This window comes from Trachinotus anak, unplaced genomic scaffold, assembly GCF_046630095.1.
Source record: "Trachinotus anak isolate AG129_WGS33_773 ecotype Australia unplaced genomic scaffold, CSIRO_AGI_Tana_v1 ptg000011l, whole genome shotgun sequence".
NCBI classification, from domain to species: domain Eukaryota; kingdom Metazoa; phylum Chordata; class Actinopteri; order Carangiformes; family Carangidae; genus Trachinotus; species Trachinotus anak.
This window is the reverse complement of record NW_027273862.1, coordinates 5,227,809-5,514,153: the sequence shown is the minus strand read 5'-3', so window position 1 is coordinate 5,514,153 and position 286,345 is coordinate 5,227,809. Positions and strand designations below refer to the sequence as shown.

The following is a 286,345-nucleotide window of genomic DNA, read 5'->3' as shown; positions in this document are numbered from 1 at the left end:
TCTTTCACCTTTAACCACACCCATCAGTGATGTCACTGCAGACTGACACACCCATGAGTACACGTCTGCATCACTCCAGCAACAGGAGATGTTAGATCACCAAAGGTAAAGAAAAATAAGCTATTAAGAGGTTGTGAAGTTACTCTTTAAAAGAAAAAAACAATACATGAGACAATAATATTACATGCAGTTATATCATTATTTGGTATAAATTAATGATGCTTATGTATTTACCGTAACACCAGATAAAAGAAATGTGCTTGTCAGTATTCTTACAAAGCTTACCAGGAAATGGGCATTCAAAAACAGCTTGGCCTTATACATGGAGCAGACTTCAGACATGACATTTGAGGATGTAATGTTGGACAAATATTTTACTGACAATGAAAATTTGTAATGACAGTAAACCATTTGTTAGACCAATCATACATCCTATATAAGACAACTACAATAAACAGGAGACAAATGAAATGTTCCTGTCACTATTTATCAAACCATTTGTCAGTTTCACTTACTGAATATGTCATCAGTGAACATTAATTACTCATTATTTTGTAACAGAGAAGAAAGCTAAATCTAAAATGCATCGAGCGGAGATAAATAGCACTCTGAGATGGGTAAAACAAGGAATGTGGTGAGAGGAGGTGCGGTGGTCGGGTGGGTGGAAATTGAGGAGATGTAGTGAATCAATGTGCTTGTCACATCTCCATCCCTTGGGATCCATGTTTTTTAATCCAATTAGCCAGCCGGGTCTTTGTGTTGCCTGTCTATCAGCAGCAGCGTCTCAAGGTCAGATCCTCCTTCAGAGGTCTGAGTGGAAACACCACTCCTGTTGGTATTCAATTACAGCTTAGCCTCAGACTCTCACCCTCCACATCAGATCTCTCTGTTCAGCAAAGCATCCAGTGGAAGCTCTCAATGTGTGTTCCATGCATTTCAACTCCAAACATACACACACACACACACTGCTGACAGTCTGATTACACTAATGAACACTCGTTACAGTTTAGAGGATTATTTCACTGCTGCACAGAGTTCTTGATGTAAATCTCAATCAGTCTGTCAGAGAGTCAGTCAATTAGTTGAGGCATCATGAGTAAACATCCGCAGTATATATATTTTCTGGCTGTATGCCTGTCTGTCATTGAACATGGATGAAAAAATCATCAATCGATCCACTTCAAAATACAATAATTAATCACTGAGCTGATCGCTGAGGACATAAAGGCACTGCTTGTTGTTGTTCTTCTTGTACAGGAATACTGAATGAACTGGTTCCTGTGTGGCCTGTTTTCCCTGGTCTTTCTATGTAAATACACCTCTTCAGTGACATCGGGGTTTGATTCCCTTTGTGTCACACATGTATCGAATGTGTGAGTCCTTATTGTACTTTAAAGGCACATTAGATGAACCAAAGTATTGTTAAATGAAAGATCTCCTATTGTATTGATCTCACAGGGTCGAGGAGAGCAGCCAAACATCAGCTCCGGCTCCAGTCTGGCCTGGCACATCGATTTTACAAGTAGCTAATACAATGCCCCCCCCACCCCCACCCCCCAACTCTGCCAAGCTTGAATTGCATCATAAAGCAGTTGCATTGTGGAGGCATTTTTTGCCTCATAAAACAGCCAAACAGAGAGAAGCCCTGCTAAGCCAGACAGCTGGTACTGCTGGAGATGTCAGGTCTGTTGCTGAAAAAGCTGGTGCCCTCATTGCTGCCCAGGTCAATATACAGCTGCCAAATACCTGTAGACTAATGGATCAAACACCTACTAAAATACTTACAATACAATGGAAAATAAAGCTTAGCTGATCAGCTTGCTCATAAGATTAGATGAAACATAATTCCCTGCGGGGAAATTGGGTTGTAACAACATCAGAAACAAACGGCACATATCAGTGGTTTCAAACATAGTTAATTAAAGCATGATAATACAATATAAGCAAATAATACAATAGTATTTACAAAAATACAAAAAATGCACATAATTCAATGTAAAAAACTGCTATCAAGAGGTGTTTTGACGTTGACAAAACAACCTGCATCAAAATGGCAATGAGAGGATGTTTGTGACAGAACATCTCTTGAAGCTGTCTTTTATAAAGTTACATCAGTGAACAAGGAGACGCGTCACTGTCTGTCAGTTGTGTACTGAACGTTGCTATAGAAAGTGGTTGTGTGTACGGCTGTCTTGCTAATGGTGTGATCCCTGCAGTGGCCTCTCAACAGCAGTGTTACCAATTGTCCTTCAGCAAAACACTGGACCTGCTCACTGAAATGAAGTGTATACATTAGAATTTACTAAATACATGATGTCCTTTTCTCCTCTAAATAACATTTTCTTTCCTCTCATCTTCTTCCATCTAATCCTGTTGTGTTCATTAAACATGCGTTCCTTTTCCTATAACAGTTATATGTTTGAGCCGTGCGATGTCTGACCTTTGATATTTTCACTATTTGTTGCTGAAAATGTTGTTGATTTAGAAACTGAGGACAACTAAGTCATGTAAGCATGATTGATTTTGAATACCATGCTGTAGTGCAATTTTGTGTTCCTGCTGTGATACCAAATGTGAGTTGGGGTTTTTAGACATGCTAGCAGCCCAGCTTGGTACGACAACATCAGTAGGTCAGCCATTAGGTCAGCTGGTCTATCATTTCAGTCCAAAAAGAAATGTCTCAGCAACTATTTGATAGATTTGAGACTGCCCTCCTGTAAATTAAGACCACAGAGGTCATCTGTGTTTGCAGCAGATCCATAATTACATTTCATTGCTGGGCAACCTGTCAAAAGTATGATGGGAGCTAAGGAGACATAGTACAGCACAGAGAAACAAAGAGTGTGTCAGGAGGGGGTTGGGGTGGACGGTTGGGTTGACAAAACGCAGCACTTTCACTTGGAGGACACGTTTGTGTACCATGCGAAACCAAACATCAGCATTGTGTCTGTTAACCATGATGGTTCCACAACCACAATTTTTATGCCTCTGCACCAGCGACAGCCATGTTTTTGGGTTGTCTGTTCATACATACATGGTTCCATTCTTGTGAATGCAATATTTCAGTTACGCCCGGGGGGAACTTCTTCAAATTTGGCACAACCATTCATTGGGACTCAAAGATGAACTGATAAGAATTTGGTGGTCAGAGGTCAAAGATCAAAGTCCCTGTGACCTCAAAAAATGCCATAAATCACAAATTCATACAATAATTATGACACAATTATACATGTCTATAAGGATAAAATTAAGTGATAACATTTTATATCCAAATGGTCAAAGGTCAACTTCACTGGGACATTATAATGTTCTGCAAAAACACCTCTGGCCATTATTCAGTGCTGTAACTCAGGAAGGGGAGGTTGTGACCATATTTTCTGCAACTTGGCTGGCTGGTGGAGGCATACAACTGCAAGGTTGTAATTCTAGTTATTATTACAACAGTGATGGCAAAGGTCTTCTAACCTTGATGACCAATATTTTTTCCAAAACTTAAAGGAGGAGTCAGCGATTCTGGAGAAAGATTGTTGATATCTGAACTCAACAGCTGTTTGGCTCCATTCAGTGCTCCTTCAGAAGCTCTGTCCCCCACATTCATGGACGCTAGTTCCCCAGAAGAGAAATATAGCAGAGTATCTGCTGCCTGATGGTAAGTTAGCATTAATAAGGGGAAGCAATTACTTATACAAATGAAAATACAGGTGGCATTCCTTCACACACTAAGAATTCTCTCCAAACTTGCAAATTGCCCCTTCAAAGTTAGAGTAAGTTTCCAGGAAATGTGTGTGTGTGTGTGTGTGTGTGTGTGTGTGAGCAACGTGCACACTACAGGAGAGCCAGGGGGAGCTTGGCTCCTCTTATTAAGGCACAAGCTCCTTTGAAAATATGATTTATGAAATTTTGGGGCGTCTCTAAAATATTGACAATATGCTGTTTTTGCCAAGCATGTCTATTTTTCAGTGTCTTCATCATCATGGATCATGCAGAAAAATGCAAAAAGGGTATTACTGATGTCTGATTAATGCACAAGGGTGATTCTTCACTAATTCATTTTAATAAAGATACAAGCATGCCATCACCTGGTAGTGCAACTTCATTCACTTTAAATATCAGGAAAAAAATTACTTTCTTGATGCCAACCACTGTAAAACAGAACAATGGAAGAAAAAAAATCAACATTTTTCAAAGTCCATCCTTTAAAAGCTCAATAGAGCATGGCATGAATATTGGCCTGTGGCTGTAAGTGCCCTTTAGATATTTAAATACAGACTTACTGTTACCCCTATGCTATTGCAAGTGGAAAACTGAGAGCATCATGACATGACAGCAAAAAAGTTAGAAAGTAAGTATTGTGTAGAGCAAGTACAGTTCTGACTTTGTTGAGAGACTTATGGGAAGCCTACTCACCTCCTCTGCTGTCCTCTGTCCTTAAAAGCTCTTCAGAGGATGATGCAGGGACATCAGAAAGAGGTCCAAGTAATCTTTGGTCATCAGACATCCTCCCCTACAGACTATACTCTTGGAGTTCACGGAAATAGATATATTCCTTCTTTCTAGTCTACAAGCAGACAATCAAGTATTGCTAACAGCATTTATTCACTATATTTGTAACAAATAGTACATTTTGTACTCATATATAAATTATTTAAGCACCTCAAAGACAGGCATCTGGACCTGTACACAGAAGAGTTTAATTTGTTAAACGCAAAGTATGTAACGTCTGCTCCTAGAGATCTCTCTCTATCAAAACAAAAACAAAAAACAGCATTGAGAAATAGGAGTTGGAGCTGGAGTTGCTGTCTTCACCACCATTGCTGTTAAGTTTCTCCCAGTCTGGATTCCCTCAATGTAGTTGTTCAGGAGGTTTTTACCTGGAGCTGAATTATCCACAGAGGTCTCCTCCTCTCCAAAACATACAGGCCTGATGATTATAACCATAAAAAGCACTGAATAAAGCAGATGTGAGATTGTTTCTATTGCTTCTTTGATAATTTAGAAAAACAGACGTTCTGGAGGTTTATACCAGCAGCCAAATTATCTGCAGAGGTCTCCTCCTTTCCATAACAATGGACCAGGGGATGGTAGAAACAACAGATAAAGCAGTTTCACTTTAGAAATCAATGATTAATCAACGCTCATATTAATGATAGCAATAATAATAATAGTAGTTGTACCAGAGATTGATGTCTCCCAGGTCCTAGTCAATCTTGTTTTGGTTCAACTTTTAACAGTTACACATGCTCTACCAGACTCTGACTCTCTGATATATCTAACAATTCAATAATTCCTGTTGTCACCTGTCATCACCTCCAGATATAACACTAAAGAATATAACATAAATAAACTTGTAGCATCAATTGTAATAGTTTCAGATCCATATGCACACAAAACCACCATTTGCCAATCCACCCCTTAAGAATATGTAACATTAAATGTGACATGTCTTCTAAAAAAGATATGTCTTGTTAATGACTTGATTTTAGATAATATTGACTGCATATTTTTAACTGAGACATGGCCAAACACAGTTGGACCAGCTACTCTCACTGAAACCCCACCATCAATTTTTTCATACTCCTTGTTAAAAAAAAGAAATGGTGACAGCACAGCAATCAACCACTCAGCATCACTTGCTTTTAAGGACAATACATTTGATGATTACTTGTCTTCTGAACATCACTACTTTATTTTTAGCAGCCCTCCTATACTGTGCATGTCAGTTTACAGACCACCCAAGCGACGTTTTGTTCTTTATCCACACCAACTACAACAGAAGAATTATTTCTGATTATGTTAACTTGCATGTGGACAACCAATTAGACCATTTTGCTTTTTAAACTTGCTTAATTGCATGAATTTTATTCAACATGTTACTTAGCCTACTAATAACAAAGGTCATGCTTCAGACCTTGTAAGTGGCTGCAAATTTTATTGATCTTTTATGTGACACTGCTGCAGACACTTACCTTCCTCGTGATTTTATTATAGATAGTTTTGGCAGCAAACTAAGGTTAACCCTTGACACAGAGGCCCCACTAAACCCGGAAAGGATTACTTCTAATCCAACACCTCCCTGGAGAAACAATTAAGAAGAATTTGGTGAATAGCAGGAAGGACATGGAGAAAGAATAAATTAACATCCAATTATCAAATCTGCCATGACCAGCTGACTATTTACAATGAGGCAATTTAAAAATGCTAGACTCACTCCTCAAAACTGACAACTCGAACAGAATCCTGTTCTCAATCTAGCAGCAGGTCTATGAACTTTACTAAATATGAAGATTTTGTAGTCTACTTCAGATAGATACTATTGGATCAAATGTATTTCAATATCAGAATATGAATTTCACCACCCCAAAACCTTTGTTTTTTATATGAGGAAACACTGGAGAATTTTGTTGTGGTCGATGCTGAGATGCTTGGAAAAGTTCTTTCCCTACTGCAACTGGCAACCTGGTTTTTAGATCCCATTCACACATCCTTTTTTAAAACAGTTAAGATCTTGATGACTTACTTAAGATTGTGAAGTGTTGTCTTCCCTGCTGTGCTTACAGCCAACATAGTTAAACCTCTTGTGAAAAGAAACAATTGAGGTACCTCCATACCTGATGAGTAATCACTCTACCATCTTTAAGCAAAATTTGTTTTTTTGTTAAATGATTTTCTGGATGGTAACAGTATTTTTATAAAAATATCAGTCTGGTTTTTGGACCAATCATAATACAGAGAAAACACATTGATTGAATTGATTGATGAAGATTGTAAATGACCTCAGGTCCATGATTGATATGAAAAAACCCTCTGTGTGAGTATTTCATATGGCTTTTATTACAGTAAACCACTCCATTCTTGTCTCTCTGGTACTGTTTTTAACTGATTCAAGTCTTATCTAATAGAGAAGTTTTTGTAAGAATTAATGAACTTTCATCTAAAAACCTATAAAATGAATTGTAGTATTCCTTAGTTATGGATGGCAGAAAATTTTCTACAGCTCAATCAAGACAAAACTGAGGTTTTGGTCATTGGTCCTGAAGCTGGAACAGGGGAACTCAATGTGTGAGTCCAGTAAACAAGTGAAACACCTGGGAGTCATCTTTGACTCAGAGCTCAGCTTTGAGCATCACATCAGTGCCATAACTAATGTCATCTGAGGAACATTGCCAGAGTGCGACGGTTTCTCTCTCAAGCAAATACAGAGACACTACTGCAGGCTTTTATTACCTGCAGGGTTGCCAATTGTAATGCCCTGCTTTCTGGTCTCCCTAAGAGGAATATATCTCAACTAAAACTACTTCAAAACTGAGCTGCACGTGTGTTGACTAACACCAGACAGAGAGCACAAATTAGACCAATCTTAAAGTCTCTGCAGTGGCTGGCCTGTCTGCTTCAGAATTGATTTTTAGATCCTTTTATTGGCTTAGAAAGCTTGTTATAGTCTTAGTCCTACCTATTTATCAGATTTGTTTTTATCCCATGAACTCTCTAGAACCCTCAGGTCTTCTGGTAGTGGCCTTTTGATTAAACTCAAAGTCAGAACAAAAACCCACAATGAAGCATCCTTTTATTACTATGGTCCACGACTCTGGAACAGCCTCGATCAAGACCTGGGGAAAACTCAAGACCTACTTTTTTAGTTTGGCATTTCATTTAATTATTTATTTATATTAATTTATTTGTTCATCAATTTATACATTTCAGACTGTTTTACTGGGTTATTCCATTTTTATTTTTCAGATTTTCCATACCCTTGTTGTTTTGGTTTTACTCACTTCAATGCATGTCCTTGTCACAACCGGGCAAGGACTCTGGACGCAGGTGCAGGATGGTTTCAAAAAAAGTCTTTATTTTTAAATCAGGCTCAAGGAAACAAAAAACTCTCCTGAAAACTGGAGGGACAAAAATCAAGGAACTAGAAATAAAACCAAAAGGAACAAGATACCGATTGGACTCGGTGCTGTGGAAGGCTAGATAGGTCGTAAATGAATGTCGACATAAACGACACACTGGCACCAGACAAGGGGAGACGCAGACTCTTAAACACATGGTAATAGGGGACAGGTGGAAACAATCAAACAATCAAACCAAGACACACAAGGGAGGGCAAGTGACCTGAAACGAGAGGAGAATTACTCTTTCAAAATAAAACAGGAAATGACAAGACAAGACATGGAGACAGGACAAAAAAACCAACATGACCTCACTGCGGTGTGACAGTCCTCTCTTTTATTTATTTTTTTATCTTTATCATTCTATCTTTATCTTTATTTTCTGCATTGTTCCTTCATTGCAAATTTATGAGAGTCACGATAGCATTTCAGTTCCTGTTATTATTATTTTCTTTTTTTTTCTTTTTTTATTTATAAAATATTCACTTATTGCTCTGCGTGTGGATGGGGTGGGTTAGGGGTGGTTATTGTTTTTATTGCTTTTATTCTGTAAAGCACTTTGTCACTTTGTTCGTATGAAAAGTGTTATACAAATAATTCTGATTGATTTATTGACTGATATTTGCAGATGTTGAGCAGGATCATGGAGGCAGTAGGTAGCTTGCAATTAGAGATCCAGACTCTACAGGTCCAGAGGCAGAAATACCTGCAGAAAGCAACAGGAAGAGAGAGGAGAAAACACAAAACCACAGGGCAGAGAAGATGCCGAGTTAGCAACATGCAATAATGGGGTATGAATCCATACAGATGGAGAGGGAGAGGAGGAGAGAGGAGCTGGGTGCATTATGGGAAGTCCCCTTTAGCAGCATAACTAGGGGATGGTAGGTCAGACAGGCCTGAGACAGCCCTAACTATAAGCTTTATCAAAAAGTTTTAAAGCCACTCTAAATCGTGGAGAGGGTGTCTGCCTCCCAGACCCAACCTGGAGGAAAGAGCCTGTTACCTCCATTCTCCTTGGTGACAGACTCTCTCTCAGTCATCCCTGTTGGTGATGCGGATGATCAGCTCTGTGCCTCCATGGCAAAATACATGCAATACTGGGCACAAAATCATCAATTAAAAGGCATGTGAAAAACTGTCACTGCACTTGTCTGTACTCAAGAACAAAATGTTACACAGTTGACAATCAGAGCTCACTGCATGTGGGCACATCAAATTCATCTTTACCAAAATAAGAAATGGTAAGACATTTTTTTAAACACAAACATACCCGGGGCCACTACACCGTGTTTGGACTGAAGCTGGGTAATAATTCACTTTCGCTTCATTTCTCACAATTTTATTAATTGCTTCCACACAGTAGTGGTCCTGGATCCTGTACAGCACAGGCTTGTTCACCACTCGCATGCTCATCAATTTGACCAGCAGTGCTATTTTGGCATAGCTGTTGCCTGACAAAAAGATAATAATGGACAAAAGGGAGTCTCCAATATGTGTCCCAAACTTCAGAGTGGGTGGGACGTCTATCTCCATATAATGTGACATCTACATCTACATTTATGTAAAAACGTACTTTTCAAAAAATTGTGTCGGTTCTATACTGAGACAGTAAAGTTACCCATTCACTTGTTGCAACAGTGCCCCTTCACTGTATTACAACTTCAGATGGTTCTGATGCTGTCTTGTGGTCCAGTGTCTTACATGTGTTGACAATAGGTGGAGGCACTCTAGCATCTGTATCAGGTTGCTGTGACACAAGATCGATGAGGACAGCCAACTATATCATCTTCACAGATAACTTTTACGGTGGTACGTCTGTTGCTGCGCCTCAAAATCGTCATTATCATGCACTGTATCTTTAATGCTGATTTAAGGAAGAGCATTGAGAGAGGTCTTTGTTCTCAGAGCCCCATCAGCCATTTTCACATAAACATGGCGATGAAGAGAACCACAAGTAACACACCATCGATGGACTGAATGCTGAGCAAACTCTAGAAACCCACCAAACACAAATGTTTGGCAGTCTGGATCACTGGCCCTCACTGATGACATACTGAAAAGATAGTAGTAGAGAGAATAATAGGTTGTCATTTTATGTTGCTAATACGACAGAAAAAAATTAATTGAACAAGCAAAGTCATGTCTATGCTTGAGCACCCGCTGAGAAATTGACAGAAATATCGTTCTTTGTGTTGAAGAATTTCTCTGATTCCTGTCTAAGTGGCAATAAATTTAACTAAACCAACTAGTTCCCAATGAGGTAAAAATCTGATGGAAGTCAAGTTGATGGGGTGAGGAATAGTAACCCGTGGCATCACAGTGCACTTTTCGGACGGCTCTATTCAGCGTCTCAGCAAGGTAAAACTTTACAGTTGAGCGTCGGGGGGAAATGGTTAAAATACTTGTTTTCTGCAACCAATACTTCATATGAAGAGGGTGTGAGGGGTCCTGTCTGTAGCCCTCAGTGTGTGAATTCAACCTCTGTATACAAAAGATCTTTAGTCCATGGGACACCAGACGACCATCAAAATGCAAATAAGGTTGATTCAGGAAAAACAATGGGCTGAGAGAACAAGGGGTTTCAATCTACTACCTCACAGAGGTGGACCTTATAATGACAGTGAATAAACTCAGCAACGTTGGAGTGGGTATATCCGGTAGATGAAGGGTACTGTTTAATAGCAGATAAGGTGTCCAATTCCATGTTCTGCTCTCTAACACTATAGACCATGTATGAAATCTGCTGCTTTGAAGAGACTGTGTTAAGTCGCCAAAAAGAGGAATCAAAAGCCAAGCATCGTGTCACTACACAGCATCCAAAACAGAACATAGTAAAAACTAGTTAGTTAGTTGTTTAGATTGTTTTTATAAAACAGATTTGTAGCCAAGCTAACAAGGAAGGTTACCTAATAACCCCACTGTGCTAGCAGACTTGTTTTTTAGGTCTTTGTTGCTATAAAATTCTTTGCAAAGGTACAAACAAAAGTGTGAAAACATTTTAAAGATGATCAAGAGAAATGTGAGGCACCTGAGCTAAATTTCAAGTGTCACAGAAAGGAGTCTGAATACTTATCTCTATGTAATATTTCAGTTTTCCCTTTTAAGAAATTTGCGAAAGTTCTGTTTCAATTATGTCATTATGGAAACTTGAGTGTAGATGGATGAGGGGAAAAGCTGATTTTTTTTTTTTTAGCTTAAAGCTGCAACTTAAGAAAATGTGAAAGAATTGAATGCACTGTGTATCAGACAACAACATGTCTGGCTATTAGACAAGTGTCCCTGGCTGTCAAACAACTACCTTAGACATTATATCTATTGAAAATCAGGAACACCTGGTATTGTCAGGTGCATTAATAGTACTCATGTTTGTCTCCAAGCAAAGTGAATGGTCTTCTCCTTGACCATAGTGGATACCAACTGAAGCTGTGACTAATGGCACTTGTCATGACATTGAGAACTGCACAAGAGTGCAACAAAAAGCACGGAACAACGAGGAAGACCGTTGAACACTGCATTCGGGTGCTCAAACAAAAGTTAAAAAAGACTAGTATAGCATATTCAATGTGTATAGTCTATATAGTGATGAAGTACATTATTTTTTTTGCCCTGATGATAATGTTCTTTGAGACAAGCTTGTGACAAGAGGCAATATAAATAAACCTGACTAATAACTGAATGAAAATGAGGCCTATATTGTAAAATGGTGTTGAGTTGCCTATTTTTGGTGCTTGTGTCTTTATTTTTCACTGCCTCCACAGTGAAATGAGGATGCATCCTGAACGTGTCTGTGTCAGCATTGTTGCTGCTGCTGCAGGGCTGCACAACATTTGTGTTCAAAGGAGTATCTGCCTTCCCAGGCAAGGAGAAGTGCTGCTGGAGGCGGATGAGAACCCAGTGGCTCCTGTCATCCCTGAAGATATCTGTGGACAACTTGTCTGCAATCATATCATATCATAAACAATGTACAGGCCTTGGGACATGTTGTAAAAGAATAACTGACCACTATCCATAAGACATTTGTAAAATAAAGTTTTTTGTGATCACATAATTTGATTAGACCTTTTTATTGCTTATTTTATGCAACAACAAATATGGAAATATAAGCAAGAAAACAAAGCAATTTTATACATCAATAACCTACAGTTCATAACATCAGTTCATTACATTATCTGGCTCTGAATTATATAAATCTAAATTATATTTACACTAATATTATTATTATTATTATTATTATTATTATTATACTATTAAATGGCCTAGGTCAATGGATTTGACATAGAACTGTTACGTATATCTCATGACATCATGGACAAGCATTAGGAAAATTATTAACATGAAATTAAGAAAAAGGACAAAGCAAATAGAAAACTAAAAAAAGTATTGTTTTGTTTAAAGAATGATGAATGACACATTATCTTGTTCTGATTCAATGTATATGTGCTGCTGTCCCTCAAAAAGTTTAATTTCCAGTTTTGGTTTTTCCTTTTCGAGCCCCACCTTCTCACATTCTGCTCTGAGTTTGGCAGTCTCGATCTCCACAACAAGGCTTTCTTTCTGCAGCTCTGCAAAATCCCTCTTTCTTTTTGGCGGTGTAGGTGTACACCTATTTTGGGGTTCTTCCTGCATCATTGATTGGAGTATGGGGCATGCCGTCTTTAAATCGCAACATTCGTTGTGATTAAAACATTTGTCACTAGGTTATTTGTCTAACTAGCACTTCATTCCAACAATGAATACAGTCATTTCTTAAGATAACACTACTCTATTAATGATTGTCCGAATCCTCCACTTCAGCTGCTGGGCTGACAGCTCTGAATCATCAATGTTCAGTCCTTAACAGTGGTGGAATCTTCTCCAAAAATGTCAATGATGAACCTGCTTTAAAGAGATGTTTTTGGTGAAGGACCTGCCCTGCTCAGCAGCTTATTAGGAGCAAATTAAGCCTTCTGGCTTTTGTCGACGGATCTTTCCATTTCTCCCTGACCTCTTCAACTGTCTGCAGTCTGCCACTGAATTTGTTATTGATTGCGCTGATGGTCAATTGCCATGCTGATTGTTTTGTTTGTTTGTGTTGGTGCTGTTATTTCTCTATCAGTAAAATTAATTTTTCCTCTCCCTGTTTGAAGGGAGAAATTAAAGAGTGCTTTGGACAGAAGTGTGTTGCTTGGCAATCATAAAACCAGGCGCAGCTCGGCTCCACACTTCATGCAACTCCCTCCAGGGGCAAAAGGCCTCGTAGAGAGGTGAAGTCATGATGTCACGTCTGGGTTAGCTTCTGTTTCACTAGCTTCTGTTACTCAGGGCAATCTACCATTAAGCACTTCTTTCATCAGTCTTTCTGAAAAAATGAGGCATATTCCTGGGTTTACTTTGTAAGTCCTAAGACAAATCACCATCCACTACAGCAGTTGTTATTATAAATTCAAAACTATCTCATCTGCACTGGTTACCTGTCAAGTCCTGGATTGATTAGATCTTCAGGGTACCCACATATTTGTCAGAGCTCCTCAGTTCCTCGTCCTTTCCCAGGCCCCACTCTATTCTGGAATCCAAAGGTGATCAAAGTTTTTCCACTATTGCTCCTGAGCTCTGGAATAATTTATTACTTACAATCAGGTCTTCTTCCTCTCTCCATGTTTTTAAATCGTTAAAGTCTTTTTTTCTGGTGCTTTATTTGAATTGAATTGTTTGTTTTTATCTCGTCTGTCCTCTTCATTTCATGTTGTTATTTTGTGCCTTTGTTATTATTATTTAGTTTTCTTGGTTCTTGTTTGGTATTAGCATTTATTCTTCTTCTAATTGAATGGTTGTGTTGTGTTTGAATGTTTGAATGAGCTCTATGAATAAATTGACTTGCTCGAATGGCCCATTGTGTCCTGTTCCGGTGTAGTCTCACACAGTTCGTGGCCAGCGAACGAATTAAGTGCTACATGCATTAACAGCTGTGGATTCGATTGTGGGATAATAGATGATGGATTGCAGGTGTACAAAGAATACAACCTTCACGCCAGAGAGCTGGGTTCACACCAGAGTTCAGTCTGTGGTTAGATTTAGGCAACAAATCCATTTTGGTTAAGACTGGGGAAAGATTGTAGTTTTGAAGTCACTGTCAACTTTTTCTGTCTTAAAGCAGACCACCATTAAATTTCTTTACTATTTCACAAATAGAAAGTTCTGCTGACCTTGTCCCGGGTTGCCTCAAATGTCTCAGCTGTATTATTTGTCAGTGGGTTTTGGTTTCCGTTTTATAATTCAAGTCGTGCTTTTGAAATCTCTTCCCTTATTTTCATTCTCATTCATAGCTTGTCCTGACAATGTTATATATTGTACTGAAAGGGATTAGTGTAGACCATTTACATTGGTATTATCTAAATAATAATTCCTCTTTGCCTCTTTCTTGTTCTCAGTAGCTGTAGTATTAGTCAGTGGCACAGCATCCCTCTTCACTGTGAATATCCTATCCCCTCAGATGTAAAGCTTTATCTGCCTGATGTGGGGCGGCCAGGTAACAGTGATAGCAGTGACTTCATCTGAATGCTACAAGCATGGCCACGTTCACACATGACTGAACTTCTTAATTAGTGTCTCATTCAGATGCTTGTGCCTCTTCTCTCCACAGGATCAAATCTGTGTTATTACGAGCCAAACTGTGGGGAGTGAGCAGGGCTGGGATGAGCGTCTGGTCTCTGAGCTCTCCAAAAGTTAACAGCACATGATTGTTTGTGGAAGTTTCTAAACTAATTGATGTTAGTCTACAAAAATCTGCACACATAATCTGTGAATAATTATGGGTGCATTCTTTCCTGCAGCCTTTTGTCTATACACTGATGGTATGAATGAATGGAAGAGAGTCATGTAATTACTGTTTTGAAATAGAGAGGTAAAGTGATGAGTGCTACTGTGTTTTGGGGGGAAGATCATGTCTCTGCAGGGCTTTAAAATCGGCCTCCTTCTCTTGGCTGACAGGTGTGACAGTGTGAGCCTAAACTGGTATACACATTCATTTTCTCAGCATCTGTGCCATATGGCTGAGTTTATTTTAAAAAACATTTTTCTTGTGTCCTCATTAATTTCTCATGGTTACTGAATATACCGAGAGCATGTATCTGTTCCTATTTGAAGAGAGCATTCTGTCTCCTGCCATTTCACAGATGACAACTTCCACTTTAAAACCATACTTGCTTAAAATGGGCATGTAAAATAAATATGATGAGTCCACAGGTAGTGTGTGCATTGCCAGCAGTGAAATATTAAAAACCTTTTTAGGTATGAAGTTGGCTGCTTCACCTGTGGGCTTTTATGGCCACAGTGATCCTGGTTGGCTGTCGGAGCAGAGCAGTTAATGGAAATCACACACGCTACACTCTCTCTCTCTCTCTCTCTCTCTCTCTCTCTTTCTCTCTCTGTCTGTCCCTCTTCCTCTTTACACACTTTCTCTCTTTCCATTATGTTGTAGTTTCGTTTCCTGCAATATTGTTTTTCAAAGGTTCTGTAAATGATCATCACTGCCACTAGAAGTTGCATTCACCAACCAGCATCTCACACCAAAAAAAAATTCTTCATGGGCACACCTAGGCCCAGTGAAAGCAGCCACTAAACACAACAAGAAGCACTGAATGAACTGAATAAAGTTACCCTGTGTACACAAGGGCCATCATAAAACAATCCAGCCACAACAATTAGCCCACACTAGCATTGCTGTGATATGCTGAACAGGCAGTAAGCCACTTAGCGACAGCAACATTTCTCGAACACATTTATAATATGAGTAACAGCAAGTTAGCTTGCGTTATCATGTCTTCTGCAGCTGACCACAAATGATAACAGACAATGAGCATGTAGTCAACAAGTTTCTTACACACCGAGGAGAAGAAAACCAGTTCTGAGTCAAGTTGGGGTCCTTTAGCAGCTCATAGGGCTCTCCATCTTGGGAAAGCCAGACCCGTACTGGCTCCATGGTCAAACTGGGAAAGATATTCAGCCTTGGACATATCCACTGGGACTGGTCGCATGAATGACACAAAGAGATCCAGTAAAGAACCTGATGACACTGGTAAAATAAAATAAAAAAAGATCTTTATGATGATTTGATGGTCCACTGGCCAACCAGGATTTGAGCCAGTGCTCCCCATGGCGAGTCTGCCTTTGCTCTGTTTTACCTTTGTCTTTGCCTTTATAGCTAACAAATGTGGTTTCTTCAGTAGAAGAAATTCTGGAAGGTCACTTTCATCTGAACGGTAGGTACTGCACTGTGCCATCTTGCATGTGGGCAGTGACTGTGTGTTAACAAAAATAACTACTACAATTAGCACATGTACATGCACACAACGCCACCCTGAAAACCAAAACAACGAACAGAGAAGCTCGGATTACAACGCGTACAGAAGGTGTAAAAAAAAAGTATGTTGGCAAGGTTTTTAAAATAAAAACTTTTCAAATGTAATCAGTTACAGATTATTACTTATTCTGTTAAAACTGTAATATGTAACTGTTTTAATTACTTAATCAAAATAATATAACTTATTACAATTGATTACTTTTTTTTATTTTACTTGCTTTACTACTTTACTTACTTTACTTCTTACCATTAAATTCCATTCATTTACTCTGTTAGAGCCCTGTAATCAGCCCCTAATGACCCATCCAAGTCACTATTTAATGAGAACACAATGCTGAGGTAAGTTAGTGTGTGTTGTATCATCTATCTGAATGTGTATACTAAAGATGTATTCAGATGTAACCCCTTTGTAATCTGTCAGATTCCCAACTGTAAATTAATTAAAAAAATTTTCTTAGTAACTGTAACAGATTACAATTACATTCATTTTTTACTTTAATTACATAACACCATAAGCACTATAAATGTAACTAGTTAGTCTGCACTAGTGGTAGACTACTGGTAAAATGTTTTATTACTCCTCTGTTTTTCCAGCTATTTAAATTCACATGATATCACAATATCTTCATATGTCTGAAATTAAATCATTGAACGAGTGAACAGTTTGACAGTAAACAAAGCAAAGATTTAATGTTTTTGTTGAACTAAATTTCATTTAAATTTTAAACTCCAGCAGCTGAACACACCTGTGCAGTGGAAATCAAATATTGATCAGAGGATTTGTCCCACACGGTGTTGCAGAAGTTCCCACATTTGTGTTACAAGTGTAACACATTTAGATTTACTTTCACCTTCTGTCCAGTTCATCCCAAACTATCTCCATGAGGTTGAGGTCTAGAGACTGTGCTCTGCGCTGGTTCTTTTCTTCTATTGTTTTAGGTCATCACCTTTGTGTAGGATGAACCCCTGACCAACCAGTCTGTCTTCCTTTATCTCTCCTTTTCTTTTTCGCACCATTCTGATTGAAATATACAGTTGCACTTCCTGCAGTACAGTACAGTCCTAATAATGCATCAGAGGTTGCAGTAACACAGTTTGTTCCAGCACTGCCTTTATACAGACAGAGAACAACAAAGCAAAACAAAAGTTGGTGCCCTTGTAGGAACTGTTTGCATCACTTTTCAAAGCTTAATTCATTTCCATTGCTGTAGGAAAGCTGGATGTTAACCATTTTTTAAATCCCTGAAAAAGGCCCGTTTTCTGCTAAGTTTTTTTTCAGTTTTTTTTTTCTAATTGCCTTGGATAGTTTACTGCTTACCATTGTAGCATCTAACATTATTCAGTGGAGTTGAACCACTGAAATTTTCAATAAAAACTGGAAAAACGGGGGTATTCTAAACCTTTTGTATATTAGTGTATTAGTCTCTCGAGCGTGAGTCTCTACTCTTCTATCTGACATTATTTAAAAACTCAAAGTAATCAGAAAAATAGCTGTCTCCCAGTTCAGCGGCTGAATCTTTTGAAGGACATGTTCTGCAACAGTGAGTTTTGAGAAACTGAAGGCCAGACTGAACCATGACCATGTCCCAGAATGCAACAGTTCAGCGACATACAAAACAAAACTAATGGTGAGCAGTAGTTTGAACAGCTCATCCATTTTAGAGGTCCAGAGATCTCTAAAATAGTCTTCATCAACTTGTAAATGCAGACTTTTAAATGAATGTGTGTACAAAATTGAGCTAACCAAAAAATCTGTCCATCATCCAAGATATTTAAATAAAAATAAAAAATGTTTGGCAGCTGGTAGAATGCATACCATTCAGACTCCTTGCCTCCTTGTTCAAACCTGACCCAGGCCAGGCTGCATGTCATCCCCTCTCTCTCATCCCTAACTTTCCTCTCTCTCTCTCTCTCTCTCTCTCTCTCTCTCTCTCTCACTCATGTCCCTATCCTAGTAAAGGCAAAAATAAAAATTTATAATCTAAAAAGTCAACTGGCTGGTAGAACTAGAGGAAGTGACCTAAAAGGTACCTGAACAAGCATGAGTTCAGTGGTGATGCTGAAGAGAAATTTCTCTGGACCTCTAAGATGGGTGAGCTGTTGTTGCTGCACAGCAGTACACGAGATCCACACTGGAGACCACAATCTAATAACAGATATGATGTCATCTACAAACAAACAAAAAAAAACTGTAAGTATCACAACAGGAGAAGTACATCCTTGTCAAAGACTTATACCCACCTTGAATATGCAGGAGTGCAGAACGTAGAGCTGTTGCTCTAACTGTGCAGGGACCAAATGGATTCCAGCAGCCCACACACCCACAACACCTCCTACAGGAGCCCCGCAGGAACAGTTTCAAACCCACAGAACACATGTAGACAGGAATGGCAATGTCCTGTGACCTTGATTATGTAAGAACAGGTAATAAGCTAGTTCACTGTATGGGAATCAAGCCCCTCAGCACCTACACATACTGAGAATATGAGGAAGACTGAGCTGTGTGTTTCCCCCACAGTTAAAGTGATGAGCACAAGTCACTGTACAAAATCATTGTATCAAGGCTGTGTCAAAAAAGGAAGTTCACCACAGACAGTCTTTATCCTAAACTTGTTCAGATTCAGACGATTTAAGATAAGTATTTATCGGGAGGAAATTAGATAAATTCGTCTAAACAGCAGAAAAAAATGATATGATTCAGTAGGAAAAAGAATATATAACAAACTATATGCAAGTACACAATATATGCACAAAACTAGAAACAAAGTAAGAAAGTAAGTGAAATATAATTCACTATATTAATTGTTTAATTATGATTACAGATGGATTACTAACTCCATAACCTAAGATACTTGGGACTGTATTCCATTAAGAGTGGGCATGAACATTCTGTTCATGCAATATTGTGTCATTTCTCTCAGGCTGAAAATATTTTCTGTTCAAAATGTCAGCTTAACAGACTGCATAGACTCGAAGGAGCAGAATCAGTCACAATGAGGAATACAAATATTTGCACTGTTAGTAATGTAAAAATAATCCTAAACTGATAAAATGGTTGATCCCTCCTGAACATGTGAAAGGCATTTCACAAAAATGGCCTTAAAAGCATATCTCAGATTCTGTTTGATACTGTTTGTCTGACACTGCTGCGCTCTCTATGTGCTCTGTATACCCCTCAGTGTAATGGCGATTCAGTCATTTTTGAACTGAAAGTGGCATTTTTTTCAGGATCTTCATTGAACCTAAACTTTGAGAACCAGTTAGACCTGCTGCCATTTCACACTGGAAACTATGGTCCATCCTTCAGAGTTCAGTATTTTGTCTCTTGTTCTCAAACTGTAAGATTAGCGGTTGTGCTGACTGTACCACATATGTTGTTTGAAACAAACAGGCTTTGTTTCTGCAGCTATTTCTGGGGACCTATTATCAAACCAGAGATGACTAATGCAGCTGTTTAGACAACCTGGTGTTTCTAGTGACAAAACCAAGCCTGTTTGTTTATTTGTTGTTTTGGGATTTATTCAGTGTAATAACTAAAAAGTCTAATATCTCATATCCTAAATAGTGACATTTATGTGAATGCAAACAGAAGTGCTGTTCAAAATGTGTAGTTTATTCTCATAGTGATTACTGCATTAATGAAATTAAATGTTCTGTTTACACAGGCTCTGTCCTATTTACATTATTGTCTCAGCTGCATGACAATAAAATATTTTAAATGGATGTAAACTTGTCTACTGACTCTTTAACAGCAACATTTTTATTATAGCCTTTATCAAAGGTGCTCACTGTAGGAACCTGTGGGAAGCTCCAACAATTCTTAGGGTTAATATTTTTCTTGTCTTCAGTCATTGAAGAAAATTAATTTTAATGTATTGGAGGTAATAACGGAATCCTTTCACATTTTATTTTACATTACATTTTACCTACTTTAGATTCAAAATGTTGGATTCATATATTCACAGCTTGTAGGTGCACCAAACCACAAACATGGGACCATTTCAGCTTTGTCAAAGTGATGCTAGCTGATTTGAAAGCTGGAATAAAAGAAGTTACTGTTATGTAAAAATTGCACACTGTTAATTCAAGACATTTACTGGACAATTGAATAACAGAAAATCAACTACTGAAACCGCATTTAACAAATAATTTATTTAAAAGCCTATATTTAGAGGAGGATCATACCAATTTTTATGTGAACGCATCATTTGTATGTTTTCAGAGTTCAATATTTTAGTGTACGTGTGTGGCCCTTTCTTTAAGCCAGGCCCTTCTCAGACCATATGAACATACAATGTCAGCTGTGTATGAATAAACGGGTACTGCAAACTATGGGATGCAAACGCCCATGTCATCATGAATACTATGCTGAACCTGCTGCATGAAGAAGCAGTCAGTGGTGAGGTAGACAGGGTGAGGATTTTGTGGCTGGAATAGGAGCCTCCTTGCCTCTGGGGTAAGACCGTGTCTCTGACCTCTGACTTCCCCAGTGAGAAAGTGCAAAGTGGGTTCACAAGGAGTGCAGATCACTCTTGTTGTTTGACGCCCAGGGTGTGATGCTGCACTGTGCTGCTTTTGTGAGGAAGATTTGACATTCGCTAAAAGATAAAAGAGAAGACGAGATTTTAACAATGTATGCTGTACATTTCTGTAATTTACTGTGGTCATGTTGCTATGTTGTGTGTCTACCATGCAGACCTCCCTATTAGGGGCAATAACATCTTGAGCTTGACAGCCTTCAGAGTTAGTCAGCTGCTCCAGTTCACCTGGGACGGGAGGAATGATGAGGTCGTCTGTGGTCAACAAGGGCCACAGCAGCAGAGGAGCATGCTGATGTGGAGTGCGTACTGTAGGGTGCAGCGGGAGGACAGGAAGGGACACTAACAGAGGAGTCCCATACACTGATAATCTGGATACATTTATCTTACACTGATAAAGATAGGGTGAATCTTTAAAGTGAAAATGTAATTAGCTTTGTGGTTGGAAAGGGAAGAATCCACAACAATCAGGTATACAAATATTGGTACTGTTACTAACTTAAAAATAAATGACCTAAACTGAAATAATGGTTGACCAGCTCCCTTTTCCTTGTTTGAATTTAAAACAGCTGCAAACATTACAGCTGCATGTAAAATATGCCAAGTAACCATAGTAGCAAATGATTACTAGGACAAAATTATCCGTAAATGCTGCGTACTGTATGCATACATAACACAGTATATGTATATGATTTTAAATACAAACAATATTGTGACATACCTATGTATGTGATACATCAAAATAAATGAATCTATTGTACATGTATGGTATAATGTAGCTGAAGTAGCAAATATGCCAAGAAATGAGAGAGAAATGGATTTAAATAAAATATAATTACATTTATGAATGTGATGCTTCTGTAACTTTTAATGTTGTTTTAATGTGTTTTGTTGCAAATCATTGACTTCATTAAAACAGTTCAGGTTTGATGAAGGCAGAACAACACATGCAGCGTAGATCTGAGGTCTGGCCAGTCTTTATCATTTTTTTTATGCATGATTGGAGACTCATCACACACTAATGTCAGTTAGCACACCTGCTGCTCACCGGCTCATATTGTATCTCTTGCATGGACATTTATTCAAATTCAGCAGCTGCTATAATATATATTGTTAACATTAAAAATGGATGAAATGGCCATGTGTAATAAGCAGAAGTTTACCTGTAGTGACACAACCCGCAACTTTAATTTTTTGGGTTCTGCTTAGGGTCGCAGCAGGCAGCAAAAAAAAAGAGAAAAGAATTATATACAAAACAAAAAACATACATACGCATATCCATACACATGCTCTGATAAACCCACTTTGCACTACCTTCCCAGCAACAAACAGACAAACAAAGTTAGCAAGTAGCTGGTGAACATAGTGGAGCATTTAGCAGCTAAACAGCCAGATATTTCCCTCAGGAGTTGATGGATATTGGACTTAAATTTGTGAGGCAGCCACAAACAAAACTCCAAATGAATGCTAACATTGCTCAGTCTCTGCTGAATGGGTAAAAAGTTGCCTTTTGTTTAGAAGTTTGCTATATAGCAACTTTATAAGGTGATAATATGTCAGTGTTGTGTTTACAGCTTGTTTCATCTTCTCCCTTGTGGCCAAACAAATCAGTTAATACAGATTTAAGTCTGGCCCGTGTATAGAGTGGACTGTTAGTTTGGTTTACATGTCAACAGCAAATATTCACACCAGTGCAAATAGTGAATGATGAAGACAGCATGTGGTAAACTGTAGATATGGTGTATTTATCAAAAAAGTCTTTTAAAAACCAAGTTGAAAGTTACAAACAAAAATATCAATTCCACTCTTACTTTTATCATTGACCATACATGTTAACAATATATTTGTAATTTATGTATGTTTATGTACGTTTATTAAGACAGCACACATATAAAAATTATAATTATGCTTATATGTGTTTTTTTTAATTCTTATTAACTTTAAATATGTCTATCTTCCCATTCTGGGAAAGTGATCTTAGACTTTTGGAACCTGCTGTATATAATATCAACATGTACTGACAGGCTTTGTGATGGATATATACTTACATAACATACTGTATGTCAACAATATAAGGCCACCCACATAAACATACATATTTATATGGGCAAACATGTATATCAAATTTTTTCTGATTTTTAATAAATGAATGACCACATAAATGAATGTGTTTTTATACTATGTGTACATATATGACATATATAAAAAATAAATGTGTTTCTAGAAGTTTAGAATTAAGTAATAATTTGTGGGTCTGTGTTAAATAATGTTGTACAATAAAAATGTCAGTAGAGGACAAGGTGATTAATACTAAATTTGAATCATAGAATTATTAAAGCTTATCATTTGCTATGTTTACACAATGTTGATGTATTCCTGTGTGTAAAATCCTTTAAACTTTATTTAAATTTATATCAAAATAGGTGACTGATGTAAAAATGTGTCTGTTCCAGTGACTCACCTGACACTCTTTATGAATGAGTGCCTTTCAATTTCAAGATCACCAACATTGCAAGCATCCAATAGTAAGTGGAGTTAAAACATCCTCTTCAAACTGAATTCTGTGACTCGAAGCTATTCTCAATGTTGATTGTTGTGTGTTTTGTTTCTTTCATTCATTGATATAATTGTACAGCAGAGCGAAGGAACAAGTCAGACAATATTTTCCTAATAAGGCTCTCTATCAGCCAGAGGGAGCTGGATCTGCAGCGGAAGAAAGTTTACGTTTTTATCTAAGAAGCACATCTAATGATTCTTGGTATTTGCCCCACGGCATCAAAGCAAACGTACGCCTCCCAATTCAATTTCAAGCACACTAAGCACATTTCATTCAATGATAATACGTATCAATAATCATTAAGGCGTAGTATAGAGCTAAATTATCATAGGGAAATTGGTGGAAGCTTTTTGGTATGCAGGGATACTGTGTCAGAGGAAGAATACGGCTACTTTGTTTGGAGTAGTTTTTTTCATTTATTTAAAAAAAAGAATATTTACACTTTGAACATTTCATATACCTGTAACACCCATCAGGTTCAGCTTTGACTTGGCAGGCTCAGGATAATGATTCCTTGCTCATGGAAACTTTATAAAGCAGGTAAGAAAAGAGAGACATTGAATCTGCTTATTTTGTGCCCAATTTTAATTAAATTTAACTCATTAGGGTCCTCATTAGCTTCAACGAAACCAATGCAATTCTCCCTGAGATCTAATCACACACCTCATTTAATGACAAATAAAATCATGTTCCAATACACTATACTGCACAACAGACTGGAAAATAATATTAACTAAACAACACAACAAATAGCTCCTTCACAAATAGGTAATATAATATTGCTAACTCCCTTGCATGTCTGTACGACATCTATAAATGGACTGAATTTATGTCCACCAGCTGATCTGATGGTGATGCCATAGGAAAAGTCATTGCAATTCATGTAGAGGGGAACATGGGTATTTGTACCAAATTTCATGTCAATTTATCCTATAGTTGTTGAGACATTTCACAAAAAAAAATAAATCTCACTGTGCCACTGGAGCAAAGATCAGGGGATTACCAAATCATTGGGATATATGATGTGCAGACAAGGACTGTTTGACTGTTTGTTGTTGGCAGAAGATGAAAGGTCAGGGGGTCACCAAAGTCATTATAGGATTCAGCCTCTGGGCACCATGGGTTTTCTGTGCCAGATTTCATGGCAATCCACCCAATAGTTGGTGAGTGAACTGATTGACAGACACACATTGCCATCCTTCAGTCATGGTACTAGCGTGGCTACACATTTGTTTGGGCTGCTACTCATGTTAAAAGTTAAAGGTCAGTCTATCCAAAGATATAAGTACTGTGCTCTTCTGTTGTCCAGGGGTAAGACAGGATATGCATCATTTCCTCTGAGACAGAATAAGCTTCAGTTCCTACATAGCTTGCCAATATTACAAGCAACCAATTGTAAGGAGGTCATAGATCAGAGGTCAGGGCACACAATATAGGAGGACATTTTCTTGGTTAACAAGACAGGATTATGATGATGTTCAAGAGAATTTAAGGAAGGCAAGAGGAAAAGAAGCGTAATTTAGTGCAGAGTGGGACAATTTCCAGGTCTCCACAATTACAGTGGAACATCCTAATGCATGAGCTTACAATAGCAGGCAGACAGGGGTTCAGTGTGCTTTGCTGGAGTACACTCCACCAGAGCACATGGCTGTTGATGTACACGGTAACTGCCATGGGGAAAAGACATAAAAGGCAGCGAGAAGAGAGGAAAACGTTACTGCACTAAGCCGGGCATTATCTTAGACAATTAACTAGTTTCATAATTTGTCAGTTATTTCTCTTTGAATTCATTTCACTACAAATGACATCCTAATTAATTGCAGGCGAGCTGATAATCATAATTTGTCTCTTTCAAGATTGCCATTGTTTGAAATGTCTCTGGACAAACGTTTGATGCTTTATCAAGATCAAGCTTTAAGGGCTGAAAATAATCCATTGTGCGGTGATGAAAGAGCGGCTAAATCTGAGGACTAAATAAATGGTGAGAAAGTGGCATTAAAAGGAACCGGGTCTTTAAATGAGGGATTTTATACTAAAATCATTGTAATGGTGTTGGAGGAAAATAATCATTACTTTAAGATGAACTTGGTACTTCTAAAATGTAATAATCATATTTTATTTCTTTTGCCGACCTTCAAGGGCCTGATTATGAACTCTTTTTTGCAGACATTAAGTCGTCTCTTGGCTTTATAAAACCACATAAACCTTGTCCTCCTCTCCACACTGAATCACATCCCCTCATCTTCTTCCTGTTCTCACTCTAATATACCCTGATATGGGTTGGATAACTTCTTTACCTTTCTCAGTTTTTCACTTTTCCTTTTTTCACTCGTTTTTTTCATGGACCTTCCCCCTCACATGAAGATTCATTGGCCCAATGCCTTACACTAATGGAATATATTATAACGTTACATGCCCCTGACTATTACAGTAATGTTCTTGATAGACAATTGAAGCGCGTCCTGCTCTCTTACTTAACCACTTGAGATAAGAGTCAAATATATGTTGACCAAAGATGAGCACTTGAGTCGTGCACAGATTGGTGTGGCACAGGAAGGCACTCTGACTTTCACCAACCTTCCTTGCCTACACTTTCTGTCTTTCTGTCAGCCACAGACGGGTGTGTGACCCTGAATCAACAAACACAACAAGATGAGCTGGTCTCAGAAGAGCTTCTGCAGGATCTGTACCACACAGTGACTTTAAAAGCCTTGAGCTCAGGTAAACAGAAGAAGTGAATTGTTGCCTACTGAAGGGCTCAGAGTAAGAGTTACAGTAGAGCAGCGTCAGGAAGGTTACTTTTGAATAGTAACCTTAGTAACAGTGTAACAGGTTACAGATTAAAACTTACCTTGTTGAAAATGTAGGTACTCTAATATTTTTAATGACCTCATTAAAGTAATAAACCATAACACCATTACATGTGATTACTTTGGTTTTAATCTGGGCAATAAAGCTGAAAAGTGCTAAAAACATCAATTTACAGCAGGTAGTGTAAACCTCACACCAGTGCTCAACACTGATTAGTAACTGGGTTTCCACTGCAGTTTTATGAAAAATAGAAGCAATTTTTTTGTTTTGTTGTGGGTTTTTTCTTTTTAGAAAAGTCGACAAACCACAATTGCAAATGGTCTGTGTTTCAAACATGATGACAGTTTTCCAGCAGTCTGCCTCTCAGCTCCGTTGAAAAAAGTTTTTCCATTTCAAATTTACAAAACAGTGCTTTGTTGACTAGTCTGAAAAACCAACTCATGTGAGCTTAAACATTTTTTTGCGAAATTTGCGAGTTTATTTAGAATGTGTGTCCATTACTTCTTTTCAATTTCATAATTTCAAATTGCACACTAAGCAGGTTAATGGAAACAGACCTGCTGTCAGTATAACTTGAATTAAGAGCAGAATGTTTGGATTTTAAAGCGCAACCACAAAACAAATCACAGGACAAGCGTGTGGATCACAAACAACAAACTCTGACTGCTAAAGGAAAATGTGACCATAACCTCAAACCAGGTCTACATTCAGTCAACTGTATGCTGAGTGACGACAGAACTATCAATATACAGGGCTGGGTAGTGTTCACAATTTTTTTACCGTTGGTTCCTGAATGTCTCTTTTTCAATACCTATTTTTTGCCTACAGAAAATTTGGAGGTCACATACAGATTTTCATGGATTTTCAAATACTGATTTGAACAAATAGAAGCTACATGAAACATTTACTCCTTTAATTTTTCAGCATTCAATACTGTTGAAAAACCATTTGATACAAAATAGAGAACTGATACCCAGCCCTAACTATCAAATAAAACAATTACTGAAGAGGTGAGGAGCAGGGAGTGTGTGGTTCACTGCCTATGTCCCTATAAGAGTCCATATTTGCAAATAATTTGAAAAGCAATTTAAAGTCATCGCCTACTTGACACATAATCAATATAGCCTAAATCATCATCATCTTTACCTCTAAGCCATTTTGAAGACAGATTAGACCTGATGTTAACTCTTAACTCAAAGACTTAACGTTTGACTGCATTTTGTGACTCAAAAACAAAGTAAATGAAATTGATCTCACAGTGGTGTTTCTCTAGCAATATCCTGTAGAGAAAACACTAAAATTTGGATGATTATTAAGATGAAATCATAACATTTTGCTTCCAAGCTGAAAGATGAGTGACGTGCTGGATTGGAAAAATGAAACTAATTATTCCACTAACATCTTTATTGCTTGTGTCTAAAAACAAGCAATGGTTTTAGAAACTGTCCGGCTAAACACTGGCTTCATCAGTGGTCACAGCAGTAGATTTATGAATTAAGCATGGCAGGGTTAGCGACCCTCATTTCCATGACTACTGTTCCTACTGGCAGCAGTTTGCCCTCGCTGGGTGGTGGGGTTGGAAGTGTGTGTGTGAGTGTGTTTGTGACAGAGTCATTCATCTCACTGGCGCCCGTCAGAACCCAGCTGACCTACACCCATACAAAGGTTTTAATGAGCGAATCCATAATGTGGCCAACCTCTGCCAAGGGCTTCTGAATACCTGTCACCAGTCGGATGACCTCTCAGATCTCTTGTCATGTGACCTGTGGATCACGGCTATAATCAGGTTGTAGCTGTGGTCAAGGAAGCCTGTGCCATTTAAACTAAAATAAAGATAATATCAAGACAACTATTTGTTTTAATTTTCAAAATGACATTTTACAGCATAATCCAGATACTCTGTCTTTATCGCACACTAAACACAGTATACAGGAATGTGACGCTTGTGTTCAGCCAGCCTTCAATAAAAAAGGCTCTATGTGTGTGTTACAGAACCAATGGTGAGTCACATTTCTACCCTATTATGTGTTTTGTCACAAACATTCCCACTTGTGCTACTCTCTCTCTCTCTTTCGCTTTTTTTTTCTCCTATCATGATGAAATCTTTGAGGTGAGGAAATTCAGTCATCTATTTCAGCCCAGCCAAAAAGGTTCTGGGGACTGAGAGACATGCTGCCGCTTTGAGCTTTGGGTTGAAGTCATTTCAGAACGGTAATTTCCACCCTTTCTCTGTGAGCAGGTTACCTATAACCACTCTTTCAGCTTTCTGAAAAATCCTCAGTAGGGGTTTGCCAGCTATAAAGTGTGCATTAAACAGATCTATCACAGAACCAGATCATTGGCTGGGACTGGCACTGGTGTCCAATAATACAGTCTGCTCTCTCCAATTTCAAATGACAGACAGGGAGATGGGGACAATAAACACATTTTACCTCCTCACACACACACACACACACACACACACACACACACACACAAACACTCTCCCTCTGTCTCTGTGTCTCTCTCAGACCAAGGCTTTCTCTTGTTACAGTTTGATCATCAGATCCATCTTTTTCACACTGAACACTGAAGGTTTTCAATTTAGCCAAGCTATGATTATGTTTCCTATTTCTATTGTCATGTGAAGAAAAAAAAATCACAAGTGCTGATGGCCTGTTTTGTTCTTTCATTGTATCGCTGCACTCTCTCTAACCTCACCACTGGGACTGATTTGCGTATGAATGTGCTTCTCTGTTTCACCATTTTAATTTTGCAGCAGGACAACCTTGGACTCTCTGAAATGGGTCCGCAGAACACTCATATGTGTGCTTCTTCAACAAAATAATGGATTTGCACAGGGGGGAAAATAAAGGCCTCTTCGTTTCAGGTGAAAGGAGGTGGGCTGTTAGAAACAGGCTGCTTGGAGAGCTGTGGGATTATTCCACTGTTTCATGTTGAACGTTATCATGGGCAGGCAGACTGATGTGGGCTAAAACCAGCAATGCATCACAACACCTAGCCAAGGTCAAGCACTTTCCCTCCGTCTCTCTGCCATTCTCTCTGCCTGTCTCCTCCAGTCGTAGGGAGATTTGTCCAGGAAAAAGTGAGATGAAATGTCAAGAGCAGAGTGATTGCCTGGGAAAAGGAGATCCTAATTAACTCTCTCTGGTGGAGATCTCCCTCTACCTCTCTCACACTGTGTGCGCCTGTATGAATCTTTCATCTTGCCTTGCCTCCGAGGACATGGCTCTGCTCTCAAAGCCAACCAAAGGACAGATGGATACAATGAATGCAAAGGTCAAAAAATAAACAGTTCAGCTATGAATGACAGACTCTCTCTTGGGGACACAGACAAACAGCAAACCAATCCCTGCAGGACTAAATCCATGACACAAGTGAGAAGCACAGAAGAAGTGGCATCAACTAGTGGCCTGTCAACAGTGGCTCAGGCCAGGACTTTGACCCCATCTCAGGCCACCGTCACATTAACCATCAGACTGCTAATTTTGTAGGGTTTGTTGATATAACAGGTACCGGGCTAGTTGCAAATTTGGCCGCTATGTTCATGTGGGTGGAAGGTTATCCCAATGACAAAGTACAAACATTTATGAGTGAGCAACAAATTTAGAAAAAAAAATATGTTCCCTGCTTGCTAAAACAACCCTCAGGCAAACAGGAAATGCCCTGGTGCTCCCAGCAGGCTGTCATTGGGAAAAAAATTATATCAACCACTTGGTGGGTTCTGTGGTCAGTATCAGAGATTAGTTTCTTTGGAATAAACAAAAAAAAAGTTACTTTGGAAAATGAGCACAGCTGATGTTGATTTATGCTCTAGAAGTTTTGATTGTTTAAGCGACAGCTCGGTAATTGACCTAGGGTTGTGTGAGGTGCTTATAGTCAGTGTATTACCTGCAGTAGATATGGATCGGCATGCTCCCAGTTTAGAGAGGCAGCCAGGAGTAACAGTAACAGTAACAAAAACCCTTTCCTCTGCACTACACTTTGTGAACCATTGAACTACTCCATTCCTTTGCATGAGCGCACCTGTGCACTGTATTACACTGCAGCTCAGCTGTTTGAGTCATCAAGAGCTAAACTTGCAAAAGTGGCTTGACGGCAAGATAAAATGGTCAAAATATTCAAAATATAGCATATCCTTCAACTGATATTGTCTTTCTTCTTTCTACAAAGTGGCTAAAATGTGTAAAATAACCCAAACTATCACTTTAAAACTTTAAATATATCTTTCTCACTAATCACCCAAGAATTACTGACATTAAACAAGCAAGTTTAAGACATTAGTGTCACTGGCTTCATATAATATTTTGGAAATTTTGATTGCTCAAATGCTAAAATTTGAGAGTTATTTCTCTTAACATTACTCATAGGTCACATTCACATTATGAAAAAGTTGGTGAAACAATATTAAAAACTTTATATCTAAATCTCTATTTAAAGGGGGCAAATTTTCAAATTGCAAGAGGTGTGAGTTTATTACATACATATTTAATAGTGTGTCAAGCTGTTGGAGGTGAAAGCCAGAGAGTTAATTTGCAGCTAATCAACACAAATTGTGTTGTGACTTGGCCAAATTACAAAACAGAAATTCTCAGCAGTGTCTCAGTTCCTGTTAGTTTTGTTTTTTTAATTTGTTTTCTTTTCTATTTCTATTTTTATTTCATTTATTTATAACATAATTATTTATTGCTCATGCACGGATGGGTGTGTGTATGAAAAGTGCTATAGTACAAAAAAAGTCATTGACTGATCAATTTAGCAGTTGTCTGGTTAGTATTGCAGGCTGATGTCCGTAGCTACTTTGCAATTATTTTCTTAAAAACAGACAAAACAGCTATAGTTAGCTTAAGAAAGCTAGCTAGCACGTATTTTAGTTGTTGCGTGTAAAGTCCCTGATGGTGGAAGTCATCAGAACTTCTTGTGAAATTTTAAAGAACATTATATTACTGTTTGAAGCTCATCACCATAAAACGTTGACTCAAGACTTCCAGGATTTAGAGCTGTAGCTGTCTGTGTTGCTAATATTAATATTAATTTATGCAGTTAAGTGCAAAGCTGTGAAGTGTCAATTAGTCAGATATTAAAAAGTGTCAGATGTGACTGGCTTTAATTTTATTTCTTTCATAACACAACATAGCACATAACTTGCCAAGAATTTAGTTTGTCTTTGTTACCATAACGGTCTACTATGTATCTCTTTCAATAATTATATCAGGGAATTTACCAAGTTTTCTTAGAAGTAAACTTTTCTCTGGTTTGAAAAAAAAAGAAAAAAACTCTTGGAGAAGATCAAAAAAGCAACTGCAGTGCAGATATTATCTGCTTCTTTTCATTTAGAAACATGATACATTTTTACTTATGGTACAAATGTAGCTCTGTAAAAAGATGCAGAGAAACTCACTGGATGCAAGATTGAGTTTAAAAAGGCAAAGTCTTTACTGATGGTCCAAAAGGTCATACACATGAAGGTAGTCCAAAAACAGCAAACAAAGCAGGCAGAGAGTTGGCAAAAATCCATGAACTGTGGAAACTATAGCAAAGTCAAACAAGACTAGATCAAAAATATATGGCTGGACAGTGAGTCGTAATTAGCAGTCTACCAAGTGTTCATCAGTTTGCTTCTCTGCTACACTCTGTGCTCATATATTCACCACTGGATATACCTTTAGATTAGAGTACATATATTTTAATACAGACAAATTCCCAATAAAGCTGTGCCATTAAATTATTTTCCTGTTTCTGTTTTCTGCCAAAAACCACAGAAGCAGGAAAGGAAAAAAGAAAGCAGTGAACGCACAAGGGAACAAAGACAATCTGGAGAGGAGTCATGGGGATAGGGAGATAGGGAAGTATAGGTATGATTACAGGATAACCAGTGGCAGGAGGGTAATTGGCAACAGGTGTGACTGATGAAGGGTGGGAAGCACACAAGGACATGAAACTGTCCTTTGACAAAACAGGTGAGTACTACAAAATTAAACTGGAAATGAATAACACAAGGCCCAATGTTACAGTCTCATATAACACTACATAGACCCCAAGCACTAATGCTCTGGAGGTAATTTTATAGAAAATAATTCCAATGTGAATTAGAGAAGTAGTCAGAACATGTATAAACAGATATTCCTCTAAATCTTCAATCTCTGTAGACAGAAAGAAATTCTAATGAAAACATTATTAGGGGAAAAAAATGGGTGAGACTTTCTAGTCCTAGCATGGAGATCCCACCTTAGATAACCAGGAGAGAAATTAAATTCCGGTGAACAACATCAGCTACTGGAAGCTTCAGGCTGAAAAGACAGTTATTGACCTTCAAATATCAGTGAAATCCCTACATCAGAATAAGGTACTGGGTGTGTTGTCTTCAACTCTGGAAAACGATGAGAACCAGGAGGTTTCAGATCTATAGGAGGCCCACAGAGGGGGTTTCTCTGGGGACAGATCATAAGCAGCCTCCTGCAGAGTGCAGAGATCAAAGCCAACCAATTATAACAGAACTTACACCTCTCTGACTGCAACTCCAGCGAAGCTACTGGCACACCTCTCACAACGTACGTACAAATTCTATATGTGTACATTTACTTGGCAAATAGAGGGATCTGGGTCCCATTAAATGTACCAGCTAGATTGCCTGATAGTGGGAACAAGCATTTGTCTAAATAATTGCATGGGTTAAAATCATTGACCTGCATTTATTGTAGGCGTACCACACTAATCTTTTATTCATCTTCTGCTGTTTAACATTCCATTCATCTTAAGAGTTCCTTTAAATTCATTCATTTAGCAACACGGTAGCCAGATAAATCTAAACAGATCCTCACTCACGCCCAGCGCAGGCTTTTGACGAAGCCAATCATGTATTAAATTGAAGGAGCCCCTCATTGCTCAGTATATTGAAGTGGGCCGTATCAATAAAGGTCAAGTGCCTCACCGATATGTACTGAGGTGCCAAGAAGTTATCCATCAAACAAGACATGGATGTGACACGCATGGTTAATGAAGGCAGGGCAGCCATCACATGTATCATCTGGGCTTTGTGTGTTGATGGATGAGAGCTGCACAGATTCCCGTAAAAAGCATCTCTATTATTATTATCGTTAATTTAAGTGCAGTGCAGATTAGTACACAGTAGACAGTGGATTAGAATAAAAGAGTCGTATTTATAAAAAGGATTAAATTCAGTTTCTTTATCTTCATATCATTTGGGTGGTTTATTATCCTGACTTTGCCTGTGTGGATTGACAGAGTCATTTTTCTAAAAACATGCAGAGATGAGTCATGGTGAGTGAGTGAGTTTTTACTTGTGCATATTGCTCAATGCACATTAGGAAAAAACAAACAGTAAAAACCCAGTAAATTACTGCCCAGTCTCTGGTCTGAGGTAGCACTTGATTGAATGAGATGCTGTCTGGAAAGCAAAGAGTCTTCCACTGATGTTTATCGAGGATATTGAAATGGGAATGGGCTCTGTATTATTTGATTTTCTGACTGAGCCACATTTTCCCCCTCACAGTGAAATTGTATTTCCTGCAACTGCGTATACTTTCTCGAAATCTTGGCCTTCAAATTGTGTCAATGTCCATTGTAGGCAAAGTCTGTACATTTACAATAACTGAAATGAAATGTTACATTTACATTTTCCTTGACTTTATTGTCTGTAAAGTGGAATTGGGTTATGGATGCCTCATAAAATCATACAAAAAAGCAGCAGACCAAATGTACAGACAAGTTGATATGCAGTGTGTTATATAACAATATATTTCAATAACTGTTTTTGTTGCTGAAAGCATACTAATACATTTCACTGTTTGCTTATATTGTTTTTCTGCACTTGCCTAGAGCTATCTGTAATTTCAACCTGCAATATACAAGCACCTTTTACTCTGTTGTCCCCATGCAAACATACTGGTTACTAGCATAAACCCTGTATTTTGACACTAGTGGTGAGTGGTGCTGTGTGTGAGTGGCACACTCTTGTATGGATGTTAAAGTGACTCTGACTTTTGTGTCCTGTAATTTGTGCAGAACGGTTCCTACACATCTGCAGGACTTCAGGAGCTGCCACAGTCTGCATCTGCCTTCCAGGGGAACTGCTTTTGCTTCTGTATTTTCCAGAATTCACCATATTACAAACAAACAACTTGCAAAAAGAAAAGGAGAATAAAATATTGCCTGGCCTAGTCTTGTAGGCTTTGCTCACCACTGGATATGCCTTTAGATTACAGGCTGAATATACTAAAAAGAATAAAAGAAATGCAAGCATATCTTCTAACACAGTGCACGGTGCTTTATCTCTGAGAAAACACATACTGCTTTTATTCTTTAGGAAAAAAAGGATCAATCTGGGCCAATCCTTACTGTGTGGTTAGCCTTTAATTTGGGGGTACCCAATTCTCTGGGTGTCTGTATTCATTTATCTTAGTGAAATACCATCTTCAGTTGGGACTAACTGCAGATGTAGTCGTTTTGGCACGGTGCCTCACACTTCATCATGTTGGTAGAGCCCAGTTTAATTTAACGCAACTGCGGTATGTTGGTGGTTTTTTTAGATTAGAGAGCTGGGCTGGTGTGAATGTTGCCAATTAGAGTCCACAGACCAGCTGGATAAATGCAGGTAGAAAAAGAAAATTTCCCCCCTTTTTTTCCCTCACATACTGTCAGAGTTCTTTAATATTAGAGTCCAACAGCAGGAGAAGATGTGCAGTGTTAAATAAATATGCATCTGACACGTTGAAATAGGAACTGTAGAATGCTAAATTTGGCACAAGCTTCTTCGTTGAAATGCTGAAGGTCCTAGTTTAAAATTATAATGTTTATAAGCTTAAATTATTGATATTACAGCTACAGCATTCAATCCACTTGCAATTGCACAGTATTTAGTGCCACATAAGAAAATCTCAACATATAGAGACTTAACCATAGCAAATTTACATCAATAGCCTACTGATGTCCTTTTTTAAAAAGCTGAATATGAAAATAAACAAGTTCTGTCTGATGAGCTGTTTAAAGGGGCAGTTTTGTATTTTATTCGTTTTAATTGTTAGGGAATAAGGTTGCATTAAGGAGGCTACAAACATCAAGTTCATACCTTTTTGCTGGTCCATTTTATGAAATGTAGAAGATGCCAAGTGAAGCAGAAGCAGAGGAAAAGTTGCTGCACAAAAAGTCATACAACACTAAGAATGCACTCAAATGTGACTGAAGCTGGGACGGTATTTAAAGGTCTCATACTCTCTAAAGTGAGATTTCCATGTCTTTTTTGATTATAAAGCAGTTATAGTTTCTATATTATTACTGTGAATGCATCAGAGCACTAAGTCCACAGAGAAACTCACCATCCAACCTTGCAGGATTTGGTTTCTCTGAGTGGGTACCTGAAAATCCAATTTTTATTTGATCATTTAGAAAACAGCTCACTGACCTGTTGTTACTAGAGCTCCAGAGAGAAGAGATGTAAAACTACACTGATATGCTTTTAACCACCAATATATCTACTGATGGGTATCAAAACTTCAACTAAAACACAGGAAAAGTGTAGAATATGGGACCTTATCTGTCTGCTGCAGTCAACGTTTACAGAGGTATGAGACTAACATTGAAGAAAATGTTACAACAAAAGGGAAAATTGTGTTTCAGTTGTGCTAAGTGAGACTGAAATGCAGACAGGGAGTGAGACCAGAGTTAACCCCCTCTATAGTTTCTGCCCTCACCAGGGAGTACTGTTAAGAATCTGCAACTGTGTTTCTTCTCATCTCCTTCCCCTTCTTTAATCTCTACCTGAGTGTTTGGTTTTCCAGTGAGGGAATTGTGTCTCCTAAGGCTTGGTGAAGGAGAGACAAGGTTCTTAGAGTCCCAGCAGATCTGAAATCTTTGTGATGGGACCCCTAAACAAATACAGCCTTACTTTAAGCTCCACAAGGAGTGAAATACTGATGTCTGCAGGAAACAAACACAGTGCTCTTCTCCATAAACTGTGAAAGTTTTCCATTATGATTATTTATCATCCACATTCAAGACAAAGGCTATCTAAAATGGGCCAAGAGTAAACTGAGCATGATTGCATAAAAATATCTTTAAACACGTTTCGATGTCATCACATATGCTTTGTTTAACTTCTTTGGAATTAAATTTCTAACACCTATTATAAGCATTTCAATCACAAATATTAAGTACAGAGACAGAGTGGAGCATCTCCCTGTTGGATTTCTGTCCTGCCCAGTGTCTTATTGCTTTCCTTTACAAGAGAGGAAGTCTTACATTAATGAGGCCTGTGCACCCAGGATGCTTCAGGCCAGCTTTGACTTTTAGTTGTTTACTTGATCGTTTTCCATGGATAGCTGTTGGGCCAGACAAGACTTTATCATGTCATTAAACACTAGCATCAGACCGCTGAAGGACCTCGTCACTATAACTGAAGGCAAATTAGCAGTGAAGCAGACAATGAAAATGCTGCAGGGCTTCCCGCAGTGACAAACGCCGAGGGATTGGACCTTGCTCATTTGGCTTTGTGGTCTTACTTTGATATAAAAAAGAATGCAAAGAAGACTCAGGTACTTGACTGAGGTCGTTCAAGTGACTTACATACGGACATGGTGAAAGTTAATGCTCTTGGGAATAGTGGTATCAATACAAAAAGGTTCACTTAATGTTGTTTAGACCAGGAGCTGGCATCTGCAAAAATAACAGGATTCAACGGAGCAAGAAGATTAAATTAGACAAAGTGATTTTGGAAGGAATACGGTCAGTGATGTTAAAGCTATTGCTCCTGGTACTCGCACAGTGATGCACTTCTGAAGAGAAAGTTATCTCAGTGAGTTTCAAGCCTGCCGCTGTTCATAAATCCAGTTGTGTCAAAAAGTAGGACACATTAATAAACAAATACAGAGAATATTGTCCATACTCATTGAGATGTGTGAAATCATTAAGGACAAGAGCTCACACTTGTCCTCTTTTGGTTGTCCTTTCCCTTCCTCTTTCTCATGCTGTATTACAGTCCTGCATCTTTCATAGGTACCAGAAAACTGAGGCATGAAAAAAAAGGCCCGGTATGCCTTGGAATTACATCCATATTAAGAGATTTTGCACCTCCTGATTTTCATCCAGCGCCAGCGTTCAGTGCTTAGGCAGAACACAATACTCTGTATGTAAGTAAGTAATGTCTGGAGGTCAGGATGGTGGAAGGGCTTGTAGCACATCTAACTTTTGTGGAGGAGACTGGTGTTTGTGTATTTTTAATTAACCATAAACATAATCTTTTCCTAACCTTAACCAAGTGTTTTAATTATGTAACCCTAACCCTTAAAGAGTGTAACGAGATTAAATATTTAAGACATTACATAAGCAATGATCTATCAGATGACAAGGACATCTACAGACAGTGTCAAAAGCTGTATGCATGAGCAAATATGTTGGCTTAGTATGTGTTCAGAGACTGTTAAGATCTCTCTTTTTAAAGCTTTTATCCCACTGTACACTGCCCACCTGTGGCGTTGCTACAGAAACGACAGTATACAGAGACTCACAGCGGTTTATAATGCCAGTTTGAGACAGCTGCTTAAAATCCCAAAAAGATGCTGTGCTAGCCAGTTGCTTTTCTGTAATATGAAATCTGATATATAGATGTATGTGTAGGTTATTAGATTATGCCAAGGTTATTATCTCTGCCTTAACCAACCTCGTCCAGAATGTGGAACCACTGGTGTTGCAGCCTATATATAAATTATTAGATTATTGTGGTATTTCTTTTGTTTGTTTTTAAGCGGATTTCTTTTTGTTGTTGTTGTTGTTGTTGTTGTTGTTTTCCTGCTATGGACACCCCCCATGAGCTGCATCCTTAATAATGATTGCATGAATGAATGAATGAATATGAATATTTTATTTACCATTACCACAATCTTTCCCAAACCTTAACTATACTGTTGTTGCCAGGTGAAGTTGATGTAGAGAGCGAGAACCTAAAAAAATGCAGGATCATCCAGTATCATTGTTTTCTTTTCCTTTTTTAAGTCAGTGTCTGGCATTTGGAAAGAAAACACAAGATCGTCTCACTGTTTGTGTTTATACAGCCATAACACCATATTCACCAGAACTGATTTCAAAATGGTATATTGAAGGCAAATGCAGTGGCTAAGTGACCTCGCAGCAAGACCCAAACCCAGCCAGGCCCTGCTGTGGCCTTCCTCTGCTTTTTCTTGCCATCTGTGTGTGCGTGTTTGTGTGTGTGTGTTTGTGTGTGTTTGTGTGTGTGTGTGTGTGTGTGTGTGTGTGTGTGTGTGTATGTGTGCGTGTGTGTGTGTATGTGTGCGTGTGTGTGTGTGTGTGTGTGTGTTTTCATCAGGCATTTTAATTCTTCTCACAGACTAAGAGTTAATGAATACCATATGTTAAACACTTAACTGTACTTTTAAAAAACAATATGCGTTTGTCTGTGATAGCCTTCTGACCTATCTGGCATGCTTTCTTGCCCCTGTTCCTGTCACCCAGTGCATGCTGGGATACATTCCTGACCACTGCCATCCCACACAAAGAGCTTAAAGGTACACAGAACTTCGAGTTCAGTACCCAGAAAGAAAGTGAGGCAGTGCCTTTGAAGTGTTCACATATCCCCCCCACATTAACCAACCCAACCAGCAGGTGATGTTTTATACAAAAAAAAAGAAGAAAGAAAGAAAGAAAAGGAACAGCGCCTCTGTTACATTGGTAAGAAGAGCTTTCTGTGAGCAGGTAACTCACTCATAGCTGATTCAAATACTGTTTGCATTTCGCTCTTAATTACTGAATGTCACTTCCTGTGGGGAATAGATTTGCTGCTGTATCAGTGTCCAAACCTGACTTTAATTTAGGCAAACTGGGTAAATCAATAGCATCTAGTCAGAGGTATTGGAATGCTTTTCTCTGTTACAGGCCAAACTTTTGATTTAACAAGACAGGTGCTTCTACACATACAAATTTGCCTTGGTGCAGCTTTAAATGCTTCAGATGAAAACAGTCAGTATTCGACCATGGTCAGACAGCATGTCATTGAGAACGTGTTTTCCTGGTTGATTTGTTAGAGGACAATCCCTCGGGCCTCTTCTGATGTCCCTCTGACACTATCTGCTATACTGCAGTCAGACAAGCAGACTACATGACTAGGAAATCAACCAGGAGAGACTATTTTTTTTCACCGAAGATAACATCTCCCTTTTGCTTTGCTAGCTGCCATACCATTCAGCAGCTGCCATTCAACACTCCGTCCTATTCATTCACAACCCACAGAGGATAAGAGACAGACAGAGTGTGTGCCACATGCATGTGAAAGCAGCTGAGTGTGAGACTCATCTGATATTCTGCTCCAAATGGTGAGGGGCAGGCCGTGTTTGGTAATAGGAGACTATAGCAGCTAATACTACTGTGCATAGGCACAAGTGAATAAAGACAGACAACCAAGATGACACAAAGCAGCGATAAAATGAATAGTGATAATATAGAATTAGCCATCTGCAGATTAACCACTTAAAATTCTTTGTGATTTTTGAAACAAAGATTCTATTATTTAAAACAGAGGTCAACAAAAACTGTTTTCTCATTTCTAACCAGAGACTATTGATTTTGCCATCTGTAATAACAGTAGATTATTGCTGGCAGATTTTATTAACATTAGGCAGTGAGCTACTTCGGCTAACATGAGCGTCATGATTTGTCCCAGGCAAAAAGTAATTATCATTACCGTTATCTACCATTTTCCCTGGTCAAAAAACCTGCTAAGAGCCTAATTGTGCTTTTGTTGGCAATTGACCCATGTCAAATGACTCTCCAGTAGTCCTGGGTATTTATTGGCTCTGCCTCCAATTGGCATTGATGTAAATACAACACCTGGGTGAACATGCTAATTTTGGCCCGTCTTTTGTGCTGTGGTGTCTTTCAGAGTTCGAACAATTTAAACAGATCTGTCACCTGCCCAGCACGGTGCTGTTAAACCAGAGACGAAAGAGTGATGAAAGATGGGGATGAAAGAGTGAGCTGCAGCCCTAAAATAAGTTTTGAAAATACACAATCTCCCCTGCGTTTGCATCCGTTTACATGTGTGTGTGCTCTGTGACTGCATGTGGTGACATTGTGTGTGTCTTCTCCAGCAAACTCAACTGACAGTGTAGAAGGAGTCAATCTTTTTTTTTTTTTTTAAAACCCTCCTACACCTGCTAATTTTGGTGTTAAAAGGGTAAAAGGTAACATCACCCAGGGTTAATTGCTGAAACAAACTTCCCCAAAGAGGAAGCAATAAGAAACACATGTGCTGTTAGTACCAGGGCTTTTTAAAATAACCCACAAAAAAAGTAAAAAAAATAAAATAAAGTTAACTAATGAAATGCTTCTCTGCTTTCTAAGTTATGCTGGCTTCTGTGGGTATTTCCATCTTATGTTTAGTGATTACATTTTTCGTCTTGTGTTTTTGGATTTTGAAAATCTAAAAAAAATACAGGACACCATCCTCCAAACTCACAACACTTTTGCATGTGAAGAGATCCAAAGCTTAGCAGAGTGCATAACAAAGCCTGCTGTGAATAGCATTGTTGTTATATGACTTGGGGAGACAGAACAAAAAACACAGAGAAAGAAGATTTGGGATAATATTTGAGGATTATCAACTGGGTTTGTTGTTGTAGGTCTGTGGTGGTTTGTTACATCAACACACCAACACTTGGCTCAAGTCTAAGACTTAACTTTGTCTGTTATCCAAGTGACCCTTGTCCTGAAGTCTTCAGGCACAGATGAGACAGCACATGTCTTTGGCCTTGCAGTCTGATACTGGATGAGTTTTATTTTTGACAAGCAGCATGAGCCTTCCAGGAGCCTCTCCAATCATTTCCAAACTTGAGAAGGTTTTGTTGCAGCATGTCTCTATCACTCACTCATATTTTATAAGTTAAAATATTTTACTACAAACAGGACTTCAGTAATCGCTGAAGCAAACAGCAGGAGCCACAACCAGTTTTCCACAAGCATGTCTCAACCTTTGCTAGACATTCAAATAAAAACAGGTCTTGGTAAATGCATCACGGTTTTTTATTTGGTCTCCATGACTCTGTCACTTCCCTTTGCAGACCCTCCCTTTCAAACACATGTAAACTGTCTATCTCATCTCTAACCAACACTCGTCCCTTTGTACATCAGCATGTTTATTCATGGCATGACTCTCACTGTGGCACATCAAGAGGTTGCTGGAGGAAGAGTGGCAGGTTGCTGTGAATTTCCACACTGACAACATGTCAGAGGACGACAGACACAAAGGAATAAAAAATACCCAAATTCAATTGCTGTACAACGCTTGGGATTGTGATATGAAATGAACACTCCAGGCATTATACTTGATATGTGCAACGGCAGTATATACCAATCACCTTATCCAGGTGACGGCTGGTGAACTACGCTTTTCAGAGAAATAAACACACTCTGTTCTCCATCGCTGATTCACAGAGACAAGCCAACATAAAAAGACAAGGCAGATAAAAACATGCAGAGCAACAGTGTCACATCCTGTAGACAAATATGGCGAACCTTGGGACTCTACTGCCTGTGGCAGTGCATGCTATCTGTAGCTCACAGCTATGAAATTGCGCCTTAATTTGCCAAAAGAGGGCCAAGCAGAACACGGAATACAGAGAGGGGGAGGCCATGTGACTCATAGTGGGTTTCCACCTTCTATGTTGCTTCTGTGTTTGAACATGAAGAGCTGAGGAAATAGCTCGACTTCTCCAAAGCTAATGGGGCCTAAGGTTAGATATACTGAATAAGTAATATGAGGAAAGAAACACCACCACGGCCAGGGAGTGTTTTCTAAGCCGTTATACATAATTCAATCCAAAATGGGGAAGAGAGGCTCTTTTCTACAGCAGAAGGTGCTGTCAGGTTGTTGTTATTCAGCTAACTTTGGCACTGGCAGAAAGCAGCATTCTCTTTCCTAACAAAGGAAAAGTTGGATTGTAAATTTCAATCTCTGAAAGAAGAGGGCAGTTGAGGATAAAAGATAAGGAATCTGTCTGAGTATGTGTGTGTGTGTGTGTGTGTGTGTGCGTGTGTGTGTGAGAGAGAGAGTAGCGGGGGTGTTTTGGCTCTGAGGAGGACAGTACTGTATAGCTACTGAAGGATTTACAATAATGTCACAGCCAAGTCTGAGAGTCACAGGAGAAAGGGAAATTTATAGTTAATGCAAAATCTTATTATTACACTGACATAAACATACATGCACTTGCACAGCCACACAGGCACACGCATGTACACACGCGCGCACACACACAAGCATACACTCACACATGAATGTGGGTAAGATGCTGGAATTACTGAGCTGTGAGGCTATTTGAATTTAGAGCATGTCTAATCTGTATATCACCCAAAATATGAACCAGCGCCTTCACATCCATACAGAGTGGGCAGTTTGCAGTGCACAAATATGCACATACACACACTTATGCACACTTTTGTTCACAAACACACACACACGGCAGGCATGGCAGAATGTCTAACAAATGTCTGTGGGCTGTCTGAGAAATGATTTGTTGAAAATCCTACTGTTAATGGACTATAGATCTTCAAAATATTTGCACCAAGGCACTATCGTTGCTTCACTCCAAAGAGGCTGAAGAAAGAGAAGAAAAGTCTTCAAACATCATCATCATTCACAGCCCTCAAGTTAATTGGGTCTTAATCCTGCCATCACACATCCATAATCCCAGATCAAAATGCCTTTATAGGTTGAAGGCCTGAACTTCTGCACAGCAATAAATTTGCGTGGACATTTAAGACCAGTGTGGTTAGACTCCAGGCTTTAAGGTCTGGTACAGGTAAATATATTAGAAGGTCAAAATAAAGAGAACAGTCTCTTGACATAAATCTACAGGTTAAGACTGTACAGTCTTCAAGAGTGACATTCAATCTACTGAAAGGCTTGAAGTGAAGTCTGATATTCTCAGTGAACCCTCTTCTCTAGTCACCACTAGACAATATACTCAGCACTGTTTGATCCTCAGTTCCCCATTGATCCAACAGAGAAGGAGTATGTATACTACATCAAACTCTGAGTATCTTTACCATAAAGTGGGTTCACTGCCTCTAGGGGCATTTAGTATCTAATTTCCACTTCATGTTATTCACAGCGTGAGCGTCAGTCAGCAGGTCTGCAGTTGAGTCAGTTTAACACCTTGTTGCAAGATAACAAATTTGAATTTGAAAGCGCTGATAGAGAGAGAGAGTCCACAGGTCATCTGTGCAACAGGTTATTATAACCCATGGTTACATTTTATTGTTAGGTGAAATCTAGTGGTCATGATAATTGTGAAAGAAGCAAAAAAGGCCAGAGACGACAACAACAACTAGGCCTATGTCCTAATTCAGGGGCCACCACCATCAGAGGCTGCATTTAAAGACCAATTCTTTCCCAGCAGCCCGACCAAGCTATTCCATTTCGAAGGCTCCTTCAAATGCAGTTGGGAAATGTGGCCTTCTTTTCCTGGGCTACGATCGCTCCAACAGGTGGATCCTTTGTGGCCCAACCTGTCCCAAGATTCATTGTGCACCGTATGAAAACAAAGCAGCAGCAAACACAGACAGAGAGCCCGTCCCTGAGGATTACGCTTTCAAATATTAGGTAAGGTATTAGGTTTCTGCTCAGTTTAACAGCTAACGGTACAACTGGTACAACCACAGGTCTTAAAACCTCAAGTTTTAGTGAAAAAAGTTACATGCTGTCAAGGTTGCTGGGCGACACAATGGTAAGGATGGGCACAGCTGGTGACCCAAAGCCATACTCCCTAGGCCAGACCGTCTAATTTCAGTTGAGCCATTGTGGTCTACGACAGCTATGAAGGGCCACATCTTCATAGACAGTGTCCTCTGAAGGATGCTGCCCCTGAACTGGAACACAGCTAAAGTCCACATGAGGAGGAGGATGGGCCAACAAAACCGGAATATCACACAGGAGAGCGGTTTTCAATCCCCATGTGAAAATTGTAGTTTATCTTGTTTTTTTTTATCCATGACCGTTCAACAAAGTTAACCATGTTGTTATTATTATAACCAGGACAACAAATATGTTGTTAGATTAGCTAATGCAGATGAAGTACTTATCTTAACCCAAAACAATCTTTTCCTAAACCGCCATGACCATTTATTATCATAACCACGGGGATGAAGGTGCAGAACAGCTCTGTCAGTACAGTCTCTATGTTTATTATTGTAACCATGACAAGCAGTACGCATGCTGCCGTATGGGCACTCAGGAGACACCTCTGTGGGTCATATCAGAGGTCTGAAGAAATCGACCTGTGATTGTTCAGGTTGGAAGAGTTGTTGGACAGTGCTGTTAAGAACAATAGGAATATAGAGTGGGACGCAAACAGCTTTGAGACAATTTTTTTATCTATGTTGGAAAATTGATTTGTTGAATTGAAAAATGACATATTTCAATTCAACAAATCATGATCCCTGCAAATCATCAGCCCATGGCTGTGCTGTAACTGTACATGCCATTTTCAGCACCTCTCTCAGGGCAAGCTGTGTAGCCAGTCACGGTGCCTGTGGTATTTTGGCACTATATAATTTACATTCAGCTGATTAATCAGGGTGCAGTCAGCATAGCTGCAGAGCGCTCGCCGCTCACACATGCCTCAGTGAGTGCACCAGTAAGAAAATGAGCAGTGTGAGAATAGTTTAATTTTATCATTTACTAATATTGGTTGGCCTAACAGTGTCGCTGCCACAAAGGATATAATATAATGTCCAGTGATAGTGACAAATGTGCCTTCAGTAAGTATATAAGTGTATGGCAAGTTTTTCTAAAAGAAGCTCTGTAGTTGTTTACCCCAGATATTCAAAACCTTTCCTTTCAGTCAGAACACCACCAAACACCTCAACCTGTCACAGCTGGCTGTTTCAACGTTTGCTTGAAAGGGTTTATTGAATTATCAGAAGTAGAAAGTTTTGTTGTTGATTGTTGTTCTACAGATATTATTAGATGTTTTTTTTCAAAAAAGAAGAATCACATGCTTGATCTTGACTGCATATAATCAGTATAAAAGAAATATGACAGATACAAGGTCTTTTTTGAAAGACTCCTGCCAGCGTCCATCGGGGTCATTTTCAAAATCTGGACAGTAACCTTAGTGCTCCCTGAGCAACCGACCATAATAAATGAGAGAGACAAATCAGCATAGGAGATAATAGGTTAACAAGGAGACATTTTGAGTCCTTGATTTGAAGTAAGTCTTAAAGTCAAATGTTTTGTGCCATGTTGGCTTCCTAGCAGTCCTCCTCTTCTCTGCCTTTGTTGGTACATTGCTGTGTTTGTTGGTGCATTACCACATCAAACTGTTGATTAATGGAACAGCATGAAACCAAAGGCAGAATGTCTCATTTCACACCTATGTGCTTGCATGTGTCTGGAGACACACCTATAAAAGCATGTTCTATAGCACTACCATTGGTCAGAAGCTTTAATAACTTTAAAGACCATGGGAGGGAATTGGGACTTTTTTAAATCCAAAGCAGTGCTTACTGGCTACTCTGCTGATTCATCATTGGACAATTAAATCTGGAGACTCACAAGGTAAAAAAAAGAATGGTCAGTGTCCTGCCTTTTAGTCCGCACTATGGGTCAAGGTCCAAAAACAGTGGCTCATTTATTCCCCGTATTATTGCAACCAGTAACATAATTTTGTCAGACCCTCCAATAGACTGTACATAAAAATGGACGTAGACTCTGGGTCTGAAAAGTGAAGCTAAAGCATTAAGTGCCTTAAACCCGCATCTATCTAATGACCATCAGGGGGTGACTCCACTGGTTGCACAAAGAAGTCAGATTGTCTTGAAGTCTATGGGAAACTGTCTCTACTTCTCACTTGATTTATTACCTCAGTAAACATTTTCCGAATGAGATTGTGGTCTCAATCACTAGCTTCAATTCTTCCTCAATACAACATGATGTTCATTTTTTAAATGATGATATTTAGAGGAAAATAAATGATAAAGCAGGGTATCGATTAGTGTGTGGCTATTGTATGATATTGTATGACAGACTTTACCAGACACGACGACCTGTCTGACAATCAGGACAGAGTACAGAGCAGGTCAGATCCACCCCTCAGTCCTCCTCAGCTCCACCTTCTCCTCCAAATATGTTTTCTTCTGGTTTAAAATAAACAAGATGACGACGGCCAAATTGCAAACTCAAGGCTTCAAAACGGCAGTTTACAAATCAATGGGTGACATCATGGTGGGTTGTTATTTGGACCCTTCCTGCCTTGTAAATGACTGTGGCTTTTAAATTTAATGCCCTCAGTTTGTAACACAGGAAAGGAGAGGACTTTCAGATGGTGCACAAAGAGTTGGTGTATTCTACAGCTTTGATGGACAGCTTAGATTGTAAAAGATGGTTGTGCAACTTGTTAAGGTATATGGTAATCATGTGGTCAGTGTGTTAGGATTTTAAACGCCAGTAATCTGAGCTTGGATTTGACCCTGGAAATCATTTGCTTTTATTGACTCTCAGCTATAGTATCTCTAGTCTTTTACCAGTTTAAGCTGACAGAGCTTTTATAAGCTAAAACAAACAAAAATATGGTTATCATTCTCTCACAAGAAGCATTTGCTTCAAACTCGGATTCATCCTCATGTAGAAGGACAGAACGTACAATGTTTTCCATGCTTATCAGGAACAATCAACATCCCTATCCCAAATGCCATTTTCTGAGTTGCTATGGCAACAGGTTGTGCAACTTCCACCGTGGAACTTATGAGTATCAGAGAATATGAATTTGGTTTTGCAAGTTAATATGTGTCAGCATCTATAGGAAGGTGGTATTTGGCTTCAGGTGTATGGAATAATGAACAGACATATGGTTGTACTATGGGCGAAAAACAAACAGAGCTGATCGTCTCTATGGAAATGTCAGACATGTTACTCAACAAGCTCATCACAGCTGTGGGTGAGAGCTGCAGAGGGGGCTCCATGTGTGCCTGCAGTGTGCCGCAGTTTTCAGTCAAGAAATGCGATGAAATGATGGAAGGAAGCATTTTCACTTTTTTAATTTTTTTCGTCTTTTTCCTCCTCCATGTTTTTTTGCTTATTTGATGTTGTATGTTTTTAATGACTGGTTGAGTTGAAGGCGAGGACTTTGAATAAGCCCTTTGGGCTTCCTTCCTCTCCTGTACATTTATTTATGTAAATATGTTTTTGTTTTTTTTACTGTTTAATGTCTATAACTGTCTTTACTGTCTTTATTGTCTTAATGACTATAACTTCTGTGCAAATAAACTAAGTCAATTACTACTGTCAATTATTATTATTACTATTATTATTATCAGAGCCTACACTTTACACTATTGTAATATCAATATTATTGCCCATACCTGTGCATCACCTCTTGTGCCGCATTGTCAGTAGGCTACATTAAAGGTGTCTAAGTGCTCCTACTGCAATAACAAGTCTTTAAGTAGTTTAGTAGTTTAGTACATGCATATCTTTTTTCTGCATATCTGCATCTGTCTTCATAGACCTGGGATTTTTATTACATTAACCTGGTTCCAGACCTCTAAATCACTGCCCACACTGCATCCCCAATTTTTCATTGTTTGAAACAGAATGAATAAAGAGACGAGTAAAATGGAAATTCAGTCGGATTATCAGGCTTACATTCCATCCCTTCTCATTCATTCATATTATTCATTAGTCTTGGGCTCCATGTTATTCCTCCAATATTATTTTTTTGCTACGCAAGTAGTGTGGCTTTAGGGAAGACAGTTTCCATCTGGTTGTCAGTCACTTGGTCCACCGCTCTGGTCCAGAGTGAAATATCTCAACAATCACTGGATGCATTGCCATGAAATGTGGAACAGACATATTTGTTCCTTACAAGATGAGTTGTGATAACTTTTTTGGTTTGAGACCAAATACTTTGAAAACTAATGACTCTCCCATCAGCCTGAGCTGTGCTGCTGTTTTTGGTGCTAATATGTTTGCATGCAAATGCACTAAACTAAGTTGGTGAACATGCTTAACATCAATATGTTAGCATTGTCAGTGTTTGCATGTTAGCATGCTGATGTTAGCTTTTAACTCAAAGGACCACAGTGCCTAAATACAACATCAAAGAGCCATCAGTTGACAGAAGATTCTTTTCAACAGTTTTCAGGTGTGAAAACTTGTTTTTACAGGAGGCAGGTAACAAGGGAAAGAAGGTAATATCATGCTTATTTGTTTGGGGACACGGTTTTGTTATTTATACGAGGTACAAGGTAGCTTTGTCAGAGTAACATGATGGCACAGTGCCAGTGTGTCATGTTCTCTGCACAGCAGCACCTTTGAAATTGGAAATTTGATGACAGTAACTTTGAAGATGAAAACATGTCTGAAGCAACTACGGATGAGGATTATATGGTAGGTGCCAGTCACTAAGGTGTTAAAGGAGCCTGTATAACACAAGCCAGTATGTGCTGTATGTAAACTTGAAATACAATTGGCTACATTGAAAAAGAAAGGGGCATATATGGCATACAATAATAGCTGTAAAAGATTTTTGTTTGTTTTTTGTTGTTTTTATTTTCCATGTTCTCTATACAGGCAATATTTGAATTGGCAGTTGAATCTGGGTTATATAAGTGACGGGGTCAGAACCTGAGGTAAAGTGTAGGGAATGTTTTTAAAATGGTCATAAGTGCTTCATACTGAGTTAACCTTGTGGCGCTGCTCTCTGGAGAATGAACTGGATAAGCTCCTGTAGGAGCAGTCAGGGTAATATGAATTAGGAGGGACTCAGTGATTGTTAGGTTAAAAGTCCCAGCCAGCTTGCAAGCTTCCCACGTCCCTGCAGCAATGCTCTGATGACCCTTTGATTGACAGGCCAGCAGATGAGGGGCAGTACCTGGGAGCTTTAGAAGCCAGGGATTGGATATGAGCTCTCCATGTGCATTCTAATAAGACACTGCCTTCCAGAGGAATTGGACTCACAGCAGTCCAAGGTTAATCTAGATGTCAACACCTGCTGAGTGTGCAGCAGATTGCTGTGGGGTGACATCCCCCATCTTCACATCCACTGTGGAAACTTAATGCGGCAGCTGATTCCTCGCTTCCTCCAGGAGGATGTGTATAGGTCGGTATTTCTGTGCTGCTCTGCATGACTGTTCCTCCTGGCACTTTGGCTGCTGACCTGCTTACTTGCTTGCTTGATTGCTTCATATCCACTATGGCCACACTGCCAACCTCTTCTATGACTTTCCCAAAAGCAACTTGTATATGTTGATGTTTTAGGATGGTGTAAATCCAGGGTTTGCAATTGATTGATGGCCAGGGACCACCATTCTGACTAGAAGGCAACCTGAGGGCCACTGCTGTGGAATGTGAGGGTAGGGGGTGAGATTAATTTCACCTGTTTACCTGTTAATTGTTACTTCACCAAACTCCAGAAAAGGCTTTTCACCACCAGCCAAATTACAGGAAATATGGTCACAATCTCAAGTTACAGCAGTGAATAATGACCAGAGCTGTTTTGTGCAAAATATTATGTCACAGGTGTCATTTGGATATAAAATGTCATCGGAAATGTTTGTCCTTACAAAGGAAGTTAAAGTTAAATTGTGTCATAATTGTCATAATTACCGGTGCCTTTTTATATGTCTGTCAGAGCACTCTGTGAGCCCTGTTTTTGAGTTATGGGCAAAAACGTGTTTTGTGAAGTCACAGTGACCTTTGACTTATGACCATCAACATTTAATCAGTTCAGATGGACATTTGTGCCAAATTTGAAGAAGTAGGCATTACTGAGATATCGCACTCATGAGAATTGGATGGATGGACGGACAACTTTAAAACATAATGCCTCCGGCTTTGGCTGTTATCAGCGTTGAGGCATAATACATTTTTTAACTAATATCTAACATTATATTACCTACCTTCTGTCAGCTACAGCACTTTCACAGTGAAAAACAAACTGGAACAAAATTCTTTCTTGAGCCAGGGTCCATGAAATTACATGAAAATTACAGCTTGATTTTCAGTAAATTGTTTCTTAATTGCTGTCCTCTTCCTTACACGGACTGACTTTTAAAGAGCTTTGAAATACTCTGAATTGGTTCTGAAAAACAACTAAATGTAGCAAATTATCAATTAGCATCCCTCTCTGCTCAGTGGCTGCGTCTTGCTGCTTTTTAAAGCTAGTCTGGTATTCTGATCAGCATTGGTACTTGCCCTCCAGACTGCGACCAGCCTTTGGTTTCCAGTCATAATGAGGGAATTCCTTTGTATAACACACCAGCACCTAATGTGCAGCCTGAAAAAAATTAGCAGGTACACCTTTAAAACTGTGCACAGGATAGTTTGTTTCAAGTGCAGGGGCTCATCAAGAGATGCAAAACTATCCAAAGCATCATCAATGAGTATCACCCACTTGACCGTGAACAATTACCTCGACCTAACGCCATATTTAGAAGGCACCTGAAGTCACAAAATCTCATTTCAGTGGTAATTGTCACCCATTCCCCAACAGTGGAGTCACTTAACCCCCAGAAACCTCCTGAATCTCACCCCTCTCCTCCTCTCACACTCCCTTGCCTAATCCTCCCCGAACACCGCCTCTTTTGCATTTTGTCAAAATTCATTTATTTTCCCCGCAGATCAACCTAATTAGAAGGAAGGCTTGTGGTGAAAATACGTCTTTATTGCTGTCATCATCAATATCACACTCCTTATCTGGGTCACTGCGCACTGATTGGCTGCATGGCAAATGGAGTGGAAATTTTCCATTTTGTTCGGAGCCTTTCATGTTTCAAACACACGCCCACCGGGGAAACGATGTGCATAGTGGAGGGGGTAAACAGTTAACAGGTCTCCTCTCCCCACAAACACCTTGTGGTGGAGAGAAAAAGAAAGAGATGCAGAAATAGAAAATAGGCAAGATAAAGGTTAGCCTGTCTTCTGGGGACTGGAGGCTCTATTCAATCACACTTGATAAGAAAGCCGTAGGGATTAGTCAAAGGCGTTCTCCCTGGGTGGTGGGAAAACAGCTCTGGGTTCAGGTACTCAACAAAAACACTGTTTACAGTGCGATAGCTCCACAGAGTGCTTTGAGGCAGAACAGAGGATTCTGATTTCTCTACTTATCGTATGGAAAGAACCATTTTTGATCAAATAGTGGCAGGAAATTTTGTATTCAAGGTCAGCTCATTTGCCTGCATGTCTTCGGGTATTGAAACAGCAAGGTATTGGATGATATAATGAGCTTCAGTGTAGCTTCTCTTCTTGTTTGTACAGCCTCTTCCTCACAAATGAGTTAACCTCCTCATCTTTGCACTGAAGAGCAGATGCAGACAATCTTCAGCCCGCAGTTATCGATGACGTTCAATACCTACTTATCCAAGGTGAGCTGACACAACTGAATATAGTTCAAAATCACTTTGACAAAAGGAGATAGACCATCTCCAGCGAGGAGAGTGAATCATTTCCTTGTGTTCATGTTTTTTTGAAAGACACAGGAGATTGAGTCAGATATTGTGAATCAAATACTTGAAGGTAAATGCACTTTTAAAAGCAATTTATAATTGATGTCTTTTCTATATGTTTGCATTGTCGCACAAATGGCTTGGTTATGGTACAGCACTTGACACTGGCGAGCCATACCGGAATACCAAGATGCAATTTGCCTGAAACAACACAATATCCATTATTCTCTTTAAATACATTCTCAACAGGGGCTTTCACGTCACCAGCATGAGAGAGGCTGTTCACTGCCGCAGCCAGCTGGTATGTTTGAGGAGGAAATACTAATCGCCACAAAGTTCAGCACATAAATACTGTTTGACAACTGAGGAACCAGCAGTGGCTGAAGAGTTTCATCTGCCAAACGTCACAGTAGGATACATGGAACTGGAGTTTGTGTTTGTGGTCTATACATCAACAACTAACACCCTCTGTTGAATTAGCAATTATTCCTTATTGCAGCAGATGTACAGACAGCTAGATCGCTTGGATATTGAAAAAAATGTAAAGGAGTCTTTTTTCTACAATTTCTCAACAGATATTTCTACGTATATTCATGATGGACATTAGAGATTATGGTGTCTTAAGTGCAAGTTAAATATACATCTGAATATTTGTATCGTGTCTGTGTGTTCAGATTTGCCTCAGAGAAGGAGTATGATTTTTGCTGCAACCTTTGCCTCCGTGAGCTATGTTGCAAAACTGCAATAACCAACTTCCCCCAGCATGCAACTGTCCTTTTCACCTCGTACAAGACCCTCCAGGAAAAATGAAGAACAACTGTATCTGCCATACATTATTATTGTAAATGAGCATAGGTATTGTGACTGACTAATTTTCATACAGCTGGAACCACCCACTGCTCTGTAACTCCCACTTACAATAATTATCCTATCTGTACATTGGCAAGAAAACACACAAACATCTAATCCGTGGACTACACCACCATCACTGGGTCTTTTAGAGTCATTTTGCTCTCCTTATCCAGTGTGCGAGCAGAGGATTGGATAGTCTCCAGTAGGATGCTGCTCTCCACTTGAAAACAGCATTAAACTTCCGCTCACACAGGAAAAAGTAAACAGTCACTGTGATGAATCATCTATTGCCGTACTGAAATAAGTGGAAGCCAGTGGCTACAGTCCTGCAATGTGCTGTGGAGAATTATCAGCAAGATGAAGTATATGAAGTATGATTTTTATTCTGTGGTTTAAACCTGTCATTTAAGCGCCACCCCATTTCCTGAAAACTACAGTGCACCTGACACACCAGACATATGTATAAACCAGTTATAACAAAATATCCCAAAACAGGCAAAACGCTAGACCAGGAAAGCACTTGGGATCTGCTTTCAGTGTCATAAAACCTTTGCCTCTTAGACTTTGAAGTTAGGGTTAGATAGATTGAAAGATTTTGTAATTAATGATATGACCATGCCAGAAAACTGATTTTATTATGTCATTAATCTATGAGGCATAAAATAAAACCAAAAATCAACTAAAAGTTTAATAGTCAAGACTAATAATATGTAGTAATATACTAATCTAATGTATGATGACTACAATACTGTAACATACAAGCTTTGAATACAAACTGTATGCATTGTATGTCCCTGCTGTTTATTGGCATTTGATGCTATTAGTTGTCGGTTGTGTGGTATTGAATATTTGAAAATAACATTTAAAAATATCATTAAAAATAATATTTGCAATTGCCAGAGCTCTTCGGTAGCTTGCAGACACAGCTACAGTGATTATTTTCATTTCAGTATTTCAGTGTGTGCAACTGACTTGTAGTTAAACTGTTTCACCTTGTACATCTGTGCAGCTGATACTACAGGCTACAGTCCGAGCACACCGAAGCTGAAACTGAACACTTGAGACATTCAAGACTCAACCACAAATATGAGCGAACACACACACACACACACACAGAGAGAGAGAGAAACCTAAACACACAAAACACTGTGTAATTGTAAATCAATAAACAATTACAGTACCATCATAACGTACTGCTTACTGACCTCAGATCCCTTGGTGCTGACTGCGTCTCCATTTTCCCACTGTTTGTAAGATGGCAACTAAAACAATAACGGGATGGTTGTTGTCTAATATTTGGATGCACGCCAGTGAAGCCCCACAGAAAGAAGCCATTAAAAAGCGAAATAGTTTCTTTTTCTGAACTGACTGAGGCTGTGAAGTTGCACAACATCAGGACGTTCATACCGAAGACCACGAATTACAAAAAGTTCTCCAATGAAGGTTCTCACCTGATTTCATGTGTTTCACATCTTTTCCCTCAAGAAGGGCCTGAGCAAGGCCGCTCATCTGCAGTTGCTCCATCCTAGGTAGTTCCTTAAGTTACTTAATAATTCAATTAATGTCACCCGCACCAACATGCACATTCCAGGTATCTTGTAACAAGCACAAAGTCATATTTTCTTAAGGTTGTTGGTTTGGTTTTCAGAAATTGGAGAATAAAATAAAAATAAAGAAAAAAGAGCTAATAACATATTAGGATCATTGGTTATTGTACTTTTCATAATAATGGTTGTATAAGAGATAATGCAGTGTGTAATCCTCTGTGTTGTAACCCTACAATCACAAATAAAAATTTAGGTTGATTGATTAAAAAAAGTTTTTCAGCCAAGGATTTTGGTAAGTGTGGTGGACATGTCCCCCTTCATCCCCAGCAGAAATTACGCTCTTACTAATTCTCCTGTTTGTGTTGAGACAGAGGGTGAAATTATTGCTGGTGTGAGTGATACAATTAAAGTGTATAATGCTGTGCCTGAATCATTTGGATCACAGGCTTTTTTTTCTCCTTTCTTTGCTTGCCGCCACTACATGGCTGAAGTATTTTTAGTATTGTGTTATTTTAGTGTTTGGCTGCAGGTTTACGATTACACCACCAATATCTGTACATGAACAGATAAAAGAGAGTGTGTTCCAGGGAAATACATGACAGAGGTTAATGGGACATTCTGAGTCTGACACACAGAGAAATATGTTATACTGCTCTTACTTTGTGACTTTTTCTTATTTCTGTTTGGGAAAAAAACATGTTCTGAGTTTTGGGATGATAGCTGAGTGATGTAAACCGGAGGTATCACGTTGCCATGGAGTCAGTGAGTCAAAGTAATTGTGGGCTGTGCCTTAAGCCCACTTGTTTTTATCCTATATTTGCTCCTATTTGCACTGTATCCATGGATGCACTGACATAAATAAACTAGATCTTAAAGCTATGAAGATTTTTTTTTTTTTTTTTTATCATGTCAAAGCTGATTTATGGATGTTTATCTGTAATAGACAGAAGCGAATCCATCATCAAAGAGGTGTGCTGATTTTGTTGGTATGTGTGTGACTTCTGTGTTCAGAATTGGCCGACGACAGTTATTAAAAGACACACACTGACTGGGCCACAGAAACAAACAAAAGATGGTCTTTCAAGCTGTGGTGTTATATTAAGAAAGCTTGTCCTGCTGAAGGAGAAAAACACTAAATTCTGATCTGCAGCCTGTCCTGACCTCTGCCACAGAAGAAAAGACACGTCTCTACCACTTGAGGAGTGGATAGATGAAAAGCCGATAACACAGGTGCACACTGAGCACGTGCTGTTCAGCCTTCTGAGAGATTTAGATGAACACAAGATTTAGTCAAATTCACACATCTTTATAAGACAGGACAAAATGGAAAAGGAGATCGTCTGATTGTTTGAAGACATTTTCTTAAGAGAGTCACATTAATACAAAGATCTATCATGGAATACCAGTATTTTATATACTGCAGTTGTTATACCACATTTTTATATTCTGTAACATGTGTACATGGTAATACTTTGCTTCAATACTTTGCAACTTTGCTTCAAAAAGTGATCAGTTAGTTCATCCAAGAAAAGAAAAAAAAATGAAAACTTTTTAAACAATATTCAACTCACCATGAAAGGATTACAATACCCTGCAAATGCTCACAGTCTGTGTCATAATGTCTTTAAGCGTTTATCTTTACCACAAGAGAATACACAAAAACTGAATGCTTTGGGTAACTCATTGGATTTGATCCTGCCTTTCATATAAAACACTTGAAATAACCGAATACTCATTAATGATTTACACAGTCCCAAGGGAAACAGAGACAACACTGTGATACTGTGAGAATTCATGTCAAGATAATAAGGAAAAGATGTGAAGAGTTCCACTCCAAAACGGTACAGCTCCAGATACAACATAAAATAAAATCGTTGCCTGAGGTTTTTCACTCACGTCGCAGAAACCTACAGGACCCCCTCTGTAAAATCAAACTTATTCTGTCAACTGAGGACTTCATTATGAATGATTCTTGTCATATCATTTGGTTTTAGTTTTGCTGTTAAGTTTTTTTTTTTTTTGGGTGGGGCAGTGGGGGTGCGGTGGGGTGGTGGGGTCGTGCTTTTTGGTCACATTTTGGAACAAAACTCTTCATGTTTTTCCGCACAGTAAATACTGTAATTATCAAAACTATGGAACGCATACCACACAATTAACTGATCCACTTCAGTGATTTTTACTTTTGATGTACCATCGTTAAATGAACACAAGTTTTCTACCTGCTTCAGTGGCTTCTCTCTGGTTGTAATAGGCAACAGGCCAGTGTTGAACCTCAGCATCGCTAAACATGCAAAGGCCATGAGTGCGAGGAAGAAAAGTGTGACTGTGAGTCAAGTACAGTTGATGAAAAAGATCAGAATAATAAAGAGGAAATGTTTTCACTTTGTTTTTGTGAGGGAAACGTGAGGGAGGAAGCCATCGTGCTTCTTTTCATGGCTTGTGAAGTGGCAGGATGCTGATGGTGTCCTCCTAGAATACTTTAAAGCAATCATTCGACATCATGGAAAATACAATTATTTGCTTTCTTGTCAAGAGTTAGATGAGAGGAATGACACCACTCTCATGCCTACAGGGTAAATATGAAGCTCCAGCAGCTGCTTGGCTGAGCTGGGGGAACAGACTGGAAACAATGGGAAACTAAAGCCACTTTCATGCAGAGATCCTGCGATATTGCCATCATGGAAAAACCCGTCATTGTCCTGCCATCACTTGTTTACACTTAATCAAACAAAGCTGATATAATGCTGCCGTGTGTGTGATTTTAGATGTCACGGCTCTGATTTTGGAACAATAGCATGTTCTTTTTCATGACAGTGTCGGCGTCTGTCCCACCAGGCCGGCTCTCCCTTTTACACAGACGTTGATCGAATCAAGTTGCAACATCACCACCGTTAACAAACTGCATACAAGTGGCTTAAGCTAACCCGGCTCTGTCCCAAGATAACACGATATCAGCCTGCCAACACCTCGAACACTCACTAATGACGATTTTATCTGCTAAGAAATTAGATGGCATAGTTACTTTTCACACTTTGGTTTTTGTAGATTAAACAAACAGAATCTAGAGCTGAGGCCATCGAACCTGTCTCACCTCTGCTCCATTAACTTCTGTAACTCAATCCAGTTGCTCACTGATCATTTATTTCATCAGTCTTTCATGATGGGAATGGTATGTGTTAATGGTAGATTTAAAAAAATATTGAATAAACAATGAAATTATTATTATTCTTTATCTAGAAATGTAATTAAGGCTCTATTCAAAGACTTTTTTGTTTTTTGCCTCATCATAAAGGTCAATGGGAATTTGAAAGTTGTTTTTCAGCCCAGATGCCTTGATTCCATCTCAATATCTGTATTACTACACACATACTAAACACATATATTCAAAACACATGAAAAACAGGGTAGCTGTTTTTCCTGTTCCCAAACTTATGCTAAGCTACGGTAAGTTAAGCTCAGCTAACTGTCTCCTGGCTGTACCTTCATACTGAGCTGACAGGTTGTCAGAGTGGTATCTATCTCTCTGCAAGAAAGTAAATGAGTGCATTTTACCAAGTTGTCAAACCATTTCCTTATGTTAAAGATTTTCCCAGCCTGTATAGCCTAACAAATGATTTATACTCTCAGTTACAAAAATGTTTTCTTTAGAGTGGAAAAGCAGTTTTACACCAAAAAGCCTGAAAATGAAAGAACAGTTTCTCAAAGTGTGGGTATGTGTCTGAGGGGTGTGGGGTAAGATATTACTCATCAACACACATTGTTCTCACCATAAAAAGCAAATGAACTGGAAAGTGAATATGAGGCTTCATCACCTCTTTGGAAATGTGTTGAACCATGGCTCCAAGTCCCCCATTCTCCAAAGTCTGTGATTCAGTGTCAGTGGGATTTTCAAACTGTATCCACTGCCACTCACCTTCAACACATAAGACAACTTACCAGCACTGACACAGGTAATTTCGAAGAGAAATCTCCTCTAGATTAGGATGAAAACAAATACCATAGCTTTAAACTTTAGCCACCCAGATCACAGTCAGAAAAGGAACCAAAATAACATCCAAAAAAATAAGTTAACATAATCTTGACACATAGAATTTTACAATATGTACATTAGTTTTAAATTAAAATAGATTTGTCAGCTGTCTGATTGGGTAGGTTCTCTCCGGAGGGCTCCTTTTTTTCCTTTTTTTTTTTTTTTCCAACTATCCAGTGTTATTCCACAGAAGCAGAATTCCCATTAAAAGCTGAGTGCCTGCCAATCAGTGTGCAAGTAAGGCTTCCTTCGTCAAGTCCCTGCCAATAGTTTGTCAGTGATGTCTTCAGACAGGGCCGAGCCCTTAGCAACACACATGGCAGACCCCCCAACACCTTGACAAAAAGAAATAAATATAAAATATATGTAATATTTCTATATATATTCATAAAACCAAACCCAGGATAGATTTTAATTCTGACGTGTTCTCTCTATAATATAATCAAACTATGGCCATTTTCCAATTGCCAGTCCACATTACTTCCATTTTTGTCTCCGTTTTTGTGTATTTTTGCAGTTTTTTCGAGGGAAAAAAAGTCTTCAAACCTGTACATCTTATACGCAAGTAAACAAAATGTAAAAGTGCGTGTTTTTTGAATACGTTTTATCCACTATATCCAAAAGTGTTGCAGGCACTTAAGTCCTTCCCAAACATTGTAGATGTTTCTCGACAGTGGAGCAGGTTGGTTTGGTTATTCCTGGATTCATGTGGGTCGGTCTGTCTGTTTGTCTCTGTCGATCTGTCTGTCTTGCGAGGAATGGGCCATCCAGGGCTGCTGCTAGCCCAGGATGTCCAGGTAGACCGGCGTGGCTTTTCCCATGGCAAACAGCACCTTCTGAATGTCCTTAATGTTCAGCCGCTGCTGCGGTTCCCTCTGCCAGCAGCCCAGCATGATGTCATACACCTCCTTGGGACAAATCCGTGGCCTCTCCAGAACCCGACCCTGGGTTATGCACTCAATAACCTGCAGAGGAGAGAGGGCAGTGGAGTGAGACAGACGATTTTCATTGACTGATTGCTTTGGTTTGCTCATAATGAGAAACCAGTGACACCGAGCAGACTGTCCTTTGAGCTTTGAACTAATGAATCTGAGATGAGAGAAATAGACCGAATGCAGTCAGTCTTAAATTTGTGCCATATTAACAGGGAAACAAGATTACTTTTTTTCTGTCTATATATAATAACAACACTGAATATCTGTCAGGGTGGAGGTTTGTGACATTGCTAATAGGGTGATTGATCATTTCTTTATTGGACTTGCACACTAATTAACCAGATGACTCACTGTTGTTGTGACAGTTTGACTTTATTATCTGTGTCAATTCCAAACCACTTTAACTTAAGAGAATTGATATGGGTTTATTTGTGTAATCACTAAGATAATGCATTGTCAAAGTGTTGTTTTGAGTGTTTTGTTTGCTTTTAGCATTGTCACCACAGAACGTTTCTTTATACTTCACACTTAGATACTGATGCCAGTTCAAATATGTTGTTCTTTTTTAAGGTTTTATTTTTTAAAGGAGTAGAGTAATTACCGGCACAGCTGAAAAGGAAAAGCAGCAACATATTATGGTGTCATGCAATTTCATGCTTTTACAAGCAGGCAGCACAACACCATGGTGCCAGAACAAGGCATGTCATATTCAGCTGCTATCTGGAAGTCTAATTTTCTTGAAAGAGTGTATGACAAACCTAATCTGTGTTTAAATAAATATGATATCACTGTGGTTCACATGCAAGAGTGTCAACAAAACTGAAACAACACAAAATATAAAAGCAAACCTGTGGGAAAAGTCTGTTCTGTATTTCCACCTGTTACATCTGTTTACTGAGGTAAAGTCTACTCTTTTTGTTCTGTTGTTATTTTCAGTTTGTCATATCCCCTCAACAAAGGATAGCAGACCTGGCAGACTGGCTGCCTTGAGACTGAGATGATGGAGCATCAACTTCTGCAAAGACATATGGAGGCTCTTTGCATAAATTCCCAAATTACAAACTTCACAATGAACCAATAGTAAAGGCCCCAGTGGTCATGGCAACAGCAGCAGATCAAACACACGTGAGAAATGACCACTGTGAATCCAGCTCTTTTAATGCAGTGCTGGTTTTGTAACCTGTAGAAACTTTTCTGATAATTTCACAACCTACCAAATGACAAGGTTGTGGTTATAGATTATGGTGGCAATTTATTTTCCTGCACTTCCTATTACAGATTTACCCAACCACAGTATTATAATTAGTCAGTCAATTAGTCAGTCATCAAATTAAAACATAGTGACAGGTTTAGGGTTGAGAATAACACAAATAATTTTCACGTTTCCAATGATTACATTAGCAACTCATTCAGTGTTTAATGTTGTAATGTTCAATTTTCTCTTAAGCTTTGTCTTTTGTTGACATTTGTTTTACTTCCCCCATTTTGTGGCCCCCACAGATGTATTTTTAAAAAGGATACTACTGCTACTACTACTACTACTACTACTAATAATAATAATAATAACTGTAAAAATCAACAATTTTTTCCCTTAAATTGTTGTTTATTTTCTTTTAAATCTATTACACCCTAATAATTAGAGAGAGATGGAAGTGGTCGTCCTTCCCTTTAATTGGAACTGAGCTTCCACATTTATTGATGGTGACAAAATCCAGACAATAGGTTTTACCAAAAAGGGAAATATATCTTGTTTTTTATATTATGTATATACTTATATATACAGAAGGAACTCGTATTTACAGATGGGGTCTGTGAGACTCTAAACATTATTTTCTGTTGCAGACTTCTGAAACGTGTCATCAGCTCTGCTTTTTGAGCTGTTAAAGAGGGCCTGGGGTCTCCAGGACCCCAAACAGAACATTAGGTCTTCATTTGAAGTCAGTATGGCCTTACTTCTCACTTACTTCTGGTTTGATTTTGTCCCCAGCTGTGTGACCTCTGCTGACTGTGATCATGGAAACACTACAAGCTGGCAGTTCACAAACTAATATGACTGCTGGATAAACTTTGTGGCTTTTAAGGCGCAAATGAAAATCTATGGTACTCACTGGGCCCTATCTTACACCTGGTGCAAAGTGGAACGAAGTGCAATGCAAGTGTCTTTGTTAGTTTCAGACTGACACAGTTGTCATTTTCATGTTGAGCAACCACGTTCCTTAAAGGGCAATACACTTGGTCTTAAAATGAGGTGTGGTCAGGCGCATTGTTTCACAGTGTTTCACTGTAGTTTTAAGAACGCATTATCAGTCGAGTAATACACACCTACATAGCACAATGTGCCTGTTATGCACAAGCAGAGTGAACTGAAAATGTGCTTCAGATGGTGCTCTGACTGGTTCATTGCCTGTTACGCCCAAATCACTCCCATGATTAATTAAAAGATTGAAAAATACAACCCTTCTTAACTACGCATGTGGACACGCCTTACATGCACTGGCTCCATGTGCTTCAGACCTTTGCACCTTTAAAACAGAGCTAAACTGTGTTAACGTTTAACTGTTCAGCACGGTGTTTTTGGCTTCGGCCATCAAGGATGATTCTAAAACCAGAAGTGCTGGTGCTTGAGGATACATAACAAAGAGCTCCAGTATGTCATGTGTATCCTTTGTAGAAACAACATATAACTGCAAATATCATTATTTTTGCTAATAGCCAAGGGAAAGTGAAAACAAGGTTGTGATTTGTCACCCCAGCTCTATGATCACAGCTGGAGCCTATGATCATAGCACAAAGCTTGACTGCAGTCCCCTTAAATTAACAAGCCCCTCGGATGGACAGATAAGCAGCGGGATGCTCAGCTGCAGGCTTCACGCTGGACTGGGAGCTGCTGCGACGCAGAAGCCAGGAGGCAGAAGGAGCAGTGTTAAACAGAAGAGGTGGAGATGCAACATCCTTGAAGTGCAGTATAATATCAAGATGTGAACATACAATATAGTTTCCACACCTTGCTTCATCTGAATAGCTTTAAGGTTGTTTAATATTATCTTATTCCACCTTTCTTACAGTGTCTTTCATATATTCTGTATCATATTTCTGTTTGAAATACACACACCTTGACTCCACCTTTTTATGGCTACACTGTTACGTTCTCCATGTCTAGCACATCACTTTATACACGTTTCCCCATAATTCACACATATTTTATATCTTTGGAACCTCTGCTAAAATTTAATAAAGCTTTGTTGGTTTGAACCCTTATAAACGTCTGTCATGCAGCTTCATGTAGGAGGAGCCTGTATCGGCTGGTGGAGAACATGGCCTGTTTCAGACAGGTTCCTCCAACAGCCAAGTAATAATTTATCATTGTCACCGATGCCCAATTATAATTGTTGGAGTAATGTATCACTGTGTAATGTGTTAGACGAATATGAATAATAAGTACAATATTCCAATCTAACACCACCTGAAGACTTTTAGCTGTGACAAAATACTGTACTCATCTCATTACATTGTGATAAGGTTTTGGCAATATGGTTTAATCAGCTGAGTGTTTCATTTAGAGTGTCTCAAAACTCCTTATGCTCAAGATACATAGAAAAGTGTCAAGCCCAAGAACATATTGATGTTTCAATTCAAATACTTATAAGTGCTGCGCACGCAACATGCCAGGTTATTCTTTTAGGTCAATTTAATTTTCTCAATATGCTCGCTTTACAAGAGTAATCCTAATTGAATTTTATTGATTCAAAGCAGAGCCTCCAATGAAAAAACAAACCAATCATGGGTGTTATGTAATGCACCATCTTGTCTGGTGGCAAAGCGGCATCAATTTATCACCTCGTTGGGCCAGCGTGAGTCTCAGAGAGAGAAAAGAAACAGCACGAGGCAGTAGATTAAGATCCAAAATGGCAATGTTCATTTAAATCTACTATTGGAAAGCTCATGCTTTCACTTTAACTAAAGCAAAGTGGAGTATTTTCTCACCCTAGGTGCTCAGTGAAAGAAGAGCCAGTCTATACAATACCAGCCTAATTCTTCCCTCTTCAATAGAACAAGATCATTTAAGTACACTGTTGTGTGTTTGTGTTTGCAATAAACACCTTTGTCTGAGGTCTCGAAATGGATGAATAGATTTCAACATTTACCACTGGATAACTTACAGTTTTCATTGTGTGCACAAGAGACTGCAGCACCGTCTCTGTCAATATATATGTGCTGTATCTTGTGAAGGTTTATCTACAAGCCTCAGGCTCTTTGTACCTCATTGTTACCCAGCTGAAACCAAGGCTGCTTCCCATAGGTAAAGATCTCCCACAGGATGACTCCAAAGCTCCAGACGTCGCTTTCTGTGGAGAATTTCCTGTACATGATGCTCTCAGGGGGCATCCAGCGAATAGGTAGCATGGTATGTCCTCCAACCTGAGAAGAGGAGAAGCGACGTTTAATGCAAATGCAAATGGAAATGTTGCAGCTAAAACACAGATAAAAAATTCAGTCATCAACACAAGTCCCAGGCGTCTGGGGATTAACTGTCCTTGTATGTAACCAATACGGCGGGCTTAACATCTCATGAATGTGTGCTGTGCTGCTGGATGTTGACAGTGATGCGATACAGGAAAATGCTGACTTATCTGCCACCTGCTCTGTATGCATTGAATCATTGGATGTGAAATTCTTGAGGTTTAAGCTGCCCCTTTGTTCTTCATGAAAAATAGCAATCTGTAGTCCCTTCTCTGCAGAAGTAGCGGCATTAAGTAGGGAATGAAAAGCTCTCAGAGCAGGAAACTAAATGTATTATAATCATTGTCAATACAAGACGGTCTCAATCAAGGGGTTAAGAAAACTGCAGAATGTCTGCTCATATGGACTCTCCTAGTAAAGAAGTTCATATGGCTGCAAATATGAATGTTTGAATGTTTGATCTGCTATCAGTAGATGCTGAATATTAAAATACAAACCCTCTGCATTCATGAGGTTTGCATGAGGCAAGGTAACAGCTGAGGCACAGGGAATATCAGCTGTAAGCGTGTTAATGTCTGCAAACCAGCAGAACGTGAAATGAAGTCTCCCTTACTGTAAACCCTCCGAGGCTGGATATTAATCAATTAAACAATCGTCCATTAATCATTCTTGCTCTCAGCTTCCATTAGCAGGCACTGTTTTAAAATCTATTTCCCATTCATGTCAGTGGCTGTGCTTTAATCATGGCGGTGATGAGCTGGACAAGACTGATGTGTGAATGGGTGTGTGTGCACGAGACTGTGTGTGGAAGGAGTATTGCAAGTTTCAACTCAGAATCTTCGGACATTGTTAATTACAGTGATTACTGTGGAGCTCAGGAGTCCAAGTACACTTTTCGACAGATGATGTTATTAACATGCTGCTGTGATTTGATGTGAAGGCTGCTGCTGCTGGAGCCATAGGAGGCTTCCCCTTGTTACTGTGCTGAGCTGTTGCTGTGCTTCGTTTCTCTTCCCGAGAGAATCACACAAAAAAATCTTTATTTACAGGCCACTTGCTAACGTTTTCCAGAAACTTTCAACTGTCTAACTGTATGACTGTCATAACCATGTACAACCACCTGTTACCATGAGAGCAAAGTTTTCATGGCCCACAAGCAGCCGCCTCTCATTTGCAATACAGTACAATTTTGGTGAAACAATGCAATAATAAAAAATGTCAATAGAAATGTTTTTAAATATTTAAAAACAAAGTGATCTTCAAAAACATTAAAAATGTAAAATATATATATATATATATACACACACACACACACACACACACACACACACACACACACACACACAGGACACACACACACCTTACCTACTGTTTTGTTTAAGCACACTCTCACTGTTAAGATGTAAAGGATGTAGAGAGAGTGAGAGAGAGAGAGAGTGAGAGAGAGAGAGAGAGAGGGAGAGGGAGAGAGAAAGAAAGAGAGCGACAGCTAAAAGTTGGTAAGATTATCAAGATTGTCAAGGTTAGGTCTGGGTCATTTTTTGACACATATTTTTATGGGTGGTGTGGATTGGCTCTCATAATGGATCAGGTTGGTGCAGGTATTAAAAAACCCTGACCCACACATCAGTACTTGCCAGTATTTACCACTAGTATTGAGCACACTAATATTGTTCTAGTGCAGGTACTAGTCCTACCTGATCATGAAAACAAATCAAGAAATTATACATTTTTAATTCCAAATGTGATTTTATAACACTGGAGACTTATAGTACGGAATTTGTTGTCCTTTCACTTCCTGCTGTCTTTTAGTTTTTATCTAGTTCAGCTTTTGGTCTCTGCTGTTGTTATCTTGACATTTTTGTCGAGATAACAACAATCTTTGCTGTCAAGATAACAACAAGGTGGATTTTTATGCCCCTTTGAGGTTTTTTGTCCTTAAGTCAGAGAAAGTATTGCAGCAAATCAGACACACCTCTGCCATCCACCCATCCACCCATCCACCCATCCACCCACCCATCCACCCATCCACCCATCCACCCATCCACCTATCCATCCATCCATCCATCCACCCATCCACCCATCCATCCATCCACCCATCCATCCATCCATCCATCCATCCATCCATCCATCCATCCCTTGTTGCTGTGTTCACCCTCACATGGTCTGTCTGTTCCATACTTCCAGGTTACAAAACAATCATATTCATTTTATTCATTCAGTCATAATAAGCTCTATTAGCAACTCAATTTACCAGCTTCAACATCTGTGTGCCTTCAGCTTTGAGCACTACGTGGCATTTCAAATGTCAAAAAAACAAAACAAAACAAAACAAAAAAATAATTAAAAAAACTCAAGTCCTACTAATTACCTCCTGGTGTTGTAGTGTCGTGAAGCATGTTTCCTTTGAAAGTCAAACACAATCTCCTTGTGTCAGCTCGATGTAGCAGATGAATCTTATACATGTTATAAAGATTCCGTAAACAAGATTTTAACCAATAATGTAGCAGCGGCAAACAACTATTTTCTATTTAAGGAAGTCACAGACCCTTTGTAGGTGTTGTAGTCTGAGCTTCTCTGTTCATTGTTTTGGTAACTGGTCTGGCCATGTGTGCATGACAGTGCGTGTTACTGTAAAACCGTTGGTCCTCCTATGTTTATAAAGACATAGGGACCTCCCACATGTGAGAATGCACAGTGCAGTACGCAGAGTTCAGACAAAAGCAACCTTCCAGAATTTCAATTTGTCGACTAAAAAAGCCTCAGACAGAAGAAAAATAAAAACCAGAGCACAGGCGGTCCTGGTCAGACAGCGGAGTGTTAAAATATCCATAAAGTTTTTAAAGTTTTTACCAGCTCTGTCAGTGTCGCTCATGCAGCCAGTCCAAGGCTGAATTTCTTTCCTAGTCTGACTGTGGAGCCAATGCTGATCTGGCTTTACTGAGATGGAGAACCCTACCTGCTGCTAAAGAGCTCCAGCTTGATGCGGAAGTAGCTGACTTAATGGCATCATTGCTGAGAAGAATATCACAGCATGAAGCATTTGTTTTGGTCTGAGATGCTGGTAGTGTAGTGCCACATCTGGTGGCAGTGAAAATCATTTACAGAACCTTAAAAGAAACATGACATTTGTTAATCTGCTCCTTCCTATGCATTTATTTACAAAGTCCACAAGTTTGTGCGCTGAGAATGAGAATTGTTTGACTCTACCTGTCCTTCATCTGTAACCTTCTCTGAAGCTCTGGACCAGGTTGCACCAGCTATTTGGAAATCTGTTACCAGATTGATGTGTTAATCCTTCCTAAGTTCTTAGTAACTATTAGCTAGTTACAAATTTGTAACTTATGAAATCAGGTTGCACCAATAAAACTTTGCGATTTGATTAAATTTGAAACTGTAGATTTGATTTCTTTCAAGATTTAGACAAGTAAACTGATATGACTTTCATCTCTGTAGGGAAATATAAATCTAGTGCTTAGCACAAAGACTGCAAATGAGGAAAAAGGTGGCTCTGTCCAAATATACATTCTACCTATCAGCAGCTCTAAAGATCTCCAGTTTACTCTATATTTTGTTTGACGGACAGAGCCAGGTTAGTTGTTTCCCCCTGTTTCCAGTCTGTACTAATTATGGTGCAACCTGTAATAGGTCAATCTCCAGTTAAAAAGACAAACTGTTTGTTACACTGGGCTACTGGAACTTCAAGTGAGACTATGTAACATTTAAAAGAAGAAAAAATCATCCTTATAAAAATGAAACACCTAAATTACTAAAAGGCACACTTACACAATTTAATACACTCAGGTTTTTACGACAGCTTTGATCTGGTCAAGTATAAACAATAACTTATGGTGGCTAATGTTAGCTAATGTAAGCAAACTTAAGATAAATATGGCTGTGTAACTGACATTTCTGCATCAGTTTGCTGACTTTGTGGCTGTTCACTATTTGAGCTAACATTTTAGGTCACATTGCTTAGTGATGATCTCTTTGAAGTGATAACCTTCACAAAGTTGGGAAATGAAAGGAAAAGCTGCTCTGTAATCACCACTTGTGGACACAATAGCCTGCAGGAGTCAGCCAATGGCCACCTGAAATGTATTGGCCCACTTGAAAAAGAAAGAGCTTTAAATAATTATTAGGTGCTTGTGTTACTATAAGACTCAGAGGACCAAGGATGTTTCCTTGAAGAATTAAATAGTTCATAAGCCTTGGTAATTCCACAAGGCAAATGTTGTTCATGAAACTCTGTCTTCTGACAAAGGAAAACCTCAAGATATTTAACATCCTCTTTACTGTGTTGCTGGGTAATTTGTGCCATTTTGGACCTTGGAGCTCCTCATGTACAACCTTGATTGTCTTGAATAAGTTGATAACTGGGGTGTAGTGTAGAGTGTTTATGGCACAGTGATATCATGTTGCTGTATGCCTCCCATACATTAAACACAAATCGATATTTGTACAAATGGCCTGGAGGTGAGTATAAGACTGTTAGAAATAGTTTTCTACTACAACACCTAAATGCTGACTGTGAATCAAAATCACACACCATTAACCTCCTGAATACCCAGCTTTTGGTTGTTTTAGTGTTTCAGCAAAAACAAATGGAGGGCATCCTTTCACTTCCAGTCTCCCCCTGCTGAAAAAATGTCATTTCATACTGTAGTCAGTCTTTAACTCTTTCGTCTCTTGACCTCAAAAATTGTCTTTTAAACCTATATCAAAATAAGTTTACTTCACAGATTGATTCCCTTTCTGTTATGACAGACTTGCAAAATATTGTTATGTTAAATCCTTTTACCCCTCACCACACTGTGTTTTAAAAACTTTTATTTTTTTCCATTCATCTAAAAGTCCAGAGAGGGGTTGCTGAGCCCACACTTATTTTTCAGCCCTGTCCTGCTTCACATTAATACATTTACACACATTTACACCTCAGAGCTGTCCGGTACAACCACAATCTAGTGCTAATTCCATGAAGGGTTAAGTGCTCTTCTCAACTGCATCTCAGTGTAGAGTTGTAAAGTGAGGAGAGAACACTTTTATGTCATTTTACCCAGATCCTCCAGTTATAGTTCTGCCTCTCTATAACTTGCCCAAGGGCATCTCAGGTATTAGCAGAATCTTGAAGACAGAAACATCCTTTAGCTCCTACTTTTTCTGAACTCATCCCTTCTAGATCAGTCCCAGCCTAAACAAGTATTATCCACCACCACAGCCCTGGAAGGCAATCGAAGACATTGGTGTTTTTCCTCAGTGATGGGACAGATAAAACAGTAATTAAGGTAAACATAAATTTGAGAGGGGTTTAAAGTAAGGTGCCCTTTCTCTACAACTCGAACACACAGTATTTATTGACCGTCTCAGAGTGAATTCTGTGGCATCAAGTAGGGTTGACAGTACATTTCTCTTTTGTATTCACCCCCAACCTCATTTGCCATGGTTACGCTGCAAGCTAATGGCCAAATGAATACTGACTTATGCACCACCTGGTCTCATTAGACATGACACGTTTTAGTACAGTACACAACATTAAGCCAATATTGATGCCGAGACCAGTCGCCCCTGTTGTGTAAAACCTTTGGGCCGAGCCAAGCTAGGTGGGCTGAAAGTGAGGTGAAGGAGTTGGCGAGGGGCTGTATACCAATCTGTCCCCCTGTGGAGCTTTATAAAGATTAAAGAGAATTAATTAAGTTCCTGTTAGCCTAAATGACTTATCTGAGGTCCACCCTGCCCATTGCACGCTAGGCTAAACCTCATCAGATGCATACTAATGATTTAACCGCCGCTGCAGTGGTGAGGGGCATTACAACTGGCTGACTCTCTACTTCCCAAATGACTGCATGCTATCACCTTGGGTTTTTGTGACAAGGCCATGGCAATTAGCTTGGAACACGGGAGAAAAAAGGAGAAAAAAAGGCTGAACACATAATAAAAATAAAATAATTGCCCCTGTAATTATCCTCATCTTTCTCATTCAATGTCATATCGAGAAGCTGGCAATGCTCTGCGGGGAGTGAGGAATGAGTCTGGGGCTTTTTTTTTTGTTGCTGTGTAAACTGGATTAGTGCTCTGCCTGTCCCACCGTGGCAGGGGAGTGATTGGATTAACGGCGTGGAGAGCACAGCAGCATGGCAGGGGGATAGATTACTGGCCCAGTTGGGCCCTTCGATGGGCGCTCTGTGGCCTGCAGGGAGCCTTGGGAGGCCCCAGACATCTTAAAGGGTCCCGATAACCATCTAGACACACTTTCTCTCACTGCTCTAACCACGCTGATATCTCTGCTCCCCTAGCTCAAACAGCAGCGAACACAAGTTCACTTTTAGAGGCTCTGATGTCCATTAGGTTTCTACCTGCTGCGCTGCTGCCAAGTGGAGATAAAGTGGTATCTTCTCTGGCCGCTGCATGCCGGTGGGTGGTGAAAGTTTCTGAGGGTTTGCAAAACACACATATACACACACACACACACACACGCACACACACACACACACACACACACACTGCGTGGTACTATCATGCAATTTTACATTTGCATTTTCAGTGTTTAGCTCCCAATACTGACTTGTACAACAAAACCATGTGTAGAGAGGTAGCTTTTTAGTGTTGCTGCTGCTTTGTAATTGCAGTCTGAATATGAAATTATTAGCAGTAGAGCTCTGTGTCATGCTTTTAAATTCTATGTCTCCTGGTGCAGTATGCAGTGGAGAGCTTTCTACATGTCATTACAGACCCAAAATTAGTAATAGCTGACATTTTGGAAAATACACTTATTTACTTTCTTGCCAAAAGTTAGATGAGAAGACTGATACTCTCATATCTGTTAATTAAATATAGGGCTAAAACCGGCAGCCCATTAGCTAACCTTAGCATAAAGCTAGGCTCTGTCCAAAGGTAATAAAATCTGCCTAACACCAACTAGTTAACATGTTATATGTAATTTTCCAGTATAATATTGTTAACCTTTGTTGGATAAATGAGAGCCACAGCAATCACAATCTTATTACCCTAATATAATAATGTATTTTTGAATTACTGACTAATGGCTGTTTCTCTGCTGGTTGCCTGGTAACTACACAGTGACAACAAGACCATAAGAAGTTGCTGCTCTGGGCCAAGAAGCAGTCCAACACATAACCACCAGTAAAACTGCAACCTGTTGATTTTATGCTTTGTTTTTGTTTTTACAGATTAAACTGTAGATTGGTGAGCATTGGTGAGCTTTAGAGATGCTGATAAACAGGTTTGTGACCCCCCCCCCCCCCCCCCCCCCCCCCCCCCCCCCACACACACACACACACATCTAGTCTTTATGCTAAGCTAGGCTAATTCATTGCAGGTTGTAACTTCATATTTAATGGACAGTCATGAAAGGGGTATCAATCTTCTCATCTAACTCTCATAAGGAAAACTATGAAACATATTTCTGGCTCTCTACAGCCACCGACATCCTCTGAGGTCAACAGCAGAATCATTTCTTAGATTTATTATTCCATAAGAGTGATCATGGAAGACAGCAGTGCTCGGCTAAGTGAGAAAAAAACAAGACCAAAGGGGAGGGGCAAAACAGACTTTTTTTCCTGCAGCAGTAATAAATATGGCCTGTGTACTCATTAGCACCGAGCTGCTTACAGTTTTGAGGAGCTTGTGCTTGATAAATAATGCAGCAGAGGAGCGTCTGTTTGATCCTTGAAACAGTACAAACCTGGGGACCATTTTCCTTCAAAGCAAAGCAATGTAGGTAAACCCAGGCTTCCTGGCAGAGTCACAAAGAACACCAAGTCCTTGAATCTGACTCTTTAGATTATAACATTATTACAGTGCTTGATCGTCATTAGTCTGAGATTCAAAAATGGCGAATCTGCCTTCAAAATTATTTGTATTTTATATTCAAATGTTGAGGATAAGATTGCAATTGTTGTACCTTTACCTAAGGTTATCTGGCCAATTTTTTTCTCAACACAATCCTGCTTTACATTCAGAGAGTGCTGCACTCATTCATATGAAAAACAGAACAATCCCATTGCTAAATGAAAACACTCAGGCTGTAAGCAAACCTCAAGTGAAAAGTCTGAGGATCGTTTAATATTCTCTAGCAAAAAACTAAAAAAAAACTTCTAGATCTTATCCTCTGACAACAGCCTATATATGTCACTATTCATAATTTGGCTTTAATGAGCTGCTTTGAAGCCATTTCTTTCCTTGTTTTGAAATACTGCACAGTACCTGCAGCTTTCAGAAAGCTGAACTCAAAATGTTTCTACACTGTTTTCATGACACCACAAATTGAATTTAACCAATAACCAATGGATATTGTTCAAATGTAATTGGTTATTATGAGAAAAATGACAGAGGGAAATTAGCTGTCAAGGGCCATCAACTTTACTGCAATGCATATTGTACTGATACTACTCTCATTTCTGTATTAAAGAGGACATGCAATACAAAGAAACCTGTTATTACACTGTGAGAAAATAATACATCTAATACTTATATTTGAGACTGGTCGGTTGACAGAGCCCCTGCATGAGCTCCTCCCTCTTTGCTGTTCTTGAAACATTCCTGGTAAAAACAGATCTTCGTTCCATCTACCTTATTGCACCTTTAATGCACAGGCACCTCCAGAGTATTCACTGTCATTTATACCTACCCAAACATGCATAATTCAATACTTCACTCTCTGAACTCAGAAAAATATTGCTTGATATTCTGTGAGGCAGAGGTAGAAGACACCTGCATAACAGGCACTGATGCTACTGACGGCCTGGGCAGGTTCTCCAGTTGTCTCTTTTGAAACAACACAAAAGCGTATTCATTGCAGGCGGAGCAGGAGGATATGACAGACAGAAGCGATTTAGGGCAATATTCATCTCTTTCCCGAAGTTGTTCCCTTCTGCTGCAAAGTGTCTTGGGAGTCTCAGAGGTCAACAAGCGTCAATACAAGTAGTCAGCGATGGGAGGATTGTGTTCTTGGCAGGGTGCTGCTATTTATAATCACTCAACACAGGGAAAGTGTCCAATACTGTTAGGAGCTCCTCATCTCCAGGCTCTGTCAATATTCCTCTGTGTAGACGGGCGGTGATGCTATCACAATGCACCAAACAGCAGCTTCACACTGGACACGCCACACACATACACATAAACACAACATCCCCAAATTCAAACTGACACTTTCTCTATTTACAAACCATTTCTCTTGTTATGCTTAATCCAACATACTGATTTGCAAGAACTATTCTCCCTTTCTCATTGCAGTATGTTAGTGTGTGCGTACAGCTCAGCTGAGCTCAATCAGTAAATTATTCAATAAATTATTCAACCGTCCAAAATTTCCTCAATAAATTCAACAGCGAGTTTGATAGAGGGAACCAGCATTTGACTGAAAATGTTCCCTCAGACTGCTCCCTAATACACACTTCACATGTTTAGCTAGTCACAAAATCATAGAACTTGTATAGGTTTTTGGACACATAGACAAACACAGGCTCCTGTTCTGTTGGGTAAATAAAGCAATTTTAAGTGACTTTTTACAACACATTTTACGATGAATGCTTAAATATTTTTCTCTTTCCTTCCAGTTTTGACTGGCTACTTCCTTGTTCACTGATTCTTTTCACTGCTAACTCCATTATTAGCCAGGGCAGTGTCTTACTACACATGTAGTCACCCTCTGTTTCTTTTCTGTCAGTGAGGAGCATATACAGAGGGACATTGCCTCTGTGACATCACCCATGGGTTTCTGAAGAGTGCTTTTGAAGCTCAGAGTGAGCTGCTCCTTTGTCGCCATCTTGGCTGTGCTCTGCCTAAATCCCCGCTAATCCAAAAAAGGGCAATGATGTGGGGCACGTGGCGAACTGAGACTTTGGTGCACGCAGGTTTAATAACTGTGGCAAGCATATGCTCCCTTTAGCACTGTTAGCACAGCTGGGCCTCTTGCTCAAAGGCTAACCTAAGGCTAATTCATTTGCTTGCTAATTAGTTAGTTAATGAGCTAAACTAACAAGCTAGGCATTATAAGTGCAGAGATTACTTACATGCTATCATGTAATTAAAATAATACCAGTACTAATACTCAAAAAACAGGAGCTCAGCTTTCCTCACATTCTGTTAGTCAATTAACCACAAAGCAGACCATTTCATTTGTGCGCTATGTCCGTGGAAAATCCTCCAAAAGACAAATGTTCAATGACTAAAACTGAACGTCAAAAGTTTTTAGCACTTCTGTGGCTTCATTTTTCAGCATTGGAGGTTGATGCTTGGGTTTAGATTAGCAACCCCAGGCCCACCCCTCTCTGCACAGATAGATTGACCAACCGGCAGGAGTCTCTAGCATAGTGTCAAGGACATGATCCTTCACTGGCTTCCCACTCATGAATACTGCTTGTGTGGGGCACTGCAGTGGTAGGTAAGTAGTTTTACCCCACAGCACCCTGTCACTCCCTCAATGATACACTATCTTTTGTTCACACTCACTTACAATAACCCCAGAGTGTAGACACATGTTACTACAGTACAATACCCAGTACTGCTCACACCGCTCCTAGGCACCCTGTTAGGTCTTGAACTCAGGCAACTCTCTCTGTCTGTCCTTTGACTGAAGAGTTAAGCCACATAACTTATATATTAGGCTTATAACTATGCAGAGAACAACAATCAACTGAACCATTTCATCTTCCAGCTGAGCCATATCTGCCTGCTAAATCAGCTGTGACTAGGTCATAGGAGTCAATTAGAAAAAGCATTCTTTGGGCCAAAACAAGGAAGCGCACTCATTTTTATTTGTCCAGAGGGGCCCATGTGAAACTGTCCAGTACACCCACGGTCATACTGGTTGTCATACTGGCCAAGTTGGAGCAGGAGGACAACTGTCAGCTGCCCTTACCTCATCATCACTCTGAGGCACCACCTCTTCACTACGATCCAATGATTCCAGTGGCTGTCCTATCATCCAGTGATCCCATTAGCTGGAGAGTGTTTAAACCACCTTACTTATGTTGGTTCTCTGCTGTTATTGCAGTCTATGCTGCTCAAAGCTTCATCCTTCTGACACCCCATCATCACCAGTGTCAAGGCCCCATCTAATGCTCCCTCAGGCGATCTCAGATTGGTTGATACTTATAGGGCTCTCTCCCTACACTTAGGAATCCCTAGCACCCATATCAACATTGTCAACACCAAAGTTCTATAAATAAAGTTTCTGCATTCACGTTAATTTGTTTCTTTCCTTATTGGATTAAACAAGCAACCACTTGTATACCTGATGAGAAGAGGGAGGGCAATGCCAATATACGTGTAATTGGTATTACAGAAGCTGCTACTAGACTAACTTTCTCTAATCAGAGGTAAAACTTTTTACGTGTTACATTTTTGGGTTCGTCCCAAAAATTCTCATTAACATGATATCTCAGTATCACCATCAGGGAATTTCTTCAAATTTGGCACAAACATTCACTTGGACTCAAGGATGCACTGATTAGGTTTTGGTGGTCAAAGGTTAAACTTCAAGGTCACAGTGACCTCATGTTCTTGTGAATGCAATATTACAGGAATGCCCAGAGATAATTTTATTACATCTGACACAAACATTCACTTGTATTCAAGGATGAACTTATTAGAATTTGGTGGTCAAAGGCAAAAGGTCACTGTGACCTCACAAAACGTTTTTTTGGCCATAACTTACAAATCCATTTTTATATTGAAATGGTCAAAGGTCAAATTCACTGTGACATCATAATATTCTGCAAAAAACCATTACCATTATTGCCATTATTCAATGCTCTAACTTAGAAAGGGGAGATCATGATCTCCTGCAACTTGGCTGGTTGGTTGAGGCAACTCAAGTTTGTTAATAGTTCCACATAATTTTTCACAGAATTTGAAAAGAATATCACAACTTTGTTGTAAACTGCTGTCTTCGGAGAAAGTAGAAGGACTTTAGAACAAATCATTAGCAAATACATGACATTTCACCTCTGCAAATATCAAGATGTCTTGATAAGCAGGGACTACTCCACTTCAGCACTGTAGCTATTATATTTACTTCAACATAAGCACTTATCGTCACTTGATAAAAGTCAATTTAAAAAGTAAAGACCAGAATCAAATCACTCAAAAGTCACATTCAGGCTACAGTAAGCACAAACCTGAATCCAGACGCAGGCATGGGATGATAACTATGACAAACTCGAAAATAGAAATCTCGCACACATAATCCAATGTGCATACTCACATTACAGAAACAGGGAGATTGATGTTGCAATATTTGCACAACCTACACGGAAGATTTGTACTATAAGATCTGACATGGTTACCAAGAACTGGCCTGCTTGAAGCTGCCAGTGTCTAACCGTCCAATTATTCTCCACCACAAAGCGCCTTAAATGAGGATTCCAGACTGTAAGTAGAGTATTTATATATCCTTTATGCTAATCCCACAATAAGCTTTAAATGTTATATTTCAGGAGTGTCATGTCATTAAGCTATGTCACAGAGCATGAGGAAGGTCTTTGATATTCTGTCATTAAAATTTTTTCACATGCCCAACACAAAATCTAAATCAGTGTGAAACTGACTTAAGACAATGTTGGAATTGATGTAAAAAATGTACAAATGTTTGTACAAAGATTTATGTTGGTCTTAATAACCTCCAACCACAGATTCTCTACTGTGATCATATATCTTTAAAAAGAATTATGCATGACTATTTTTAATAAAGTCGGAGTAATGATCTTCTGTTCCCACTGAAACATCCTCACCTCATTACCAACCTGACACTTCTATATCCACTCAGGGCCAAAACAGTTAGTAAGCTTGATTATACTCACTCAACCACATCCCCACCCTGCGCTGAACAATACATATTCAGATTGAAATGATATTTGCACCGCACATATGGTGTGCATAGAGGAGCCATGTACCAAACACTTAGGAGATCTTGCTCGAATGTCCTAACTAATTATTTTATGTGTACAGAGATGTTCACCCAGCAGGCAAGTACTTCATAACTGCCGGCGCTGCCCCCAGCAAAGTCTGAACTTGCCCGGCTGTCACGTTGGGAAAACAAAATCAGGCGCACCTAAAGTCATTTCACAAGAACACCCAGCTTAAAGGAGCCAGGTCTATAGCAGCCATCACTCCATAATATCTACTTATTTATTCAGCAAAAGGCTAAATTCTTCAGCCCAGCTGTTGCAGCCTGGTTTGCAGCACTCAGAGTTGCTAATCGTATTAAACAGTAGAGAGGACATGAATCGAAAGCTATATAAACAAGCCTCTAAGCATCAAGCTGGAGGCTCAGCAGGCTCATCTCCTACCACACCGCTAAACCTCTCCATCCTCGCCTCAGTGTATGAGGTCTGGTGTGAGGACTTGGGGGTGCACTGGGGAGGGAGAGCTACTGAGTCTCCTTAGGAAAGAAAAGAGAGAAGCAGTAGATGTCCCCTTATAAATATCTTTTTAGTTAGCAGCATCAGAGGATTTATTTAGGATTACTTTGGACCCAGTTGCAAGCCGAGACAAAAGTACTGTGAACATCAATTTACTTTTAGTGATGAGTGATCTGTTCAACAGGATAGTCTCAAGTCTGATATACAGGAGGCAGCATGGTGATGGCAATCAGCTCAGGTGCCAAACGTGGATTTATTGTTGAGGGTTTTTATTTTTAAACATATTATTTGAGGTATGGCAGAAGCTGAAATCCTTCCAACATCTGTCACTGTGGCACTTGTTTAGCTCTCAGCACTGAGAAACACCAAAAGCAGATAATTCTGGTTGCATTTGACAAGCAAAATAAGGAACCTGAAGTCTTACCCTGTAGTAGTCGCTGCTGTATATGTCCCTGGACATGCCGAAGTCTCCAATCTTGACCAGCAGGCCATTGCCCACCAGGCAATTGCGGGTTGCCAGATCTCTGTGGACGAAGTGCTGGGAGGCCAGGTAGACCATGCCTGAGGCAATCTGGGTGGCGATGTGCAGCATCTGGGAAAGGCCGAGCTCTCCGTTGGACTGCAGTGGTTGGCCGTCTACCAGGATCATGGCGTCTGGGCCGTGGGCTCTGGATTACAAAGAATAATGTTGATTGGTTCTATGAACTGATACTGAAGACAGAGTTCTCTAGTGTCTTGTTTTTTTTTTTTTTTTTGGTTTTGGGTGTGGGGGAATGCCTTTATTTGATAGGGAAAGTGGAAGGGAGACAGGAATTAAAGGAGAGACAGGGAGGGAGCTGCAGTAAAGGGTCTGTCCAGCCGAGAGTCGAACCAGAGACCTGCTGCTCATGGCTCATTATGCCCATACGTAAACGACTCAGCCGTTTGGAGACCCCACTCTAGTCTCTGTTTTAAGGTGTGACTGCGAAACTTTTTGCCAGCGGCAGAAGTGGTAGCGGCCACTGTGACCTAAAGTGGTAATTACGGGATAATGAAATGTTTATTTGTAAAATCATTAAAGATATGATCAATTAACCAGAACACAAGTAAAGAAGAGTCAAAACGACCATGAACTAAACTAGGAATCATAAGCTAGTGGTCATACCAGACTAAGTAAGGCTGTAGTGGTAAACCATGAGAGTGGACTGAATTAAGCAAGAATGTGTTTTATGGCTCATGAATTCAACTTTTCATTTGTAGGAAGAAGATTGTGTTATTTCCTCTTTTAAAAGTTTTATAGTCTTGCTTCAAGAACTGGATGTAGGAACCTTTATGCTTTTTCAGCATGGCAGACTATAACCTGACCTTCCCTTTAATAAATAACCCAAAGCTCTTTACAGTACTAATAAACCCTTGCTCTACCTATTGAGGATAATTAGCATAATAAAAAAAGACTCTTAGAAAAATTAACAAATTAACTATAAGCAAGTGCTCAGGCAACTTTAATTGCAGAGATAAAGACTTAAGTGTCTGGACTGCTTTTTTATTAATTCTGTGACTGTTACACGACTCTTTGGTGGTTACAAAGCAGCCTTTTGCAGCATATTTATGTATTTGAGCCTGTCAGGAGTTTGAAATGAGGCTCAAGGTCATCATCAAGGTACTGTTAGTCCTATATTTACCAGAATAAGTTGACAATGGGTTGAGAGCTCTTTCCCTGCTTAGCATTTCTGGGTGATGCTGAAGAACTCATTTCCTGTAGGACATTCCTGTTGTTCTCATCACCCTCTCGTCACAGTGATTATGGGCACAATGCAGGGATGACTACAGCTATCTCTCTCTCTCTCTCTTTGGCTGCCTTTCTTTTTCCACCTGTCAATTTTAGTGCAATTCAATGTTCTTTGCTTTATGCGTGTATGTAATAATTCAGCCCCACTGTAGGGAAATTAGTACTACTTTTCTTGGAGTTTATTTTTTTGTCTCTCTATCACTGTTTGACTTCACACGCATCTAGTGGTGGTCGACTGAGTGCAGGTCATGCACTCTGTTTATCTTAAGGTTGAGATGGACCTGCACATCAAATCCTCTATTCACTCCTGTTGATTCCCTGCACATCTCATCTGTTAAATGTGACCAACAGGACCAATAGACCAAAAATCAGCCACATCTTGCACCTTGCATGAAAGAATTTCATCATTCACGACATTGCCTTTCATTTCAGGAGTGATTTCCCAACAGAAAGTCTTCACGCACTTTTGAATCCACACATGCACACACACACACACACACACACACACACCGCAACTTGTCATCTTTTCAACTATTGCTCAAGCTTCAAAAACAAAGTAGACCACACACACAGTCGGCTGCTTTCAATGCGTTTGAAATAGCACACTTCTATCCATGACTCCTCCTTTGCACACTGACATCAACTCCAGGGAAGCTTCCCATTACCAAAGTGCTCGCTGTACCAGCATCGTGTCGCTTTTGTTGAGGCTTATCAGAGGTCACTTCCCTCGGTACAGTCTGACATTACAGCACAAAAGCACTAAAGCGCTCATGTTTGCTAAACCAGAAAGCTGTGAAGTTTTCTGGATATTGTATCAGCAGCAGGAATTTGACAAAAGAAATTTACTTTTCTCTCACTCTCACTGGAGTTTTACATTTAAATTCTGGTTGCTGGTCACTTCCATCTAAAGCTCAGACCTTTACCTTGAGTGAAAATGCTCCTAGGTAGCACACACACATATTCTCACTGTAATAGGCTTTAATCCACTGTAGTTTGCTTCTGTCTGTTCATATGATGACTGTCCAATTCAGCCAGCACTATCCTGGTGCATTAAGATTAACCTGACTGAACCTTCAGTGAAAAACGGACCTGAGGAATTTGTTGAGGTCTCCATGCTTCATGTATTCGAACACCATGATGAGAGGGTCTCCGTCCACACACACTCCGTAGAATTTAACAATGTGGTCGTGCTGCAGGTTGGTCAGCAGCTCTGCCTCCCTCTGGAAGTCCTTCCTTGCTGACAGGTTGGGATCTTTCAGCGTCTGAAATGGGAGACAATGAGTCAGATTTACACATTGCTCGGTGTTCATTCATTGATGCAACAGGTTTGCTTGGTGACCATATGAGGGCAATATATTTGACACACTGACAAGATGGCCTTGAACACAACATTACTCTTGGTCTCTGCAAGCCAACAGTCTAAAACTCTGTCTCCCTCTAACAGTATGCTAAGTTAGTTACTCATAGTTCTTCCTTCTCCTGCTTTCCTTGATAATCCAATTAGTAAACTCCCTTTTGGTTTGAGACATCCACTCAGTGCCCATTTGTCCTTCAGTTTTTATGGCTCTAGGAATGGCAGTGCTGTTTAGCCGCTCGGTCAGTCCACCACTTTGGTCCAGAGTGAAAGATCTTAATTAATATTGGATGGATTGCCATGAAGTTTTGTTAAGACACCCATGGTCCCCCAGAGGATGGCTACTGACTTGCTGATCATCTAACTCTTCTTCTGTATCCACCTCCACTATGACCGTTTGGGTTTTGAGTGACATAACTCGACAGCTGTCAATTGTGTCAATGCTCTGTGTAATTTTTCAGTAAATAAACAACTTGTATATACAATATGTTGTATCAGGAGCAGAAATGAAAGTTAAAAAAAACAAACAAAAAAACAACGAGACAATAAAAGTATTTAAAACAAAATGCAAAACAGTTATTAATTCTAACTCAAACATTTGAGCGACTTCACCAAACTGCAGCAGGCAGTCTCTTCTAAGTGCATGGCTAATATCCACAAGCTAACAGGCTAAAAGGCTGTAACTACTGTCTGACTTTGGCACATTAACAAATCCGCAAAGCCCCAAAAACTCCTTAGCAGTCTCTTCAGCTTTCTTCAGCGCACAGGCTGCTGCATGTACAGGAAAGACAGAGGGCAGAGAGTGAGAACATGTGTGAGAGTTGGTATCGGCAGCAGGTTTGTACAGGGCCACAGTGCTGAACGGTCTCAGCAACAAGCACATTCAGCTATGGTGAGCCCTGAGGGGAAAATGTGTCTGTCAGTCACCACCTGTCCTGCTTAAAGCGAAACTTCATCACACAGTACTCAGGTGAGTTTGTGACACTCTCCAAGGTTGTGATGCTTCCATTTATATGTCTGGCCACTGGCTTGATAACATATAAGGAAAGTAATGGTGGTGGTGTTGGACTTGCAGTGCAGGCATACGGCTATTTCCTGAAGCCAGACTGTACCAGTGTAAACTCGCTTCATACGTAATGATTAATACACCAAGTTTTCAACCAGAGCCAATTTTATTTTGTCAAATTGTCAACACTTCCAGTTATCTTTCACTGAGGTGAAACTTAAAAACAGGTGGATGGAAACACACTCTTAGTCTTGTTGTGTGTGGAGGATCCAAACACTGTCTTATAACCCCTTTTACACCCAGTGTTTATTTGTCACTGCCTCCAGCTGGCCCCTACCTGCACCAGGACTCCATAGGATAAAATAGAGGAAATAACAAGGGAAATTAGTTCTTGCTCAATGAGTGGGTCATGATGGTCGATGGAAAACACAACACAGCGTCTACACCACATGTTCTTATATTTCCTTCATCAATAAAGCTTTAGTAATCTAATAATCCTGTGCATTGCTTTTAGGGCAGTGATAACTACAGCTGTAATGCTCAGGGGGAACAGGAGCAGTTGGCTGGAACAACACTGTGCACACAACAAATTGATCTGATTGGTAATAGCATCAAGCAGTGAGTCCCTCGAACTCTTTTGAAGTGGAGGACACATGAAATATTAAATCTTGATGTGATGTCAGTTGAAGCCACCGGAGAAAAAGAGGTGGGAGAAAAAAATCAAATAACAGCAATAGCGCACATTATTGCAGCCTCGACTGAAGGAAAAAATACTCTTGACACTTCATCAGCAACAGGAAAATACAGCAACTTGCTTCTCTTGCTCCTCTTGGCCTTGAGTCCTGCTTTCCCAGCCTGCTGCTGACATACAGATGGAAAGACCTTGGGACAGAAATACATTCGCTCATATGTGCTCTTCCTGCAGTGAAGTGCTGGAGGTGGTTGAGATGTACGGCAGAGTAGGTAAAATGGCCATAAAATTCTATTACCAAATCAAACTGCACTCTTAAGGAAATGTTTCTTGTCTGGGCATCCCTCCAAAACAATACCTTCAAGTGCTCGACTACAATAAATTGAGGGAAAGCGCCGCAGTGAATTTTCCTTTTGTTGACCTTTAAGAGCCTTCAGAGAGCCTCTTCCTGTTTTATCACAGACAGAAACATGTCAAATGAAAATGCACATTGCATTGTGTTTTAAAATAAAAAGACCACTGTGGAGGAGGATTATTATGAAACAGCATTTTGTTAATCCTGTACTACTAAGAAGAGAAAGTGACAGCCAGACACTCATCATCATTATCTCACCTCTTCTACCACTTTCTCCTGTTGACAAGGCCACAGTGTTTTTTTTTTTTATTTGAACTGTTTCTGACTATTTTTGGAGAGTTTTGCTGACTCGGCAGCCTCTTATTCAGCATCACCCTGCTTCACATTCATGCACTTTCTCATTTTCACACTGGGAGTTGCCAAGCACAACTTAATGGTGAGTGCTGTAAAGGCATTGAGAGCTGCCACACAAGGACAATTGCTTTAGTGCTTTAGGCTCTTTAAAAGGAAAGCAGCAAGTTCACTTGTATTAACTCTGCTTGCCAATAAATTCTGGTTCCTTGGCTGATACTTAAACAGATTTCAGATGGGTACAAAGACAGGTACAGCACTCAGTGGCTATTCATAAGTCTGGTGGAACCAGGTGTACAGTGATGGTGGTTGGGTACCTCAGTGGGGCCATGGCATTCAAACGAAGTTGCTTATTGACCCATTTGGACCAGCCTGTCCCGGATCTAGATGAGTATCTGATCTTTGCTCTTTGTGAGGATATGATTCAAGGATTCTTTAAAGATGCATCACGTCAGTGGTGGAGTGGAGATTTCTGATATACACTAATTAGTAACTATTTGTAAGACTAGCGGAGCCAGATAAGCAGGGATGATGGCTATACCACTGAGTAGGCCATGGCATTCAGATGAAACTGCCTATCAAGCCAGTGGAGCCAGACGAGGCAGTTCAGCCATAGCAAACACAATGTAGATACACTCACCAAGCATTTATTAGGTCCACTGATCAGCCAATCACAATGCAGCAGTGCAATTCAAAAAATCATGCAGATACAGGTCAGAAGCTTCAGTATAGTTCACATTAACTACTGCAGTGCCCTCCTGTCCGGCGCCCCTTCATGCACAGTGAAACCCTTACAGATGGTCCAGAATGCAGCAGCATGTCTGGTCTTCCCTGCACTGACCTCCACTCACTATCCATGGCCACCCAAATCAAATTGAAGTCACTAATGCTTTCCTTCACAGTGACTTCTGGGTCTGCACCCATCTACTTGATCTCAGTTACACACTGTGTTCCTGTTCTCATCTGTGGTTCTTCAATGGTGGACGAGCTACCAAATGCTGTCAGAGCAGGGGAGTCACTCTCTATCTTCAAGAGTCTTGTGATGATCGCAGGGGTAGCACTATGTTGTCCTTCTTTCTTGGCTGGCTGTGTGTCTTAGTTTCAGGAAATTGACGGGTGGAGCTGAGACCTTGTCAGAGATGAAACACCCCTGAACAAGCTGCATTCATGAGGCTTTAAACAGACCAAACCTCTCCCCCTCTCCCCCTGGCTTCTCACCACTCACTCACACGGATACTGTACAGATACTGACCTGCTGACAGACACACCCTGTTCCATTTTTGTCATTTACTTAATTAAAACATTTATCATTTTTACAGAGCATGTGTGGTCTCTCTCTTTGTCACACACCGTTGAGCTTGGTTTTGACATTCTCTTGAAGACTCATCTCTCCTGAGAGCACCTAACACCTCTAACACCCTGAGATGTCTAACAACCACTTAGTACGCACTATGCGCTTTCAGTGCACCTCTTTGCCTCATCTCCATGCACTTTACCTGACTGAATAGATTTAGTATTTACACCAAGGTCTCCAACTGCACTGAAGCTTTACTGTTGTCCCTCAACTATAAGTCACATTGGATAAAAATGTCTAAATGTAATCATAAGAATCTCAGTGACTTTGACCGTAGCATGATTATTGGTGTCAGATGAGCTGGTTTGAGTTTTTCTGAAACTGCTGCTCTCCTGGGATTTTCGCACACAACAGTCTCTAGGGTTTACTCAGAAAACAAACATCCAGTGTGAAGCAGCTCTGCAGACGGAAACAGCTTGTTGATGAGAGAGGTCAGAGGATAACGGCCTGACTGGTTGGAGCTGACAGAAAGGCTACGGTCACTCAGATAATCACTTTTTGCGACTGTGGTGAGCAGAAAAACATCTCAGAACTCGAAACACGTCCAACCTGGGAGTGGATGGACTACAACAGCACCACTGTGGGGCCTTGTGATAGTCTTTATGCTAAGCTAAGCTAACTGTCTGCTGGCTGCAGTTTCATACTTCATATGCATGAGTATGAGAGTGTTATTCGTCAACTCTCAGTGAGAAAGCAAATAAGCTTTATTGCTTTATTCCCAAAAATTCTGACGTATTCCTTTAATGCTTTTTTTAACACACTCACACAGACTCACACACTCACACAGTGCAGATGTACCTTGACAGCCACCAGCATCTTGTCCTTGGTGGGGCTCAGGTTGTAACACTCTGCCAGGAAGACTTTCCCGAACGCTCCCTCACCCAACTCCCTCTTCAGGATGATGTCTCTGCGCTTTATATGCTGGACAACTAAAACACAGAGAGACAGGAAGAGACAGGGAGAGACACGGAGAGAAAGAGAAATACAAAGTCATTTTGTAAAACCCTTTCTCAGATATTAAACTCTGTGTTATATTTGCAGACAATCCCCCCAAACAACTGCTTTGTCATTATCTCTAAAATATGGAAAATACAGAAAATGGAGACAGAGAGAGAGGGAGAATATGAAGCAGGGACAGAATACAGAGTACATGCATGTGCTGCACTGAGGCTGCAGCTACTTGGTAGTATTTTAAATTCTAGTCAAGATCTCAAGGTTTCCAAAGACACAGCAACAAACATGTGATGGTAAAATACAAGTAAATGTGTACAAAATGATGCATAAAAACATCCAAACTCCTCTGTTTGATGTAATCAGGAATCCATGAAAAAAACTCTGAAAATTTCTCTCAATATCAATGTGATTCAGCTGCAGTGAAGTGCTGAAAAACTGTTACAGTACATGGGATGTCAAACTGTAAAAAAAAAAAAAAAAAAAAAAAAAAAAAAATGTTTTATCTAACTTCAAAGCTACTTAAGAGAGAATGCTGGGAACATTCGGGTTCAAGTGGTTTTAAATCTGTGAAGCTCAAGCGGCGACATGACACTGGACCTGCAGAGCTTCAAATCTCTTATCTGGATTCCTTGGTTTTACTGTCGGAATTGAGACAACACCAGGGGACATTTTCTAATGAGAACAGAATTGTAAAATGTCTACTTCTGAAAAGTCTCTGCAAGTAAAATAAAGCAACAGTCCTGCTGTCTCTCCCTATGTTTCTTATTCTATTCTTTCCTAATAACTCACTCTACCAGGATCATTTACAGTGCTGGAAAGTCCGACCATTGTTCCCTCCTCTTGTGATTGCTTGTGATGTTTGTGATGACAGAGCTGAAGCTTTCTCTTGTTTTGATGAGCCTTAAAAAAATTGAAATAGTGAGACAAAATAGTATGGAGTGTGGTGGGTGGTAACATTATACCCCCCGATTCCTGCCAGGTTCAGTATGAAAGAGCTGGGGAGGTGTAGGAGTTGTTGGCTTCTGAGCAGAACTGCTCTTCACGCCTCTCTCTGAGTCAAACAAGACATGTTGTAGGTTTACCATGAAAACTGCACGGCTTCTATAAACGTGCACTCACACACACGTATATAGCAACGATGCACTTAGATGAGGATGAGAGGCATTATGTGAATGTACAAGATGGGGTGTCAACTAGCTTTTTTATATACTAGCTAGCTTTAAAATATGAATGAAGTGAAGTGAAGTTTATTGCTTAGCAACAGAAAACAGGAATGAAATTAAATATTAACCTTTAGAAATGAATTAAATTTAATGGTAGCAATCACTGTCCAATATTTATCTAACAACAACCACAGTACACATTAAAGGCTAATGAAACCAACTGAAAGTAGTCATGTTATTTTTGTTCATCTGTTCATCTGTTCAAAACCTTTATGAACTCAGTAAACAGGCAATAAATAAATGGGGCACAATGAGATAATAAAATGGCTTATTAAAAGAAGGAACCAGAATTTAAATCAAGTTGAACTGATCAATGTCCAATTTGCATCTTTTCTCTTTAGGAAAGAGTCGTGTACCGGCAGGTATTCACTTAACAATGTACAAAAGTTTATCTTTACAGTTTTTTCTGCTGGCTCTTCACTGTGATGCTGCTAAGACATCACGCTTTATCCTCACAATACATTGTATAATCAGGCTTCCTATACATTCTTGTTCGCCAAATCACCAAGACAATGCATTCGTCTTGGTAGACATGTAAACATGTTGCTGGGGATGGAATATTTCTATTATCCTCCATCTGTGCATTCTTTGTGTTTTTGAAATCCCATTTGTGTTGTATGCATATCATAGAAAATATGTTATTGAGGGCTAAAGAACACACAAGTCTGTGTACACTGAGAAAACACTGATGTGTCTCGAGTGAGAACTCTTCAATCCAAGGTCATCAGCAACTACAACAGAGACAGGTCAGTGTCGCTTCAGCTTCTCCCACAACCTGATGCTATTTGATGTCTTTCTGTGGATGTGTTAAACCATGTGCCACTTTCAGTTCTCACATGTATGCAGTTATGTGATGTATAATAAGGGTCTCAGATCAACCACCACTCAAAATGAGGCATCCCGCATTTCTTGCAGGAGACCGACGATTCTTTTGACTGAAATGTTGACTGTCACCAGCAGATTTTATCAGCTGTAGATTTTATCCAGCTAACTGGGCTAATGCTAGCTTGAGGAGGTGCTGTCTCTGGCCATCTTTTTAAGCTTTTCACCTGATTTGTTTGAAAAACAGGAACCCCATGAAAGGCATCTTAAAGGTCCCATATTATATAAAGTGAGATTTCCATGTATTTTTGATTATAAATCAGGTCTAGGTTCTATATTAATACTGTGAAAGTATCAAAGCCTCAGTCCACAGAGAAATGCACACAGCCTGTATTCAGAAACTGAGCCTTAAAATGAGCTGTCAGGACTTCTGTAACTTTGTGATGTCACAGCAAAGCAGTCACCATCCTCAGTGATGCCCCAGCTCAATCAGACCCAATGTCCAACCTTGCAGGATTTGGTTTCTCTGACTGTTTGCCTTAAATCTGCAATATTTTCAATTAATCACTCACAAAATGGCCAGCCAATCAGAAGAGAGCCTCAGAGCCTCTCTCCTGATTGGCTCATCAAACTATTGTCACTAGAGCTCCAGAGAGAGGCCTGAGAGAGGAGATGTAAAACTACATTGAGAGGGTTGTTCGCTCTTAAACCAACCAATATATCTTCTTGTGGATACCAACATTTCAAATAAAACACAGAAAAAGTGTAACATTTTAATATGCACATGCAAGATACTGTGCTCAACGACTGAGAATAAAGCTGCATGTTCCAGTCAAAACCTCAGCATTCTCACCAATAACTAATCAATGTGAAAGGCACACAGACAAAGAAAAAAACAATGTTCTTCTATTGCAGGGAAGAGAGTTAATATTGTAATTATTTTATTTCATTTTAACTTCACTGTTATTGGCTGCTCAGCTTACACATCTGGACAACCAAGGCCAAGGTTAGATATATACTTTATAATTATTGTTTGTATTTTATGTTTTCACTTTAACATTGCAAAAGGAAAGACTCTAAAATTGAGCCAGTAAATGATCTGCTGCTTCTCAGTGTTTTTTGTGGCTTTACCCAAAAGGAGTTCGTCAAATGGTTCAATCTCTTAAATGTTTCCTGATTCACCGACACAGATTACTTGTGCAGTCTGACTATTCCTCTGGGTTTTTGGCATTTCTTCAGAATTACCAGACCACCAGTGTCACCTGCTCCTCTGATGTTTCTGCCAGACAGTATCTTAACCAGTATTTCTGAAATCAGTGTTAAATATGAAGAAATGTCCCAGTTTTAAAGTAGATCAGAACAGAGGTGTTTGCAGAAACTGGCAGCCAGTTTGCCGGGTGAGAGCCCCACAAGGGACACTAACGCATCACTGCTGTCAAATCTTCATCCTCTAAAAATCTGCTTTCCAAGACTTGAGAAAAAACATCCTTAAGTTGATACACATACATTTTAATTCAAAATGTGTTATGACTGGATTTTGTAGGCCAAATGTCTCTGAGACTTTCTCAGGTGACAAAGAAGCAGCAAGTTTCCAGACTTACCTAACATCTATTCCCAGCTGAATTCTGCTCTTCTACTCTTCGACTGTCTTTAAGAAATATGAATAATACTTATCTTTATCCGTCTCTTTAATTCTTTTCCCTGCACCCCTCCATCATTCATGATCATTCGAGGATCAGCGTTGGCCTTACTAGCGGTTTGCCTGTCACGCTGATGATCCAGCCACTGACGCTTATTCATTGGCTGCACCCGTCATTAAGCTTCTCTGGGTGAGATAGTTGGTGAAATGCCAAAAATATTTAAAAAAAATAAATAAATGTGAAGGTTGTCATCCATCAGCACATGGAGGCCTGGAAAAAGTTTCAACCACATAAAGCTGGAGCTCAACAGATTTATTTCTCTAACTTTTCCTCAGAAGTCAGCGTTTGATTGTTATCTTGACTTTTACTTTATTATTTATTATTTTCTCTTTTGCAGTGATGTGAGGTGAGGTCTCTTAGGATATGGATTTCTTATCTCACATGTGCAAATTGGAAATTAGCATCAGTTTTATTCATATTTAATCACTTTATCAGAATATCTTCACTTCTATCTTTGTCATTATGTAAATGAACTAAACTCAAGAACACTAATTGTTAAATTAACTTCACTATTTTCAAAATTCCCTCCCGTGTCTGTCATGTTACATGAACTCTTCCTGCACTTTCATACCAGGAAATGTTTTGTAAAAATCCATTTTAGTCCTCTTTAAGGAATCAGAAGTTACAAGCCTTTGTATATCACAGGTTACATTTCAGTCACATCTGCCTTTAGCTGTCAAAATGTGTCAAGAAAAAGAGTAATTAAATGCCACTGAGTAGAATAACTGATGAGCCAGTCTGAACTCCCTCATGTTGACTCTACATCAGGTAGCAGAACAGACGTGACACTGTTCTTCCTGCAAGACGAACGTCACTGTCAACTTCACAGCTTTGTCACCAGATTTGGCAAATTTTCAAACCCATTTAGAGACTTGTTTCCAAAAAGACACTGTAGCATAAACAGGCTGATGCAGTGAACCACACTGACACACAGTGTATTACCTACATCAGGGATGTATTGTTGTATTGCCAGAGTAAGATGGATGTTGATATAAAACTGACCACATCCATCATCACATTGTGACTGCACCTACAGAGGTTTACATATACACAACTCTTGATCGATAGCGGACGTTAACAATTGTTACTGCGCTGGGATTTCATTTTTACACCTGCTGCACTGTTAGTTATGGAAGAATATGACTTTTTGACTATTTTTTTCCAAGAAATACGACTTGAGTTCCTGTAGAGCCTGTTACACAATAAAAATATAGTCACTGAAATGCTATTGAAATAAAGGTTATAATTAAACAAACTCCTATGACCTACTAACTGGGCTCTGTTGTTATCAGCTGGAAAAAAAATCCACAGGCATCAAATAGATGAAATTACTTCATCTCCTTTTCCCCCTCTTTGTCTTTTGGCCAAAATTTCACCTTTACAATTTCATGTGTTTCAGACTTAATAAATGGTGTATGTCATTGTTCATCATAGTTTTAATGAGACTGAAAAACCTGCACATCAATCTGTGAAAGGGTGCGCTCGACCACTATAATCAACGGAACACCTCTGCTTTCAATTCAAATTGACACCTCAGTAATGGTGGAGGGCACGATACATGAATCAGCCGCTACAGTCTGTTGATGCAGATCTGACATATTTATCTCACTGTTTAGATTGTACTTTACACACAGAAGAAACAGGCATTTTATTTTCATTTTGATTAAACTGCAATGTTGACAGTAGCCATTCATTCCCACGGATTTAGCTTTGCGCTCCTGTAACATCACAACTGATGCAACAGTACCTGAAACCTTTTTCTCCACATACTCATCAACCTTTGTCATAACCAGGCACCTGCATTAACCATAATGCTATGCTAATGGCTAATGTAGCTACAAAGGTCTGGTAAGATTCTTTCTAACTCAACACCCTGAGATCTTTTTCACACTTTTAATGTTTTAGCCCCAACTAATGCTGACTCAAGTGACAAGTGACATGAGTTGAGGACTTGATGCAGCCACAAAGGGCTTTATACATAACTATTTAAATGTATGCAGTGTGTTGTCTTTACAGCTAAGTGGTTGGGTGGGTGATGAGGTTCCAGACTTGTATTATAACTAACAGGTAACTAACAGTAGAGCAGTCAAATGATGTCTGCACAACTACAGCAAATTAATGAAAGAAAGTGGGGAGCTCCTCAGAGAATATCACCGTGTCCACTGTTTAAGCCACAAAATCGAACACCTGTTTAACTTTCTGTTTGTGCCAGATGCCCCTCTTCCTTATTTCCCAGATGTAAATATTTCATCAGAGTTAGTTTCATTCAGTTGCTAAATAACCACTGTCCACCCCCCCCCCCCCCCCCCCCCCCCCCCCTCCCCTCCCCTTATGGGAGCGAAGCAGCTGTTATGTAGCACGCCTGACGATGATGGCGAGGACATGTTCCTTTAACCTTCTGTTTCCTCTGCAGGCGGACTCCAACAGCGTCCTGCAGCCCATTTACCCAGATTGGCACTCTGAAAAGCCCTGAGATTAAATCTCTATCCTGCAGCTCAGCATCATTCATTTGTCCTGGCTCACCTGAGGCCTCCACGCCAGCAAACATTCTCCCTGGAGGCTGAGAGACAACGCGGCACCAAGATTTACTCAGCTAGTCAGGTCAGGCTTCTGGGGGAGCACAGATGTTTGGAGGGCTTTGTTCTGTACCTGTGTGTGTCTGTGTGTGTCTATTTCACCACAGCTACCTGCCAAGTTTCTCCAGTGTGAGTATGTGTGTGTGTTTATGTGTATGTTTGAGGCTGTGTTTTTCTCGGTTCTACCTGCCAACTTTGAGCTTCCATGTGTGTGTGTCTGCCTCACAGGTGTGACTGTGTGTGTTTCTGTGTGTTTGTGTATGTGTGTGTGTGTGTGTGAGTACTCTTCTGCCTGACAGCTTCCCTGAGTGTGCGTGGTGGGTCAATCGATGTGTGTCTCCTGGTCATTGACAACATGTCTTTTGCAGGGCAGGTGCTTTAACATTGAGGTGCAGCGGCTCAGTCGAAAATGCTGACGGCATCCTCTCTAATTCTTATTTCCTGCATCAGCTCAACATTTAGTTACTTTGCACATCAAGTTATTATATTTCAGACATATATTCTTTAATTAGGTCCGATCATTAGTTCAGCGCTCATAAAATATTTCTTCTATAACTTTAAATTAAAACTCAAGCATCTCATGAATCTTTACAACTTGGTTACTAATCACACATTTTCTAATTAATGGCGCAAATATGAGACAAATGTTTTAATACTAAAAACAATGAACAATTATAATCATGCTCATGCAAAAATGTTATGAGATGTTATGAGAAAGTCATATTTTGTGACAGAGAAATCCAAAGGAAAATAGAAAGTATACTCATGATTTAGCCTGTTGACACAAAGAGCCCCACAGGGTGTTAATAGTTAGGTGAGAGGTACTCATCCAGCAGCTAATGGCATACAAAATGCTCTCCACCATTAAATTCACTGCAGCACGGGGGCTCTGTGTCGGTTGGCATCGTTGGGCAATTGTGACATGAACACCAGCATTAACTGTTGACTCTCAGTGGGAATCTCCTCCTAACCTGCGGCGGCTGGCTGGCTGCCGGCCTGCGTCTGTGCTGCTGCTGCCTGGCCTCAGTAAACACTGCGTTCTGTGTGACTTGCCCCCTACGCCTGGCTAAGATGTAAAATGCTGCCCTGAAATCATCCTGATGACATTTCATGGTCAGAAATGAAGACAAGGAATAAACTGTCCGCTAGGATCAAGATGAAAAACTAAGTAAGACAGAAGACTCAGTCCCATAATCTTCAATAAGTAAGACATTATGAAATAAGTAATCATACAACTACCTTATGTAAAATAAATGAGCCGATAATTTGTGAACTAATTTCATAAATAAAAGCCAGCTCTTTATGATGAAATGTTATTGCATCATTCTTGTTTTCATTCAGTTCATTTTTTTCCAGCTGTCCTTAATAATGGTTTCTTTCTTAAAGACATTGGTTTCATAATGACAGACTTTGATAACTTTGATTAAGTTACTTTTATGACGGTTGAGTTGTCACTGTCACCAAACATGTACCGTCAGCAGCCCACTTTCAGGAGGGCGGGGTTTTGCTCAAAAAGAACTTGAAATAGTTGTGTCAAAAATGAAAAAAGAAGCGTTAAGTTTAAACTCCTGCAATTGCCACCTCCACACACCTGGAACAATCACAATGTGAAATGGGTGTGAATGTTGGATGGTTGGCTTTGGAAAGTTACAGAAATTAGTTTTTGACCATCTATTTCTGTTGGAGGCCCTTTACTGCTGTTTACTGCCAGCAAGCTAGATCACGTTAGTTACCTCAGTCACAAGGCAGAGTGTCTGTCTTTTTGCTCCTGACACAGTTGTCTTTAGAATGAAAACGCTGCAGAGGTAACTGTGAATCAACCAGTTAATTGTTGCTGCTTGTATAAATGACTCTTCACAATCTCATAAACCAGTCTAGGCCATCGAGTAAGATGACCAGCAGCCTGTGCAAAATAAGAGGAATGTTAGTTTCTGTCCCTGAACACTGTGTTTGTTTAAAGCAGAAACTATTCATTTATTTGAATATTTACACAATTTAATCAAGTTGTTATTTATCTCATGGTGTCTTATATATTTAATATTAAACACCTAGTGGCTCCGTACCACATATACTGTAGAAACACATAAAATTGTGATTGATTTCCTTTCAACAATAGCTTCTCCCTGGGCACAACCTCAGTGTTATTGCTGGATTAAAGTTTAAGCATTAAGTACACTTAAGCACTAAGTACTTTACACTTGCTGCTCAGGGGAAGTTCTTTAAATGTCATGACTGCCTGCACAGAATAGTTGTATTTGACGTGTGAGAGGAGAGGCGTGATATCCACCCTGAGCTGTTAGTCCCCACAGATACAGTATGAACTGTATAGGCTGGTTTTATTCAGCTGCTGAAAAACTGTGGGCTGCGTCCTCACTGACGGGAATGAACTGTTCATTATGGTGCTGACCTGTCGACACTCACGAGAAATTGTTATTTTAACATCCAACTTTAATGTGTAAATCTTTGCTCCCGTGTTAATGCTGAACCCAAATTGGTCATGTGTTGTTGTAACCCACATGCTGCAATTATAAAGATCCATATATGAAATAAAGTAACAAGCGACATTGTTATAGGAACTTTAATTTCTTATTTTACAGTGTTAGGAGCCATAGATGTGGAGAGATTGTTTAGTATTTTCATTGACTCAATGGGCTGCTTGCGACCTCTCTGGTTTACTTAAGTTTGTGAACCAATTAACTGTGTTTTGCAGAAGCGAGCATTTTCAATTTACTCTTTAATTCATTACATTTTTATTGCAAACTGCTTAGTCTGTGCAGCTGTACTGTATGCAGACTGAAAAAGGGGAGTCTGTCTGGTGGGACTTTGTGTGAATTTCAATGTGACTTGAGTGTAAATACAGTTTTCATAGGATTCCAATTGGCATCATCATGCATCTTTTAAGAGCACAAGTTTCTGTTTTGCTCCTTTTTGGGCTGAGCTGAGGGAAAAGACATCTTGGACTTGCACAAATTAAAGTAGGTTGTTTGAATTCACAACTGGCCGGCCTGTGGGGCTGTTCTGTTTCAAACTATAATTCATGGAATAATAGCCTTGGAACATAACTGCCTTTCAATCAATCTGCTCTGCATTTTCATTCATTTGCTGAGCTTTCAAGCTACCAAATTATTCACTCCTTGTCTCCGCTGGAAACATTTAATTTTCAAAAACATCACCTTGAGCATAATTATGTCTCTGTTACTCAAAAAGCAGAGGGGACAGAGCAAGGGTTTGTCCGAGCTGTGCCCACATGTGATATCCCTAATAACATGGATATAATGAAAGGCTACGCGCTATACTCCAACATTAAAAGCCATTGTCTAATTTTGGCCAGCGGGATGTGACAAATCCGTAATTAAAATAGCAAGTTGAGTGATAAAACAAAGCCACTTGCTGGGAGACAGCGGATCCCGCTAGATATGGATCTGTCATTAGACTAAAGAATTGTCCTCTGCCTTTATCTCCCTAATGCGGCTACGTTTCCCCAGGATTGGTCTTTTTCAGCTGGAAAAAAAAACGGCTGATCTCAACCAACGTCCTAATCAGTCACGGTTCGCCTGTTTACCGCATCGAAAATTCGAGGCCACTGGTTCATGCAGAAGATGAACCAATTGCATGACGGTGCTTCATGTTTTTAAATTGCCATCAGAATGACAACACATTTGCAGACGCTTTTTTTCGTAATGCCCTCAATCTCTCAAGCTTCTTTACAACGGCATGTGTACAGGTCGCTGGTTCAACCAGAGGACAACTACAACTCGATGATTTTTTTCATGTTTTTTTTTCCAGCAGTGAGTAACTGACAGCAGCACTTCTACTGTTTTCAGGTGCCACAGCCTGACAGCCAAAGATACTGTGAGCTCAGTTTTTTGTCACTAGAACTATTTAATGTGTGTGTGTGTGTCTGTGTATGTTTTTTTTATTGACTTGAAGATCAAATGCTAATGAATAACACATCTGGTAAGGCCCACTGGAATCACTGGTGTGACTTGTGCAGCAGGCGATTTCTCATCACATGAAGCTATTTTAACAGAAGCCAGACAGCAGCAACAGACTGGTCCCCCTCCTCACTGTTATTGTTGGAGATGATTTCCAAATGCACACAGCCATAAGTGAGGAACACTATAAATTACCCAGAGGACTGGTGGAGGAAGCAGGCTGGGACTGACCTGAACTCTTGATTGACATAGGTAAGAGGAGGTGTGGGTGTGTTGAAATTCATGTGTGTGTGCTGGTGTGACTATTGCTGGACTGAACTAGGGAGAGGTCTGTGTGTGTGTGTGTGTGTGTGTGTGTGTGAGAGAGAGAGAGAGAGAGAAAGAGACACCCAGGAAGCAAGCTATTCTCCTGGATAAGAAGCTTTCAAGTAAATGAATGAATACATTATGGATTGGTGGCTGACCATCAATAAAGCAGCCATACTCTGTGTGAGCTGAGTGAAGCTCTTTGGTTGACATGTAAAGCTGCAAAACAATCAGACTGAGCAGGGCTAGCAGGACAAAGGGGACTCAAGGGTGGACCCGGCCAAAGACACTCATCAAACCACAGAGGAGTGACACATCGGCAAATCCATTCTCTCTACAAGCCACGCTAACAAAACGCCTACTTCCACATACATGCACAGATTCATTTCCACAGTTGTACACCTACACACATACAGATGTACACATGGATACACAGACTCTTCCTTTCCCTGTGTGTATCCTGAGGGTAAAGAATACATTCATATTCAGGGAATGAGCTGCAGAGGCACAAGCCATTCAGAGCCATTTTGTTTTTCCAGCCGATGGCAGAAAGCAGTGGCCATTATGACCTTGTGATGAATTCAGGGTTCATTTCCTGCAGTTTCCTTTTTCATGCATGTTCAAAGTTTTACATAAAATAAAAAAAAAGACAAGGGATGCTGTATTGTGATTGTGATGTCATTCGGGTTAGGCCTACGTCAAAGCTGCCATCATGCACATGCATAGGCTGACTTTCAATTCCAGGTGCACAGTAATCGGGAGAAAGTTTCATTTGTGCGCACCGTCATTTATTCATTAGCTCGCAATCAGATCTCCTGTGCAAGGCTTGAGATGTTATAAATCAGTCACCGGCTGGCCATTAACAATTCATGCAATTCATAATACATAAGATTCGTCATTTATTTATCACCTCTAAATGGGATTTCCTTCCTTCCTTCTCATTGGCTCCGACTCAGAAGTTAACTTATCCCAGCCTGACCACTGGTCTTTTTGAGAGTGAGCCAAGATGTAAACAATGCAATTTGAAGTTGAACAGGACCAGGGTAGCCTGAGTCGGTGTCCTGCCATTCAGAAAGGAGGAGGAGTCTTTTTCCTTACTAAATCCAGTTGGTTTGAAGAGTAGAATCTGGAAGGGAAGCAGCAGGCGCCAGGCTGCGGCTGGCTGCTGGCACAGTTGTTTTCTGCTGATTCTCTTGAGCAGTTGATGTAATTGTGAGTAATTAGGCCTTAAAGTGGTCTTGTCTTTCCCCAACCTGGAACATGAGTCCCGAGGGAGAGTGAGAGGGGGAGGTGGTGTTCTATCTGAACACCAGTAGCTAGTATAGAGAAGGCTGCTTTTTGTCAAAACGGATCCTATACGTAGAGCCTGGAACTCTGCCACTATAATGCTAACACCATACAATCACAATGACTCTGCAGATGACACTGTATTATGCTATTGCCCCAAGGGCCCCAGTGCTTCTAATTGTAAAGATAAACAGCAAATTACACTGGAGATGCAATGGTTGTAGTGAGTCTCATAAAAATGTTGTGTTTGGTATCTGGCTCTGTGACCAGATGTTGCACTTTTCTTTGTTTTTTCTGGAGGTTTGTGTTTGTGAAAAGCCTTACAAGTTCAGTACAATGAGCCTCATATGAGGAACACACTACTGTGATAAAGGACAGAGAGAAACTTTATGGGGACTTACGGGTGGTTGGCTTGTTGCAGTTGTGTCCATGTCTGAAGTACTGCGGATTCTCCACCACAGGAATACGAGTCATCCCTATGACAACTGCATCAGGACCCGCATCTAGAGTACAGGGGGTAATAATCCCATGGTTGACATGATGAAGAGGGCTGGCAGAGTCTTCCTCACCACTGATCACAGCCACTGGACCTGGAAGAAGAGCAGAAGAGTGATGTCTTACTTGATGTTTTGCTTATTTTATCCTCACTTGGATGTTTGAGCTTCACTGTGCAGAAGGATGTACAGTGTGTACAGAGTTTGACACTAGAGGGCTGAGAAAAGTCTCAGTTTGAGACGTGTATGTATAAGTGTCATCATAAATTTAATGAATAAAGAAATGACAAAAAAATTTGTTCACTGGTTAACATGCACAGTATTACAACAACCTTTCTTCAAACTGACCAGCATATGTTGGACAACATATCCAACAGACAACATATCCAATAGACTTTCACACATTTTTCCATTTTTTACATAGAAAAAAGAAGAAAAAGACAAAAAAAAGAAACACATTGAAATTAATTTTGAAAATACCTTCATGTATCAAACAAACCACAGGGAACAGGAAACTGTACCTGTTGTACATCTGGTTCAGACAAATGTTCATAATCATTCAACATATCTGCATATAAATGATGGTGCTGCTCATATACACACTGCCTTTTTACAGGTGAACTAAGAGCAGCACATGAAGTTAGCTAGACTGACGGGAAGTAATTGACTGAACGGTTTTGGCGGCTGTCATCCTGCATCTCATGCAGTGATATTACAGGAGGACACTGTGGTTGCTACCTTTCTGCTACGTTTTGATGAGGACCCGACAAAATTAATGAAGTGGGACATAAGCACAAAACACTTGACCAAGGGAAAATCCCTGCACCCCCATGGTGACACAAAAATGTGTTACCAAGGTTACCAAATGATTTGCATAAATACATACAGTATGTTGATTATATGAATTTTGCTTTCTTGAGAGTTCACACTCAACAGATGTTTTTAATAGTAATTTATGCTAAAATAATACATCTGCGACTATAAGATATATTTTGCTTTCACACCACAAACAAACTGCACTTTTCAATTGTTGTGTGATTGTCTGGTCTGGAGTCCTGAGTCTGACTGATCGCTCTCACACCAGCCCAAACCAACCAGACCAACACACCCGAGTTTATCTGAACCAAATACAAAAGGTGTGAAAGCCCTCATAGTTTTAATTTCTCAAGTGAAAAAAAACAGTTTGTCAAACGTGCATTATCACACATCCATCATTTAAATACATTATTCTACAGATACACCTATTCACCTATTCTATAATAACATACCTGAAAAATCAGTCATCACAAAAAGTTCAAATCATTATCAGTCCAGGGCAGCCAGACTGGTTGAATTTGTGGCAGCATACGACATATACGTCTCAATATCAAGCATAATTTCCTGCCTTTAATCAAAATTCAAAAAGTCAAGATGTGTCGTCAGCCAGTGTGAGCCAGTTCTATCATTGCTGTGTCAAAAGCAACACAAAGCTGTGACAACTGTAATCTTCAGGGTGGAGCGAGGAAGGAAAGAAGGAGGAGGAGATGGGACACAGCGAGTCAATGTAGTCGACACAAACTGATTCAGTGGAGCGGTGACAGTGAACCTGTTTACCCACAAAGTTGAGTCTCTCCTTCACCTTGACAACACAGTAAATAGCAATCAAGACTCAGTCATGTCAAATTACAGACCCTCAGCTGCCAGGGGGTGGGGCAGAGCTGCGCTGTGATGAAGTGACACATATAAGCAGTGATTTATTTACAATATTCTCCCTTATGCATGGTTTTCATACCTGAGCACCTGCTTTATTGGAGAGATGTGCACAGCAGGGCACAGGTCTTCATCAGCTGTCTACCCACCCAACCACTGGGGCGAGTGGCATGCTACAGCTGTAAATCTCTGCTGATGCCTCTGACCCTCCACTACAGGGCACAGGCAGAAAGATATACACTATTTCAAACATCACTATACTGCACTTGAAATAAAATCACTATATAGAAAGCTATGATGAGTCATGGGGAAAAGTCTTTAAAATATGTGGAAAGATACCTCAAAAGGATCCCAGTACTATGTTCTACTTTTTAATACAATATGAAATGGAATGAAAACCAATCTGATCAGACTGCAGTGGCAGATGGATGAGGCCTTGGGGAACGCCTGGACTCACTCCAAACCGCAGCACTCGAAACTACACAAAAACCTCTCACTTGATTCCTTTCGGAGATGAAGGTTTTCTGAGGACTGAAGGGGAAACGATACTTCTTGACTTGAGAACATCCTAAAAATTGCATTCATGTTACCTCAGTGATGAAAAGGCCCAATGGTCTCTGAGAGGGTTTTTATCGTCTGAGATGTTGCCTGTGCACAGAGAAGAATTCAGCACTGGACATTTCCCCTCCAAACATATATCTGAGAGTAAAGTTCCTCTCTATTAAACCCACGTTGATTTATTCAGGAGAAATGGAAAAATGAAATGAGCCAACTTTTGACTGTTTTCAATTCTTTTCATGTCTCCTTCCTTTCATAACTTTTATTAGTGGTTTTATGGTTCATACAGAGGGCAAATTTAGTCAGATTTTGACTAAGGACTTTTTCAGTCCTATTTTTACTTAAGTTACTGCAGTATTATGATATGAGAGGTGTAATGATAAAGACATAGGCACTTTAAATCAATTTATACATGAATTCTGACTCCAGCTTAAGTCCATTGATCTCTAGGCATCTGCACCCTATAATTCACCTGGCACCTTCATTTACAGGGTGGATTTACAGGATTTAAGGAATCGTTTCAACATTTTGGGAATTATAGGAAGATGTGGAGATTGATACCACTCATAAAGGGACATCTGCTTTTGGTTCTAAAGCATAGTAAAAGTACTCCACACCATGATTGCCTTCGATTTTATTAAACCTAACAAACTGTGTAGTATACATCAGAGGTTTGTTGGCTATTTAACCAAAACTATCATTTTTAATGAAACATATTCCCTGTGTCCCTCAGTCTATGCCCCTGTTCATGTGTTTTCATACGTGTTCTGATATCTCTTGGGTGTCAACAATTGTCCTTAGACATTTATCTAGGGACATAAGCTCAACCCACCTGCTCACCTGCTGCATCTTAAAATCACCTTTTAAAAGCAGAATGTTTGTGGAAGTGCACAGACCATAACAGTGACTGACCACAGCTCTTATTAGCTACAACCACTGCCTTCACCTAAAATACAGAGTTAAAGCTGACCTGTGAGGGAGAATGTAATGATGCAGCAAGTTTCCTTTTTGTCAGTCAAATAAAGAGTCTGCTCCCTGTCTCACTGAATGTTACAACTCAGCACCCATAAACTAGCTGTGCTTCAGTAGGTCGACTAGCAAATATAGATTAGTAGTAGTGGCAGATAGTTAGCAGTGGGGAACCGTCGGGGGCCTCTGGGCCTTCAGAGAGGGCCAAACATCTCAGAATTTTAAATGTTATATTTAATGTCTTTGACTTAATGATTTTTCTCTTCTTATTCTAATTTGAGTCTCACTTTCATCAGGCTTCATAATGACACAGAAGGCCTGAAGCTCCCATAGCTACATGTGTTTGTTTAGAAAGTGGCAGGTGAATTAACCAATAACATTTTGATTAATCGTGGGTGGGATCAAAAATACCAGAGCTATACTATCTCATGTGGTTTACCTTTTTCTGTCCAGGGGCTCCTAGCAAGCCTGGCTCTAATACCCATAGTCCACCACTGGTAATTAGTCCAGCGAGTCCTGGCTAGAGTAACAAAAGCTTTGAAAGACCAGGATCCTGGTTTTCTGGTGCTGCTGTGGTTGTTCTGGGACTGTCTGACAGGAATATATGCGGCTAATCAAAATAAAACTGCTAATAAAGACAGGAGCTGTACTGTGTTCATGACGCCCTCTGAAAGCAATGCTAATCCCTGTATTGACAGTAACGGACATAGGTTTAAGTCTTGTTATGATCAGAATGTTTTATCGAGCTATGTAGCAGTGACGGTACACAGACACATTTCTACTGGTGGTATTGATCTTCTAATCTAACTCTCAGTAAGAAAGCAACTAAGAGCGTTAACCAAAATGTCAAACCTTGAGAATTCATACAATGCAAACTGTTAATTTGTCTAAATAACTCAATGAATTAATTAAAATAAATCATTTTGATCATGACAATTATCAAATCATGACCTTCAAGAACTACCCTGATATCAGCACATGAATTCCTCTGTCAGATGCTTGAAATGTGTCTTTCTGCACAGACTGGTTCCCCTCCCACCTCATAACCTCATACACAACTGCTTCTCATACACAAGTTGGCGAGAATTGATCATCAAAGGACACGACAATACAAGCAAAAAAACAAAATCATTCTTTTAACATCTTTTGACTAACGGGAATTTTTTGTCCAGGGATTCCTTCTAGAAAAGTCTTTTGTCACTGTGACATTCAGTTATTTGATCATTAGTTAAATTGCTCACATCCTTCAGTGGTTTGCCTGCAAATCTGTCTCTCCAGCCGACATCCTTCAATTCCTTCTGAAATATGTCACTATCGCTAAGATTTCTTCATGATTCTTCAGGAGAAATGTCACTCCAGTCGACATTACTCACTGTTCCTTCACCGTAACCTTCGGCAATCTGAGCTCGTGGCAGTGCGGGAAATGTTTTATGTTTATGTAAGGTGTAGTTCACAGGTGCATTAGCTAATTCAGCCAAATCAATTGATCAAGTGTGACATTTGCATCATCTGTTTCCCAGAGTTTAGAAGTCAATCTAATTTACTCTACAGGAGCAGAGACAGCATGGCCTTCCCCTCCTGGGTTTTAAAATGGACCCGTTCATTAAGGTATTGTTGAAGTGCTGGGCCAGCCGGTCCATTTGTGGACCAGGCCTCAATGATCAATTACAACAAAACTCCAACCTTTGAACCAACACTAGCTAACTTTTAGCTCCAGGCTTTTTCATCTTGTGAATATAATCACACTAAACTAAAACCAGAACAGTTTTATTAAGATGAAACCTAATCTTAATTAGTTACTATATATTTATTTTGCAGTTTCACACTGACACATTTACATTGACTTCAGATTAAACACAAGCAGGAGATGTTTTGCCATTGTGGACATGCTGACCTGCACCACCTACAGGAAAGGAAAATAGTAACAGCTGCAATTTATCTAGACATTCAACTTTAAACACTTTGTCTTTGCCACCTAAAGGCAAAGAAAGCTGCTGCAAACTGAAGGGAAATAAATTCTGCTACTGCAGTGTTTTAATTTTGAGTATGTGTGTATATATGTATGTCCTGAGTCATTTGTAGGGCCTCTGTACAGTCAAGCCTAACTTCCAGAAGTAATTAGTAAAATAAGACTTTCTAAAGATTTTATAAAACTGGATAAATCATTCTTTTTCTCCCTCTCCTTTATATTACACTGTAACAAATTGCTGTAATATCTACAGTAAAATTTTACAGTATCTTCTTGTTTTGTCATTTTACAATTTTTAACTGTATACCGCAATGCATCATGGGTCAAAACTAATTACAGTAACCTGCTGCATAACTCCGTGGTTACATATTGTAGAAATTACAGCAAGTTGATATTCTGATTTTGGCGGTTAACTCCGAGAGGAGAGGAGCAATGGCGGAGCAAGGCTAAGAAGTCAGCAGATTGGTGAGTAATATTTGTTTCAGTGACGGTAATTTCCCATAACTTTAGCTAAGACAGATTTAGCATTTAGCACGAGGACAGTCGCATCGTCTTCACATCGCATTTTTTTCTCTGATAAACAGACTAACACAAGCCAGTGAAGGTAACATTACAGCTAACATTGATGTTGGCAGCGAAAGTTGTATTGTATTGTAAATAAAATAGCCGACATTAAGATCATTTCTGTTGAATTCTGATTAAACATTAAAAGTAATTTACCTTGCTATTGTTGCTTGTCCAGTTTTTTTAAGCACAGGGTTTCAATTTTACATGTGATCTCAACCTGTATTTATAGGAATTATTGGTTGATTTACATTGCAGAAAAAGGCCCACACTTGGTCTATATGGAATGACAGGGGTCCACTGTTGGCTGGTACATAATGATACAAGTTCCCACTAAGTTAGCATGGAGTGACATACACGCAGCATGTATGAATAAGAAAAAAAAAAAGAAAAATTGATAGTTCTTATGAGAAAACTTTCATCAAAACTTAATACAAACATTTCTAATAAAGTAGCAGCAGTAATGTTGTGTGTTTTTTTATGCGGGGTGTACTGTGTAAACTCAATGGCAACAATGATATATTATGTACAAGTAAACCATCAAAGAGGTACTGATATTAAAGTATTGGCATGACAATTTCATATCTGTGGGAAAATACAGAGGGAATGGAAGATCATCAGTTGGTCAGAGATACAAGGGATAATTCATTGAGGGGATTAATCTCACAAAGTCCCTATGTTAAACTACTGCCACACACATTTTTATAGTCCATACATTTTTCACTGTACTGGTGTTTCACACTACTTAACTGCATTGTTTGTCAATTGTCAATTTTGCATGAATTTACCTTGAAAACAACTCTGGTAACGTTCTGTTATTATCTCATAACGTGGGGAATGTGCAGGTCACAACTTGTCCACCAGAGCGTTGTGGAGTTGTTGGATTGTGTATTTGATGAGTTTGATGAGAGAAACCAAGAAATTCCATTACTCCATAAGGGTAGATGAGCAGCTCACGTCTCTGCTCCACTGATCTAAAAACAGCTTGTACTGACGAATAAAGGCAATTAACCTATACTAATGGCAATGGGCCAATTTGACAAAATGTTGAATTATCCCTTTCATTGTTCTTCAAATGCAAGTTTTAATAAAAGTATTTTGTAACAGCTATGACACTGTGTTATTCTTTTTTTCATTCACAATCTGCATAATTTGCAAAGCAGCTAATGTAAAAACCAATATTAACTGTAAAAACATTTTACAACAACATATTGTATTATATTTTACAGCAACATATTGTATTAATTATTTACAGTTATTTACTGGCAACTTTAGTTGCCAGGTAATTACTGTAATTTACTAGAATACAAGAAAAAGCTGTAAACTACATTACATTTAATTGCTGTTTTCTAAAAAAGAAAAACAGTAAGTTACTGTAATTTATATACAGCAAAAACATGTAAAAGATTTACAGTAATATGTTGTAATATAATTTTACAGTAATAAACTGCAATTTTACAATAATTAGCTGGCAACTTTTTTGCCAGGTATTTACTGTAAATTCTACAGTCAATTCTTTACAGTGTAGCATTCCTCTTTTTTTCAGACACTTCACCTTGACCTGTGTATTTTTTGTCTGTCATTCCATCTATAATGTAATTAGGAGGACCTTGAGTACAAACAATGACACAAAAGTATAATTTCCACTTGGGATGGGAGAGACATGTCTGCCTCATTTTATTGTTTCCTGTTCATTTTCCTTCCCAAGTCTCTCTGAGACTAGTTCTCAAAAAAATGTTGGTATGCTTATTTGAGTTGTCTTTAGGTATTACTCTGCTCTCAGCAATGAGTGGACTGGAGTTATTTGTGTACTTTTGTTGCCCTGGGTTTGGCCTCTCTTGGTGAAGGGTGTTGAGCTGGTACCATATGTAGCCTGAAGGGAAAACCTGCAGACACCACTCTGGGCTGGAGAAAGCTCTGGTAGTGGCGCAGCAGTGTGAACTCTGTGCACTTCAGCTTACTCAGCAGAAAATATGCTTCAGTTAACAAAACCTCTACATCTAAAATGTATAATACTGTGTAAAACATTAAACAGACCCACACAACACAAACAGCAGCTACATAAAGAACAAAATACTCAGTGTCAGCAAGCACTTTAAAGAAAAATTAAAGAAGCCTTTACTTTCCTTGCCTATAGATGGCGCACATCACCATGTCCACATCCAGTCGTTCAAAGGATAAGTTTGGTGATTTTCTTATTATCAACAAATCCCAAGAAATAAATTTATTCCAGTAACAAGTATTAACTGTGCAGCCATAACCTGATATAATTCATTTTTGTGTGTTGCAGACCTCTGTTGTTGTATAAAACTACTAAAAACACACAAAACATTGCACGTTGACTTGTTCTTTCGTTATCATGAACACACACACACTGAAGACTGTTTTGAGTCAATCCCACACACACTGACCTGTGCCCAGAAATACTCATCACAGCATCAAATATGTATTAATCCTTGACTGAAATTAGTCCCCAACAAATAGTTTAATTAAAGCTACAGTGTCCAGCTGTTTTATGAAATTACTTGGTGCTTTTTGTTTTTTAAAATTAAATTGTATTAGTGACCTGTATTTAAAGGCTGGCAAAGGTCAGACTAGAGCTGTAGATCTGAAACTGCTGGTGTCTCTGGAACTGGATCATACTGGCCAGGGTCTAATTTTGGTGACGTGTCCTTATTCACGTCACATAAGTTATCAATAGTATGTCAGCTCCTCATTTTTCCTATGGTTCTCTGCCGCAGCAGCTTCACTTGCAGAGTTTATTCATTTCTCTTTTCGCAGTGTTTTTGTTATTATAATCATTTATGGAAATATACCAGACCAGAATAAAAAGCAGCAGGGGTGTTTGTCTGTGGGGCCACCTGATTGTCTGTGTCTCTGTTTCTCTACCAACTAAAGTAAGTGCTGAAGGTGAGTTTTCGGACAAAAAAAAAAAAAAAGAGAGAAGACAGCGGGTGACTCTGTAGGGTTTTCCCTGTGGTGGGGAATAAATTGTGCAAAGTGTGATTGCTTCGGTTCCACCTCCTTGTGGTAATTATCACACAGATTTCTTTCAAAGGTAGTTAATTAGAACTGGAATTAACTTGAGGACATGTAAAATGAACAAGAGAACACAGGAAGGACAACTTACTGAGGCAAGGCCCCTCTTCTAGTTAACAGTGCATTTGAAAGGAATTAAATCCAGTGGTGGGAAGAGTCGAAAACAGAGAAATCAAGGCAAATATTGTGACTGTGGTGGAGAAAAGACAACAGGTCGACAGGACTCAAATATAAACCAGCTTAAAGCATTTTTCCTAAATCTATCAAAGGTAGTCACTTGCTATTCAGTAGTGACTACAGCAGGTTCATTTACTGATACATTGCTGCCATTGTCACCGACAAATGTCTTTTAGCCTCTAAATTTCTCTAAATCACTAAGCCAACATTTCCAAACAGTAACCTGAAGCTGACGTCCCCGGCATTCTGACACCAATTGAACCAGTTAGTCACCCCAAATAACAATGGAAAATCACTGAGACTGAGGCTGCTAGTTTAGTGTCAGCCACTGTGTAAATGTGCACAGTCAGTGCAGCATTAGTGCTATAAAAAGGCCAGTTAATTGCCAAATGCCACTATCGTGTGAAGAAGCCTTAGGGTTATGTGCAAAGCTCCGATGACAACTCCCCTCTCTGCACTGACGAAGACATGTAAATAGCTCTTCTGACAAATGGCCTCAACCTGCTCACTCAACCTCCCACTCACGGACGAGCATGGTGAGCAAGTAACAGCCACGCAGGCCGGCAGCAAACCCACACTCACCCCATTTCTCACCATATGCAAACAGCAGCCTCTGTACAGTCAAACAGCTCTGGACTGCATGTTGTTTCCTGTCCACTTGATGGTGACCAACTGTGGCAAACACTGAGCACCAGGACAGCTGATATTTATGGTCCCATGCAACGGAGGCTACTGACAATTTACAGTTGCCATGCACGGCTCAATATGCTCTCTCCTTATTGTGGTGTAAACAACGGTGAACACTGAGGGAACAGCACGCAGAGTCGAGACAGACATAAACATGCATTTGAAATGTGCTGCAAATCTATCAGTCATTGCATCTGAAGCCACTTGTGTGTCCTCTAAAATCAAGTGTCTACATCCCGCTGAACATTATCTGCAATGACACAGCACTCAACCAATTACAGTTTATGTTGCTGTATATCAGTGGCATTGATGCTCAAAACGATAATAAAACAAAACACCGAGATTGTTATTCTGACTCTGTTCCCACAGTGCCCTATCAGCTTTTATATCTTTGACAACACATTACCCTTTAAGCTCCCTGAAGACAGACAAAGCAATTTTACAGAAGTCTGAAAAGTGATAGAAAATGACATCATCCAACAGCTGAGCTTTCCTGGGGCTGTTCCTTGATTTATGACAATGACAGAGGAAGGATCTTTACCAAAACCAGCACCTACATTTTATTACCTGTTATGTGCACAAACAGAAGCAGAAAATAAAACATGCAACAATCTGAGGAGATGTTCAGAGCCATACAAGTCTCCACTCTGTTGGGGGTTTCATTCACCTCTCAAGGCAATATAATCAGAAAGAGCCAAATGAAAAGCTTGCGGTGGCATTGTTACAGAAGCTAGTTTGCATCATAAACACAGCAGTAAAGGCAACAGCACACGCAGCACAAACATATGCACGGTAGCAACTGCACACTCAACAGCTATATTTCTTGTCAGGGCATTAGAATATGAAACGATTCTCCAATGTCGAGCATCTGGCAGAGTTTGCATGTAAATCAAAAAGGAGACCGAGAGCCACATTCAGCCTACAAAAGCATCCGCACACACTCCAGCACCACCGACACTGTGGTGTGTGTGTGTGTGTGTGTGTGCGTGTGTGAGTGGGTAGGCGGGTGGGGAACTGGCTGAAGCCTGGAACAAAGAAATTGGATTGTTAATAATCACACTGGTCAGACTGTTCAGCTTCCCCTCTTGTGTTTGCCTACAGTCCTAGGTACTAGGGATTTGGTAATACCTCTGGTCCAGACTGTCACTGTGCCTCCTCAGGATGAGCCCTTTAGAGTCTGAAAAATATTTTTTGATATTCATGTGGATTGAGGGGTGCACAAGAATCAAAGAATTAACGTTAGTTATCCACTTGCACAAGCAGTGGATATGGACTAGCAGGTGTACACAGCCTTCAGTTCTCTGAGGGGAAAATACAACAACAATCCTTCCTCCCTCTCATGATTGTGTTTTGATTCAGAGTGTGCACAGAGAGGAGGGGACTTGACAGGCAAGTCTGTTGTCAACGTGTTTGTGAGAGAGAGAGAGAGAGAGAGAGTGCAAGAGAGCAACATATGACTGACCAAGTGTTTCAACTGCACCATTTTCACAATACCAGCGGGGGGTGGGATGCTGATGCTGATTGTGATAAATTCAGGCAAATGTGGACAGAGGTTCACTCAAGAAACATATTTTAGCAAAACAAATCAGCTCAATGGCAGCACTGAACCTGAATGATTCCCTATTTATAAATATTTATAGCTGGCTGGGTAGCTATACAGACAGCTACTTCATTGTGCTCCCAAGAGAAAACAATGTTTTCACAGTCTGCACATGGAACATGAACCGTTCACTCCTCACAGTCTCACAGTATGGACGTGTGTGGCTGAGTATGTAAAAAGGTAGCTGAGAACCCAAGGAGACAAATCAGTGTGTCTCTGCAAAGTTCTGATTGGACGTGAGGAACAGTGTGTCCATTGCTGTATGTCCATCGCTGCTATGGGAGGACGAGACTAAAGCACAACACACGCCAAGAAAGATAATTACAATGATAGCAGTAACGATAACGACGTGAGCATCCACAGTGATGACCGATGAAGTTCTGTAAGCACATGCTGTGAACTCCAGCTGTGTCACAACTCCACAATGGATATTAATGATTGTTACGCTGCAGCTAAAAGTGTTTCCTATGCCATCAACCAGCTACATTCAAAGATGTAGTAGGAACTTGTCGGCCTCATGACAACACCAGAGGAAATGTCAGGGATCACTTAAGTCTGTAGGATTCATCTTCTGGGAAACATGAACTGTAAGTCCATGACAATCCATATTTATTGTTATGGACTTAATTATTATTGTGATAGTTTAGACCAAAGAGGTGGACTGACTGACAGCTGGTGTGGTTAAAAAGCCACACTGCCAACATTAGACTCTTGTAAGGTTAAAGCAAACGAGGCAATGGAAGTTTAGAATAGTGAAAAGCCGATTAGTTTTCCAGCAGTTTCTCAGCTGGTTGAGGTAAAAGAGGGAAGCACTCTTTGTGCTTTATGCTTCCACTCTGGGCTTAAAATGAAATTAAGGAAACACATTAAGGTCATTGTTAACCACATTTTCTGCTCTAGGGTGCATTCAGGTCCCATTTCCTAAGCATTCATTCAGGAAGTTACAGCCAAACACACACACATGCACATTAAATCACTGACCCACTGTGGGGTCTCAGATTAGCAGGTATAAACGCTAATGTTCACTTTCCTTTTTTTTCTCTCCACTATTTCCATGACAACTTTACTTCCCTTCAGTCGCCTTTGTTACCAGGGTGCTGAACATGTTTCCAAGTGAGTCGAGATACTAGCAATCATACTGATAACGATTAGATAGTAAAATGCCTCCTGAATGACAGCTACAGCAACTGATTAAAACCTATATTCCTCCATTAGCATGTTTTACGCCAGCAACGGCTGTTTCATCGTAACTTACAAGCAGTTTTAAAAAAGACTCCCATCCTTCATTTCATCTCTCTCTATTGTCTCTTTCGGCTGCTGCCTCTTTCTTGTCTCTTTTCCCAGGGGTGTCGATTCCTGCCTCAGTTCTTTCACAACTGCCTCCCTTCATTGGAGGGTTCAAGACCAAACAGATTTGTTACCATGGGAGGTGGAGGAGTGAGTGAAGAGGCCGGGACGTGAGTGCATCTGTGTGTGTGTGTGTGTGTGTGTGTGTGTGTGTGTGTGTACAGGTCATTCTAATTACATATTTAACTGAGACACATGAAAATCAACCTTCACACTCCACTGCCTAATGCCATCTATTTTATTCATACTGAGTATCATTTGTGCTCTGCACTGTAGCTGCTGTGACAGAGAGCTCAGAGGGACTGGAGCGTGATACAGCTGTGAGGGGCCATTGGAGACTCACCCTGAGAGCTCACTGTGTGAACCTTGGTAGACACAGATTATATTAATCATGAAATTAACAAGTGATTGACTAATAGTGCAACTAATATGCAACAAAAAATACATTTTGAAGGAAATGTAGGACCACCTGGGTTGTGTTTTCTATCTACAAAATGAGGAAACATTGTTCATTAAGATATTTGCTCATTCATTTGAATGAAACCAGACCGACGACACAGTTGAGGTGCCAGTGCAGAGGACACTAAAACGAGAAAGTTTAAAATTTTTTGTATTACCTTGTAACATGAATGACATCTTTACACTAATCACTACATGATTTTCACAGGACTATATACTGTAAGTTGAATCCCAGCTAAACCTGAACAAGTGTTAACAGGTGGGACTCGGGATGCGACTCCTGGTCTCCAGTGTCCAAGTCTGTTTTATGCACATCATCCACCCTGAAACTCCCTATGAATTTGACATGTAGTCTTTCATCACTCAAAAAAAGCATAATCCAAGCACCCATTATGTTTCTCCATAAAACCCTGGAACCCCATATTACATTACATTAGTGCCAAGTTTACATCCGATGTCAACAATTTTCTTGCTTTCTTGTATGACAGCTACAATGGTTAGGGATGAATCTTGAGTTTGGCTTAAGCCACTAAAACCCTTGGTTAGGATTAGGGAAAGATTGTTCCTATGGTTACTTAATATGTAAACATAAATAGAAAGTCTGTGACAAGGCATGAACACACACATCCTCTTTTCTTTCCACCTTGCTATATAAAGGACACACCACTTCCTCAGTTGGCACTCAACACTGGCATCAATGCAGAATCGCTGAGTCGTTGCACTTCAGGCCACCTATCAACCAATACATGTGAACAGAATGAGAGCTGGAACATACAGCAAGGTGCCTGGGGTGCTAATCTACAGCAGGGAGACTTCCGTCTTCTCTTCACTGCTGCGAGGGCGTCTCTTTCATAATAAGAGGATATATTTATACAGTCCCACTTTTTCAGCAACAAAATGCCTGCAGGCAGGGCACGTCAGTCATGAATATACAGACAGACAGTTAAATATATCAAAGGACTGATTTTAATGTGAGAATAAATAATATGAGAATAGTCTTCTCAGTTCACCTTGGTCTCCATCCATTACATAGCTACTGTACCTTTGACATGTACTACACTCGGGTTGCTCAGTGGTGAGGTGCTACAGCGGGCGAGCAGACAGGCTCTTTAATATTTCAGTCAGACTCCCAGCAGACTGATGGCTTACAGGGGCAGCCATGCAGGGCGCACAGCCAAGGTTAAGTCTAACATCGACCTCCATTCATTTGAACCTGAACACTGTACTGCTATGCCCAGGGAATGGACACCACTTCTTCACAGGTTCTTCAGCTTGGGTGAAAGCTCCATATCACACAACGCCTCGGATCTAATATGTAGCTGGCAAATTTAGGATTGAATAGTCTGCATGGTTGTTAGCAAACTTCTATTAATGTTGATCATTTTCTAAATGGGTCTTTATGGCACCGTGAGGGTTATATGTAGCAGCTTAGTGCTATAGCATGTGTGACAAACTGCAATTAAGAGGATTAGAGAAAGTATTAATTTAAGTGCTACCTCTTCTGTAATTGGCTCAATACTTATTTTCTCTCCATAAACTGTACATAATGTGGTACGTTTCTAAAAATGTTCTTCACAGACCTATGAATGGTTCTAAATCTGTTAGTATATTTCATTCACAGCACAGCACAGCATATGTCATGCAAAGCCTCAATAGAGAAATTGAAGCATTAAAAACAGATAATTTAGATAATTGTGGGACCAATCAACAGATTTCTAGCCTTTTAAAAATGACTGATTTGACTGTGCTCCTCCAGATGGAAGCTTCATCCAGCCCAAACATAGCGCACAAGATGTTATGCTGGATATAAAATATAGGCATTTCAAACAAAACAAACATCAAAACTCACCAAGAGCGACTGCTGTGGGCGACACATTGTAAAACAAAACACATCATTACCCACAGCAGCCTGTCAATCAGTGTCATGTGCATAGGGATAAATTTGCTAAATTTAACTTTCCCTGTAGTTCGTGTGAACACGTTCATGTCGACGTAAACACAGAGGACTGTGGACTTGAGCTGGAGGACAACTCATTGTCTTTTTTTTTCTTCTATACAAATCAAACAACCAAAACTCATTTTGAGAGGAGCTGGTGGAGATGAGCTGGATTCCTTCAAAGAAACCTAAATAAGACATGAGGAAGACTGGTAGCTCAGATTCAAGATTGGGGGGAAAAAGAGCAAAAACTAAAATGTAGGTCGCCTAATCCGACTCACTGTTACTGGGGGGCACCATGAAAGAGGCAGAGAGGCAAACCAGCTAATGCAGCCAATTAAACTTCCCTACCCCCACACAACCCCACCGCCCCCACCCCCCACCATCCCTTAGCAAACACTTCAAAGTGCTGCCATCAGCGAACAGCAATAAAGTGAATGAGCTGGCTGTAAATGGGCTTGGATGCTGAGGATGCTGAGACAGGGGACTGTCAAATGATGCTTGTCACACTGAGAAAAGTGTTCCCATGTTGTAAGAACAAAATGGGTGTCCAACACACTCCACGCCGAGGCAGCAAACCCCACTAAGTCTGCAGAAATATATCAACAAATAGAGCAGCTTATTCAGTGAATGGACATTTCTATTGATGGCCCAATAGGGTCGCTGGCTGTGTTTGTGAGTGCTATGAAAAGAAAGCTACATTATTAACGCTCTGTGTCAGAATGTCCTAGCAGAAAGAGCAATCTCCCAGCAGGAGCTCAAAAATGACACCCTCCTCTGACGACCAGCCTGACGACTAAATCTGAGAAAATACAGTGCTGGAGTGTTTTTGTGAAATGGAGGATATGGCCAGCACAGGCTGACAACAGCTGGTTGAATGGGGGACAGGCAAAAGGAGAGATTTTTATTTTCCAGCTCCAGGTAAAGCTATTTCAAAGAGCAGAATTGGGGCGTCTCATTACACAAAATACATTTCACACAAATCCTTTCCTTTACATAAAACCCTCAAGTTTTCGCTCTCTTCTTTTTCTTTCTGTGTCCTTTTTCGAAATGTTTCTATCTCTCTCTCTCTTTCTCTGTTTCCCTTCCAGAGCCCAGCTGTTCTGTGTCCTGCTGGGGATTCGCAACGGGATGATTTCCACACCGATCTGAGCGCCATTTAAATAAACATCAACAGAGGATGTCAGAGGGAGCTTGTGAATAACACCAGAGGCTTATCCACTTCTACAGCTTTAAAGAGAGAAGAGGAGCCATCCAGTTCCTTCATTTCTCTCTTTCTGTATGCTGTTTCAATCACCAGCATCCAGCCATCACTGCTTTGGCTGCATCCACTTCATGTAAGCCAGAAAGGCCAGACTTTGGCTCCCAGTAGGGCCAGCTCTCTGCTCTTCTGGAAGGGTTTCTTACAAGAACGAAACTTTTTTCAATGTTCACTCACAGGCTCTGCACCACATTTGGCTCTTGGTTAATTGTTATTCCAAAATATAGACACAAAAGGGAGGCTGGGCTTGAGCACGTGTGCATAAACGCAGTATGTCTGGAGACGCGCATGTAACTCCCTGTGGCTCTACTCTGAAATACTGCAGAAAAAACAGCAAACCATGTTAAAAAATTAGATATATGAAAATGAAAAAAATTCTCTCACATAGACAATCTGGCTGTTTCAAAAGCAATCAAAAGCATCTCAGCTGCACGTTCAGGACCTCCACACAGACTGCAGTGACTCTTCTTCGCAGACCTCTATCCCCACCACTCTGCTCTCTCTTCTTTTGTATTTGCATTGCTAAGCTGTTGGCAGCGCTTGTCATTTTGTTTCATAAGTGATAGCAATTACTATTCCAGTGCCTGGGATCAAAGACACCAAAAGGAGGTTTTTAGACAGGGGAAAACACCAAACACTGCTTCCCTTCTTCTGTTTACACTGATAGAGGCTGAAGCCTGGGAGGCAGAGTGAAAGTGACTGACAGAATGGGAATACACCTCCTGTTTTTAATCCCAGAGAAGGGGAAAGACGGAGGAGGAGAGGAGAGGAGAGGAGAGGAGAGGAGAGGAGATATACAAAGGGCAAACTTTACAATTAACCAGAAGGTTCCCTCCTGCTTTCAGTGGATTAGTCACATTCCTGATTCTTTTTCAGGTCTGGGAAAGCAGGAAGCATTGAACCAAGCAACAATTACACTACTCATAATGAGACAGTGGGGCCTTGACTTCAAATAACGAGCTTTGTTGAGACATTCTGTTTCCTTAACACAAACAGACCAAAGTTTAATCTGTCCACATCATCTACAGTATATGTTCCCACATGCCAGCAGCTTTGCAGACTTCTTGATTTATGGCATGAAGAGTGGGGTATTCTGAAACCAAAGGGCCTCAAAGGTACACAGGTGAGCTTGTGACCGAAAGGCTGTCTGTTTAAATTCCAGACAAACAAGGGAGATGGAGGCAGGGAATGTTTGGATGGAGAAAAAATGGGAATCATTCATCCATTTCTCAGAAAATATTGCTAAGGGTCGGTGGGAAAAGCAGTTACAGGAACCTGCTGTTGTTCTCCACGCTAAGGTTATAGTTATACTGATCAACTCTCTGCTGTAAAGCGTTTGTATTAGAGCCTTACAGGAAGATCAGTCACGCTGATATATCAGCTGATATTGGCTCATTGCAGTTTCATTGCTTGGGTGTATGTGTCAGCCAATAAATGACAAGAAAGTGAAATACAGCAAAGCTTGATATCTTTAACTGTCACCTTCCTATAGTGTGTCCACGACAGAGTAGTGACCGGTTTTATTTAAAATGTCCTGCCCAGTAAATGTCTTGGTCACAACTGGGAAATAAAAAGGGGACCTAACACTTTATTTACAAAGTGGCATTACCAGATTTTTTAAACTCTCAAATATAAATCTCCGTATTGGCCTCATAAATCCTGTATTGGTCAAACAGGAATTTGAAAAAAAATGAGTACAGAGTTTAATAAAACAAAAAATAATAAAAAAAACAAGGGTTATCAAAGCCATTATGGACAGAATGTTAATATTTCTACATACACCCCAGTGGTTGGATTAAACAAAACTGCTGCCATGCAGCCGTATGAGGCTGTACTTAAGCACAGTAGTGTTTTCAGCTAAATGCCCATGCAAGCTAACAAGCTTCAAATGACAATGCTAGCAGGCTGATGTTTTAATGTTTATAATGTTTACAATGTTCTCTGTCTTACTTTAGCCTGTTAGCATGCTAACATTTGGTCATTAGCACTAAACAGAAAGTACGGGTGAGGCTGCTGGGAATGCCATGAGCTCTACATGTCATAAACCAAGGTATTGGACAAATAGAAAAACTGTCCTGATAAGAATTAATCCTGACGAGGATATGAATGTCTGTATCTAATTTTGCAGCAATCAGGCTGTCAAGACGTTTCACTTAAAACTGTACGTACCTCACAGTGATGCTAAAGGAAAGTCAGGAGGCTCATCAAAGACAGAGGGATTCATGGTGTGGGGGCTATGAATGACCGTGCCAAATTGTGTACCAACCTATCAAGTGGATGAAGATAAGTCTGAGCTGTTTGTGGCAATAGATAAAAAGTCAGAGCAGCTTTAACTTATCCAGTTTGTTTTAGCATTATTTTACTTTAGTTCAGAACATTCTGCCGGAGTCTTAAAACATCTGTCATGCTCAAACAATAAACCTTGAAGCTAAACAATTTTTACTTTCTGTTTCCGCGCTATTTTACTTCATGAATTAAAGGAGGGAACCTAGAGGCTGCAAATATTACAATAAAAAAATAACATATTTACATTCATCTCGTGTGGGGTGAAGATTTTCAACGACTAACCACATCTGACACCAACAACAATTTGCGGTAATGTGCAACAACAGTGCAATGAAAGTGATGATCTTTTGTTTTACACACAGCTTTTTAATTTCAGCTGACATGATGTATTTTTCCAAAAAGCCTAATTTGAGCTGTTTGCTATGCTGATGATGTAGGAGTTGTAACATATTCTACTGTTGGAGTGCCAGTGACTGTAAATAAGGCCATCAGCTAATAGTGTTAAATGTAAATTAAAATGTTGTTGCCCTGGTCTCGATACTTGTACTTGTATTGTGTGATTATTCGGCAGCACAGTGACAAGCCCAGTCTAACACTGTGCATCGCCTCCCCTCTACTCCCTGGACAATTCTCCCTGACACGAGGGGGACAGCTTCCTGGCCCTCCTCTTCTCACTGTAATGGAGGTCGGATGCTGCTTTTCCGCGTTTCTGCCCACATTAGCATCTCTAGTTAATTGGCACCATTTGCTCAATGGCATCGCTTGAGTTTGTAAATTACTTTTACAATTGTCACTAATTATCAAGCTCGATGAGTGGAATTGGCGCGATTGGTCCCCAGTGGAGCAGAAACACAACAGGAGGAAGGATTAAGACTCTGGGGGCAACAAGACGAGCTGGCTATCTGAGAAATACAGTAGTGCTACATGCTAATCAGCAGAGGATTACATACAGATGGTGCTACTGTAGCACTGCCTCTCCCTGCTGCATGCTTGAACTACTGATGGCTGCATCCGAGAGAGAGAGAGATGCAGCCAAAGTGCATCAGCGTGACTGTCGACTCTCATTTGTAAGTTAGATGGAATTATTTGTTGAAAAACTGGCTGAGAGTTTTATGTAACACATCTGTAGCAGCTAATACACAAAAAAGAAAATCAAAGTGCACAATGAAGTTTATCTAAAACAGTCCTTCTCAAATAGTGGGGCGCACCCCCCTGGGGTGTGACCCCGGGGAACATGCTTTTTTGGCCGTACTAGAATAAAGTGTAATTGCACATCCACTACAGTAGGTGGCAGTGGATGTCAGAGGTGCGCAGGGAGTATTAGCTCTATTGTGTCGGGTTTTTTTGCGCACACACAGCACAGAGCAGGAGATATGAAGTGCAGTGAACAAACCCTCAAGAGACACCATGGAAAAATATTTAACAGGGATGAAAAGAAAGGCAGAGAGAGACGGGGATAATGTGACAAATGTGTTTACTGTGTCTTAAAATGTTGGCAGCGGACAGCATGAAGCCAAATAAATTAAGGCGTCACTCAAAAAATGTTTATAGTTTAAATAAGGATTTTTTTTTTTTTGAATTTTCTGTTGCAGACTAAAAAACAAAGTTACTGAAGTTATTCTTTGTTATAAGTTGATCTATATTTCTTTCTTTTTTGTTTTCTTTAATGTTAATAAGGATACAATGTTATGCAGAGGTGTACTTATAACAATTTTATAGACAAATGATACTATTTATAGTCGCGGCAGAGAGTGGGGGGGCATAACAGAAAATTTTTGAGAAGCACTGATCTAAAATGACCCCAAAGCTAATCTCCCAGACTGTCTTTATAACAAATATACAGAGCAACTGACCTTTTCACTCAGCCCCTATGTTAATGGATGAAGGATAACATGATCGTTACCAGTTAATACATTTTTTAAAATACATTTTGAAACGTTGTGGCTTTGATTTAAGACAAAAGGAGACAAAAACAGCTTCACATTTTTAGCCAGCTTGTTGTTTTTTCAGTTAAAATGACGCCTGTTGCTAGCAGCGTTCATCATAGCTAGCTAGGTAATGAAGCTAAGATTAGCTTCATGAGTTAAAGATGGTTGAAAATACCATCTCTAGTTAACTTTTTAAAGACTTGCTATGAATCGAACATCTTGGAGAGGGGTCTTACATGCACTTGATGGCTACATGTTGATACAATAAAAGATTGAGACTAATGCTGCATGTCCCCTGTACAAAGTACGGGCAGGAACACACTGGATGTGTGGCGTGTGCGTGGCGGCTGTGGAACAGCTTGGTTTTCATTTCGGCGTCCATGTTAACGGGTTAGAGCAGACACACTGCCTGCGTCTCACGCCACGTGATCTAGAGATTTGGTGTCAGCAAAAATACACAGAGAAAAGAACTACTGATTCACAACACACTACTCAACTCCTGACACAAGCTGTGGTCATCTCAAAACTAGACCACTGTAATGCCCTCCTGACGGGCCTCCCAGCCCACTCAGTGCAACCACTTCGGATGATCCAGAACGCGGCGGCGCGCCTGGTCTACAACCAACCCAACAGGTCACATGTCACCCCGCTGCTCATCGAGCTCCACTGGCTACCTGTTGCAGCCCGCATTAAGTTCAAATCTCTAATGCTTGCCTACAAAGTTGTCTCTGGTACTGCACCTACCTACCTGAACGCCCTGGTACAGGCATATGCTTCCTTGCGACCGCTGCGCTCCTCCAACAAACGACGCCTGGCTCTGCCACCCATCCGTCCAAGGCAATCCAAACTCTTCTCTCACGTCGTCCCATCGTTGGTGGAACGCACTACCACTTCCTACCAGAGCAGGGGCGTCCCTCTCTAACTTTAAAAGACTCCTGAAGACCCAGCTCTTCAGAGAGCACCTTCTCTCCTAGCACTACATAGCAAATCTACACTTAAAGAATGGTCACTAGCACTTATTGCTGCGCTAACACTTTTTAGCGCACTTAACCTTGATTGTTGCCCTTTCTGTAAGTCGCTTTGGAAAAAAGCGTCTGCTAAATGACTAAATGTAAATGTAAATGTAAATGATTCCATACTGACATTATACCAGCAACATTACACAAAACTGACACCTTCCACTAAGGTTCCCTATGTCTAGGCTGAATCTCATGTCACAGACATGAAAATATATTCATATATCTTTTATCAATTCTAGCAGCTTGCAAATAAAGAAACAGCAACGCTCTTCTGTTGCAGTGTAGAGCTAGTTAGTCCTATTAAGTATGATAGGGAAAAATATGAGCTTAGGCTGTTATTTCATGCTAACCCTGTTTAGCTGCTTAGCTAACATACTTGGACTTGGAGTACAGAAGTTAAATTTAAGATCTATCATTTGCTTTGCTCTTGGGTTAACTTCCCTAAATCCAGCAGAGCAGGACAGAGTTACTAACATTACCCTTCTCTCTGATATAGTAGCATCCAGGGCTGTGGCTCTTTTTTTACATAATCTTTTACTTCATAAAATAACAGGGGGTGAGTTAGTTAGCTGGACAGCATTTGTAGAATATTATACATCAAGCACAATTTAATCCACTCCTTACTGTAATTTTTTTTTTGAAGAACAGAGTATCAGAGTATTGCTCTCTCTCTCTCTCTCTCTCTCTCTCTCTCTCTCTCTACAGCCTCATGTACCTTATTGCTTCAATATGAAATCCAAAATCCAAAGACTGACCGGCCTGCTGTGCCTAGTTACAGTAGCTGAGCTATGATTGGACAATCACTGTTCAAACAAGATGTTAGTAAATGGTCAGTTCTGCTTGTCAGTACATTGTGATGTTTGGTTTGATAGTCTCACGCTGACCTATGAGTAAGTGCTTCTCCCCAATCTGAGTGGCACAGTGACAAAGTCCAGTAGCAAATCAACAGCAGAGCTGCACTGCGGGCCACCCTGCTTATCACTAGGAGATGACAGACATACACAGAGTAGGGAACATTCAGTTCAAAGAAGTCTAATAATTGAGGATGGAGCAGTTATCTCAGAAACTGTTTTGTCTGTCTTGTCAGTATGAGCTAGACAGTCCAGCCTTCTGAAAGGCCAGACAATTTGCGCTCCAAATGTCATGTTGTGAGAAGGCAAACATGGTCTGGTGGAGGAAGGCCAGGGAGACACAAAAGCTCAGGTTAAAGACGTGCCAGGCCTTATCACACAATTATTCTGCCAAAAACCTACTGCGAGTACAGACAATATATTAGCTGCTACACTTTGTCCTACTGGAACATCCAAGAGATAAATAGTCATCTCCTTCAAAGCATTAATCATTGATTTAAAAAATGTTTTGTTTCTCTTGTTTTGCATTTTTTCCTTCGCAGTGAGGAGGAAATTGGATTTTGCCCTGTGGCACAGCGACAGGATCAGATTGTGGGCTGCAGTAGCGTGGATTTTATCTTAGATACAGCATTGGTCCAAAACATATTGCTGCTCCTCTCTCAGTGGAAATAGGCTTCAACTGTGTTTTACTGTTGACAGAGCAAAGGTACTGGACACACACAAACACACACACACATCCAAACATATCCTGTCTGTCTTTATCCGTGTCTCTCTCTTCTGTGCACACATACTGAACCTATCCGCATTCAAATATGTGGATGTGTGCACATCTCAGTGTGTGTGTGTGTGTGTGTGTGTGTACTTGTACTTGTTACATAGTAAGGACCAAAAAAAGTATTTTACTAACAGAGTGAGTACATTTTGGGAAAGTGAGGACATTTTGGCCGGTCCTCACTTTTTGAGACACCTTCAAATCACATTTTGAGGGTTAAGACTTGTTTTTAGAGTTATGGTTAGAATTAGGTTTAGGTTAAGGTTAGGGTCAGGGTTAGGGTTAGGCACTCAGTTGTGATGGTTAAGGTTAGGGTAAGGGGCTAGGGAATGCATTATGTCAATGAGTGTCTTCACAAAGATAGAAGTACAAGTATGTGTGTGTGTGTGTGTGTGTGTGTTTGTGTATGCATGTGTGTGTGCAGGGAGTGGTCGAGGTTGATATATAAATCTAAAGTATGCCATCTCTCACATGACCCAGAAAGTGCCTATTGCTGTGGTCGCCATGAAGATGCTCTTAAATCAGGGCTCAGTCCCTGGAGATGATATTAAATCAAGTGTTCCCACACACACACAAAACACACACACACATACACACACAGACACACACAAATCTCCCGACCTCTACATATGTAATATTTAGCAGACACGATGTAAATAAAAGCGCACTTTTGTACATCATGCATATGATATGAGGTCATTTCCACAGTTTATAGCCTCTTGTAGTGTGTAGCGTTGTGATGTGCTAATGACATTGTCAACGTGGCATCTTTATTTCAGCTTCAGCTTTTCTCACTCGTGTATTTCTTTGCTGTAATAATGCTGTAATTATAATGTTCCTAGCTGCTCTATATAAACCTATGTATGACTCTACATCCGTCAGGACGGGAGAGATTTGTTTTAGGGCCCCTCAGCTGCCTCTGAATAAAAGCAAAGCTCATTCCAACGGTCACAGAGGAGAGTCAGCAGAGTAGCCATTTCAACCATTAGCTAAGACACAGCTGAGCCAGCCTGTCAGAGCTCCCTCAACACCTCCTGCTCATTTTCCATGCTTTCTCCTTCATCGTCCCTCCTGTCTCCTCCCACCTCATACCTCCTCCTCTCTGCTTCCTCTCCTTGTGTAAAGAACATGCTGTCTTCAGCAGACTCGGGTGTGCTGTGGTGCTGTAGCACCGTTAGCCTGTTTGTTTAGCTCATCATCACCACGCTCCCCTGGGCTACATGGAGTTTATCTCCCTGCCAGTTAGCTGCCATGAAGCCCAGACACAGAAATAAAGCCACTTTGCCAAGCAGCTGAAATGCAATATTACAGCTACAACACAACATTACAGCACCTATTGGATTTTCAGAAAGTTTTCAAAAGCACTACAAATGGAATAGAAAGACAAATGTTTTTTTTAAAGAATGGCTGCTGAACAGGGATGACTTTAATGGAGGAGGGAAAAGATGTTCCTGTAACAGAAAGGTCAAGGTTTCACTTCTACAAAACACTGTGGGCTATATTTTCATGAAAATGGATGCAAGTGAAATCAAGTGCAGACCTGTGGCACGTGTGTTTGCTTTCTGACAGGTTTTGGTGACCAGAGTCGTACACACAACCTTGGTGCAGCATTGAAAAAAGAGGCTGGAGCAGTTTCTGTCAGGAGGAGGAAAGTGGTATCATGAGGTAGAGTTGGAACACACTCCATCACTTCCTGAGGCACTGGGGCATCAGATCTGATCACTGTAACCATAGCTGCTTATTCCTAATGTTTGATGAAGTGTTTGTAGTGTTTGTTGTTTTGTCTGGCTAAATGTGTGTTGTTATCTCTGTGAAACAGTGTTCACCTGGTGATGCAAGACACATTTCACAGAAATCTGACAAAGTGAAATTAAATCAAAACCAAACTAAAAACACGTCAGAGGATGCTACCAGTGATCCAAATTACTTGGCCTATAAATGTTGAATGTGAAAACTATAAAGCAGAGACTGCAGACAGAAAGCATCCCTGGTGACTGCAGGGAGGATTTGTTATCACCTGAATAGGAAATAAGAGGAAAACATCCATCCTACATGTAGCTGTGGATGACACTGCAGATTAAATGACCCGCTAATCCAGGGCTGTTTGCTTTACTTGCATTAGAAAAACTATTTAATGTGCTTAAAACATGCATCAATAAAACATGTATAACAATGTAAGGGAGGTCAAATTAAACCTGTATGAAAGTGGTTTATGCATTTCGTGTTAATGCAAGTTTGTGCGTGTTTTCATCAAACTAAAGCTTCATGCACTTGTCACTGCAATAAAAGGAGCTCAGACACAGCTCAACTGCATAAACCCAACCTGAGAGTTTGTAAAAATTTCCCCTGCGTTTGCGCTTCGCCTGGCTTTGCGCTTGCACATAAAAATCCAGAGGGTAGTCTGGCCGCTGACAGTTCTGTCAAGGGCCTGAGCACTTACTGACAAACTCACTATTATTACACGGCTCCCTGCAGGGAAATCCTGTTATCTCAACAGAGACGTCAGAGGTCAGGCTCAGCAACAGAACAGAGTACAAGCTGAGTATGGTTTTATTGTCATTCTTAAGAACACTTCAGCAGGGGCAACACAAAGTAGAACTCCTCAACTATGTAACCGCTCCACATGACACACTGTCTCGTCAAATGAAAATGGCTCTGTTGAGCGAGCGAGATGTATAACGTGCGGTTGTGTATTCAGTCATTACGCCACATATAAACACATAAAGTGACAATCTGCCAGAGTGATTGTTGCAGTGACTGCGAGCACAAGACGCAACATCTTGATGCCATCTGGTTGCATCTAATCATCAGCCAGCGACACCGCTTTAGCTGCTGCTCCTCAGCATCACAGCTCTTAATGCACATTTGAACTCGAGACACTTCTGGACTCATTACCAAGTGTTGAGGTGTCACAGAAGACGAAGAGGGCAAAAAAAAATTGTAGTGACCCACAAGACTGTGACCTGTAAAATTGACATAATCTGCTGCCTTTGAGGAGCCAGTAATGACCTCTCATCACAGTGTGACCTACCCTCCATCTTCATTTCACACCTTCTTAAAGCAGCAGAGATGGCATTGGCATTTCCCTGACAACTTCAGAAGTCTTTTATAAGCCAGGCTACAAATCTTGTGCATTTTCTGTTGCTGCTTACTGGAAAATGTTGGGAAATGCAAGGATGTGACTGGAAGATGTGACAGGAAGGTGACTTTATTCACTTCTACTAGACCAAATCCAGAGCAACCTTATCACCGTTTCATTCTTCACATATTTATCCCACCGTCGATTTTGCATTATTGTGTACTAACAGTGCTTTTCCACGGGTTACTACACAGGTTAATGAGATAGGACAAGGCCACTGTAAAATGCTAGTAAACCAGCCATGCAGGATAATTTGTCTTGCCTCAGATGTGTCAGCTACTGCAGCTCCCTGCTCTTTAATTCATTCAAATGAATTTTGTTTTAATTGTTTTATCCTCGGTGCTCACCAACTTCATTAGCGTGGAAAGAGAGATGGAGAAAGAGAGAGAAGGAGATTAGATGATAGAGAGACATATGAAGAGAGAGGTTCAGTTTGAGAGACGCAAATAGAAGAAGAGAGTAGGGAGACACTACGACTGGGAAATGAAGAGAGGAGGTTCCAGGAGATTCGCTTTGTGTGTGTGTGTGTGTGTGTGTGTGTGTGTGTGTGTGTGTGTGTGTGTGTGTGCATCTATGAATAATTAATCCCCTAGTTGTGATTACACAACAATTACTCTCTAGAGCTAAAACTTTAACCACCTTTATGAAAGATGGAGGCTTGTTCTCTATCTATATCACTGAGGCTGCAGTCTGCTGGTCCCAGAGGAGTGTTAATGCAAACTGGAGAGATGCTGATGGGAACATGGCCCAACGGGAAAATGGAGAGATGGGAAGTGCAGCTGATGGAAAGGCTCCATATTTAACAGAGGGAAAGCTGCCTGGTGAATTCAGGCTGACTGGTCTGCTGGATGAGATTTAGACAGGGAGTTCCTGCAGACAGAAGTGCTGTGTGCAGTTTGTATAGAACTGCAGTTTTAGAACAGTGTTTCACAAACCTTTTGGCTGTGAACCCTTAGAATGAAGCAATATTTTCAACAAAAGAGTGGTGTTTGTCTTCCCAGATCATTTGATTTGACGAGTTTTTAGAGGCACCAGTAGGTGAAAGTATACATTTTACGAATGTAGCAAAAATCAGAGAAAAGCTGGGGAAAAAGTACCATTTTTATATTGTTTTTATTACTCATCCTTTTAATACTTTGGTGGCCCCTTAAACTTTCTATGGGCCCCTTCGAGGTCCTGACCCCCAGGTTGGGAACCGCAGTAGATCGTTATTATTAACTGAATTGTACAAAATGATTAATCTTAATTATTACAACATGCAACAGCATGATTTCATATATGGTATAATACAGAATCCTTACATAGCATACAGCACAGGGTATAAAGCATAGCATTGTGCATTAAGCAATACACACACCATCTGTGCAAGACCCCTCATATGCTGCTATTTTGTACATTTTTGTAAATATTGAATTGTATATATTATATCATTATCTATTATTTTTCTTTTTACGTATTTGTTACTGATATTTAGCAGTTTTTCTTTCTTGTGCTGTCACTGCTGCTGTGACACTGCAAATTCCCCCAATGTGGAGCTAATAAAGGACTATGTTATCTCATGTTATCTTATCTTATCTCATCTCATACTGTATAAATCATAATGTGTGACATAGTATACAGAAGGCTTTTGTCACTATTAAACAGATAGTCCGATGCTGTCACTCCTAAACCTTTAGTACAGTGCTGTCTCACTTATACTGTATGTGCATATGATAATATTATATAACATATAAACACAACAACACAACATCACTATCACAATTATGGTACTATCTAATATTGTCATAGTTATATTTACCTATAGTAGAATACTTGTAATGTTATATAATGCAAAGTCAAATATATCAGTATTACACACATAGCCGTATGCTGTTATCAAACATGTAGTACGTTGCTGTGAGTGTTCAACATGAAGCAGAATCCTATCTCTGTAAAAAAGACCACCATCACCTTTAAACCCATAGTGCAGCATTTGGATATGTTGTATATACTCTTATTATGAAACATAACATCATAGCATCCTTGATTTAGCAAGGAAATTAATTTCTGTGTAATATCTTCTGGGTTTTTTTTTTATATCTGTCAGTCTAAAAGAATCATCATATCCAGCGTAGGAGTGAGCCTGCAGAACCCTACATTTGGCTGTTATATAATATGATCTGTTTTCAGGGCCAGTGGCTAAAATTCACACTGAATTAAGTGGTGGTTAGAGTGGGGGTTAAAACCTACACATCAGGCTTCTCTTTCTCTTTGTCGTAAAACCAAAAATAAATAAATATCATCTCAGACCCTGAAAAATCACCATCCCACCTCTCAGTGGATGTTCTCTGGCATGGTATCAGAAGCAAAGCATCACCCTTCACAAGTAGAAAATCCAAACTGGAGTCATGCCAAAGGTGGCCGGAGGGGAACAAAGGGCTGAAATGTGGAGCTGCACAGGCTGAAGGTTTATAACTGAGGTACAGCTCCTAATTCAACATCTATACAGCTAGTTTTACAGTGCAGGTTACTGTCTCTCCGGTCAGTTGGCTAGTAGCTGAGTTGTTGTTATAGTCCACGGAAGCTGAGGAAGCAACTTTTCCCTGGTTCTACAAGGTTTCCATAGATCTCTTTTAGCCACGACCAGCCTTTAACACAAGTTGTTTAATGGTTGAAACAAGAGCAGCACTTAGAGACACCTCCTGCTGAGTCTGTGCAGCTAACAGGGAACTAGCAGTCCTGCATTATGAGGAGCGAGGAGTGCTATCCAAGCAGACTTCACTGCACTCCAACAGAGATGTCCAGTTAGACTCAGTCCCCTAATGTTCATTAACTACGAAGAAACTCATCAGCACTATACAGCAGCAAGTCTATTTCAAGCCCTCATGTAAATTGCAGAAAATATGAGTGCAAAAAATCATTAGCACAGTCCTCCAGGACAGGGTACAAGCTGTATGGCTGGGAGTTAGAATTCAGGTTCAAGGCACAGATAAATGTTTCTGTGATTACTTACTAAGCTGATTCTCTCACAAAAAAAACTACTACCTACTCTCAATGTGAATTTAAGCAAAACGCTGGTCCTTCAAAGAAAGACCAGGCCTAGAGTAAATATCTGATTAAGACTGTGGGTGTACTGTGTGCAGGATAAATATTAAGAAATGTGGCGCCCAACACGGGCTAAATAAAGGTTTAAAAAAACAGACTTTTGCTCACTTCAACAATGTCAATATACTTGATTGGACTGGCATCAGAGCAAAAGCACTGACATGCAGTGTTTAGATTCACACTACCATTTTTCTCAATTTAAGATACAGCACACAATGAAAAGTTAGCTATGGAGCACCAGCTGAGGCAATTTCCAGATCAATACTAATTGAAACATGGAAATGTAGAAGTGGTCCCTGATGCATTTGCATGGACCTATTGTTCAGCTGCACTGAAGCCAGTCCTTTACAGTGTAACTACATTTGTATTCATTATAAAACAAGTTGCCTGTGTTTCTAACACAGCTAGCTCTTGTAACTTTCCATGGGTGTAGAAAGGAGCAAACGTGATATTTTCTGAACATTTCCCCCTGGGGATGGAGCCAAATTACTGCAGCCTTTCAGAAAGCCTGCAGTAGAGAAGAGTGGCTTCTTCTTCTTCTACTCCTACATCTGTATCCTGCCATATTCTGCCATTTTAAAGATGCTATATTAAGCTATTGTTAAACTCAGAAGACTGAGGATAACCTTCTGAACTATTGATAGCAAAGACTTAAAAGGGAAGAAGCGTCCAAACACACAGTCAAAGTGCATTTGACAAGACTGCTCGGCAAGCCTGGCCTTTTACTGGGTGTTACTTTACAATGCGTGGCCGGGCAGAGCAGTGTAAAGCTCTGCAGAAAGACGCAGAGAGGACAGAAGGCACTTAGCTATTAGCAGTCTAGTGCTGACAGTCCGAAGTCCAAAATAAAATAAAACAAAAAATAGCAATCCTATTTGTACCAGGAACGTCGTGTCCACAGCAGCAACCCCAGGTCACCATGCACTCTAACTCCATCCAGGGACACAACGCCACAGCCAAACTGCTAGGGAAGGCTCTCATGCAACTTTGAAGTGAGATAAATAAGTAAACATACCTTTTTTGTATTTTCATTTTCTACACAAGGTGCAAAAAGAACTAAAGGAAAACACGTGAGATCGTGCTGCTGCTGAGAGTTTGCCGGCAGCATCCAAATCCTTTTTCACTAAAAGCTCAAAACAACATAATACGATGACAGATGATGGAAGATGAACTTTATTTCCTCCTGCCTTCTTTTCTGGGAAGACATATAATAAGAAACACTTTAAAAAAAGGGAAAAGCTCTTCCCGTTGCGCCTGCTCTTGCCTGTTGCTGTTTTCTTGGCAGTCCCCATCTGTCACTTGCGTTCAGAAGAATGAATTACAGCCAATTAAGATGGCTGGTGCTGTGGCAACTGAGCAAAGGGTAAACACCATTTGTGCAGGAAAGACAAAAGGCTTGTGATCTGTATCTGTGTGTCTGTGTTGATGATGCAGAGTATGTTTATATGTGATTTCATGTTTTAAATGAGAAAAGCTGAATGAAGCTGTTTTAAATATTTATGTTTGCCTGAAATGAAAAAAAGGTAATTATGTTTTGAACAACAAAGGAAAAACTTTAGAAAACCATTATTTTCAACAGTTATATAGCGGCACGAAAAGAGTGTCAGTCTCATACAATATATTTCAACAGAGGCTCCTGAAATGTCCAAAAAACATCTGCCCACAAAAAGTCTCCATCTGTACACGATTAGTGAGAGTGTTAATGTGTCAGCACTTTTCTATGATTTAGCTGAAAGCTTAAATTTCAGTTCACTAGAAAAAACAGAAAGATGGTTCTTACATAAAATCTCTTTTTGTAGAAATCGATGCTAAAAAAAATTATAGTTCATTTAAATTATTATTTATATATTTATGTTTTCCAGTGTTTTGTTTGATATCCATCTCAGTGTAGTTTTACATCTCCTCTATCAGGCTTCTCTCTGGAGCTGTATTAACAACAGGTCAGCCAATCAGAAGAGAGGCTCTGAGCCTCTCTTCTGATTGGCTGACTGTTTTCTGAATGATTTAAGAAACATATAGCAGATTTCAGGTAAACACTCAGAGAAATCAAATCCTGCAAGGCTGGACGGTGGGTCCAGGTGGCTGAGAGCAGCAGCGGATATTGCTGTGACATCACAAAGTTATAGAAGTCCTGATGGCTCATTTTAAGACCAAATTTCTGAATACGGGCTCTGGGCATTTCACCTTTGACTTTCACAGTATTGATATAGAATCTAGACCAGCTTTATAACCAAAAAAGACATGGAAATCAGACATTTAACTATCTTTACTGGCTTGAAGGGATTACAATTTGAAATTCAGTAATTACATCACAGTTACTAATCCTATTAATGTTAGGTTACCTCACCATATTGGGGGTCTTCTTGTTTGCTGTTTCACTGGGAGTTTGACATGTCATTCAGAGTTAGAGGATGCATGTCTTCATATAAAGCTAACGCAGGCTGGCTGCTCATTAAACCACCATGTCTTTTCTATTTCTACACTCTTTAAATATATAAAGAGTTGGGGTCGTTTAAAAGCTCATTGTTAGATGATATAACATCAACACAAATAAACTTGGCTTTTGCCTTAATTTTATAAACTCATAATTTAGGTTAGAGCAGAGTAAAAATGACAATATTTCCTATCTGGAATGCAGTCAGGATGAAGTATAATTATACTAAGTATAATATATAATATTACTGATATAAATTTACTTACTTTCCATTAGAGCATACAATGACAGTTCATTGCATTTGTGGTATATGTTGAATTTAGTTTCTTTAACAGCAGGTCCAGATTTCGGAAGGCAAATAAATCATGCTCAGCACTTTAATTGAGAGATTTTTTTGCTGAACATTTACTTGACATTTGTACAGACACACAGCAGGAGTACCTGCCTGTCTGTCTGTAGATGGACATGTCTCACTGCTTGGCAGCACAGCTCACTCTGGCCACTGGAGGCCAAGCAAGGCAGTGATGCAGTAAATGCTGCAGTGTGAGTAAGTATGTGTGTGTGTGTGTGTGTGTGGGCTGATCATCCCCAGGCCTGGTTCAGGTAATGTAGCGGAGAGGAGGCTAAGCTTCCCTGACACACAAGCCTGGATCATAGAGGCTAGCAGGCCGCCGCGGGGTATGGTTTGTGTGTGTGTGTTAGTGTAGCTATGTCAGTGTGTATATCACTGTATTGGTGGGCATCTCTGTGATTTACCTACATATCTAGCTGATTAAGTCAGAAATTCTCATGGGGGACAATGTCTTTAAAAAGTCATGTCTCACAACACGTGCTACCAGTGTTAAAGAAGTGCCTGGATAGCTTCATCTAATTTCACGTAAACAGTGCCAGTGCTCACCTTGACTCACAGGTAGGTTGCTGCCTGATCCCTCTAACTCAACTTCATCCGACCCTGACTTTGTGGTGTCTCAGCATTTGTGGGTCAGTCATTTGCTTCGCTTAGCATTTCCAATCTCTTAGTATTAACGGGGTTAAAGACTCAGGGCCAGATTTGTTTCAGATACATTCTGCACCCACAGACTTTGGGTGCCATTTATCCAACAGGCATAAAGGACTGTCTTAATGGTCTGTCTATCATACGAGGCTGGTGTGACCGCAAAAAGTGTAATCATGTATTTAATAGGGGATCATGTAAAGTAGCAGGTATGACTGTAGCAGCAGCTGCAGCTTTTGATTTTCTTCATTATCAGTTAGTCAGCCAATGTTTTTCTTGATAAAATGAGTCATTTTTTGGTCTACTACAATATAAGTTTAGGAAAACAGCAAATTTTCACATTTGTTTAGATTGATTATGATAATTATTTTTGTTGATTAATTGACAGATTGCTCTAGTTGATCGCAAATTAAACTTGGTTAACTAAGGCTCAGCTAGTTTGTGATGTCAGTTGTAAAGAGCAACTTAGCACCCTGTTTTTGAGAAATCATGTTTTGTCCGTCACTTTCGTAGGGTCTAAAAACTATGATAGCCATGAGCCTTGGGTGCCATTTGTATGGAGAGGAAGTCAGTCAGATGCACGAATCAGAACGTCACTTCGTCGTTGCAGTTATTCGCAAAACATGGCGCCATGACTGCTAAATCAAAATTGACCCAGACTTTAAAAGTGACATGATTTAAGCTGTAGATTATGTTTTCAGTTTTCTCAGTCCTATACACTTTAGCTCTCGATTTTGGCTTATGTGACAGAATATTAAGCTCAGTGATTGGATGTATTTTGTCCAAATGCACCTCGGAGCTGTCGTTAACAGCTCGTGTTTCATTCACAGAAGCCAAAACATCTCTTCTTATTCAATGAACCTGAAAGCAGTAACAGTGACTTTCGCTCCTCTGAAAATTAAAGGATGGTTTTGGCTGAGAAGAGAAACTTTTTTACTGAACTCTGTTTTACAGAAATCTAAATGACAACCCAAGTATGTGCATATGAAAGCTGCACTGATGTACTCTGGGTCATAAACTGTAACAGACTGAGCAATACAAAAAACAACTAAGTTTCAACATCCATCTTTGAACTGTTGATTGACAATCAGCTGTGTCTGGCCTTCCTACTGTTACTGTCATTCACTGCTGTTCTTTCCATCATCTGTCAGTTCCTCTGCTACCTCTGCCTGTCTTTGTTCACTATAAATATTCAGTCAAGACTCTTTAGTAAAATGTAGCCACAAATAGTGTCTGTGTCATCAGCTTCTTAGGAAAACACAGCAACTGCCAATAACCATTTTGGATGAGTATTAGAAATACCCAAAATGCAACACAATGTGGTATTGATTACCAAGCCCTACTGGGGCCGTCAGAATTAGTTCAACACAGTTATATATTCAAAATACAGATCTAGGTAAGTTACTGTATTGTAATGATTAAATTATCATTAAAACTTTCTAGGTGTTCATGACCCTTGTGAAGTTTTGTGCTTTCACAGTTGCAGTTTTAAAAGTCAGGTCTACTGAACCCACTCTGACAATAAATGGGGCAACCACAAAATGTCTGGAAACGTCAGGCCTAGAGGTTTTATTGAGAAGCAAAATGATGATGGTCCAAATCATTTTGGTCTGAGGCCACTAAGTCACGGTCACAGATTTCTGGACCTTACTGTATATGGGCTGCACTTACAGCAGCAGGGGTGGGGTAATTTTTCTACCAGAACATAAGACAGAATGTCAGCGGAGCATAATACTTATTACTGACATTAACCATTAACCATTAACCTTTTTCTAAATAAGCATTATTGATTCCGTGCTGACAGAGATCCGTGTGAAAGACACCTCAAAACCCAATGGTGTGAATCACAACGTGAAAGACAAGCCTGATGCTTACGCTGCAAGATGTTTTAGCTGGAAGGTAAGTTAGTAACATATTGACCAACAGGTTAGCTACAGTGTGAGTTCATTTCCACGTGCACACACCTACATATACACACATGCAGACAGGCAAAGTATTTTTCATAAAACCACAATTACAAGGACATAAACTAAGCAGCAGTGTTGTAAATGCAAGGCAGCCTGTGGACAGACCTGGCGGTGGGCCTTGAAATGCTAGCAAATCAATTGAATGTAGCTCACACACACACACTCATACATGCACACTCAAATACACAGACTCCAACCACATAAAAGAAAAAAAAATAAAAACAGAATTTTTATTGGATGCCCAGAAACGGTCGGTGATCAAACTCCAACAACCAAAAGAGCCACAGTGATTTAGTGGAGCGAAAATCCATTATGGCTCCATCCAAAGGTAATGACTTCTTCAGGCCTTCCAGCTGATTCTCCAGAACAAGAGTGGGAGGAGAAAACACACACTTTCTCTGTCAGATGCACACACACCTATACAAAGGACAAATCAGGCCTTTGTACAGAACAGCATGAGGTCTTCAGAGAGTCCACATTGACATCACCTTTCTTTTATTCCCTCAATCACTCACAGTGACAGTGGAGACAGAGGCATCTCTTCAAACTGAATGGGATCACATACCTACAGTCTGCTGATACAAACTAACAGCTGAACGAGAAAAAATGAGTAGGGCAAATATGGCAGCACTAATTCTGATCTCGCTTATTTGTTAATCATGGCATGAAGACATAAAGCAAAGCATTATGGCAGCAATAAGGTAGAACATGGCAGAAGCAGTATTGAATTTTCATCCTGCAGATTATAGGCTCCTCCACATACCACTGACCAATATGCCAAAACTGAAAACAAAAAACTAGAATTATCAGCACTGATAATGACTCAACCTGGTGATTTCCTCATCCTTCAGGTGCCCTTGATCAAAACAGGTAATCTGAACATATTGTATGGAGCAGTGAGCCTTCCTGGAGAACCGCACCCCTCTCGGTGAAATAGCCCTGCAATGCAATTTTTAAAAAAAACGCCCTACAGTGTCCAAGAGAACTTTGCACCTTGCCATCACAGAGATAAATTACCTTCTTCACTGCTCCTGCTTGGAGAGTACTGAAAATGCATTTGAAGCACCCTTCTGCTAAGAGTTGACTCCTAACAGCCAGCGCTCTGAGCATTAAAACATGCCAAGCTCTCAATGCTGCCAGTTCTACGAAGCAGTGGCTCCTTTTATTTGATAGTAAGTGTAAAACTAAGGCAGTGCTGTAACACAGACTCCTGGTAGAGTTTTACACCCAGAATCATATTGATTTTCTGATGTTGCATTTACTGGACTGTGAACTAAATAAAAATCAGAGAAACAACTCAGAGTTGTGGGTGGATGATACAGATATTAAAATACTTGTGTGAAATATTTGTGTGCTGGTATCTACCTAATAATGATGCTTTACACCACTAAGGAAGCTACTATAAAATAGATGCTTCATTAGCAAGCAGCTGTGACACCAATTAAATCTATTCATATATATACACAGGGTTAACCTGCCTTCTGTTGTTTGTGGGATCTGTTGTTTGCAACATCTTGCTTTTATTATCTTTTTTTATTTATCAGGATTTGTAACTTCTGTTTTTTTGTGTTGAAATTGCTTGTTTGCATACCTTAACTTCATATGACTTGACATGACATCACAAACATGTCGGTAAAGCCTCATTAGCTATAAGACTCACTGTTGATTAGAGCCTGTGTTAGGCCAATGCAATAGGCTAATTGCCAACCCCTAAATAAAAATTCTTCACTGAGGTAAGTAACAAAGTCTAATCCTGCAAAGCAGCTAATTAAGAGGTGGCAGCAGCTAATGCTACTTTATACCACGCTTACAGTATGAAATGAAGAACATGGTCTGAGGTGATGGGTCACGGTGACATGCTATGTTAAAATATGCTAGGTATTGACAGAAACAAGCAGAGGATGTATGTCTTGTGTCTGCCTGCCACCCGCATCAAACACTTGAACCTGAACCACAGGAAGTGGGCCACTCACTGTCCTCCCCTCTTTCCTCAGCTCTCTGTTCCTAGATCAGTGCTACAACAGCGTTTTCCTCTTCCACCACGCCAACGCAACAGAGATAAGCAAAACCTGGAGCTGACCCAAAATGAAAGCTCAGCATGCACAAAAGCCATATTAATCCTATTGAATTCCTCAGCATGATCGACAGTGCCGAGTCCACTAATTAATTCAGGATCCCCTCTGCAATCGCTCCACACAGCAGACAAATATATGAGGTGTATGTGCAGTGCATAGACCTTGTTTGCATGCACGCTGTCCTCGAGTATTGATCTAGTTGTCTATATATGTGCATGTGTATGAGTGATTGCAAATGTATGGCCTTTGGCAAGACTCAGCTACATGCAGCATATGGGAGAAAGAACAGGGAAACAAAACTCTTGAGAATATGATTAAAGTGGAGTAGTGGTTCAGTAAGAATGCAGTAAAAAGTAGTACTTCGCGAGTAGCTGCATGCGTACATTTTCTAGTGAACAAAGGTTTTGAAGAGAGATTAACTGGGGGGATGGATTCTGCACAATGACGCAACTGGCAGAAAGGCAAAAAAACAAAGCTGTCTGTCTTCCTATCTGCTCATCAGATTATCTGTGTAGTCTTACCTTTCATACCGAATTTGGAGCGCCGTCCATATTTGTTGATGAGAACGAAAAGGACGAGGAGGAGGACGCAAGCGAAGCCCGCCAAACCAACAGCGATGGAAACCTGGGAGAAACGAGATGTTGTGTCAGACTCAGACAGCGATCAAAGGAGTGTGTTCACATCATAATCTTTCCCAGATTTTTTATCATCTTAAATACTGCGAATCAGACTTTAATCCACTAGATTGTGTCTACTGCTTTCTTATAGATTACAGCAGTCTGGAAAATAGTTAAACAGCTGTCTGGCTGTGATGTATTCTATCTGACAGAATGTAATTTGAAGGTAATCCTCATCTACAGCCAGATTTACTCTCAGTGCAGTTTGGAAAAAAGTACTACTTTAAAGTCTTGTGTATGATCTGACTTTGAAAAGCTGCTGCATCTGAAAGGTCCATCTTATTGTCATCATTTCAGCCACTTATTTCTGATCTAATACTGTAAGTAATACAGATACTGACAGCTGCTTTTTATTCACAATTTATGCAGCACAGCTGACTACTCATCATCACCTACAAGATTTAATCTTCTCATGTTTAATGTCACGTTTAATAATCCAATAAGTAACTAATCAAATTAAAAAAAAGATAAAATCAGAAAAGAAAGATCACACAGCAACCATACAGAGCTATATTTTTCACAGGAGATATTTTGAACAGCCCAGGCATAAACGATAACATTAAAGGGGCTGTAGTTTCTCTGCTGCTGAATGTGGTTTCTTGCTGGAAGTGGTTGGTAGTGGTGGTCACTTGCCAAGAGCTGCGTTAACTATACAAAAGGTTATATTACACACTCTGAGAAGCATTACATCTTTGGGGCAAACTGGACACCCAGCCAGGACGGGGCAAGCTGGGTAGCATGCTAACTTCAGTAGAAGAAAATATGTAATAGAAATAGATGCAAAACAAGAGTCAGCATTGGTGTTCCTTCCACTGCTGGGGACAGCTCTTGGTAAGTAAAGTAATCAAATTTGTTGCTGAACTTACAACCTCTTCTTCTGAGCTGGTAAGTAAACAGCTGTTCATTCCAACTTTGACTGTGCAGCAATACCACCAATTCTCACATTGTGTTACATTTAGGTGACCTAGTTCAAGGGTTATGTTATTGTGGATGCTTCACTGTCCTGGCTTACTGGGACACTTGATGGAAGTGAGGCATCATTAATGAAATGTATTTTCCTGCTATGACGAGTCAGAATGTCTGCTATAAAATTGCCTATAGGCACAGCGAGCCTGTTAAGCTTCAGATTTCTATTTTTTTTCTTTTTTTTCTAAAACCAGAAACATAAGAGCCAATGTGTAAGGTATAAATTTTTGGTGTGTTTATCTGTTCTAATGCTGCAGTTGTTAGCATGTATAGCTAACTAATTTGCTACCTACAGTAGTGATAGAGCACTGCTTCTGAGAATAAAGAGCATTTCCTTAACCAAGTACTTTAGTTTCTGAGTTTTACAACTAGCACATACGTTGTGTAGCATTTCTCCCTGGTACGGTAGCTGGCCCTGGATGCTATCAGACTTTACAGTAACATTGGCAGCTTTCTCCTGTTCTTTACTGGATTTGGTGAGGTCACACTTCAGAACCCCTGTAACTTTTCCAGAGATGGTGTTATGTCTGCCAAACACATTCTTCCTTATCCTAAAAGTATTTTCTCTTGCAATGCAAAAATAGAAAAACTGCAATATTAAAACAATACTCTTGCTTTAGGTGCATGGCTTTCACAGAGATCATGAAATAGTGAGGACGCTTACTTTTTGCAGCTTTAGCCTCAGTCTTTTAGCATAATGTCATGTATGTATCCACAGAGTGCATATTAACACCCTCTTTCGCAAAATTCTCATTTCAAAACGATCCATCTGTAAACACAAGAAGCACAGCCAGAAACAGTGGCCTCAACCAATTCAGGGAGATTATGTTAGCTTGAGGGGCTAGCTAGCTAGCTATAGCTGCTAAAGTCTGCTTGTGTTTGCTTCAGAGCGTTGAGTGGTTTGTATCTGCCACCGTGACCCTACACTGCATGGCAAGAACAGACAGCTTGACGGGCATAGTAACTTTAATTGAGGTGGGCGGGGCTTTGTGAACTGTCAATCAAATAGAAAGGTTCAGCCACAGCACATTACAGTGACGTGAGTCTTTAAATATTGAATGTGGCTTCACCTGCACAACCGGTGCTACTGTCAACATGGAGCAGGAAAAGCACGGGTGTAATTAATATCACTAATGATGGCTGAGTTCCATTTAGGTATCCCTGTGAGCCATGCCTCTGATGGACCATGCATATAATCAGTGAACTGCAACTGCCACACCTGAGTGACTGCAGCCATTATTAATGTTATTAATTACACCTGTGCTTGACCTGTTATGACATGTCAAAGTGTCTACCATTAAAATAGCCCATTAAAAACCGCAGTAGTGTTCGCATCTCTGTCTAACTCAGCACTGGTTTTAAAAAACTGCACAGAAGCTGCATATTACACAATATTTCTAAACACCCACTGCAGGAATGTGTTACCATCATCAACTTTATTAGTGTCCAAACATACAAACTTGAAAAAAAGACTTTAACATTGTTTGGTGTGTTGTAGTCTTTGTGCCTCAGCGCTGCATGTCAACAGACAGCACAAATCCCTACAAGGGGCTTTGACAAATAAAAAGCAGCTCAGATTAGCGTTGAAACACACAGAGGCTCTCTGCTGAGTCCAGGGGCAACATCTTTAGCATCTGTTTCATCAACATCATTAGGGAGAAAACTCACCCCGAATGTGTCTTCATCTGGTCGGCCTGATTCGCCATCCGACGGCGTCGAAGGAACTGCAACATAAAAACACAAAATGGGCATCAGTTGCTGTGAGTAAGAGTAAACCTTTAATGATCGTGGTTTACGTTCACATGCAATTTCAGTAATAACAGAATAATCTGAGAATGTTTCATACTTTTTTTATAGAAAAAATTTCTTATTACAGTCTACTGTCATACACTGTGCAATGGAGAATTTTTAAAGGCTTTAAAGGTGGGTACACTAGAATAAGCTATTTTTTCAATCTATTATAGTATGAACCTGTTTATGCAGAATGAGTGTAACACTTACACGGATTAATGCACAGTTTAAAAGGCTAGAATAAGGTGACCTGATGTGCTCTGTAGTGTATATAATTGAAAGCACAGTTTTCAGTATCCCTGCAAAGCAAAATGGCTTCATTAATGTTTTGTGATCGGTCTCATTACTATTTGAAAATATTATTTCGTGCTTTCCTCATTTGTGTGTCTCTCCTCTCATATGAACTCTTGAAAATATGAGTATTTGACACTCATGTTTTTCTGAGTATGGAGTAAATGTTAAACCTCTCAAAGTGGTTTAAACAGGAGGAAGTACTTCCCCCTGTTCTGTGCCTTAACAATGTTGATGAACTGTGCATTTTTATGTTTAGAGGCTGATAAAAGGCTTTCGGTTAGGAGCCTGCACAACCTTGAATGCACTCAAGTCTGACACCTATCACAAGGTTCCTAGACAGCCTGAAATTTGCCATCCAGAGTTTTAGCCAGACTCAAGCCTCAGATGTATGTGACAGAAAAGACAATGTGAAATTTTAGCATAATTGCACAAAGGCATGCTCGTGCTTGTACACGCACACACACAGCACAAAACAGAATAATGAAAACAAGCTGTTTTAGAGCTAAACACAATCAGAAAAACAGAGAAGAAGCTCATACAGCCCAGAGCACCAAATGCTAAATTAGGTAAAATTAAATCAGCTGAAAAATGCATTGAACCAAATCAAACTTGACATCTTTATCTAAAAAATCTCACACAAATTTTCAGACAGAACTGTAGCCTGCTGGACTCAGGTCAGGTAGAAGAACTCTACACCAGTCACCAGCAGTCGTGTTAATGTCTAAAACTCCATTCTAACTAATTACCTGATATTAAAATACATGTCACATCTCTGCAAACAAGAGGGTTTGGCAAAGAGCAGAGGTGTGATGAGTTTAAGGAGAAGAGGACAGAGAGAGGGCCATGAAATGAAATGAACTGGTGTCAGGGAAACTCCACTCTGAGGCCTCCAGCCAGGACATCAGAGACTAATTGTGGGCAAATTAATGGCCACATGGTAGACTGGCTGCCACTGGCTCAGGCACACACAGTACACTAAAGTGCATTGCTCAGTGAGTATGTGTGTGTGCCCCAAGTACCATCTCTCTGTCCCTCCTTCCAGCCTCCATCCCTCTCTTCTCTCCTCCCTCTGCCCTCCTCTCTCCTCAGCAGCATTAGTTATCAGTCAACCCGTCAGTCTCCCTTTTACTGCCGGACTCCCTCACACTATAATGTTTCACACTCTCATCACCTTAACACCTCTCCTTCACCTGCCTCGCTCCCAGAAACTGCGCGAGTGTGTAAAAGTGCATGTGTAAGTGTGGCAACATAAAGTCGTCGCCCGCCTAATGCAGCTCGCCATGCAGTCGGTATCCATCCGTCTCTATCCCAGCTTTATAATCCATGGCTGATTAGAAAGAATGGCCTTATATGGAGATGGAAGAAGACTCTGATGATGGTCAAAGATCAGACCGGCCCACTTTGTTTAAGCTGTCAACAGTGAGTCTGCCACAACAGCCTGAGGCCAAGCCACACATCACACACAGGAGATTTACAATGCAGTGTGAGAGTGGGCAAAAGCATCGTTCCCACAAGATGACAGCACTTACCACTTCACAAACATTCACACATCACCAAGTAACGGGGTGGGAAACTAGCTTGTTTACACTGAGAGTGGTTAGTTAGCGGTTAGAGAAGCAGCATACCTATGCAACCTGAGATGCTGATACAATTCCCATGAAACAGAATGAGAACAATCTGCATCTGTATGTTAAGGATCACGCCCCATGACTGCTGTGTTCCTGATTCCAGCCAGGGACCTTCGTTGCATGTTGTACCCCCCTCTCTTTCTCACCCCCTTGTTTTGCTGTCTGCTAGCAAATAAAGTCACTAAAATCAAAAAAATTTCTTTGGAAAAAAGAGGGCATGAAAGAACGACAGAAACTTGACCCTAAACCCCTCCCTCAGTAGCAATCATAGTTAAGCAACAAAGCACGGCAACTCTGTCTGGCTTGGGATGGCCTCAGCAGTAACCCAGCATCATGTCGAAGACCAAGGAGATTTTCCTACTGTATTATTTTGTGGGGTTTCACGTTACATTCAGGAGTTCATGACTTTACACATCCACTGTGTAATATTTACCCTCTGTGTGGGAGCTGGTGCTGGGTGCTATTATATCAGATCAGCTCTGTGTTCCCCTTTATTAGATTTGGGGGAAGTTGAGAAAAGTTAGTCCTCATCCTAAAGCCTCTTCTCTTGTTACATTGAAAATGAATCATATTGAAAAATACCAACAGGAAAGCATAGAACCTCTGTCTGTCTTGTCTGAATATGTAAGCTAAGAAGCCAAAAGAAATAACAGTTGTATTCTTACATTTTTTCCACCATCATGCTTTCAAACTATATTTCATGTAATACCATTAAGTGTATATCAAAGACCCCTTTTACATAGCTCTTATTTTTCAAATGAGCCGGCTTGAAACATTAAAAAGTCAGCTGGAGACGACATTTTTAATCAACTCATGGACACACCACTACCTCGAATAATTAGCTAATATTACCTTGTTAGCTACAGCTGATAAAATCTGCTGTCATTTCAGCTGGCAAAATTGATAGCCTATTTTGGTCTATCTTTCATCTTTTTGTCTGAAATGAAGGACTCATTGCTTCAAAAATTACCAAGAATTTCGAGCGGTAAGTCTGCCATCATAATCAACAGGTATAGTAACAGCAGCTGAGGCATCGGCTGCTCATGTTCCTCTGAGGCAGAGCAGGAAATTTTGGCACAGTTTCACCTACTTCCAGTCAGAAAGTCTGAAGTCTGAAAAGGTGCAACGCTCGTAGTATAACAAAAAAAACTCTATTGTCAGACTAACACATTTCCACATGTGGCCTTCATCGGGGTCGTCCTCTCTCGAGTTTTTTACCCGTTCAAGTAGAGTTCCTGACTGTGGTCATACCGGATGCCTCACAAGAGAGTCTGTGTAAATGTTGGAAGATAAAGCAGGGCTTCACTGAAGCATCAAATCTCCCAAAAAAAAAGGACAGAAATATTAGACCAGTGTGTTTGAGGAATAAATGTGTAACGACTGCTGTTTATAAACTGCAACACAAAGTGAGCACATTTCTCCATTGTTACTGTCTGAAAACTCATAGTCCACCATTAAGTGATGTGTTTGTCTGTGTGTGCAAACAACAAGCAGGGAAAAAAAGCATAAGTAAAAAAAAAAAAAAAAATTTGCAGGTTTAAATTTGAAAATTGAAACACTCACCTAGTTCCACTATGTCTGGAAAAGAGAAGACAGAGAAAGTCACACTATGTCAATACATTGACACAAGGTATTAACCTTGGCATATTGACCATAGGGAGAAATTTGCCAGCCTTTGTGGGTTTATTCCCTCTCCCTGTGAACTCAGGATGAACTGCAGGCGAACAATCTACCTGACTGAACTGTGGATGAACCCTGGCTGCTATCCAGCCAACGGGGATAAGCTCCACAACCTGCAACCCGTGAAGTGAGATTTTAATAAGAACTAAAAGCCCCCAACAGAGCGTAACCTGTAATTCACACAACAGGTAGCAAAAACAAGATATCCAGCTGGTTAAAGTGGGCCTCTTGTGGAAATATGTGATGTCCAGGCAGTAAAAATGCGTTAGTTATCATTGTATAAATGACATTTGACCCTTTTTACCCTAATGGAAATGACATTTGACCTTAAGTATACCCTCTATTGTGATTATGGGGACATCAGTGGTGCAGACTATGCATCACTAGGGAATAACTACCAAGCAGTAATGGTCCACTAACCTTCATCGTTGATGCCCGGCTCCATGAGGAAGTGACCATACACTGTCTTGGTGACCGTTCCTAGGGGGTTGCTGGCCTCCAGAGTGTAGTTTCCATTGTTGATGTGTGTGGGGTTCTGAAAAGTCAGACAGCCCTCCAGATAGTCCTGGTAGAAGTCCATCTCAGTTCGGATGTAGTCATTCTGGAGAATCTCCTTCTGCTTGTAGAACCAACGCAGCTTGGGATGGGGGTAACCCCGAACCGTGAACTCGATGCAGGTATGGAGGCGCTGCTCAGGCTCAGCCAGTCTCAGGATGACTGGTGGGACTGTAGTGAGGAATTGAAAGAAACTATGTCATTTAAAAGACACAGCAACATTATAGGTGTTCAGAGCACGAGAGAAAGATCAGTGCGACCGCCATCTTTCCTCTTAAATCTTTTTAAAAACTTTTGTTTGCCTGATTTTTATGCTGGTCCTCCAAAGACCTTTATGTGCTTGGAACATTCCTTGGGCTGATGAAAACCTTTGCTAACCTCAGAAAAAATGCCATAGCAGACTAAACACTGAGCTGTTGTGATATGTTCTGGGAAAGATTACATTTAGGAGTTTGGTTTCTTGTCTGGCCGTGGCAATGAGCCTTTTACTGTGTGTTACGTATTGCAGCAGTACATGGGAAGGCGAGGAAAACAAACAGTTAGAGGGGCTCCTCTTGCTTGAAATAGACAGAGGAATCCCCTCTTCATAAACAAGCACAAAACCTCTCTTCCCTGACATACAGCAACACACCTCCGAATCCAACAACACCGCCAAGCTGAGAGGCAATTTATCACTTTAATACCATCAGATACATTTCATAAACAATTCATCCGCTGATTTGTCTTTGCAATGAGTCACTCTTGCAGCTACACCATCAAAAGGAAATATTTGGCAGACAGTATAACCTGGCAGAGTCTCTCTCTGTGGCTGTTCTACATACCAAACCTGCCCACTCACCTCCACAGCACATACACACACTCATGGTACACCATCACTCTGTCTCTTGCTGGGTCTCAATGAGGCCTGCATTTTCTATAGGCATGTATGAGCAAACCTATTTATATAACTACATCAAGGTTGTATGTGTGTGGTCATTCAGACAGTCCTGCAGCTGTCCCAATGAATCCCCACCTGCAGTGTCATGTAGTGTGCTACTTAATAGTACACGTTCCCTGATTAGAATTTTAATCATGAAATAGGGTTGGGGTTGGTTAAGTCATTTACTAATTAAAAATATAAAATACTTGATGATTATAATCACTGAATGAGGGATCTGCATGGTCAGATTAATCTGTTTGGAGGCCCTAAGGCCCTAAGATCTGTTGTTAGGTGCCATTATTTCCCTCCATTATCTGTGAACTGTCTTTGTATCCTTTCACCTCCAAGTTCCATTAGTGTAAGAGCAACAGACAGTAAGCTATATGGATTGTTTGCCTAAACATCCAACCAGTACTCCCAGTCTGGGCCCAGGTTTTCTGTATGTCAGTTTGTTTGAGGAATTTTGATTAAACAGTTTATATGAATAAGAAATGTACAATGAGAGCACAATACAGCCATGTTAGCAGCTCTATGAGGCTGTGCTTGTTACATGCTAATGGTGACTTTGTTACTTTTAATGTTTAACATCTTTGTCATCTTTGTTTAGCGTTTTAGCTGAGGCAGAGGGGAATGTTAATATTTGGTCCAAACACCTGCAAAAACCGAAGTATTGGACAAGTTAAAAGTTTGACCTGATGATGGTGCTAATATGAAAAGCTGACATTGTTATAATTCATCCTGAAGAGGCCTGAAGCAAACTTCATGACAATTTATCCAATATTTGTTGAGATATTTCACAAGTGTGAACCTCATGGTTGCAGTAAATGAAGAGTCAGTTGATCACTGACGTCGGTAGGACTCAACCTCTGACGACCGTGACCATGTCTGTACAGAATTTGCTTTCAACCCATCTAGTAGATGTGTAGATATTGCACTGGATAAGAAAGTTTAATGCCAAATCATTTCATAGTTGTAGAGATTTTGTGGCTCAGGCTAAGATGATGGACCAACCCACCAACACACCAGAAGCATTGCTAAAAATGGTCTTTACAAGAAAGGCCAAAGATGTGGTTATAATGCAGGGTCTGTCTTAGCTTATACTGGACCGTGCAAAATCCTGAGCCAATAAGCAGTTCATTAAATCATATTACCTGTTGACATTAAACTTGGAACTTTTCGAGCCCATGGGGGGTCCGTGATCTCAGGGTAGTTTCCCTCTTTGCCCACTTTGCCCAGTTGGTAATCAGTCAGGGTGGTTTGTCACTGCTGCTCAAACAGTGATTGTAAAGCCACTTTCTCCTTCACCTTCCTGACATCAGAATTGAATTGTTCTTTACAATTTCTGTAAACAACAACCTGACATTTACACCCACTTCACACTTTGTGGCCAGTTGTTTGGAGGTGAGACATTTAACGGGGCATGAACCTGTCTCTCAAGGCCTTTTCTCATTCTTAACACATCTACATCTGTCACGTGAACAACCAAGGGCCACATTATGATCACCATCCAGAGACACTGTCTGAAAATGTGCACAATCAGTCTCATATTTAAATGATTACTGTGTTTCCCCCTTGCCATGACAACTGGCTATTCACTTGTTTAGATTTGGTATAAACACTTTAGATTCACTTGGACACCACAGAGCCGTCATTGTAAATGGTGAAATTGTGTTTCATCATTAACAGACAGTAATAAACTATGATTGAGCAATTTAAAATGACTGTCAGATAAAGTGATAAGAAAAGTTACCGTCAGTTACATATACCTGTCATCAATTGTGTACGAATGGATGCTCATCTTTTCAAACCAAATAATCATCCAGTGAGGACATGAATAAACTATTTATTGGTGTTTTAAAAAGCTGTCATTTCATAAATTGCTTTGCTGATATTGTTTCTGCCAGACAATAGTGACAATAAAGTCATTCAACTGAACTAAAGGCTAAGAGATGTGTGTGTGTGAACATGTTGCTGTGGGGGCGTGTGCAGAGCTGTGAATTTGAGCGCAGGAGGAAAGAGAAAGGACAGAGAGAGGAGGGAGGAAGAAGTGAGGGCGGTATATAGCTGTGCAGCCTAAAGACAGACAGAGAGAAAAAAGAGAGGAAAAACAAAAATTCTCTCGTTGATGGACAGTTAGGGACTGATCCATTTTCCCCTCAGCAAGGCTGTCAGCCCAGACTCAGTCAATACAATGCAAGTCATTACAGCGCTCTATACTGGTCTATAACAACATGGTGTCCTCGTGGAGCTCATACAGATGACAAGCTTTGATAACTACATGCCTTTGATCAGTGAGAACACTGAATACATGTCTAGTTGTGCAATGTTATCTAGTGGTAACACTGGTGGCATATTTCAAATGCCATGTTCCAGCCAGGCTACAGATAGGCCATCATGGCTGGTGGTGACAGGGGAGGCAACTGTTTCATGAGACATGCATTGCCACATATTCCCTCTGGCTGAACCACTTTGTGATTAAGACTTTAACCTGTATGAAGCAGCACACTTATATCCAGGGTCTCAGGAGGGATTCAATCACCTAATTTCCCCATTAATTAGTCATAATTAAAGTTACCGCCTTGCTCAGAGCTACTCGGGGTAAAAGAACTTCTAACCAAGGTGTTGGTCCCATGTTCTTAATAGAGAGCTACACTTTGCCTATAGGAGTAATGGAAAAACCATGGTAACTTATATGAGTCCACAATGCTGTAGAGCTGCTTTTGTTCTAGACAGCAGCAGAACAATGGGTCTGCAGAATTTGCATTGTGGCTAATTACAGTTTTGCTAAAATAGGGAACTCATCTTTGAATGCAGAGAATGTTACTTGACGGCTGGTAATTTTGCTGTCAATCAGATTACTCCCTAATCAGAGCAGCAGTTTAAGCTATTTTATGACATTTCCAGAGACAATAGGCTGCACAGGGGAGGAAATGTAATTACCATCAGAGCATGTGGTGAAAAATTAATAAGTCAATTTGCAGCACCAGCAGAGAGTGTACACAGAAAAAAAATGCCTGGAGATGTACATCCATAGAGTGTCCGTGAGGAGGGAGCCCTGAAGACTAGATTTTGCAAAGTCAATCTGTCATTCAGGCATGGTCCTCAGCAGCTCTGCTCCAGTAGGGAGTGTTTGAATCGGTGACAAATCTTCCCTGTCCTGTAGCGTGATGCATTGCAAACAGCCACGGTAGATTGTGCTCTACAACAGCAAGCTTGCTACAAAGAGAAAAATGTCAGCTACCTTTGATAAATATTGGCTTTGAATACAGTCTGTCCCAAATCTGCCCTGGGCCAATCTACTGGGTAAAGTTATGTAAGAGCTGATACTGTAATTCATGGTCTGGATACTTAGAGGAACATTCTGATGGTTACCAAATCATTGCTTTATCATTGCCGGGGGTTATATATTTTTTTCCTTTTTCTCTTTACGATCAAGGCTGAGCTTTGATGTGGGCTGCAGGGTATATTCTTGCTAATTGGCTGCATCAGTTTTACTTGGTTTGTAACTGTGCAACACCTCATTGCATTCTAAATGTACCTGCATAATTTGGCTGCTATGCTTGATAAAGGAGATTTTTTCTCCTGCTGTAAATTATTCTCTTAGACTGTCAGTATCATTAATAAAAGATATATTTCAGTCTCCAGGATGAGTCCATCAAAGTTGCACGAAAGCATGAATGCAAAAGAAAGTGTTCTTGACTTCATATAACTATATAATATATATATATGATAAGTATTTTCTACAACACTCTTTTCTTTATTTGTTTTTTACTATCCGCCTGATTGTTTCCAGTTAAACTCAGTGGCAACCACTCATGTTCTCACTGATAGGAATCATGCTACAGGACTTTAGCATTATAAAGTAGAACCAAAAAACATCAAGGAAGAATATCTCCATTTAATCAGATCTTAATCTTCAGCAATCCTTATCTTGCGTAATGCCGTCTCTTCAGCTGCTGAAAGCTAGTCGCTAATTTCGTCTGTCACCTGTTTGCTGCTGGTCAGTTTTTCAGAGCTGGTCCGGAAACAACGTGATAAGAGTGAACAGCAACAGTAAAGCTGTGGGCCAAAAACCAAAACAATGAGCTGAAAGACATTAAAACCCTCTGTATAACTAAGTGGAAGTGCAGAATTGGGTGACAATTTACCAACGGGTTCATCACTATGAGCTGCTCCTTCCACATTACATGCAGTCATTTGATGCATTGTTAAAATAAAAATATGAATGCTAACAGCTTCAAAGTCATAGACCAAGATCGTGATTTTGGTTAAAAAGTCAACACATCTCATCTTGTGCTTCAAGATAGCACTGGAAACGTGGAATATATTAACAGTGCAGATCGTGTACATTAATTCAGTGTTAATGTTTCCTCATTATATTGAAATCAGACCTGCATTACATTTCTACCTTTCTTGCAAATGTGTTTACTAGAGTAAATAAAGGCTTTAAGGGTATAATTCTTACAGTTGGCACAGACTATAATGCATCATTACCCCTGGCGGGCGTTAGCTCTTCACTGCGGTCAGTCAAATTCACAGACAGCAGATCTGTCTTTAAACCCAGACGGGCCAGCTTGTCTTGGCTCTGACCAAAAAGGTACAGTGGCATTACGACATTGATATATGCCTCACAAAGTAATAGACTGGCAGATGACTGACAATGGAGCTGTCAACTGTGCAAACATCACTTCAGCACTGAAATTTAAGGCCAGAAATAAAATTGTGCTTTCTTTGGGTCTAATAGTTATTTAATGGAGACACCTACCTTGAGGTCTGCGACAAACTATGCCAGATTTAACTAAACCACGGTAGACCCCAGTTGAATTGATGGCCTCTCGTCTGGATAAGCCACTAGCTCAGTGGTCGGCCACAAGATTTCATTCGAAGCAATCACTTCACCAAAAGGGCTCACTAATTAACAGCTTCAACAACAGAGCAACATCATTTCACTATTTAAGCATTAAAATGAATTCAGAGCATCCACAAAGAGTCAGCAAATAGGACCTAATACACATAAACAACACACATAACTGTTAATTAACAGAATACACTACATTCACCCTGGGCTCACCCTTTCTTATCCCATACTTATTCTTGACTAAACATGAAAGACTAGCAGTAGCAGGATGTTAGCACCATGTTGGTCCAGACTGAAATATCCTGACTTTTCCTGTAGCATCACCCTGAGGTTAACATTTTTGGCATTTAGTGAAGTGTCTTGAAACCTGCCAACTGACAATTTGATTCTGACATTCGTGTCCCCCTCAAACTGTAATAACCTTGCACCGTCATCAATTCAAAATTTAAATCTGTCCAGTGCTTTGGTTTATTTCCTAAGCTAATGACCTGTTCATGCATGCTGAGGTTGCCGTTTAGCTGAAATAATCACCCCCTGCCTTCATACAGCCTCACATAGCCTGTGTGTTAATAAAGTCTGCTCTGTTGCAACCCTGGCTTTAAAGGTAACAGTGTATAATATTGAGGTTATAAAATGTCACAGTCATTTTACATTCAAAAATATTCTAATGACCATGTTAGGGTGATCTATTTAAATACACCTACTTTGAAATGTAGCATTAACCAGAGCAGGTATACAAAGTCTAATGTTCAACTATGCTGTCAAATTATAATTTTATTTTTTTTAATATTTGTCATTGTAGTCTGGTGATATTAACCTTTATGATATTAAACACAAACAGCTTTGCTAATTAGGAGATTCATTAAGCAAATCAGTCAGGATAAGTAAATATTTTATGTCAACAGACTCACCGTCACATAACACGGGCGGCATTAATATGACCTCCAATACTTAAAACATTACAGTTTTTCTCATTTTGTGAGCATATATTATTTTTTTTATTAATAAGCAAATGTAAGCAACACTGTACACAAGGCAGAAGCAGGCAATCAAGGAGAGCCTCTAGTGTTAAATTGGAAATGTTTGTCTCTGGTTGTGACTGAATGTGTCCACTATTGGTCTGAACGTAGCCCTCCCCTCACCTCCACGGTGACTGGCCAGAGTTTCCCCAGACATTTCACTCACACTGTACGTTGAGCTGGATGGAGGAATTGGTCATCCCCACCACGTTCTCCGCGATGCACGTCAGCTGGAAGTTGTTGTCATCTCGGCTGATGTTGAAAAGAGTCAGGTTGATAGAGTGGATATTGGGCCAGTACACATTAGACTATGGAGCGAGAATGCAAAAAAGGAAAGAGAAAGAGAGATGTTTAGGTATGTGAAAGATATACTGTGCAGCACATGCAATTATATTAAAGGGTTTCAATCTTTAATTACCTAATTCAAACTTAAGTTAATTATTATTTCTTTTAGATTCCTGTGGAAAGAAACAGAATAAAGCGAGGGAGGACACACTACCAATAGGAATTAATTACTTCAGTGACTTAGTCTGGCCCTACTACTATAGGGCAAGAATTGCTGCAATAATGTAAAGAGTGATATATTGTAAATTCTGGCACTGATTAGACTAACTGATTCACAGCTTAACACCTTTGCGTAGCCGAACACAATGCTTATGTTTTCTCTTTGCCCGAGTTGGCCAGGCTCCCCAACACTTCACTCATCTCAGTGCAATTCAGTATCCATCTACCCGAAACCATCAAGCCTGAGGCTGAGGTGACTTTCATCTGTAAAGTCACTGCAAGCATTAAAGACACAGATGCCAAACGCAGCCACATGGCAATTTCAGGAACTACTATTCTCCTCTTCTTGCTGTTTATCTCAGCTCTTGTTATTGCTGTGACGTCCCTGAGGTCGGACTCGGGGAGTGAGATTAATGTGTTAGCTGGCTCACTGTGGGCTCAACCCGTGCCTCTCACTCTCACAAAACTGGCCTATTTTGAACAGGGGCAGGTCACCATGGTAACCTATGCAGCAAAGCCACTCAGCCACTCAAGCTGCTGTTTGATTGTGTGATTTAACAGGTGTTGATTTATTCCGTTCTTTAAAGTTAGCTTAAGATTTATCTGGAGCTGTTGTCATAGCAACAAGTCAAAAAGCCCAAACCTTCAAAAATGCAGTAAATTCACAGCTCATGTCGATGAATGAGTCTGTTGACTCTATTGACCGTTATCTGGATCATAACCAAGAGTTTTATTGTGAAGCCCATATGTGAACACATTTTCAGATATAAATGGCTTGTTTACTCTGAGGCATAATGAATGAATGTTGATATAATTATGATTTTTGATGAGAATTTGCGGTTAATTGAGATTGAGATTCATTATGTTACGTTAGCACACTAAAAGATAAACAATACAAATTTTGAGATACTGTGAGAAATAAAAAACAATTCTGACTGTTGCATTTTATTTGACATTAAAACATTAAAATTAGAATTTGTCATTCGAACACTAAAACTTGACATTATGAAATGATAAAGTCTCTTTAATAGAAATTGTTCATTAAAGCTGACTCAAAGGGGCTAATGTAGGCTAATGAACCAAGATGGTTTAGGTAACTTGGCAACATTTTAGGGTTCAAATGAGATTTTGATTTTGATTGGGGTTAGGGTTAGTGTGTGTGTGTGTGTGTGTGTGTGTGTGTGTGTGTGTGTGTGCGTGTGTGTGTGTGTCTGACCAGGTGTGTGTTGATCGAGTGCAGGCCGCTGACAGTCCAGTCCACTTCAGGAAGTGGTGATCCAGATCCATTGCAGCTCACTGTCACATTGTCGCCCTCCATCACCAACACACTGCTGTGGCTCACACTGATCTCTGGTAAGTCTAAAACCACACACATACAAATACAAACACACACACACACACACACACACAAACAGTGTATGTTCATGTTAATACACGTCTGTCACTGCTTGTGTCTACATATTTCCACACTAAATCAATTAATCACTTTTCATTACTGCAATAAAATTAGTACAAAGGAAGCAGTGGGACACACATCCAAAGATACCCACACACCCCGCAAACACACACACACACATTATATGTCACAGGGATGAGTCACCAACAGGAGATAATACTGCAGTCTACAGCCTCTGTCAGAATTAACACACAGCTCCTCACATCAGATTCACCCGCTGAACTCTTTCACACCTCCTCCTCTTTCCGCCTCAACTCCTCTCCCGGTTCCTCTTTTCTTCCCTCTATTTCACCTTTAACTCTTTCCTTCTCCCTTCTGCTCCTCCCATCTCCTTCCTTCAGCCATTCCCTGCTTCACCTTTCACTTTTTTCCCTCTCCTTCGCTCTCTTCGTCTCTACCCCATCCCTCCCACCCTCTGCTGTTTCTTCCGCCTTTCTTCCTTCCCTCTTTTTTAAATGCAGATCACATCCTCCTCGTCCACCTCCTCCTCCTCCTCTTACCACAATTGTGGATGTACATGTTGTGAAGTCGCATTTTGGAGGCTCCGTTCCTGCAGTACAGCTGCTGTGTGTGGAGCCCAGCCTCTCCTCTCTGTTGCCATAGCTGGATCCAGCGGATATCACAACCACAGTCGAACACCACACCATCCAGACGCCTTGAAACACAAGAAAGAAACAACAGAATCAACAATGATAACAACAACAACCAGACTGTCCGGCTGTGGTAAAGACACACCATGATCTGGAGAAAACACACAAACAGCATAGGCAGTGACACTGTTACACTCATATATACATCATCAACTTAAACAGCCTCAACAACAACACTGAAAACAACAGCAGTCTACTGAGGGCATTATATCAACTGAATCCATATAAGTTTCTTCAGCAACACCAACAAAATGGAAAGGGTTCTCCATGAAATTAACATTTCACTCATGACCGATGTGCAGCTCCCTCTGAAGCCACTAAAAGGCTTTATATAATATTTTTTCACATATGCAGTAGTAATCCCCGAGACCTGTAAACAGAGTTCCCCCTGAATATTCAAAGAGACGGTACGTGTTTTGTATGATTAAATGCCAGGAGTTCAGATCTAGGTAATTCTTGGGAATTTTGGCAAGTTTCTACCAAATACATACTAAGACATATGATGACATAAACACACCTTCTTTAAAGCTCAGTAATACCACCCTGCAACTGTCGTAGCTATAGTTTCATACTCAAATGCAATTATACAATAATACAACTGCATTACATTGCATTTTCTTCCAGTTATATATCATGGTTCGGCTTTTCGGCAGTTTGGAAAAATATTTTTAAAAAGCTATGCAAGCACTATCACCAAATCATCCTCCTCAGACCAGCTACAAAGCATGCTGAAATGGTCCCCACAGATGGTACTCCCACATCTTTTCAGTCATTCAAATAGAAATAACAATAAAGGTAATAATAAAAAGAAAATGCTACATAATCAAGTCAGAACAAAATGTCTGTCAAGTTTTACTATCAGACTGATTCCACACATAAATGACCACTTCTTTCTTCTTCAGAGGTAGTGCACGCCTCTCGGAGGAATTGTTCTATAAGCTGCAGAATCATGGCATGTACTGGGAAATGTGAAATGTGATTTAAAAACAAACTGCATTCAACGTTAACTCCATTTCCACTTTCAGTTCTAGTGTTTGGTGGTGAAATGAACTTCAGTCAGATGCCTCCTCCGAGCTGTGCACACATGCAACCTTCTTCATTAGCAACAGAGACAGAGGAAGCATCTTCAGCCGCAGGAAAAGCAACATCACTGACAACACTCTTAACCTAATTAGCAGTATCAGTAATAACAATATCATTAACAGTGTCAATAACAAAAATCTGCAGTTTAATGACAGTGACTGTCTATGTAAAACACCCACATATACACTGCAGGACAATCACCACAGATGTATGTTTTATAATATTGAATTTATTCAAATCAACAGATGAGAAAAGAAAATAAATGCCTGCACCGTGGCATTCAAATGTGAAGAGGTCAAAGGTCCAAGCAGTGCTCAGGCTATCAGTCTCAGGCTATATTAGCAGCAGGCAGGTATCATTAGGCTTCTCTGTGCATACATTTCACTCTCACAGTGGTGTGCACCACAGAGTCACATTATTCAACGTGGTATGCCACCTCTGCATTTTGCATATGTCCAATTTGGAGGCTGTGATTGACCAATTTTGTTAAGATGAATGCCTGTCCAAATGTCCTTGGCAGAGGTCAATAAGATATTGCAGACAGCATGAATAATGTATGGGGCACGTTCACCGTGCTGTATGAAGTAATGAGAATAGATTCCCGCAGGTGGATCGCACTTATTATCAGGCGCTCCATGGATCTGATACTGTAGTTAGAGCAGGGCTTGTTCACATTCATGATATGACGGCTTACTCATTGAGCTAACTCACACTGCTACAAGGAAAGGACACAACAGCATACCAATCCATTATCAGCTTAATTTCTCTTTAATTACTGCAGAAAACTAATCTATTTCAGTAATGATTAGTAGCAATTATTTTATACAGATGTGCTCTAACTCTAGCTCTTATACCAACCAAAGGATCAAAGTTAAAATCTTTAACTGAAACAAAAAAAACTACATAAATCCGAAAAAGCCTCCATTTTCCAGTTTAGTGAAATCTGGTTTTCTACTTCATTTCCATCTATAATAAAAAAAAATACACTGTTCAGAGCATTTCTAAATGGTGTTATGATTTCTTTAACTACCTTGTATATTACATAATTCATCAAAAACTCTGGTGGTGTGAGCTTTATGTGCAACAAGTTTGTTTCTCAAGTTTTTTAATTATCTCTGGGAAAAATGCAGGAGAGTCTTGTCTTATTTCAAAAGAAACTCAGTGTTCAAGGACAGAACGTAGAAGCTGCTAGAAACTGGCAGCATGTCAGTATATGTGTCTGTTAGAAAGGAGCAAGGAGGGACATGAATACTTTAAAACACAGATGCACCAGGGACAAGTGAATGCTACAGACAGAACCAGACATGTGGTGTTCTGTACTGCTGCATCTTTCCTCCTATTGCGCAATATAATGTAACATATTGAGTAACCAATTGAGTGTGTGTGTGTGTGTGTGTGTGTTAGTGCAGAGACATCAACTCATGAGACTGTCTAAACTTTTAGGTGTGCCACTTAAGGCTAATTAAGTACTCTACATCGAGTAAATGTACTTTCCACCACTGCTAATACAACTACGTAGCCTTCAGCACACATGGATTTTAATCTTGCTCAGTTATTATATTAGTAATGAAATGCCAGTCCTAATTGGAAATGGGTCCGTTATCAGCTAGCTAACATTCGTTAGCTAAACTGTAACTAAAGGCAAAAAGTTGAAGTTAGAAACTCGCTAACATTATTGTTTATCCTTAGATACATGACACATTCTAATCCAGAAACTTACGTTACTTTACATTTACCAGCAAGTGTCTGCGCAACTCACGGAGCTGAGTGGGGATGAGAGCTACTGATGGGAGTGAGACGTTAAACTAACTTCAAGGTGAGAAATGGTACAGTCCACTTCAGGGACTGTACCATGTACCATCTGAGATCTTATGACATGAATCTTTTCTGCATGAATGTGGGAAATATATTATAATATTTACAATTACAGGTAAGAAGGATATCTAAATGTTTAACCTTCCCCGCAGCAAACTATTGTTTCCCCTCTTAGGGGGGGGGGGGGGCAAGTCTTAGTGAGAGGGGGTCAGACGCCCCCTCGTAATTCGAACCCTGGTCACAAGTCTAAAATGCATGTTTATTCAGTATCAAACTTATGTGGATCGTGAAAACCACAGTGTACACAGGTGGCTCCCTACCTGTCTCTGTGGAGAAGAGTTTCACTGTTAAAGGTTTTCATTTAATGCTGAGCAAGTTGAACCACAAGGGATTAAAGCTCACCAGAGCAGGGCAGCTCAGGTTTTCTCCCATTTGTATTGTAATTATGGTAATTGTCACAAAGCACAACCTCCATACATTACCCAGTGTTCCTCTGGGCAGCGCTCATCAGGGGCAACATACTGCTGTATGGATTCAGACAAAAGTTGAAAAAAGCAGGTGTTTAAAACATATGCCCACTTTGTACAGCACAGTAACACAGTCGTGACTTTACAGCTCTATCATCTAAACAAGGTATAAAACAAAAAGAGAAGGAGAAAAAAATTAAACTGACAGCTGGAAGTTGATAAATGTCTGGAGGAGAGCAGATTAGACTTAAACAAAAGAATAAAAGCAAACAGTAGTGTGACCCAAGATACAGAGAGCTAACAGCGTGATGTTTCCTTGAAGCTGGCTAACGATCCACCCTGCTACTCCAGAGGAGAGGTAATGATCACCACCAGAGGCTGTTTTTCTGGGAAATGTACACACAGGTGCTTTGGCTCAGGAGACGTGGATCACAAGCAACGATAAGCTATAGACTGCATTGTTGTCGGCGCGCTTTGATCTCAGCTTGAATGCTCTGATTCCTCTATTTATGCTGTTGTCAGGAATTATTTTAGGTTTTTAAATCCTGTGTGTTTAATAAATCGCCTTATTTCGGCTTATTTCTTCCACTGATCTTGGGTGTGACTGTGGGTTGTATTCCCTGTGATGCCTGGCTTTGTGGTAATTCAGCAGAAACGGGGAGTTAGTTGCTCCAGTGGCTCTGCTTGTCACAACACCTCTGCAACAATCCAGTGCCTCCAGATGTTAGTGCATATTAATAAGAGAAAATGTGAATCTACTGTTGGCTGTTACTGTGAATTTTCAGTGGTATATCTGACACCATTATCACTGGAAAGTGCATATGTCTCATTGCTGCCGTGTTTCTGCACTGCACTTCCCATACATTGCTTGACAATCAAACACTTGTGGCCTGTACTATTATTATTATTGTTATAGCTAAGATAATCTGGTTGCCCTTAGATTGGCTTTTACAGCCTTGAATCAGATGATTCACTGATAGTCAGGCTGAATAATGAGACACAGCCATGAGCTGGTCTCATTTTGCAGTGCTTGACTGCTGCAGCACTGCTGCACTGTAGCTCTGCCCCAGTCACAAACATCAAAGTACGCTCACTTTTCATTGTACAGCAGGAGTTGAGAGATTAGAGTGTTAAGAAAGAATATTATAAATCAATCAGGGGGAATAAATGCAGAAAAAAATGGAGAGTTGACTCAACCAATGTCAAATTCAATTCTCATCTCGTCAGCAAGAGCTTTTACAACATAAGCCTTTTCCCCTGATCCTGCTAAATTCGCTAAACAGTTGCTTTTACCACACTGCACACAGTGTGTATCATTGCTTTACCACACTCCTGGTTGCTGCTGGACTGGTTCCATCATTGTCACGCCATATCTCCTGCTTATGTCATGAATAAAGTGGCACACTGTGAATAAATAAATCACCATTTTGTCCCATCATTGCTTTTCTGTAAGGTTGCAGCCACTTGGCCAGTTAACGTGCCAGCAGGCTCCCTCACTGCCTGACGCTTTTTTTTTTTCTTCAAACCACTAAGGCATAATTTGTCTGAGGAGCCAGACCTGACTTTGGCTTATCGACAACACCACCTGTGCTGCAATCATGTAGAGGAGTGGGGGCAGCGTAGTCAGGTCAGGGAAGGCTCTAGGTAGCAAAAATTGACAAAGTGAGCAGCAGCTTAAGGCAAATTTTTCTTCAAAGACTGTAGCAGGCACTCTTCAGATACTTTGAGCAGTTATTTTTAGCAGATAGGTCCTTTGAAAGGCTCTTTATGTATGTATTCATATTCAGGATGGATGATATAATGATATGTGTCCTATCTATTTATAGTCTGATGTATAGTGTCCTTACTTGTGCTATAAATTCTGAAGTGTGTTTAATGGATCACTTTCACTGCAAGGTCAATCCTATTCTTTACAAAAATCTAATCATGTCATTATATATTGTGTCATGCAGTAATTGTATTTAGTATCTTATTCACAAAAACTACTGAAATACAAACCACATCATCTGGTAGAGTTGGGACAGATTCCCATGTTAGCGACTTGTGATTGTGATTGATTGAGACCATTCTGTGATTACAGAGTTGATTGTGTGAGGATTAAAAAACACCTAATTTGGGTTTAATTACACTGAACAATGGTTTTGGCTGATAAGGCTCCATATTTACTTGCTTTCAGGAACTTCCATATTATAATTATGGGTCAAGTTAGAGAAGAAGTAGAGTTTCCCAGTCATAATTATGACTTGGAAATGAACGTGTACATTATTTAAGGGTCATAGTAATTAGAAAGTCTTTATTGTCATTGTACAAGAGCACATGAAATAAGGGCTGCTACAGCTGATCAGTGCAAACAGAAAACAAAGAAGAAATAAACAGTTAAGACAATCAAACAACGGGGGCATACAGAATATTTCTCTACAAAAAATATTAGGACATAGGAATATTGCACTTGAATATAAGAATACTGTGCTTAAAATTAATAAATACTTGAAAACTAACAACTCCAACAAATCTGATATGTTTAGAACGCAGCATTGGTGTCCTTTAGCTAAATGTTTAGGTTTTATGACCCGTCCTGACCTGTCATTTCCCCGCTCTTATTTCTAAACACAACGGACTGCTGTTTTCACCAAAACATTTCAGCTCCAATAAATCAGCTGTTCCCTGGCTGGTCAGAACCAAACAGTAGAAAGATACAGTCAGCAAAACACTGGTGAATGTAGTGAAGCCTTTAGCAGCAGAAGAGAAAAACAGTCTTCTCAGGAGACCAAAACAGAGCTAAAAGGAAAGTGACTATTGGACTAACTTTTGTCAGGTCGCCTGAAACGTGGCACCAAATGCTCCATGTCTGCTGGATGTGTAGACAGGCAAATAGTTGATCACATTTTTGCCAACTTTCATCATCTTACAAGCTTATCATATGACAATATTGTGTCTTTAGCCTGCTCCCAAAACATCAGTGATGTTCACACTGACTGCTGATTAGTTTCTACAATAGGTTCAATACACATGGAAGGAACACACTGTTTATCTTTGTCTGCCTTCACTTTCACTGTTATTCTCCAAAGGCATCCGACTCAGCAAAATCACGTTGACATGTATCCAGACCCAGGAGCTGCCCAGTGCAACCACAGCCTTCAGACCAAACTTGTAGTTTAGTTATGGGCCAGATGCCTTGCTTAGGGGCACTTTGATACTCAGGGCTCTATTTTCATGCCAGTGCAAATCTGGCAGAGGCACAGGCAGGTGCAAGTCCATTTTGTACTTGGGACTGTTTGGTAATTTCATGGCTTTGGTCAAAGCCCTGCTTGGGAAGAAGAGTGTGAAGTGGTGCACTGGTGGTTGTGTTATTACAGTTCTGGTGGGAAAGCGGAACTTTTTTGTCCAGTAACCTATGGCTGTTTTTTTTTTTTTGTTTGTTTTTTTTTTTTTGCCTGCTGAGGTCACAAATACAAAGAGAATTTTCTTTACTTTTTTGCATTTACAGAATGTCACTTAAACTTTTTACCCAAACAATGTTAAGCTACCATGAATGAAACACATCACTGTCCAGAATTTTTGCTTTAAAAGATAGAATAGATCAGCTTTAATGTGAGAAAATATCAGGAGGTTTTAAGTGTTGACTTTAGGTTAACATCAGTCAGAGGTACAGCAAAAAAAAACAAAAAACAAACAAACACTGGAAGTAATTAGCTGCAGTGTTGTAATAAGTCCTGTGGAAATGTACATTATAGTGGCTTCACCATCTGAACGGCTGTTATAGGTGATTCCTTTTATCAAGAACTAGCTCTTATATGTTCACCACGAGGCCAAATTAAAAAAAATGCTTTCATTAAATCTTTTTTGTCATTATGTTGAAACACATAGTGCTGCATCTGCAGTGTTTACTACAGCCCTGCGCATTTACTGCAAATACCATTTTCTCTGGATAATCGAATGTCTGTCAACTGAATGAGGTTGTTATAGTGAGCTGTCATGCACCCATGTAAATAACTATTGCTTTTTTTTCACAGTATTTGAAGTGGTGTCATTATTGTACACGTCTATCTCCAATATTAAATAATTGGAAATACAGCCACAGTAAACAATGGCCAGGAAAACCATACTGACTTCAAGCCACAGTTCAACTCCCATATTGTACACTTTCTGATGTTTTATTTTAAGCTTTATTTTCAATATGAAATCATATCTGTGGTTTTAAGGTTGGTGAGCCCATCAGACGAGAGGCTCTCAGACTGCTGACTGAAGAAAAATATAACAGATTTCAGGTAAATTCTCAGACAGGTGGGTTGTGCTAGGGGCATGTGTGAAGGTGTGACTGTTCATTGTGACATCACAGTTACAGAAGTCATGAAGGCTCGTTTTAAGGCACACCTTCTGTATACAGGCTGTGTGCATTTTTTTCATGCATTGTGTACTTTAATACTTTTACAGTATTTATATAGAACCTAGACCTACTTTATAATCACAAAGGAAATGGAAACCTTACTCACTACAATACGGGACCTTTAAAAGCAGATATCAACCCCTGGAAGCATGTTTGCTGTGATATGTATTTGGGTGTTGGGACGACACATCCAAAGGAAAGTTTTGTCCAAGGAGTGGACTTGTATTTGCATTTGTACTTGTGGCTGTTTTCACAGACGCATTGTTGACAGGCAAATGTTTCTTACTCATTTTACACACATATATTCTACTCGGCTGTCTGGATCTGTGACCTCTTTAACGTATAGGCCACTGCTGTCCACAGTCTAGTCTTTTCTACCATTTTGAGTACTCTCCCTCTTGCAAGTCAGTCTTTGATGATTTTGAAGAGTCAGTGTAAATGTGTTTCAGTAAGAGTTTGCTCTGAGTGCAATTGGACTCTAATGAAATGAAGGTTAAAATGTAGTAATTTACCTGTTCATAGAGCCCTTGGAAATTTAATGTTTAATTCATCCTAATCCACTAGCAGTCATTTCAGAAGATTACAGGTTTGATCTATTCATATTTCATCCATATTCAAAGAAAAATCCATTTTGCAGTGAGAGGCGTAAATGTTTGACTTTGCGTCGGCCCCTGCTTCCCAGAGAGCTGGGATTAAAGAAGCGCTAACAGAATAAAGGGATTCGGGATGCACATTGCCTCAGGCAGATCGCTTCACTTTCTAAAGAAGGAGAATATTTTCCTCTTTTTTTGTGGACCAGACAGAATGAGCTTCCTCGAAGACAGAGGTTCTGGCGACTGCCGCTAACTCCGCTTCAAATAATCTCCAATAATATCACCCCGGAAGCCACAGCGGCAGATTTAGCATTTAGCCGCCCCCTTCACCCTGCTGCTGTTCTCAGGCTCATGATTGGCTGGCCTGCGCAGCTCACTGCAGTAGCTCTGGTCCTTTGGCTAAAGGGCACACAGACAAAGAGGCAGAGCCGATTATCTGTGTCTCATCCAGAGGCAGCACACAGCAGACGTCTATTGTAAGGCTTCAATGTGATGTTGGGGCCTTTTCACAGGAGCCACAAAAGACTTGAGATTATTGAGATTTCACTGATAGTATTGCTGTTGTTACTGATATTAAGATATTGCAGGGAGTGTGAAATATCTGTGCAATCAACCTGCAAAACAAAACAACTGTTACACTTTACTCAGCTTGATAAGGAGAGTCTGATAAGGGAAAAACAGACTTGATTTACGTCAACTGATAGAAACTACCTTTTCTTCTTCACCTTTAACTGTTGCTTTATCAAACAGGTTGAGTCTGGTTTTGATTGCAGTGCAAGAATCAGCCCCTCAAAACCATAGGAAGCTACACCTTAGACCCCATAAAGAGTGAGAACGGGACTACAGGTTCAGGGCTTGTTTGTGGTTAACAGAGAAGTCCTGCCTCCATCTTAAAGTATCTGGATCGTTTGTTCAACTATGTTTTACACATAATTAATTAAGTGTGCAGCAGCACTAACAAGAGGGAAATGTAGCATTTAATTCCAAACCTGGCCATTGCGAGCAATCTGAGGGAGAATCTTTAAGCGCCAGTGTAATAAAAGAATAGACTTTAATGAGATGTGCAATAGATACATAAAAATCTTTGTAAAGGCTCCACAGCGAAATTCAAGGTTTCAAAAAAAATTGTATGTTTTCTATTCATCGTCACCGGTGTGTTGCAGCTTTGAAATTGGTGGTCTTTCATTGTGAAAACAGAAAAATGAAATACAATAACAATAGCAGTGCCTAGAGTGACTGAGATAACACGGTGTAGCGACAGGATCATGGCAAAGGGCCATGCTCTCCTTTCCTCACATAAAACGGAAATTATTTCAGCTGGTTTGATCTTCCTCTATTTACATAATATCAGTGTGGTTCAGCAGCACGGGTGGGCACTTATCATTGATACTGCATTGTGTATTCTTCTAATAATTAAAGGAAATAGCTGCCTGGTGAGCACGCTTCATTTGGCATGATTGAATGATTGGCACTTACCAATACGGTTTGGGTGAACACATAGACACAGTGAAGAGAGTAATGATGTCAGGGCCACGTCGCAGACTCTACCCATGATAGAGTGACTCATTTCCTATTAGCGAGGCCTGATTCCACATGGCTTCCTTCTTGCATAACGCCTCGGCCCACGTCTGTGCCGCCACGCCACTCCAACTGACACCTCTTAACTAAACACACCAAATGGAATAGACATAAACCCTCACTCCTCATCAGCATTCACCAGGAAACACAGGCATCACCCTGCCCTGCTTTTCATGTAGAACAACAAAGACACCATTTGTACGCATCTAAAATGGTTGCTTAAGAAGAAATAGGATTTGCACATCGGAGCAAATTGAGCTCTGGGAGATGTAATGGTGATGTGGTTAAAGAAGGGTCTGCACTAGTTATTTTAGTTTGCTGCGTGCGATGTGGTCTGTCGAAGAATTTAAGGTGGTTCAACTGAACTCTAATGTTATATTAATGTGTCTCTGTAGGCAAAAACATCTTGATCTTATTTTTCTTTTAAACAAGTAGCTGCTCTGTATAATATTCTCAGTGGTGAAGATGTAATTTAGTCAATTAAGTGCTGTACTACTAGTTTGAGGTTCTTCTGCTTTAGTATTATATTTAGCATTTAGTATTTTATTTAATGCCAGTCGATTATTGATCTCACTATTCTACTATTCCACTGTTTTGCACTTGTATGTTTTAGTTAGGTTATTGTTTTTAGTTGTTTTTTCTTACTTAAGATTCATTGTCATTTAAAGCATCTGATAATCCATAAGAATACTTTACAAATAAAATGTACTATTATTATGATTATTATTATTACTTTTATTTGATAGTTATGGTCACAAGTAACTTTGCAGATTCACATTTTTCACATTTTTCATATGTATTGTTATAGATCTAGATATCCAGCGGATAAACTCCATTTTGACCAGTTACAACATCAAAATGCTGCTTACACATTAATACACCTATTTAATATAATAATTAAAATTTTTAATTTAAAATTTTTAAATGATGCGTCAGAGTAGTTAGTTAATCTGCTTCATTAGAAATGTGCTGGTGTGGTTTAATCATATTTGACTAAAATCAAATGCTGCTAATTCTCAACTGATGCATGGAAGTGTGTGACTCCATCTTTTTCTAGATGAGCCCTGACTACTTCAAACCAGGGGGAGAAGCGTCTCATGTAAAATAACCCAAACTCTTCTAACTTGGTTGTGTGTCTATGTAGAAATCCATCACTTATAGTAAGAAGCTGATGAAGAAAATATGTTTCCAGGAGCTTTAGGTTTAATTTGGAAAGCTTTATACATACACATATGAAAGTATGGGGTATGAAACTGAGACACTGCAGCTGCAGCCTGAAGAGCTCACACATAAGCTGAGTTGGACTGCTGGTTAGACAACAAAAGTACAGAACTTCTACAATCCGGTGAAATCCGGTGAAAAATGAAATTCACGACCCAATAAAAGGCATTTTGAGGGATTCAGAGACCCATCTGCCTCTGGTGAGGGCCCACAGTGGGATGACACAGTGGAGCTCTGGTGTGGGGTCTGGTGTCAATTGCTTCCTACGCAGGATGGATAACAAAGAGTGTTCTGTAATATCGGCGGCTCCTGCAAGTGTGATGGACACATTTTGCTCAGGATGGCAGGGTAAGCTAAAAGCTATAGTGTCAGTGTAAACGGGGCTTTTCCCTCCACTGTGCTTCCTGTGCAGCAGCCGCAGGACTACCCCAGATCAGCATTGTGCCGTGTTCTCAGAGGACCTGCCCTGCTTCTACCTCTGAAAATAGCACAATAAGGAGGCCTGATTGAAATAGTCTTGTATCACATCCTCCTATACCTCAGCTCTATACGCCAGAAGGTGCAGGAAGCGGGGCCAGTGTTCGGAGCACAGCGAAGGTTCAAATGATGGACAGTGCTGACAGGGGTAATGATGTGTAAATTACAAGCGGGTCGACACTGCAGTGTTTTCCCCGGTGGTGAAAGAGCAAACTCATTTCATAAACACAATGATCGCTAAAATATTCATAACAAACAGGAAAATGGGGTCAGACTCCCTCCTCCTACCAGGCCATTACATTTCCTTTGTGTGTGTTAATTAAGTCAACAAATGACTTATAAGATCATAGTGCCACTACACCGCCTATAGATTCAGTCTTCAACATGTGCTCAGACAAATTAGAGGTTTTGTACAACAAAGACAGGAATTATAATGGTATGCAGTGAAGACAATTTGTATTGAGGCAGATAGTGTGCAGGGAATGGTGATAAATTGCTCTAATAAAACACAAACAAAAGCCAGTGAGAGACATGAGACGAGGGAGGAAGACTTACAGCTCGGAGAGTTGGAGGTGCTGGAAGAGCTGCCATGACAGAGTGGAGAGAGGATTCTTTGACAAGTTTCTGCAGAGGAAAAAAAACAACGACAAGAAAGTTGATTTTAATTATTTTATATCTCATGCTTGAAGTCATGTCTGTTCTGTTTCTGTACCCTTTTTTCACTTCTAGTTTTGGTTTCAGAAACACAATTAGCAAATCGCTTTCAGGGGTCATTCTGATGCTTTCTTCTCTTCCTTTTGAGGGGAAATTAATATTTCAGTCTCTTTGGATTTTGTTTTTGTCTCAACACATCACCCTGTACCTCTGTTTAGAGTATTGTGATGTATTTCAACATCTTAAGTAAGCCAAATTTAATACAATTATATGAAAAAAACATGAATAGCCAACTAGATATACAGGCCTGCATTAATAGCTGAAAATAAGGCAAAGCACTATTGACATGGAAAGGGAAACAGGCCTGGCTGTGTGGAGCTTCAGGGCTCAGCCAACTCAATAAAAGAAAGTTGACCGCTTTCAAGCCAAATAATTCAGTTGACTTAAGGAACCCCTGCAGCTCAGGAAGCCACTAAATTCAATAGCAAATATCCAGAGACTTACAAGTGATTTGACCAGAACCTTTAATCAGTTTAAATATGAACAACAGGCATCTGTCCGTACAGTTATTAAGAAATACAACGTCTCTGTGTGGGCATTAAGACCGCAGTTCTTCATAAAGTACACTATCAAATCCAATTATCAGCCCATGCTCCATCGATGTGCTGCATTACATCATGAGAGGGAAATGAACGAGCAGCATTCAATCTGATCTGATGTTTTCTTTGATGTGAACAGCTGCTTAATGACTCACACACTTTTCATATTATTGTCACTTTGAACACAGCACCACAGCTCACAGTGTGTATCCAGCCACGCTGAAATGATAGAGGATGTAGCATAATGTACATACACTGCAATAAGACTGAATTCTAATGGAGACACTGCTCAATAGAAATATACCAACAGAAAACAGCAATTGAAGAATATGATATATTTATATGAATATAGCAAATTAAACATCACAGATAATTGAGCAGAACAATTCTAACAAAAAAAACATGGGTGTGTAAAAAAATAATGATTTAAATAATTTAAAGGTAAAAGTATAAGACAAAAATGCAATTATAAAAATATGTAGAATGTAATATAAACATATATATATATATATATTAATATACACAGCAGGAAATTGCACTTTTTAATATATTTCTAGTAGTGTACAGTGAGTGACTGTGATCATGACACACACACACACACAACACACACACACACACACACACACACACACACACACACACACACACACAGACACACACACACACACACACACACACACACACACACACACACACATACAAACAGACACACAAACATTCCATAATAGGTTAATTTGTATGGGAGGCCTAATAGATACTCCTGTAACCAGAAGTGTCGCTATGGCAACAGGGAGCTATGGATGTTGCAAGACTTTCTATCACTCATGCACACATACAGTCACACACACACACACACACAGTTAAAACCCACAGTTTTAGCACATTTGCATGAAGTCACTCACACACATTGTGTCAACTGTCACCTTGAAATGTGTGCTAGTGTGAATGCACTGCTCTAAATACCGGGAAATGTGTGTGAGAATATGTAAAGATGCTGCATGAAATTTCCCCTCCCAGAGAAAAGCTGTGGTCCCACAGGGCCTGTATTATACACTGAAAGAATGCATTACAGGGGGGAGAGAGAGAGAGAGAGAGAGAGAGAGAGAGAGAGAGAGAGAGAGAACGAGACAGACAGAGAGAGAGAGAGAGAGAGATGTGGGTGAGCAAACAGCAGCTCATTAGGTGATGTAGAGCAGGTCTGCTCAACATTTACGCTAAATCACACACCTCAAAATAGACACACAGATCACACAGAGCACAGATCTCCAAATAGACACATGTCAAATGAAAAGACCCTAAAATAGACACATGTTAGACCAAAGATCTCCAAATGTACATAACGTTAGATCCAAAGAGATCACACAGTCAAATTCACACACATCAGACCTCAAACCCTCAGGTGAAGTTGTTGTTGTTGGTTTTATATTTTATTATAAAAAGGTACATTGTTTCTGTATGTTTCTTTATTGCACAGAAGCCTTCAGATGGGATGGGCTCATTTCTGTGGAGCGAATCACAAAAATTAAACCCTGGAGCCCCTTAACCCTTTAAAGACTCTGAGGAACCACCTCAAGGGTCTCTGGACTAATGACCATCAGCAGGTGCCCAAACACCACATAAATTAACTTGTGGAAGTGGCATAAGTAAATGTGACTTTAGTTCAATTAAATGACACCTTTTTGTGCTTTTATTAAAATACAAACTGTTTTGTATCTGTATCATATCACATGCATCAGTGTTTTATTTATATTATGTGATAAAAAATTCCGAAAATCCCTTTTATTCAGTAATGGGACTACTTAGATGGTTCGCTATCTGTTTGCTATCCAGCTAACTAGAGTCTATACTTACTTAACAGTAGCTAGAGAGGAGAGGAGAGGAGAGGAGAGGAGAGGAGAGGAGAGGAGAGGAGAGGAGAGGACGAGTGTTTTCTGAGCACAGAGTGAGACCTCCTTCACGTTTCTGGCAGGAAGTGTTCTGTTTTCAAAGGTCATCCTTCGCATCTCGACAAGAAATGTCAGCTAAAATTGGATTTTGGTGGGAGGAGGGAGAGGGGGGTGTAAATGAATTAATAAATAAATAAACAAATCAACAAATAAGCCATCAAAGTTGACGGAATGCCAAAAGACAGGAGGTGAGGAGGGGGGCCAATGATTATTAAATTAAAAAATTAGCAGAGTAGAAAATTAATCTATTTATAAGCTAGGCAGCTCAGTTTCCAGAACTGGAAGGACATACTGTATACCACCACCTGACAAGCATACACACATATATCCACACACACACACACACACACACACACACACACACACGTCTATACCCACACACGCACACACACAGACACAGACACACAGACACACACACAAACACACATATATACCCACACACACACACACAGACACACACACACATATATACCCACACACAGGCCTCCTTTATGTTGACTAAACTGTAAAACAGACACAGTGTCAGCCTCCACACAAACTGAGCCACCACTCGTCTCTGCTCCTCAGACAGTGCTCATTTGAATACAGAAATATAATTATGTGATCCACATGAAATTTTCATCAGGTTGGGGTAAAAGAAAGAAGCATTACAGCGTCGGATGTATCTAGGGTGTTAATATTGATGACAGCATTGGCTCCTGAGCCAGAGGGCGACGGAGTGGATGCTAAGCTCAACCTGGGTATTTGCTGTGTTGCAGAGGAGGTGCAGCTCCTCCTCCCTCCTTCTTTAATAATTCTGTTTGGCACAGATGCCATTGGGAGGGCTTGGCTACTCGAGAGGGTTGGTTAATTAGTGCAGCATCTACTGTCTGAGTGTGGGGGAGCTCTGCACATTGACATTCAGGACCACGCAGAGGAGAACCAGACAGCCACTGAGCGAGATGTCGCAACTGATCAGCAGCTTGGACGACGTGAAATCTAGTCGTCATCTGTCAGGCTGAGAGGAAGCTGCTAATACCACAAACCAATTGCTTCTTTTTTGTGTGTTCATCTTCGCAGCACTGTGTTACTTATAAACAGATTTTCACTTCCTGTCTGAGAGCCCTTTATGTTATGAGTAATGTCAATGACTGTAAGCTGCAAAAACACACCTTTCAAAAACAGTGTCTAACTTTAAAATATCAGAGATGTCAATCTTAAAAGAAAGTTGTTTTTCTTCAGTCCTGAACAGCTGACATTTTAAGTACAGCAGCTGCTAGCAGTTTATGAAATAATGTTGCATTAATAACACAAAGGTAAAAGGAATTGCATCATTTTTTGTCTCAAATATGAAACTAACAATATAACTTAAAGGGGAATTACGGTAGGCTATTACATAAAAATCCAGTGTTATGTAATGTAAATATAAAATATATAAATGCCAACCTGTTTCATGAAAATACACCCTCATTCTGCTTCTCTCTATCACTGACTGAGGCGACACAAAAATGATTCAGCCTGCAGCAAAGTTCTCATTCAAGCTTGCAGTCATCCCGACACCCAGAAAAACATCCTCTCGGAGACGCTCTCCATGAAGTGAATGTCAGCATGCAGTTCCAGAGATAAATTGGGCCATGCCAGGTATTATTCTGCATTTTCTGTATTTATTATGTTGATGTTGTGCCTAAGACATCAAAGCCATAACCCCTTATCACCAGAGGTATTCCCAAAATAAATCGTTCCCCCTCATTTGCTAAGGTTGAACTTCCTATAACCCCAAGATCGTCCTTTAGCTGGAAGGTGACAAATAAAAAGTAAACTGCACGGTGAAGAATACAGGTTTGAGCTGCTAATGATGTCTGCATGGGTCTACGCCACCGCAGCCTTCTGCGTGTCTCTGCCTGATAATGCCCTAAACGTATTTCATGCTTTTCATCCCTCCTAGTATAACTATGCATCTCGTGGTCCATCGGCCCACATCCTCTACAGCTGAAACTGCATGCATCCTGCCTCAATGCACACAATGATAGTGTACTGAGTGTGGATATTCAGCCAGAGCAGCAATGCCTCCATCACAGGCTGAAAATGCATATTTCAAATATCTTAGGCCTCTGAAGCCCCAGTCGGACAGAATTTATTTCTCTCGGGGGGGGGGGGGCAGTGACCAGTGACCAGTGACCAGTCAGGGATTTTAATTTCATCCAGCATGTATTAGTAATTTTTCACTCCCACCACAGTAATAATTACAGCCGCATAGGCCTAATGTTTTTTCAGCCAACTCGCTGGTGTTCCTCCTCCCATTAAAAGTATGCTGAATTAGCTATTATCAGTTCATGTTTGCAGTGTATCCATCGACATACAGATAACTTTATCACTCTAATATTAAGGACACCAAAAATATGATAATTCTAAGGCCAGTTCTGAACTGAAGCAACTTTTGCTATGGTCTCTAATTCTTTTATTCTCACTGGATATCAGAGATAATATATGTTTCATCTCTCCTGCACCCCCTTGGCCTCATCTTTGGGCATTATCCTATGGACGGTCCATGTTTATTACAGGCCATATCCTGTAATTGAGATGGTTGAAATGCCATCTTGAATGATGAGTTTAATCACAGAGGAGCACAGTCAATATTTTATTTCCTGCCTCCCTTTTTATGTTAATCACATTTGAATGTTCACCTTCTTACCTATTAGGTGATATTATCTGGGGTGTGTGCGTGATCTCATTGGACCGTCATTTAAATTTAGGTGTAAATTACTGAGAAAAATGTGTATTGGTTTTTTTGTCAGTTGTTGCCTTTCCAAGTTGCAGTGCTCCTCCAAATCCATACCATTAAACACATATCAGAAACTGTAGGCCGTAAAATCTCATCTAATCTTTTTTAAACACCTTGTTGGCTCTATATCCTAGCATCCCCTTTCCTGCATTTCTTCAGAATTGCTGGCTAAGAGATCTATTTTCAAGCCTTTCTCTATGAAAACATACACATTCTTTTTCTTCTTTAGTAACACACAGTCCAAAGACTAAAGAGATGTCAGTCCAGCACTGCACAACCCCAGATCTCTGGTTTTAATACTCACCCTCCGTCCTGACCTTCACAGCACTATTTTTTATTGAGCTACAAGAACATCACGCTATATTTCAAATTTGCATTAAACATTGGCATTGAACACGAAATGTGTAGACCCCACTATATGATCATGCCATCTGTAATGTTACATAACTGAATCATCAGCTAGACGCCCAGCAGAATTTAGCATCTAAAGAACCAGGTATTTCCCTCCATTTGTGGAAAAAATAAAAAAAATAAAAAAAACAAACAGAGCAAACAGGAGAATTAATTTGTTAAATCATTCAGCAGCTAAACCGCAAACAAACATCACTCATTTCATTAATGCCAAATAATGATTCCAGTAGCTCCATAAAAATACTAATGGTGCTCCTGTTTGCTAACATGTTATGTTTACAGAACATGTTATTGTATGTTTTTTATGTTATGATTATTTCACCTTTTCGTGTACATTTAAAATGTTTTTATTAACTCTTCGATTCTGTGAGATTTACAACACTCAATAGTTTAAAATAAATGTATTTATTAATCATATAAATATATATATATATATATATATATATATACATTGTTGAATGTCTCAGACGTCAGACGAGCTAAGTTTGGCTTCTTTAAACATTAGTGTGCGATGAGAAAGTCAGCCTCTCACTTGTCCTTTCTTTCATTTGTGTCATTAAACAATCTTCAACCTAACCTGAGGGCGCTTCATTGTAAAATGTGAAGAAGCTGACGGTGACTCAGTGACTGTCTCATTTGTCTACAGTAATTAGCCAAATGTTTGAAAATCAATGAGTTAATGATTTATTAATGACAAAATTTATGTCATGATTCAAAATAGAATAATTTACTTTCATTTATTTATGTACTATAGCATATGTACACAGCCACTGTCAGCCACAGTGCAGATCCTCTAGAGAAGATTTCGGAGGCTAGTTCAGAGGTGGGAAACAATCACCTGTCATGGTGGGAAAACCTTCAGGGTTTGCTTTCCCTCTGGGGAAGCTCATAAATTTGGGACGCTGTGTATTTATCTTTGGTTTTAAACATTTTTCTCTATGAAAACATCAAATCACAATCCAGCATGAAGACAAACTGTAAATTATTTATGACAGAGAAACAAACACACCATGGGATGTGCTGAGGGATGTGCTTCAGTGAGACAGCGCTCGTATAGCATTATTGGTAAAGGCATTGGAGTGAATGTGTCTAAAACTCCCTCCTTAGGCAGTTCAATCACTGCAGTTCCTTAAATTGTGTTGGAGATACCGTATGGAATTCATTTAATCAAAGCAGCCAAGGAGAAACTTCAAACAGCCGCCACTTCGTTATAATAGAGAATATTATTCGCCCCAAATCTGCATCAAGCATAGGTGAGGTTGGCTCTGGGGAAGAGGGATAAAAATAATCGATTCTTTAATCTCCGAAAAATCCTCCGGTTGTGGTATATGTGTGCATGTGTTTCGCTAATCTCACAGCAGAATTCCTCTCATCTGCTTTTAAACCTGTTTATTCCCCCACATCCAAAGAGGTTAAATAACATGAAACTATAACTACTATCAAAGTACTGTTGAGCAACCCTCAGCTGTTTTAATGAGCCCAACCGCTTGTCAAAAGTATATTAGCACCTACTAGACAGCATTAGCACTATGGTCGTACTGTGGTTGCACTGGGCAGCATCTTTGCCTCAGTTTGCACAGTAGCAGCTCTGTGAGGCTGCACAATGTTAACATGCTGATGGTTAGCAGATAATGGTCATGTGTTTGTCATCAAGTGAAAACTAAAATGCTTATTAGCACCAGACACAATGTACAGCTGAGGCTGATTGATTCGTCATGACTTACCGTTGGATTGGACAAATTGAAATTTTGGAGGGGAAATTTGGGAAATTTATTACAATTTATCCTGCGGGTAACATCTGCAGGCTACATCTGCTACAAAAATTAAAGTCATCATCAAAGTCATTAGGATTCTCTGGGCACCATTGATCCGTCTCAGATTTCATGGCAATCCATCCAATATCTGAGACATTTCACTGAAATTCAAAAACATCAGCTTCTTGGAGGCAGAAGATGAAACGTCAGGGGATCACCAAAGGCAGTGGGGTTCATCCTCTAGGGACAATTATTGTCTGTACATAATAACATGCTGATCAGTTCGAAAGATTTTGACATATTTCAGCCTGAAAAGACAGACAGACTGCCACATAGCATCACTATAAATTTACCCAAACACCTTTGTGCATATTAAAAATGATAAACTGCCCATTTATTAAATGAAAATTTGTTACCTGAATCATTCAGTATTTTGAAAAAGGTGATTTTATCTTCAGCCCACTAACTATTCTGTAAACAAAGGCCTTATGAAGACTCATAACATTACTAATAGCCTCTGATATGTGTTACTGTCATTCTAGCAAAAGCTGCAAATGACGAGAATGATTGCTTTTAATGAGGGCTTAATCCTGCCTTCTCAGTATCTTTTTATGAATCCTGCTATCAATATAATAACACCAACAAATTAGTCTCTGTGTAGCTGCATTGTTCAATTGATTTTAATCACTAAAAAGCATTTTTGTGCTATTTCTGCATTAGCTGATAGGAAAGGGTAGAAAAGATGAAAGATAAAAAAGATGATGCAAAAAGGGCTGTGAGCCAGTTTGAAAGGCATGACACCTTACAACCCACCTCACTGAGCCATTAAGTCAGGGTAGCACAATTATGGTAAAGACATTCGTAACTGGAGTATATCCCTGCAATATCGTTTGAGGTTTCAGTTTGTCATTGTAATTAATGAAAGACAATATTGTGCACAGTCATCCGTCTACGCTACTGATTGCAAGGGGGAGATGTGAGTCAGTGTTCCAAGACACAAGGGAACGAAGCCTTTAAGCCATGATTCTGATTATTTTTTCAGATAGGGATGGAGATGTTAATATAGACTGAGTAATGCAATGGAAATTGTCATCAATCTAATGAGACAAGCAGAGACAGAACCGCCACTGGGCTGACAGTGTTGCCACAGGCAGACTCGAACCTTTTAGCCATAATTCTGATTGCGTTTGTTAATTATGGAGATGAAATATGCACTGAGCCTCAGACATGCATTGTGAAAGCGACTTTGTTGCAGGAGACAAACAGCAGAGAAGCAGCGGTGTAGTTTTCCGATGGCAGACCATGGCTCATAGTTCCCATGAAGAAAAGTTTGCTGCTTGTTCAGCTGAGGGTACACACTGCCAACCTGTTCTGGCCTGCTGCTTTATGAAATGCCTCTTGCTGAAATCGATAAAATGTTAGAGTTGATTAAAACACCAATAAAGACACCTGGGAGTATTTTTCTTCCAGACAACTGCAAGAAACATTTTAAGCCTCTCTTCCAGCCGTATTTCTCTGAGTGGTTTTTCCAGCCAGCAAACAGCTCAGAGTTCAAATTATGAGGGGGAAGTGGTGGTGGTCTGACCCCACATGATTAACCTCCCAAAAGAGGTAAAAACAACAGTTTGGGGAGGTTACAGCATTTATATATCCTTCTGACCTGTAATTAGAAAAGTCATGATTATTTCACATAATTATGACTGTAAGAATGTAATACGATTTCAGACCCTAAAGTGGACCATACCATTTCTTAACGTCTCACCTGCCTGGACAGCCTTCAGTGGCTCACTCCCGCACACACAGACACTGTAGGTGCATGTAAGCAGCAGTTGCTAACTATCTAACTTATGTAATACACTTGACTGTCTCACCTTAAGAGTGTCCAAATTAGATTGTCAATTATCCATGGATGAGCGCTAATGTTAGCTAGTTTCTAACTTATACAGATAGCGCACCCTTTCATTTCAAATGTTAGCTTGGCATTTCAATATAAATGTTCAAATATAAATGTCATATATTATCTAATTTTAACAAACACTGATGCTTTTTTATTTAATTTTAATAGTCTTGTGTGGATGTGGTGGTCTACTTAGTCTTTTACCTTTTTGTTCTAAAACAGGAATACCCTTTGTTGTCATACAGGAATTCAGGACTTTTACCTGGTTAGTCATTGAACAATTTTAAAATACATGTGTGTTGAAGGCTAAGTCATTTTATTAGCATTGGTGAAAAGTATGTACATTTGCTTTAAGTCTGCTACATGACAGAGGAAAATACTGTACTTTCTCTTCCACTGCATTTATTTGACATCTTTAGTTAATTAGTTGTTTGGCTTTAGTTGAATCACTTCAGTTCACTGAACCAAGCTGTAACCACATGTGCCTGCACTGTACTAGTTTCCTTTCACCCTGGAGAAAAAGTTGATCCCTCCGATTGTCACTGTATAATTCAGACTCTGAAGCAGCTCAGCAGATCATGATCACAGCAAATACATTCCATATTTCTATTTCATTGTTACACTCCATAATAGAAAAGTACATGTGTTCAGTCAGAGGTAATAATGAACCTCAAGACGCTGACATGGTAATTCTGGTTCTTGGGTTCAAACAGTATGGGTTTCCAATAATTTCCAAAATAAAGACATGGAGGCAGTGAAGAGGAAGGAATTGAAGATGACTGTGTGTCTTTGGCACCTTTTCCCAAAGCAGGACTCCATAAATCCCACGCTGTGAGCCTGACCAGCTGAGTGGTTTTTAGTCATAATCCAGAGGTTTCAGAGAAGTGATCAAGGCATTCATATAAGCAGGACCTGCATCCAAATCCACTACAGCCTGGAGAAGGCAGCCAGACTGGAGTGCAACACTGGGCTTCTGCTGTGCCCATTTGTTCTTCCACTGTCCCAAGGACTGGATTAAACATTGTTTCAGTCAATTAAAACATTTCTACTAAGCCACAGGCCAAGGCCCAGTCTCTGTCTCTGCCACAGTGAATGTTTCTCCCCACCAATAACAGAGACCACAGCCATGGGAGCTGCAAGAAAATGAACACAGCTCTTCAGAGCACCGAAGGCTTGTGCAATCAAAGCTCTTATCATCTAGATGTGGCAGGGGAATCCTGTGCCACTGTCAGAAGCTGCAGGGTGAACGATTGTAGAAATCTCAGTTTTTACTGCAGACTTGCTGAAGTCCTAATACACTTCCCCAAGAGGAATGGTTTAGAAAAATCTAATTTTGTTCACATTTACCTTCAGGGGTTACTGGTAGTGGTCTGGAAATTGTGTCTGCAGAACATTAAAAACACAATTTGCAGTTTGTAAACATAAACATCAAATATAAAATTACAATAGATGTAAAATTACTGAAGAAAAATTACCCATACCTGTTACACTACAGTACATTATTCATAACTGTATTAATGTCTTAATAGCATTTAATTGTAGTAGAGTGAATTTTAACTAATACTTAATATTTTAATCTACAACAATGCATCATATCTTACATGCTGATCAAATGTAAAATCTTAAAATCTTAAAAATCTAAAAGTCTACCCGTCAAATAGCTGTAGTGGAGTTGAAGTATAAATGGATGAAAATTGACTCACTTTCTTTCCATTACTGCTGTATACCATCTAAGAGTACAAGTTTGCTATATGTTTTTTTTCTATAGTCGTGGGCATATTCCACATCTCCACAAATTACAGCCAGACACTAATATTCAGCAGTAGGTTACAAATTATCCACTTTCCAGGACTTTGTCATGTTGAAAAATGTGCCATCTTTTGTAAATGGGACATCAAAGCCTGTGAGGATTGCTTTTCATTTCATGATTTGTTTACATTATCAATACACTAACAGCAACTTTATCTCTGGTAATTTTAATACACTATATAAAGATGAATACATGCGTCAACAGTGAGGCCTGTATTCAGTTGCCTCTATCAGGAATTTAATGTCAGTGCCACAAAAGCATAACTCATTGCCAACATAATATACTGCCAGCGCTCTGTAGTAATGGAGACGTTTTCATTAATTTCAAAGGAAAAATGCCTTCTGTGGCTGCAGAGTAGCTTAGCCTCTCTTTCTGTATCTCAAGACACTGTGTGAGTAGTCGTTACTGTGGAAACCAAGAGACCAACTGCAGCAAATACTGAAACACCCTTAAATTTGTCTTTGCAGTTCTAGCCGGCAGAACAGTGACTCGTGCCTGAGAGAAACAGACGTAACATAAATAAGATGTTACTCATCACATAAAGGGCTGGGTCAATAGGTGCACTTTATTGTGGGCTCACGTGGTTTTCTGTATTCGATTGTTCCTATAGTGATGCCAGAAAGCTGGTGTCATTGCTCGCTTCCTATATGGTCCAAACAGCTTGTTAAGTGTATGTAAGACGCAAGACAGCTTGGAAAACACTGACCTGGGGTGTCAAGTGAGTACGCTTTAGCGCCTTCAAGTATTTTTACTATGTGATGCATGAAATGAGGACTGTCTCTGCTTCTTCCTGTTTCATTAAAAAAAGAAGAAGAAAAAATCTGAAAAGCATGTTTCTCCTTGACAGCTCAAAAACACCGGCCTCAAGGACACTCAACTTTCCAATGCCCCATTTACTAATGATGCAAATTTATGGAAATGCAAGTAAGGGCGTGGGGGAATGAAGATTTACTGTCTAAGCATCTTCACATAATGTGTTGTTATCTTAAAGTGATGGCCTGCCACCCACACCTCGACAGCTGCTGCATATGTGTAATATGGAGATGTGCAGGGAGGGCTCAGTTTCAGAAGCACTAAGGTCAAAGGTCATATACATGACAATCACTGGCAAACATGAACTGCTTTCACAAAACTGAGTGAAGACCTGAATCAATTATATTCAATAAAGCTACAGTAATAGAACAGCTTTATACATTTACGGTACATACAAAACTGAGCTAAAAACTACAACACAAATATTATACTGTAAATGTATGATTAATGTATACATCGGTTCAACTGCCTTTAATTCACATACACACATATATTAAATTGTGAATTAATTATGTATATACATTTTAGTATTAATATAAATATTAATAGTAGTCAGACATTCATTCATTAGCCATACCACTTGTACTTTTAGGGTCGTGGGGGGGCCCAGTTGGCACTGGCCGAGGGGAAGGGTACACCCTGGACAGTCTATCACAGGGCTACCTTCATGCTGTGAGGTGACAGTGCTAAAAGCTGCACCTCCGTGCAGACAATGTAGTTTATAATGGAAAAGATCTACTTAAAAAAAGCACATTTTGTTTATAGTGTTTGTATTTGCAATCTTTAGAATGAGACTTCACAAACTGTGATAGGGAGCAGTAGTGACTGGTAGCCTATTATCATAGCCTACTGTAACAGTAACACACGGGGCTGAAAATGAGCCACTGTAAATTATTTCTAGTGAGGCAGCACTGCTGGAATTCTATTTAAAAGAAATAATGATTTTATGATCCAACAGGAGATGTTTTGTAAAATTCACCAAGGAACTGCATCAAAATGAATAATATTCTAGAGGCAGTCAATTGGAAGTAATTATTTGACCAACTCACACAATAATGCTGAGAATTGCTCATAAAAGCATAATAAGAACAGATTAAAGTGGTGGAAATAACTTTGCATTCTAGTCAAGTAGTAGCCTGCCTGATGCCAAAAAGAAATTTAAATAAGAGGTGTTTAAAGGACTTTAGTAGCACACAATGAAAACAATAATGCTGATTATTTGAAGGATGGCTGGTAATACTAACATCAATTGCCTGTCCACTGCAGCAAGTCAATTTATCAAAAAAAAGAAAAGTGTTTCCTTCTTAATGGTCAGTAAATATAAGCAGAGGTTTAGTAAACAGCAGCTGTTTGTCAGTTCAACCAGAGTTGTCATGTCTAACATCTGCAGCCTCTCTGCAGAGGGAGCGAAGCACAGAGGCTGTGAGCTGAATGACAATGATAAATTCAGATGGTTGGACATAGAAACATAACCCTAGCAGGTGACATCCAAATCATTCCCGCTCTCGCTGGCAGAAATGAGCACGGTGACATTCAGAACATGAAAAACAGCTCTGCCGCCCAGCCGGAGAGATTCCTCCCATCTCGGCTACAGCTGGCTCCACTCAGTAGGCTGCCGGTTGGGCCGCCTTCCTCCATTAGCCTGGAGGATCCATTTATCTTTTCATCACACTGCACTCCTGCAACAATAACACCATCACCTTGCCATGCATCAAACATCAGGGCGACTTTGGCCAAGTGGAGTCTCCTCAGCGTTCCCAGTAATGAGCGATGGTTTAAAGAAGAAGGGAAGTAGAGCTAATCACATTGACTCAGGTGCGCAGGGTTTAAACTCCTCCTGAGCACGATGGGAGCAAAGACGGGTGAGGGATGTGAGATGAAAAGAGCAGACAATGATCACATCACCTGTAAGGAAATTAAGCATTTAGGGCGGCAGCTCATCCTTTTTATCTCTCACCTGAAGCTGTCAACTTCTCACCCCGGCTAAAGCTGCAGAATAGCAAACTATCGCACCAAATAAGGCTCTTGATGAATTATTTGTACATTAATCTTTTGAGCTATTTTGCGTTTGGTAATGAGTGGAAGTTAATTAAAAAACAGAAAATGCTGTCTTAATAATGTTGTGAACAAGCAACAAGTGCAGTTTAAGACTTAATGACTTCAGCAATCAACCTTTTAATTATCAACTACATCTGTTCCAAGAATGCCTTTCCTCTGTGAACGGGTAAAGACAAAGAAAGACCATGAAGGACAATGTACAACATGCAAAAGGCAGGACAATAAAACTGCAAAGTGAATCATGAAACAGCAGTACGCTATCCACAGCACAAAAATGGACATTAGGAAGCAAGTTGTAGCTACATCCAATTTAGCAAATTTCACTTGATTAAGTCGTAGGTGAATCTTTGGAACAGATGTGCTTATACTATGTAGATATAATATATAGGAATAAGATATAAAAAATGTCCAAATTAAATAAAGAGGACGTTCTTTCAATTGTCTCCCCACTGTTCACATCACAACACATAACTTCAATCTAAGTTAAAAAAACACTGCTGGAAAAGTAACGTTTGAGCACTGTGAAGAAGATTGAGTGGAAAAAAGCAGAGCAGTGACATTGATTTACTGTACTTGTCTTTGTGTGTGATACACAGGCCTACTTTACAAACTCTTCCATTTATGTGAATTTTACTGTAAAGAAAAACAGAATCACCTTATTGGCTTGTTTTATTACCAAACCCCATTTGGGTGTTAAAGAAAAACAATTAAATCTAACAATATTAATATACTGTATACCACATGTAATTGTACAGAATGTTTATATTGCACTATACACAAATTAATTTGTTGTGTCAGTTAAACTTGTGTATTGTGAAAAAAATATTATCTAACCTCATGAACACTATCTATCTCTGTTTTTCTAACCACATTTATATATTTTTTAATCATTTAATTTAGATTAGATCACTTATTCAATTTGTGTGAGTTGAAACTCATATAATAAATTACTTATTGCTTTCATTTGCTTCTTCCTCTTAATTCTATTTGTCTGATTCAGTGACTCACTGTGGTCAACATGGCCCAAACACAGAATAAATTAAAGAACACTGCCGCTAGTCTCACTCCAGACAATTATGTGTAATGTAATTTGAATGCAGAGTCTTGGTAAATCGGTCATTCAACTGGAGCCAGCTGTGCTGCTTCAAGTTTAGCACACGGTAAATGTTTACCATGCTTTTTATTAAAGATTCTCCATCGGGAGCAATCAGCTTTTTAACGGCTGCATATAGAAAATATCCAGTTTATAGCACAGTGACAGTGACGTGTATAGTGTTCATTTTAAAATGAAACAGAGTCAGATTCTGTTACGATCTCACAATATCTCCAGAATTATGAAAGTTGCCACAGGGTCCACAAGACCATAGACCACTGAAGTTTCACTAGAACTTAAGAGCAACAGAAAAACTGCAGCTCAGAGCTCAAACTGCGGACAGCCCCATGTTGCAGGGTGCAGGCAGTCTGCCAGTCCTTTGAGCTGATCCAGAGCTAACTTGCAATCCCCAACAAGGGGTCCGTTTGGTGGAGGGGGCAGCAGGTTGCTACATCCCTGTCTCGCAGCTGAGAAGGTGTTGAGGTGGTTTAATGGTATATCACCAGCCCAGGCCTGCTTGGATGATTGCCACTGCCGCACAGCAGCTCTCAGCATGTCCCAGCATCCTCTCTACCAACGCTGTCATACGCAGCCACCTGGGGCTGCCATCTTGACTTGTTTTGACGAGGCTGGCTGAGCAGAAGGAGGAACAGGGGCAGATGGTACAGTTAAACTGGCAGGGGTGACGTGGTTGGCATTGAGCCGGGCATCCCTGTGAGTATCAGACAGCGGGAAGCCACCTTAACCCAGCCGGGGCTGCCAGATCGTAATTCCCATCAACCCACTGGAGACACAGGGCTGCAGGCCATGCAGATCCAGGTCCGGTGAAGACAGCTCAGACAGCCCAGCCTCCCAGGAGCCCCTAGGTCATTGGCTAGCACTCTGCTACCCTATTTGAGATAATTTTGTGCGTCTTGGCTAAGTTCAGCTTTGTGCATTTAAATTCAACAGCCTGATGACTATGAGAATACTAATGGGATTTTTGATGAAGAGGAAGTTGAGAGAAAGAGGGAGAGAGAGGGACAGAAACCTTAACAGAAAAAAAAGAATAAACATGTGTACGGAAATGACACAGTTACATAAATCTGTATATATCTGTATAATAGTCTATAGCCACGCTAACATGTATGTGAGGCTGTATGCAGGTACATTCATGTACATGTTTTCCATGTTCAGTACCAAGTACTATAAAAATAAATCACCAAAATAATTAGGATCAATCTGAGCACAATGAATGTCACTGCACAATATCATGGCAATCCATCGAACAGGTTTTAAGTATGTCACACATACTAAAATATATTCCCACACAGTGACCTTACAGTGACCTCCAGCTCCATTCAGATCATGCTGTGTTGTTTGTTTTTCATTCTGTCTTCTTATCTAGGGTGGAATGTAAGCCATAACTGAGTCTTCGTGGTGTCAAACAGAAAAAAAAAACAAAAAAAAAAAACGGATTAATGAATTCAGCAATCTATAGGATTAGTGGAAAGAGCAGGAAAGCAAGGGGCCTCAAGCTGTGTAGGAAGAAGTGTGAAGCTGGTGTGTATTATTATCACACAGGAACACCATTCAAACCAGAGGCCAGCAATCCTCTCCAGTCTCAGTTAGCCAGTAAGTCAACTGTGAAGCCAAGGAAGGCTATGCCAATGTTTTGCTCTCTACTGACATGACTTAATTAAAGTGCCATAGCCTTTCTTTAACTTTTTCAGCTTTAATTGAATCATTAGCAGAACAGATTTGATTACAGCCAGAGCCAAATGTGTTGCATTAAATCTGCACCTGGAGAACTTGGTTGAATATCAAAAGCTAAACAAAGACAGAGTAGTTTGTCAGGAGGAGGCAGTGTGATGGACTGGTCCTCACACTCAAGTCCAGAGTTTGTTTGTAGTTGCAGTACTGTACAACACAAAAGGCAAGTTGAGCTAACATTAACAGATAATGCTAACACTCCTCCCAGATCTTGTTCTCTTTTTTGAGCGACTTTCCTGGAAAATGTATAATAAATTGTCCCAATCTAATTTAAAATGTCATAGTTTCAAATTAAACCTCATTTGTTTCCTTCTACTTCCATTCTGTTTTATTCCTGGTTGTGTCCAATCATGTGTCTGTAAATGTATGAAAATGGGTACAACAGTGACAACTGGCACATCCACATGCACCACCCTACTGTGAAGGCAGAGAGAACTGAGGCAGGTGCCAGAAGAGTGTTGAGTGAGTAAAAAAAATCAAAAAATAAAAAGTTTATATTTTGTCATTTTGGTGAAATGGGGGGAGATAGATAAGAGGGATATAGCAACAAAATCAGGCGGAAAACCGTTTTAGCACATATTATTTAATAGATAAGTAAGAATATCAAACACAAATTGGGCATGAATAGAATTGTATTGAATCAGCTTATGTTAAAAAAAAAAAGTTAAATTCTTTTCTGTGTAGTTTTTGTATTGAATTGTTTCTGAAAAAAAAAGAAAGCAAGTAAAGTACATTAAATTAAAAAAATACCTTGATGTGGACGATGATAGACATCAGAGTGTGTGTGTGTGTGTGTGTGTGTGTGTGTGTGTGAGTGAGTGCACCACACACACATGGCGACATTTATGAGAGAAGGTTCTACTGATTATCAAAGGGTTCAGAGAGTCTTAAGCTGTGATTGCTAACATCACTTCAGAGTCTTTTAGACATTTGGAGAGAGGCAGGGAGTTAGCACCTCTGAAAATTATCACTCACTCGAGCTGTCTCATCTCTGTGACTGGGAGATGAGGCTCAAATACACGTTTTTTTTTTCCTGTGAAATGTAAAAGCTATTTTTAAGATCAATAGCCATCTGGACTGTAAAAACATTTAATGTGGAGTCTCAAAAATCCATACACACTCTTTTTGAGCACATACCTCATTGATCACATTTAGAATTTGTCCCGATAATAACATACCGATGTGCTTCTCATCAATGTCAAAATGTCAAAGAACCCCTTTAAAATTACATGTTACACTGCTGTTCTATAGCACAAATTGGTGATGAACATTTTTCAACCAGTCAGTTTGAGAAATGTGAATATCCACATAAACCCACTCAGTTTTCTATAAAACAGTTGACTAATTTATCCCACATGTAATGAGATATTAAATTAGTGGGACACTTGACATCAATTAATACTATTTCAACATAATCATGACATTCTTAATTGGTGTTATAATCACTGATGATAAAAAATTGTTGGTGGGTCAAGTCGTGCAATGTTCTGCTACATGACAACCTTTAATGATACAGCTGACAGCTCTGCACTGCAGCTGACAGACTGAAAGGATGCATCACAGCTCTGACTCCTTCACGTCCTAAATCAGAGCTTTTACAGCACATAAGCTTTAGATGATGACATGAAAAGTTTAAAGGGAAGATTCTGTTATTTACACTTGATACCTGCTAATACCACTTAGAAACTGCTAAATGGTTTATGTAGAGAAATACTTGTCATTCTGCTGGTCTTTAATGAACAGCAGAAAAAAAACAAAGTGTCTTCTTTGAAAGAAACCATTTTTAACACAGTAGGCTCTGGCAGCAGCAGAGATCATATTCGCCAGAAAACTGTTAAGAGTTTATTTTTGTGATCTGTGAATTGTCGTCACATACACCAGTTTGTTAAGTCACTGTTCATTACGTAGGTTCTAATCAAAATTGACGCTCTACCATTTTGAAAATTACACTCATTTCAAATTGTGATTTTGACTTTAAAGGTCCCATATTTTACACTTCTTCAGTGTTTTTTTTTAAGTGTTGCTCTCCATAAGAAGATATATTTGTGGTTGTAAGAACCAAAAACCATCTCAATGTAGTTTTACATCTCCTCTCTCAGGCTTCTCTCTGGAGCTAAAGTAACAACAGGTCAGTCAGCCAATCAGAAGAGAGGCTCAGAGCATCTTTCCTGAGTGATCAAATAAAAACACAGCAGATTTCAGGTAAACACTCGGAGAAACCAAATCCTGAAAGGTTGGATGTTGGGTCGAGCTGGGCGGGGCTTGGTGCATGGCTCAGAGCGGCGACTGCTTTTTTGTGACATCACAAAGTTCCAGAAGTCCTGACGGCTGGTTTTAAGGCTCAGTCTCTGAATACAGGCTGTGTGCATTTCTCTGTGGACTGAGCACTTTGATACTTTCACAATATTAATATAGAACCTGCTTTATAATCAAAATAGACATCTCACTTTATACAATACAGGACCTTTAAACAGATAATGTTCAGCTTTAGTACATCTAAGATGATTATGGCCATGACTGTATTACTAGATTGCAATTGTTATTCATGATTGTTTATGAGAAAAAAAATTGAGATTTTTTTTCCACAATTTGTTATTTAGCCTGGGTCTCTGATTCTGTGAATTTTCCCAAGCAGAGAACGGTGGAGATGGAAACAGACTCAAACCCCTGCTCTCAAAACAGCCATCTTATCAGCCTCCCTGGATACACGTGGGGGAAAAAAACGTATTTCCTTTTTCACATTACCAAAGTCAGTCTCCTCTATCTGTCTCTGTCACAGGGAAATCAGCTTGCTGCCACACTCTCACAGCCCCACACAGCATCAGTGTGCGAGAGGCCAGAGGCTCCATCCAGAGGCCAGGCGGTGGAGCCACAAGGCTGGGGAGAAAAGGCCCGATCCTTTCCCCCCTGTGACACAGTAAATAGCAATCTGCTCGGCTGAAATCCTCATCCTCTTGTCCAAACACATTTGAGGGTTCCTTGCCAGTGTTGTTTGATTGACAGCCCCTGTGTCAGAGGGCTTGGTGCTGTGTACACCGAATGTCAGGCCTCAGCCAGACAACTGTCAGTGCACAGGTTGTAGAGAGAGTGGCGAGTGATGTGGGAGGATGGAAGAGGGTGGAAGTGAGCGGAGGGGAGGAGAGGCTGAGACAAAGTGCTGCCTCAGGAATCAGAGCCCCTCATCTGGCCTATGGGATTTGGCTGCTGCTGCTGCAGTGCTCTCAGGCACTGACAGACACACAGCTAGCTACCACTGGGAGAGAGGAGCATGATGACACTGCATGTTCAACCCCTACACTGCAACTTGAAAGCACACCAGCATTTTGGCTAAGAGGATGGGGCGCCACAGACAAGTTCCCGCACACCGCCTAAAACCAATCCTTCACCGAGATGAAAGCAACTATTTTTAGCTGCTCTGTCAGCTAAGGTAAAGAAAATGTTGTCTCGCCCCCCCCCCCCCCCCCCCCCCCCCCCCCCTTTGGTTGTTCAACACTCAAGAGATCAAAAGCGACGCCAGGAAAGCGAAGGCAGCAAGGTAAGGATGCAGCGAACTGTCGGTGGGAGGTTTGAACGTGAGGCAGCAGGAGAAAGCTCAGTGTTGCAGACGCTATCGATCCAGTCACGCCAGTTGACATGGAGTCCCCTGACAATGAATGTCCTGTACTGCAGATTAACTGAAGCCATTATTCCTGTGGCTCACCACGACCCACAACCACCCTCCACTGTCTCAGGACCAGCACAGCCATCATAAGGCATTAGGATCTGCCCGAGTGCTGTGATTATGGATATAAAGATCGCCTGCACAGACTGGCCACTCTTCTGAATGGGCCTTGAGGTGAAGGCCTCCTTCTCCCTTAGTAGTGCTTTCATGCCTAATTTCTCTGTCTCTTCCCCTCTCTCCCCCCATGGTTATCTACTGTAGCCTGTCTCACAGTTTCTATTTCTGAATCTCTCTTTCTGTCTGTCTTCTTTCACAGCCAATTTCTCTCTTTTTCTCTCAGTTTCCAGGCTTGGTTTGAGCCACTGTCTTTATCTCTGCGTTTCTTTCGACTGCTTTTCTTTTTTCATTTTCTCTCACTAACTCAGTCCTGCGATATTGTGTCTTTAGTGTCAAATAACCATGTGTCAAATCAGAGGACAGTGCTTCATGAGTAATGCATTATTATACAATGTTCATGCAAAATAGGGCGGCGTATTATGCAGCCATGCATCGCCCCCTCATCAATTTGTTGGGACGCTGACTGAGTCAAGCAAGAAACGTGATTAAGAAGCTAAAGAAACACTGAGCAACACACACACACACACACACACACTGAAACACACATTGTTATCTTAGGTCCATGTAGTAATTGAGCCTGAAAGATGAATTTGGTGATTTTGGGCCACTCGGAGGTAGAAAGACTCAAAAACAAACCCACAGCAGTTGAATCTGTTGGACATCATTAATATTGGTAATGTTCTATTGGTCAAAATGAGTGAAATTAAATGGCTTACAACCTTATCTTCTGAACACATTAAGCAATGTTGCTTTCCCAGGCCTTACTCTTTGGTGAATAGTGTCAAAACCAATAGAAAGGATGGCCACACCCACAAAAACAAAGTCCAGGTTATGAAAATACAAAAGTATCCATTAACATCTTTAGTGGAAATAGCTGTCTATTTAGACACAGTGTTGAAACAGAGCAGACTGTTTCAACTGGGTGAAAAATGTCTTGGTCTCTTAAGCTTGATAGATGTTTGACTTCATTCAGTCACTCATTAACTTCATACTGAGCCCACAGTGCATGATCAGCTTGAGTCAGTATATCAGTATTGTACTTGGTGTACAACATTCCTTCATCTAAATGACAAGTTATCAGTTTTTTGTTTTTTTTATTTCAGCTGGGTAAAAAAGCTAAATCCTGATATGTTTGGGAGGGGTACACAACCCCAACATTACAACAAGCATGCACTGAAATGCTGGAGTGACTGTGGTGACTATGTCTTCAGGAAAACAGGAAGAAACCTTGTGTACAAAGAGCAGCCTCAAACAAGCTATATGTAAGTGCTACATAGCCAATGTAAGCATTAGGAACTGTTTACTTACCAGTCTAAAATAATGTTGGGAGTTCAGCATCATCCTTCATTCCTTTCCTCACCAAGGGCTGTCTCCAGAGGTGGAGAACAACCCTCTTGTTTTTCTTTCTTTTGTCTCCTACTGAACTTAGCATACTAACCAGCTAGCCCAGTCAGCCTATCTCGTCACTGCAGTGTTCATTATGCCTTAAAGAAGTTGCTCAGAGGACATATTATAACCTCTTGTCTTGAAAATGCAACAATGGCTGGAGCTCTTGGCAAACACCATCACCACCATCCGCTCCAAGAAACCACATTCAGCAGCAGTGAAAACTTACAAATTGTCCCCGGATTCTAGACATTCTAGCATGATGCTAGAATCTCTGCTGAGAGGACTAATATGTCAAGTCCAACTGGGCTGAGTAATTTCCTAAAACACAAGCACAAAACAACATTTCCCAAACAGAAGCAAATTATGCATTTGTTGGGGACTATTTTTAGCTGTGGATGAATCTACGTTAAGTTCTGTAGTGCATATTTAAGGCAGCAGGACAGTGAAAATGGGATCAACTCAAGATTAACAGAACATGTCCAAATAAAAGGACATGTCTCTCAGTACAACAGTGTGGCTCACTGATGCTTTTTTTTGTAGTTTTCAGACAACTAGAAAAATATATTTTATTATCAGTTTTATCCTCTGAGGCCCGGAAATATTCCAAAATGAATTCGGACAGCATTGACAGCAGAGCAGACAGCAGAGATTCGTCATGCTGACCCTCATGGCTGTGCAGACACAAAGCAGAATTTGAGCTTTATGGATTGGAGTGGGCATGTCTTTTAGTGAGTCAACAGCCTGTAGACAGGCCCTTTGGCTTGTCTGACATGCCTTCCTGTTTGCCAGAACACTAGAGCTACTTGTCTATATGTTGTATTCTGAACTGTACTTTGTTGACATCAGCCTATCTAATCTCTGCCGGACCACAGAGCTCATTCTATAGATAAATACGGCCAGTATAGACCAACAGTGAGGACTCATACATTCTATTCACAACCAGCGAGTGTCCCAGCGGTTGTGCCGTGGCAGATAGTCACTCGGTGAGCAGTGGAGCGTTTTTCCCTGCAGTCCACACAGCCAGCAGATACCATGCTCCATGACACCACTATCAGAGGGTGGCAAGCCTCCGTGTTTGTGTTTACAGTGAGATTGGCCACATGCACATCCAAGCAACCGAGCATGAGGACAGAATGTAAATTTGAACCCCCTATGAATTTATGAATGTGCTGATTCAATTTGAACTACTTGTTTGCTCTCCACAAACCTCCACATCTGGAAAATAAGCCTTACTATATGCTCTGTTTAAGTGGCGCATCTAATGTGCTATTCTCTACAGTTTTTTTTTGTCAGTCCCTTTTTACCATATTGACCCCCCCACCCTCCCTCCTGCCCACCAGGGTGCCCACTGGAGAACCAAGCAGTGCACACTATCAAACACCAGTTTAGTTCACCTACTGTAGCATCACAGTAGCTGGCACAGCAACAATGCAACCTGTGGTCCATTTCCCACGCTGAGGAGTGATTTCATGTGGTGCATTGTGGGTGGTGAGGTTTGAAAAATGGCGAGGGCGGTCTACAACTCCATCTAATGTTAGAGGGAGATCCTGAAGTACCCTTCACCTCCCCATCAGCTATCTCCAGCAGTCACAGGGCTTCAGCCCCGGCAGAGCAGAGCGGCAGGCCGCTCTGTGGGAGGAAATCAGGTCCATGCAACCTTGAGCCACAGAGCAACGCCAACTTCCAATTTAACACACTCGGAAAGCAGGAAGGCGCCCACACAGAGCACAGTGGGCAGGAACCGTTAGAGTGGGATCGAAGCTGAATTACTGTTGATTCAATGATGGATTCTTGGAGGAGGTCCTCCTCCAGAGCAATGCTAAACTGAGAGAGGACAGGAAAGGGAGAAATAAACAGCATGTGCATTTCTTGGAGATCAAAAGTCATGCAATGACTCCCACAGAAACAAAACATTTAAGGTAGCCCACAGTAACGGATTCATTATTCTAGCTTTGCAAACAGCTGAACAGTTATTTTGATGTACTCTGTATTGCTATAATTTTAGAAATTCAAACCCACAGATAGGTGTTCTCCTCTTGGGAGTAGATTTAATGGTGTAGTAGTAGTCATCGTAGTAGATATATTTTAATGACATTCTTCAGCTTCATCATTTACATGGTTGGCATTAATTCTGATTTCAGGAATTGTAATTACCTTCTTCAAAAAGACCATCACCTTAAACTATCAAAACTAGACTTAACTACAGCTCTATATGTGTCCCCTGAAAGGTGCTTTATCATAATGGCATAACATGGCTTTGTTCACATCTACACTTACACATTGTGAATGAGAGTAAACACAACCAATATACACAGTGACAGATTGAAACAGGTCTGGTACTTGTTAATAAAGCCTTCAAAGCTGACACTATTTTTTTTTTTTTTTACCAGAGAAGATGAGCAAATGTATTTTATTTATTTATTTATTTTTTAGAAAGGATATGCATTAACAGCACCTTGCCTCATATTCATAATGCTACATACACTCGCCCTAAGAGCTCCTCAGTACAACTGAGCATCCACAATGATGCATTTGCGTAGGTTAAAAGAAAATCTGTCTCATTATTTCCTCCATAATTTCACCAGCTTGTCTGGGTTTCAAAATGGCAACTCTCCAGACAGTCCACTTTTCTAACTACCGGGCTACAGCTACCTTCATTTTGTATCATACAACAATTAAAGGTTGTGTTACTATCTGAGTATTTTTAACATCGATTTGACAGGGGTTAACAGAGCTCTCTTTTCTTTGAGACCAGGTGAAAGTTAGTACACACTTGACAATTCGCCTGTCTACATTAGTCAGACTAACTTCACAAATGCAGATCTTGTGTCATTGAAAAAAGGTCACAAGTTCAGTCCCGTCAGCAGCCGATGAGTCAAGACAGCGCTGTGTTTGGATGAGGTGACCTCCAGCATTACTCTGCACCCTTCATGCTTTCCCTGGGTAAGAGCAACAGCTAACTGCCTTGAGTGAGAATGTTAGGTGCTTGACACAGACAGTATATCAGGGTTTAGCATTCATTTACACCTTGGAGATCACTGCTCTATTTTTATATGCCCATGGAAGCACCAGGTGGAACATTACAGAGACTGCAGAAGTCATCTGGATAACTGCTTCGTCTCCCAGTCAGCCACCGCCTGAAGTGAATAGGCTACCTGAAAACCTGGGAGAGTAACTCTAAAAACCATGGAGGGAAAAAGTAAGTCTATTTTTTAAAAAAGAAGAGAAGGCAGAGTTTAAACCTTGACAAGGTAAACAGAGAATAATCAGACTTCTAATTAAAGGTGGTCTCAGGCTAGCTGGCCAGCTGACCCGAGTATAAAAATGACATTTAAGAAAAAAAGAAAGAAAAAAAACACATAGCTGGGAAGATTTAATGAGAGAGACTCTCTCCACTTCCCTCTCCCTGTGGGGAGTGACCTTTCAGACTCCCCGGTGACAACGTTCCCTCCAGATTTATTGGGCCTCTCCCTCAGCTGTACTGGAATGGAGAGAAGAGTTGCCTCACTATCCAGACACTGACCTTTACTTTGACACGGGCGGGGACAAGCATGGCGCACAACGCCGGGCCGACCAGCAGCATCAAACAGAAAACTGGACCCGGCGGTGGCAGGAAGGAGTTGAAAGCTGAAGACCTTGTAGAGGAGCCTTTGTTGATAGACTTCATTTGCATATGGAGCTTTGTGTGTGAGTTAAATGTGTGTGTGAGATGAACTCTGGGTATTCACACCCAGACACATGGAGGGATCCAAGGGAGAAGCAGAACAGGAAGTGAGTGTTGAAGTGACGCTGACAGGTCTCTACATAGATAGCAGTCAGTTATTGTTGTTAGTGTTAATCAGAGGTACAAGTCAGATATGAGTCACAGGTGTTAAGCAATATTTTGGTGTTAGTACAGTTTTTGGTTTCTTTCCAAGATTAGATGACAACATTGATACCATTGGTGTGGAGCCAGAGCCATCAGCCAGTTAGCTTAGCAGAGGTGGGAGTAAGTCACGTATGTGCAAGTTTCAAGCATGAATGAATGAAAAAGTACGAGTCGAGTCATTGCTCAGGTCAAAGAAGTCAAGTTACATGAAATTCTGATGATCAACCTCCGTTTCCACATTTAAATCAGTAAAAGACAGTATTCATGAAATTTAATTTATTTTATTTTCAACATGAATGAAAACTGTTACAGCTGCTTACACCTTAGGAATCTTACTGACAGTTTGTGGTAGTGTAGAGTCCCCATCTGTGACTGCAGCCACCCACTGCTGCTATTATTATTTTTAGTCCTGTTCTTATTATCACCTCCACCAGGAAGGTTATGTTTTCACCTGTCTGTTTATTTGTCAGCAAAAAGTACTGAACTGATTTGCACCAAACTTGGTGGAGGGATGGGAAATACGGGCCAGGGAACAAAATTTTGGTGTGAATCCAAAAGTTTTTCTTTTCATTTTTGGACTTTTTGGACTTTTTGGCCCCTCCCCACGATAGCTGGTTTTTGGGCATTGCTCTGTTTGATTAAAGAGTCAAGTCCTTCCCAGTTATCTGTATCAAGTCTAAGTCAAGTCTGAAGTCATGAATACCAAGTTAAAGTACAGTATTTTATCAGTGTTAGTTGAGCAAGTCTCACGTCCTCAAATTTGTGACTTAAGTCTGACTTGAGTCAAGTCATGTGACTCAAGTCCTGCCTTCTGTAGCTTAGCTTAGCACAAAGAGTGGAAACAGGGGGACACAGCCAGCCTGAGTCTGCCTAAAGGAAGAAAAAATACAAATCTACAACTCTAAATAAAAACTCTCACTATTTATCAGTGAGCTTTAAATGTGCTGGTAAACAGATTTTCTTTATCCTTTGGACAGAGACAGGCCAATTACTTCACATCTTCTTCCAGACTTTATGCTATGCTAATCTAATCAACAAATCATCTGACAGTCAGAATGTCATAATGAGGAGGATGATGAAGCATATCGTTTTACTTCCGCTTCTGCACCCAATACTCAAAAACTCAAAATGCTAAATATGCTCAATACCTTTAGAGGTTGCACACTGTATATACTGAAAAGAACACTAAAACCTCAAGAGGTTGTCTGGTTATCAGAAGGTTTTTGGTTCGATCTTCGGCTCCTCCTGAGAGTGTGTCAAAGTGGACCCCCACCTGCTCCTGATGCAGCGCCATCAGTGCAGTGTGTGAATGAGACATACTGTACATTGCAAAGTGCTCTGAGTGGTTGATAGACTAGGAAAGCGGTGGAAATACAATCCATTTTGCACTCCATTTACCTCCCAGTAGCCTACCACTTCAAAGATGAAGGTTTTTTCTTCAACTTATATATGAGCCTTATATTCTGGCCGTCTTACATTCAGGTCAATGTGGTACTCCTGTAAGGTCCGAGCCACACACAGGCTGCAACTTCCCAGTGAAGTGAGTCAGGTTACATAAAGGGTGAAAGGTCAAGTACACATATGTTATCGTAGGGAAAATATATGTGGACGTCGTCACCTACAGCGAATGAAAGTGATGATTTTTAACCTGCTGGGACACAATCCTACTATGTGAGACCAATTGTCCTCCTCTGGCTGCCTGACAGAGTACAGCAAGGTCAACTGGGTAACGGTGAAACTGTTACAGGGGAACAGTTTAGAGAGAGCTACAATGGGTAATAAACAATAATGATTTAATAATGATGAAGATAACCCAGAACATTCCCATTGCCAATCCCAACACAATTAATCCCTATAAAATAAATCTCCAAGAGGTGCAGAATGTGTGTGTGTGTGTGTGTGTGTGTGTGTGTGTGTGTGTGTGTGTGTGTGTGTGTGTGTGTGCAATCTCTGTGAAGAACCTGAAGGACATTAAATTGTTCACATAACTATTGCCTAAATACATTTCACAATAGCTTTTGTCCTCCACCATCACATTCACCAGATAAAACTCCTGCTGCCAATCAGCAAAAAAAAAAAAAAGAGTCAATTTCCAACACAATGACAATTGAGCTCAGGATACCAAATATCTGGAGAAGTACTCCACCATAGCAACTACTAAAGAGCAAGAACTGGGTAGTTTACATATTTGTGTTCAGCAAGCTGATTACTATCAGTTTTTCTGATAGCAATATATATATATTTTATATTCAACTGAATATAAATATAAATATATATATATTCAACTGAATATAAAATAGACTAAAGTAATATTTATTTATTTACTTTTATGTTACTAAAAACCTGCCTGTAAATGTGTATTTCATCACCTTTAGTCACCTCAGTGAGTGACATTATAGCATGGGATTTTTTTTCTCTAAAAAATTTTTTAATAAGAATTGCATTAAAATTAGGAGAAGAGAGGGAAAAACGTAAATATTACTTCTCAAGGATTGCAATTTCCTTGGCCGATATCAATTTTCTAAGAACTATAGTCATTATCTAATGCACAGCAACAACACTGGCAGCGTGGACACACGTGTGTGAGCTGCAGCAGCAGTTCAGCAAAGCAACCGTCACGCACAGGTGAGGTCAGCAGTGTGGCACTAGGTTCAGCCACTTTGTCTTTGCTAGCTTCTTGAAATGGGACATGTTCAGCAGGGCGATGGTGCTTTAAGGGTCTGATTAAGTTGGTTTAAGATTGTTTTTGTGGTTGTTCTGCTGTACACTCTTTGGCCTTATAGGTATTACAAATTGCGTGCTTCGTGTCTTCTTCACACAAGGGGATGTTGTGTGTATGTGTGTAGCTGTGTCTGTGCTGTTATGTGTGCGATGTGAACTGTCATGGGGCCATGAGTGTAAATTTGACGGGCACAGAATCAGATATCTGAGACTGACTGGCTGGTCACCAATCATAGCCAATCACGCTGGAAACTGGCCTTTTCTGATCTGCAGCCAATTGATCCATACATCTCTTCTTTTTAACAAAAATGCCTAACAGCCACGTTAATAAGATCTTACACCCACTCTGTCACCTCTGCTTGTCTAAACGCTTCACATTGTCCAAGCCTGAAGCCACAGCAGTGTAATAAGGTCAAAACTGTGTATCCAGTCCAAACACTCATTAATTTTTTATTGATACTGTACATACATTTTCTTTACTGGTTCACTGAAGTAAAAATACAGCACAGACGTTTACACTGAAATACATATTGCATAACAAAGATCCATTGCATCAACATGTAATCAGTTCGATGGACTTTTTAGTGTAATATAATGCAAAAAACACTGTCAAAGTCCTCCTCCAGCCTAATGTCTCTGACCAAACTGCGTCACTACCCTGTTTACATAGAGCCGTAGCCCACTATGCTAATCCTGGAAAACAGTCCATAGTGTTTTGTGGTCTGAAATTAAGATGCAGAACTACAATGGGAACAATTTCTCCTTATTGTCTGACAGCTGTATGTTCTTCCACACATGTGCACATAAAACCGAGCATATTTTGGTGGCACACATTCAGAGTTGTCCAGGGAGCAGAGTTTGCACATGCATGAAATGAAACATGGAGTAAAGACAAGACAAAACTGTTCACAAGTCATGAAATCACAGCAGCCATTGATGTCACTGTGAGCCTACTGTATGGTCATTTTCTGCTGCGACAGTGCAAAATATTACTGATTGTTCCTTTAATGTCCCCTAATGGTACTTAAGAGGTTCAAGCAGTTTCATCAGTTTCTCCATACAGCCACAACAACTGGTGAGATGGGATTTGCTGCTGAGTCTCTGGCGCCACTGAGACAAACACGGTAATATGTTTACTTGATGAGTCTTTTTTAAGCCAGATATCCCACAGAGATATTCTTCAATTGCTCCACTAGAAAAACTTTTCACATGAATTTTGATAACTTAGTTGCAAACTTGGGCCAGTAATCTACACTTAAAGGTTAAGTCAGCACACACTTTTCCCTGACCCTCTAGAGACAAAGTCAAAAGATTAGACAGTTGTCTAATGTTTGAACAACTTAACATGAACCACATGACAGCAATGTACAGTGGTGAGGATGAGGCGGTGAGATAATTCATGACGCCAGAGATGTAATTCAGTTCATCCAGCCTCTTTTTTCTTTTCCCTTTCCTTTCCTTTCCTTTGCTTTCCCTTTTCCTTTCCTTTCCTTTTTCTTTCCCCTCCTCTGTATCCTTTCCTTTAAGCTGTTACTGCTTTCCTTACAAACTCTTATTTCCTGCTCAGTCATATTGCTACCATCCATCATCATTTTGGCATTGTGTTTAGTTTATTGTCTTGGTGCAGTGACCGCTGACTCTGACCACTGGCTGCTGCTCTGTAATCTTGGTAGTGTGGTTCTCTTTACTTATTGAGAATCACTCAGCATCAGCTAAATGTTCAAAATATAAATATTATGATAGTTTGTTGATTACTGTTTGCATTGCAAGCATATTCATTTAACATGTTGTCCAACTGAACTGAATTCGGCTGATATTCTCATCTGAGTTGTCTTAACAGAAAATAAGCAGTTCTTTGTCTTGCTCAAGGATCAGTCTGATACAGGGTTATTGAACATAATGGCTACTGAAGGGATTAAATCTCTGCATCTCCTTTATTTATCAATATCCTGCTGATCTCTCTCAGGCTATTGTAAACTGTAATTAGGTCTATTTTGGGCTCAAATAAAATATAATGGGCCCAAAGGGGTCACCTCATGATGACAGCACTGATGCTTTGATAAGAGCCACTAGGAAAATAAACAAGGCTACAAAAGAGGATATTAAATATAGCTGAATTCATTTCTCATGGACCAGGCAGATGTTTCAGGCAGAAATCCAGCCTGGTAGAGCTTGTGAGCTGTACTTTTGTTTGTACTTTGGGTGTTTGATGTCAGACAGACGTAGGAAATGGCAGGCTCCTCATTTCAAGCTGGCAATGTGGGTTTTGGCTGCTGAAATGACAACTGTCAATAAAGAAACAGTATTGTTTGTACATTGCAGCTAGTTAATCCTAGTGTTTTTGAAGAACCAAAAGGAAAACTCTGACAATGTGTTATTTCATCTTAGCCTAGCCCCTTTTAGCTGCTTAGCTCACTTGGAAAAGCTAAAGGTTAGATTTCAACTTTATTGTTCACATACTTAACGTTTAAGTTAATGTTACAACAGAAAAGCTTCTAACTGTTGCTTTTGGCAATGGTAATGTAACCCCAAAAAACATAGTATAAAATGCTGGTGGCCTTGGATGGGAGGCTCGGTTTCCTACTGTAGGCAGTACGCTAGTTAGTTAGACATGCTAACGTTTGCAGATTAGAGCAGATAAACACACTGTGTAATCAATTCCCTCCTGTATCTTTGGTTTGTGAGAGGGTTAAAAATAAATAAATAAATAAGCATCCAAACTCTTTATATAAGTGACCAGACGTCCTGGTTTGTCTGTGATGGTCATAGAGTCAAGCTGAGTCCCAGTCCTGAAAAAATATCTGCCGGTACAGTAAAATGTCAAGGCTGTTGACAGTATTTCCCAATAATTACCTAGACTGATATGATTTGTCGCACCAGTTTCAGCCGAAAAACTTTTACATTTCTCATATTAACATGAAAGACTTCTAACAGGGTGTTTTTCATCGTTGCTACAGAGCTGTGTGCAGTGCATTGATTGCTCAGCCCCTCTCTGCCCCAGTGTCTCTCTCCTTCCCTCTCTCTCTCTCTCTCTCTCTCACGCACACACACAAACACGCTGACAACGGACCATCTGTCATAGTTGGACTGGCCATTGGGGCACTGGGAGAAATCCTGCCGCATCGGTGGCTGGGTGGAACTTCAAAAGATCCATAAAGTCTGTACCATCCTCGGCTGGCAGAAGAAACACCGGCCCTCTCTGTGTACCTGTCAATCCAGGTGCCAGGAGTAGGCTCACTGGCCATTCACAATAATCAGCCCTCACTGACCTGACCTGTTATAGCTCTGTGGCAGTGTAGCTGGAGGGAAACAAACACTGCTGTTGCAATGTTATGATGCGTGTGGCTCTTTGTGAAGGAAGTGGTTACCAGTGTAATCCCTGTGTTTTGTGTTTATTTGTGTTATCACAATAAAAGACTGCAATTAAAGTTGTATTTTCCAAGCAAAGAGTCAATTGTTTAGAGCATGACAATAAACAAATAGTATTGTTTGTAGATTGCAGCTAGTTAATCCTAGTGTTTTTGAAGAATGGAAAGGAAAACTCTGAAAATCTGTTATTTCATCTTAGCCTGGCCCCTTTTAGCTGCTTAGCTCACTTGGAAAAGCTAAAGGTTAGATTTTTACTTTATGTCCATATTTATCATCCATATGTGTGTTATTGCACATTTTTCAAATAAATGTTTTCTGAGACAAAACACCATTTTTGGTTTGTGGCTGTCCATGGTCTGAAAAAGTGCAGGCAAGTGCCTGTTCTGTGTGTAGACATGTGTGCATGACCATGTGTAGGGCTCCAGGTTTGGGTTTTGAAAATATGGTCACCCTATCCTTAATAATAATAATAATAATAATAATAATAATAATAATAATAATAATAAACTTTATTTATAGCACACTTTTCATACAAGAGATGTAGCTCAAAGTGCTTTACAATAAGAAATGGAATAGTACAATAAAATAAGGGTAAATAAAAAGACAATCAAATTAGACAACACAAATAGTTATAAAACAGGAAAAAATAAAAATAAAAATACGAATCAGTCAGAAATGTAAAATATGAGATAATTAATTAAAAGCCAAGTGAAATAGATACGTTTACAGCTGTTGTTTAAAAATGTTCACAGAGCCCATGTTTCTTATAGCTCTTGGCAGGGTATTCCATAATTTTGGAGCATAGTTAAAAAACACTGCACTGCCTATTTTATCGTGTGTAAAATTGTGTGTATTTGTGTGTATTGTGTGTATTTCCTTATACATACATCCCTTATATCACTTTCCCATGAACACAATTTCAGCATGCTGAGAAAGCTAAAGCCTGGCCTGCTGTGCATGGTTACGGCTGTGAACCCGTCATCAGACAATCACTGTTTGGAGCAGGGGTCCGGCGAACAGTCAATTGTGAAGTCAAGCTATGTAACACAATACATAATGTGAGACATATAATACCACGCCTGAAACATGTATTTAAAACAGAGTGCAAGAATATTAATTAAAGTATAACTGGGGTTGGTGTTAATTACAGTCATCAGGTTTACAGCACTTGGGATCAGTGATATATTTATGGCGTGTGATTGAGCCTGAACATGTGATGAGGAGAGCAGCTTCTATTCTCCTCACAAAGGAGCAACCAGTTGAGCGCCTGATGGGCCAGGCTTTCAGCAGACCTGTCTGACACAGACATCAATGAGGTCAGCCTTCTGAGGCTAAGCTTAGGAATAATAATTAATCTTCTTTGACATCATCATCCTCAGTGTCACCTAGCAACAGTCCACTTGCATTAACGTGACCACAAGAAGAGGCCTGTCACGGAACGTCTGGACTGGGGCTCCCACTGGCTAAACCCACTGAAACTCACTTTTCTATATGTAAAACAGCATTTTTAGCCTGAATCTAAACAGAAGGTCAGGATGTATTATAAGGGATCTTTAAAGAGAAAAAACAGGTGAGAACAAAATAAGAAAAAAAAAGGCATCATCCCCCCTCATCTAATCTTTTTTCATATCTTTTATCTGTTTTGTACCATTTTAAGTTCCCTAGCTCTGCACTGCAGTTAAGAGGATGGGAGGAACTAAGTAGATAAAAGCTGGGCTGTGATTGCAGTTTTGTGCAAAATAGAAGCTTTTTTTTGACAAAAGTCAACAAAGCACAAATGCAAGTGGTCTTGCAAATAAAGTTGGGTTTTCTCCTCTTGAGATCCCTTACTTGTTTTTAAGTTCACAGTTTCAAACTGTGAATCAAGCAGGTTAATGGAAACACACCTAAACTTCACTTCCACTTCATTCCTGTATGAAACTAGTTTTTATTGAATAATTAAACGCAAAAAATAATAATATTTTTTCAGGGCAATCCCAACAAAACTTGGAAAGCCGATTGTTGTCACTCTAACCAACCTTTGACGAAGCTTTAGAACAAGGCTCCATATCTGCTGCTCCAGCTAGCCAGGCTAACTGTGTTCCTCCAGCAAGCCACTCTGTGTCTGGTGCCTCTGATCCAAGGCAGTTCCCTCTCCAGTCAGTGCTTTAGCTAACATCACCTCCTCTGCCTTGGCTCCTGCCAGCACTAGCCAATCTGCCTGTTCTGTCGCTGCTCCAGCTAACCACGCTACCTGGGCTCCAGAAAAGGAAAGCACTGAATGTACTGCCTCTGCCGCCCCAACTAATTACTCCTCTCCAGCTATACACTCCATTGCTCCAACCACCAATCCTGCTCCTTCCACAAGCCTGGCAGAAGTCCACTGCCCCAGTGGTGTTGTAGGGATCTGACTGAGTCCCACCCAGCAGACGACCAAGCTGTTCTCTAATGTAAAAAACATTTCTGTACAAGCTGGAATACGGAAAAGCCGGTCTGTTTGACCACAGTAGTTTAAAGAATTCATCTGTCTCACATTGTGGCAAAAGCAAAAAGCAAAAATCTTCTGCACTCAGGATTGTTAAAGGACTGGGTTCAGGGTTAATTAAGACTAATGAACATGGGGACGAGCACCAATACTCAGATACCCAAAAGGCAGCAAGTCAGAACATAACATCAGTTTTCTGTCTCACTAACAAACAAGATTAAGTTCTCAGATAACAAATACTGTACCCTTCACATTATGAACTACTACTTACTCTCTCTCTCCCTCTCTCTCTCTCACACACACACACACACACACACACACGGACTGAACAGACTGAGGCCTAACAGCAGTCATCCGCAGAAGAAAAGAGAGACCAATCTGCCTTTCAGTCGACAATGGGAAATTGCAAATGGCAGTGTGTTCAGGTAAAAGACTGTCACTGAGTTCCTCACCATGTTTACTCCTGGAAAATTGGGGAATAACAGGCTGTCATACGGTGACACATCAGCCTTTGTTAAAGAAATTACTTTGGTCTTCGCCCAGCTCTCTGATGCTCGGCCTCCTGCACAAATTGTCCATTTGGCGAGTGCAGAGTAAATGGAAGTGCGTCTTCTGCATGTTGCTCTACTGAAGCACAAAGGAGCGCGGCAGATAGGAATCCAATTATCCAAGGCAAATAATGGATGTCTCATTTAAGATGTGCGGCAGTTGCGACAGTAATAGCAACGCCACAGTTTCCCAGAAGTCAGCTTCTTTCAACCGCATCAACTTCTGCTCCACACTAACTTACCTTTAGTCATATACTACAAGCTGTCAAGCGTCACAGATTATAATAAATCTTTTGAGGGCTCAGGGAACATGGTTGTCAAAGATAGAATATTTACTCACATGTAGCGTAGGTGTGGGTTCTGAGCGAACGCTCGAGCCTGGATCACCCGCAGGTTGCAATTCATGATAGTTCTGAAATGAAGAATGATAAAATACAGATGAAATGGTGAAGAAGCCACCAAGACAAAAACATTTATTTTCCTCCAGGGTACAACACATACAAATACGTGCACGCAGTATCACAGTGAATGATCATGCAACAGCATCAAGGCCGTGTAGAATTTTTTTCTCTGTCACTTCCTTTGTCTTGGTGCATTTCATTGTGCTTGTTCATCTCTGCTCCTTTAAAAATGTTTTGTCATTTGGGCTTAACTGCAAATAAACTACTTCAAATACACAAAATTATGCTCTCATAGAACAAGTCACAATTACCCATCCACTCAATCTCTCATCTGTGTTTCTGCACCCTGCAGAGCTGACACTGAAAGGGAAGCTCAGGAACTGATTAAATATTTGCATGTCTGTAAAGCGAGTGAAACCTGTCACTAGAGTATGCATTCACACATGTTCCCTCATTGTGTTTAACTTGTACAGAGAGACATAACTATGGAATTAAACTAATCCTCATTTTGCTGGCACCATGGAATCCACTAAAGGAGTCCTGGAATTCCCAGTGCCCCAGTTTGGGAACCACTGTTCTGGGCTACAATGGTAATGACTTCTAATCTTGTAATCACAGATGTCTCTCTCTGAAGAAGTCATTGACATCATCAGTGAGCGCCTCATAACGCAGCGTGCTGATTATACCCAGCTGTTGGTGCCAATTACCTTCTAGATGTCAGATCACACTGCTGTGGTGTTTGACTGGGACGGGGCGTTTCATCACCTAAAAGTTCCCAGAGTGGGGCTTTGGGACCTCCAAGGGTCCTTGAGAGGGTGTTTGGGGTCCTTAGGAACATTTAAATGGCTTCCCCAGAAAAATGAACAACAATAATTTGACTCTTATTTCACTCCTCAGAAATTATCACAACAACATTCAAGGGTTGGCTGTTGAGCTTTAGTTATAATCCTCCCAACAGTGATGACAATTATATACACAATCATCTCAGTAAACAGCAGTGATTTAATCGTTGCTGCATTTAATGTGAGGCCTTAGACAAGTATTGGAGACCAAATCAAAACACATTTTGCTAAAGGACAGTTTTGTTTTTGTTTTTGTTTTTTTTATCTTTGTGTCATTTAGTTTTCCAAATCAACTAAATGGCTGCAGGATTTCACCAAAACATGTTTACTCGAAAAAATGCTTTAGATAGACTATCCCGCACATAAAAAAAACATCTACAATCTACTTTAACATCTAGATGCCAAAATGTGGTAGATTCTATCTCTATACAAATAATACATTTTATTACCTTCACCAGAATTACAGGATACGCCTAGTTATATTCATTTTCTCCCCTTATCATCAATAAATCCCTTTAAGAGACCAAAACTGGCAATGAACTGGTCATATCTTATTCCTGCTGCTATAGAGCTCCACTGCTGTCCTGTTCCCTCGTTATAATGAACACACATAGTGTATCACAGCTGATTTTGATTTAATCCCACATACTGCTTTGTGCTGCTGTAAAAGTTCACTAGTGCTCTAAATGTGTATTAATCCACAACTGAAAAAAATCCCAAATTAATGTTCCAAAGTAAAACTATAATAATAATAAATAATATAGATAAGATACTGAGATGATATAAATAATAAAGAATAAATACTTGACCTGTTTTTAAAGATTTGTGTTCTCAGGATGGGCCACAGAATTTGTATTATCATATTATTATTATTATATTAGTATTGCATCTTACACATTGTAAATATTTGTATTATTATATATTATATATTATATTTTCCACATTTTTATTGTAAATATTTTTTGTACATTTTTTTTCTATTTATATTTAAGCTATCTGACTTGCAGTGCTTGCTCTGCATTATCTTTCCTTATATTCCTTCTTCTTACTATATTCATTGTTATTTACCAAAACACCAGAGCAAGATCCTCGTATGCGAAAACATACTTGGCAATAAACCTAATTCTGATTCTGAAAGGTTGGGGACACACTATGGGTTTTGGTCTCTTCAGGGAATTTGTTGACAAGAAGAAAAATATACAATATCACCAGCCTCACCTTTTAAGGTAACTGAATACAGTAAATGTCATGAAACTACTGCATTTGTGGACAGTAAGGTGATGCAGTGGTTATCGCTGTCGCCTCAGAGAAAAAAGCTTGTGGTTTGAACCCTGGTTTCGCCGGGGCCTTTCTGTGTGGACTCTGTGTGTTGTTTTCTCCCACAGTCCAAACACATGCAGGTGAATTGGTGACTCTAAGTTGCCTGTAGATGTGAATTTTGAGCATAAATGTTGCCTCTGTATATCAGCCCTGTGATAGACCGGCAACCTGTCCAGGTTGTACCTCGCCCTCGCCAAATGTCAGCTCAGATTGGCTCCAGCCCCCCGCAACCTTCAAAGGATAAGCGTTATAGCTAATGGAGGGATGGATGCTGCATATGTTACAAGAATATAACAATAAAGAGTTGAGGGATGCAGTCAGCCTCTTATTCTGGAGATGTGTGGTTATATAACACATAATAAGTCAGTTTTGTTTTTTCATTTTATTCATATTCAAATGAGGGGGGGTAAACTGTAAAATGAGGTTATGTAAGGTATCCTAGAGTAACTTTTTCTCACTTATCCCTCCATCGTGCTAAAAGCCCCACAAGACAGTATCACACCAGGTAACAGCCTTTCCTGGAAGAGGTGGTGGTAATGAGAAAAATGCTAATTTAGCAGTGGAGATATTGCACTTGGCCTCCCTGATGAGGGATCAGAGGGATCAGGGGAGAGGCCAGCTCTGACTTTGGAGGGCAAAGGAGAATATGGTTGTCTGCAGAGAGAGAAAAAAAAGGGAAGAGGAAGAGGAGGTCACAGGCAGCGCCTGAAGGAGCAGCAGGGGCAAGAGGAATGTAAAGGATGTGGCCTCATCGTGCAGGGTAGCAAAGCAGGAAAGGAGCGTAACATTGCTTTAAGAAGTGAAGAAATGAGAATTAAAAAAATGTCACAATGCTGCAGCAGGGGCCCCTAATTCATTTTTCCCTGATGCTTTATAGCATTATTTGATCAGCGGCTAAGCAAAGCGAAGAGGATGTTCCACTGGCGTGTGACTTTCAAGAATTAAAAGCTTGTTTAAACATCAGCTTGTTTTAGGATCAGAAACACACCCTTCACTCGCGCTTCTCTATTCTCCACTGGGAATCTGTTTGGATTGAGTCACATTCAGAGGAGTATAGACATTAGATCCCAGTATGTAACTGGTGATGCTGCAGCTGCAGTCACTTGTGCTCTGAGCTGCTGCTCTCATCTCTAGGAGAAAACCATTGGCCTCTCTGCAGTGAGGACGCAGGCAACCTGATGGAAAACTGGGATTAACAGCGGTACAGGTTCCACTGTCCATTTTCAGATCTGAAACACAGTAGGCCTGAAAACCAGGGAAGTGTCTGTGCCTGTCTCTCTCCCCTCACTCCCCGCCAGAGAACAGCATCAACACTCACAGTCTCTGTAGTCCAGTGTAGAGCTCCATATCGACGTCTCTCAGAGTCTGCAATCCTGTCCAGTTCTCTATGTGTCTGTAAACAGAAAGAAAGAGAATAGTAAATAAGACGTTGCTGTTCATCCAAGGAGAAAGGAAAACAGAACCAGGAGACATGACGAGAGAAAAATCTTTTTTTTTTCAGTCCCAAATTGGAAAATAACTGACTGTGTGTTGTCAAAGTTTTTGAATCCATATTCATTTAAACTGCAATTATTGGAACAGTTCTGACAGAGCGCTCTCTGCTGCCCTCTGATAGATTTAATTGCCAAGAGGCAGCTTCTGAAGCTTAATCTATGTGAAGGGAAGTTTGAGGGGACAGACCAAATAAATACTGCAGATGACTTTACTTCGACTAATACTATCAGAGTCCCAGGGAAAACTCTTTCTGTGTGATGGGATAAAAGAAGCGAAGCTGGCATCTTTAAATTAGCTTTAGGAAAAAGAGCATCTGTAAATGATTTGTTTGTTATGGTTTGGAAATGAAATAGGCAAGACACACACACACACACACACACACACACAGGGCACACCCGTTTCAATTAAGCCAGGGGAAATGAGAAGATGTAGCAGAGGACATGGCAAAAGCGTTTTTCCCTTTGTTTTGGAAAAGTAAAAAATGATGAAATGCTAAAGGGAACTTCATCCTAAATGTCACATTTCAAATCGATGCAACAAACACAACAACCAAGGAGACACATGCAGAGGTTTTTCTACATGGCAGGGTGACAGCTCTTCATTTGAACGGTGCTATAATGCAAACCTACATGTACATATACAGTTTAGACACGTACAGAGACACACGCTCACATATCCTTTCATATAAAGGCCAGTCCTGCAGCCTGAGCCTGATATTTGAATTGCATTCAGATTTCATCACTTAGTATGAGTTCTGTGACCAGATAACAGTTTGTGATTTATAACAACAGCAGGAAAAACAGTTCTGCAATTGTTTTTTTGGTTTTTTTTATCCTTTGGCTCTGGTGTGCAGCGATGAGGCTGCACCTGAGACATTTTGTTTATCTGAGCCCTGCACTCTGGGTGCTTCGCCTGCTTCTGCTGGAGAGGATACAAGTCTGCCAAATGTAACCAGCACTACCAGAACCCTACTGTGTTTGACTTTATTAGTGGCTGCTGGGTTGGCCATTTTGTATGAAGGCTGGCAGGTGGGAGAACATGAGTGGTGCTGTCTCTGGATGTTTTTTCCAGAAAATGAGTTTTAAAATTATGATTACGTTGAGAATACCATCAGCAGTTTTGATTGTAATGTGAGCTGAAGCACAGCAAACTCAACTTGGATTTGCCAAATGGTTTGGGAGATTCAAACTAAGTGCAAACAACATTTGTGCAGGGCCACAGGAAACTGGGGCTGTTTTTACATTGGGTTTGTTTTCTTTAATCCAAACCAGATTCGATTGTTCCCTCCCCCTGCTGGCGTGCTTTCATATTAGTTTACTGCTGTTCTGATACACATTTGCCTGCATAGTCATCTTGTCAACAAAAAGCCTCTGTTTTCCCACAGAGACAATGTTGGCAATTAATTAACAATTGTCATTTCAAGTGTCTATATATATATATATATATATATATATATATACATACAAATTTTTCCATTAGCCAGATCACAGTCTGATTGCAGCCTGTCTTTGTTTTCCCAGGACACATGCAAATCATGGTCAGGTCCCCTCAAGGGTGGTGACAATGCACCTGCACTTGTGCCAGGAACACCAGAAGAAGAATAGCTCCTGCACTTTAGCAGTTTAGTTATCCAGAGACTAACATAAACACACAGATGAATCATTTTAATCAGGGGCAGACTGAAACCATCCCGGGTCCCCCTCACAAACCATCAGACCACCACTGATTTTTATGATGAGGGAGGCCAAAGTTTTATCCTGTTCTTAGACACAGGTCACAATGGTCAGGTCAATCATAAGATAAATGGTACGACAACTCAGTACGCCTTAATGTGCCTTTAAATGACCTGAGCTGCTTCTTCACTCAGATAATTTTGGTGCAGTTTCTGTCGCTTAAGCCATTGTCACATGTGACAGAGCCTGGAGATGGTGTTGTATTTCCACAGAGGTGTAAAGCTCATGTTTGCATCTGGGGGAGATGGCTGCATTTAAGCAGTGATGGTGGGTGGGAGACAAGGCCTGATCCAGAATTTCTTATTGAGGAAGTGAGTGCTGATGTGCTCCCAGCCCCAGTTTTCCATTTTGTGGGAAAACCACGTGAAACAGAATATAATAGTAGTCATAGTAGAATAATTTTACATACAATCATATCAACACTCATACTATCACAGTGAATGCACTACAAGCTGACCACTGCACGAGAGCAAAATGCGCGTTTGTGTGCGCAAATGTGAAAGTGTTGCCTGAAAACATGTGGCAGCTGTCAACTGCTTCACGCTGGCAGAGTAGCGTGAAGTGAAAGCAGCTGATTGAGAAGGCAGGAAGCTGAGTCATTAATGTGACCTGCGAGCAGACATGACAGATTCCCACAGTGCTGCTGTGTAGCTCCAGTGACGGGCACAGAGGGCAGGCTCACAGGGAGTCAGCTCCACACACTGGGGTCTGATGTGCTGAGAGGTTGGGGTCTTTGAGGCAACATGGGTGAGATTATTAAAAGTAAAAATCCAAATTATTTAGGCTGTAATGTTGGGGTCTTGAGTAGAGATGCAAGGATTGCAATCTCTCACCTGGTTCTGATCTTCTTTTCAAGAACTGTAACTGACAACTGGCAACAGTAGCACTGGCAGTGTGGACACGTGTGCGTCCGAGCCACAGCAGCACTTCAGTGAGGCAGACGTCATGCACAGGTGAGGTCAGTGGTGAGGTACTAGTTTTAGCCACTTTGCCTGTGCTGGCTTCTTGGAATTGTACACGTTCAGCAGGGTGATGGTGTGTGTGCGTTACAAATGTTTCCATGGTTGTTACTCCACATCTTGCTTTGGCCTTACTTGCAAACTTTTTGTCTTCTTCACTCCCATGAAGAACTTCCATGCTGACTATATGCTGTGTGTGTGTAGCTGTGTCTGTGCTGTTGTGTGCATGACATAAACCATCGCTTGGCGTGAGTCTAAATTTCATATTGTTAAACTTTGCCAAAAGAGCAACTTTTGGCAAAGTGAATGATTTCTGCCATGTTTATCAAGTCAGAGCCCCTCAGAGGGCAAAGGTCATTTTGGCAGACCCCCATCACCCTCTCTATGCAGAGTTGTGACTCCTGCCATCAGGAAGGAGGAGTATTTTCCCTAAGAGGGCCAAATCAAACAGATATTTGAGGTCATTAGTCCCAACAGCTGTTGGGTTTTTAAACAAGCTGTTGGTCAAGTTGTTACAGCCATTAACAAATACTGATGGACTCTTGGTGCTTCATATCTATCTAACTATAATTCATTATGATGAAATCTATCTACATTAAATGCTTTTTTGTCTCTATTTATTGTATTACATTTTTTTATAATGTGTACTGGTTGTGTTGACTACTGTTGCAAACCAAATTCCTTCTGGGGACAATAAAGACTTTCTAATTTAATGTAATCTAATGTGACCAACACAGAATCGGATACGTGAGACCAGTGGTGGATATTGATATGGGTGATATGGTCACCCTTGTGACCATATCATCTTGTGAGAGCATATCATCTTGTGAGAGGGCGGCACGAGCACTCGTTTTCACTCGTTTTCTTTCGAAAAAGAAAAAAAAAGGGATATTTGTCAGCTTTCATTTGCACGAATCAGTGTTCTATCGCTCATTTGCACGTCAGGTTAATCATATCATGTCTCCGTGGGGAGTGGGCGCCCTCGATTTTGTGCAGGCGCATCTGCTTGCTGCTGAGAAGGTGTCACACACAGAGGTTGTGGAAGAAGAGGGGCAGGGGATAGGTTCACCTGTGGATCCATCTAATAGCGCACAACTAATGTAATTAGTAGGCTAAATTCAATCACACCTCAAATTGCTTCCAAATAAAGCACATACACTGAAAACCCTCGCCCATTTCTGATTGTCAAGCACAACAGTGTACATACCACCTCAGGAACAGAAGTCAACTCAAAATCTAGTCAGTAAACCTGAACTTTCAGTGGTCATGTGTAACTATGTAATTCTTCTCCCTGGAGCTCAGGAGATGCATTAAATTACTTAACTGATTTTGAAAATTGAAATTTTATGTGAACTTCTACACTTTACTGTAATAATTGGTTGGCTGAAATCACTTGAAAGGTGAAAACTAATAGTGACAGCAACAAGAGCTGAGTTACTGTACAAGTCACTTCATTCAGCCAACACACCCTGGCACAGGGCCTTCAGCTGGCTGTTTCACGGAATGTAAAAGTGCACAACTTACAAAGACAGCACGAGATGTTACATCTCCAATACAGAAATCTCAAAATAAAGTTATACATATGCATTTCAAAACTACATTAAAACAGCTGAACAAGGACACAAACTAAATAGCTCTTTTATTTAACTGCGAAAATCCTCTTTCATCCCTTTTGGAAGCATCATCCTGCCCCCTCAGTCCCAGACTGACCTTAACAGCATAGGTCAATCTGGAGCTGGGGAGGTGATATTAACTTTCTCTGCAAATGGAAAGAGGCTTTCCACATTTATGATTCCTCACGCTCACTTCTGAAAGGAATACATTTTAGCACTGGAGAGTTTTTTGTTATTTAGTAAAAGAGAATATTGTAGTTTTTGGCATGAAAGAAAAGAAAAGAAAAGAAAAGAAAAGAAAAGAAAGAGATTCTGTTAAAGTTATAACATCTTGGTAGGGAGCTGCTTGACAGACACCCTGCAGCTTCAGGATTAAACACAACATCACCATCTCTGTTACTTGAATGATGAAGCGACAGCGACACGTTGGAAAGACTGTTTGAATGAAGATGTTTGGCAGGTTGCAAGAGGTTTAGGGGAAAGGGTGGGAATATCATTATTTAAATGTTTCCCACAGCCACAAAAATTACTGTCAAGCAAGAATCACTTCATAGCTTTTTGCCAGCATATTAAAGAGCTAATGTGCAGAGGTGAATCTTATATCTGTAAGATCCGATCACTTTTCATTCATTCAGTGAACTAAAAAACTTTTATTCTCTTTCTCTCTGCGAGTTGGAAGGTTTTTACAGGAACTTGGCATCGACAGTGATTAAATACACAAGACAATATGACCAGCTTGCATCACTAGAACAAAAGATCTACAAATTTATGCTTCATGCTCTGTGATATAATTTTGCACATCCATTTTCATCAAGCTGCAGTCAACAAAGAGCAGAGAGGAAGCAGGCGACACCTCCCTGTGGACCTGAGCACGCTGTCTGTTCAGAACCTCTGATTGTCCACGCCACATTCAATATGCATGTGGATTAGACTGCTGTGGAAATATGGATATGAATAACAAAGGTGCTACGATAATACAGGGGCATTCAATCTCTGTCCCGTTATTCTCAAATCCTTCGAGCATGCACGAATAAAATAGTACAAAAATAAAATCAACATAATTTGAAAAGTAATGGAGACGCTAACATTTTACACATCGGGCATTCAAGAAGGAACTCTCATCCAGACTCACAATGAGTGAGACAGTGCAATAATTTAAATTGCTGCTTTGTCAAAATGAATATTACACAGAAGAAAAGAGATCTGAGCAACAGAAGAGCAGGAGATGTGATTTTTTTTTTCTTGACAGCATGAAAGAATGAAAGAATGTCTCCTTTATTCTTGTATCCTCTCTCTTATCTGCCTTTAAATTATTTGTTCTCTTTATAGTATTTTATGACTTTCCTGTCCAAAGTGCTTTCCAAATAATCTGTTATGATGTTATTAATAACTGGAAACTACAAAGGAAGCGAGCAGGATACAATCAGAACAATTTGTACAAGCAGATCAAGCAGCTTGCTTTCTAACATACAGGCCCATGAAATTACAGCCACCTTCCATCTGCTTTAGAAAATGACCGCCAACAAAGTACACTGTAAACTGGGTGGCAGGGTGGTTCGGTGCTTGAGGAGAACACCCTGGAACCAAACAGTAACAGATTTGATCCCAGCAACAGCCATCTGTTGTGTTGAGCTGGCCCAGGGCTATGCACTGAACCCCTACCTGCTACTGTATCTTCTTCTGAGCTTCTCTGAATATGAGCATTTTTCTTTAATGGAAAGAAAAACTGTTTCTTAATAGGTGAACACAACAATTCACAGTTCAGAGAGTTACTTGCTGGGCAGAATTGCTATGACCATGCCTTGTTACTGCATGAATTACTGGTGTATTTATTTATTATTGTGTGTCATCTTTATTTAGTTTTTGGTTTTTATACATTTGTGTTTTTATTTTATTCTTGATTTTTCTAGATGTTCTTGTTATTACTACAATTATTACTATTATTATTATTATTATTATTTAGTAATTTTCCTTTATCCTGTGCTCTTATCTTCACTGCCTGCTTGTGGACGGAGCTGGGAGGACTCCCGATATGTTAGCATACTTCACGTACTACGCTTTGCATATGTTTCATCCCTCCAGTTATATTTAATTTTGTGATGCACTTTTTATGTCCTTATATATACAATAAATAATTGATCACAAAAAAAAAAACATCAGTACAGAGGCAGAATTTGAAAGTGGAGTGGGAACATCAAACTGGATAACTCTGGGTTAAAAGCCAATGAGAAGCTCTCTGCTCTCCTTTTGTAATTGTTAATGAGGTATGGAAGTTTATTAATTAATGACTAAACTATTCATCAAACACAGAACAAATCTGAGCAGTCATTAATGTGCTGTTCAGGATTTCAGAACAAGCAAGAGATTTATTAGTTGAAATCATTTAGTCAAAAAAAAAGTAATTATAAAAAGATTTATATTGAAGACTTGTAGACTTTTTGTACACAATGCTGGGCTGCAGTGTTCTCCATCAGCTTTTTCATTTGTCTAAAAGACTAATGGTACCCTACATGTATGTGGGTGTGACCTGTAAAAGCACAGATTTTTTTTTCCACTTGAAGGCAGCAGAACAAGCCGTAAACACGACACTGACATATTAATACTCTACTAGATTGATATGGCTAACATGTTGCTCATTTACACATCCAGCAGACAGGGAGCAGCGATGGCATTCATTTGAAGTTGTGTTTCTGGAGACTCTTTGAATGTAAGTCTGACATTTGCTCATCTTTTAGTTGTGGTTTAGCTTCCACCTTCTCCTGAAGCTAATATCTGGATCTTAAGTGAGTGAGTAAATGCTCCACTATGTGCTGGCGCTGGGCAGGTAGCTTTTTCACAGGTTGATGACTGCGGTGTGACTAAAACCAAAACCTGACCTGAAAGACACTAAAATGCTCTGTAGAGCTGGGTGGAGGGGGTTGGGTTTCATAATCAGGTGGTCATTCTGTGTGGTTTCATCACAAAAAGCTCACATTATTTATACCATTGTTTAGGTAAAGATATTTGTCTGCACAGCTTTTAACCTGCTTTGTGTTCATGTTGTAGTTTTGTCATTGATAAACTTCCATATTTTAGGCTCTTCCCAGCCCAGCATTTAATATGCAGTATCATAGTTGAGTATCATATGTATATATACATATACATATAGTAGGTTTGTCATGGATGAGCTTCTATATTTTAGGTGCCCTTCAGCAAGGCGCTCCCCAGCTTTACTGCCAGAAATAACTCCACATAACTCCTATATAAAATAGAATTATTCTCATATAAAACATAATTTTTCTGTTCATGTTTTCACTGTTAAGTGCCTGGTACTCTTCATGAAAGGTGCTATTTAAATAAAGCTTGATTTAATTTAATTTAATTTGATTCTAAAGCATAAAAAGATAAAATAATATAAAACTTGTATGTAGTGTCTTTTATGGTATTTCAGTCAGGCTTTGTTAATGAAAAAGATAAGCCATGCCTTTTTCACAAAGATGTGATGGACATGATATGATTTTGATCCTACACTATCACAACAGCCTTCCCTCAGCTGAAATGTGAGCTAATAGAACAACAAGACACTTGAGGCTCCCAGCAGCACAAACACCGAACCTCTCCTGTTCCTCGCTAATCTCCTCTATTCTGCCCATTGTTTCCAGTACTGCTGTCTGCTCGTGATTTACGACTTTGTTGGGATGATCTACAGCGCTAGCACCACTGCTTTAATGGGAAAATGTTTAATAAAATTGAATGTCTCTGGTGTGTTCCTGGGATATTGATCTATATTCTGCCACCCTCTCTGTTTTCATAAAGGCAGAGCAACACTCTTCCACAGCCCAAACACTTCAGAGTGGGGACACAGTGGTGAAGTAGCTCTCCTCTAGATTAAAGCGCACGCCTAACATCAATCAGATAACCTGTTTTTCTTTGCGCGCGCATGTGTGTGTGTGTCTGTGTGCTTTTTATGCTTGACTCATAAGTGCTTGCAAGCTGCATTGTAAAGATGAGGCCGGGAGATGCATGAAAAGGACACAGAGGAAGTAGCAATGATGAGAAACAGAAGAAAAGGAAGCTATTTCACTCAACATTTACTGGCAACTGGGAGGCTGGAACAAGTCAACCAATCATTGGGGACATTTGGCATTCAAAGCTTGTAAATGGGATTCAAGTATTACGATCTCTCCGGTTTCGCTCACTGAGACAAACCCACGCCTGTTACCTCTATGCAAATGCAATCACACGCACAGAGAGACAGATGTACCGGCTTCCTTCCTAATGTATGAGGCTATGAAATTATATCTGCCTTCCATCTGGTGGTCAGAATTTGATTTACAAAATGGCCTCCAACATCAGTATTATTATAAAAAGCCAACTGCGGTGTATTCCTCCAGAGAGTGTTGTTGGAGCCCCACCCAGCTTCAGTGGGGGAGCTGGGTGTGGAGTGTCGTCTCACGGCAGGTACTTTGAATAGGGAGGTTGGAGTGGAGAGAGGAATCTATAACCTGCTTCCCTCTCCTGTTTCATCATAGGACATAAAATGAGCAGGTATGCTCAGTGAGTCTTCCTTTGATGAATAAAGGTTAAAATGAAATAAAAAAAAAAGATTCAGTGTTCATATTGGCAGATACTAACACCATGGAAACAAATGGGCTCGCTGCTCTTCTCTGCTGCACTTTTACTGGAAAAAAATATGAAAACCGGGCAAATTGTGACAATTTGTCTCAATTACATTAACAGCAGAGACTGTGAGCTGGAGAATATGATATCGATATAAAAGTGACAGGCAAAATTGACCAAATTACAGCTGTATTAAAAATGATTTGCCCTGCATAGAAACAATGGATTCAGCACTAAGGATAAAGCCCAATTTTACCCGCAATTGCAACTGAAAATCCATAGGGACAGACAAATGGAGGGGGAGAGAGAGAGTAGCCTAACAAAGGGTCTTCAGTTCAATACAAAGCAAAATGGAAAAAATAGCACGAATGAAATTTCAGTTGATTTCTTTAGTTATCTGTGGTTTCCCAGGGACGGATCCTCTGGGGGAAAGACCAAATTACGGACCTATCAGCCCAACAGCTGCTTCTACTAAGTGCTGGTCTCAGTGGACCTGGCCATTATTTGGGCTACAACAGCATACAGTCCTTTTTAAAGAGCACTTCAAAGACTCTGTGGGTAGTTCATGTATATCGATCATACCTACACACACTCACTTGCTTTAATCCCTTTAAACTGTACCTGTCAATAACAATCACACAAAGAACGACTTTTGTTTTTAGCAAGACAGACTTATAGCTCTTCATTTCTTACATCTGTCATTGTCATTCTGCACTTTTAGTCCTTATTCTGCAATATTCTTCGAATTAAACCTATTTTCTCCTCTTTTATAATCTTGAAATCAGTGTAATGATTTCTATTCAATTCCTGATGCTAATGATAATAATGTTCTTAGAAAATAGCACAGTATTCTTCCTGATTAAGAACTCAAGATGTTAGGCCATAGCAAACACGTAAGTGTGTGTGTGTGTGTGTGTGTGTGTGTGTGTGTGTGTGGCCGGTCAAGTACTGAGAGATTCATTTTCAGAAATCAGCATCGGCTAAACAATAGTATCTTGACTCTATTGTGTTAAAAATAATGAACTGCAAAACCGTGATACTGGATCATTTATATCAGAGACTCTGGTGATTTCATTATTTTATTCTGTCTCTTAAACTAAACTAAATATCTGAAACTATCCGTCAGCCACTTTACCACTCGCTTCACTTCTTGTGTGTGTGTGTGTGTGTGTGTGTGTGTGAGAGAGAGAGAGAGCTGTGCTGCTCTGAAGCCACGCCAGAGCCATCAGCTCAGAGTGTTTTAACACTGTTAATATTCCCAGCCAGTATGCTGTCCCACGGCTGCCCCCAGACTGTTCTGTGTCACCAGTTTGCCGATCCAGCCCTGGGTAGAAACTATACCTAAGCCTCTGAGTGTCACTGCTCGCTACAGGCTCAGCCAATCCGCAGCAGAGATTTGGCAGGGCTAAACGTCGTGGGAGCATTGGTCCGTGCTCTGAAAGGTATCAACGCTTCGCACATGACTGAGCTCCAGCATTTCTGCCCAAAATGAAAATGACTATAATTAGTATGCCATTTTGCCAAGTGTCATCAAGCTATGATCCTCTCCGGATTCAGCTGACTATATACTGGAGTTACTCAGCAGTAGCTCAGTCGGCAAAGGATCTGCAAATCAGCGGATGTCACTTTCAACACTGTACACCTCCATCTGCACAGCATAATAAGCAGAGTACATCAACACTGTCAAACCACAGTTATCATTACACCATTAAATGCACTGGATCTTAAATACAGGCCATTTTCAAAGTGCAGTGGCGCCCTGTAAGTGGCTCATTCATAAATTCAAAAAAATGTATATAACATTTAAAGGAGTCACTCTGCCTTGTTTTCATGGCAACCAAAGCAAGAACTTAAAGTAGCAATAGCTGATTTTTTGCACCACTTGGTGACAAATGGACAAGCTGTAAACACAACCTGACAAATGGTCAGGTTTTAAAATTGCTACAGCAAACATGTTAGCACTTGTCTACAAGTGAGCACCATGTATTTGGCCTTTCTGGCCGCCTGGCCAGTTAAAGTCTAATATTCACTCTGCTTTTAGCTCTGTTTCATCTGCCCGAAGGAAATAATCTCACTCTAGAACAGCTAATTGAGCCAATATGCACTCCAGCTAGCTGCTAAATGTGTTAGGCTTTGGTGCTGAGCAGGTAACATAGAGGGTTTATCAAAGCCTTCTCGCTGAATACAGCTTCCTGTTGCATCTGGAAACATAGTGAAAATGGCGGGAGTGACTCAGACCAGTGAAGCTGCAGCTGTAAAACCAAAACAATGAATTAAATGGCTCTAAAATGCTCTGTAAAGCTGAGGAAACTGTAGAGTTTGGATGATAATTTTCTATGGGTTTCTCATAAGCAGCTCCTTACATGTATTCACTGAATCTACAATTATATATATATATATATATATATATATATATATATGCTTAGTGCAGCTTTAAATGAAAATCTATTTCTATAAAACTGTAAAATATAATTGCAGTTTTCAACTTGTGGAAATTAGTGAAATTCAGCAGCAGAGCTTTAGAGTGTTTCAGTCAAAACTTGAGTCAAAATAAAATATTCTACATGATTTCAGGGACTGTCTGTTACCAGCGCGAACAAGGAGAATCTTAGATGAAACAAGTCCACAGCAAAACTTCTTTTTCTTTTACATTCACATCCGTTAGGCAGAAAAGGGAAACTTGAAAGAATGAAGACATTAATAAATGAACAAAACAACGAAAGAGAGGGGAAACCTGAATTCAAGCAAATATGGGAAATTACTTACAGGAAAAAATCACAACGATTGTAACCACAGGTAGGTTTTTATTAGGTTCAAGCCGATTACCCACAAGAAACTAGATAATGGAGGGTAGAGCTTCCTATTGACGACCACCGCAGAACCTGAGCATGACTCAAAAGCCTTTCTGCTGCTGTCAGCGGTTATACCTCAACTCTTCTTAGCTCCACTGTCCTGCTGAGCATGATACTGTTTAATCAAATAAGTGATCTTATAGTACTGGATTCCTGCCAGAAATACCATACTGCATGCAAATGTGGCAGACCTTTAGCGCAAAGATATGCAGTGTACTTAAAATACCAACCATCTGGAGACATTTTACAGGAATGATATACTGTATATCTGATTTTGTTCAAACATCCCCTCCCTGCACACACTGAACACAATATATAATTATACCATGGGTGGCATTGTACAGTGAGGAAAAGTAGGGCAGGGCAAGACAAGATAGTAAAGGATAGGCTATGGGATTTGATAGGAGAGAAGAGTATAAAAGATATAGTGCAATAGACTATGTAACACATATTGATGTCACAGAATAAGGCAGCACAGATCAGGACAGGACAAGACCGGACAGGACTTGAAAGCCATAGAGCTAAACAATGAGAGACGATCCCTTATGGTGTTGGTGGGTCTGCCATGTGTAACATGATGCTCAACAATTAAATGGTCCCCTGAAGAATTCCACTGTGTGCAACTGTCCTCCACAACCGTCTCCTCTTTATACCTCAACTACTTATCAGCACTCGATCTTTATGTTAACAAGACATTGTGTCCTATATTTGGCCACCTTCCTGAGGGAGAGGTTTTGAAAGACAATCTTCACAGGAAAGGAAAGGAAAGGAGAGGAAAGGATGGGAAATTAAAGGAAAGGAAAGGAAAGAAAAGGAAGGAAAATTAAAGCCAAGGAAAGGAAAGGAAAGGAAAGGAAGGAAAATTAAAGGAAAGGAAGGGAAAGGAAAGGATGGAAAATTAAAGGTAAGGAAAGGAAAGGAAAGGAAAGGAAAGGAAAGGAAAGGAAAGGAAGGAAAATTAAAGGAAAGGAAAGGAAAGGACAAGAAAGGAAAGAAAAGAAAATGTCTCCACTGCAAGGAGAGAGGAAGTTAGTGGTGCAGAGAGAGAATGAGCTGAGGTAGAGCGAGACATATTGTGCTCTGAGCTGCATTTACAGGACTTTGATTATAGATTATGATGCCATCTGTTGTGAATGGTGGTCAGCCTGTACATGACAGGCAGCATATTTGATACGGGACGCGTGCACCTCCTGCTGCTGCTCCTGTTAATCTTGTGCAGCTCTGAATTAAAACACCTCTCCGAAGGCCAGCGGTCCACAGTGGGATAACTCTAGCCCTGGCAGAGACCGCAGCGCTCGGCTTACAGCACGAGGAGTAGATTAAATGTTCTGCGCACGTCCTTCATGGAGCTAGTCTCCTCCAATTTCAGGATATGATAAATGTGCAGCTGAGGGGCATCTCTCCTGGAGAATTCAATTAGGCAAGAAAAGAGAAGAGGATCACAGTGATATTAGAGAGCCGATCGGAGAGCTCCTCAGCCCTCCCAGTAATGAAGCGCTCCATTCCTCCACCATGACTAGATTGATTTGACTAGCTGTGCTCAGAGTTCATCCTCCTCTTAAAGTTCCTCTCAAAAGGCTGGGTGTCATTATGGAGGAGAGAAGTTTGAAATTTAGAATTGGAAGTGAGATGTGGGTGAAGGTTTAGATTGAGGGCCAGGGAGTGAAGTGCCTGCATGCTCCACACACCTGCCAATGCACTGAGATAACCTTAAACCTTAAAAGGAACTTTGTTATCTTCTCAAACCTTGGCGGATCCTTTGGATCCCACCCCTGATCAATAACTGGGCTCTGTAATTACTTCACATCCCGATTAGCAGTTAATTGTGCTCAGAGTCACCCATCTGTGATTTCTGTCTGTGCCCATGGAATTTATTCACTAATACACAACACTTATCAATTGCAGCTAAACAAACATTAGTCTATAGTGACACAAGTGAAAATTGTGCATCTTGTAATGAACTGGCAATGACCCTGAGTGATTGTATTCTCCTCATGTCCACATTCTTCATCTAGAGTTGAGAGCAGTTCACAGCCCTGAAAGTGAGTCTCAAGGATGAACCTCATCGTGCTGGCATAAACACTATAATTAGATTTAATAGCATCTGATAAGCATCTCTATTATAAGATTACTTGACAAAGGCACAACCTTTATCTCAATTATGAAACAGAGAAATTACCTGGGTTAAATATGTCTACATTTCACACTTCTGATGTTTATCTCCATTCACTTAGCCTATACGTGCATCATCTTGTTTAACCGGTTAAAATCTAGATTTGAGCCACTGAGGATTTTTCATTTAAACCATGCTCAACACAGGGACGTCATCACAGTTAAGTTGTAGCACAGCAACTAATGTCCAGCATCCATTTACCAGGCTGAAAAACATTTTAGCATCCAAGCCACTGCCATTATCTGCTGCTAAAAGCTTTACTGCACAGTTAAAATTATTCTTTGAGGTCCTACCATTTTAACCGCTCTTATTTGACTTCAGTGCTCCCATCTTGATATAAATTTCAGGAATTGAGGGACTTAAAAGCCACAAACAGTCTCCCACCTTCCTTATCCAAGCAGTCCCATTACCTGAGAGAAAAAAGTGTAATTACTGGGTTTGGCTTGGGTTACGCTCCACTGCACTCCAACGCAGCTTCCTAGTGTGAAAGAAGTCTGTCTCTTCTTCTTCCATTTTACAGAAAATGGACATTTAGAGATCCTTTCACTTCAGTGTTCATGTTTCATTTTTTTATCTGTCCGTTCTTTATCATCCATTTCGTTTTTGCTCTGAACTTTGACCCTTTTGTAACAGGTTGTGTTTGCGATCCAGAAAAAACTGTTTGTTGCTCTTTTCGTTATCTCAGCATAGAGCACTAGAAATCTGAGATGGAAAAACATAAATGTGACTCTGACTTGTTACTAGAATGTTAGACGAAGACATCCCAGCAAGTATGAGTCATCATCTTCTTCTAAAATCAGATGTTTATTTTCAGTGGCTTCATTTACCGCTCTTGAATTCCTGAGGAGGATAACTGATTCATTAAAATTTCAAATAGGCACCAGGTGTTAGGTCATGAGGTCTTTCAGGGATACAGTGACAGCATGATTGAATGTGTTAATTTTCCAAAATGCATATATTTATTCATATTAAACTTATACCAGTAATGTCACCCATAGGTTTCTGAAAAGCGGTTTTGAAGCTCAGAGTGAGCTGCTCCACCGTCGCCATCTTGGCTGTGCCTGACTCTGCCGAACGCCCAGCTAATCCAAAAATGGGCAAAGAGGTGGGGCGCGTGCGGAGACGAGACTTGCACGCATGCTGATTTGTGGCAAGCATACGTTCACCCACTGCTCACTCAAAGCGTGACATCATCAAATATTAAGAGCTTTGAGGCCGGGAACACACTGGCACACTGGTGACTGCGGAGTGTCTTTGAATGTCGGTTTTCATTTCAGCAAACATGTTAAAGCGGATACATGCGTCTCACATCTCACAGCTGCATGACATGATCTAGTGATTCGCCACTGCGTTGTATTTTTCATGAAAAATAGACAAGACCTGTTGATGTCATATTGACATTATAGCAGCACCATTACACAAAACTAACACCTCCCACTATATTTTATATGTCTAGGCTGAATCTGAATGTCACAGACATGGGAAAAAAAAAAAAAAAAAAAAAAAAAAATATATATATATATATATATATATATATATATATATATATAAATATAACATGGGAGTCTATGGGGAGCCACTCACTTTTGGAGCCAGCTTTAATTGGCCATTTGAAGAACTACAGTTTTTAGCACTTTCATGTGGGCTTCATGTTTCAGCCTAGTCAGTTGATATTTTTATGTCAGTGTTGTGAGTCTTGAATTGTGAATTATTTTGAACTGTATTTTTTATACCGGCCCATCACTGTCCCGATGGTAAAGCAAGCTGTGAAGTTGCATCATGTAAACTAACACAAGGATTTTTTTTAAACACATGAAAATCACTACACAAGATTTCTGTGCGAAACAGCTTTTTAAGATAATGGAAAAAATTAAGGGCTTCGTTCTTGTTCAACCTCTTCAAACTTCTTTTTTCCTCAGAAATCAAATCTCAGTCATCTTACTTCATTATTCTTAGAGCCCTACAGTTTTTTGTTTTCTTTTTATTATTTTCAAAATTAAAGTGAGAATGGAGGACAGAGTGGAGGAGGATGAAATTCTGGTAGAAAGATGCTTGAAGAGTTGATTTTAGAGTATCCATCTTTTTTTTTTTATTACCAGGGAATGAGCAGTTCAGTTTATATTGGAGCAGAAGCACAGACAGACGGTGGTAATGCTGAGAAACAAGTTAAGGGAACCACACAATAATTTGGCAAACATCCTAGTATAAATGTGTGCATGTGTGCAGGTATATTAACTTGAAACACACAAATAATGGAGAGCACAGTTCCATAATGATACACAGCGACCTGACATAGGTTCAGAACCACGAGGGCAAACAGAACTGTTTGCTTTGAATACCAGAAATCAGCCATGAGGGAAATCAAAGCAAAAGGTTAAGCTGAAGCGTGTGTGTGTGTGTGTGTGAGAGAGACACTTCTCCACCTGAGTCCTCGTGCTAATTAGAGCTCCTGGTAAATTAGCATTTCCATGTTGACGAAGGACTCTGACAGGAGGAATTTACACTTGCAGCAAGAGAATGAGGCTCGCAGCTGGATTTAGATTCAGCCAAGGTGATATTTAGCCAGGTGTCAAAATAACAGTGCTATTTCTGTTACCAGGGTTGAGAGTGACTGAAGGTGTCCTGTTTTGGGGAATAAAATGCACTGAGGTGGTGGAGGAGAGGTGCAGGAGACAAAAGAGCACTATCATCTCCTCAAAACAAAGGATCAAAGACTGTTTGTGTTCAAAGGTTTCATTTATTTAAAAATTCATGATGATTAGAGGTGCATCCAGACCATATTTGCAGGCTCAACACAGGTAGTGGTTTTAAAGGGGGTTGTGCAAATATAGTTAATCAACAGTCTATATAACCACCCTTGTTCTCCAACTAGATGATATTAAATCAATCAGTGGACAACCTCTTCATGTTTTACCTCCGAGCAGCGTGCTGCAGCTATAATACAGATTTCATGGGCTGCTGCTGCTGTCAAAACTAACATCAATAAAGACATGTAATATGTGTTCTTATAATGTTGTCTTTTTGTAGTTAATTTCTAAAAGAAATAATTCAGGTACAATGCACAGCAGCAAATACAACCGAAAGCTGGAAAACATGGTGTCAAACCACAGTGTAATACAGTCTCATCGCACAGGGCCAAACAATATAAAATGGTCAATTTGATTTAAAGGAATAGCTCAACATTTTGGGAAAGAAGCTTTTACATCTTCTGGCTGAGAGTTAGATGAGAAGATTGATGGAGTTGTAGCCAGTTGTAGCTTAGCCTAGCATAAAAACTAAAAACAGGTAGATACAGCTAGCCTAGAAATACTCCTAACAATACACAACTTGTTTTAACATTCTGCCCTGCAAATGGGTTAAGAAATTAGATAAAAAAAAGTGGCAATTTGAGCTTTAGGGGTGTAGAGGGGGGATTTCTGAACTTTGGATTGAACCAGATCAGTCTGTATGCTGACTGGTAGCAGCTCCTTATTTATCTTACAGACTCGAGAGTGGCTTCAATCGTCTCATCAAATATCTTGACAAGAAAGCAAATAAAGGTATTTCCCAAAATGCTGAACTCTTCCTATAATTAATTAAGGTTGACCAAGGGTTAAAACACTTTTGTTTTTATTTATTTTTTAATTATTTAGCTGTATCTGTTCCTCTCGTTAAAGTAGGAACAATCATTCAGATTTTTCTATCTTTATTCAGATTCGTCAGGCATTTTGAACCAGTGTGAATTCACAGACCAGACAGGAAACCACAGGTATCTTAACAATCACAAGCACTTAAATTTCAGACTCATACATGTGCTGATGCAGTCCTAGCAATAACTCAGAAAGGTGGACTACAGAATAGATACAGTTGATACTGTCGGTGTTTGTCAGAAGAATCGTTTCATTAGAAAGCTACATCAGCTTTGTCAGATTTGGTGAGAACGAGCAGAGAGGGAATTCGTAGAAGCTTCTTGTTAAATTCCTTCCAAAGGTGTCTTGTCTCGCTTGGAGATGTGAAATGTAATAACATCTAGTCCTCACATACTACAGTTCTCATACAAATCTGGTGTCAACCAATTACCTCCAGCAGGAAGAATGGAACCAGGGGGAGAAAGAGCTCAAGGTTGAATATTTGATTTGTTTGCTATTTTTCTTCCTGCCTTCATTTAAGTAACACACACGCTCTCTCTCTCTGTCTCACACACATACAAACTCAGTATTTTATCAAAATGATGGTCTGTGAGTCCACTCCTAATCTGTCCAGCCAGACAGGGTAACCGCAGGACACGTCTCATCGGTCTACAAGAGCACAAAATGCCTTGGCAGTTGGCTGTGACCCCTCTGTGCATGTTTTACAAGTGCTACAAAACATATCGCGAGTAACAACCATATACATATGGATGGATCACCTACAGACCAACTGGACATAGGACCAGGGACCCAAGGGGGCCCTGGAAAGTCAACTATAAAAGAGACACAAAAAAAACCCAAAAAACATGGATGAAAAACAATTATGAAGAGATGCTAAATGTCTACAAAGAGAGACAACATGACCACAGAGAGATGCAACATAACTACAAGGACACACAAAACTACCACAAAGACATTCAAAACAGCTACAAATTATGCGGGGAGCCTTTTGCATGTCTGTACCTGTTGTCTCAGAATCCGACAGTGTCGTACATTTATACACTAGACTGTATTAAAAGTGGAATAATTATTCAAGGAAAATAACTTAAGGCCCAAAAACAATGCATTTCAACAGCACAGTGATCTGCAACACAACACCAAATTTTCAGTCACTGACACTCCAACTGTCTCCTCTCTAAAATAACCAGAGGGGAACAAGTTGATCTTTCCAGTAACAATAAACACATTAGTGATTCTTGACAGGTGATGGCTTCCTCTGGAAATAAGAAGCATCTACAGTTCACAGTGTCAAATGTAGACAGCTGCCGCTGCATGTCACTTCTCTTGACAGACGAGGCAGCCAGTTTCTCCATCAAAGCCTTGTCAAAAGTTGAGATACCGGTTTTCCTCATGGAGGCTAATTTAGCCAAAGCACCTAATTAGACTGACTCCCAAAGGAGCCACCACTCGCAGTAATGTATGCACTCATAGTTGTTGTTGTTGTTTAGCCCTGTTGACTCTGTTGACATTGACTTGTATAATGTGGGGACCTTGCGCTATTAATAAATTATACACCAACCTCTGTGCTTCATGAAGTGTATGAAATACAGGATGATGAAATTTGCTGAAATCTCCAGTGTCCCGCTCTTGGCTGAATAAGGTCAAAATTTGTCTAATGTTTGTCTGTTACTGATTTTGCAAAGCAAAATGGCTCAATGAAAATATTTAACTGAGTTATTGTATAATATGTATAATATTAATTAATATTAATTTTTCATAAGAACTGAAAATAAATGCTAAAAACATCATGATGGCTTGCGCCTCATTAAAGACCTCTGTGTTATTTAAATTGAGTCAGTTGTTATTGTTATGCGCATTATTATGTGCTGTGTATTGCGTTATGTGTATTATTGTGTATTGTGATGAGTACTGTGAATGTGTCTGGTTGTGCTGTCAACATCAAAATTGTATGGACCCCTGGAGGAAAAGCGGCTTCAATGCAAAAGCTGATGGGGATCTAAATAAACAAACAAACAAAACCTCTGTGTGGAAGGTACTTTCTTCGAGGGTTTTTACTTCAGAATATAGGTATTAATATCAGTCTTCTAATTTTCTCTTACGCTAACTTAGCCTTCGACAAACCTCCTTTGGTTGAAGCCTCTGATTTGACGGCCTCCTTCATCCCTGAAGCCCGTCTGAGGCACAGCAGCGGCTATGAGTCCTTTCAGCTTCATCAACAATGCAAAGCCTCACTCTCCCAATTCACTTTTTGGTATGCAACTGAACAACTGTAATTCCCAGATTACTAACCCAAACATTAAAAACAGCAAATAACAAAGGGCAGATTTGAAACTTTCAATTAATATTTATGTTGCAAATATCAAACACAAGACATGAGCAGAAAACATCATCATCACCATACTAAAAAGGGCCAGGTAGCAACAGGTCATGGTTGCCGGTCTCACAGTGACACTACATGCCATCAAAAAGAGAAGAAGAGCTAACAGCAATTGAACACGTGTTGATGTAAGTATAGCTCACACAGAGGCTGATACATCTGATACAAAAAAAAAAATCAGTGCTTAAGGTCACATGACTTTGTTTGCCCTCTATAGCCTAAACCTTGAGTTTATTTTGCTTTCGAAAATCCTAGAGCAAAAGGACATTTACCTGATTAGAATCTATAATTTTTCATTGTTTGCTTTAAAGGGGCGTTTTGTAAGTTTTCTCTACTGCCAAATGGTTTCTTGTTGGGAGGAGGTGGCGGTGATTGTCACTTGATAAGAGCTTAGCAGCGTTGTGTCTTCAGGGCAGATTGGAGGCTACAGTGAGTCGCTATTGGAAGGGCTAGCTGGTTAGCATGCTAACCTCAGACATGATAGCGATATGAGTTAACTTTGATGGCGTTGCTTTCCACCGTAGGCGAGCTAGAGCTTTTGATGAGTAAAGGAATGAAGTTTGATGCTGAACTCACAACATTTCTTCTTGACTGGTAAGTTAACAGCTGTTCATGCTCATTCTGGCTATGTAGCAATAGCAAAACGTACAAACTAGCTTGTCTGAAGCAACGGTTTGATGGGAAATGCACTGATTTGCTTTTTGGAAACAGATGAGAAGATTGACCCCACTCTCATCTCTTTTTGCTAAATATGATACTACTAGTGGGTGATTAGCTTAGCTTAGCATAAAGACTTGAAAAAGAGACAGAAAACAGTCACTATGAAGGGCTTTCATGGTTTTCCAAAGTTTGGGATCCGAAGAGTTAAATTTGTATGAATGGAATATGGGAAATAAAAGCTGTGGGGTTTTTTTTTTCTTTTAAGACGAGAGGATATTAGAGCAGGCAGATATGAGAGAGGAGGGTGTGATTCAGCTGGAAGAGAGAGGATATCAGCTACTTCTTAAAAAGATGAGATTTTTAGTCTATGATGGAAGATGGAGAGTGACTGTGATTCTGACGGGGGGAACCAAGGTCATTGCACCAGCAGGGAGCCAGTAGGAAGGAGAGCTGAGTCCCAGCGGACCATTTACTATTAATGTGTTCTCATCTGCCTCACAAAGCTCTGTCAGGGCCTTAAAAACCCTCCTGGTGCTCTCGACTCCTGTACGGCCACAGAAAGCCCTCGGTTGGCTGAGGATGATCAGTGAGTACAGCTGGATGACCTGCTGTGTCCATAATGTTTTGATGTAGTGTAATGTGCACCAATAGTCCACAGAACAGGGAAAATACAGATATCAGAACATCAGCGGTAATCAATAAATAGAGGCTGCTATAACACTCAAGGCCGACATATATTTCTTTCTGCTTTCTGGGAAATATGAAGCGACATTTGTGCTGCGATGCTTTATCCTGTCCTCACCACTGATTATGTTGGCGGTCAAAGCTAAACAGCCAGGAATTTAGAGCCATTTATTCATTATGAGTGTTTGCCACCCAAACATCGGTGCACATATTGCCTCGAACAGATCTCCCTTGTTTGTACAGATGGAAAACGGATGGACGGATGAGGGCGGGAGAGGGCAGCCCGCTGCTTTTATCTGAGTAATGTACTGCTATTCTGTCTCCGAACAAAGAAATGCCAAAAACACAGAGCAACTATTTTTCAGTTTTTGAAAGCTTAGTTCAGAACTTATCAAATGGCTGTGGCCTTAAAAATGATAAAATGAATAACAAAAATAATAGGAACACTCTCTGAGCTCCAAATGACCCTAAGTAGAGCCTTTTGAGGTCACACTGAAGCGAGAGTTTAATGCAAGCAGTTACAAATGCAGATGAATGGAATAAGCACAGACATGAACAATGAAGCAGAACTTTGGACTAAATAACAAGCATTTCCTTTTCTACTAAACATAGCGGAGAATGCAGCTGAATAACATCCATCAACAACGCGTACCGGAGGGGGAACATGGCTGAAGCTCAGCGAGGACTAAGAGAGCTGCATTATTCACACAGCCCTGCCAGTCATAACTGACATGGAGGGTGGTGGGGGTGACTCATCCTACTTGATTATACATGATGATTGATGTTTTTTGAAACACAAAACATCCCACATGAATAATAAGCAGGAGCTTTATTAGGGGGATGAAGGTGGGGTTTTCAGTGACGTCTGGTGGTGGAGTTGATACCCGGCGATGGACACTGTGAGGGTCAAACATACATCCTGACCTGGGGAGAGGTTATCGCTGGGGAAATTAAGGGCGTGTTTGTGTGACGAGATGTGGACCGAGGGAGAGAAACTCACGGAGCGAGAGAGAGAAAGAGATCAAGAGAGAAAGGAATTTCCAAGTCAACGCCATCACACAAATGCCTCACACTATGAATCATCCATCAGTATCATGCATAAGAAGGAATTAACCATAATGCTGCTTTCAGTGTGGCTTCACTAAGCCCGGAGATACCATGTTTAAACATGATTAACTGTAATAAACCCTCAGTAAAGCTCATGCTACCTGATTAGACATAAAAGTATCTGCCTCATAGATATCTCACAGCAGCAGGTACTTGATAATTGTTGCTTATTACTGAGCAATCACATGGCACATTATAAATAAAAAATTCCAGCAAAAGGCAGTGCATGTAAATAGATGTAAATTGATTGACTATGCACAAGGGAAACATTTCAGTCGTGCCTGTTTTATGTTTTTTCATGCCACCATGGAACAAATGGCAGTTTAAATAGGTAGATACATGATTTCTTCAGCTCCCTTCAATCTCCCAAATTTGACATGATAAACTGTTGCCCACAGTAGTGACACTGACTCATAATCTGGTGTATAAAAGCAGAAGCTCAACTAAATGTCAACAGAAAGCCCCTGGAATGCTGCTGCAAGGCTTTAGAGGGTTTTTCTAATCCTGGCTGAAACAGCAGAGCCTTCAGTATTTTTCACCCCTCAAGCCTCAATGCATCTTTTGATTGTTAAAGGGTGGGTGGGTGGGGGGTGCCTCATTAGTATGCATCTTTTAAGGCGCAAGGGCTGCCTGCAGATGCAGGAGTTGAGGTGGTGGGGGCGTGGGAGAAGCTGGGTCAGTCACATGGCCGCGACTTCTCACAGCATCTCTCCATGTAGAGGATCTGAACAGAAAACCGCCGCTCTCTCCTCCTAATTCTCAGATGGCAGCCGTGACCTACTTTCCACAAAGACAGGCTCATGCAAACTTGATGATATGCTTATAACAGAGGAGCCCGTCGTGCACTGCCTGAGGTGTGCCTTGCAATGCGGAGGCAGCAGGGGATCTGTATGGTGCGAACAAACCGGCAGGACGTGTGTTAGCAACTCCGTCCTGGGTGGTTAAGGGACATTAGCAGCGGTGACACCGACACGGCATGGGACAGGAGGCGGAACAGGGAGTTTGAAGGTTGCCAAGATCACCTGAGTCCTATTGGCAAATTACTTAATTGCTAAGTCCTTTTATAGCCTAATACAGGCCATTAATTTATTAATTAACCTGAATAGCTCTTATACAACTACAGTGTTCCTGTATTAGCCAGTACTGCAGCCGCTGAAGTTATTTTAGTAGCTGTTTTGTAGCTAATTGTGACACTGTCTGCTTTCTATCTAATACCCTGCTGCTTCCTACCAAACCAATTTAAAAGTCTAAAACGCAGGGTCTGTTTAAAAATACTGTGAGAAATCCATCAAAGATCCGAAAATCCGAAAGTTGTGTCCTGTCAGACTCCAACTCTCATTTCAAAACCACATTTTGCCAGTTTCCGACTATTTTATTCAAATGAACTTCATGTTCAGTCTCCTGTGTTTAGACATTTTATATCTGAGATGTTTGACTTTTTGTTAATGATAAAAGAAGGGAGTTGGAGAAAAACATGTTCCTGTTTGTCTAAGTATCGAAACTAAATTTCTTTTTTTTCTTTGGAATGTGAACCAAAAACAAAAGGTAATGAACCTGTTTCCAAATGTTTTTCCACAGAGGAGTAATGGTGTAGCAGTAGTGCAATAAGAATATAAGAGTGTGATTTTTTTGCTTCATATCTGCTTAGATATAAAGCAGAAATCCAAGGCTGATGTCAGACGGGTGTAAAGCTCTGAGCTATGTTTTTCATGAGCAGTTAACAGAGGGTAAGTGAGGTTTAGGTGTAATTTATTTGTGCCTTCAAATGACACTAACACAGCAAAAACTGCAGATCACACAAAGAAACCAACGAAGTCTTGTAAAAACATCTCGCCCGGAGAGAGTAAAAAAATATAAAATAAATAAATAAATAAGACTCAATAAAATAGAAATGACAAAGAGAAATATCAAGGTTACAAAGAAAAATAAATCAAGATGACAAACAGATACAGGTGAGGTGGGTATCAGAAACCCAGACATCAAAACTTCACACAGCAAAGAAGAGAACAAAGGCAGAGAAATTGATTCAGATTCAGAGCAGGAGGGAGGTGGCGGGGAAATAAATAAATATACCAGCAGCAAGGAGGGATGAAGGTGTGTGAGTGCATGTGGATGGAGGGGGTACATCCATCTGACATCCCAGATTAGGTAGCAGAACTAAACCCTCTGACTGTGTTCCAGCTCACTGGACCTGGGAAAATCTGGAAGTTGTCAGTTATTTTCCCAAAAGATATTAATCAAATGATTATCTGAAATTCATACAGTCTGGCTGCAAGTACCAATTAAACCAGATTTCATTATAAATATGTCCAAAAAGAGTCTTTTGGTTTTCTGTTATGGGAGGTAGAGTACAGTATATCACATTTTTTTCCAGTCGTGGTATCCCTCTTATCCTTCATGTCTCCGCTAATGCTACCAAATCCAGCACCTCTACCGAGCAATTTAGCGTGGATATGATGAATGCTCCTTTAAACAGGGCCCCGAGGCTGAGAAATAAATATATTTAACAGAACACTTAGCAAAAAAGATATTTTACACAATTGGATCAGTGCATTTTACATTAATTAGTCCAATCCGTTGCCTTTATTTGAACATATATTGCTGCCTGCAGGTGTTAAAGGGCCGATGTTACTCATCACGAGGAGGACGACTCAGCACGTGAAAGTCGAGACTGAGATGAGACAGTTGTATAATGTCTTCTGTAGCTCTAGACAGAGCTCTCTAAAGTCTTAAAGCCTGACTGGAGGTGTGGGGTTTGACAGACAAGGACATTTATCAGTCAGGTAGGGCCCAACAGAAGATACTACATTAGGGTTGCATTAGGGGAATAGTAGGTGACTGCATTTTTCTAGCTTGACCAGCACCAGAGACTAAAATTTAGGAAATCTTAGTTTTCAACCATTTTTTTCCTAAGTTTGTTCCCCACCTTTATAGAAATGCAATACCAAACTGCTGGAGTTGCCCTTTACATACATCCAAGCGTGCACAAGATCTAGTTCAACTGATGCTCCAGCACTTAAGCGAAGACTCTCAGTTGAACAGGAAATATTCCACTTCTGTTTCAGAGGAATTCTATAAAAGTTATCTATTCCCATGCAGAGGCCTTATGCAAGAATTATAAAGCAGATATTTGGAGTTGAAGTTGCTACTGGCCACAGTCACACACACATACAATATGTGGGCTGCACAGGAGTTTAAAGAGGGAGTGAAAACGCTGACTTTATGTAATGCAGCAGTGCTCGGTGTCTGAACTGGGGGACACTTACAGCCCACACAAGTCACTGAAGCAGACCTTGGAAACATTCCTGTAGGAAACAGGTTTCTTTGGCAGCATGAGATAGCTGGCAGGTTTCATATAAAATTTGTACTTGAGAGCGTCCAAAGATCGATAGTTTCAAGCAGAGCTGAGCTGTTTTAAAATTTAAAAAAGAAAAAACAGACAAATATTTCTTATGGGAACATATTGGCCTGAAGTTTTTAGGTAATTGTTGACTGTGATGGCTGGTGAAATACACACTACTGTGTGTAATGCAACCGATGGATGGATGTGACAGCTTTGATTTTATTTTTCTCTTTTTCACAACAACCCTCCGCTGTTAGATCACTCCCTCTATCGTATGATCCCATTTTATGGCATAAAACAACAGAAATGTTTTCTTCCCTTTTACACATAGAGGTCAGAGATCAAGTCCGTTACAGGACACTGCTCATTTATCCTTTAAAGACTGTCGTTGATTCAGTTACCGAAACCAAACCTGAACCTGTTTTGGCTTTCTTCCAATGTGTTTGACTTCTAGCATTTGAAAGTGACATTTCCTGTAAGTAAAACATTAATCAAGATAAATATGACATTATGCATTCTTGAAGGATAGATTAAGTCCTTGGAAATGAAAAAGCACAGACTTTTATTGACTGGATCATCGAGATTTTAAAGATATTAAATGATAAACTTCAAGCCATATTTGGCAAAGAAGATAAAGAGTAAACCGTTTTAGAGTGTGGGACTCTGTTTGTTTGCAGATAAACAGATGGTAATTTTACAAGTCACATAAATCTCTTTGATTGAAGGCAGGGTTGACATTAAAGACGCCAAAACGACACAACTTTTGGAAGAGCATTCTCATTTCAAATGCCAATGGAGGACTTCTGATTTCTGCGTTCATTTTTAATGAGAACTGTCTGCCCTAATGACTCAACAGAGTTAGAACAAACACCTTGGATTTGGATGGATGGATGGATGGATGGATGGATGTTAATCAGAGCCTGTCAAAGTCCCCAAATCTTGAAATGTCGCCATCTGTGAAATGTGTTGAGAAATGTGGAGAGATGTTGTAACTAAATCACGGATTGAATTTTTGAGCCCACTTCTACTCACAACTGTGTTTTTATCATTGTTGTTTGTATGTTTGAATTTATTGTGCGGGTTTTGAAACTAGAGGGATGCTTCACATTCACCTGCTGAACTGGGAAAGTTTCTCTGTCCTCATCTTAAATCTGAGTTTAACACGTTCATACAATAATTTTGTGACATCACAACTGGACAGCCAATCATTGTCCAGCTTGCAATTTACAGAGGCGTGAGTAGTTAAACTTTCGAAACCAAAAATCTTTACATTTTCATAGATAGAGATTCTATATTTTCAAATGTGGTAGGCGTAAATGTAATTTTAAGAATTTTTTTAAGGTAATTGTTTTTTAGGAAATATCATAATATAAAGCAGAGTATTTTAATGTCTTCCAACATATCCAGAGGGTATCTTTAAATATAACTGACAAACTATAAATCCCTGTGAGCTTATGATAGGCATTACACTACAGTGAATAAGGTAAGTGTCATAATGTCACTATAAAGGTGGTGCAGTTTTCCTGGGAAATTGAGGGACTTAACCTCATTTTTTTTGCTGGAACAGAAAATTGCATAATGTTACACTTCGAGGAAAATGTGCATATTCTGTGAACAAGTACAGGAAACCTTGTAATTTGCTGGAAAATTGTACTTGCTGATGCTGATGTTTGAAAGTGCTGAAAGATGATTATTTTTGTGCACAAGATAAAAAATTATAGTCTCTCAGGATGTTATGGGCTCCATAGTTTACATTTTTTTTATTTTGATGAAATATTTGTAAGCTCAGGCCAGTCCCTGTAGGATTATTATAGGAAAATTGCATTATATTACCATTTTGTTGTAATGTTAGCATTGGAATTAAAGCAAAGTTATAGACTGACTGAACCACAGATTCCACAATTGAGCTTTTGCACTTCGACTTCTACTAACTCTCACAAATTGATTTAATAGTTCAGTGCCGTGCAGCAGTTTCAGCAGTGAATGCATCAATGCTGGTGAACATATGCACAATTAGATAGAAGTCGAATGGAGGGATGAAGGAATGAAGCGGAGGAGATGAAGGGGGTGTAGAGCTGAGATTTTTCTCTAAATACATTTTGCAGGCACTTAGCAACAGTGATGACTGTACAGATTGGTCTGATACTTCAGCCTCTCGACAGCACAAAAAAAAAAAGGAAAACGAAATGAGGCCAAACGTCATGGCGATGCCAGAGGTGGAGGCACTGATTGGATTCAGCAAACAAACGTGCACCTGCGGTCAGAGCGCATACACACAGACCTGTCAAATACTTCAGCTCAGAAAACTGTGCTTTCCTCAAGTATCACAGCAAGGCCTTATCTTATCCACTTCAAACACTGATGCCTCTTGTGATGAATCTCTAATATGAGAGAAATGGAAAACTATTATCTGGACTTGGCAGGTTTCTTTGGCTGGCCAATCCTCCCACACTTCCTGCTTGGAGCCCTCGATCTACTTTCTATCTTCATAAATTTTCCCCATCTCTCCATGTTTCCCTCGTGATGAATGAAATAGACTTCTTGTTAACAAAATTCATTCATCTAACACCTTTCGAACGGATAGAGGACCAAGGACAATTTGTACTGCAGCCTCAATCACTGACTGCTCTGTATCACTGGTTATTATTTTTAAAGAGCCTGTTTTCTGGCCAGATAATAAATAAGCATCAAGCAATTAACCTCTGTTGTTGATTAGACTTGTTTATTTATATGTTTCAGTTCGCACCATATATATTTAGAGATTTATATCTTGTAAATGTCTTTCTTTCTGTTATCTAAAGCCAAATAATTAATTATGTAGGCTTCCATATTTACATTTAATCACTATATACTGAAGTGAACGTCCACTTTCAGAATTTACAAACTCAGCCAGTGACTATCCCTGTGTGGTTTGAATTCCCATCAGATAAGGAAGCTGATGAGACTTTGGGCGGTGCGGCCTCTGATAAGCTGTCATTGAGCGGTGGAGCTGGGTGGAGGTTGCTCTCCATGCTGAGCAGCAAGAGAACAGGCAGCCTGCTGCATGGCCAGGGACCATGAAATGCACAATTAGTCCCGGGTCAACTGCATTAGGGTTTCTCAAAGGCGAAAAGGCAATTGACGGGGGACTCTGTGCTCATTATAAACTGAATTTCGGCATTTTAAAGTGAAAATACACGAGCTAATACACGAGCTATTATTACAGTGCTGATCCCAGCGGATAGGAGAGGAGATAAATGACTGTAAAGTGAGTGGAGCAGGTTTTACATGGAGGAAATCTTTATCTCAGGGTCACTCTGGGGTCACACTCATCACTAGCAGTGTGCTGTGACCTCTCACCTTACACCTCTTTACTATTCTTTGCTTTTTAACGTTGCTGAGCTTTTAAAATGAGCCTTATTCTGAGCCCGATTCCACTAAAAAGTCTCTCTGATCAAACAGTCACGTAAATGACTCCAGTGTTGTAAAGAGCACTTGATTCCCGGTGCATAGAGGGTACCAGGCTACCCTCTAGTGGCACGGCGAAGCGATGGACCGTGTCACTAAATAAGTTGTTGTCTCCCTCAAACGGATAAAGGGTAAACGCTTTACCAAAAACTGATGGGAGGAAAAGTCCTCTGTGGCATGAAGAGGACGCGGGGGGAATTCCAGTGCGTTCACGGGAGATGTTTACTTTGTATGCAAATCTCCCCCCATCGACACCAGAGGTCTTATTTTAAGGCCCCAGCTCTGCTTTTTTCTTTTTTTTTCTTTTTTTTTTTGACTGACTTTTCAAGAAAGGAAGCTTTGATGTTGGCAGGAAGGATCGATGCCAGAGAGAGAGAGAGAGGGGGGGGGGGGGGGGGGGGTGAGAGAAGGGGAGGGAGGGTTGAGAGGATGCAGAATGAAAATGTACTTCTGGGGGGGGGTGTGTGGGTGCGTGGGTGAGGGGTGGGAGGAGGGGGGGGGGTCTGCCGTCATCATCGCTCCTCTGTTTTAAGCAAACACTTCATGGATCCACTGAAACAGAAGCATCCTGGTTCGCGTTTATCTCTGAAGCAGGAGGAGGTGGTCGGGGGGGGATAAAAAAAAAGCCACAAGTGACGTCCCCAGCACCCCCCTCCCCCCCCACCCAAGTCTAGACCCTCCGCATCATCTGCACATAATAAAGTTTGTCCGGTCGCGTCGGCCTCGGAGGACGCAGGCTGAAATGTAACTGGTTGACCTTCCTGCACCATTTATTTCTGTTTCATTTAGCACAAGCTGCCGGAGCAGTCGCTGTGCGCGGGGACGGAATCCAGTGAATGGGTGATCTGAGGCTCTCCGCAACGTCCTTCTGTCGTTTGGCCATGTAGGCCTGCGGTGCCGCTGCGGAGGAGCAACTTTATGGGGACGCACACGCACACGCGCGCGCACACACGCACACACACACACACACACACAAGAAAAAGAAAAAAATGACCAGTTTGCATGATGAAGGAGTTTGTAGCCTACGTCTAACGAGGGGGTAGAGGATTTGTCTCACTGTGCCAGAATAAGCGCATTTACCCTCCATATAAAACCGATGACTACAGATGGGTTTATCATTAAAGGCCAGTAAACACTGACTGGGAGAAGTGCAAAAAGTCTGAACATAAAAGCAAATATTCAGCCAACATGTCAGATCAGTGCAAAAGAAAAAGCAACAGACGCCTCGCCGAGGATCAATTAATGATTCAAAAACGCACGGAATAATCCGCATCTACTTACATAGAGGTGATGTTTTTGAATAACTCTGCTATGTCAACACTGGTCCCATTGTTCCCAGTATCTTGCAGGGCGAGTAAAGGGAAAAACCTGCCGTTGTCGGACTTATTGCAATAGATCTCTGTTTGAGAGCAGCTGCAGGTCGGCGGGCAGTCCAGCATGGAGCTCAGATAGTCCTGGAAAATACTCATCAGAAACAAAACCCTCCACCAGCAAATCCGGATCGAATGAAACCATAGATCCATGTCTCCGGGTAAATCGGGGGGGAGAAGAGGTCCCGATGTCCTCTGTGTTAGAACAGAACAGGAGAGAGGAGAGGAGGAGAGTAGGAGGAAGGAAGGAAGGAGGAGGATGGTGGTGCGTCTGTACAGAGGATGCTCTATGTGAGCGTTTCTGCCGTGGATGGATGCTGTGGTGTCCTTGCGCGTCAGAGATTGCGTGAAAAGGAGGAAAGAAGAAAGAAAAAGACGCAACAAAAAAAAGAAAAAAAAAACGGAAATCAAAAATAAGAAGGCGAAATAGTGCGAGGCTCCGGTCGTCTTTTCAGCTGAAGATACATGGTGTTTCCCCGGAATACCGTGCTGCTATGTCGTCGTCTCTCTCCAAGCAGGACCAGGACGACTGGTTGGAGAGCAGAGAGGCACAAAATGAGAAGTTGGAGCATCAAGTCCCTCCTACCGGCTACAGTCATACTGACACCTGCAGAAACTGCATGCAATCAACAGTGCTTACAGCCACACTTATCATATGAGGATTTCTGCAACATGCAGCACAGCCACTGCATAAGGTCAAAATAATAAGGAAAACATGATGAGATCATTCAAATTGGTTATTAAGCAACTCAAAACCAGAATAACCCCACATTTGTAAATAAATATGTTTTATCATTGGAAAAAAATAAAAGATTACAAAAATAAAAATGATACATTTATTACAAATACATGTTTGCAAAAGCATTCATGCCTTTTAGGTCAAACCTAAATCATTACTGGTGTAGCCAGTTGGTTTTAGATGTCAGATAATTAGTTAAATGGAGATCAGCAGTGTGTAGTCAAGAGATTTCACCTAACTGTAGTGATACAGCTGGATTTTTTTGGAAGGTCCAACTATTGGTGTGTCAGTATCTCCACCAGTAAAGTAAAGTAAAGAGTCTTCTTCTGTCAACTGGTGTCAAAGAAGCCACATGAAATCTACTTTGATATTCAGTATTGTCAATCAACTTGAAAACGTCATAATAGGATGAACACTGTATGTTTATAGGATCTGTAAACGTAAGACCCAACAGTGTATAAAAGTTTATAATCTGCAGCAGTGGTTCCCAAACTTTTCCAACTCATGGCCTTTTGAAAATCTCAAAAATGTTTGGCAGCCCACATCTGACCCTATAACAATACAGAGGCCCAACAAAGCATTCTCAGAGAACTTTTAATGATAATGATCGATCTTTTAGGAAACATGTAGGAAGCGAAATCTTTTTTCAACGCCTGTCTCTTGACTCTCTTTCCTTTTACTTCCCCCTGTTGCTAACCAGCTATCCATTTAGCTACTCCAGTCTTTGCCATGGATGTAATCTTTCAAAACAAACAATGAAAGGAGTTTTTTTTTACATTTTAATATTTCAAAAGATCATTTCATTTTACAAACATTTAAAAAACATTATTTTTATCTTTTTTTTTATAATTACATTTTTTAATTTCATTTCATTTCATTTGTCAGCTCACTTGCAATACCTTCCTGGCTCACCAGTGGGCCACAGCCCACATATCAGGAAATACTGATTTATAGTTTTCTCTGTATTATAAAAATTATTGAGGCATTTGATATATTGAGCATTAAATATGAATATTAATGCTGTATTTTATTCACTGAATACATCAATGCTCAAAACTGGAACTATAAATGCCAAAGTCAGGACCATCCTCCACACTCACAGGTTGAGATGTGAAGTCAGAGGCACCTCTGCTATAATAGTTGTTGATCGTCTCAAGTGGAAAAATTAACATGTCTGTGTCACAAATTTGTGAATGAAAAATTAAATCTGGGTTGATTAGAGACTGAATTAAGTCTAGAGACCAGAGAGACAACATCTGTTTGGTTGTCTCTTGATTTGATTCTGTCAAGTTCTGACAGTGAGGACGCTTCAGTTTCAGTGGGAGGCTGCTGAAAATAATTTAATGTTCAAATGTAATTATGAAGGTAGTTTTGAGACTAGATGGCATCAAATTAAATTGATGTTGCTCTGCATTGTTTATCTGAGAGAGCTCAAGCAAAAGCACCATGGTGGAAAATTGTGCTGATGCTTCTATATTCTGATACAGTTTGTTTAGCACAACTTATTTTCATTTTAACACCAACACCATTGAATAATGTACAATATTTACATCATTTCACTGGTCATTTACTGATGGTATTTGCCTCTATGCACAATAATTTGACTAATTCTGTGCTCTCAGTTCGAATCTTACAAAATTCTATGTTAATGTATTGGAAAACATCGCAGTTATTATTTTTCCCTCCAACCCCCAACTGAATCCACGCATTGCCTTCCAATTAACTGTAAGCAACTTTAATTTTAATGGCAAATTTTCTTTACTGAAACAAGGGTATTATACAATTTCCCCAAATATGTTCATTCAACTTCTAAATTGAAATAAAGCTAATGAAATCTGAAAGCCAATGAAATATGAAACACTTGAAGAGTGGAGGGGATACCTGTTGCTGTTATGAAGGTGCAAACACTTCCATTTATTCCATTATGTTTCTGTCACATTGTGTATTGGGTAGGGGAGTCACAATATATTGGTACTGGCGGTTACTGTGCTATCTAAAAAATGAACTATTGATATTGTCTTAATAACACACGATAACATTGAGCTGGCAGATGTTGGATCTTGTGGATCTTTTGTTTATCAGTTCATCTTGTTGCTTGTTGTTTTCACCATTCATTTAGTGTAATTGTTCATTTTGTGCACTTTTGTACAGTTGTAGTTACAGACTCTCACTCCAGCTCCCTGCATTTGTATTTCAGTTTAATTCTTTTTTTTTTTTTAAAAAAGAGACAAAACACAATAATGTAAGTTACATATATATATATATATATATATATACATATATATATATGTGTGTGTGTGTGTGTGTGTGTGTGTGTGTGTGTGTGTGTGTGTACAGCTATTTCATGGCTTTCATTACATTTAAATATTATAATTGATCATTAACATATTTAAAAATGATTATTAAACTAATTTTGTCACATTTAATCTTCTGTAAAACTCATCTGAAAATCCCATTTGAAGTATGTGTCTTTTCCATTCTGAAAGATTTTTTGAACAGAGGGGTGGCTGATAGTAACAACCACTTGTCATAGTCCATCTGACCTGAAGTTTCTTTTTTTAAAAAAACCAAACACATATGAAAGCCCTTGAAAAGTTTATGAGCCCATGAAAGTGTCATCCAGACTTCTATCAAAATGTGATTGGTTCCTCAGATGCCACGCAGTCCCTTGATCCCATCCCGAAGTTCTATTTGTCTTTGTCTTTGAAATATTTCCATTAATGAAGTTTGAAAAACCCATGAAAGACCTTATCCAGCACATGACAGTTCCAGTCAAATGAGAATGGAGTGGAGCCCTCACTCTCTTGTTCTATTTAACTTCTAGGAGCCATCACTGGGTTTCAAAATGTCCTTGGCTATCAGACAATCTCCCACACTATCTGCACTTCTCCCTTCAAACAGGCTGCCATCGCTGTGGCTGTCACCCATCAGTACACCTGTCTCTGGGAAGGCCAACCTGAAGCCAGACCAGCTGCAGCCTGACACCAAGCCTCCACCTAACTTCTTCCAGCTCAATCAGTTGTCATCCCTCATTGAATGTCAACTGCACAAACCCTGTCTTATTTAAAATGTCTGTTTGCTGTGACATCCAACTCCTTCACTAGCTTAGCTGGTCTCCTGGAATCAATCAGGAACACCCAAAGTAACTGTACAGCCTTCAAAGGGTCTAGCTGAAGATGAAGAGCTGCATGAGCGGAGCATGAAGTTGTTGAAGACTAATTAAGAGGAGGGAGTGTTCTGCCATCTCTCCAAACTGAGCAACTTAAAAGACGAGGCACTCTCAGATCTCTTGTACCCCAAAGAATGAAGCGATAGGCATGTCTGCATTACAGAACCAGAGCAAAGCAGCACCACTGTTTAATAGAACATTCTGCTTCCAGTTACTGTTTCTGCTGACAGAAGTTTGTTTATGCACAGAGTTTATGCTCAAAGACCTACGATACCGTAATATAACAGGGCATTAACAGAACATCTGTGGGAAATCAATAATCAAAACCTGTATATTTCAAGATTAATTTAATACTAGTCCAAAAACATGTTTTACTGCCTCTCTGGTTGAAAGATTCAAGTGTGCTGCACCTTCACCCTGCTCTCACTAAATGGTGTATGAATAACACGGCATTTTGTGTGTTATCACTGCACATTTGTTGCTTTTCATGTGTCATTTCACACCACGTCCTTTCTCTACAACACAGGCAGAGCCATCAGGTTTCCTACCTCTACAGAAAGTGGTGTAGAATGATACATGAAAAGCTCAAAATGTGTGAACATGACACGTGAAATGTGTCTGAAAGTGGCATGTAATCCCCTGAGATCACATCAGCATCTCTGAACACACCAAGTGACGCTGATGATTGCGTTTGGTCAGAACTGAAACAACACCCAACAGTGATGTCACAGAGTACTGACACACCTCAGAATACACTGTCTGTTGTTATGTGAGACATTAAACAACTGGAGGTCTGGAAAAACAATGAGCCCCCTTCCAGTCAAAAATGTGTTTTGTTTATTGTTAATTCCCTTTAATGTTTCTGTGTATATGTATATGCTATGTGATGTGATGTTGTGTTGTGTTGTGTTGTGACGTAGGATATGAGTTGAAATGTCACTAATAATATCTGGCATGTTTGCTGGAAAAGTTTTACATCATGTACCGATCATAGGTGATGTAGCTGAAGATGAAGTCGATTACCCATAGAGAAATGTAATATATGACATATATGTCCCAATATGAAGTGTGGTGTTGCCATATACAGTCAGTCACCTGTAGATAGATAGATAGATAGAAAGATAGATAGATAGATAGAAAATATCTATATGATGACTTTTTATATATGTTGTGAGATGTTAACGATATACAGTATATCTTTAATGTATCTATTATATATGCTTTTATTTCTTTTGCTGTATGTTGTACGTTATGTTTTATGCGTTGTCTTATTATCTCTTATTAATCTTCCCAGTCTGGGAAAGTGGTTTCAAACGTTGGACCCTGCACTGTATATAAACATACATATTTGTATGGGCCAGACATACTGTATATGTCAACACATGAAATTTTTCCAATTTCTAATAGGTTTCATATATAGTTTTTACATAATGTGCTAATTTGTGTTTGGGTAGTGCTTGAGTTTCAAGGGAGACCTGAAATTACAGTATGTAGTACTTACAATGCAAAAAATGAAGGATGCCTCATTAAGGGATTAAGTGGTCACCAAAGTTGTTTCAACATGGGTTTCCATATAACACTTGTGGCTTTTACAGCAGTATTTTCTATTCATTTGCTCTTACTCCAAATGTAATGTTTTTAATCTAGGCTTGAGGACTCTGGTGAAGTCCTGATGAGAATAGCCGGAAAACAATTCCCATATCTCTCTTCAGTTAAAGATTCTCCTCCTGCAGTGCAACAATTAAAGCAATCGCTCCTCCACTGCTGAAAAGTGTGTTGTAATATTGAGTAATGTGTCCATGCAGAAGAGACAATAAAGTGTGTGGACATGTCTCTGTAGTCTCTCTAAAAATCATGACCTGAAACTCTGTGGCTCAGCCTGTCTGTTGACAAAATAAACTACAAACTCAAAAATGAGTTTATCCAAGATCTGGGTTGGCTGGGCATCTGACCCTGATTGCTGGACTGAAGCCTTTTCATCAGTCACACAGAGAATTTTCATTGCTGTTGTTGTTGTAGTTTTTCTTACTTTGGACATTGAACTTTATTTCGTCAGAATGCTGCTTTGCCTTTTTGCAAAAGAGGCTGATTAACAAAGTGGGTGCCTGTGATACTGTGGCATATTTTCAAGAATTGCTACAGAGATGGATCATATGAGATTGAATGATGCTGTCTCAGGAGCCAAATTCTCCTTCTCAAACTTTGAGAACAGTGCCCTTAAAAGTCAAAAGTATTTTAACAATAAAAAAATTGTGAGACAAAACATGTGAGAGCTGGTGTCCTTAGCTTTCTTGGCTCCTTAGTGATTTGCCGTCCCTCTTTGACATCATTTTTCCATGATGCTGTAGGTAATTACATTCACTACTCTTCGCTCTTAGCTCACTCTCTTCTGTTATACACGGTACAGACGTCCACAGGAGTCAAGAAAAATAGCTTTTATGTAACTTTATGGAACTTTCCTCAAAACTTACTTTAAATATTGGACAAGCTATTAAAAAATCTTCCTCAATGATTTTTTCCTTTTTGTCAGTTCCTCAACTACAGCATGAGACTTAGTTCAGTAAGAATACATCCTGCAGTGTTATTTGCCATTTACTATGCATACTAACGATCCACTAAAGATGTCATGAGGTACTCGTGGTACATCTCCGTTTGATGAATTTGCGGATGTCTTTGGAGAGGATATATTGTCAAATCACCTCTGGTTTCTCTGTTCCAGGAGCAAGGATGAGAAGAACAAGCACACTTCCATGATGTCTATCATTGGGGTAGTATCAACCTAGGACGTCAATACTGAGAATCTGAAAAATGTGTTCTATTCTCTTTTATTAACTGCTACCACCAAGGTTTTTAACCTCCAGCTGAAGAGCTGCTCTGCAGGCAAACAGCAGAAGATGACTGTTGTAGCAGGTTGCTCCCAGTGGCCAACAGCTCCAGACTGGTTGGCAGCATTGAGGAGCTGAAAGGTCTTCAAACCTCTTTAGATAATCATATTAAAGAACTCCGAAGTGACAAAAAGCAGCACCATCAGAATATGCAGGAAGGCGTATTCCTGCATCATTACTTAAACTTCTGCTGATCACAGAGAAGGTCATGTTCCCATCTGATCCAAGATCAAATTTCCATCAAAGATATAGTCAGTTTAGATTACATTATCAAGATCATAATTTCTTTAAAGAGATTAAGGAACCCATTTTCCTGTGTGTGCGTCAAGACTAATGGAGGAACTCATCACATTCAATCAGGACCAAGTCTAATCTATGCATATGGAGGAGAGGCACCACTCAGTTTTAAACGTTTCAATTCCGAGAAAGTCCTCACTCGTGCCTCGCTTTTTGGTTAAGTGATCTGTCACAGACATCTCGTGTTCAGTTGTCATCTTATGTCTCATCTCTATGATTCACAGTATAGAAAGGAAGCATGCCTAGATACACAGTATCCTGTGGAGCAGATGCATTATGTTCTATAAAGCCATTATTTCTGCCAGGGCTATGAAACTTGTGATGCAATTAACAATTTATATTCATTTTATTTTCTGTTTTATTCTGTTTTTCAAGGACAAATTGTCTCCACATTTCATTCAAAAAGTCAGATCCCTGCTCACCTCCGTGCACTGTTTCAGGGAATCTGTAAAAATGTGAATGCATGCTGTATGGATTTGTTTTTGAATGAGCTCCTGTGCAAAACAGCTGTTGAAATCTATTGTAAATCTATATGAGATACTTTTTTTTTTAAAGAAAGAGGGAAGGTGAAAATTAGAGAAAATGAAAGCAAGAAGGGAAAAAAGAAAGATGACAGAAGAGAATTGAAAAGGAGGGGAGTGGGAGGAAAGAGGAGATGAATAAGACAGGACAAATAGGAGGATTTGGAAAGAAAGGCTTCACAGTGACAGGATGGGAGGGATGTTTTTTATCCCCGACTCATGATTCTCCAGCTCTGCCAAGGATGGAGCCAGCAAGCCCAGCAGTCCAGAAGCTACACTAAAGACACCCTACCTCCCTCCACAACAGCTCCTATAGTGTCTCTGTTTTCACATCCATTCAGCTCCTGCCATTGAAAATGCTACAGACAATTAGTCAAGGTGCATTACACATTGTCATCCTGACCTGAGATTTACACCCCTCAGTGCCTCTGTCACGCCGGAGACGAAAAATGTAATTCCCTCAGAATGATGACAGTACATGTTTCTCAGCGGAAATTGTGGGTTTTACAATTTCTCTCAATGTGGATTTATACCACCGAGTACTATTGCTGAATAATATGTGAACTCACATATTCACAGCCTGAAATCAGCAGCCACACATGACTCATTGGTCCTCTTCTTCAAAAGAGGCAGGGTCACAGAGAAACAGACACATTTATATAACCAGCAGCTTTAATCAGGATATTAATCATATTTTTTAAAAGCAGCACATTAGTACTAACTAACATTAGTTTAGAGGGTAAAAGGTTATGTTTTTAGCATATTCACTGTGTACTGGAACGTAGATGGTCTGGTAGGACCAGTAGCTTTTGGTGGCTAATGTAAACCAGTGTTATCAAATCTTAGATGGTGTGTATGTAGACCAAGAAAGGCCTTATGACTCTCCTCAACTGTTCTTCTCAACAATCATTGAACATTACATCACATAACACTTACTCATTTGGCTGATGAGTAAATGTAATGTGATGTGATGTGGGATTTATTTTTCATTTGTTGTCACTGTGATTTTGTTCAGCAAAAGTCCATCATATTTTATTTGGCCATTGTGTGTAAGATCTTAATCAGATCTTAAATATTAGAATATCTCCTTTTGAACTGTAGGGAAGGTATGAAGTATCAGCAACAGGAAATACTCTGGTGCAGTACAAGTACTTCAAAATTGTACAGTTCTTGAGTAATTGTACTTTCATTCTGCCACAGACTCAATTCAGTAGTAAAACAACTACCTCTATAATCCGAACTATATCACTGGGCTTTGTATTACATTTAGCTTCTCAATTTGCAACACGCGAGGCCAAAGGTTTCTTTATTTAAAAGTGTTTTTCCTCCCAGCACAGCCACTGGGAGGAGGAAGGCGCTGGGGGAATGAGTCTGCGTCTGTCATCTATAATTAGAAGCACTTCTCCTTAGCTTGACTGTTATCTCACCCAGCTACTGTACAGTGAGTGAAGGGAGGAGGCTGCTGTACAGTGTTCATTCCTTAAGATCTGCAGGGCGGACTTCCCACCTCCTGCATGTGGAAACAAACACACCACCACCTTTAAGACACCTGTAAGCGTTCAGTGTACTCAGACAAACAAGACCCAGTGTCAAATGTTTTTCTTTCCTTTGTCTCCAACCTGTGGTCTCAAGGTTGAGTAGGACTCATCTGACAAAGGCATGACTGTCTCAGCCGTCAGCCTCGGTTAACTGAAACATCAAGGCTGCTCTCTGCCACCAACTGATTAAAAATGGATTAATCAAGTTTGGTTAGGGGCAGAACAGTATAGAGATTCAATTTATCACCAAAGCCTATTTAAAATGTAATTACATCACAGGCATTGATAGATTTGAACAAGGCACAAAGGTTTTTAGATGTTTCAAATTAGCAGAGCCCTGACACTGCAGCTTCATTCACTCTGTTTAAGCTGGTGACAGCAGCGACGTCACTGTCAGGCCTGCAGCCTGACAGCCAAGGGGGGATCAAAATGATTTCCACAGGTTTCCAAAAGAAAAATAAATAAAAATATTGACTAATGCAGCATTTTCTGTCAATCAGTTTCAAAAGTGACAGCATGTTCCAGTCCTGTGTTTCAAATTTTTATGGTGGTGTTACATTGGGATTACCAGTGGCATGATTTATAAATGTGACCATGAACGGAACTGTGAAAACAGTGCAGTCCTGAAAATTGGACTTGTGACAAGGACAAAAGCTTTTGAAATCTTTTATGAAATAAGGTTTGTTCAGTTTTAGAAACACAAACCTTCTATCCTGATTTCTGATAGTATTTGTAGGTATATACAGTGGTCTTATACGCTTTACAAACTCTCTTTGTACTGAACCAACATTAACTTTTATTAAGCACAGTCAAATTCTCCGTGTTTGCTTCCTTCCTCTGCAGGATTTGCACTGCTCTTTATGCTTGCTCGAAGCAACTGCACAAAGACATAAAATTAAAAAAAATGAATAACAAGTGATTTCTAGATGGCTCACAATTTAAATTGCTGTCAGTGTGATTGGGGTGGAGAGCTTCACTGCTGTGTTCAAACTCAAATCTGTGACCTCCTAGGATCATTTAGGCTGGAAAAATGAGAGCAAAATGCCCTCTTCACTCGTCTCCTGTCAAGCTGCTATTGAGCAATGTGACTCAGATAGCAGCTAGCAGTCAAAATAGGAACTTTAAGATCAAGCTTTAACAACCTGTAAAGCTACCATTAAACAAAAAAAAAGTTTAGGTAGCTAGTTGGTAGCTTTTAAGTTGACATGACATCATGAATCAAGTCTATTGTTTTATGGGAACATTAACAGCCTGTTCATTGCTGCAGTGCATCTTCATGCCGGTCTCACACCAAACGACTTTTCAAGCAATTTCACAGTCAGACAAATTTCCAATGTCAGAAAAAAAAACATGAGAGTTTTGCTAGATTTGCAGCACGCTGCTGTCATCTTGATGGTTTGGTGTGAGGTGAGGTGTCTAGACATTTAATATTATCGTTTTTAGTCTTCGTTCGTGCAGAGAGTGACATTCATTGACATGAACACTGTCAACTTCTCCAGCACCAAACAGGAAGCGGCAACTCGAGTTAAACGTGAGCATGGAGGCGACTCCGAGAAGGCCCAAGAATGTGAGTGGTTTGGTGTAAAGCGCACATTAAATACATAAGGGGTGCAAGGGTAATTGGACACAAAGTAGATCATTTCAAAATAAAACAGGAAATCATAAAAACCAGTCCAAACACAGTCATTTTAGTGGCAGATTGTGACAATTACAGTGTTGAGCTCCTAACTTTATGTAATAATAATAATAATGATAATATTAATGTAGAATTTCAAAAATAAAAAAGGCTGAAAAAACAGTCTTCCTGTAAATTTCCACCAGGGGCATGATGGGAAATAATCTCAAAGGAATCTTGTCTTGCAAATAGTGATCCTGCAAGATCCCCAGTCTTTACAAAATCTTATAGTTTGAGACTAACAACTATGTGACTTATGACAAACTGTCTTTAGATGTTTGTCAGACTTTAGTCTTTTCAAAGTCTTCTGTGTGTGGTAGGCATAAGGTTCTATCTACCAAGCATGTGGCTCACACAGTACAGAGTGGTTTGGCAAATAGTGTTTAAAGGGAATATAGTTGCATCCTTCATCATTTCCACTGGCAATATGTTCCCTAAGTGGTAAGATCATATACCGCATAAAAATTGGAGGGATGTGGTCAGGGTGGAGAGTAGGTGTACAAAGCACTGGACATCCAGTTCAAATCAATTCAGTTTTATTTATATTGCACCAAATCATAACAGAAGTTCTCTCAGTGCACTTTTCATATAGAGCAGGTCTAGACTGTTCTCTTTATATTATTTACAGAAACTCAACATTACCCCTTGAGCAAGCAGTGGCAAGGGAAAACTCCCTTTTACCAGGTTGAAACCTTGTACAGAACCGGGCTCATGGTGGGCAGCCGTCTGCCTCAACAGAGAGAGAAATAGAGAGAGAGAGAGAAAGAGAGAGAGAAGGGGGAGGGGGAGGGTGAGAGAGAGAGAGTAGGAGGAAAGAGAACATGGCATAATGCAGGTTCCACATAATAATAATAATAAGACCAGTAATAATAACAAAAAGACAAGAATAGGTAATAGGACTAACAATAAGACTAACAAAAAGACTAATAATAATTGTAGCAGTGGGTGCTGAGCAGGATCATGGAAGTGATGGGTGACTTGCAATCACAGATCCAGACTCTGCAGCTCCACAGGAAGAAAAACCTGCAGAGAACTACAAAAACAGAGAGAGAGAGATGAGAAAACACAAAACTATGGGAGATAGAAGAGGCCAAGTTAGTAACATGTATTAATGGGGTGTGAATACATACAGGTGGAGAGGGAGAGGAGGAGAGACGAGCTCAGTGCATATGGGAAGTCCCTTAGCAGTACAGGCTTTAACTGGCCCTGGCTATAAGCTTTATTAAAAAGGGAAGTTTTAAAATAATTGTCCCTCCTGAATCCAAACTGGAGGATGGTTCCACAGCAGTTAACAGTTTAGAAGAAAAGTTGCTCAGCATCAAACTTCATTCCTTTAGTCGCCAAGTAAAGTCTCCAGTACTGGAAAGCAACACCAATGTTAACTCGTCTCTATCACGCCTTGTCTCTCTACTGAAGTTAGCATGCTAACCAGCTAGCCCTGGCCCGTCTCGTTACTTTCTGATAGCAACTCACTGTAGCCTCCAATCTGCTCTGAAGATGTATCGCTGCTCAGAGGAAATATCATAACCTCTTGTCTTGTAAATGCAACAATAACCAAGGCTCTTGGCAAGTAACAATCACCACCATCCACTCCTGGTAAGAAACCACGATCGAAGGCAGAGAAAACCTACAAAAAGCCCCTTTGAGGCCTTGTAGGTGAGGAGGAGGATTTTAAATTCTTGAACCAGTGGAATGAAAAATGAGCTCAGTTTCTAGTTTCAGTCAGTCATTTGTGCTGCAGCATAATGGATCAACTGGAGAGTCTTTAGAGACTTTAGAGACAGCCTGATAAAGAATTGCAATAATCAAGCCAAGAAGTTGGAAAAGCATGGACTTGTTTTTCTGCTTCTTTTAAAGATAGGATGTACCTGCAATGTTTCGTAAGTGAAAAAAAAGCAGTCCTTGAAATTTGGTAAAAGACACCAGTGACAAGAATTTGAATTATCTGTTTCGACTGTTTAGGATACTAAAACAACATTGATTAAAGCAACAGTCAGCAGGCTTACGAAAATCAGACACAAGTTTCAGGTCCCTCCCCCCACTTTCCTCCGAGTTCCAAAACTGTCTCCCAAGTCCCTCCCCCGACTAGAGAGGAGGTAGTGTACGCCAGAGAGCATACATGCATCTTAGCTCGGGGGCACGAGCACAGTGTCCACAGCAACTGGAGACGCCAGAAAGTATGGAACACACAGAAGTAAGAACTAGTCTATTCTACTCTCAGATAACGTTAGATATTGACTTTATACTTTTATAAGACTCAGCATTTCTTTTTATTTAGCAGTATTCAACTGTGGGTAAAAGTAAGGTTGAGATGTTTCTGAGAGTACAGCTTGTTTACATAGCCTAGGTTACCGATAAGTAGCAGTTAGCATTCATTGCAGCGTTTTACTCACTGGCACTTTGATAATGTGACATTTTTACCTTTTGATGTGGACAGAGTTTTGAGACCGAGCTGCAGGCCTCAGAGGAACAGTACATCCCCTCAGCTGCTTCCACACGCCGATGGACTGGTACGAGGGAAAGCCGTGTAGTAGGCGCATCTGGCAATATGAATGAGGGAGGTGGGGGGTAAACCTGTCTGCAGAGGGGAGCTCTGATTGGTAGTACTGAACGGGGGGTGGGGATTACAAACTGTAGGTGGAGCCAGAGGAGCCGGATTTTTTCCAAAATTACCTGCTTCATGTACGACTGTCAGAATCATGACAGATTCAGAAAAATGCTTGCCTACTGAAGCTTTAAAGGGGCTGTTTTAAAGCTTTTTCTGTCACCCAACATGCAGGTTGTGGTGATTGTTGCTTGACAAGAACTTCGGCCATTGCTGTGTTTACAAGATAAGAAGTTATAATATGTCCTCTGAGCAGTGCTACGTCTTCAGGACAGATTGGAGGCTACAGTGAGGCCCTATCAGAAAGTTGATCATGAAAAGATGTGATAGAGATAATAGTGAACATTTCTTATCACCACTGGAGACAGCTCTTGGCGAGTAAAGGCATGAAGTTTGATGCTGAACTCACAACTCTTCTTCTAGATTGGTAAGTAAACAACTGTTATTGCTAACACTGGCTATGCAGCAATAGCAAAAACTTACAAATTGCTTCTTTAACATTAGGAAACTTTTTTTGTGGAAATATATTAACAAGTCCTGGATGTCTTGCACCTCAAGTCAGTTTTCAATTTCCAAAATTCAAACAAAGCTGCTATTTTTTTCAAATAGTTGTTAACAGAATACTATGCCGAACGTAACAATAGCCGTAAGAACACTAATCATGCTTTAGTTTCTAAGAGGAGAAAGCAGGGGAAGAATTCATTTAATTTTACACAAGTTTCTTCAGAACGTTAAAGGTGACACACTGGCCTGAAAAACACTTCCCTCCCTGTAATCTCATGTGTTCAGTACTTTCTACAACCATCAGCCATGTATCATGTCAAAGTGTCCTTGAGCACTGAGGCCCCTGTCTGTGAATCAGATACTGTCTTGATGAAACATCATTGTGTGTTTTGATGTCAGTATTCTCAGTACTGACAATGCACCTAATATTGTGTCTCGCTCTCTAACCTGGTTTGTATTAAACATGTATTAAACAAGCAAGATCTGTGCTGTATCACCCTGCAGGGAGCGTGAGTTTCATGAGTGTGTGCACGAGTGTGTTTGTGCATGTGTACATATATTATGTGCTTGTTTGCAAGAACATGAAAAAATCATGTTTGAACCTCTACCTTTAACTCCCCCTCCATCCCTCTCTCTCTCTCAGGCTCAGGCTCTGGATCGTCAACACAATGCTGAATTCAGACTTAATGCTCTGACGTGTTAAGGTGGAAATCCTGTTTTCATCTGCCAGAATCAGCTATCCAGTTGCTGAGATGCAGTCGTGTGGTAACTGGTAGCCAAACTCCGTTAGCTCCCAGCCAAATGGGCCGAGGCTGCTGGCAGCCACACTGCAGACAGATAGTATTCTTATTATGTACACATTCCCACTGCGGAATGACTAGATAAATGTGTGTGCATGTGTGCTGCCACTGTTGCATTAATTATTCACTGGCTATTTTTACTTCTCTGTGAATATCGGCTTTATCCTTCAGTATCCCATATTCGTCTTCGAGCAGGCCTGTATGTCCACAGCATGGCGACTGAGGGCAAACACACGAGTCATCACCGCCTGCACAGCCACACAAGTCGATGCCTGCCGACTTCTATTGACCAATTATTCACTGGGTCATGGTGGTGTGAGCAGGCCGACTGAGTTGTCAGCAATGCCACAGAGCAAGCTGTGCTGTGGTCTGTGGCTGCAATTGAATGGGTATGAGGAAGTGGAGAGCAGGGGGGTGGGAAGGGAGGGGGGTCCCCATTGTATCAGGCTGACAGACCACTGGACATGTCTTCGGCCAGGTGGCGAACATCGACACTCCAGCCCATGTTCAGCAGCAGCGGCAGGTCACTTCCAGGACCTTGAGAGAATAAGGGAGTCAGACTCCATTTGTTTTCCGTCTCTGTTCCCTGGGGAATCAAAGGGGAAGACATTACCAGCTGTCCCGCCTGACTGGATCCGACTCACTTAAGAGAACCGTTTTCACCTCGCTCCCTCCGAGCTTTGTTCACACATCCAGTAGTCATGGCATGTGGGACAGTTGTGGCTTAGCTTGGCCAGAATAGCAGGAGGAGCAGGGGAGTAGAAGAGGCAGCGCCGGCTGGCAGGGAGGCAGCTGAGGGGACAAACAGTACTGTGGAGAAATGAGAGGGAGCATTATAAAGGCCAAAGACCCAGAATCCACTTCCTCCGTTTTCAGGAACCAGGAAAATTGGCCAAATTAGTTGGTTAGAGGTGTTGTTGCATGTGTACATTGCAGAGTTGCACCTTCATAGTTTGTACAAATACAGCAGAGATTGGAGGAGAGAGTGGATGGCTGAACACAGAATATTGTCAATCTCTCAAACAACAGATCACATATGGATGTTTTTTGTAAATTTGCGTTAATACAAAGTGAGTGAGATTTTGTTTTTTCTCTCGGGGGAAAAAGGCAAAGGGAAGAAGCAGTTCAACATCAGGTGAAAAGTGACACATCTACAGTGATTACGGGCATTCACACCTGGAAACTAAAGGCAGGAAGAGCAACTCGAGTCACAGCAAAGAACGAGACTGCGGGGTGGCGACGATGACTACAGAGTCCTTAGGGAGACAGGTGTAGAGGTAGGAATGTGGTTTCTGTCACCTTCGGTACACTTCAACACAGTGAGCGACAGAACAAATGCTGAGCGTAGGCAGCTTTGCAATTTTAAGGCTCTTTCCAAAATTAGATGTCCATCATTTTTTGAAATATGATACCTGCTCTCAGAAAATAAGTGTTGTCAGATTTTTTTTTAACCCACATGCTTCCTATATGATCTGTTTGGAACTGTGAAAGGTTTTCTTTCTCAAATGCTGTAAATATGCATAACAGATGAAGTGGTTCTTCTCCTCTTATAATAAGACAATATCAAAATTAAAAATGCACGGAGAATAATTAAATATTTTTATTATCTATTCAATTTTTTATTATCTATTCAATGAAAAATAAAATGTTATTAACATTTTAGTATGTAAGAACTATTCAAATTACAAAAATTCAGTCATGAGTAACAAAATATTTCACTGCTATGCCTCAGCTGTCTGTCTGTCTGTCTGTCAACAGCTGAGCACCAGTCAGCACAAAGTGTCAGTCCTGGTCTGACTTCCCATTAGACCTCCCAGGCACAGGCTCAGGAACCAAAGGGACCAGAGGGACCCTAAGTCAGAGCCTCTGTGTGTCTGTGTGAGGTGAAGTGTTATTCATTGCAATATGTATGATTTCAAAGTAAAGGGGCAAAAAGTCCCTCTCAAACTGAAGGAATTTAATTAGTTACAAGAAAAAAGCCATGATACTACTTTCAAAGGGGTTTATCCTCTTGGGTTTTATGTGGAATGTTCAGCTCAGTATTAACATCATACAATATGGGTGCTACAAATTTTCTGAAAGAATCTGTATAGCCTACTGCACATTTGCATGGTCACCTGACCACCAAGGATGATGAGTATATATCATATTTTTGGAGGCTAACCTGGATGTTAGCGTCATCCTGGTTTTCGCGACAAAAAGCCAATGGGCTTTTTCAATGGCTTTTGTATTACCACAGAAAATAAGCTCTGTGGCAAACACAAGTTTATGAGACTTATTAATTTTGTTCAGCACAATAATCTTCACAAATGAACACCGCTTTAAGATTGTTTAACCCTAAATATAATTGCCACAAATAAAAAGCTAATGTTATAATGCTAATGCTATAAATGAACTACACCACTGTCCCATGGCTTAAACATCCGACTGTTAAACTTCCAAATTGTAGTTTGATTGAGCGCTTACCTCTTCTACAAAAGCCTTTTCTCTTAAAAAATGTGTTAAATAGTTTGCAAAAACATGAATATAAATCATAATTGTGGTATTTACTGATATTTTTATATCATAGAATAAAACGTGAAAATGTCTCAATCTTGTGTCAACCACATATATTAAGTATCTAACCAAAAACCCATTCAAAAAACCCAAAGACTTTGGGATGAGGGAACTAGAAGTGTTAAAATGTTACCTAATTTGCACTCTATTATCTCATAAGCCATCCATTAAAGAATAAAGGGTTTTTTAAAGAAGGACCTGGACTCAGATCCTGATGTGCTAACTCTAACACAGTGTCTATACAGCCTGTGCAGTGAAGGCAGCACATCAGTGGCCACTGCGTCACTCCTCCATCTGTATGTACATTTCCACCCATCAATTAATATATCATGACACACAGGAAGCATGTGACGCAAAGAAAGTCATCATCAAGGAGGCAGAAAATGGTGGCAGGTGAAAACATCAGACCTGAGGAGACTGCTGAGTTGCTCAAATGTATTTTTTCCACAAAGTTTTCCTATCGTTTCAAACAAATCACGCCATCCCAATGGGCCTACTTTTTCTGCAGTGGTTTAGTTTGCAGCACAGGTTGTTTATCTCTGTGCACCCAACTCCTAATATTAGCAGTAGTGGATGAAAACATGCATTAATTTAAATTTTTTTTGCAGAAATTCAGTTAAATTTAGCATAAAATTTCGATTGCGTCAACAAACTATGTGTGTGTGTGGCACAGTACTGTATGTAGGTCACCTGTGTTTTGGCAGTGCCCAGAGCTCAACACAAAATCTATGTAGTTACCTGCAGAGATGAAGAAACAGATGTATGTTGGATGTTCTATCTTCAAACATCTATGAAAGATGACTGAAACGCCTCCAGTGTAGACAAGCTGTGACATTCAGTTAAAGCGAACACACTAACAGTAGAAATGAGACTGTCATTTTCTCCCAAGAGGAACGATCAGAATCAGTAATTTCAGCGAATGACCCATGTTTGCATTAAACGTCGAAGCTCTCGAGCAGCCATAGTAATTATGTCGGGGGTGGAGGATGAAATAAGGTGAAGTTATTGCAGAGTGACAATGTCTGCGTTTGTCAGGGGGAGATGGAGCATTCAACAAAACATCCGACTTTAATATAAATTACTTTGAATTTCTGTTGTAAATGCAAAACACAAATCATTTGAACTGAAAATGTTAATAATAATAACAGTAATAAGTTTCAAATCTCAAATCCTTAACGACTAAAGACCATTTAGTAAAGATGCAGAGTATCTTAAGGGTAATATTAAAATTATTATCATTATTTTCATATTATTTTAATATTACTTAACATTATTCAGTCCTATGTACAGCTCCATCATAAAATATCAACATTCACAGTGCTGCTTCTCTAACCCCTGGGCTACCACACCACCACTAATTTACTTTATGTTTGTGGTTTGTTTTGCTTGAGGGTGAAATGAAGTTCTAATGCGAGGATTTTTTATTGGGCTCGTATGTGAGATCTCTCACCTCCCTGATTAATATGTTCTTCGTTTTCCCAGCCTGCTATCAGACCAGTCTTATAGAAATTTTCATTACATCTAATTAAGGGTTTCTGCCGTATGCCTGTGACCCCTAAGCCTCATAATGTTAGTTTTCTTTTAGTGCTGATTATCAGAGTGAGGCGTATTCTTCTTTTTTACTGTTGCACTTGTTGGCCTCTTGTAACAGAGATCAAATAATTCATGTCCGAATTTAAATCTTAAATGTTTTCTTGCATCTCCAGATCAAATAACTACCTAATAGTGGTGGGCTGTGTTAGAGGAGAATTTTGCATGTTGAAAAATAAGGCACTGACCTGCTTCTCTCGCAGCTCGTATCTTCAGTAGCCTGGTATCTGGTACTTGTGTATACTTACTTAACAGCAGGCGGTGTCGTACAACGTTCCACAATGCTTCCCTGCAATTAGCCCCCTGTGCGCGAGGTGCTCGTCGGCAGCATGCAGCTCCTGTCAAGAAGATGTTTCATCAAGTTATGGCCTGTCAGTCTAAAACCGTGAACTATTATTTGACCGAGGGTGGTTCTGAATAAGTGTTTCTTTTTCCTTTAGGAGAAATGTGTGGTTCTGTTTCCTGTTTTATCTCCACGAAAAAGACAGTCTTTGCAGATTCCAATCAGAAAGTACCAAGAAAAAAATATATAAATCACAAAGGAGATTGATTTCATATCAGACAGTCCATCATTATCCTGGCCTATATCAGCAACTAATCAATTATTAAGCGTAGGTGAGCTATGTGTGTAGTAATGATCATAAAATGAGCCTGACCAGAACCAAATGGAATGAAGAGAATAAATCGAAATGACATCTTGGAAATGAAAAAGTCATCACCTTATTCATTCAGAGGTGACATGACTTCTTGTTGCAAGATAACTGAAATTAAGAGTCTAATGGAAGCTTGTCTCAGTGTGTGTTTGTAAAGTATTTAACCAACGGTCAGAAGATACACACCACCATGCAGGAGAAGCAATAGCACAATCAAGTACTAATGCTACTGCCTATTCTTTCTTGAGCAGTTTACAATTAAGCATTTCAGGTAACTCTTCTTCAGTGTACCATAATGTCAGCAATCCTGCCTTAAAAGGGGAGATTACTTTTCAGTTTAATTTTGATGGTTTTGTACAGAAATCCACCTCAATGTGTGTTTTCAGAAGTAGATTTTTTTTGTCATTCATCGAACAGGATTTGTCTTCTTTAAAATCACTGGTAACTCCCAGCCCCCAACCTCAGGCCTCAGATGAAGGTAAGTGGCAGGACAGTGAATCTACAACAGACACACTGGATGAACTGAGGAGTAATTACTGTATACTGTAAGATCAGAAATGACAAAGAACATTGTGGTGTTGCTTTAAGTTTTGCTAATGTTGTAATGATGTTGCTGATCCCCTAACTTTTTATATAGACCCGTTGTCGGGTCTAAGTTTTAATTTGTCCAATATTTTGCCTCATGGTCAAATATCTGCAAACCTATGAAATTCACATTATCCTCAGCTGTACTTGGTACATTAGTGTCACTCATTTTGGACTGCATTGGGCGTCAACCCTTTTAATTTTGCTGTTACACTCCAGAGTTCAGCCCCAGTCTCTCAGGAAAAGAAAAAAAAAAGATTGTTCAACAGACCAAGTTCATATCTAGGGCAATAAATAATGAATAAAGAGTTGTGGGTGATTTTTCTGCTTAAGGGCACTTTTTGGAGACAGTTCCAGGAACTGAACATGTGGTCTTCACTGCTGGTTCAACCCTGTCACCAAACAAGAACATCAGTATTCGCTGATTCTGCAAAACCCTGGACAAACAAAGCCAGTGTTTACGAAGTAAATCTGGGGAAAGATTGTGGTTATGGCAAATACACTGTGGTGAAGTATGGTCATGGTTGGGCAACTAAACCAATTGCTTACGGTTAGTAACAAGAGAAATGTGGAGAACAGAATCATCTGAAATGGACATAATTCAAGTGACAACCTGCCTCACTAATCTATACACTGCAGAAGGAGCAACATATACTTTTCCACGACACACACATTTCAATTTCCATCTTAAAAGAAGAGGTTTGATATAATACTACAAATTTCTGGGAGCACAATTATATTTTTAGGGAAAAAAAACAAAACAGGGACTAAATCCAAGACACCTTTCCCAAAAATCCTGTTTTGTGTAAAAATATGCTGTTTCCTCATTTGCACCACAGTGCCCATCCAAGAGAGATGCTTATTCAGCAAGAAGCCGAAGCAGCAATTGGAGTGCGACATGCAGACAAGCAGACAAGGTGTAATCCATAGATAAACACTGACAAGGAGCAGGCAAACAGGAAGCATGCAGGGGTAAAAGATGGCCGTACCTACTGTACAATACATCGGGCTGGCCAGCCAAGTCAAACAAGCCAGCTGGAGGTTGCTGCCACAGCCCCATTTACATGACATTTTATATTCACTGGTTGATTGACAGAGGGGCTCTGGCAAGGATAAAATAAAAGCCCACACTGTGTGAGGAGCAAGGGCATGTTTCATAGCAACAAACATGATGCATTATGGATTATAATACATTAAACATCAATTGACTATTTCACACTGATAGTTAGATAGATAGATAGATATATAGATAGATGCAGAAAACAGGATGACATTAAATAAAGGAAACCAGTCACATATTTACAGGTAGAAATCTAGGGATTCTAGGGATATCTAGGGACACCAGATAAGAGTCACTATGGGCAATAATGAATTAATAAATAATTACCATTCAGCTGCACTCTGTCTGCCTCTCACTATGCCTATCTTTCTATGTGGCCCTGAAAACAAAATACATTTTTTAAATTTATTTATTTATTTTATCAAGGCTTTAAATAACTGACTTTTTCCCAAGATGGCAGCCATTTTCATTCTGCACTAGCTGTGACTCTGACTGGATAAGCTAATCAGCTCTCGCCTCAGGGATTACATTCCTTATCATATCTCTGCCACCAGTCAGGTTAAGCACGCTGCCACATTGTAACTCTTTTTAATAAAGCTCCATTTTAAATCAAGATTTGGGTAAAGCCACCCACTCAGTTAATTGGTTTCTATTATATTAGGAGGGATTGTATGGCAGCCAACTCAGTAGGACTGGCTTGGGCTAAAGTGCGTGCAGCACTGCTGACTCACACAGAGAGACCTCGCAACTCCAATTTGCACCATCACTGAAAAGTACTTGGAAACTACTTTAATGCATGTCTGATAAGTGTGTGGAGAGTGCAGAGGGCTTGACTTTTTGTGAATGCCACTATTTGGGTCATGGTGACTGTGTCGATGGATGTTATCAGCCCAGCTGCTAATATCCAGCCCAGAGGACTGCGGTACTATCAGATGCGATCTGTCTGAAGGCATCGATGGTTTGACGTCCCCACCAAGTTGTTCTGCAAGCCCAGGCATTATTAGGCCTTGCAGATGTTAATGAAGGAACAGGCTCATAAACACATGGTTCAAACACTCATCTGATTTCAACACAATAAGATTGAAAGTGTAAATCAAATTTCCTCTGAAGGCCAAATTCAACCTGTATGGACTCATGCACGCATTCATACACAAGCAAATGTTTGAGACCAAAATCCATCAAATAACTAGAATAGCAGTATGAAAGGGGCTGTCTGCACATGTATGCCTTGCACAGCTATGAGGTTAAATCTGTCAATACATGTTTTGCTCTAACCAAATCTGGATCTGGAAAGACTAAAGGAGACGAGACTTTAAAATTGCAATCCATATTACTTTCATGAAATGAAATCCTGTTTTGAAACTGTTTATGGACAGAATCTTTTCAGCAATTGCCATTATATATATATTTGCATTCTGCATATAACTCTCTATATAGTAGCTTTCATTGTTTGTGACACAGCATGCCATTCCCATACTGGATTCAAATTGCTTTCAAATGCAAGGGGGATTTCACAGAAAACAGGCCACAGTGCCACTGTTTGTAATTTTCTCTCATCAATAATACAGCTGTATTAAGTTACTGCTAATGCAAAATAACATTTACTACTGCTGCCACTTTACATTAAGAGCTTTACACTGGCTTTTATTGTGAAGCAGACACAGGAAGATAATAAAAAAGATGAAATCTCTGCTACTGCTGCATCAGTTTTTCTCTGTTCACCGTCAAGTGTGACTTTGTTCAAGTGGAGTAAAGGAATGTAACCAAAAGCATCATGTACAGTACAGTGTCTGTGGATATGAGAACAATTAGCTTTTCAGAGTGAAATCTAGTATGTTCTCATGATTTTGAAAGTGGTGGACACAGTTTCTCTTGCAGTGTGGTCTAACATTACTGTGGTTGGTATTCAGCTGCATGTGTCTACTGCAGCAAAGTTATACCAGTGCATACCACACCCTGATTACCAGCTATGAATCAAAGTCTACCCATGTTTTCATTTAACAGAAAATGAATGCTTCAAGTATTTGTGTATTCAGGTGACCACACGAACCACTAGTACATAGCTCTTGACAGAAACTATCCAGCTCTTTCTACCACGCCAGAGAATTGAACCCACAATCAAAGCAATGTTAGTGTCTGGCTCTACGCATTCATTAACAAGGCACTGCAGGAAATGCAGGGTTTTATTTTTACTGGAAAAATTATGGCTGTTTTTTAAAGGGGCTATTTCTAAGTTATCTCTGCAGCTGAACGCAGTTTCTTGAGCACCGGCCAGTGTTGTGTTAACAAAACGAGGTTATAATAAGCCCTCTGAGCACCACTGTTTCTTCAGGGCAGATTGGAGGCTACAGTGAGTCGCTATCAGAAGGTGACATGATTGGCCTTGGTTAGCTGGTTAGCATGCTAACTTTAGTTAGAAAAGTCACAATAGGGACAAGAGTAACATTGGTGTTGCTCTTCATCGCTGGAGACAGGCCTTGGTGAGTAAAGGAATGAAGTTGGATACTGAATGATTCTTCTAGACTGGTAAGCAAACAGCTGCTAATGCTAACGTTGGCCATGTAGCAATAGCAAAACGTACAAATGGCTCCTTTAAATGGAACATAAAATGTGAGTTGCCTTGTGCTACTGATTTGTGTCAAGCAAGTATAAAATTACAAGTTTTAAAATTTGATCACACAGGTGCACAGTGCAGTTGTGCTGGTACTGTGTGCAGTGACTTGATTATGCTGTTCCTCCGGAGATGTGAGGTGGGAGGAATAATCCAAACATTAAGAACCTCAAACACAAATTAAAAGAGGCCTGTCACTGAGTGCTCGCTGAGTAATTTTTACTGGTTAGACAAGAAGAATGACAGTGAAAAGAAAATCTTCAATATCAGCATTATTGCTGTATCCTCTCACACAAAACAAAGGGAATAGATAATATTTGTGCAATGCTGATTTCGCTACTACAATAAGTCTTATCAAGAGATCAATTAATGTTTTCCATTAATTTAAAACAGTGCAGGATAGAGCTTGGTAGGTTGCGGTCTGCTGCAGTCCTTTAAAGTGGCTGTGGAGATTGAACTGACCTGGTGGCTCTCAGGAAATGGGAGCTCTGCCCCAACATCACCTATCACTGGTCACCTTCACCTCCTTCTCACGACCCTCAGCAGCCTTCAAAAGGATGAATTGTTTGCCTACAGCCGACAAATACAGTCAGCCATTCACCACAACCTTTCAGCTCAAACCACAAACTCTCCACAAACTTGTTCTGTGTTGTGTTGAAATGCGGTCATACCAGGCCTGATCTACCAGGCTCAGGAAGTGAGCTGGGCCGTGACATTGACCATAACAGTACCAACAGCCTGCAGTGGGCATTGAACATTTTTAGGGGCTTGAGAGGGATTTCTTCTTTCTTATCTCTTCAAATAGACAGATAGATGGATACTTTGTTAATCCTGAGGGGAATTCAGAAATGTAGAAATGACAGTGTAAAGGTTGTTTTGAAGACTCCACCTCATTTTCAGGAACTTTAGGAAACACCAGACACCAGAATATCTTACCTATTTTGTCTCTCACACAGAGCACAGTCTCTATCTGGGATTCACAGAAGTTCAACCTTTATTTACCTCAACTCCAGAAGGTAACAGACTTTTATTAGAGGCAGGTCTTTATTTCTAACTCCCTCTGTTTGATATGTGGAATTGGTCATAGCGATATTTTAGTACTAAGCCTTGTTCCCAGTCGGTCCCTTTTACAAACTCAACACTTCCTGCAACCTTTCAAATTAAAAGCTCTCTAGCGTTTCAGAGGGCAGAAACCCTTTATTTCTAAACAGGTTTTTGCTGTGCTGCAGTAAGTGTATTGTTTCATCTCTAGTTGCTGGTGTTTCTGTTGTTTACATGTTATTCAGATCAGCTAGTTTCTTCAGCAGTTACCGATGACTTCTCTCTCTCCCATCCATTCTCCTGCTCTCTCTGCTTGGTGTATTTTGTGTTTAGTTATTCCTCCGCCTGCTTTAGTAATAATGATACATGTAATAAAAGTAGTTTATTTTTTATAATGGTGGTGAGGCTCAGTGTAGTGGAATTGCTCCTCCACCTGCCAGCAGTTCCCAGGCAGCTGGGAAGACAGAGCGGTTGAGTAGACTGCCTGTTACAAGAGGTGTAGCCATAAGCCCCTGGTTGCCATCCATACAAAGTCTCTAAATCTAGTTGGCAACACTGCCAACTAGACAACCTGTTGTCTGCCAGAAACTCCAACTCAGTGCTGTGGCATTCGGCTGACCAACGGTGGAAATATGATCAGTCAGTCGGTCAGATAATAGGACTGGCCCGCTGTTCTGGTCGAGCCAAAAACACCCCCCCCAACCCTAAAACCAAACTTTAGCGTGTCCCCAGCGGTAGCTACAGCATAACGCTGTGAGTATTTAGCTGATAATTAAGCAAAACTATTTCCACTGCAAACCTTCTCTCTGTGATCAGCACTCTGGATCCAAAAGTAATTAAAAAGAATGTAAACTCCACATGAAATTCAATGAGGTCAATCTCACAGTGAACTCTAAACTGATTAACTAAAACTCAAAAGCAACGCTGCAAATATCTGAGTGTATGTGTGGGAGGAAAGGGGGCATGATGGGGTTAACAAAAGACAGGTCTCACTCCTCTCACCTGTCTTTAGACCCGTTCTGTCAACAGCTGATGCGTGCAGGGTGGCAGGAAAACACGCTGTGGATGCTTTTATCATGGTCTACAGCTCCTACAGTCTGTGGATGCTTTTAGCAGGGACCATCTCCTCTTACTAGAAGAAAGCTGCAGTGATAGACCTTGTATACGCAAAGATGATGAAGATTGTCATTTTCAGTCATTCAGTGGGTGGCATGGAGTTGTCTTCTTTTGTCAGGGGGTGGAAGGTCGTGGTGGTCCTGAACGCACACAAGGTCGCCACAATCATGGTGCTCCAACTGCAGCCCCAGGGAGTAACCAAAATATCTGTAACATTGTCTGCAGCTCTCTTTAGAAAGAGCATTCTTGTTTGTCCGCTGCACACATGCTTGATATTGAGGCGTTTGAAGCACATATGCAATTGCCAGCAGACCAGAGGATGCCCACGAGACAAAGCTGTCCTTGGCTAAATTTGTGTTTCTGCAGGTAAGCAGAAGTGGGAGCAGGAATAGCGACGTTATTACAGAGATAATTTTTCCGATTTTATGCAGAGAAAAAGTCCACCCAAGACATTTACTCTTACCTTAAAGTTGCACTTCTTCACATTTGATCATTAAAATTTGGTCAAACTAAGTGTAAAAAGCTCTCATCACCTTCTCCACAGCAGAGCCAAACAGCTCTGATAAAACCACTGTTCACTACCTGCACAAGCATCAAGGAGCAGACATAGTTAGCAACCAGCTGGTGAATAGTGGCACCTTTAGCTGCCAGATATTTCCCTCAGCAGTTGGTAGCCACTAAAGCAGCTCAGAGTAGAGTGAAAACTGGACTGCATATTCACCAGTTCAACAAACTTAAAACCAGATTAATGCTAACGGTGCTCCGTTTGTGCATGTTCACCATATGAACTTTGTAAGTTCATAATGTGAAAAAGTTGTGTTTTGCTTGTTGCACTGACCCTAATGTCCAAAAAAGAATTCCTGAAGGTTTGACCAAGGCAAAATATAACCATCCCTGAAAGACTGTATCCAAATACAACAGTTTTTTTATTAACTTTTCTGTCTGTACTCAGTTATCTCAGTTGTTGTGGGTGGCTGTGGCTAAGAGGTAGGGCAGGTCATCCACTAATTGCAGGGTCAGTGGTTTGATTCCTAGCGTGTCAAAGTGTCCTTGGGCAAGCTTCTGAATCCTGAAATGTATTATCGGTGTGTGTGTGTGTGTGTGTGTGAGTGAGTGAATGGGTGACTGTGGCTTGTAATGTAAAGCTCTTTGAGTGGATGATATGACTAGAAAGCGCTATACAGGTGCAGTCCATTTTACGTGAACAAAAAGCTGGTTTTGGCTTTATTAGCTTGCTAACTAACCATGAATTTAGCAATTAGCGACTGAAGTAAAGGGAAACATGGATGAACTGTGCTGTGTTGTATAAAATACATTCATCTTAAAATATACAAACCATATGTGTTTACAACATTGTTGTTGATTTTTCCTGAACATGAAAATCAACACTTTGTTAAATCTTTTTTTAATGTATCAGTCATGATCAAGGGTGGGACAAAAATCGATGTGGGAATATTTTACTTCCTCTTGCGACACGTTATCGATACACTGGCGATATAAGTATTGATATTTATATTACAGGCGTGTGCGGAGCTGAGATTTTGGTGCATGCCTGTTTGTGGCAAGCACACACACAACCACCTGTCACTCAAAGCAGTTGTTGTTGTAAACATGTTTATTTCTGCTGTAGGGTTGAGCATTATAACATGAGAGTCTGGCCATTAGAGGAACTGCAGTTTTGGGCACTTCTGTTTGGCTTCATTTTTCAGCATCGGAAGTTGCTGATTGGATAAAACAAATCACAGAGGTACCGTGTTCTTTCAAGTCAAAACACTGGTCTGACCTCGGCTTTTACAACGCTCATGGTACAAATAAAGTCATTAAACACTACACTCTGCTGGACCAGGCAGACCAGAGACGCAATCCTGTACACCAGCACACACGCATTCATTTAACTACTCAGAGCTGTGCCAACATCAAGGCTCTATTTCCTCCGATGGAGAGAGCTGGTCTTTCACTGTCACACACTGACACACACCTGGGCATAAACACACACACAGGAGTGAAGCAGTCTGCTGCTGTTGAGACTGAGCGTAAATACACACACACACACACACACACACACACACACACACTGGGCATTTTCCTGCACTACACTCTGCAAGTCTGAATACTGATAAGTGATAGAGATGTTTCCAGTTTTGTATTAAACAAGTTGATTAAACTTGTTAAGATCTGAGTGTGTGAATTTAATTAGTTCTGAGAGAGAGAAATGTGTATATTTGCATTAATCATTTTTAGCACCTTGACTTCAGAACTGTTCTCATTTATGGCAGTTTGTGGCTGTTTTACATTGGAGTGATGGGACACATGGACATGGACAAGTTGTAGTCAGTGTGTGTGTATTTGTCTGTTAAAGAGGCACTAAGCTAAGACGATGCACTTTGTTGTGTGTTGTTTCATCTCAGTTGTTGAATTCTGTGAAACTGACACCACAGTGCAGGGAATAAATACGATTCCTGCTTTTGCCTTTTCAGGGGTATTTTTCTTCATAACTTGCACAGATATCGTGATGTATCATAGATGATTGTCTTGCAATGTATCGTAAGTTACTTCAGTCTAGATCTGTTGGCTCAGTCACAAACAACGCAATATCGGTGACAAACCTTGACATACGATTTTGTAATTCATAAGAATTATACTGGATCAGGACTAGAACAGTTCTGATGTGGATATTTTGGTCCCATCGGACCATCTGGTCGTGAACATGTTGGAAAGGTGATTCATGGAAAATGCCATCTGCCCCTCTGGTGCTTTAGTCAGATGGTATATTATTGCTATTTCTGAAATCAGCACAAAGCATGACAGATTCCTCAGGAACATGTTAGTTTCCCACCACCTCCTCACTTAAAATCTTGAGCTCTACTGATGACAATTCTGATGGCTGTCACATCCAAACTCGCAAGCCACCACGGAAACCAGCACGCTACATGTTACATATGCCACTCCGCGTTAGAAGAAATCATTTCATCAGATAAGTATTCATTTAGAAGCAAATCAAAGTCAGTGTAGGCAGGATCGTGACCAGCAAGACTACCTTTGAGTTAATGCTTCATGTTTCTAGTGATTGAGCTGAGCACGATCAGACTGTCGTGTGCTCGGTGAGAGCCCCATCTTCAGTATCCTCTCAGTTTTTCAAGTGCTTTTTATCTTGGAAAGGTAATGTTACAGTTTTGGCTTTGAAACAGTCACATCCCCCTTTACCATGCTTGATTTCCTCCCCATCCATTACTTTTTGAGTGAGACATCTGTTGATACAGAGTTACTACTTCTCTTTCCTTTATGAAGCTATATGTGGACTGGGTTTTTGAGCATCTGTTCACAGACAAGTAGAGCAGCAGATAAAAATCTTTTTTTATAGTAGAAAAATTTTAAAAAATTATATATTTATATATTAGTAAGAAAATGCCACGGATTAAAACTTTAAGCTAGTCATCAACAAAATAGCAGAGATTTTCAGGGGCTTAGTAAGTAAGACATCAAACACTGAAGCCTAGAAAATCTGAGTGGGTGTGTACGTACTTGATGTCTCGTTTATGTGTATTCACACTGTCCTTGGTTCTTAAGATTCCCAGTAGCAACGTGATAAAAGTAAAATTTGTACTTCAACAGGGACACATTTTTATTAACAACTACCTAAGTTTTCAACTTGACCTCTGACTATTACTTTTTTTTATTTGCTAAGCCTCTGAAAATCTTTGCACGCCATCGTGATCGTGGCTGAGGACCTCTCCACTGTGAGGAAGGAGGGTGCTGAGCTGAGGAACTCCCAGGTTCTGTAGCTGGAGCCCGAGGCAGAGCTGGAATAACGGGGCGGTAAGCCTAGTCTTCATCACAGCAACAGTCAAGGTTCCTCCTAAGTTCTTTGATGTGGGCGGCTCTGAATAAGCATGTGGGTGGACTGGAATATGTTCATTAAACAGTGCTGGAATGACTACAGCAGCTACTTTGATCTGGAAAGAGAGAGACGGGCATAGAAAGAGTGGGACAGAGGGAAGACGATCTTTTGATCATTAAAAAAAAGTTCACTTTGTTTTGTTTTTGGTAGTTTCGGTTATTACTTGTATTTTAGTTTTAATTGAAGGTCATACTCTTATTGTGGTTTATTTTGTATGTGTTATCAATGTGTATTTTTTTCCCCTCTTCTGAAGCCTTTTTATGTTTCACTGTAATGATTTGAAATTTGTCTCCATCACCATCTGGTACGCTGCTGCCACGGAGAAGGACAATAACAGACTGCATCATGTCATCCACTCTGCTGAGAAGGTGATTGGCTGCAATCTTCCATCCCTCCAGGACCTGTACGCCTCAAGGAGGCGTGCAAGGAAGATTGTAGCTGACTCCTCCCACCCTGAACACAAACTCTTTGAGTCACTCCCCTCTGGCAGGAGGCTGCGGTCCTTCAGGACCACAACCTCTCGCCACAAAAACAGCTTCTTCCCATCTGCTATCAGCCTTATCAACAAGGCTAGAGAGCCCCACTGTCACTGATCCACCCTGATCCCCAATTGCACCAATCACCAGCACAAATTCCTTGTATGTGGAAACATACTTGGCAATAAAACAGATTCTGATTCTGATTCTGATTCTGAAATAGTAATAGTAATAATGACATAGAATAAAAAGTGACTCTGTTATAAAGTTGTTGGACTGCTGATATTTTACATCCAATATCTCTGCAAGGTCGGGAGCTTCAAACTGTGACAGTAATGCTACTAGTCTCCATATTTGACCAGGTTTGATACACACTGAAATTTGAATCTTGAGTGAGCACTTTACAATGCATCATAGAAGATGGGCCAAGTGTTTAAACTGTCTGCTTCCATAGCTGTCCCTGATAGGTGCAGCTGAACAAGACACTTAAACTCCAACCTGATCACTTATTTAAGCTTGATGGCGCGTGTGAAACCAAAGACTGAAACGTGACCATCAACAAAGCTTTGACAGTTTTATTCATTTTAACAGGATGGAACTAAACGATCACCTTCAGGTTTTAGTGTAACTGTGACCATAAGAAAAGCCTGAGAAAAGTGAGACCAGGTGGTTGTTCAGTCAGTTTCACTGCAGCTTCTGTTCCCTGTCTGTGTCTGCGCAGGATGCATTCAGGCACAGTGCTGAGTGTAGGTCATCTGCATGTCAGTGCTGGCCCATAACGACCACATACTTTGTGCTATTTTAGCAAATTCAATACGAATGGAGTTTACACTTAAGAATAAGCATATGCCACGACAAAAGATTTCCCTCTCTCACCTTTTATGGACTCTTAGTAACATGTCTGTCGTTTTCAAGATATTTTTCTTATTGCTGCTATTGTCATAGCACAACCGACATACACAGTGGTAGATTTTTGTTTATTATTGTAAAAACTTTATGTAGCTGACAGCTTTGTATTTTGCACCCTGCACTCTTGTGGCTTGACAGGTGTGAAATAGTCGACACTCAAAAACTAAACACCCTTGATACATTTAGAGGTCTGCACCAGGTTTATACTGAGGGAAAATAACATTCAAACCTCCTGGCAGAACAGCATAGCTATGATTAAAATAGAAGTGTATTTGTTCTGTGAGCCTCGCACAAGACGTACAACAACTGTGTGTAGAAAAACTGACTTGAACAATCTGGATTAAAAAAGTATAAGTATAATCAGTATAATCAGTTACAGTTTCGACAGGCTTCGTGTGTTTCAGTCCAGTAAATGAAAACGACACGACCACATCAAACTTCCCTCGCTTTATGAGACACAACTGCTGCTCATGCTAATGAGCTACTGGTGTGTGATGGAAAACTTGGGAAAGCTTTGGATTGTGCAGATAGGCAGCTGCTGTGTTTGACCAATTACAGCAATATTGAACCAGTTTCATTAGCCATTTGCAAAATGATTACCCCTGTGCCCCATTTTAAACCTGGAGCAGTTAAAGCCCATCTGATGACTGTGATTGGTTTAAGAAATTCAACGAACCCTTAGTTTTAGGGCCAGTAGGTCTGAAAGTCTTACTGACTCGCTCCTTGTTGTTGAAACATGCAATGAGCTGTTTCCTTAGTGAAGCAAACAAATGTTTAAAAAATTGCTCTAGATTTAGTGTTGACTCTTTTCTTTAGCTTTCCATCTGGAAACGAGTGTGTTGGAGCATTCAAAACTGAACTTGTGAAATTGTGTTTATTCCAGTAGGTGCACACTTAATGATGCTCACGGTGGAAGTAGTATTTAGTAGTTTCCATAAATAATGTTCCTGATGATATTTTCGTGCCTGTAGATTCTGCAGTGACGGGAGTGGGAGTATGGAGTTGCTGTGGCACAAAGGTTTATACTCAGTGTAATGTGTGTGTGCCTGAGTTCTGGAGAGAGCCGTTTACTTGACTTGGATTTTCATTAATCAGCAATCAAGGACGCACACAAAAAAGTGTAGTTGCCGACAATATACTGATAGTTTGGAGGACGGATATAGATCTTGTTGACTTTCAGTATCATCTCCAACTTGTGTGAAAATAGAGTCCAGCACCATTTTTTGACAGAAAGTGGTGCAGTAGGGGTTTCAGTTTCTGACTTTTGTTCTTCAGTGGCTCTACCCAGAGTCTACAAGAAGATATCCACTACAGATTCCAGCCAATACCCTGCTCAGAATCCCACAAAAATATACAACAAGCTGCTAGATGAAACAGCTACTTAAGCTGAATTCAATTCAGCTGAAAACTGACAGACGGAGAGAGAAAGATACGTGACAGCGAGACAGAAATGTGACTTTGACAAGGAAGCAGGGAAAGAGAGTGATAGAGACAGACAGAGAGAGAAGAGGGGGTGTGGGGGGTGTGTGTATGTGTGTGGGGGGGGTCTGGCAAAGGCTGCATACCATGAGCTCCAATTAGAGTAATGCAGAACAGAGGAGGAGGTGCATACGCGTATGTGTGTGTGTGTGTGTGTTTGTGGGAGCTCAGGTGGAAATGAGGTCACAGTCTCCTCCATGAGATATTTACAACCCAGCATGAATGCCCTGACCAAAAGATGGACAGTGGTGTCTGCCCATAAAAAAACAAAAAGCAAAAATAAAATAACATCTTCCTCATTTGGGGCCTGCTGACTTGACAAAATGAGAAAGTCTGTCCTGGTCCGTTCCCAGTCTCAGAGAACATCAGAGCCTGGATCCATCATCACCTGAGCAGGGGAGATAATAAGAAGCCTCATCTGCCCTTTCGCCATCCTCCAGACCATTATCATAATTCTGTATTAATTAGCGCTGCCTCCTCTACTCAGCAGCAGAGATCTAAAAATGACCCAAAACTTTGACTTTGCCATCTCCTGCTCTCAGAGACGGAGATGTGAAGGTTTGGGGATGGAGTAGGTGCTGAAATATCCCAAGGATTGTGATCCCACTCCTGGTGTAAAAAGGGAAGTCTTTGATGTGGCGATGGAGTTGTGTTCTAATGAGGCTCGTTACACAGCGATCTGTCCCTGCCAGACTAGAGGTGGCATCACAGAGTGGCAGCCAGCCTGCTAAAACACTCCTGCTGTTCTCGGTTTGTTCAGCCAGGCTCTATCACAGTCGGCCCGGTGCTACACTTTGTGGCTGTACATCCACAGTCTCAATTATTCATCGGCCCACAGCACCTTGCAAACAGAGACAGGACGAACATCAGCTGCTGTAAGCACTCATCATCTCTCCTTTTTAAAACCATTTTATGTTTAAAACTGCTTGAAAATCTACCTCTAAATGTGGTTCATGACTTACCACTGCTATGCACTTTATATTTTACACTATTATATATTTTCTACGATGGCACTGTGCCAGTGTATCTATTGCAGATGTCCAAGTATAGTCTAGTTATATAAACAGCATCAGTAATACCACAGAAAACACTATAATTTATAATATACTAGAATTGCTGCCTCATGGTTGTATGCCTCCACCAACCAGCCAAGTTACAGTAAATATAGTCACAATCTCTTCTTCCTGAGTTACAGCGTTGAATGACCAGAGGTGTTTTTGCAGAACATTATGATGACATAGTGAAGTTGACCTTGGATCTAAAATGTCATCACTTCATTTTATCCTTAAATTGAATTAAATTAGCATATTAATTTGTGAGTTATGGCCAGAAATGGGTTTTGTGAGGTCACAGTCACTTTTGACCTTTGACCACCAGATTCTAATTAGTTCATCCTTGAGTCCAAGTGAATGTTTGTGCCAGATGTAATGAAATTCCCTCTAGGTACTCCAGATATCTCACACGAGATCAAGAGGTCACCCTGACCTTGACCTTTAACTTTTGTCCACAAAAATCTAATCAGGTCATCTCTGAGTCCAAGTAAATGTTTTCACCAAATCTGAGGAAATTCCCTTGAGGAGTTCCTGACATATTGTGTTCACAAGGCCAAAACCGTGTTTTGTGAACCGTGTCACTGTGACCTTGACCTTTGACCTCTTTCCATCAGAATCTAATCAGTTTGCCCTTGAGTCCAAGTGGATGTTTGTGCCAAATCTGAAGAAATTCCCTCAAGGTGTTACTGAGATAGACGGACAGATGGACAGACAATCCAGCCGTGGCTGGAATAAAAACTGATGACTTGTGTCTTTCTAAATGAATGCACAAAGAAACAACAAAGTTTTATAGCACTTGTCCACTTTAGGTTTTATTTATAGCCCAAAGCCAAGGTTTATGGAACTTACAATAATCCCTTTTAAACCTTAGGTAACATTTTATTGGTTTATTGAATTTATTGAGAAGTGCTGTGGCATTTACTATTCCATTTACTTGTACTGTTGTAAATTATATACAGTTAGATTTTCATTCTTGTGCTGAAAATCCACCATTTGAGATATTCATATGAAGGAGACAGAATTATAATGTATCTTATAAATATCTTTATAATCCACAAGTCAATGCTTGAGACATGTCAGTGTTTGCTATTCATAGTGCATGCGACATTTGAGTTTTTATGGATATGTCAGAGATATAAGGCCCAGTGCATCTGTCGTGCCATACATTTTGTTGTGCAAATACTTCTGTATAGTACTTTTCAGATGTGGAATATGAAACATTGCTGCCTTCATCTGTCTGTTCAAGTGATGGCTTTTTGTCATTCAGACCTAAATGCTTCTTGCTGCTTTATTTAGACATTATTATTTGGCATCTGGTGTGTGTGAGGACTGTGGCAGCTTTGCTGGAGAACAGCCATGAGCTGGAAAGATTTTACATTAAGAAAGAAAATAGTACCTTCTTACTTCACTTGCACGATGAATTAGTGATGATTTGTGATTGAAGCCTTAATTATTGCCCCTGCTTTTCTGGTAATTTCTTTAATTAATCTGCTGCTATTAATGTCCAACAGTGCACAAGCAATGGTCTGATGATTGTTGTAAATTTTTTTCTCTTATCATTCTCCACAAGGAGAAGCAATCATTTTTACTCCTGATAAGACATGAGAAGAACTTCTTCTAAAAACAGTAAAGTAAAGGTACCCTGTGGAGCGTCTGACCACTTGTAGTGTAACAGAACAATGTTCTTACAATGTTTATAAGTGGATGCAACATCCTGCGGCAAGTTTCACTGTATTACACTGATTAACATATGTAAAGAAATGTAGCAATATGCCAAAAAAGGCAGGTAAGATGAAGACGGCTAGCAGGCATGGATATAAACAACAATTTAAATATTTAATAAATACACTTGGCAACTGTTTTATGGGCGAGGAAATACACTCAGCACTTCTGTTGTCTGTGGCATTCACCAGCTTTTTCATACTTTTGAAAGCACAGAAACCTCTACTTCAGTAGTTTGGAAAATTCTCTGTGACAGCTGCTCCTGGGTCTTCATGAAGGTCGTTGTCCAGCAGCAGTGTTAATCACCTGCTGCATCTGATATCTCCATTACTGTCACGTCACCTTCACCAACTCGGACCAATTTGGTCCGAGAGTTGGTCAAACTATTTATTCTTAATTTCTGACAACATACTGTTTTTTTCTATTTCTTTCAGGACCCTAATACAACTACTGGCATGGTCAAACTTATTTTGTGAATGAAACTTGCCCACAAATAGAGTAAAGGTGGTAGCCTCAAGTGACAGCTGCAGGATAATAATAATGCTGATAATACAAAATAATAATAACAAGAACATTTTCTTGCACGAGTTTAGATGTGATTTAATGTGGAACCATGAATGTAATTTGAAGTTTTGTTTGTTTACAAGAGAACTCCATGGGGCGTCTCAAAATGTAGCTCATTCAAAGTGTTTCTGTGATTTAAACTTTATTACAGTGTTGTTAGTAAGTCGACAGCAGATGTGTTTAACTGCATAATCAAAGAAATCACTCAATTAAATTTAAACTTGAGCAGTGGTGGAAAATTTTACTTAAACTGTTTCTAGGTTAGACCTGGTATGAAGGCCATCATGACTTTTATGTGAAAGAGGCCGTGGTCACACCTGGCTTTAGTAACATGTGCCTCGGGTGATCTGATCACAAGCTGACAGCTCTAAGCACGCCACTTCACATCTGGCATGAGACTGCATCTCCACAGGCGTCTCGAGTGACCGCTTGTGATTGGGTCTCTGAACACAGAGCAAATACATTATTGTTTTTAACTGGTGAAGAGGCAGTGATGCACTTCCCAGGCCTCATCTCCTGGGAATTTCATAGAAGAAATCCAAACAGTACAAATTGTTTCTAATCCTCGGTGTGTTATAGAAAAACCAAATCACCCAAGATGTTTGACGCACATGTAATATTTAGTGTCTCTATGAGCATTTTGAAATTTTCAGACAGCCTGTTTCATGTGTCCTCAGTGTTAAGGTACTAATTCAGACCAACGTGTAAAACTGCCATCACATTTATGTTAAAAACTGCGTTGCTGCGTCTTTTCTACTGTATATTGTCTGGCATTGATAAAAATACTTATTCTCACATGTAACATGTATTCAGACTGTCTTGTGGTCTCTAACCCGTAAAGATGCAGACGACTGAGCTCCATGTTGGTCCACGTCGCATTTCCTGATCCACACTCCTCTCCAGTTGGTGGTGGTAATGCTCCACAATGTTGTTAGTCAACTGCTTTAAAAAATCAAGACGCAGAAGAAGAGAAAAAGAGGAAGGCAAAGAGAAAATCTAATGTGTGACGGCTTGATGAAAACAGGAGTTCAACGCCATTTGTCTGCCTTCGTATTGTTTCAAAGAAGAATTGTGTAAACGTGCATAATGCCAGATCAGCTTGCACAAGCTCTCCTCAAAACAAGAATCCATTTTGTTATCTAGAGCATGCACAGTGTGTGCACCTGCTATGCATACAGGCCACAGACTTTGCGCTGCATGGTGACGTCTTTTAGAGGTCCGTGTGGACCCTTGTGGACATGGGTGGATGACAAAATCACACAGACCAAAGTGAACCTTTTTTAGTCACTACTAAGTGTGAATCTTCAATAATTAGGTCCTGTCCTGATAATTAACCACACCTCTGAACTGTGGAGTGATATAATCGGATGTAAATATAAGTCTTTCAGTGTCCACGAACTGCAGCAAACATGGACAATGACCTGCTGCTTCCCTGTTGATCTTCAGTCTCTGGCGTCTGCAGTTTCTAATTCAGAATTGATTGGTTCTAGCTGTAAGCCTGTTTGAGCTGCAGCCCCTTATTTTCTGTTTCTTCACAACTTTACCACCCAGAAACCTCAGGTTAGTTTACAGTGTTTTCAACAAGAGAAACTGTGCTAACAATACCTCATTACCCCAATGGGCAAAACCAGAGACACTGCAGTTTGGATTATGTTAACTGATCGATTCCATCACTACTTTAAGTTCAGGGGTCCTTATAGAGGTGTTGCTAGAGAATCTGGGTCCTCTGACAACTGGTGAATTGGGGCCCAGGGACAGTAAATGTGTGTGATGTTGGGTCCAGAGCCCCTGTCTAGCTCTGGGGCCCCTGAATCATTTAGTTTTCATCATGCACAGTTTGCCCCAGAGTCACATCTAAACACTAACAGCCAAACTGGAGATGCTGGAACCTTGCTCATATAAACCTTAACAACAGTTCATAGGTGTCTGTGCATGCCAAATCCAGCCAACCCAGTGTGAAAACAGCTCTGTGTTACACACTCAAGGATACATCCAGCAGACTGACTGAACTGTCACTACTGTAACATGCACATTTTTGTATAGATATGGATACATATGTAATGTTAATAATAATAAAGATAATAATAATTTGAAACCAGTTATGCTTGGAAACAATGCACGCAGCAAAAACATGAAGTCACTGTGTTTTATTTACTTATTTTTTTATATCACTATACTTATGAGTAAAAACAGCTATTTTTTAACATTAAAACTCTGCATAGCATCTGCATTGTATGTATAAGATGAATAGAACAAAAACCCTGTCGAAGAGCTGTAAACCATTTAGTAAGATGTCATGAAACATGGTTACAGCAGGAACTGACTGTTCCTTTCAGAGTTCAAAAAGGCCAAGAAGAATAGAGTTTGTCTGGTTTTTCCACTGGCTCATTCAAGCAGTGAGCTGCTTTTGTGTATCATGTGTCACAGATAATTCATATACACTGTACAGGCACTGACACACAAAAAGAACAAGATGTCACGAAAGTAGACCCTGAGATTTGATTTTCACAGATTTTCTGAACATGCCTTTATTAATTATTTTATTGCTTCTAACAATGTAGTTTGGACTCTTAAACATATCTCACAATACAGATATGATAAAAAAAAATTACATACATTTGATCACGTCAATAACAGGCTCACATTTGCATATATTTTATTTCATTTACAGAATATGTCACGACATTATCTATGATTTACAGAATTATTGTTTCTAGTACTTAGACCACACAGTCCCAACAGATGAAACTTTCAGCAATTGTTTCATCTTTGAGATATAACACCCTCCAAAAATGATGAATCAAGCTTACACACTCAAATGATTTGACCCAATTTCAGCTAGGACTCTGCTACTTTGTGTTTGCACCATTATTTTGTTTACTCCCTTTACGTGTTGTGTGATTAACTGGCTGTCAGACGCAAGAAGGTATTGAGCCTTAAAGTGGGTCTAGCTGTTTAGTTTTAAGGAGACCGGTGTATAGAATGCAGCTCACACCCATACTGTACAAAAACATAATTCATACATACAAGCAATATGCACGTCCATGTAAATGGTGTGCAAGCTGTTTATCTGACCCTTAGTGAGTCTTACCTGTGTCTAAACTATCCCTGTCTTTGTTATTTCCTTTGTTATCTCTGTGTGTATGGAGATACAATATGCTGCATGTGTGTGACATTTTATTAACACTGTAAAACACATACATGTACACACTCAGCTAGAAGCTGAGAGGTGATGATATAGGTGGAAGTGAGAGGTTATAGAGGACAGGATTTACCAGCAGGCTGACAATTACCTTCACTATCACCTCTCTAACACATACACACACATACACACACACCTCATTAAATCACTCCTACATCCCCATCTGTACTGAGAACACGGGACTAGATGCCAGCTCTGTGTGTCTTAGTGTGCCTGAATTTTGCATGTACCATATGTGAATGTGTATGTGTGTTTTAGGCCAGATTTATACATGTGCAGAGGCTCTGGAGCTGACGTGCAACTTCTCAAAATTGAAACTACATGTCAGGAGCACAGAGATGGCGTGTGGTCAGCTCAGGCTGCTGCAGTGACAGAGCAGTGCCACTGGGATTGGGAGAAATACCCGTGGGCTGGTAAAATTTCAGGCTGTGGTAAAGTGTTTAAAAATCTTTCCTTCATATGACGTCTTGACAGTAGCTACACTGGTCAAATTTAGCAGGTGGTGGCATTAGAATATGGATAAAAAATACCTGGAGCAGGATAGAGCAAAGACTAGAGTCTACAGCTTAGCTAGCAGCTCTGAGGTTGTACACAGCAGTCCTTTGAGCTAAATGCTAACTTCAGCACGCTAACCATTGCAAGAGGAGGTGATCATAATGACTAATTCTAACATACTAATGTTTAGCAGGTACATTGATTGAAAGCTTTGCATGTTTTTAATTAGTACTAAACTAAATGCAACTGAGGCTGATGGGAATGTCATTAATTCTGCAGGTATTTGGCCATAAACCAAAATATGGTACCTGAGACTGACATGAATGTGTGTACCAATTAAACTGCAGTCTGTCCCATGGTTGTTAAGATATTTCACTCAAAACAACAAATGTCAACCTCATGATGGCACTTGAGGAAAAGTCAGGGGAACATTATTCTGCTGCTTAGTGTAAAGCACTTTGCAATATGGGTTTAGAAACATGCTCCATAAATAAAGATTATTATTATTATTATTATTATTATGATTATTATTATGACCAGAGGCTTTAGGCTTGGTCCTCTGGGTGCCATGAATGTCTGGATAAAATGTTATGACAATCCATCCCATAGTTGTTGAGATATGCAAATCTGGACCAGCGGTGGACTGACTTGATACTACCATCCCTGGGGCCACACAGTTAACATGACTAATAACATTTACTCCATGTAGCTGGTCTAAAGTGACAAAACTGCTGATTTAACTGTCATAACTCTCTACACACAAAATGACTTTTTGAGTGCACATGTATATTGCTCCTATTCGTTTTCTCATTTTTCAAAATCTTTATTTCTTTTTTGTCACACTTGTTTAAACTGTGCCCTCTCTAAACATGCTAGTAGAGAGAGATCTAGTCTGTGAATTTACCTTTTACATGTAGTTACTTTTTTGAATGCTATCATTAAGCAACGCTACTGCTGCAGCTGCTCCACAGTCACTGGGTTTACAGCGGGGACGAGCTGATCGCTCTGGTGATCACGACAACAGACATCACCGCAGAAATGAGAAGGAGGACACACAGAGGATACAGAGGAGCAATGAAAGAAGAGAGTTGGGTCCTGACAACAGAGACTGAGATATAAGATACATCTTATATCTCAGTCTCTGTTGTCAGCACCCTTCTCTCATCATGGGCAACGTGAGATCGCTGGACGAGAAGATAGACGAGATAGTGGCCCTACGAGGAGTTGGAGGCACTTCCATGAGGGTAGTGCTATGTGTTTCACAGCTACAGGAGTCCCTTCACTACCATTAACAGCTTTCAGAAGATTCAAGTGAAGAGGAATAAATCTGAGAGCGGAGAGACATAGGTGACAGAATTGCCACATTAGAGTAAAGGAATGTTTTTGCAGCCTAGATATTGAACTGTTAGTAGTTGGGCCACGTCCATGCTGCATATCCAGGGAGTTCTCACACCTCATACTGGTTGTTGTGTACATTCTCCCCCTCCGCTCTGGCACTACGTGTGACGTTGTGCACTCTCTTAGACTCCAGACTCTGCACCCAAGTGCTTTATTCATGGTCTCCAGGGACATCAGTCATGTTAAGCTGTGCAAGACTTTCCCCACATTCACTCAGCTCTGGCTCCACTACTGGAGGAGACAGGAGACCCTGGACCTGCTGAATGGTAATGTTAAGGACACCAACAGTACCATCACCCTCCCCCCACTTGTAAGATCAAATCACGGCCTGATCTACCCTCAGCCCAAGTACCGACCGCTTGTCATACGTCAACCAGCCCCAGTCAATACTGTGAGGAGACAAAGGATACTCTACGAGGCTGCTTTCAGTGCACCGACTGGGACTTGTTTCTCAATCTGACAGAGTGGTTGACCGAGTACATCAACTCTGCTCCGGTCAAAACTGTCTGCTGATTTTCTAAAAACAAGCCCTGGGTTACCAAGGACATCAAAGCAGAGAGGGCATTCAGGTCGGGGGACAGGGAGTCAATAAAGAGGGTCCAGAGCCAGCTTTCAGAGAAGGAGAGGAGGCCTATAGGAGGAAGGTGGAGCACAGGCTGTGACAGAATGACAGGCAGGTCTAGAGAGACATTGACAGAGTCAACAAGCTGAAGTGTTTCTTCAATAGATTTGACATGCTGGCTCACAATGAACACATTGATCAAAAACCACCCAGCACCCACCAGTGAATGTGCTGAATGTGCCTCCATCTCCACCCCACCTGTTTTCTACCAAGGTCCCTTTAAAAACCTTTTCCGCCAACTTCTTCTTCTTCTGCTTCAAGTTGTCCCTCTGTAGTATTGTATGCATGTAATGTCTTGTAACATTAAAAATCACCTATGTGTTTAATAAAATACTAATAAAATACATATAGTGAGGAACAAAAGTCTGAAACAACAATATTCTCATGATACGTTACCCACGATGACACACGACACTGCGAGACCTGATAAACTGCAAGACAGTCATCTACCATACATCACAATATCTGTGTAAGTGAGGCAGAAAAATACCCGGAAAAGGACAAAAAGCAGGAATCATGTATTTATTCACTGTGGTGTCAGTATCCCTGACTGCAACTTGTCCATGTCCATGTGTCCCATCACTCCAATGTACAACAGCCATAAACTGCCAGTCAAAGTGTTTAAAATAATCAATGCAAATATACACATTTCTCTCTCTCAGAACTAATTAAATTCACACATTCAGATCTTAGCAAGTTTAATCAACTTGTTTTATATAAAACTGGAAACATCTCTATCACTTATCAGTATTCAGACTTGCAGAGTGCAGTCTCTGTCTCCATCAACTTCCAGCTATAATTCAGATGACAGAATAATGCCCAGTGTGTGTGTGTGTGTGTGTGTGTGTGTGTGTGTGTGTGTGTGTGTGTGTGTGTTTACGCTCAGTCTCAACAGTAGCAGACTGCTTCACTCCTCGTCATGAATTCCATGAAGCCCAGGTGTGTGTCAGTGTGTGACAGTGAAAGACCAGCTCTCTCCATCGGAGGAAATAGAGCCTTGATGTTGGCACAGCTCTGAGTAGTTAAATGAATGCGTGTGTGCTGGTGTACAGGATTGCGTCTCTGGTCTGCCTGGTCCAGCAGAGTGTAGTGTTTATTGACTTTATTTGTACCATGAGCGTTGTAAATTTTTGAAGACGTTGGCCCAGACTTTCAATTTGAAAGAACACAGTACCTCTGTGATTTGTGTGTTTCTTCTTCATCACTGCAAGTTTACAGTCATTCATTTGACGGGCACCACCACGAGGAGTCATGTGGTAGTGACTCTGGTAAGTCAAATTAGTGGGGGAATCCTCCTGCATGTTTAAATGAAAATATCGATATTTGGCACCAGTCTTCAGCAAGAGGAAGTAATACAATATATTCCCATGTCACCACCCCATAATGTATAAACATCCAGCAACACCAGCACCTCCAACCTGCTGACCAGGTGAAGAGGGTGCTGAGTAAACTCCACCTGACAAAGGCTGCTGGTCCTGACGGCATCAGCCACAGGGGGGTCAGGGCCTGCACCCCCCAGCTAGGTGTCACACTCTAGGACCACTCTAGGTCCTAGGGTCTAGGACCCTCTGTTGTGGAAGACATCCCACCTGGTTCCTGTACTGAAGAAGGCCCATCCTACAGCAGTGTGCTGCAGATGTGTTATGAGTTTGTGGTGGTCAACACCATGGGCGGCACCAGCCTCCAGGGGTTTAGCCAGGAATTTTTTGGTTGACTAGCCCTGTCGCTTTCTGACAGAAAATTCAAAATCTAAAATTGTCACGAAATGTAAATACTTGTAAACAATTCCCAACAAGAGACTGAGACTGAGGGAGTGGACACGGCTGGTTAACGTCCTCTTGTATACAAGTTCAGTCAATCCTCTGGTGTGCAATCAATACTGTTTTTGCAATTGCATGTTGTTAAAGGAGAAACTGGAGGCTACATGTGTAATATGTTGTCATAGCAGAAATCCAATATAATTATATCATATAATAGAACATCAGGTGAAGGGCAGTAGTCTCTCTCTCTATTTTTCAGACTTATCCTCAATGAGTAATTATTATTATTGATGGCCATTATCAAAGGCAAACTCAATGTAGGACAATTGGGCTGGCAGTAGCATTCAGCAAGGTCGCAGTCACACACAGGTGAGGTAGGCAGTGCAGCCTCAGTGCCCCAGGATTTGAGAACCACTGATTTATTGACTAATGTTTGCAAAGCAAACCCTAACTACTGTGATATCTGCTGCTGGTGCATTCTGACCCTGTTGCTGGAGACCATCATCTCTGCAACATTAAGAACCTTCCTTAATGTTTAACACCTGTGTCCTTCCTACTGTGACACGGTGAAATGTCTGCTGGGAAAATGGCTTGTGGAAAGTAACAGTAGCATCCACTGCTTGGACTTTCTGCTAACACTCCCACAATATGAACCATCACATTTTAAAGATGCACAGATGTTTTGTAGATTTAAAGATGTGTAACATTATACCTGTCTGTGTTGATGCAAATGGAAGATAAGTGTATGAAATCACAATTTACTGTTTACTTACCACTCCCTCACTCACTCACTACTGACTGTCTGTTATACAGGGAGTAACGAATGAGTGAACAGGTGAGTGAATTCAGACACAGCTCATATAAGATTGAAAGCAAGATCAAAGTTCCACTGTCTTAATTTCTGTAAATGAAACCTTTCAAACGGCTGGCAGATGTAATAGTGCTGCTGTCAATAAATATGAAACATTTTTCTAACATAACATATGGTAAAAGTAAGTTTGACTATAAGTTTAGTTATGTTTCTTTGCTGGAACAACTGTAGATAGGAAAGCAGGCATGAAGTGCAGCAGGTCCAGAAGTTGTGATGTTAAGCGTGTTTGGCCATAAGTCACCACCACCAACACACTGTATCATTCCCATATAGAAGAAAAACAGGGTCTGACTCTGGGTTCAAGCAGCTGTCTGTGCTCTGGACTCAGGTCAGGAGGTGCTTCCTCTCACACTCAGACAATAGAAAGAAAGCAGAGGAATTTTCCCCCTCTGCTGTGGAGTGTGCCACACAGCTGTCATATAGGGCCTGATTGCTATATAACTTACTCTAAATTTCTTATTCTAAATTATTAAAGGTCTTCATCTTGCAGTTTTACTGTTTTTTGTCCTTGATGACCTCTTGCAACAAGTTGAAATACAGTGTTAAACTTTTAATTTAAATGTCACTGTAAAGCTAGTTCAGAGGAATGTGACTACATTTAAAATGAAATAAAATGTCTGCAAGTTTTGCCTTCGGTCCATAAATTGACATGGATGTCATGGGCCAATAAATGCACTACTTACAGAGTAAGATAGTAAATCAAGTATCAGCTCTGAAATTCACCATAGTACTGTATGGATGATTTTGAAATCGTAATACTGTAGTTGGACTCTCAAAACTTTAATCTGCAGATTTTTCAAACAGATTTTGACACATAAGTGGCCAAAAGTCTACACGCCATTTACAGACTAATATGTCAAAGGCAAACAGCCAGCATACAAGCAGTGATTCCTCAATCAAGTTAAGCTTAAGAGATGCAAGGTTTTCAAGGCCACACATTTCCATTTGCTACAGAGGAGCAGTCAGGGCTCTTCTAAAAAAAAAAGTTCAGTGTGTACTCTGCACGCACACACAGCCAGGCCTGAGCTCCAGATGGTCTGGGCTTGTAGTCGCAAACCTTGTCAACCCCTAGAAATGCCCCTGGCCAGTGCCATTATCTACGCTGTGGTCTGCCGGGGCAGTAGCCTGAGGGTGGCCGACATCAACAGACTCAACAAACTAATTCAGTCCTAGAGTGGAGCTGTACCCTCTGCATGAGGTAGCAGAGAGGACGATGTTGTCAAAACCATCGTGGACAATGTCTCCAAACCTCAGCACAGAGTTCTGGTTAGCCAGAGGAGCACGTTCAGTCAAAGACTCAGAATGATGAAGTGCTTCACTGAACCACAGGAGGTCCTTCCTTCCATCCTGTGGTCATCCAGTTATACGATTCCTCCCCTTTAAGCACCTTTGCACATTATGGTTAATTTACTGTTAATCCACTTAACATGTTGCCATCTCTGCATTTGTGTCAATACTATGATTCCACCTTTTTACTTTTTTCATATGTTTCTATTCAGTTACTGTGTATTTATTGTTATTACTATTTTATATTAAATTTTATTGTAGTTTTTCTTTTTTTGTACTTATTTTCTAACAGTGTTGAGCAATTGTAACAAAGCTATTTCCCTGCGGGGATCATTAAAGGTTTTTGTGATTCTGAGTTTGTAATATTAGAGCCACCAGAGGCTCAGTGGATCAACTAAGAAGAGTTTTTTGTTTGGTTGGTCGGTTGCTGTTTTGTTTTTTTCTTTGCAGGAGTCCATGATCAGATCTGAGAAGGTTCATGCTTTTACTCAGCAAACTCATCCAGAAACCACAGTAAAACCAGCAGCTGCTCAGAAGTGCAGTGTCTCCCTCTGAATACATGAGCAATCAATTCTGTGCAACCTGCCCCCTTTTATACTTGTATTCAGTTTTAGGGTTTTATCTTTATTGATGTGATTTTCTGGCAACAAAAAATGACTTTTTTTTTCTTTTTTGCAGCTTAAATCCGTGAATCACACTTTTTAAAACCAGAGAGGCCACTTGCACAAAGAGCTTTTAATATTCTATTTCTTGGCAACGCATACCTGCACAACACTTCTCCATGGCAGGGAATTTGAACTCTCTCTCTCAGTCTAATTTGACCATCACTACAGGTGGAATAAAGACATTGGTGACCAGTGTTGGGCAATAACACATTACTCAGTAACAAATCACTGTAATATCATTACTTTCCCCAGTAACAAGTAGAGTAAGGGATAACAATTTCTAAAACAGTTACAATATTACCGTTACTAATCAGCATTGCGTAACCAGAATGCAATTAGTGTTTTGTCCTGGGTAGGCTATCTTATGATGACGTCCTTGTGCTGATATCCTGGATAGCGAACGTGCATTTCTTGCAGCTGCTACTTGTCTGAAGTTCAAACTCTGATGGCTGAGAGATGAGAGCAGGAGAGAGCTTGTGAGGGAGCTACTGACAGCACTGTCGCACTCCTGCAGAGGAGCCAGTCAGTCAGCCATGATGAAATGGACTTTTATGCATTTGAGACAGAGTCCGAGGACAGCTGCTCTGCACAAAAAGAAGTAATGGACTGCTTTAGGTTGAGGGGATCTGAGGTTGAGACTCTGAACCAGTTCTCAAACATCAAACATTTACATGAAGTGTAACACTCACATCACATCTAGCGCACCCAAGGAGTAGTAAGGAGTTAGTAAAGGAGGTTTGGTGCTCACCCTGACAAGGAACAGACTCTGATAAGAGGTTTGAGGTGTGTGAGATATAATCATTATTTTACTTGTAAACATAGGGACCTTGTTTAACATGTCAGGGGTGAAATAACAAAACACAAAGCTATGGTACCACCTTAAATGTGCAATGTTTAATATTTTTGTAAAGCTAAAGTAGTAATATAACAAGTAATGTAACTAAGTACTTCTGATATGAAGTAATAAGTAAAGTAATATGATTATTTTTAAAGGCGTAATTACTCTTCCTGAGTAACTTGCCCAGCACTGTTGGTGACACTGTTGAATGAGCTAGTTCCCAGACAACATGGCTGCTGCAGGAGAGAAGTTCCACTATCTTACTGTTGGATTAAACATGGCATATTTTTGTTGGATGTTAAAGTTCCCAGTGATGGAGACAATGAGGAAGTCTACGTGATACAAATACATTACATCCAATATTATCTGTCCAACACTAAGCACTGCTGTGTCTGTCTCTTATCAGCAGCTGGGAGTCTTATAGCTCAGATCAGTCCTGGCCAGGGTTCTCCAAAATGTCCAGAACATTAATGGACAGACACTCCGAGCTTTACTTGACACTTCACTTTTAAAGTGCACTAGAAATGGATGTGAATGCTGGTCTAGGTTTTGGCAGTCTCATTTCTGACATCTCATGAATCTTCGTTTCACTTTTGCTGTTTTGTTTCCTTCTTGTTTCCCTCAAGGCTGTCTTGTCTAACTTGGCCTGGCAAAGTTTTCTTCTATTAAATATTGTATTCTTGTTTTCTCAGTGGGTCTGAGTTTAGTAGTGTATGATGAGCTTGGCCAAGTTAAGGTACTTTCAGAAGGTTTGTTGTTTCTTTTTAACAGATTATCTTACATCTTTTACCTTGTTTTGGACATAGGTTTCCTTTTTTGTCACATAATTTGTAACATGTTTTGGTATACGGCAAAAGGTTTAAAGGTTCTCTGCTGCCAAATATAGTTTCTTGCTTGGAGCGGCTGGTGGTGATTTGTGCTTAACAAGAGCTTCAGCCATTGCTGAGTTTACAAGACAAGAGGTAATTAAGCCCTCTGGGCAGCGCTTCATCTTCAGGGCAGATTGGAGGCTACAGTGTCTCTATAGGAAAGTGACAAGAAAGGCCAGGGCTAGCTGGTTAGCATGCTAACTTCAGTAAAAGAAAAACACGTGAGAGAGATAAGAGTTAACATTGGTGTTGCTTTCCTTCGCTGGAGACAGGCTCTTGGTGAGTTAAGGAACAAAGTAAACATCTGTAAATATTAATGCTGGCTGTGTAGCAATAGTCAAACTTATAAAAAGCTCCTTTAAGGTGTCAGTATGTCTTAAACTCAGTGCTCATAAGATGGTCTAATAGTGTCACAAATTCACTTGAATCCTGTGTGACAAAGTTGCGCTTCCTTTTATTAAGCAGTGTTGGTGGTGTCTGACTGATGCATGTTTTCCTCTTGGTATTTTCACAGTTGTGTACACTCCCTGCTGAGACCAGTACAACAAACCTGAATATTCACCTCGACCTCGTGCAGACTTGCTGCCCTCTGCACTTCCCCTGAAACTGCAGCCTGTACACCAAGAAAAACAATACTGTAAAACTGCAGGCAATTGGCAGAGGAAAAACCAACATAGTGTCTTAGTAAGGTGTTGAGCCACCATGTGCCATTAGAACAGCTTCAGTGTCATTGATTGTGGTCTTTGAACTCTACTGGAGGATGAACACCAAAATGTGAACTTCCAAAAGATATCTCCTCATTTAGTGTTTTGATGATGGTGGTGGAGAGCACCGCCTAACACTTTCATCCAAAATCTCCCATACGTGATCAGTTGGGTTTGAGATCTGGTGACTGTGAAGGCCTCAGCAAATGATTGACATCATTTTCATACTGTATCCATTTGTTGACCCCTCGTGCCCTATGGATGGGGGGCATTGTCGTCCTGTTTCCCGATATCAATTTGTAGGATTTCCCACTGTCTAACACATAAATCAACACAATCATCACAGTAAGTAAAGTAAAAACACTTGTTCACACTACTATGTTTTCATTTTAAAAATGTTTTCCAAATGAAAACCAGATGGCCATTTTAGCTCTGCATCAGAAAAGACCTCTGTCCATACAGCTGCAACAAGGTCAGCACCGCTTGTATTTCATTTCCCATGGTGCTTTCACCACTGCTAACCGTGACCAATAAGACTCAATCAGCGAGCAACCGTGAGAGTCTACATCATTGTTTCCAAAGGTCTCCTTTTTTGCTCGTCTACTCAACAACACAACCCTGGAGTTTTCAAACTAAAACAGGGTCCAGCAGCATTTCCAGAAGTCGCCATCTGAAGGGCTCAAAAACCCTGGAGTAGTGTGGATGCCAGGAGTAAAGGTACCAAATGTGTTTTAAAACTACAATGTAGTGGTGATGATGTAGCCTAAAATTTTGAGAGGGTCGCTAATGTTGTACTTCCACTTGAATTGGTCCAGACTTTGGTATATTTGGTATAACACTCAAACCTCGCAGCAACGGAAACAGCTGTAAATACTTCAGACAGGATTGAACAACACGTCATGCAAAGTGGTTCATTCCAAGTACACTGACACCTTTAGGCTAATTTAGGCTTGTACACACATATACAGTGGATGACAGACAGGAATGGAAATTGATACAGAATAACAATATACATTATTAATTTATTGTTACTTTACTGTGGAAAATTTGGCTATTGTAGCTTTTAAGCAGTGTCCCTTTAGAATTTCACCATCACGCTGAATGTGCCGAGTCTAATAAAAACAAGTCCCTGAACAACCTTTAAGCTTTTAACCCATTCTGAATATAAAGCTGTTCTCTGCTCATAAATAATGCAGGATGTGTAAAGCAGATGCATTACGTAGAGCTCTATTGTTCAGACACTCTGTTTAATGAATAAGCGTCACTAAGAGCCATTACCTGAAAGCAAAGCCTTCCCCGATGTCTTCTCATCCCCTGTGCATTAGTTGACCAGAGTTGTTGTGTTGGAAAGGCAGGGGCTCTGGCCTGGTTCTGACAGTCTAATGTTCATGCTCAGTAAATTGTGTTGGAATTGCTCCCCTGGGAGACATGAATGTGACAATGGTCTGTGGGTTATAAGTACTCGTTCACAGACAATATTGTGAGCCTGGTTGCCCTTTTCCTTTGAATAAGGAATTAATTATTCATCTGCCACTGTGAAATAAAGAGTATGGAGGTGAGAGGAGGGGGTGTTATAGTACACAATAGATTGTGAAATCTTTTTAGGTGTCAAGAAAGCTGAAATTAAGGCATCAGGATAAATGGGAAGGTGGAAACAGGCAGAGGAGCATATTTATCCTATTTGAAAATGTCCTTGTATTACTGACTCCAGGAACCACATCACAGTCAGCCACAGAAATAAAAAATGCTGTGTGTAAACACCCATGCCACCATTTCCCCCAATCTTCCCTCTGTAACAATAGTCAATAGCAGATCATCCCTCCATCACCTGTTGGCTGTTTACAACGTGAGCTATTTCAGCAGAAGCCTAAAAAGCCCCCAGCACCGTTTTTTGCTACGGCACAACAGAGCCATACAAGTCCAGGGGTCAGACTACAAGACCATTTATCTCTCTGAATCTGTACACTATTAAAACACATCACCCTCCGGTCAAAGACAGGGAGGCGTGACTCACATGTTGAATCTTTAAAATCATCAAAGTTTGATTTAAAATGCACTTTACGTATCAGGTACCAATTGAAATGCCTGTCATGTGTGATTGTAATAATTGTGGTGGGATGTTGGGAGATTTCATTTGTTTCCCCACTTATTAAAGCAAGATGTACGATCATTTGAGCTAGTTTGAGTCTGTCTGACAATCCGACAAACAAGAAACAGCATAAGAATTCATACGGAGTCATGTCTCAGGTAACTTTACAAATGTAAGCACAATATTCACTCTTCTTTTAGCTCTGGAAAGAAAATATCTGGCTCTTCAGCTGCTCAATGCTCCACTATGATCTCCAGCTAGTTGCTGTCCACTGTTTGGTGCTGAGCGGGTGGCGTACAGTGGGCTTTTAGAGCTCTTTCACTGTGGGTGAAAACAGCACTACGAGAGCAGTGAGGGTGAGCCAGAACAGTAAAGTTACAGCCTGGACAGCCGAGGGGAGCTGCAGATTCAGCTGATTCAGGTTCACCACTACACCTGACCCCTTTTACACTGTCACATTGTTGTCATTTGATACACTGCTAATATAATAATATTGATTATAGCTGCTTTAAAAGCAGATGATTGTCCAAGAAATCAATGCTGAGATCACAATCTAATGAACTAGTCACTAAATAATAATCTGATCATACAGTATTAAAATGCTCAGAAACTGCTCCTGTCATGGGCACAAATTTACCACAGCTCTGAACACAATTGTGACTTCTTTGATCTTCATCTTTCATGCCTGCTCCTCCCCTCTGTTGCTCCCTGGGCAACACTTAGTGCACCAGCAGGTTGATTCTTGAGCTGACAGGAAGTGGTGAGTCTCCTACAGCACCACCCTGGAACAATATGGATGCCTGGAACCAGTTGCAGGAGAGGAGGGGCGACTGGGTATATGGGTGGCAGGATATCAAATGTAGGATCACTGAGACCATGGGAGGCGAAGAAGAAACGGAAAAGACAAGGCTGAAGAGAAGGAGGAGGCGGGGGTGTTGTACACGTGTGTGTGTGATGGTGGTGGTAGGGTGTCGGAGAAATTGCACAGCGAGGTGCAGGAGAGGACTATAAATACAAACCTGCTGCCAGCACGGTGGGCAACCTCCAGCCAGGTTGGAGTCGTTTCCATAGCAGTAAATGCCATTTATCTAATGTATTGGCCTATTATGACCTCTCCTTTATGTGTTCCTGCTGAGGGATCCCCTGCAGTCTCACAGCAGGGCCACCGACGCACAATTGATTGGGGAGTCGTTCTATTTCTGCAAGCAGACCCTCACTCATGCTTCTGCCTTTTGCTCTTCCTTTATCCGAACCCTCCCTCTATCTGCCTATTCTTCTCCCTCCCTCCCTCCCTCCGTCTCTCTATCTGTCTTCCTCTGCCTGTTCCTCTTTATCTCCTTCCCTGCCTCCCTCTGTCCCTTCGCCTTTTTCTGTCTCTGTCTCTTCACTCTCTGAGGACTGGCTACAGGCGCATTTTCAGGCCGCTCTTGCAAAAATCAATAATATCATTCTAATTCAAACTGATATCAAAAGGCACCGGGCCAACAACCCATTTCTCTGTAGACTTATCATAAGCCCATGTTTTTCCACGCCATTTATTTTCTGCTGTTTGGTCCCTTCAATCTCCTCTTTAGAAGGCTCCTCTGGGTTCCACTTGCCCAGCATGTCTGAACAGAGTTTCGATGTTACATTTGACGCTGACAAATTTGGCAGAGTAGCCATGAGTATCCACAAGCACCCGTTTATAAGATATCCCATTCTGTGATAAGTACCCCAGATATTGGCATACAAAAGCACTCCTGCAACAACACAGGGATAAGCCTGCCTTAAACGTAATTTTAATCTTTCATAAGCTAGGCCAAGAATAAAACAAGTAATTATGAATTCTCAGAAGCCCAATTTCTTAAGAACAATGCAGGGGGGATGGGGAGCATAATGTAGGGGTACATTAAGCACTCATGTTTATTTCATTTTAAGTCAGCCAGTATCACTTTCTTAATGTAATTATTGCAAATTACCAATCTCTCTCCCCCTCTGGCTTTACCAAACCACTAATGGTATTCCTTACTCCCCCCAAAAATGCATATCAGCATGTTTTGTCTAATCACAGACTCATTTGTGAGGCTAAAATGTAGTCCAGTTGCATGATGAGATGTTTAAGGCCTCAAGGTGATGTTACAGTTCAATATTAATGATATAATATGATCAAGTTAGCACCAATGCAGACATTTTGTGGTTGGATAATTCACCGTCCATATGGCTTGTAGTTGCTTTACCAGAAGCTCTTTGGAAATGCAGGAAGCTGTAACAGAGTTTGTAAAGGGAAAGAGAACTTCTAACTATCAGTTCATGATATGATGCCTGATATGATGCTTGATAGGATAGATGCTAAATATTTTCTTTTATAAAAGTATTTCAAAGAAAAAAAACTGCAAATAGTTTCTTATTTCTCTAAATTTCTTCAATTTTGTGCAGTTTCAAGGTTTCTTTTCAGTAGTAGAGGCACAATCTTTACATAAAGCGCATTACTCGACCTGTTTCAAGATACTGTCCTGTTTATCTCGAAAGCAGTGAACTCTGCTACAAGATGATTTGCAGGTAACTGCTGCAGCTATTTAAAGGGTAGTTGTAATGTTCATACACAGTCACATATAATTTATTTTATATGCGTGGGTGCAGTAGGAGGGTGCCACCTATTTGTCATTGTTCCTATGCACCAAGTCAACCTGACAGTTGGTCAGTACCTATTTGTCAAACTGAGAGTTCATTCAGGATGGAGCAGTCTACTTATATAAAGTGATGCTGATAAAATCAAGACTATATTTTTTGGCACAAACTCCATCTGGGGACAATGATCAGTTTGTTCCCCA

At 40.2% G+C, this 286,345-nt stretch overlaps 1 protein-coding gene across 3 annotated transcripts; it reads right to left on the bottom strand.

Annotated features, from left to right (window-relative positions):
• Nucleotides 1-55,281: 55,281 nt before the first annotated feature.
• ntrk3b (neurotrophic tyrosine kinase, receptor, type 3b) lies at nt 55,282-233,369 on the bottom strand. 3 transcript variants are annotated; one of them, XM_071489377.1, is made up of 17 exons: nt 232,602-233,369; nt 201,969-202,043; nt 198,428-198,499; nt 162,958-163,026; nt 150,632-150,786; nt 149,892-150,034; nt 148,338-148,479; nt 141,241-141,546; nt 140,704-140,718; nt 137,096-137,151; nt 134,315-134,408; nt 96,888-97,076; nt 84,482-84,612; nt 79,662-79,834; nt 77,229-77,472; nt 63,222-63,380; nt 55,282-58,991 (listed from the first exon to the last, which is right to left on the bottom strand). In XM_071489377.1, exons 1-17 carry the CDS (start codon nt 232,841-232,843, stop codon nt 58,806-58,808), a joined length of 2,451 nt encoding a protein of 816 aa, XP_071345478.1. In that variant the 5' UTR covers nt 232,844-233,369; the 3' UTR covers nt 55,282-58,805. The 3 variants fall into 3 exon arrangements, with proteins under 3 accessions (XP_071345478.1, XP_071345477.1, XP_071345479.1); XM_071489376.1 differs by having other exon boundaries at nt 134,306-134,408; nt 232,602-233,368; XM_071489378.1 differs by lacking the exon at nt 140,704-140,718 and having other exon boundaries at nt 134,306-134,408; nt 232,602-233,368.
• Nucleotides 233,370-286,345: the final 52,976 nt, after the last annotated feature.

Excerpts from the sequence above, each read along its gene's own strand:
- ntrk3b (XM_071489376.1), bottom strand. The coding sequence starts at position 232,843 with ATGGATCTATGGTTTCATTCGATCCGGATTTGCTGGTGGAGGGTTTTG. Across the intron at positions 202,044-232,601 it reads TTCAAAAACATCACCTCTAT|ACACATAGAGAACTGGACAG; the intron begins GTAAGTAGATGC and ends TTCTGTTTACAG. Across the intron at positions 198,500-201,968 it reads TACACTGGACTACAGAGACT|AACTATCATGAATTGCAACC; the intron begins GTGAGTGTTGAT and ends TCTTCATTTCAG.